At 37.1% G+C, this 251362-nt stretch overlaps 10 protein-coding genes across 26 annotated transcripts; 5 read left to right on the top strand and 5 right to left on the bottom strand.

Moving 5' to 3' along the window:
- Positions 1–3526: 3526 nt before the first annotated feature.
- LOC107216849 (transmembrane protein 70 homolog, mitochondrial) lies at positions 3527–5133 on the top strand. Its single transcript, XM_015654169.2, has 3 exons — positions 3527–3793; positions 3861–4235; positions 4925–5133. The coding sequence occupies exons 1-3, from the start codon at positions 3680–3682 to the stop codon at positions 5114–5116; spliced, it is 681 nt and encodes a 226-aa protein (XP_015509655.1). The 5' UTR covers positions 3527–3679; the 3' UTR covers positions 5117–5133.
- LOC107216859 (ankyrin repeat domain-containing protein 12) lies at positions 5114–52775 on the bottom strand. 2 transcript variants are annotated; one of them, XM_046735288.1, is made up of 10 exons: positions 52338–52775; positions 51156–51341; positions 28130–28272; positions 23363–23528; positions 19438–19647; positions 10715–11298; positions 9421–9944; positions 8805–9348; positions 7995–8450; positions 5114–6394 (listed from the first exon to the last, which is right to left on the bottom strand). In XM_046735288.1, exons 1-10 carry the CDS (start codon positions 52453–52455, stop codon positions 6215–6217), a joined length of 3111 nt encoding a protein of 1036 aa, XP_046591244.1. In that variant the 5' UTR covers positions 52456–52775; the 3' UTR covers positions 5114–6214. The 2 variants fall into 2 exon arrangements, with proteins under 2 accessions (XP_046591244.1, XP_046591245.1); XM_046735289.1 differs by lacking the exons at positions 51156–51341; positions 52338–52775 and adding an exon at positions 49476–49500.
- Positions 52776–53126: 351 nt separating this feature from the next.
- On the bottom strand, positions 53127–191758 carry LOC107226321. 11 transcript variants are annotated; one of them, XM_046733337.1, is made up of 14 exons: positions 190955–191758; positions 184315–184433; positions 82043–82106; positions 73306–73589; positions 70073–70136; positions 69206–69301; positions 66528–66628; positions 66192–66323; positions 65813–65986; positions 63183–65093; positions 61513–61651; positions 59616–59738; positions 59066–59422; positions 53127–58834 (listed from the first exon to the last, which is right to left on the bottom strand). In XM_046733337.1, the coding sequence occupies exons 2-14, from the start codon at positions 184417–184419 to the stop codon at positions 58788–58790; spliced, it is 3597 nt and encodes a 1198-aa protein (XP_046589293.1). In that variant the 5' UTR covers positions 184420–184433; positions 190955–191758; the 3' UTR covers positions 53127–58787. The 11 variants fall into 11 exon arrangements, with proteins under 11 accessions (XP_046589293.1, XP_046589289.1, XP_046589290.1 ...); XM_046733333.1 differs by lacking the exons at positions 184315–184433; positions 190955–191758 and adding exons at positions 111767–112500; positions 114966–115071; XM_046733334.1 differs by lacking the exons at positions 184315–184433; positions 190955–191758 and adding exons at positions 111767–112510; positions 114966–115065.
- LOC124293243 lies at positions 115512–117522 on the top strand. The gene is made up of 3 exons (XM_046733343.1): positions 115512–115600; positions 115710–115992; positions 116090–117522. The coding sequence occupies exons 1-3, from the start codon at positions 115585–115587 to the stop codon at positions 116325–116327; spliced, it is 537 nt and encodes a 178-aa protein (XP_046589299.1). The 5' UTR covers positions 115512–115584; the 3' UTR covers positions 116328–117522.
- On the bottom strand, positions 117536–119404 carry LOC124293242. Of its 3 annotated transcripts, none has more exons than XM_046733342.1 (2): positions 119220–119404; positions 117536–118824 (listed from the first exon to the last, which is right to left on the bottom strand). In XM_046733342.1, exons 1-2 carry the CDS (start codon positions 119272–119274, stop codon positions 117632–117634), a joined length of 1248 nt encoding a protein of 415 aa, XP_046589298.1. In that variant the 5' UTR covers positions 119275–119404; the 3' UTR covers positions 117536–117631. The 3 variants fall into 3 exon arrangements, with proteins under 3 accessions (XP_046589298.1, XP_046589297.1, XP_046589296.1); XM_046733341.1 differs by having other exon boundaries at positions 118983–119404; XM_046733340.1 differs by having other exon boundaries at positions 117536–118893; positions 118983–119404.
- Positions 191759–193821: 2063 nt separating the features above from the next.
- Positions 193822–202851, bottom strand: LOC107226038 (sphingomyelin phosphodiesterase 4). Its single transcript, XM_015666710.2, has 14 exons — positions 202515–202851; positions 201906–202205; positions 201049–201151; positions 200718–200946; positions 200068–200278; positions 199594–199706; positions 199113–199271; positions 198389–198560; positions 197773–197958; positions 197405–197623; positions 197204–197296; positions 196816–196992; positions 194643–194872; positions 193822–194082 (listed from the first exon to the last, which is right to left on the bottom strand). Exons 1-14 carry the CDS (start codon positions 202539–202541, stop codon positions 193947–193949), a joined length of 2355 nt encoding a protein of 784 aa, XP_015522196.1. The 5' UTR covers positions 202542–202851; the 3' UTR covers positions 193822–193946.
- Positions 202852–202974: 123 nt separating this feature from the next.
- Positions 202975–219106, top strand: LOC107226035 (large proline-rich protein BAG6). Of its 2 annotated transcripts, XM_046733557.1 has the most exons (20): positions 202975–203186; positions 205857–205974; positions 206464–206706; positions 207446–207746; positions 207863–208044; positions 208979–209177; positions 209381–209498; positions 209964–210167; positions 210380–210653; positions 211228–211350; positions 211455–211692; positions 212279–212526; positions 213659–213829; positions 214009–214075; positions 214159–214312; positions 215161–215464; positions 215549–215682; positions 215807–216019; positions 216240–216335; positions 217909–219106. In XM_046733557.1, the coding sequence occupies exons 1-20, from the start codon at positions 203124–203126 to the stop codon at positions 218350–218352; spliced, it is 3894 nt and encodes a 1297-aa protein (XP_046589513.1). In that variant the 5' UTR covers positions 202975–203123; the 3' UTR covers positions 218353–219106. The 2 variants fall into 2 exon arrangements, with proteins under 2 accessions (XP_046589513.1, XP_046589514.1); XM_046733558.1 differs by lacking the exon at positions 211228–211350.
- A 2222-nt stretch (positions 219107–221328) lies between these two features.
- Positions 221329–226838, top strand: LOC107226036 (vesicle transport protein GOT1B). 3 transcript variants are annotated; one of them, XM_046734096.1, is made up of 5 exons: positions 221329–221711; positions 221857–221948; positions 223845–224023; positions 224509–224629; positions 226739–226838. In XM_046734096.1, the coding sequence occupies exons 1-5, from the start codon at positions 221687–221689 to the stop codon at positions 226745–226747; spliced, it is 426 nt and encodes a 141-aa protein (XP_046590052.1). In that variant the 5' UTR covers positions 221329–221686; the 3' UTR covers positions 226748–226838. The 3 variants fall into 3 exon arrangements, with proteins under 3 accessions (XP_046590052.1, XP_015522194.1, XP_046590053.1); XM_015666708.2 differs by having other exon boundaries at positions 221330–221711; positions 224509–224676; XM_046734097.1 differs by having other exon boundaries at positions 221330–221711; positions 224509–224645.
- Positions 226839–234369: 7531 nt separating this feature from the next.
- Positions 234370–238765, top strand: LOC107226037 (proteasome subunit beta type-1). Its single transcript, XM_015666709.2, has 4 exons — positions 234370–234614; positions 234878–235067; positions 236662–236898; positions 237072–238765. Exons 1-4 carry the CDS (start codon positions 234517–234519, stop codon positions 237255–237257), a joined length of 711 nt encoding a protein of 236 aa, XP_015522195.1. The 5' UTR covers positions 234370–234516; the 3' UTR covers positions 237258–238765.
- On the bottom strand, positions 238116–242394 carry LOC107226040 (endothelial differentiation-related factor 1 homolog). The gene is made up of 4 exons (XM_015666711.2): positions 242092–242394; positions 241956–242007; positions 240515–240675; positions 238116–239358 (listed from the first exon to the last, which is right to left on the bottom strand). The coding sequence occupies exons 1-4, from the start codon at positions 242164–242166 to the stop codon at positions 239203–239205; spliced, it is 444 nt and encodes a 147-aa protein (XP_015522197.1). The 5' UTR covers positions 242167–242394; the 3' UTR covers positions 238116–239202.
- Between the last annotated feature and the right edge of the window lie 8968 nt (positions 242395–251362).

Below are 251362 nucleotides of genomic sequence, written 5' to 3' on the forward strand. Positions count from 1 at the left end.
GGACTGACAGGTACCGAATTTGGGGTTGCGCGAAAAACGAATTGAAATAATTTATTGTAAACATGAATCAGGAACCACGGAGCGCTTATCCTGGAAGTCGAGGAATTTTATTAGCGGACTGACAGGTACCGAATTTGGGGTTGCGCGAAAAACGAATTGAAATAATTTATTGTAAACATGAACCAGGAACCACGGAGCGCTTATCCTGGAAGTCGAGAAATTTTATTAGCGGACTGACAGGTACCGAATTTGGGGTTGCGCGAAAAACGAATTGAAATAATTTATCGTAAACATGAACCAGGAACCACGGAGCGCTTATCCTGGAAGTCGAGAAATTTTATTAGCGGACTGACAGGTACCGAATTTGGGGTTGCGCGAAAAACGAATTGAAATAATTTATTGTAAACATGAACCAGGAACCACGGAGCGCTTATCCTGGAAGTCGAGAAATTTTATTAGCGGACTGACAGGTACCGAATTTGGGGTTGCGCGAAAAACGAATTGAAATAATTTATTGTAAACATGAACCAGGAACCACGGAGCGCTTATCCTGGAAGTCGAGGAATTTTATTAGCGGACTGACAGGTACCGAATTTGGGGTTGCGCGAAAAACGAATTGAAATAATTTATTGTAAACATGAATCAGGAACCACGGAGCGCTTATCCTGGAAGTCGAGGAATTTTATTAGCGGACTGACAGGTACCGAATTTGGGGTTGCGCGAAAAACGAATTGAAATAATTTATTGTAAACATGAACCAGGAACCACGGAGCGCTTATCCTGGAAGTCGAGAAATTTTATTAGCGGACTGACAGGTACCGAATTTGGGGTTGCGCGAAAAACGAATTGAAATAATTTATTGTAAACATGAACCAGGAACCACGGAGCGCTTATCCTGGAAGTCGAGTTTCACCGCGTAGCGGACCCGAAGCGCGGGATCCGGGAGGTTGAGAACCCGGTACTCGAAATACGTAGCGGACCCGAAGCGCGTGATCCGGGAGGTTGAGAACCTGGTACTCGAAATTTGCGGAGCGCGACTCTCATCCGTCCGCTCTACTGCGCGGTTGTTTCCAGACTGAGGAATTCGGCTAGCTGATTCTAAGTTGGTGACGTCACTTTCTGAACATCCGACATCCAAACTTTGGTTTCGACCTTTAATGCTATGTATGATGATGTATGATGTATGATGTATGATGTATGATGTATGATGTATGATGTATGATGTATGATGTATGATGTATGATGTATGATGTATGATGTATGATGTATGATGTATGATGACCTGAGTTTTCGACATTTTTCAGCAGGTGCTTTTTTGCTCGCGATTTCTCTCCTCTTGGTCCCACGCTCTTTTGCTGCGTTTTCTGAGTTCCTGAGGGTCCAATTAGTCAGGTAAGGGTCGTTTAAATCGAATCTGAGACCAAAGATTTTCGGCTCGAAAAATGAAGAAAAAGTAAGGCTAACCCCTTTGCATTTTTGGCGAAAATTTTCGCGGTTCCGAAAAGTGCTGGAATAAGTTCTTACATGCACTATTCCGATGTAATTTTGCGAAAGAAATCGATTGGGCGCAGTCCCAATACGCTGCGATTGACGCATCAAAAGTTACAGCCAAAAAACGAGAACCTGAGTTTTCGACATTTTTCAGCAGGTGCTTTTTTGCTCGCCAATGTATGAGGATATGATATGATGTATAATGATTTTAGTTTTCACATTTCATACAAGAAATACACACTTTATCTCTCCTGTCGATTCCAGACTCAAGCGGCCAGGCTCTTCGATGGTCAGCCGTTGACTGAAGATATATTCTTCAGTGAACGGGTCGGCTAATAACGCTGCCGTTCTGCGACAGTTGGATGATGAAAAATTTCGCTCGTATCTTTCAAATGTGTGTTAAAATACACTCGACGTGTTAAGAAGCGTCGTTCTTTCTCTCCCTATGACCTTTCTAGGTCTTTAAATCACTACGCAGCGTTAAATACTGTCTCATATACGGAGTATCCATTTCATCTCGATCAAAATCAGCGCATCCGTGATGTATTACAGCTACTCCGAATTTTTTTCGATACGAACACTTTTCGAGAACAATTCTGCTCCTCTACCCAACGTAGAAAGTTTACTTGCGACTAGCTAAGACAGCGGTTTGAACGTTGAACCGGTACCAAGAACGTGAAAACACTTGATTTCATTCTTATTGTTCGGAATCGACTAATGCCGCCCGGCGCTCAGAAGAGAGTAAAATCAGTTCTCTGAAGGACGGAAGATAATTACCCCCCCCCCCTTTCGCTGCCGCTCTTCTCATAGAGTGGGGGTAGCTGCACGCGACTAGTTAGTAGAAGTGCGCGGTAGTGGAAATTAGATACCAATTTTCGGTACAGGTTTCGTATTCGGTACCTTCGGTTAACCGAAATATCGAAATTTCCGTAAATACCGAATTACCGAAATTTCGGTAGACTTTAATCTACAAATATCGTCGGAAAAAGACTAAGAAAAATCTGTGTTGAACTGTAGTAAATACCAATAATCTAAAGAGTATTTAGATTATCAGAAATTTCGGTACTTCGGTATTTACGGAAATTTCGATATTTCGGTGTCGTTATTGACAGAAGGTTTCCATATGGATACATTTCGAGGAAGGAGATACCGAAAAAATTTCGGTATACCGAAATACCGCGCACCCCCCCTGATTAGCTGTTCTTCCCCTCTCGTGGCCCGCACCCAATGGGTAGAGCGACAGAGAGGGCGGGAGAATTATCATCTTCTGTCTTTTAGAGATCCGATTCAAATACTTTCACAGGAAGCTTACGCCCTTACTGACGCTGTGTTTTATACCTATATCGCTATAGTGTTAACGGGCGGGTGAAATCACCGCGTAAGCTAGGCGCAACGCAATCCAATGTCCAGAGGATTGCCGTATATCCTCAGTCGATGCCACTGCTCCGAAACACGGTTTGAATTTTCGTAGACGGTGATTCTTAGACGTAAGCACCATAAGCATCATCCAGATAGCATCATAAAAATCAAATTTTAATAAATTAACTGTGTGAAAAATGTCAGCAATTGGTAAGAAAAAATACGGATATATAACCGAAGAACAAAAAACCTTATCATCGGTAAGCGGCTGAAAGTGAGAATAAACATTGCTTGAATTAATTCCATGCCTAGTGCAATACCTCGAGCAATGTGTATATCTACTTCATTATTGTATTTGTAATCCGTGTTCACTTTCGGGCCCATGATAAAGTTTTTCCGAGTAAATACGTAATTATTGAATAGTAAGTTTGTTGGTCTTACAAAAATAGCAGATTTCACAATAAAGGATAATTGAAATTATCGAAATTTATCGTATACGATTTGCAGTATCGCACCGTCTTACCCATTCGATAAAGGGTGAATCGTAATTATCGATACGGTTAACTTAACCGAAGCTCGAGAATACAGTTTGATATATATCGCATTCGATATTTCAGACATCTCGCATGCGATACCTAGGGTCATCAATTCGCGAATAGAGCCTCAGGGCCCCAGGGAATCCACTGGTAAACTATAGTAAAATAATCACATGATCCAGCGCGAGTCGCACTCACCGTGTGGTTTCGCGGTCCTCGTGAACATGATCGTATATCGCTGATAGATCTCGATAGTTTAACATTTCGGCAAGCAAAATACATTCATTAGAGTAATGGCATTTTTAATAAGCCAATGTGTATTCGGAAGCATGAAGAGATCGATACACAAAATAACGCGACTGAGATGTATATTAACGGACATAAAATCCGGCGTTGCCGAAAATAAGGTTAGAATTTTGGAGGATTGAATGCTGAGTGCACTGACATATATAAAATTATTATGTCATTTTGCAGAAATTTTTACCCAGTTTACAACAGTCATGTAAGTTCACGTCAGAAAGTAACACGCACTTTGATAACAAGCGGATATCAGAAACTGAAAAAATTTATCAAGGTTCTTTGACGACACAAGTCAGATCAGTTAAATTCTTTACACTTGTCACCTCGATCACCGGTATAATTTCGCAGCCAATGCTTTATGCTAAGATTGAAGAAATAGGCGTCACACCTGTAATTGTTAGCGTTGGAGCATTCTATGGGTTCTTTGTACTGATATCTCCATTATTGATACACCTGGTAACCAAACGGTATGTTACTCAAGTAGAATACAACTCCAAAGAGGATTACTATACCGCATATACGTACACCTTATTTCTACGACAAAAAAAGGTAAGTTTTTTCCACGTACTTTCTTTTCCTTTTTCGTAGATTCGACCAAAGCTGTACGTGTTTAGTTTCAATAAACATGCTTATCTGGGTTATAATTTCACAGATATTCTTTAGAGTAGCTTGATCATAATACATATCTCATTGAATTTCTACGTAATAGGATGAGGCATGCATATTTCAATCTTCTAGGTATTTTACTGAATTTAACTAGTGATTTTAGATACTTTCAACATAATTTACTTTAAGAATGATCACTAACCATTTTATCAAAACTATTTTTCAAGAAATATTTCACTGTGTAGTCTTAAAACCATGTTTCAAACCCTAAGGTTCAATGTAATGACATTGTCATCATATAATATTGGATAAAAAATCACTATTTTATTATTTTAGAATAAAAGTTCACACCTAGTCTTTCAAATAATTATCTCCAATTAAAACGATTTTTATTTTACTAACCAAAACAATTATTCCTGTAATTCTCAAGATAATGTTTCATAATTGACACTAACAATCATATCGTGCCATCTCAATACTCAGTTTTTTTTTTCCCCATTTTCTTCCCCATAAATTGGCCAGTTTTGTGATCAATACTATATTTTACGATATAATATATTATTATGCAGATCATATTTATTAATTCTACAATGTATAATTAAATGTTTTATTTCTTTTATACAATGTTTAAGATTCAGTTTACACCAGACGATGTTAAGGTCCCAGCAATTCCAGCCATGCTGACAACCCTTGTGGTGAAGGACAATCCATTGTTCCTAGATCCAAAATTGTTCGAGGATATAAACCATTACAAGAGGATAATGGGATATGATAAGCCATTAGATTTTTCCCTAGATTCAGAGTCTAAAGATGAAAAAAAATAAAGATAGTATATTATTTATTGATTTTGTGTTTTATGTATCAAAGATGTCATATTCCTTAACCTACTAACATTATTGTTTTCACTGTTTTTACAGTCATTCTATTTACATTTGTGAGTAATATATTACTACCGTTCATCGTTTTATCGATCGTAGTAATTATAGTTTCTAATTTCTATAATTACAAAATATATACATTGTGTAATTTATTACACATTATTTATAGAGAGATCATCGTAAATTGGCCAGTTATTTTCCACACGACATATTCTGGATTTTCTGGTGTACACAATATGTTAAGCTATTCTTTAAACTAGCAGGTAACATTCGTTACATCTGCTAGCCTTATACGAAATAGTCCAATCTTAATAACTTTTCGTTGTCTGTAACCACCTATTATAGACTAAATTAAAAGTGCACCATAAAAAGTATTATAGAAGGATACTTGAAAAGAAAAGTTGTATGAGTCAGGCAATGAATCATGATACTGAAAGAAACATATAACCAGTACGATGTTTCTCTAGTACGAGATAGATCGTAATTATTTGTTTTTGGAATATTCGCCGGATATATAGAACTCCGAAACGTATCACGTAAATTAAAAAATTTCTGCGACAATGACTCAATTGTGAATTTAAGGCAAATAATATTAAACAATTAGTTCGAAACTGTTAAAACGTACATTGTTTGTATCTTTCGGAACTGATTTTTTCAAAATCACAAGAACTTGCAATAGTACTATACAGAGTATGAAAGAAAATGAGCTCAGTTGTGACAACTGAAAAATTTGAAAAATATGCTGTCTGTCAAGTAACGAATTTTTTACGACTGTATAATGATTTATACAAGTTATGTTTATCTATAATCGTATAATATTTCATGAAAATTTGTCATAGCGTGTAATATACCGGTCTCTTCAGAATAGGATTACAATGGCATTAACGACTGACTTATCACAGTTATCTTCACGAGATTTCATTCTATGATGTTTCGAGGCTGCTTTGAGGTAAAGTTGAAGAACAACTTCTGAAATTATGATTTGCAAAAATCATGCATATGTGAAATGATAAGAACCGTCAATGTGGCTGTGATTGGAATTCATTATGCTGGAAGAAGATCGAAGTCGTCGGAAACGTGGACCATGGGAACGTGAAGATCTTCTATTTGAGGTCTAGCTTTGAAATCACAAAGACCTACTTCCTTCATCTTCCATTCCCAATCCATCCGTTGTACCGCATGAAGAGACTCCGCTTCATTGTGATGCCGTAATAGCATAGCTTCCTGAAAAAACAAGAATATACATACAGATCTTGTATGATCATGAATGGAACATTGTATTATCTAACCAATTTCGAATTCGTGTAGAGTGGAATTCATCAAAAAAATACTCGACACACAAACTTATCATATTGGCTGCTGAACGCTAGTTAAGACTTAAGACACCATGATTACTATGACACGACATCATTTGTGATGGAAGTCATAGGCCAAGTATAATTAGTAATTCCAGCTTTATTTTTAAGTTTGTAGATATTTTCGTAAGGTTTTCATAAAAGATATGAATGATAAAAAACTTCAATCAGTTTTCATCACTTAAAAATATCGGAATTATCTGATGGGCATCTTTCGAAATGATAAATTTTTCAAATCCAAGATTTCTTGGACAGCCTTAAAATGTACGAGTGCATATTAATTAAAATATATTCAACTTTGGAAAACTTCAATAAGGATTGGAACACTGGCGATTCCTATACATTGCGACCACCTGAACACGAATTTCTTGGTAACTTCTGGGAAAGAAATTATAATTTTTTGAACAATTTTGTCCAACAATATAGTTAAACTAAAAATCTGAAAAACTTCGTCTGGCATGGAAAGGAAAAAATCAATTTTATCAATCCCGGATATTTTAAGGGTGTCCAGCAACACGGGACTTAAAAATTCCAGTATAATTTCCGCATTTTTCCTGTCATTTTATAAAAATTCCCGGACATTCATAACATTATTTTGAGCTGCATAACGACTGAATATTAGTTGTTTTAGATAGTAATCTTTAAATACGTATGATACTTGTTGAAAATAATATGCTCGTCGACGAACATAATTTCCGAATCAATTGGATTTCCCAATAAAAAAAAATGGTCGAGCATCCCTTTACCCTGCTTAAAGTATGTATCTATGGCAGTTGTAGGCGTATGAGATGTGGTGAGGAAATGGACGAAAAAAAATGAAAAACTCTTACATAGCTTATATTTATTAATAATATAACTAGACGAGTTGTTATATACCATTTCGAAGATATGATTTCAATGTGAAATGAGTTGAGTAAGGGCTCTTATTATTAGACTTAGGTCGAAATTTTACAAAAGTTCGATTTGATGCAAAAATTCTCGGTCGATGAAATTCCTGTTTCCAGGAAATCCCGATCGCTGGAAACTCTGATTTTAATCTCATATCACTGTTTTCGAATTTAATTACAACACTATACAGAATGTGAATTCATATTTTTTAACTAGTTTTAACCACACAACTTATTAGACAAAAAAAAAAAAAAAGATTGGAAAATTATCGATTGAAAGTTCTCATGTAGATATACATTACAGCTCAATTTTCAATTACTGATTAATAAATATCTTCTGAAATCGAATTTTTTTAAATTGGAATAAATACACGAGGTAATTTCCATGTACACTTAGAAACATTTTTTCAGATAAGTTACAAAATTTCCTGACCTGTCTCGATTATTAGGACTTTTCCAAGATCATAAAAATTTCTTTTCCGCTCCTAGGTTTCCTAGTTTTCAGAAAGCATGCCATCTCCGATTAAGGATAATATATAAAAAGCCAATGTTATGACACACAATTTCACGTGTTCAGCTTACCTTAATTTTTTCCCACTTGTCATCAACGTCTTGAAGCCAGCTCAAAAATAATCGTCCATTGTACCGGCTTCTTGCATTTCTGTCTTTTTCTTCTTGTTCAGGAGTTATTACATTGTATACTTCTTCATCCTTCAAAATTGTACAAACCGAAAATGGAAGTGACTGATTTGCCAAGGCTCTAGCAGCTCGGCCGTGCACCCTGAGGATTTCTTGCTCCACAGACAAAACCAACTTCTCTTTTTCAACTACGTGTTGCATTCTTAGACGATACCTCTCCTTTTCCTGCTCCATGTACAGATCCTTCATTGCACAATGCAAACTAACTGGCGGGTTGACATTTGGTTCTTTATTAGCATTTCCAGCCAAGACATAAGTGCATCGATTCATTAAATAATCCTTGAAACCCTGAGGTGGTTTTGGTTGTACAGGGAAAAGACCTTTTCTCCGCCGCTCAATCTATGAAAAACAAGTTTTTTTTTTTTTTATTTCATCCGTTGTACTTGGGTTAGTGACACTAGTAGCACTACAAATTCTATTTTTTGAATGTTAGTGAAATATTATTTGAAACTCAAAGTCTGAAACATTTGCAGTGTAACGTGGAATGCATAATACTAGTACAACTAATTTTAATTTTAAACGAATTTACTTTGACAGAGAATTTCTAAATAAATCGATTCTAACCTGTGACTGGATTATGTAAAGGTGTTAGTATCAACGTTTGAATCTCAAAAGCAGTTTTGGAGTGGACAAGATATGGATATATTTGAAAAGATGCATGTACATATTCAGAATTATCTAACACTATTTTACCTGTTTCCTTATGTTGAGGAACAATTGATAACAATTGGTGATTGGCTGATCATGCGGATGAACTTCAGGTCCTGTATTAGCAGCTTCAGCAGCTTCATTGGCGGCAGCTGTGGCTGCAGCCTGCTGTGCTTCTTTATTCGGTTTCATTTTTCTTTTCCTCGGATGGAGTTCAACGGTAGTAGGAGGAGTGGTTGTGTTCGGAGTTGAAGTGGATTGAGTCGATGACGCAGTATCTGAACTCTCTGTGTCTTTCTGGGTTTTTGAGCTAGCATCGGAATTTTTCTCCGTTTTCTCACTGGTCGTTGTTGTTTTCGAAGTACTATGAGGAACTGAGGTTTGTTCGGTTGTTGTCGTTTTTGTTGGATCCTGACTGGTGGTTTCTGGTGTCGGAGAATTGTGACGCTGCTGAGGTGATGAATTGTTTGAACGGTCATTTGACGATGCTGCTGCAGGAAGTGGAGACGAGTTTGAGTAACTGCCGTTTCCTGATGAAGCGCCAGCAGTTTCCTTTGAGATAACCGAGCCGTTGGCACCATTGCCAGACCTGAAATTCGTAATTATTAAAAACCAGTTCCCAGAAAGAGCATGACACATCAATGCTATAAATTCTTCATACCTGTGTGAACTTCGAAGGACTCTTTGATGGTGTGTAGACCGTTCTTCGCCATGTAGAGCTCCAGTGAAGTCTTTTTTTTCTTCGCTTTTAGACGGAGCACCTTCAGTGGGACTCGTAGTTCCACTGGCTGATTGATTTTGATCTTTGTCAGTAGAATCGTTACTATTTGAGCTTGCGACAACATAAGGCAATTGGTGATTCCTATTCGATGTATTCTTTCCATTTCTATTTCCCTGTTCCTGTTCAGACACTGTGCTCTGTGGTATCACTATTTTTAGAGGTGGAACTTTTGGGGCCGAATTTGAATCCGAACTTTTTGATCGATCGTCTTCACCGTCTGATTCAGGGGGGGCTGGAGTAGCTGCTTTTGTATTCGTAGAACCAACCATGCTGCTAGCCGGTTTCGGACTACTACCAGTAGCTGCAGAAGAGCTGGGACTTTTTCGATCGACATTGGCAATGGAAGTGGCTTGATTGTTTTTACCTACAGCAGTATTTCCTCCCAGTTTACCGAGTTTTGTACACTGTAAACAAAGAATTATTTAATTAATTTGAAAACGAATCCTTAAATATCATCTACGAGAGTATACACAAGTAGATGGCTGAAAAAAGTAGGCGAATTTAAGAATTTGTAAAATATATATAAAGTTTGTGGATCAAGCTTTATCAACATACTTTTTTTAATTACAATCAAACGATCAAAACCATTTTTATTGACATTGATGGCAACAATTTAGGTTGGTGATATGCAGTGCCCACGATACTTCAAACAAGGCTGAAAAAGATTTACATACTTCAAATGTGGAGACAGTATTGTCAGATAGTTTAGCCTCCTAGGCGCAGTTCAATTTTTTGTTTTTTTATTAGCTTATTTCATTGAAATTGCGACCGTGTGAAGTTGAAGTTGAATTTTTCGTCAAAATTTTATTTTATTTCATCAGGAAAAAAATATGATGTTAAAAATTAGTGATATCGTGATAAACAGGAGAAATCATCCAAGAATATTATTTCCAACCTTGAACTAAATCGGTTGAACTGTTCTTTAGTTATCGTGGGCACAATAAAACACGTCACTGAACAAAATGGTTGATATTATTATCAATAACAATGTGTTCTATTGAATGACTCTAATTTAAGGACAACAAAAAGCCAATAAAGCTTGATTTACATACTTTGGAATAAAACAAACCCCAATTGAATTGAATAGAAATTCCCAAAGATCCACCCACTTTTCCAGCTGTCTACTCATATGTACCCTCTTAAGAGTATGAATGAAAACTCGTTCATCGCCCACCTTTTCATTAGTTGGATTATTTCTACCAGCCGCCAGTCTTCCCGTTACCACAGTTTTAGAATTGTCCTTAGTGCTCTCAGATTCCTTTCTCTTCTTTCGACGATTTTCTTCATCTTGCTCATCAGGATTATCACTTTCTAATGTGCGTTTAGCGGCAGGTGATGCAGAGACTGAAGTCTCATCCGTATTGGAGGCAGAGATTTCAGCTACCACTGACAAAGCACTTACGGTCCCTGAAGCATTACTTCCAGATCCCCCTGCTGCTTTCGTCGCATCTTTATCCTTGTCACCAGGGTTCGGTGAAGTACTCGCTCCTCGAACTGGCGTCGCCTCTTTTGAACTTTTAAATTCATATACATCCCCACTTTCTCCAGATGCGCTACTGTTATTGGCAGACCCAGTCGCCACCGGGTTTCCCCCTGACAATGCTGAGGACTTGGACCCATCCATGTTTTGAGACTGGCTAGTCACACCGTGGCGTGGGGCTGTACCACTCTTCTTGTCATCCCTGGAGGTACGCACCTGGTTCAACCGCAGCGTAACCCGCGGTGAGCCGCCAGACTGCCCAGTTCCCGATCTGTCGACTGAGAGAAAATAAAGTCGTTATTGTACAGATTTATGAAAAATCGATATATAATGATGATTAATATACATAGAATTGCGATTTATGAAGGTTCATCGAAAACGCTAATAATAACGCATTGAAGAGTAAGTGAAATTTGGTAAGTGACCCAAAAGCCCAAAATGGTAAACTTGGCACCAAGTATTACGCCGATGTATATTCGCTTATTATTAGAACTTAAAATAACTAAAAATTTGAGTTTTTGATCAAAGTAGATCCATTAAAATTTAAGGTACATAATATGCATATGATAACAGGCGTTACACATTTTTTGATTATCAGGATACTGATCACAGCTAAAAAAGAGTGACTACAAACAGACCCGACTGATTCAAAAAAATCTATAAAAAGTTAAAATATTTAAAGGATACTTTGAATGTAATTAACCTTTCGTTACTCGTGCTTGATTGCCTGTCAAATTTCATTTTATGGCAAGCACTGTGCCGCTCATGTTAAATGAAATGTGACGTCTCCACGTCACAATATAGTAATGAAATATTTCTTAATAATAATAATATTTATGTGTAGTTATATTTTTTTATTATTTCTGTCTACTTATATTTTTTTTGAAAAATATTAAAGTTTATTTCTTTATCAAAGTGAAAAGTATTACAGTAGTTTATGTTTAATGGTCAACTAATAATTGTCATTGATTGGCATTAACAACTTCTTCAAGTCATATTGTAAATATTTTAGTCTTATTAAAACTATGATAAATTCGAAACATCTGTATTTGTAATCTGAATCTATAATAGTGATCTGCATGCTATTCCTTTGTTCTCCGACCCAGCAGTAAACTTTATGATATTTTTACCTTGAATTTTTTCTATTCAGCTATAAGCTTGTCTTCCAATTAATTTTTTTATTTATACTTTAAAAAAAACATTGGTGTTTTTGTTGTTACTGTCAATGTCTTGGGTTAAATTGTCGTCACTTTCATCTTCGCTATTGAACTTGTCATCAGATTTTTGTAACTCTGACTCAACATCAGAATAATTTTTTAGTTTTAATAAAATTATTTTATAAATGAACAAAAATTAAGTAAAAAAAAAAATATATGTACTTAAATATGTTTTTTAACAAATTTAAATTCAATTCCTAAGGTTATTTTATGTCACAACTAAAATACAACTACATATCACAAATCTTGCTGTGATATAAAGCAAAAATTTAGCACGCTGTATGTATCGGACATTTTTACTGTCAGCTGAGAGGTTCCGAGTAAATTCTGACAACGTGGTGGAAAAAATTGAATTGACAATTTAACTCACATAATGAGCACTGTGTCGCTTTTTCAGGATCTTGTTGAATATAAATATATTTTACTTGTACATTATACTTGTTAATTATAAGTATATTTAACGATAGTAAACATTTCAAAGAGAGAATTGGTAAAGTATGAAGTCACAATTATCCATATAGTTATTTATATTGCAATTTATTTTGTCTAAAGGGCGGGTTCGCATTTGTAGCGCGAGTAACAAAAGGTTAAACTGACGCAACATGCTGAAGAGTAAGTACCTCACTAACAGACTGTCGAAACACGTCTTTGGAAATCTGCATGACGATTTACTGTCATTTTCTTTAAGATCAATCAATATTGTCAGTACAGCTATACAAATTAAGACTCAAGTTCCCTAATTTTTCAGGGTTCTTAAAACTTAAATTTGGTTTGTGTACAAATTCTATATAGCGAGAAATATGTGAAGAAATTTTAAGGTTTTGGAATAAACGTTGTTTTATTCCTTTAAATTACTATGCGATTTTGGCAAAAATCAATAACTGTAGCCCTAAGAAATAGTCTTTGCTTCGGTATTAACTTCAGTACCGCAAATTGATGAGTTGAAATATTACAATGTTATTGTTCGTTTCTGTTTTTAATAAAATCAGCACATATAGCGCCGCGCACATGTGAAACAAGAAATACTGACAGTGTCTCATCTACGTATTAATCAATTTCACTCAAATCTCACTAAAAAATTATATCTCACAGATCTTTCCATATGACTCTGCTTCATGCATTTGAAAAATATTACATTCTAGAACATCTTGCCTGATCATGCTCATTATGCAGTAAAGAACGAAATTGAAGAGATTTAGTTTCAGATTTAAATAGCATTTTTTGATGATGTTAAAGTTTGTAACAAGAAATTGACTAAATACTAAAATAGAATCACTATCTAGTAACCTTAAAATGATTTTGTAAGACTTATCTTCCAGCGTATAAATATATTCTGTATTATTATGATTCATCCAACTTTAGATAATCCTTAATTGTAAGTTGTAAAACTCATTGCGAGATTTACAGAACATTACATTCTTCAACCTGACATCATTTTAAGATTGGTAATTTGTTAGAAGCTTACGTATTTGTCTAAACAGTCGCAAAAAGGTGGACGAAATTATGACAGAAGCTAATAAAACATAATATAAATATACACAGGTAAAAATGATACCCAATGGTCTTGAAAAATAAATTTATCTGTAATCACGGAACAAATACTTTTGGGATTTTGGTTATTCAATTCTTTATTTTAACAGCATTCAAAATTAATCCGTTAAATTTCATCCTCTGATCAACTTCCCCAATGATTTCATATTAATTTCAAAATTAATTCAACTAATCGGCCGATGAAAAATTACTATTGGGTAAAAAATGGTAATAAAATTATCGAAAAAATCACAGAAAGTATAATGCGTATCGTAAAGTTGCTTAGAGAATTGCAAAAAATTTGGGGATCTTGAGTTGGAGTAACGAATTTTTTAAAATACTCATGTATTCTTGTAGATATGGAGCTTCTTCGACTGTGGCAGAATGAGTTTGAATTGGATTTACTCAGCAAACAAGTCCATAAAATTCATGAAACATCAAAATCAATCTGTCCCTACTGAAACTATTTGATGAGAGTTTTCTGAAAATTTCGGCACCATCTTCACCGAACGTGTGAAGCCTCCTTGCAAATAAATACGAGTCATGCAATTTCCTTCAAAAAGTTTAGACAGTTTTGTTGTTGTATGGTTGAACAGTTTTTTCAAGAATTAAAATTGACAGTATACGTAAGTATGCAACTGTTCGTTTCTTAATTAGCTCAAAAAGTGACAAGTAATTCTGAAATATACTAGTAGGGGAAAAAAAAGTCGGCCTCGCACCTCGTGCCACGTGAGAACGCGTATAATATGACGCCAAGGCCGACGTCAAAATAGGTACGTATACTCGTATGTTCAAATGATATTGTAAGTACATACGTAAGTATGTACATGCATTCCTACCTACGAATAAGGTCGAGAAAAACTATGCCGAAAGAACCGAACCACGTCGCGGATTGCGGTCCAATTTCCTTGTTACATGCATGCGCGTGCATCCATTCCTGTATGTAAGCATACCTCCATAGGTTGTACGTACGTTTGCATTGAGCGCAAGTGCGATCGCGTCATGTACCAAGAATTTATAATCACAAATTAAGAACTACGTTACACGGCACGCACTCACACACACGCACACACACCGAACAGACGCACACGCACGCACTTTGCATTGTTCTTTCATTTGTTTTGCTTATCAATCTATCTAATAATTATCTCAATATTCTTATTTACTTCGTTAACGTGGTTTTCCTTGTATTGGAATATAGGTATGCTTTTAACGGTATAACTGCGAAACTTCCGGAAGTTGAGTATAATGTTTCGATAAAAACCATGTATAAATATAATTATACGTATACGAATGTAGAACACGATTGGAAATTGCAAGACGCGACAGCCGGCGATACGAAAACTTGTGAAAATCTGAACCGAGTGAAGAAATCCATGCCCGCGTTGCCGCCGCTATTGGTGATCTTGCAGCCACAGGTTTATGAGTCGCTAGAGAGACTTGCTGCTGCTTCTAGCTACGCTACGCTGGAAGAGACGAGTCATCAGCTCTCTAACTCTCCTTTCTCTCTCTCTCTCCCTCTCTTTCGCTCTCCGTCCTCCCACTTCGCGGTTCTCGGGAGGCCGCCGTACGCTTCTCTCGTTCGACGACGCGACAATTCGTACACTTGGCCACAGTGATTCTGAGACACTCGATTTTTCCGACGAGGCGGTTACGTTGGCAACGTACAATATGCGGAATTAATGTCTTTTACAGAGTGAATTGCTTACTGCAGAACGGTCCTTCGTCTGTCATAGTTAAATGCGCATGCGCTACAATCCGAGAGCAGTTGTGCGCCAGGGCGACCAACCGTTGAATTTTGTATTTTTAGCTTAAATTCTACGTTAATGAGTATGGTTATGTTTAGGAAGATTGAGCCTGTTTCCCGGTCGGCCAATGGTGACGTTGCAGGCTGATTTTCAATTTCCAACGTAATCGACTCGTCGAGAGAGTTAACTGTCACAGAATCACTGCGGTCAAGTGTACATACCATAGCGCCTCAAACCATGTTATGAACTACGAAGTGTGTAAGTAACGACTCTCCCTCTCTGTCGAACGAACGACCGTAAACCCTCCCTTCCAGCGTAAGTCATTCTTCCCGGCGATTCGCACGGGTTCTTTTTATTCGTCTCGCTCTCTCGCACGTTTCACTTACGCGATATAGTGTCGAGGCTCTTTCCTCGTTATTAAATTATCTACGACCAATCACAAATCGCGGCGATATCGCAGCTGGCTTAAGCTGGTGTTGTAGCTCTGCGGGTAAGGCGAAGATGAAGACGAAGGCGAAGAGTACGAGTATTTCATCGAATGCGAGACATATTTTAGACCCAACCATATTTGTTTCTTTTTGCACAACACGTACATTGTATACAACTAATTTTTTTAGCGGGGTAGATTCTCGAAATTCATAACTATATTTCGAAAAGTATATTGCGAAACGTATGAAACAAAAATCATCCCTTAGGTAAAAATGTTCGGCATGAAATGACGGCTGATGATTTTAAGATCGTGATATCCAGGCGGATATAGGTATAGTTCGTTTACGGTAGTCGTCAGTCGGATTTGAACTTTGAGAAGAAGAGTCGGTACTAATTACATTCGAAATTTATAATTAGAAGTATAAGCGATACTAATTACATGGGCCATTTGTAATTAGTAATTGTTTTTTCAATGACAAATTGCATGTGTAATATATATAGTTATAATAATTAGAATGTAATTAATTTAAAAAACCGCTCAACACTGCTCAGCAGCCCCATTCTATACGCAATTTCGAACAAAATCACTCCCAACACATCTTCATTTGACTATTACAATTTCGTAAATTCCGGGCCATTTCTTTATCTTTGCGCCGAATGAAGATGTATTGGAGTATTTTTGTTCAGGATTGCGTGTAGAATAGGGCCATTGAGGCCTTTTCCGATTAAGATATGTGGACTTCGATATTTGGAGATATATACAACAAAGTCGAAATAGATTAGGGTACCCCCTTAACGTAAATTCTAATAGCCGAGAATTCAGTTCAGGGTAATCACTTTGTACATGTGCATATATGTACTGCCAAAAGAAACGAGTATGCTTGTTATGAAAAGTATCGTCCACCATACTTAAGGTACTCCTTGCGCGGAGAGCAGTATTTTGTGGGTGCATAAGTTGGGCCCCTCCTCAATCATTCGTAAATTAGACTGGCTCTCAATAAAAATGAGTTACAGTTAATTATTACACCTAAAGATAGATTAGAATCGAAAATTTTCATGAATTGCGTTGCCAAGTGCAACCCCTAAGAAGTCGCGGTTACCAAAGTTCTTCTGCTTGTGATAATTTTCCAAGTTCTAGCATTATTATTTTCTTAAATATTCGGAGATTCCCTGTTTTTATCGTCGTTACGGATTCTTTGGAATTTTTTTCATGCGTAGGGCAGTTTGTATCAGATATCTATTATTATTCAGTATATCGATTATCAGATAGAAACGTGGCCAGCATATCATCTCCATAAAATGCCGTTTAAATTTAACGATTTTCAAAGTTACAATTGCCGGATAAATATTCCGTAATTTGGCTTGAAATTTTTCTAGTTCAATAGCATTTATTTGTACTTTGTTGTAGACAAAAATTAGTACATTGTAAAATATTCGGGTTCGCGCAAGGAATACCCAAATTGGTATATAATCCGTCCTCATCTCAATCGTAAAACCCAATTAAAATTAGTAATTTCGTTGAGAGATCGTTTACCTGTACAGAAGCGATTAACAAGAACGGAAAGCTTTCGTCGATGTTAGGGTATATACTGCAGGGTCTCATTTATCGGTTGCTGAACAAGAATGCCGCTAACGCAGTCGACTTTACCTGAAGCCCGTACTTAAGAGGTTCTCTCTCACGCAAGGGTCGGGTATTCAGCAACCGATAAATGACCCTGTATCCTCGTCGAGATATACCGAGTAGTCGGTAATTTGGACTTTAATTTTTACGAGGTTGAAGTTAGTATCGTTATCGTAACGAAAGATTGGAGAAGAAAAAATCACCGTTTTCCAATTTTAGAATGACTGAAGTAGCTGGATTTTTAAAATTTTATGAGTATCTTGCTTTATTATACGGTTTACTGGATTTCAGACATTTGAAAATTCGCAAAATAACGGTTTCCTCAATATACATCGTTTACAATAACGTTATTAACTTCAAGGTGATCAATTCTACGAATAAACTGGATACCGCACCAATAAATACGGTTCTATTTTTCAAATTAGTTATTTACTAGGAATAAGTTGACTCGATTGCGTTAATAATATTTTTTTATACTGTACTACTGTAAAGAATGCGAAAATTCAGGATTTCACAATTCTCGACATTATATTTTTTTCATCCAGAAAAATTTTATTTGTAGACTGCCAAAATTTGTGGTAAAAAATATTGTATTTGACAGAAAATTCAGTAAATCAATGAAATTAGCTAACAGAGATTTTGAAAACGAAATATTGATTCTCAATTGAAGTCCCACCGAATTTTTTTGTATCAAAAGAGTTTTGCGATTCATAGATTTGTTCTATATGATGTAGGTGAAAAATCTCTATTCGCAAAACTGTTCGAGTTATCAACTGGACATCAGCGACAATTTTTTCTAAATTAATCTCAGTCAAAATTTAGGAAAAGAGAAGAGATCGTTTAAAAAATCTCCAGCAATATTATTCGCTCCAATAATGACGCGTAAAGCACCATCCCTACCATATGGTATGTAACAGAAATGAATCTGGGTAAATACAAAAAAAACACAAACCAGGGTACGAACGATTTGAGAAAATGTTTTATAATTAGAAAGGTCAAATTAATTCAATTCTGGTTACTGATTTGATCGTAATGATTTTGGGCTTATTTGGTTGACCATAGAAATCTCCAAAGATCGTTTAAAAATATTTTACAAAAACCAATCTCTAGAGTAGATGAAAATAGATTTGTGTAAGTACGGTATAACATGTTCAATATGTGTAACAATGTTCGTAGTAACCAATTAAATTGGCGTGTTTACAGACAATTTGTGGAGATTTCATCAGCGAGCCGCGATCAGCCGAGAAAAAACGTTAAAATTGAATGAAAAGCACCAGAGTTTAATAATTTGAAACGTTTTGTTACAAATCTTTCTTCATTTTTGTTAATATTATAACGATTACGTATCAACACGAACTATACGAATTTTTTCAGAAGCATTTTTACCGCATAACAGTATCAACGTTGTTTCATTCGTGTTCACGATCATTGGCACAAGTAAAACTAGGTGAGGAATTTTAAAACCGTGTTGTCTCTCCTCTCCTAAATGTTGATTTAGACGGTGGAGCGCACAGGAATCCGGGTATTTTATACATGGCGGGGAAAAAGAATCTCGAGAGGCAATAATCTTTTGAGTAACCGCCACAACGTGGCATGGCTCTGTTGTGTCGGGGATTCTACTAAAACATTCGTATCTGTACTTATGCACACACGCGACACGTACGTGGGGAAAAGCCACGCGTGCGCGCATACGCACGAAAGTGAGAGTAAGACGGAAGGGGTAAAAAGCGACAGGATGCGCAAGTTGCATCTAGGAATATCCCTAGGAGGTTGATCGTCACTTGACTCCCTCTCAGCCCCGCAATATTTAAAGCATGAAACGAGGATATTAAATATGTACTACCCAGATACGGCAGAGACACGGGCGCTTACCTTTGTTTTGCGGTGGTGTCCTCCGCATCTCACAGGGGGCTCCACTGTCCTCTACGACAGACGGTGCGTTGGCGGAACTTCCGGTTGGTCTCTGTTGCTCGCGTTGTTGCTGTTCACCGACAAGTGACGCTGCACTACCGGCGTCAAACAACCGTCTCGCTACGATGTCGTCAGCCCTTGGATTTGCGCTAGACGAACTCACCGCACCGCCTGTGTGTTACAACAAAATAAAAGCACACACTGTCGTAAAACTGTTGCAATGAACTTCCACGCTCGCACATTATCGCGTTATTACTTGCATATTTCGTCGGTATACCGTCAAATCGAGATCGCGGTTAGTCAAACTCTGCATCTGCATGGTTTACATCTTAATATACATCTTCCGTTGTTTCACTTCTTCGGCAAGTGACGATTTACGAAATACCATTTCAAATATACAACAATACGTAATGCTCGATACGTTTCGATCAAGTAATTTTATATATTATGATTATGACGCTGGTACTCTAGTCAGCGGCAAAACACGTGCCAAAAACATACTTCAATATTCGGAAACACCTGTTCAAACTCATCTTCCGTTATTCGTTTGCTCTTTCGCTATTTTAATACCCGAGTGAATATTTCTTACGACTGACATCATTAGCAAGTTTCTTCCTTCTTTCCTTTTTTTTGTGGGTTTTCTTTCCCTCTAAAAATGCACATTTTTTGTTTGTTTTATTTTTATTCTAATACGATGGCAAATAATCCTAATAGTATAGCTACATTAATTTGACGAGGGTATGTTTACTATGCATCTAACGTTCGTCATAAGAATTTAGGTAAATGGGATTGTTGAAGATTTGTATCATTCAAACTCATTTTATATCACGATCGTTAATTCAAACGCGCGCGTGCAATATCCGCACAATTGTAAAAGAAACCATTTGATCGTAGGTATGTGTGCAATTAAAAAAAATGATAAGGTGCTCTTTTATCTATAACACCTTGGTTTTTTGGACTTTAAAGAATTCGAAGTTGTCGTTTGCTTACATACGACACTACTTTGCTCTCTATAATCGATAGCCAAAAGATATTTTAATGAACTTGGAATTAAACAAAAAAAAAAAAAAAACACGATATAAATGGTGCGAAGTTTGTAGACGCAAAACGATCACACAATCGCATTTATTATACGTAAATACATAAACATGTAAGTGACCCGTATCAACAACGTTATTCTGGACCTGTATTATCAGTAAATTGATCGAACGAGGAAATAAAAAATAAAAAAATTGTATAACAAAGTTGAAGACAAAATTGATAATGGTTACTTGCTGCGATAACGTGAACTTTCACGCCATGACAAAGATGTGACGATGAGGGTGAATCGTACGTGTATTCCAATTTCAATCGAAATTCAAAAATGTATTTGGCTAATACAGGCCAAATATCGTGGCAATAATAACTCCATCTGTACTTTATCGTACCCCCCACCGTCGAAAATGTATTTGTGTTAGGTAACACGCAATATGTGACGATAACGTGTTAACGTCACGGTACTATGTAAATTCAGATGGAAATCTTGTTTTGACACGAGTTAGAAGTCGTAGCGACGATAGGTACGTATATACAATAAACAAGACAAATAGTATGTACGATAGTCGCGATTCACAACGTACTCGATTCGGTATATTAACAATAAACAAACTGTATCTACACTTAATTCGATATCCCCTTCCTTTCCTCTTCCCTAATTACAACTGATCAATTTCGCAAATGAGCATACAGATAAATAGATTGGCGATGCTGCATAAAAAAAAAAAAAAAAAACAAAAACACGAATTAACCTATCAGTGCAGAACACTGCCAACTGTCACGAAGTTACGGGATAAAAGATTTACGAAAAGAAAAAAAGGGATAGAAGACAGGTAGATAGCAACGAGGACGGAATAAAAAAAAAACAACATTCATCCGATTTTATGTTTCAAATTTAAAAAGCATCGAACTGGAATCACCTTTATTTTTGGCTTGTCGCGCAAGTGGGAACAAATACGACCAGCAACAGCAACAACAGCAGCAGCAGCAGCAGCGGCACCGCTACTATTTGACAATTTAAAGCGCGTGAGGCGACATCTGTCGAAGCGCGTTTGAAACCTCGTCGACATAAACTCCCGATCCGCAAGCGGGCGCGTCCCCTTGCAAACTGATGGCCATGTTGCAACGCGCCAGCCTGCGCCCTGCCCCCAAGATCCCGGACATCCCGCCCCCCCTGCCGCCGGCGTAAGCCCGCCGGTAGGGGGCAGAACACAACCCAGTTTCAAAACGAACATTCGACATTCGGTCGTCTGCTCTGCTCGGCGACTCACCCCGGCTTTTTGTTTACGGTTGTGCGTTCGGGTTTTTATTGTCGATCGCATACCACGCCGCAGCAAGTGACGTCACGCCTAGACGAATTCGCATATAAAAATATTTAATTTTTTAACAATTGTTTGATACGTGTATCGCAAGTCGAGGTCGAGCCCGATGCTTCCAGCATGGTATTGAAAATTTCAAGAACTCCTGCGAAGGGTGCGATCGTACCGAACCGCCGAATCTTGGTCAAGTGGTTACGAAGGCTATTTTGTTTTGCATCGCGATTTGAGATAGTCTCGGCAATTGTGGATTTAAAGAAGGAATACATAAAGGTGTCGTCTGCGTAAGGGTATTGCAGCATGGCTCTTATGCCGAACAAATGAGACAAGTTGCACTTGCCGGAATAGGCATCACTTTCTTTTCAGCACGAATATTCCATCTTCGGTTATATACGAAGTTTTATTTGCAGTGGTATTGTTGTAAAAATTACTTGTTGCGTATTTTTAAAAACGATCATCAAATTTCATTCCTGAAAACTTTCTTCTTTTATTGATATTTCAAAGATAGAGTTATACAGTGATTCGAAGGTTGCTCAATTATGACGTTACACCGGAATTATGTCACATACAGAAATGAACCACTGTACTGTCCGAATTAAATGTTAGGAAAAAAGAAAAGCCCTTCATAAAAGCATGTTTCAAAAATCGTCAGCCGTGTTATTTGCGACAATGATGGTGAACACGGATGAAGCAACATCCTTAATACGTAATGGCAATGAATCTGAGAAAATTGAAATAACTGTAAAAACTGTGATAACAACACGAGGAAAAGTTGTATAATCGGAACATTCAAAATGATTAAAGCCCGGTATGTTTTATCCGATTCTAATGTTTTCGTGTTTATTTTGTTCACCACGAAGACTTCGACTAGATTAGATTCGATTAGTTTCATGTCAGTACGGTCCAATAAATGATCGTTCAAAGTTATATATGCGTGTTATATCTGTACTATCCACATAAGATTTCTCGACTGTTCTTAGACAATTTGAGGGAATCTGGTCAGTGGGTAAAATGAGGTGAAAAACATCAAATTTTAATTATTTCGAACATTTTAACCATAAAACCTTGCCCCGAATTGTTGATACCTAGTACCTTGGCTCGTGTTATTCTAATTGGCTCAGATTCATTTTTACTATTATACCGCTGTTGCTCATACTTGGTAACTTTTTGGATATTCATCCGTTCAGCAGAGAAACATTTCACTGCCGATAAATGTGACGGTTATCTACAGAATGCGACTATGTTATTTGAAAGAAGTAGATAAATTAGCTGATCTTGATGGGCCAGCCTACGAACTTCGGATGCGTTTTGAAATTATATAACATTATTTAATCAAATATTCTTTTTTATTTCGTCACTGGATAAGGCGAACAGTGACAAAACGCGTAAAACATGCATGCGTTACCTGAAACAACTTCCCGTATGTGGAATAAAGAGAAGTGGGAAGTCAGATATTGTGGCAACGGCCAATTAAATAGCGAATTAGGAAAAACGGGAGTTTGGATCATAATTGTCTGGAAGGCGGAATAACTCACCTGCGGCCGGCGATGTAACCTGACTGACGGTTGATCGAGCTTCGGTAGATTTATCTGAGACGAAGGACGAGCGATCTAGGGAGCCAGAAGCCACGTCTACCGGTGTTTTTCCTCGTTTGTTCTTCAACGTTGAATCCGCGCCACTGTCGACCAGTAATTTCACAAGCTAAACAAAAGAGGATGCTTATTATTGCCCAACTACCAGCAGCAGAATATACCAAACACAAGCTACAAAAGGAATAGCTATAACAAACTGATTTTATAATGTGTTGAACTGTGAATGTCATAAATACATATCACATGAATGAACATTTTGTTTGTTTAACAATTTTTCCTTATTCAATGTGCGCTAAAAACGTGAGGTTCCCTAATGTCTCTATCACCAACAAATCGTATGACTGTCTATTTGTGATTGAGTGTGGGAAGTCTAAAGGTCATACGATCTTTCGAAATTGATTGCCTCTTAAGAAGCATAAGATCCGTCAAAATTGCGTTAAAAAGTTGTACGTTTTTTCAACACGAAACTCAATTATTCATAGCCAATATACAATTGTTGATTATACCAAAGAAAAAATTAAAACCAATTGTTATTTTCCGCCAAATTTTTTGATAAATTAGCTGTACGAAGTAAAATAAAAGCGGAAACGTAATGTCAGCTATATAAAATTCGTTACCAAAAAACAAACGTTAAACTTTGGTCGAAATGTGAACGAACAAAAGGACGAAATTGGAAAGATGCTGTTCTCCGCTTCTTCGCAAGTCATATTTTGCATACATAATTAATTATTATTCTTTTCCTGCTTATCACTTTAAAGAATTATTCATGAAGCATCACAGGAATGGAATTTGGACTTGCTGAAGAACTTCAATCAAGTTTTACGATGCAGGAAACCTTGTCTAAATTCCAACTCTTGATCGATTGATGCAAATAATTTTTTTTTTTTTGCGAAATACAAATGCACAACTGCGCGGAGAGATCAAGCAGGTACAATAAACAAGTTTTCACCTCGGGAAGAATTGCTCAAGCGTTTGCGCAAATAAGACATCCGTAATTGGCTGATAACTCGATTTTGAAATTAGCAATCAGCGCGGAGATTTTTCTATTTAACAGAAATATAACATGTATTTTGAAAGGACAAGATTTTTCTCGTTAAAGACAGATGAGATTAATTTTTGCTTTAGAGATACCTATGATTAATTGTCGCGAATGCCGATATCCTCTCGACTCGCATGTGACTGATAGTAAAATTTTCTAATACAAAATAACCTCGATATTTACTTTTAAAATTAAATGTCTTTCAGAAAATTTCGATAATTTAATGTCTTTAGTATAAGTTAGAATTCCATTATAATCTATATAAGTACTTTATATATCAGATTTGTTTTCTAGAAGAATGGGGCAACTTTTGCATATGAAGATTATAATACAATGGGACTGTTCGATGAGAAAGTTTGCCATAAGTTGTGATTGAAATTCGAATTTCAAAGACGGTTAGGTTATTCATTCGTTTGTCAGGCTGCCCCGAAATTTCGTTCAGTTTAATCTTCATACATCCAGAAATGATACATCTCTTTATGAAACTTTATTTTGCGGTAGAATAACTTTATCTTTGAGAAAAATTCCGTTCTTTACAGTTACTACAAAGTTCTAGTAAGATGGGAATATCGTTACAATAACGATTTGAAAACTGTTATAAAATTACAAGAAATTGTTGTACACATAACTATGCAGGGTGATTATAGTTGTCGATATTATGCGACATGTTCTGCTTATAGAAAAATTAAGCCAGCTCGTTTAGTTCATCAGATTTCTTTGAATTCAATAAGGCCTTAACATAAATTTATCCATGCACCGGCATAATCGAATTGTCGCGATAATTACAAGAAAATACAGCACGAGTGACCGTAATCAAAAAGAATCGTAACACTTACTAGAATTTCTGTTCACAGCTGAGCAACTCACTTTCATTTTGTACCCGGAACTATATTTTTCGATTGAATGGTGAAAAATGAAAATAGCAATGACCGTACAACAGCCGCAACTAGATATTTCTCTAGGTGTATTGGAAAACCATTATCGATAGCTGCGCGATATTATCGCGAAAAATCACGAAATAAGGGCGTGGTTTTGGAACGGCAAAAAGTGCGTTCTAGAAATTGTGGGAAAACATTGCTGAGATAGCGGTCTCGGCGATGACGGCTGGGTCGGTCGTACTGACGAAGAAGGCCGAGGCCTGCGGACTGGATAACCAGATACCATCCATCCGGCAACGACTTAAAGAGGATAGACCGAAGGACCGAACTGAACACACTCCGAGCACACTCCGAGCGATTCCGGCGTCCCTGACAATTGCGCGGCTGTACGACCTCGATTTTAGAAATATGTCAATAAAAAATAAAAATCACTTTCCATGTATGGACTGGTTTTGCGTAATGGCATATTTTAGTGACTAATTTTTTCTTTTTACATTCCGAACTGGAATTGAACAAAATTTGAAGAGGTTCAAGTTCGTAAATTGTTACAATGTGACGATTAAGTTTTAGGCAAAATCGTTATTTCGTTACTTTCACGATTGTTTGAAATTCACGAGGTTCAAGTTGGTGAAACTTGGACGTTACGAAACATCCAACATTTTAACGGCGGAGAAATATCAGTTCAAAACGATCTTTTATTAGACGTGAAATTTATAAACAAGTTCAATGAATTTCTTGTGTGGAGTCACCAGCCTGACTGCTGGTCGATATATCGACAAGCTCCGCTGTTAATAGGTTAACAGAACATTATCTATGTTGAAACTTCAGAATGCGGTCTATTGAAATTCAGACAATCCTATGAGTTGCGAAATAGCGGTTTTTCCTAAATAAAAATCGTATGATATTAGCGCGGTCCTTATTTAGGACTCGAACGAATTTATTACGATTGGCTCGACAAATCGGTTCGAAATGATTCAAAACAAATTTCCTAATTTTTTCAGACTTTTATCTCAACCTAACTCCTGCCTGTAAAACAATAGGTTTCCCCATTTAAAATACACGTGTTTGCGCCATAGTCTCAGTATATATTTTATTGAAAGAGTAATAATGTTCAAAAAAATCTGTAACTGCGAGATTTTAGTGGGCGTGGTGCTAGTATCGGATGAGAAATTCATATTAAGGTCGTTCACATTTACGTCCAACGTTCGAAGCACAAAAGTTGCGTGTCAATTTCAGGGCGCAGCAATTACGAGAATATGTACATAAAATTCCACGGCATCGTGAAGAATTTCGCAACATGTATAACATAAATATTTTAAGAGGCGATAAAAGGGTTGAGATATGTGCATGAAAGATATCCCACCATTAAAATTCGGGCCCGATTGCCCGCGCGATAGCATCTTGAAATTTAAATTGGAATCTGAGAATTCTTATTCCTTCTGCTGCTTCCTCCCATGTTTTTCAATACACTTTATTTCTTCATCGATTGCACCTATAACGCGTGTATCACACTATGTCGAATTACGACAATATATAGGGAATTCTGAAAAAGTTCAGAGCACTGTTTCAGAATTGGAACAATTGCAGAACATTTTTTAAACAAAATCTGAAATGGTGAGAATCAGACATTGCTCGTGTTCGCATGGAATTCCCCGTAGATATTTTTTTTTTAAATTCACGTTATTGTTCCTAGTTAAAAAAGTTCGTAAACGCCACGATAAATCAACACAGCATTTGCCTCTGAAATCAGTTTTACATTTTATAATCGAAACGTACAAAACAAAACAAAACAAAAAAGCTACAAAACATTTTTTAACAGGGCCAAGTCTATTTATTATGCAATTTGGCACGGAGCAATTCCACGTCACCTTTGACCGCTGTGAGTTGCAGGACGATAATTTACAATGACCAGAGTAATCGCTGACGCTACTTCGAGCGTGCTCTGAGGTTACAGCGGTTTGTCTACAGTCGACTACTACTAGATTGCAGGACCCTAAATTTAGTGGCCAATTTCTGAAACTTTTGAGCTTCAATACGAGACTTAAACACGGAAGTTTCTGGACCTGTGTATACGACCGTGGTCCCGTACAATGCAATCAACAGGAATAGAGGATTAGCCTTCAATTGTTATTTTCCCTATTAGGGATTCTTCGGAAGTTAAGAAATTTTGAATAAATATTGAACTGTGATAAAATATGATGCGAATATGAAAGTTCTATGAATTCGAAATGTGAAGAAATATTAAAGCTACGGTAATATGTAAAATTTAAATATTTTTCATTTACCTTTCGTACGAAACTTTCTACGTACACGATTAATTTAACTGTTATTATAACGTGAATACATAATATATATATTAGGCGGGTTTTTTTAAAAACTTTTTTTTCTTCTTACGTATCCTTCGAGAATTTAGTTTTTAGCCGCCACCGAAGCCTCGTAAAATTCTGAAAGGTGACTCATCTGGTTTAAATTTTTCAAACACTCTAACCGAAACATCTCGTAAACTATACAAGTTGGGAAGCTGTTTTTGGTTTCATTTTATAGATAATCAAATATTCTACAAAATAGATCAAGACTATTATACACCCAAGTGTTCATCTTGTATTCGATACGAACGTGAAATATCTTTCAGACTATGAGCTAAAAATCCTTGAATACGTTAGGGGGAATTCCAGTTCAGCGAAAACTAACTTTAAGACCTTGTTCCGTCGACGAAAGAAATATTCCTATGATCCGAAAGAATCCAGTGTGCGTTGGAAATCGAATAATTGACTGTCGATTCGTATAGTTTACCTCTTGGTGACCGTTGACTGCGGCGTCGTGAAGCGGAGTGTCGTCATCGAGTCCAAGAGCGTTAACAGAAGCACCGGCTTCGATAAGAATCCGCGCTGTGCCCAACCACCCGTGGTTGCAGGCCTCGTGTAGCGGACTCCACCCTGCGTGAAAAAAAAAAAAAATTGGCATAACGTAAGTATCGTCTTTGGAGTGGAAACAGATCTTCTCCCCGTCCGGTACCTACTCATAATATGGACAATTCGAAAAATTTTCTATTACGGGAAAAGCTTACAGTCCGACCTCTCAATAGGAACGCCAAATCCCGCACGGGGAAGAGTTTTTCCACGGATTCGAGAACCTCCACAACGCGCGCGTTTCTCGCTCACGAACTTTCTCTCTTTTTATTTTCTCGCAGGCCGGGTGTTCTTTTATTGAGAAGTTCGCAAGCGATAATTGGAGCTTTAGGGACGAGTCGGAGTAGGGAAAGTGCGCGAGCCTGAAATTGGGGTAGCGTTCTTATTGAGATATTGGACTACAAGTATATTAGGTTACCAGTGCGAAAAGTAGGCGATTTTCGATGAGTGTGAAGTTTGCAGCTTGAGCTGCGAAAGCGAGCGCCGCGTACACGCAAATCGAGTTCGAGTCGGCGATACGAGTACCAGTGTGAACGTAGCATGAGCCAAGGCGAGCGCTGTAATCACGAGTCGGGTATCGCCCATCCGCACGTGATACAAGCTGCTTCCCGGCACTTGTGAGAAAGGTTTGATTTGAGAAGGTACGAAGGTGCTACTGATAGCGGATAAAATTGGGGTTAGATAACTTACGCTTAAGGGGACATTATATTTTCTCGGTCGAGAATATTCATAATTTTTATGAAACTGATAAATTGACTACAAAAAAAAAAAAAACATTTTTTTTGAGTCTGGAACTTTTCTGATGTACATTCCAAGTCTTCAAGTACACGAAAATATTTTTACATAATTTCTAAAATGAATTTATAAAGGAGTTTTTTTACAGCCTGGCGGAAGTTATTTGGAAAATTATGATCCACTGGCGTGAACGATCGCGGCGCGCTGGAATGTCTGAAAAAAATATCCTCCGGAAAAGTATGACTATGGTTCCGGTGTGGATCAAAATAAAAAAGATTGGTTACTTTATTCCTCAATTTTTTACGGTTTTTACGAAAAAAATTCTAGTTCTAAGACCACGAACTTTGGAGGTTCACTGTTTTGTTTATTGTTGCTCAAAGAAAACAATCGTGGTCTGTACTACGGCTGTGGTCATACTTTTGGTAAGGTTACTTTTTTCGGACGTTCTAGTGAATTGGAATTGTGCACGCTAGCGGATTAAGATTTCCCGAATGATTTCCATTTGGCTGCAAATATACCCGAATAAAAAATAATAAAATTATGTAAGATGTTTTTATCGTATTTGGCGACTTAAAATATATGTCAGAAAAATTACAGACTCAAAAGATATAATTTTTTAAATTAATGTATCAGTTCTATAGAAATTATAAAAAAATTTCGATCGAGAAAGTGCGCCCGTAATGACACGATGAATAAAATTGATTACTCGACTGACGCGTGTGCCAAAAAAGCCCTTGCGTGCAAAATATAACATTTCGTCGTGGTCCTTTTATCGCACTGTTCGGAAATGGGGCACTTTACGCACGCTCCGCATATTCCGAAAGTCCAATTTCCCACACAGTTGTAGGAAAAAAAAACACGTTCCTCGCATTCTGTTGTCAAGAAAGAAGAGAGACGATCGAGCCGAGCTTTCACAGAGTCGCAATATTGCAAATGCAAAAATAGTCGATGCTTAAAAATAGATGCACAACACGATCCTTTCGAACAGAGTCAGGCGCCACAGATATGCCGTAATTTTGAATCAGCTATGTTTATATCTCCAGTTTTCCCAACTTTTTGAATTTTCACCTCCCCCCCCTGCGTTCAATACACAAAGAAAAAGAGAAAAAAAAAAAAAAAAAAATGAAAAAATAATTTGCGAGGAACATGACATATTTCCCGCGGACGTGAAAGAAAAGATGGGGGGGGGGGGGGGGGAGTGAAGAGCGAATAACATGCTACTTTTATGAAGCTTTTCAGGCCAAAAAAAGTTAACATTACAGTTGAGTCGTGAATAAAAGAACAATACTACCCTTGTTCTATGGATAACATATACGAATATCTATAATATAACGGGAGACTCTGTTGAAAAGGCCGACTACGAGCCACCCGGTCACCACTAGCGTCACACATGCCTAACTTTTACATGAGCCGTGCATAACGGAAAAATGCTGCGAAAGAAAAGTTGCGCGATGTGTCGACATTCTCACCAGAGACTCCCGTATATAGTCATATGGATATCGCATGTAGACTCTATCTCGATACTGTTGTTGATAAAAGTCAAGTGAGTGCAGGGTTGGTTCGGATTCGAGTACGAGATAAAATATTGGGCACCGCATGCAACGCCCCGGTTCTCTCTTCCTCGAATCAATAACATATTTGTTCAATAACTCTCGAACGGGGCTTCGAATCGTGAATCGTCGCAAAGGGTGCGGTCTCGAATTATGATCGTGTCCAGTGTTGAACAGCATCCAATTACTTGTTGTAATTAATTACATTTAAATTAGAAAATACGATTGTAGCTGATATTCTTTTTCGAATCAATCATAAATTACAATTGTAATTGATACGCTTTTTGAATCGGTACGAGGCCCATTTTCCCTGACTTTCCCCATTACGTGATGCACTTTTCTTGTTTTATGCCACCTAAATAAACAAATGAATAAGTATTCTTAGGAATATCGGGATAAAATGGGACGCCCTTGAAGTACTCGGATCCCGGAGCAAAGTAGAACACCTTTTTTACGAAGCCCAATAATTTTGTCTATATTTCTAAAATTTAAAATTTTGACACTCAAAGTTTCAAAATGGGATCTACATTAGTTTATTAGATAGATGAATTGAAGTATCAGTCAAGATCAATGGAGGTATTTTCACCGTTTTTGTAGATACAACGTTTACACACGGATTGAATGAACACGACGGCAGTGTAAACTAGCAGAAATCAACTTTACGTAATTTTAAGTGCTTCGTTTCGTGCGAATTCAAGATTACTTCAAATGACTTGACGTGACTCCATGTAAAATAATTTTGCCGTCATATGAGAGCCTTCTCTGGGGCTTGTCAGGACTGCAACGGAAGACTGAGTATGGGAGCTAGTGAAGCAAAAACAAACCATTAATCTAGGCTAAAAGTTATGGCGGATGAACCGTGCGCGGCGTTTATAGCTATGAGACGCTCTGAGTCTTACAATGAGCTTCGTTGCATTCGGGCGTTCTTCAAAACATCTTGTTCAGTTTAATTAAGGATGAATTGGCCGGATCCTCTGAATCAAAAGTTAGGAAAACTGAATAAACCACTAAAAAAATCCCCTTTAGCAACGTGTTTTGTCCTAATGATAGTAATCACAAGTGAAACAAAATTCCGACTATTTGATAGATATGATTCTGAGTAAATTCGAATAACACAAGCTAAGATATCAACTCCTTGAGAAGAGGGTTTATTTAATTACAACGATTAAAATGACTGAACTTTGGTGTTTTTGATAGGATTTAAATGTTTTCGGACTCATTTTGTTTGCCGACTAGGTTTCTACAAATTGTCTGAAAGACATTCAGAAAGTTTTATATTATGATATGTACGTTATAACGCGCATATGTAATAGTTGACGAACATTTTTCGCATCGTAATTATCCAAGCCCATTTTTATCCACTCTGGAAAGGTCTACGGCGACCAAAATAAGCCCAAAAACATGAGAATCGGCTCAAACACACCTGAGTTTAATCGTTTTGAATATTTGAATTATAAAATTTTAGCTCACACCTTCGCGTAATTAGGTACCATCTATCTCAATTTAATCAAACGAATCTTCATGTTCAGTTTTCTTTCTCGTTTTGGTCTGTCATTGCGATAGTGTGAGTGAAATTGCGAGTAGCCACACGAGGGTGCAAAGTTATTATTTTTATGACGTTCGAATTGTGGAATAAGAAGTACACTCGTTCAATTTGGTCGCCTATAAATGGAGAAAATGTGAAATTGACGATGTTGTAACGCCACTCACAATCAGCGAATTTTTCTCTTTGGTAATTATGGTCTTTTATTTTTGATAACAAGAAAACGGTGTACAACATATACTAGAAATTCGGACATGGTCTAGTAACAGACTTGTTTTTCAAGAATGACTTTTTTAAGGTCGACCCTAATAATCACACGCCAATTTTATGAAAAATTGTACGTCTTATAAATGTCACCGAAGAATCTGTGTTTATTTCATTTATTAAAGTTAATTTAGAATGGTTCACTTGATCGTAGCGTCGCCGACTGAACCGAGACAAAGGAGGGGCAATTTTTTTAACGAACGAGGTCGTATGCTTAAAATGGATTGATTTCGTCACGAGTTATCTCTTATGCGAGTCGTGAATGCCACTTTTATATATTTCAGTTTCAACGCTTCGGCCATTCATTCATCCTAGATAAAATACGCCGGACAAGAACGCCGGGAGTTTTTGAGGTTCTTGGTTACATAAAATCCAAATTCATAAATTGTAATCCCAGATGCATAATCCGCATATGTATATATTTATTTTTGGAGGAACTGAGAAAGATTGGAATTCGAACAGTATAACGATGCCATGCCGACAACGTTCCAAGGCTTTACATTCCTGTTCTAAAAGATTGGTGGGAATGTTTGACTTGATGATCCAAAGCACCAGTTTAAGTCATAGGTATCCACCAATTCAATACGGAATTCTGTGAATCGATAAGCCGTAAAAATACGAGTATATATATGGGAGATTCCACGTATAATTGACTTGACCAAACCCTCTCAAAACCGGTTCAAATTTTGTAAATTATGTTTTTTAGTTGCTAAGATGCATGATAACTTGTATATTTTTATTCGAAGACATATGGGGATTAGCAGCTGACATGACATTATATGCGATAATATTTAAAAAGTCTGAATTTCAATTGTAAGTATATTTCGAAGATTATAAATCATGCGAAAAATTTTGATCTTAAGAAAGATACACAATTTATTTAGAATTTTAAATCGTTAACATGCAAGAAAATATATAATATAATAATATAATTTTCAGGTATCTGAATATTTACGTAAATAACTTTATAAACCCTAGTTTATTCGATTTATCGTAAAGCAAACGTTTATTTTCACTCAAAGTTTTGGAGAATACTCGTCTGTTGGTATCAAAAAATATGTATGAATTCCACTATGCGGCCAGATTTAATTTGAAAGCTGAGTTTTTTGTTTCGTAATTTTCATGAAATCTGACATGTATTGTATTGTCGTCGAATCGCATGTGAAATAGTTCTAAAATATAGATGGAAATTTATGAAAATATAGTATAATTTTTATTTCACGTACACATACATTATGTTATTTATAATTTTTGCACTAAAGTGTGGAAGAAAAAAATTTGCAGCTTCCAAACTAACAATAAATCCAGCCCTATAATGAAATCTACCTACGCGTTTTTTACACTAGCATAGGAGCTGTATTCTCTGAAATGTCAAACGGTAAAAAACCGTATAATTTTCGACAAATCGAAGGAACTAAAGAGTTTTCAAACTTATGAACCATTCTCAGGGACCTCCATTTTTTTTTTCGCGTACCGCAACTTTCAAATTCGCTGAAAACTGAAACTATTTTTTAATATCCAACTTTTTTTTCGTATTATCTATAATATTCGAGTTATACTTATAAATGAATCTCTGATATCACGTAAATTTCAAACCGGCTACTAACGTCTAAACACGGCATTGAATAAAATTAGCAAAAAATCATGCATACCCTTATCAGCAAAAATTTTCTTTTTAATTAATAAAAATGTCATAAAGTTTAAACCAACGTTGAGAAGGTCAGAGTTTTGGTTAGTCCCATTGTACATAGAATTGCCCATACGCTTCAACGTCGGAAAGAGAATCGCAGGTCGGCTTTAAGCCGGGCGGTTCCCAAACATTGTCTCTCTTCCCGCCCAAGGCACGACTGTAGGAATAAATGTATAGGGCATTCAAATCGAGCAATACATGTATGCATATATGTACTGTAAGCCCAGTACTATTGTGAAGAATATATCAAAGGTACGGGGGAAACTCACGTTAAAGTCCGAAGGTTCAAAAGAAGCGCGAATAAGTGTCACAAAGAATTCATGTAAATTTTACATTCCTATTGTATACGCTAACTTTTTTTTTTATTGACTTTTATTACGATCCAAAGTTCCGGTATCAGAGAGTTGAGTGCAGGTATCTGGGAAAAAGTTTGATTGAACTGAAAATTTCTGTTTCTCTCAGCTATATTAAAAACAAAATCCTGAATTTTTGGTACACTATTTTTAATCCCGTGTACCTCAAAATCTACCTAACTGAAAGACTATTTCTGTAGGGTAAACGTTAAAAATAATTAATTCTTTTATTGCGAATTTAGGAATTATCTCGTCATTCCGTGAGAAAATCTAATTCTGTACGAAATCCGATGTGACTTTTTTTACTTCAGTTTGCGAAAATTTAATTACTTTTTTTTTTTTACCACACGAGCTGTTTGTTGACGATTTATGAACGATGCAGTGAATACTCTTCACGTCTATTTGAAAATGTAAATAACGGTGTATACAGAGAATATTAAGAAACGGAAAATTTTTCCGAATGATATTAAAAATAATCGAATCAATTTTTGTAAAATTGTGGCTAAGCCGAGAGTCGAAACTTTATTGCATTGTTCCCAAATAATTACTCTAGTTCTTCTGGCAATAAAAAAAGCCCCGAATTTTTTACGATAAAGCAATAACAAGTCGCAAGTTTCACTTTTGGCAGGGTGGCACAATGTGATTTTGAAAAAACTTCGAAAGACCACGTAGCAATGCCTAGAAATTTTCAAGTATATGGATGTGATTGGTATGTGAATACTTTGCAACCTAAAAAATGCTGTGATATATTATAACAAATAAAATAATTAGAGTTGAAGATGCAGAAAAACATTATACAGAAGCAGAAGAAATGAAAAACACGGTTTGTCCGGTGTAACAGCACACGAAAAGCCTAAATACATCAGTGAATTTCAAAGCGTCATGATTGCGAAAGAATACAATGAAAAACATAAAGAATAAATTATAATACTTGTTCATTTATTCGAGGATTATAACTATATAATATATATTTCTGATTCTTTAAACAGTAACAATATAATTGTATACCAGGTATGAAATGAAGTCTTTGAGAAGAAACGGTGAAACTTCGACAGACTACGCATGCGCAAAGTAATTGAATTGTACTGGTCGGTAAGATCATACCACGACATTTTTTTCCCCATAAAGCAGGGGATCCAACTTACTGAAAACGGGGCATGAGATGCCAAAATCTCCCACGTCTGATAGGGAATTAAAATTATACTAGATTTAAAACACTCGCTCGCTGAAGCTTGCTCGGGGTCGGATGCCTAGTGTAACAGGTTTTTGTGCTCGTACGCTCGCTTACAAGTTGTCAGTGTTTTACGATATGACATAGTTGTAGGGGAGACTGGGACACGATGACTCCCCAAAAAATTCTGGTATTTGCTTCACAGTATACAGAATGAACACTGTCTTTGTGCGTGTGACGGAAACCGAATCTGCCCGTAAGAATTTTTCTATACAATGTTACAAATCACGTTTACACATGCATGTAAGTATAACGTATTGTGATTTTATAACAATAAATTTCGTCAAAAAGTAACACAGAACAATCAGCTAAGTGCTGACAGATATCAAACACTACGCACAGCAATTTTAGCTCTAATTGAACGATGTTATTGTCATGTATTTCTATGTATGCTATGCCAACCACTCACCAATTGCAATTTGTTGATCCTGGTCGTTCGATTTTTTTTTCCGATTCAAAATATTATCTGAACCATGCGTATTGGTTTGATACTACAAGACGTGACGTTTTCAATAATCAAATTTGTAAACTTGAAAATTAGTCCGGAAGGTCAAAAGTCACCAGGTAGCGGACCTGGAGCGCCGAAATTACGGAGCGCTTGTCCTGGAACTCGAGTTGCACCAGGAAGCGGACCCGGAGCGCAGGATCCAGGAGGTAGAGAACGCGGTACTCGAAATCTGCGGAGCCCGATTCTCACACGTCCGCTCTACTGCGCGGTCGTTTCCAGACTGAGGAATTCTGTTAGCTGATTTTGAATTACTATAGATCGATGACGTGAAGAGAAAAAAAATTATTGGTGACGTCACTTTCCGAACATCCAAACTTTGGTTTGGAACTTTAATACTATGTATGATAGTTACGACGACTTGTCGCAGTAATCAGTAATCAGTCAGTTAACGACAAAACTTTGCTCAGACTCTCTGAGTCGCTACATTAATCATTTTAAATCTGGTTAACTTAAATTGTTAACGAAATTTACATTACCTACATAACCACGATAAGCCGTGTTTGAGGTGGCCAGCCAGCACAAGAAGCAGACAAATCCACGCATTCGCAATTGGACACTCGATATGCTAACAATAAGTTTCACCGTATCGTCTCGATATAAATAAATGAAAAATGTTCCAGGATCGTTTTTATCTGACATAGAGCATTCCTGTTAGATTTTAAGAATGTTTTGAATATTCCTCCAGCTAGGTGGTGATCGCAGTTTTCTCATTTCTCGCGAAGGCAACAAATTGGGGTGTTTACTGATCGAATACTGGTGCAGATTTTCTTCGGGCGATAATTAACAAATGTTTCCAATAATTAATAATCGATGGTAAAATGCCCTTTGAATGAGTAAATAATACTTATTCTAGATTAACTTATCGATTTAGTGATTAAATGCAATGGCTCCCTCACGGAAAGAAACCCCAAGTTGGGTGTAAATTCGTACCCCTAACTTTTTTCTTATGGGAAATCAGCTTTATCTATGAGTTGGGGGTACGAATTTACACCCAAGTGGGGGTTTTTTTCGGTGAGGGCTGGTTGACGTGGATCTGTTTTAATCAGTCTCCAGATTTCATATATGGAATTTGAAACAATTTTGGTTTACGGTTTCTCAGGATTTCAAGTCTGCGCAGGAGACTTGTTACGCGTCTAATAAAGATGAGCTTGTTAACCTCGTCACGTCGTACTTTGACCAGACAGACTGCGCGTGGAATGCAGATAAACCCTGCGGCGACTGACGATGAGCAGCACTTATACAACCACGATTCCAATTGTGTGGGTAAAGGATTTCATATAACGCGATCGTGTTTCACGCATTTTTTCATTCGTGTTTTCCGTAGACAAAGTACCCGTTTCTATGACCGTAGAGTGACTCTGCGAATGCACATGCGCGGAGTACAGAAAATACCACTTTTAACTCCTGGGAGTTAGAAGTGGTCTTTTCATTAATCGAGAGTATCGATTGATTAAAAAAACAACAGGTAATTTTCATCTTCGTGTTTGAAATAAGCTACAACGTGTGGAGGCTAACAATTTCATAGAAATTGTTTACGTAAAATACGGTCCAATCTGAACAGTTCATGTCTGCGTATGTATTTTTACCACGTTTTTATCAACTCGCTTTTTTATCCTTGTTTATTTGTTTGTTTGTTCAGTACTTTGGACGCAGCTATGGTTCCAATACGAAGAAAAACAGATGTTTTACTTTTGTAAAATATAACTTGATCTTTTAAGAACCTGTAATTAAACAATGAAAGTTCTGGTCAAAAATTGATGTGAGAATTCATAAACTGAAAACGAGAATTGTAAGAAAAAAAAATAAACTCAAGTTTTCAGGAGGTTTTCAGAGGTTGTATTATCGAACGAAAGATTCCTGTGGAAATAAAGGAAAATTCTACGGTCATTCTTTTACGGAGTTGACACGTAACATCCCATACGTAAGTCTTTCTTTTCTTAAACGTGGAACATCGCAGCTGCACGCATGTGTTCGAAGTGTAAGGGTGAAGAGCGAAATCTTAACCCCCGACAGCCAATGAGGGTTAAAACCTCCCCTACAAAAATCGTTTGCTCTTAGAGCAGACTGTAAAGCTTGAACTTCTTCAACGTTCATTTTTATTTATTTAGTTCAATTTAATTACTTTCATAATACAACTATTTTATGCGGAATTGTTTGAAGTTTAATTTAAAAAAATAAAATCTAGGTTTATTCGAAGCTAAGATATTTGAAATTAATTTTCACTGGATATTTTTTACACTCAGTGAAAATTAATCGGAAGTTAATGAGGGAGAAAAAATTTCAAAATATCTCCAGTAACGTTATTTTTGCCAGAAATAGTAAACACAGATAAAACAATATCCGCACTATGTGATAAAAACGAATTTGAGAAAATTCAACCAACACAAGCTAAGATTCAAAAATTTGGTATACGGTATGACAATTATATCGTTCAAAATAATAAGACTGCTGTTTTAGGCGCGATTTTAAATTTTTCGGACTCAATTTCTGTGCCACAAAGATTTGTATGTGCAGACTACCTAAAAAAAAGTTGCTAAGAATCATCTTCATTGTGGATGAAAATTGATTTTTGCAAGTACGGTACAACAGATGTTCAAGTTTCTGGCCTAGCAACGAGCAAAAATGAGCCCAAGAGAACATTAGAATCGGATAAAAAAAACGCCCGAGTACAATAATCGCGAACGTTCAATTTGTAAAACATTTTCTAAAATAGTTGATATCTGTGCCTGTGTTTTTCGAATGTCCTCAGATTAATTACTATCACATAGCATGGATGTTGTTCCGTTCGTCTTCACTGCTATTGGCGTAAACAACACCGCTGGAGGAGTTTAAAACGGTTTTTTCTTTTCGCTCTTCCTAACTTTTGATTCAAACGGTTAGGACGATTCGTCCTTAAACTGAATTGAAAATACGAAGCCGTTCTCTTTAAACGCTACTCGCTTCAGTATACCGCTCAAACGACCATTCCAAATTCTTTATCGAAACTTTACCGAATTCAGTTGTCTTCTCTCTCTGGATTTTAGTGAGTGGGGGAAGAGCTGGGGATGGCTGGCTGGCTGGCATGGGGAACCCCCCGGAACTGGCGACTGCGAACAGGTACGTACAGGTGCCCACCACCCCCAGCCCCACCCCCGCCCCCATTCCGCCCCAACGTTCATCCCTCTTTCGCCCGACGACTGCTCGGCAGTGACGGCTTTGCAGACTGCACCTGGCGCCCGGATTGATCACAAATACACGACGACGATTTTTCGAATATTTATTGTTTGACACATTATTATTCGATAAAAAGTTCATTTCAACTGACTAAAATTTCTTAAAATCTAACAAATTTTCACATTTATCTTTGTTGAAACGTTACTTTAATTTGAATTAATATCTTTTTTACCCTATACTTTACCGATTTAACATAAACTTAACGGTTTCCTGTTTTATTAATCGTTAATCGTGACTCGTTAGTTTTATATACCTACCAGATAAGTTCCAAGAACGTTTGATTTTTTTTTTTTTTTTTTTTTTTTTTAGGACAAATTCAATCATTGTAGTTGAATGTACAGAATATTTTTCCAAATTAAATAGAATCATTTTATATGATGCGTTTTTCATTCGAAAGAACTTGACTTTTTGTATTTCGAGACATCAAAGAAATACTTTTATTATATCTATGAAGTATTTTCGCTTGAGGTTGAACTAAGAAACTTTCTGTTTCAATAAAATTTCCTGTATTCAGCTGCAAAAAATTTCAGTGTTCCTTTACCTATTTCCAGCAACACCTTGTGTAATGTTGATCAAATACGGTGGTTGTATTTTTTTTCCAAATCGAGTATGAACTCTTCGGTATAAATTTATACTAAATTCGAATGGTTGTTTTTAATTTTAATCCTTTTTAGTTTTTCTTATGTTCAAACTTCTGTTTGTCAGCTAAATGAGGTTGTCACATAAAAATTAAAAAGAAAAACCTATTTCGAATGTTCTATGCGGATTCATGAATTGAAATAACCAACATTAAAAAGTGATAGAAATTTTACCATCTTCTATAGTTGTGTATGAATATTGTAGAACATATTTGTTAGATGACTTATACATTTTTCAGATAATCACTATCAGCACAAAGTTGCAACAAACATAATTTTAGCAACATGGATTTGCTCATAAGCGTTATGTTCACATATTTTCAAAATCGTAGAAATAAATACGTCTCCAAATTATTTTTCACCGAGATTTACTCTTACAGATCTTACGAAACGCCCTCTTTAATCCTAGGATCCTACACACGGGTACCTCTAACCCTACATAATTCTTACGGCGTGCTAAAATCATTTTTCTTACTTCGTTAAATAGAATTTTTCACGGTGAAAAATTCATATTAGGTTTTTCTCGCACATACTATTTTATTCTTCAGTCTTTCAGTGTTCGAATGAAAAGAATAAAACCCTTCTACGACAAACAGTCCGTTAGCAGCGTTTGGTTTCGTACAGAAGTGTAGGGTCCTAGGGTTAAGGCGTTCGCCATTTTTTGCGGCAAACCTGAGCTACGAATTTTTCGTTAAATGGTTAAAAAAAACTTTCGGGAAGAATAATTTTTTTACCTTCTCCAAATTGATTAACGTATAGCAATATTAAAGTATAGGCATTAGGGTGTTCTAGCAAAAAATAGTTCACCCCTTTAAAAGTTTGCTTGGTCAAAAGAAAGAATCTGTAATCAGTTGAGCGTTCTATTTTATACGGAGGATCGTGCTTATTTGATTTTCACATTTTTTGGAAATTGTGAAGAAACACGTTGTGGCACTTCAATTGTTATTTCTCTTTCCTGACATTTATATTCAACCCAAAATTTCACGACGGTGGATCCAATATGGTAGACGAAAATTTGAATTTTGATCGAATACGTTCAAAAAACTCTATGTAGGAGTTTTCGGGGTCGCTGGCGGGTTCAGCATATTGAATTTTCAAAATCTAATTTCAGTTTCGTAATCAGCGACCCCAAAAACTTATAAATTATGTAAAATATGTATAAGTTAGGACGTGCGACGTTCTCGGAAATGAATTATTCCTTCAACTTTCACGATTTTTCCCAATCAATTTTTTTCTAATAATAATAATTTACATTATATCGCAATAATTACTCTCGAGTATTGAGAACCTGTTAGTATTGTACTGTCAGAAATAACATAAAACAGCAAAGAAATATGTTGAAAAGTTTTCTAAATATACAAAAAATTGACGTCAAATAGGTGGTAAGAATACTTACCGCTATGGTTCAAAGGGTTAACCATTGCACTATCATATAACAACGAATGGGATCGATTTCTTTCTTTTTTCATACACGAAAGTGAAGCAAGCTTTGATCTTAGCAACAACATTTTTGCTATCCTCACTCACAATCGGTGGTATCGACATTAACACTTGAAGTCACATATTATACCTACGTAAATATGTCAATCCATAGTATAAGTCGAAGAGAAAATTTGAAAATACGGGTAATGCTAGACATGTCCCACTTTTCATGGATTTTGTCGAACGAATCTTACAAAGATGATTTAAAATTCCCCCCAACAGAACGCACGGGCCGGGATTTTGGTGGTTTTTTCAGATAATGAAAATCCGGAGGGAAACCCTCACATATCGTGACGGAGAGAATGCTTGGATAGAAAAGTAAGAATAGTAAAAAAAATATCACATTAACCAAGGATGGCGAAACAAGTGCTTTGATGATTCCAAATGCGAATTCTTCTTCTGGTCAAGGTTTTGTTGAATCAAATGACATTCGTTTAAATTAAAGAAGCACCGTTTTTATCATATTTGATCACCATATTTGGCAACGTTAACAAATCCTTTGTTTGTATGTATAATCTTTGTGAAAAAGTGGCAATGACGTTGAAGATGATTCAAATTGATGCTGTTCAACTTTGAAACCACGTTCAACGAAGTATGAATCGGCCTTACCGTTGAATCAAAAGTTAGGAAGAGAGAAAGAAAATTCTTTAAAAATCTCCAACAATATTATTTGCGTCAATGATGATAGACCGCGTATGAAACAATATACCATATTTACGCAAATCTGTTTCCATTGAACCTGGAATTAATTATTTGTCAAATATTTCTGAGGCGATCAGTACAAATAATCTACGGTGAATAAAATAACCCCGAAACATTAGAAAGCGATAAGAAAAACCCAGAGTTCAATCATTTTGAACGCTTTAACTGCAATAACTTTTCTCAAATTGTTGACATTTTAGCTCGCATCGTTCAAAATTGACTGTGATTAATTTTTATCACATGAAACGTATGTTATTAGGATCGTGATCATCGTCATTAAGGCATATAACATTGCTGGAGATTTTTCAAACGGGATTTCTCCAACATGCTGAACTTAGTAACGACGTTACTACGACGATTCATGTTGAAAGAAAACTATTTGTGTGTCGCGACTTTAGAATTATTTGAAATTCAGCAAAACGTAATAAAGTAAGATACACTCATATCTTTAAATCTAAGTTTCTTTCAAGGCATCGGAAGCTTGAAAATAGTGAATTTCTTTCCAATGTTTGTTACATCAATCTCGTTTTTCTCGCCTCGCAAATTTTGTGTCCGACGGTCCGGCCAATCCATCCTTAATTCTTTTTGCTTAACCAACGCGGTGACACGGCCCTGTCCTCGAGTATTGATTTCCGTAGAAGCCCGTCTGCCAGACCCCTAAAACCCTGCGCGCCCCCCTTTACCACGAGATATATCCCAATCCCACCTATTGACGGAGCGAACCTTCAGGGTAAATTTGGAAACATGAATCGGCCGTTCACCTCAACTTCTCACCATGTCGATGGTAGTCCTTCGGTAAAATCTTAAAGCCAAATCAATCTCTGCTTCTTTTATTTTACCGTATTGCCTCGAAGTATTTCAACGTCTCAATTTTGCATTGCCACGTATAAAAAGAGAGGTTGGAATTCGGGTGACGATTTTTTCCATGTTACAGCTTTGCTTAGGTATTATTAATCGAAGTGGAAGAACAGATGATTTCTGTTGTATTCGTTGCAAAAACCACGACCTGATACGAATTTTGGATTCAGTGGCACCGAATATCGTTTTGACATAAGTGCCGTTGATACTCTTCACTTAGACGAGATCACCGTATGTGTTTTCAATTTCGCATACAAGATAAACTCTAGAAAGCATATGCTAGAATTAGCCGACCCGTTTCTTATGCACCTTTCCTATTCTATCTCCTAATGCTCTGTTTACTACATTCCCATAACAAGCTGAACATATTACGCAAGTGGTACATTTTTTTCGATACGTCACGCCGAGAATTTAAGAATTTGTTAACAAAACACACACAATCTTCCTACACGTAGTTACTTTCCTATCCCATTCTACTACTTTATCCCGTAATCGTTTGTTATGCTGCAACGTGTTCTATTTCTAACAAAATTGTGTACATCATCTTTCATTTAAGAATTATTGATGTATACTGCGCGTGACTGCTGATGGAAAAACGACTGTTTCATTCGCAATCAGAAAATTTGTAGCTTGGTTTTTGAACAAACAGTTTTTCATGTTCAGAATTACCGAGTCTTCCAAACGTATCGAGTAAAAAGTTAACGGAGATTTATTATTTCAATTACACGAAAGAAGTTTATCAATAAATTATAAGTGTAAGGACTGGTGGACAGACATTTGGTTGCAATTATCGCAAAATTTTTACCGTATTCCATTGTCTTTTTTAAATATTTAATTCGCAAGATGACATTTGAGTGACATCAGCGAGTTAAATAATTTCGTTACAAGTATTTTCGTAATTTAATCAAATGAAATTTCAATTACGCGGTTCGCCATTTTGAATTTGTAATTTCGAGCGTCGTGGATACTTGAAATTATGCAATGAGCGTTAAAAAAAAAAACCTTTGGGGACAGAAGAATGCAAAAACTTGAATTAGAGGAAGAGACTACGAAGATTGACTTCGAGATGATTCGCGGAATGTCATTGAGTGTCTTGTTTTCTAACCTTCGTTATAAAGCGTGTGTGTTTGAAAATTTCGAATCGCTCTAATACGCTTCGTCAAAAGTGCGTGGTCAGAGGAAAGAAAATAAGGTACGACAGGAAGGGATAATACACGGAGAGGAGAAAAGGGCTCGTGAAAAAGAGAACGCTGCCAGTTCCGTTTGGTTTTCTTGTTTTTTCTCACCGCTGAATGCCCCCATGACGAATTTGCACTCTGCACTCTGACCCTACAAGTGGACATCCCCAAGGATCAAAGAAGAACACCAATGGCTGTACGACTTTAGACGAATAAAACCGGACGAGTTCGATCTTTGCAGCAGCTGTGCTGCCGGTTTCATTTCGAAATTCATTCATCAGCAAGGCTTACAGTTACGGTTACTGTCATAAGGGGAATTCTGCATATTAAAATATCTACTCTCGAAGCGCCGAGTGCTTCAAGTTTATAGAAAAAAATTTCGAGAGCCCCAACTCAAAGGGTAGTCTTTCATGTTCTTAGGTTCAATTGTAATGATCGTTTTTGAATTTGTTATATAATATGGATTCTGTAGGGATTGGATATATGCGTTTATAGATTCTTTGTATTGTTTTACCCAAATTTCGTGTCACGATTTTTTCCACTTTCATCGGATTTAAACTCAAGGATTAAACGAAGCTCGATGTAAATAATTTTTTAATAAAATAAACCGTCATCAAAATGAATAATTGATTGTCAAGATACGAATTCCCAAAATTCATCCACTTTTTCAGTCGCCTGCTCGTGTGTATAATATACCCACTTAATTTCCAATAAAAATTAGTCAAATATTGAATAAAGGATTGGTCGACGGTTAATCGACAACGAATTATTTATTTCGATGACGGTTTATTTTATTAAAAAATTATTTAGATCGAGCTTCATTTACATATGTCTGTTTATCAGCATCCATTGATAGAAAGTATTTTTATTGAAAATACCGTCAACTGTTTCGCATGGATATCTCAAGACCAGTTCAAACGATTCAATTCAAATTTAGAGACTGTATTCTTGAATAGTTTATCGTCTTCGTTACGATCCCGCTTCTGTTTAATCACCATACTGTTTTTCTGTTTTTTTTTTTTTTTTTCATTCACTCGACTAAAAAAACTCATAATTAATGGACAAAAAATAGAATTTCAACTTCAAACGGCCGCAATTTTATTGAAAAAAAAAGATCGATGGTAGGTCGACACTTATTTATTTACAGGTATGAAAGTGGGGTCGACTCGGGCCTATTATGTAGGTAGAATTTACAATATGGAGAGAGGTGGATGATGGTTTTAGGTGCGACGAACTTATTCACACGCTCGTCGATCGATCCGGTTCACCTATTTCAAAGGTTATGTAAAACCCCCGAACTCTTGGGCGCCGTCAGGAACTCTGGCGTCTGGTATACCGGACAAAAGCAGACTGATGGTGAAGCGATTTGGTGGCAAAGGTCACTCCACTGAAATCATTATCGTACCTATATCGCCGCCCGGCGACGATCAAACCCAAACGTCTAATACGCGTCTAGATGATACTAAGTACCCCAGATCTAGTGCAGTCAAGTCAGTCTTACAATTAAAGTCAACATTGTTCTATTCCTTCGACTCACAGCTAGATGGATGTGCCGAACGCCGCACTCTCGACTTTATCTACAAACAAAATTTGTGTAACTGGCGTCTAAAATTTGAAAAAAAAAAAACAGAAATCTGGGATTTCGCGTGATATATTTTTTTTTCCATGGGTTTTCTTTTTTTTGGGAGAAGGAAAAAATTTAAGCAAGAGTTGTGCTTCTCACCGTCCCCTATAAAAAATTGTTAATTAAAAATCACGATGTCTTTATTAGTTTGCTTACACGTCTTTCCAAGACGCGTTAACATTTCCATTCGTTATTTTGTTTTATTTTTATTTTTTCGTCTGCATTGAAATTAATAGCTACAAACAAGTAGAAAATTTCTATAATAATGACAACATGAATAAAATTGAGTTTCGTCGATTAAAAAATTTGGTAACATAAATCTAATATTTCCGAATACATATAATGGTAATTCGTCCCTACTTGACGGGCTGTAATATACGAAGTTTCGTTTTCATCTTTGTTTTCGGTAACGCTCCGGGCCGTTACTTATTACATATCAAAAGCCTAGTAATGACAAAATATTTAATAAACTTTTGGAATCAAATTTTTTGTTCAACATTGCACCTAAACCGATTAGAGTAACCCGTGTCAAAACTTCATCGATCCATTCATCGTGTCAACCTGTTAACTTTTTTGTAATATTGTATACTGTACTTTGTTGCGTAATAACTTTTACGACTTCTCACTTTGATAAATTTTTTTCTTAGCCTGATTTTTAAAGAAACCATCAGAAACATATTTGCCACGAAACAGACAACTTTTTTCCAAGTCGAAATCACGATCGGTAAACGAAAGCGTTTGTGAAAGAGAACCTGACAATATGCTGCTTCTATTAATACATGCCTGAATATTAAATACACTTATGTAAGATTTATAACACGATTTGTATAAATCAAATTATTTGCTTTTCAGCTGTTCGTACTTGTAACCCATTTCTCTTGTGACTCGTTTCGTTTTATCTTTGGATTGCTTTACCGATGAATCTCTGCGTTGCTTTGTGATAGAGATTTTCATTCAACGATTCCTCGCCAATGATACAAATGAAACAGCTGCATATCTACTTCTAACGACGATTAGTGTTTTTTCTTGAAATTATTACGCTCTTCGGAAAGACGATTAGTGATCTGTAGAAACTATTTCTGAATGTCCCTTACTTCGGCCGTGATATCTATTTGTTTGCAAGTTAACATTTTATTTCGCTTAAAGCGATACCTTGAAAAATTTTCTTAAAATACAATTTGTTAGTCGGGGCCAAGAAAAACATCTCTTATTTTTCTGTGACCATGTGACAGCAAGGGGCCAGTTAGTACTGCCGCCTAAAAAATTAACTTTCATAGCATTTCGTCCCTAAAATAGGTACGATATTTCTTTTTTTTTTTAGCAGACGCCAAATTCACACTGTTTTTAATAAACAAATTGAGGGTGTGCTCGTCGTAGTCACATGTATCTAAAAAAAAACAAAAAAACTATTCGTTCAACCTGTGGGTCGAAAAAATAATGCTCATATCTAATTTGACTGGATTAATGTATACACGGGGTATTCCATCAGGAGCTCTCAATCAAGGCTGGAAAATAATTTGTTATACCTATTTCAGATTTTTGCACACGAAAGTACTGGTGTGAAAGTACAGTGAGAATAATTTCATTTGTCGTAGTTACTAGAAAATTTTAATTCAATCCGATTATAGTTGTAATATTTATACATTTTTCGGTTATTGCAATACTAAATTTGATCGCTCAGTTTACGTCTTAAAATTAAATCTACGTCAGAAATTGTTGAAAAAATTTTAGCGCAGGTCTGAAACACTATATTCCGACCTTGATCAAAACTTCGCAGAATACCCCATACACGATTTTACTGTCGGCAAGCTGCCGCGGATGGGTGTCCAAAACAAGATCCGCGAAGAATCACGCAGATTTATTAGCACACGCGAAACTTTACGAGGCCGAGCACATATTATAATACATTAATGTATAGCCGACTTTCTTCCCTCCATCAAATATTTGATTATCCGTCTAGCTTACAACATTTATAAATTCATCCTATCTTGAACTTGATGTCTTTTTTTGTATCCCATTTTGTATGCTTTTGGATTCTGTCGGTGATCGATAACTGCGACTGTTACAACGAACTTTGTATTCGTGTTCGATGAGGAAAATAACTTGTGGAATCGTAATTCTTTGAAATTTGATTAAGAAAAAAAAAAGTATAATTTTATGTGGATAAAAATAACTGATAAATCTGTGGCGGTAAATGTTGAACGCTTTGATCTATATTAAAAATCAGTGATCATTTATACATATGTAGTACGATGGTGCGAACGAACAAATTTTTGTACGTTCAATCAAAATTTTTACCGTAGGGATATCAGTAGTCGTTGGAAAAGAAACAAGTATGAGATACTCAAGTCCTAAAACTTTTCGAGTTATCTCCAGTAAAAAAAATTATTAGGTTATACGGTTGACAATACAACGTACATACACAAATCCGGACACGCATATAGGTATCTAGACAATAACGATCAAAAATGATTCGCAATTTTTCAACAAGTGGAGATGTAGTATTAACTCGGAATGTTTTTTATCAGGGTGTTAGAGTTAACCTCTTTTTTTCTCATCGTTGGCGGGAAGTTACGGATAAATCGGTCAGATGACTGTATCAAAAATTGCGAAGAGAATAAATTTATAAAACTGTTCGGGAACATCATTTTTGTAACAATTGTAGTGGGAAGTTTGACCCCGAGCACCGAAGCGGCCGATTCTCCAACAACTCCCAAAAACTTAGGAAATGTCGTAAAACTTTGAGGTGATGATCATTACCTAACAATTTTCAACATTACCTAAGGGTTTTTGAAGTGTAGGAGAATCGAGCGCTTCACGCGTACTTTTCGGTGCGGGAAGTTGAACTTCCCATGCAGGTGTTACAAAGTAGTACATTGTGTATCGAGGGTGGAAAACAGGCGATTTTGATGAGTGTGAAGTTAGCTTTACAAGCGAATCGAGGTACGTCCTTTACACGAGTCAAATCCCATTCCGCCCGTGGTCCATGTGATACTTTTTGTACGATCCTTTTGAAACACGTAATTTCATGCGTCTCAAGCAGGCGCAAAGTAGCGCGTTTCACGGCAATTCGGAAGCGGGCGGAAAAGGACTTTCCACCCGCTAGAGGATCACGTACTTCGCGCGCATGAATCGTAACTTACTATTACGTTAATGAAAGTGAACGTAGATGGAATAACATCTTTACTGTGTGATAAAACCTGATGGTGACTAAATTCGAATAACACAAACCATGATATTAAAAGTTGAAATTTGGTTTTGTAATAAGAACGTTAAAAATACTTGAACTTTTGTATTTTTGATTCGATTCTAATGTTTTTTCGACTCACCTTGTTCATCATAGAGATCTCCAGAGATCGCTCAAAAAAATTTTTACAAATAATTATTTCCAAAGTGTTTAAAAATTGATTTGTGTGAGTACGATACAAGATATGTTCCACAAAAAATTGCATGAGCACGTTGTATTTATACTTTTATATAAAAAAATTTTAAATGCTTTTCAGATAATTTGTGGGGATCTGGTCAGTGAACAAATGAGTGGAAAAACATTAGTTGAATCATATCGTTATTTAACTATAGTTTAATTATTTTGAACGTTCTAACTAGAAAACTTTTTCTCAAATTACACTGTTGTGTAAAAAAAATTAATATTTTTATTTACCTCTTATCATTATGTGGAATTATAATAGATTTGATGCTCTTGTATCGAAATATAGTAGTAAAAAATATGTATCACGTATACTTTTTATGTAATATTTTCTTAATGAAATGCTATTTTTGCTCACAAGTTATAATCAAAAACTAATGATAGCAACAGTATTTATTTAAAAAAACCTATAAAATTAAACAGTTTAAAAATTAAAATCGTTAGAAAATTTATCTACTAATATCTATCCAGCATGACACAGAAGCAACCAATAGACAACTTTTTAACGTACTGCGCGACATGAAATCACAACGAGAACTGCGCAGCGCATGCATAGGTGTGAAAACAACGTCAGGCGATATTTTTCTAGTGGCTATGTATGCACAGATGCTATTTGAATAGATTAAAATAGAGTAAATGCGAAAACAAAACACGACAAATTATCAGTTTTGAGGAATAAAATAAAAAATCGTATCATGTAGTATATACGTGATAGCAAAAAATGAAAAGCAGATATACATAGATTCGGCAAATTAAAACCTTCATATCTATAATATTTCTTTTTACAGACTTGTGTTATTGATACCTTGTATGGCTTCTATAAACCGAATTGACTCAGATTCATTTTTATCACGTAGGAGGTATGATGTGTTTACGGTACAGACATGAAAACGTAGCTAAACGAAAACTAGGAATTAAAATAATTTCGAGAGTTGATATTCGTGAACAGGATTGAGATTACGGTATTACAATAATTTCGTAAGTAAAAGATGCGCTCACGTCGTGCTGCAGTGGCCACGCCAACCGAGGAACGCTCGGCTGTGCACACAGCTGATTGTGTCAGCATCTTTTATTCACGAAATTATTTTAATTCCTAATATTCGTTTCGGGACCTCAATATTGCACGAAAACAGTCTAACGATGGTTCATTTTAGTCCTTATTCTATCCGGAATGGCGGAAGGTATCTCAACTATTCACTTTTTTGCCCCTGATATGAGTAACTTTTTCTGAATTTCGGTATGAAAGAGCGATGCACCGTCGAAATTTGAACCCTTTCCGTCCATTTGTTTATTTAACATATTAAGAAAAAAGGTGAGTTTGCTCGGTCGGTAAGGGTAGAACTGTGGCATGACCTTAAGCCGTAACTTTGAAACGCAATTCGAAGTGCGCATTAAAACCAACGAATAAAGACCCAGGGGCGCATGCGCGCAGTGCTCTTATCACCACATGTGATTATTATTATGGCGACATGTGATTCGGCGTTCGCCTAACTGACAGATCGCCGTAACCTCAATGTCCTCGTGTCGTATTTGTCGACTTTCTCGTGCCTTCGACGTGAAAAATATTACATGGGGTAAAGCACCCGTAAACTGTTTTTCGCTCGATTAATGATTTTAGTACTAGCTTTTGGCTCGCCTTTAGTTGGTATCGAAAACATTATATTTTTCCTAAAAAACATACTTTACGGGGATGCTACACAAAGTACAATTCCTTCTTTCTCATTGTCACTGGCGCAAATAATATCGCTGGAGATTCGACAAACGGTTTAACCGACTTTTCTAGCTTGAGATTCGGACGCGATCCGCCTGATTCATTCTCAAAAAGTTATACTGTTTGCTGGTTGGCTAGACGAGCAGGATTTTGCAGGGGCAGGAGCAGAAAAGTTAGCGTGTGAAGAACATAAGTTGCCTTACCAGCAAAATCCTTAGCGTTGGGATCTGCACCTCTTGCAAGAAGGCGTCGTACCTGGGCCTCGTCCCCTCGAATTGCAGCGACGTGCAACGGAGTTTCACCACGTTCGTTTCTACATCGACTTCTTGAGGCTCGGTGCTGCTCACTTGAAGTACTTTGGACGCTTACACTGCTGGGACTGATGCCTCCTGAATCAGACAAAACATAAAGAACAGGGAGCTGTATCACATACAATTGTTTTTATACTTTGTGTTTTGAACAAATGATTATAAAATAGTAACGGAATAGTGCCAATAACATCCGAAATTTGTTTAATGTCATTATTCATTTTTAATTGAATCAGAAATTTCAATCCAAAAAAATTACACAGAAAATTTGTTGTCAATATCATCTTGAAAATTTGTGATTTCATAACTTTGAAGGATAAGATTTTTCTCAATTCAAAGCGCTAATTAAAAAAATATTTCTAAAAACTATAATCCGATATGTTCATATCTAACCGAAGATAAGTTTTCAAGTTTTTATTGAGTTAAATATCGTCTTTCACTGTTTACAGTTTCACACAGTTTTCGCAGAGCTCATGAGAGAATTTATCACACATGATTTGTAAAGAACTCAATGAGGAACAACATGAGCTATAATTCGTCAGAATAGGACGAAGGGTACATGTTCTGGCATTGAAAAGGTGATTCAAACGTGTAATTCAGCTGATATTGTCATCAATGTAATTTTGTTAGACGAAATTTGAGGGTGTCAAACTTTTATAAGTCTGAAAAGATATAGTTTTGTATTAAATATTAAACTAGAGTAACCTCACTCAGGGTATTTGAATGCAGCAAAGAAAATGAAAGGAAAGATTTAAGAATTAAGAAATCGCAATTCTTTGTGCAGAAATCACACCAATCAGACGCGAATTTTTCATACATTATTTTAAACCGAACGGGCGTTTTAATCGGGAGTTGGAGAACTCTTGCCAAAAAAGGTGAGTACGCCCTCTAGTCATATTACGATTGAACATCTGTCTGTCAGAGTTTCCGGGAGTTGGCAAAACTGCGGCAATATCGGAGGCAGAGGAATAATTTAAAATTTCTGTAGGTATGTCGGTTTGATATTCGACGGTCTGTTGACACGGGTCGAATGACGAGTTGTCCCGTTTTGCCCAGCGGGGTTTATGCATTTCTTACCCGATTCCTTGTCCTGCGAGGTCATTTGCAGAAGGAGGGCGAGCTGCTGACGCTCTGACATGGGCGCTGGGTGACCGCGGAACCCACCGTTACCGCCCCTGGGCCTACCCGCGGGCATTCCGTCCTCATAACTTAAAAAACAATGCTTAAAAATCACGAGAACAACCACTTGTCACACCGTGAACACCTCGGCTAAACGCGGGCTTTGGAACAGAAGTAAACATAACCTAGAAACGGGGAGCAACTTCACGCCACTTTTACTTTGCCAGCGGGCGCCAATACGCCAGATATTCACTGCTTCGTATACTCTGATCGGCCGTTCTCTGTCTCACGATCACTTGACACAAGTTCCATTCAGATTATATGGTTTTACTGCCATCTAATTCGATTTCACGACGTAGCATGTGCCTTCAAAACGATAATATTTATAACGACAGACGAATGCGTAATATGACGCAATTAGGTTAACCCTCAGGTTGGCATCACTGTACTATTATTGTCGCTCGCGGGAAATTTTTAAACTCTATTCAGCACGCTTGCATTGACAATCTCTTGTACGCGTATCTGCTATTCATCAATTAAACTAGTTAAAAAACGATTTTGTACAGTAAGCACCGTATTGTGTCCTCAATAATGATAGAAGAAATAAAATCAAACCCTTCTAGCGTGTGCCAGCGATCAGATACGGTAAGTCAAAGGTTTTACAATGATTTCAGTAACATGAAAAATTATTTCCAGTCCATCGTAAAAATTATAATTAAACTCTTTGGTCAACTTTTCATCTATACATTGAAAGATAAAAGTATTTATATTTAACAGGTTTCTACAGCACACTTCCTTATTTTAAATAACGAGTGAAGTAATTTTTCATTCAAAAGATTGAGTACAACAAATATATTTGAAATTTTTTTGGGTCGAGTGTAGTTCTGTAAATAGCATGAGTTGATATAATGGGAAGTAAAGGAACTTTATTGGAAATGACTTCCGAGGTTATAAGCAATAAGCTTGTAATATTTTCACAAACTGTTTTAATAAAGAAAACGGGTTCACACTTCTTTCGCGGTTTATATCTAATATTAATATTTATAATATATGTATAATATATATTTATGTACGTGTATACGGTGATTTATGAACAGCGACACACATAATGTATAAAATAAATAAAACGTAACTAAGTAGAAATAATATACGCCGATTTAATGCCAATACGCTGCTACGATTGTTTGAACTATAGGTAATCGTACGGTGTGTATGTATGTACGACAAAGAAGTGCCTGTACAATACATACGTAGGCCGTTTCAGCCAGTATAACTTTATACTCTCGTCCATGTCATGATTTATAATTGCATAACGCAGTGATACTTAGTAATTACGAAAACACATTGTTCAATTATGACCGATTCAACTGCTACCTACAATCAATATTATATAAAATACACAGTAATTATTTTAATTCAAACAGACCGAATACATATACGTTGTTTTAATTGACATTTCCAATACTGCGGATTGTGCGCAATTATTTTTTATCATACTTTTTTTCTGGTTGTTTTTAGTATCTGTCAAAATTGAAGATCAGAAGCGAAAAAGACTTTCTCAAAGATTTCGCTGGTAAACCGAAAAACATCACACAAGCTATTATGTAAACATTATGATTTAATGACCATCAATCATTTCATCACAAATTATCCACAATATTTTATTTCAACAGCTGTTACTTTCAAGCTACATGAAGTCACACGTACCTGATTATGTTTAAAAATGTTACACTAATAATCACAAGAATAGTCATGATGGTGATGATGATGATAATGATAATAATAATAATAACAACAATAACAACAATAATAACATGATACACACATGGTAAAACGTTTTTTTAATATTATCTTATTATTATTTTATCATCTTTTAGTTGTTTGGATAGAAAATGGTATATTACAAGTACACAGTACCAATAGATTAGCATAGAGTTCCGGTTACTCGAGAGTTTTAAATAAGTTCGATTTTAATCGAAACGCTACACCTGCCTTAGAAGTTAATTATAGCAGATTACTGTTGAATAAGAGTCTTAAATTGTTCATATAGCGTTTACTTATAGAATAAAGAATTCGTATCTGTTATTACAGCACACTTATCAATAATCATTCACTGGTTCGTCCCGCCTTTTTTGGTCTGTTTGTGTATTATTTCGCAAACTTTCCGACAGCAAATGATTGACTAATTTTTTTCCCCCCTTCATTTTACTTCTTTTATAAATCGCTGTACGAATTCGAAAGACTAGGAGCCTTAGTCTAGGTAACACGTTAACGGTAAATATCAGAGTACATATCTACACATACTTCCTTGTTTTACGGTGAAACCATACATACAACTGTAAATGGAGTTTAATCGTGAACGTGCTTTCCACCCAAGGCACGGAAGTATTACTACCAAGGTGAAAACAAGATGTGGCATGAATTTATTTGGTAGTCGCCAAAGGAAAGTAATGAAGAGGGCACTAAGGCAATAATGTCAAACTCAGACAAGTCGTATCTTTGACCATGCGTGGAGGGTACGTATGTTTAATAACCAATTCTACGATTGTTACGATATTCATATCAGATGCTACCTATTGAGTTGAAAGATTAACTCAGTATTTGAGTATGTCTTAAAACAATAGCAGGATAATTGATTATCAACATCAAATTAGAGGGCTCAAGTTTTGGTGATAGTTTATGAAGATTGACTATCTTCTTGAGAAATGTACGTTCATAAATATACTACGTCGACAGACACACGCTCACAACTCACACACACAATGTTATCATATTTTTTAAATTCATGTTTTCATTCTTGCTTATCAGATAATTATTTTTTTTCTTTACTTTCTGGCTGTTTGAATAGAGTTTACTATAAATTTCCACGTCGATAATAATAAAGATAATAATAATGAAGGCGGAATAGTATAAAAATCAATATTGTACCGTAAACAAAACAACACAGACGCATAAACGCCGAATTTATTTTATCGAATCTTGTGCAGAGAAGCAAAGATTGGAGTAACATGGTATAATGCTCTCAACCGGTTTTAATCATTACCTTACGAAACAGCGGCTTGTCGACTGTTGGCTAGCTGGTTTGAAAAATGTAACGGATCAAGCTTTTTGCTTTGCTATATTTTCATAATATTGCGTGTATAGATTTTTGTATTAGATAATTATTCGCAAATTGAATATTCATTATCTTTATAGCGAAGTTGAAATAGAAATGATTAAATACGAGTGGACCAATCAGGTGAGAGATTGAAGAAAAAGTATTCTCCGTGCTCTTCGAAGCTTGCATGTCATTGGCTACCTCTAGCTAACGTGCAATATATGAATCTAGTCGTTGTTACAATAATTGATAAAACTCAATTGCCTTTCTTTCATGGAACAAATAATAAAAGAGATTGCTCATCAATTACATTGGCTATTAGAATCATTATTTAAAGTTTACAATTTTTGAAATTAATAAGTAAAATTTCTGTGTATGCGCACTAACTTATGAATTAAAAACAACTCAGTCGTTGTCAGGTTAAATTATTGTAAGCAGCCTAGCCTATAGACTAATTTAAATTTTTTATCAAATTAATTCTAACTATGAAGGCATTATTAGGCGAGCTGTCATAGATACCTAGATTCACTAAAGCAATAGCATCGTATGTGTCGGGTAAATTGTTCCTTGATATCATTTGGTTCCTATAGCACTCGATAAAAAATGCCTTAAATAGTTCAATGACTGGCTCAGGTTCTCAACACTTACAACTTGATCACTGTTAACTAACGTAATCAAAAATAATAACGATCCATCCGAAATAATGTGTTTAGTTATCTATAATCCGAGGTTAAAATTATATATTCAACAGTTAAAATAATTTATTAGACCTATTAACGCTTTCGCGATATTTAATGTAAGATTAATGTTGTAATATCTCCATAACATCTAACCCCTCGCATGGAATGTCTGTTAATTTCTAAAACATCGAGTTCGAAATTTTTGATAGAAAGTATCGTTTAGGGCTGAGCATATTTTAATTTATGAAGAGTTTATAGTTCAAAGAAATTTTTTATAGGAAATAATTTAATCGGCCTCCTGAATGAGACACGCATTTCAGCCATCCGTTAACAATCACTCATATTTTTCACGTATGACGTGTGAATTACTTTCAATCATCTCATTTTGTGAACACAACGTATGTAATGTATATAATTCAAGTAGTAAAATATATAATATACCTATTTTATATGTAAACATACGTATACAGAGAGGATCTTTTGAAACTTGTACGTTTGCACATGCTGTGCTCAACGAGGGGCTATCCAATCCCGAGTATACTCGCCTTTTCCTACAGTGAAACTTCCCGATGGGGGACATCTTCGGGACTAAGAATATTGTCCGTTATTGAGGAGTCTCCGTTATTCAGAACAATATTAACGTGTAAATTGTGCTTCTAGAGATTTTTAGACTGTCCGTTGTAAAAAGAAATCCGTTGTTGGTAGGTGATTGTTAAGAGAAGTTTCACTGTGCCTCATGGTAGTTAAGAAGCGAGTATACTTGAGAGTGAATAGCTCCTCGTTTCTCAATTTGCAGCGGTTAATTGAAGACGTGCAATCACTTCGAATAATTCGAAAAGTCTATTTCGAAAGATTCCCATGGTACGAGTGAAATATTAGTATTTTATTGCTTCGCATCTAAGAACGGAAAGCTAAGTGGAAACAAAGAATATTCAATCCTCAATGAACGAAATACAATTTATACAAACGTTTGAAGAGAATAATTATATCTACATCAAGTACAAAGCTGTCGAATATTACTGTTTTTACAATCACAAAACTCAAACGTTATATGAAATTACACATCAGTCACGCATTTAATAATCTTCATATTGCGAGATGTGATAAGTGTACATTGGCATTATATTATTTAAATAAAAAGAATGGCACTCATTCAGTCGACCACATTATATTTTCCAATAAGTATTAGATTAATTTCTTTTGTAGATTTTGCCGTCCAGAAATCGAATTCCTAGTCATGAGCAAATGTCAATTCAAATTATTTGTTTTGAACAATGTTCTTTTTTTGTTATTAATTTCTAGCTCTACAGCCACAGTTTTGTTTCTACCAGTCTTTTCTCCTTCTCCATACCTAGGCAATTTAATTACTAACAATCGTCATTATGAACCCTGTTTTCATTTCTTTTTATTTTAGGTTTGGTTTTTCTCAACCAATTTTCACTCAATAGCTTGAACCGTAAGCTGAATCGATCTTTGTTTCAAACTTTTATATTATGGCACAAAAAAATTTGGCATAATTTGATTCATCATTCATATCATTCCAGATTAACAAACGGAAGACTTAATTAAAAGGGTTTCGTTCTATGATACTTTCTTCAATTGTTTTGTTTATTCAGCTCAAGCACATTGCTTTTGAATCACGAGCGTAGACTATCCTGGCCTATCTGTAACGAATTTCACTATCTTCATTCACATACGAACATAAGTTACTGATATTATATTAATTGGTACCACCTTGTCGATAACATTTCACATCATGTTTTAATGAATCAAACAACATAATAATTTGTACTTAAATTGAGTTATTCTTTTTGACAGAATAGAAGAAAGGACATAGTCGTATGAAATATGTTCTTCCTCCTATGTACGTTTTAACCTATGTCTTTCATACATCATAATTTGTAAACATATTTTAAGTTACATTATTTTTATGTATTTATGACATGATTATCATGACATGTGACTAATTCGCATCAATAAAATTAGACGCTAGTATGCCGACAGCTTATTTTCTTTCTATACATTAATCATTGAATGCTATTCGTATAAACAAGATAACAGTGAGCATGTGAAGACAGTATAACTTCTGTGACAAACATTACCCACATAAACAATACGCACAACAAGCGTAATTAATTGCGGAGGTTGTTATTATCTGAATTCATAAATGATTCCATTCAGTCAGTCAAAGTAAATGGAAAATTTCACAGTTCAATTATGATCTGTTTGTCAGACGAAACTATATGTCATGGGCTCGAGACTCTTACCTATTGACTAACCATAGTATTATATAATGTTACGTGTGTATGAATCAATTGCAAGACTTCGATAGACCTTTTTGTTTCTTTTTTCATCATCAATTAGTGACTGGTAATGTCGTTACGTACCGAATAAATGAGTAGAGATGCGAGTAGAGAAGCTACCACACTATCGTAGTATCGACAGTATCCAATATTTCGAATAATTGGTCATGTCGAGACACGTAACATTTTTTTCAAATACTGATCAACCTGATCATCCATCGCTACTGCTGCTTGAACTGGGCGTCAGTTGTTTTAGTTTATGGCCGACTGATGTTGCCTTTATATTGGGCATTACTGTTGAAGATGGTTCAGGGATATCTGTTCTTTGCTAAAGTCTCCACAGGCTGGATTTTCTCGGCATAGGTACAGATCCTGCTAGACGAATCACATAAATAGATAGTATCATTACAGCAGCACAATTATATAGATGAATTTTTCTAATTCTTTCTATCAATTCCATTTTAACGAAATCTATACATTTTTGTCGCATTATTACTATGGTTTGCATTTTTACACATGTTTTATTGTCATTTAATAGAGGGTGCTAAAAAATATTGGAACTATCGATTCCTTTCTTAATTACTAATTACACTTTTTCTTACTAACCAGCATGTGATATGGCTACCATATCGATAGGTAAGGAGCCTCTCCTTTTTGTTGCAGGTTCTGGAATCGACTCTTTCCTGCCAATATCTCTTTTCCATCGAATCCAGGCAGCACTTTCAGCCACATCCATACCGCCAGCAAACATTTCAGGTCCGCCACTGCTTCTTCGACGTAGAACCTTCTTTCGATTTCTTGATTTGCCATTCACACTGTTTCTGTTGTACATCTCACGTCGGAGTTCCGATATGTCGGCAGGTACAGAGCCACGTCTCAGTGACGGCATCCCACTGATAGGAAGCGGTGCTTCGATTACATGGGTCGAAGCGTTGTTATTGTTGGGACAGTCTGCTTCTTCACCTAGATTCATTTCAAGAGAATTGTGTTATTTCTTTTACATGTGAAGTAATATTTAAGATCGTTTTAATCAGGGAAAATAACAACTCTGAGATGTCATGATAAGGATAAATGTGTTTGCACTCGAACGTGGATTTCTGTTTTCCATGTGATTAAACACTTTTAGATGTATGTCAGGAATGGTTAATGGTCTTACACATTGGAAAGAAAACATTGTCCAAAAGGCCATCCAATACAGAGTCTTGCGGTAAACTAGCTCTTCGAGGGGAGGATTCATTTTCTTCTTGCGCACCCAACGCTGATCTGTTGGATCCTCCATCTAAGGTCAAGCAAAGGCAATTTTGTTAGAATGTTAGCTGGTATTAATTGCGGTTGATGAGAAATGTGATATTTAGAGTTTGGTACGCAATATAAAGTCTTGTTAACATGTGAGCACTGAATTGTGGGGATGCTTACTATGTTTTTTATTATCACATGGTGCAATACGAATCTTGTATTGTGTCAGCTCATATCTAGTCCGTATTTTTAGATATGACATTGAAATATATGCTTATGTGATGCAAGACTAGAAAATCACTGTTAAATTCATCGTATATGCATTACAATATTTATATTTATACAGCATACGATTTGATACATTTATATAAATATATTTACATTACTACAACAATGTCGAGGAACATTATCAATAATCAACAGTTTCTATCATTAGCTAGGTGATAATTACTTTTATAACCTCATGCATATTATATGTTGTGTACAATCTAAGTGATGAAAAAAATCTTCACGACTGATCATTAAATAGATAGAATTTTTTGTTTTCTAATGAAGTCACATGGCTTTTGTCCTAAAATTTTTCCCTATTTTCTCAACTTATCGTCATTCTAATGGCTATATAATAGTATTCAAGCCTATCTAATAATTTATAGTAGCGCTGTTTAAAACTTTCCGGTATGATTAACGACTATGTTATTAAATCAGATGTATATTAAGTGAAAATTGATGTCAATAGTCGTAAAATATGATATAAAACCCTATCATGATCACATTCGTAAATGCATCTAACAGTAAGAATATCACCTATCGGTCGTTTTGTTGCGTCAGTGAGTAAGAGAGCACGTTGCAAAAATTAAAAAAATTTTCTGAAAATTTCAAGTTTCGACTAATAATAATTTTTATAAGAATTCCATGTACGGTAAAAATCGGATGTTTCTAAACCTCCGCGCGTCATAATTTTCTTCTAAAACATACGCAAATTTCACGGTTATCATAGGAGAATAATAAACCGAAGTTGCCAGGTAAATTGTAAGGTGTCCTGTAACCATTTAGTAATGAGCATTACTTGTTATTAAAAATACAAATAATTTAGATAAATATTGTAAATTGCAATTACGTGATACAGATATAATAATTACTCATGAGATCATAATTTGCACAGGAAATTTTGTTTTTTATGCTATGGAGATGAATGGGGTGAAATTTAAATAAAAAAAAAAAAAAGACTTGATAACATCTTTACTTTTGAACGGTACTTGGACTAACACTTGAGAATATATTTAGCACGATAATTTCTGATGGGATGGAACCTGATTATTTTCATAAACATTGTTATTAGTTTACACCGGATTGATATTTTTAGAAAATTGTTGTGATTTCAATAACGTGTCCATTAACAAATGTAAATCATACTCTTAATACCCAGGATACTCGCGCTGCACAGTAAGTAAAATATGTATTGTTTTGCTGTCTGTCTAACGTTCTTACATTATATTTTTCATTCAAATAAATATCAAGCACATGCATATAAGAGAAAAAAAATATAGAATTCAATTGTATAACAGTAACATGGCTGATATGATTACACACTCAAGTCTTTTCAAATTATAGAGGTTGAAAACAATTAATATCTATAGTCTGCATCTCTGTGTATATGTTACAAGAAAATTTATAGTACAGTATGTAGAAGCTATATGAGTAGTATTGTATGTATGCAGGTATTGCTTTGATTGTAACTTAAACACAATATTCAATTCTAGTCAAAAGTTGATGTATGTGTTTGACATGTAGCCTAGTTTCATACGGTGGTAGCATACTTTGGTGCCTGGTCATATCGGTCGGGACGGAGCCTCGCCTAGAATAACGATCCCCACGTGGTGCTAACGCCAGCATTGAGACGTCATCTAACTTTGACAAAAGGCCAACTGGGGCTGAACTTCGCCTCCTCGCGAGTCCCTGAAATTCCCGCGAAATACGTAAGTTATTATTTTGAATATTCATTAGAATGTAAGAATCTTTTGCTTAGTTGAAGAGGATTGAAAATGCAATTAAAAATTGTGGATTAATCGCTTTCATTATTATGCTTGAATTTTGGTCTACTCAATCATTGGCTGGTATCATATCGGTATCAACCTTGGGACAATTTCTACTTTATGCCATCTAAGATTCAGAGGTCTTTTCTATGTATTGAAAGCAGTAGCTACAAATATAGAAAGTGATCCTAGAAATATTTTGTTTTTAAACAAAAATTAAAAAAGTAATTTTACGAAGTTTGTAACGTAAATGTAATGACGTAATTATAGGTTGAGCGTTTTTTGATCGACTGGAATTCGATAAACTACAACGAACTAGAACATACGTGTATTTTGCAAACTTGAAATTTTCAAAGTTAGTCTCAAGTTGTAAAATAGTTATTTTGTGTACAATGTTTCATTAGGTTTACATTACCGACTTCAACCCAGTGTTATTTCAACAAAATTTCTAATCGTAAAGTCTTGACGCTCTCTGCAATTTTACGACACAAGGTTTTGTGTTTAAATCATACCTCAAGGAAAAGTTGGGTGATATCGTTTTAAACACAACTGAATTCCTAACATTTTCATAGTTAATAAGACTATTATATTAGAGACTAATAGATTCTCTAGGAATATCATCGGATTTTTTTTTTTTTTATAACACAATATGATTATACATATACATTGTAAAAAGAATCAACTGGTGCTCTGTTATATAATTTTATGAAGCACGCTTTTTCTGAGTCACTGTGATAAAAAAATTATCTGCAAATAATGAGTTTTGATTAATTAAAATTGGATGAGTTCTGAATTGGATTTTGATTTTGACTTTTAACCCCGCGTGAATAATCAAAGCGTTTATATTCATTTCCTTCTCTTGCCGCTCTATGGAATTAAAAAAAAAGAAATTGTTTAGTTTGATTACTGATCACTAAATGAAAAGGAAACACCTGCATTTGAACCTTGATTCTAAAAGCACTTTACGAGTGAGAATTTCGATATCACGGGTACACAGACTCTTCCCTTCTCATTCTATTTAACGCTTGAGATAAGTATCAAAATCAAATTTATGGTTACCCATTGTTTTCGTTTTGAATTAGACGACCCTTATGAATTTGGGTAAAAATTTTAAGAGTTTTTATAGTTTTTTTCAATAAATTGTATGCACGTTACATTTTTGACTTGAGGTTAGAGATGCTCTGAATAGATTTGCTTGACAAGATGGTTAAAAAATAGTAATAGAGATGTCATCTTGTAGGCATTTAAATTTATGAGCCTCATGATCACTGAGTCGGAAAGTAACAGGTATAAAGTGGCAAATCAAAAATACTGTTTTCCATGAAGGCCTTATCATTTTAACTATAAAATTGATTCCTCCCTATTATGAATGTAATTGCAAAATCAATAAGAGAATGTGAGGAAAATTTCTTTGCATCATTTAAAAATTTGAGAGATCTTCTCGATGCAGTTACCTGGTTAGATCGCCTACTTGTTGATAGTGTTCTCCCATCGTCGCCACATCTCGGGTCTACGTTCTCCTTCATTTCTGGTTCCACGCTGAGTTTAAGAACTTTGGCTCCTTTGTCCTTCCCAGTTTCCGAATCTCTCTTGTTGCCTATAGCAACACTATCATTCGTCGAATCACTGACACTTCTCCGCGGTTCACTGCCACTATCGCTTGAACCACTAAGAACACGGGGTGGAGAATCGGGTGGCGTACCAACGAAGAACGCCCTATGTGCACTGTCAGATGAAATTGGTACCGCACTAAACCGTCTGTTAATCTGACTATCATTCTTCGTTAAGTCTATCACTGGTATTGAAAATCGTCTCGTCGAATCGCACAATAATTTCGTATCGCTATAGCAGGATTCCACGACAACAGAATCGACACCAACTGCCAGATCGGTAGTATTTCCAGTTTCTGGAGAACTTCTCTCGTTATGGGAGTACGTTTTACAAATATTTGGCCCTGACTTGACCTCCAAAGTAATTATTGTACCTTCGGGATGTGGCAAATCCGCAGACTCTGATTCAGTTTCGACAGATTTCCGTCTATCGCAAACATCCAAGGTCAAAGTGGAAGATTTTTGACTAGTCTTTTTAATGGAGAGCAAAGAATCAACGAGCTGCATCGAATGTCGTCTGGCACACTCTGGACTCAGCGTATTGGTATCAAGTTTCCTCATGAGATCCGGCATCGCGGATCCTCGTCTCTTAATCGATGCTTCGGAAGAGTTAGATTCTCTCTTCTGTATTCTAGCAACATTGAAAGTGGCGCTGGATCGTCTGCTCGAGTCTTTACTATTACAGGGCACGGGCGATTCAAGAGGTGTACTGCACTGCCCATCGGTATAAGATCTGTCCTTAGTAGGGCTCGGAGTTGAACTTGAAAGACTGTCGGCTTCGATTAGGGCCTCGGAGCACTGGGACATTTCTGCAGTTGTCGACATGTACCTCATTCGCACGTAAGGCTGCAGAGGCGGGAATGTTTGTTGCCTGGTCAACTGTTTCGTCTGGCTGGATAATTTCTGATCTGGCTGTAACACGGTGCTCAATCTGGAGGCCTCCTTGCTGTTTGTTATGCTTGCTATGCTGGGTTCGGGTAGTAAATTTTCCGCGCTAACAGGCCGTTCGCTACTGCGCGCAGCAGATGAGTGAAGGCTGCTTTTCGAGGACAACAACGACAGTGAACTGCGACCAAGCATCGTTTGATCTTCCAGTTTGACAAGCGGAGTTTTAAGCTTCTTCTGCTCCGTCGGTAGGCTTTCTCTCCTGATAATGGTCCGCGAGATTGGCAGTAGTTTTGGAACACTCAATGGCACAGAATGCCTTCGTCCGACACGTTCGGTGTCCACTTTTCCGGGTAAACTGGGCCTCCTCGACGAGGAAGCATCCGGCAGTAGTAAATCGATGCTTCCAGAGTCTTCGGCCAGATCTTCATCCTCCGAGCTGAGGGCGTTGTCAATGTCTTCGAGTTCGGAGATTTCCGTCTTTGTTTCTTCGGCTGCCTCCTGCTGTATCAAAGCCTCCCACCTCGTTTGATTGCCTTTCAAATAATCCATAAGATTGACACTCAATGCAGTACCCAAAAATCTATGCCATTCTTCATACAATGGTGTTACTACAAACTTGAAGAAACCGGCTTGGATTTTTGGTATACTTATTGTATGTCTGTCGCACAGAGGAGTTACTGGCAGGTTCAATTTTCGTTCGTAGTCTCCCTGGCGGAAGAACTCCTCGCAAACTTTGTGCGACCACTTTCGAGAGATATCCCATGGGCGACATGGATTTGAAATGTCCGCGCACTTTAGTGCTATTTGGAGGATGAAGTGCCGGTCTTCACTCCTACTCATGTCGAGAAGGTTTTGGTCCAGATATCGCTGGAAAAATAAGAGGGATATTATGTTTATGCGGAAACATTTACCGGTTAATTCAGCTATGTTACAAAACACGTCTACTACGCGAATAATTCTTGCAGAACAACCAGCATAATAGAAGGAGAAAAATGGGCATTGAGAAGAACGAGAAAAAGGAAAAAATATCTGAGTTACCTAGATTGACGAAATGTTTTCAAGTGTGTTAGATTTATTCCGAATTGTGTATTTAGCACCCCGTAACTTCTGTGTACTTTACCGTAAGCATTAACAGAGAAAAAAATAACGGTTTCGGAAAATACTGAAATATTCCAGTTCCTAAAAAAATGCTGTGAAATTTTATTTTTACAATTTCTGCGACGTTTTATTGGCAAATTTTAGCAGAGATATTTTCTTGTGCTATGTACTCTCTAAATGTGAATCAGTTATAAGTATATCACTGGGGAAAATCAGTGTATATGCACTGGAAATCAGTGGGATATCAGTGAAAAGTCAGTGCATGTGCACTGTTTTTTCCAATGGTATACTTATAACTAGGAATTAATGAATTTTCACTGATTAAAATTCAGAGAGTAAGGAAATTTTCGGCAATAGATCTCAAACTATGAATGATTTATGTAAATGTTGATGATAAAATTTTTTTTTTTTAATTTTACGACTTGTATTACAATGTCATTATGCGAAGCCAGGGCTGGATGTCAGTATTCAAAGTGCAGAATACTTACTTTGAATCTGGTGAGAAATTCTTGTTGTCTTGTAATGTCTGTAGCCAAAATTAGTGAGCTGATATGTCTCTCTAACTCTGGTCTAAGTTCTGGTTCCAACTGTTCCGAAACCCCACTTTCCAATAAGCAGCCTATAGCTGATCTCCAATGGTGATTTTCCAACACCGACGTATTCTGAGCAAAGATACTTTTGTTATTGAAAAAAGTAGCTGATGTCATTTCGGGCAGCATTTATTACTTTAATAGAAATTCTTGACCACAGATACTGAGAGTAAGCATTTATTGATATTTAAATTTTCTACAACACAAAATTGAAAAAAGAAAAAAACAACATAAACATAATATCTAGGATTAAATTTTGATATTTCGTTTATCTTACTTCGTAAAGCGCAGCGAGATGATTACTCGTGGCAACCAAAAATGGCTGATTAACACCTGGATGATCCAAATCGTGCGTCACAGCTCCAATTAAGGATGCCATTATTTCCAAATGACTCAAGTGTTTTCTTATCTGCAAGTAGAGAGAAATTTTTTTGAAACGCTATAGAAATTTGTAAATAAATAAATAAAAATAGTCATCGGGGAGAGGAGGCGATTCAAAAAGCCCATATGCACTATGAACATAATCATATAAAGCCATTTTATACACACATGATCATGAATGATCCGTGGTCATGAATGCGTCACAATATGAGATTGGGATTGAAGACCTTACCTTCTCTTCCTGGAGGAAACAATGCATAGCCTGTGTAACGTCGGTCGCATGTATACTATTGTGGTAAGGGTTTGTACTGTGGTAGCCTTCTTCAATTAGATCTGAAATTTTTTGTCAAGTCAGTGTATGTTACATATTACACATGTAAATGTAAGGAGTCGCAAGAATAGCTTCCAGATCCTAAATGGAAATTGATTTTTTCCAACATCTGATTGGACAGTTGGATTTTTGAAGCCTCTGGAGCGTGCGTAAAGCGCCCCGTTTCCGAAAAGTAGAGTAAAACAACTGCCACGTTGGCGCATGTGCACTTTCGAATAACTCAATTCTCAAATCTAACTCTCATTCGCAGGTGTTGGGAAAAATGAACAGACTACGCTAAGGTGGTTAATAAAAAAATGATTTTTTTCGTTCTAATACTTGTAAATTCTTCAATATTTTTCAAACTCATGCTTCGGTCCTTGAAGCTGATTCTTGAAACTTTCCAAACCCTTACATCAAAGCATAGTTATCATTATTAGAACACATATTCATATTTTTTCCGAAAAGGTGAGATTCGACAGTTTTCAGATTACTGCAACGTGTGTTCTAGTGATGAAAACAATGCTTTGTTAGAGAGATTTGGAAAGCTTGACGAATCAGCTTCAAGGACCTAGATGCATGAATTTAATAAGATCGATGTTATAATGGAAATAATATGCCGTTTTGAATTTTTTAATTAATTTACTTGATTCAACTACGCATGTTGATGATTTAAAAAAAAGTTGGCTTGAATTTTAAAACTTTATTCGAACCGATACATTTTTAGAAGAGGATGATTGAGTACTTCTTTGCAGTAATCTGGTGATAATATCAAAAATTATTCATATAATTCGTTTTTCTTCATGCGTATATTGTACAATTATTTTGTTCAATAAAAATATTGATTAACGCCATTAAATATTCGACTCACAGCCGGAAAAAATATATTAGATTCAACGAATTCCAATTATTTAAATGTATGTGTACGATACCCTCATTGTCATTCGCTACTTGCTTTGTGGAATCAAATATTTAATTAATTAAATTGAAGCACAAATGCAATGACTCACTGTGAGATGTTTAGTTATAGCTATGGATGTGAATATTGAGGTATTTTACATTCTCTTCCCTGTCTCGTAAAAATGCATACAACAACTCCACTTTATGACACCGAAATTCGCAAGAAACTCTTCAACAGCTATCAAAGTAGGGAAAACCCTGTATTAAGTGAAATGAGAAATTATTTTCCACGATTAATATCAACCGAGATCAATGAGGTACGTGACATTTTGGGCGGTACAAAAAAGTTATCTTCATAAGACCTATATTTTTTTACAGAACCCGTTGCAGGTCTAGCATTTCGATTCGGGAGTATGAAGTCGAAAATGATGCAAACTGAATTTTAAGGATATTTTGTTATTTATTAAATTCGGTCCATGTCCGAAGAAAAGAGAATCGCATATTTCTAAATGCGCTCTCAAGACTTCATGCCACATAACGTTTCAAACGTATGGTTGAAAACAATGTTGTCGACTCTGTTATACAAAGTGCAATTTTTTACGCTGAATTTGGAAACATACTGGCCAAAGCTAAATCTGATAATACGTCGGGAGAGTTGATATATCACGAGAGAAAAAGGTAGAGAACATTATTGGGCAAAGTAACATTGGCGTGTTCTTAAAACCCGTTCATGTGAACAAAAGTAGGTAGGTACTTGGTATAAAATTGGAATTCATTTGCCTATTTACGTGAACTTGGCGTATCAGAGATTGAATTGATGGCTCCGTAAGTCGTTGATGAGAAATTCTGTAAGAAACGATTTATGAACAATTTATTTTACAACTTGTCGAATAAACTGTATTTTTTCAATTTTTTCTTCACGTTTATAGCGAAAACTCTCTAGAAGTATGAGTGAAAAAAAAAATATATGGCCAGCATACTAATTTTAGTACTCGCAATGCTATAAAATTGTGAAAAGAGTTGTCTTAAAAATATTTCGTCGTAGAAATACCGAAGCATTTAAGAGAGCTGTACGCGAAATTCTCGAAAAACTCTGCGCATTTCTTACAACGCGATTCGTCGATTCGATTAAATTATGTATTTTCACTTCCCTTTCAAATACTAGACTTGACTCAAAGAAATCCTTCGTTATTTCTATTAATACTGTAACAAATAATCTGATCAAATTAAAAATAATTTGACTAGTTTTTCGAAATGGTTCAACACTGGAATCAGTCAAAAAGTTTTTCAATTTGAAGATATCACGTAATTTTGTGTATCGTAAAATATACGAAGATCTGATGGTATTGTACATAATGTAAAAAGAACGCATTCGTGAGTAAGCAATGACGTCCTCTTTTTTTTTCTTCTTTTCGTTTTTTCCCTCTTTTTGCTCTCCAATTTCTTCCAATAAACTCAAAGAGCGAGGCGAACGGACAATCGGTTTGCGACTCATATCTGATGTGAGTTTCGGATTTGGGTTAATCATAATCATGCACATGCCGAATGATTCACGCATACATGACTGATATAGGTATTACAGACGGAATGGGCATAATGTAAATAAGCATTCATACTGCATGCGGTAATATGATTGTGTGCGTATACTGCAATGAAATTTTAAAACATGTTACATGATTGATAATTTATTGTTGACTTACTGAATAATTTCCATACTCTGACAACATCGAGCTGGAAGTGTTCGAGAAGGCCGTACCAATGAAAGAGATGAACGCAGAGTACCGGCAAGGATCGACCTGAAATTCAGGTTTATCAAGTGCTGGACGAAAATGCGAAGAAGGAACGACGAGCAAAATATTATATTGCTAATTTTCTGGTATATTGGACGAATTTCCTTTTACTTTTTGCCTGTGGTGTGGCAACGAAGCCCGCAATAATCTTACGGGAATTGGGTTTCAATTAAATCGTCAGGATTTTTCATACGTTATAAACCGTGACGTTACAAAAAAAAAAGTCTCCACGGGCACGACCCTTCAGATTATGAATAGTTTGGGCGCTACGAAAATGTCCAACCTATATCCAGGATTCCTTTGTGCCAGAAAAGCTAAGATAAAAATGATTATTCCTAATGAATAAAACCTAGGCACCTAACCGGACATCTCCTCCTCTAACCCCCAATGATCTTACCTGTAGATGACGTTACATGAGGAAACCTGGTGCAAATAGGCGTTTTTGGTTCTCCGATGGAAAAATTGAGATTAGAGAGTATAAAAAACGTCACTGTGTTTCAAATAAGTTGACGAAGGGTTTTAGCGCTTAAACTATTTATAGCGGAGGCTCGCCGGTCGTGCCCGTGGAGACTTTTTTTCGGAATAACAAGATCTGCGACGTGTAAAAAATCCAGACGATTTCATTAAAACCCAATTCCCATAAGATTATTGCGGGCTTCTTTATCGAGAACAAATTTTATTCCGCTCACATAACGGATAGTAGATGGGGGATGATCGCTCTTGCATAATATAGGAGGAAACTAGGAGCCGACTAATATTGATTATCAAATAGCTTACCTCCAGTCACCGTCTCCAAGGTAAACGCGTTGAACCTCCAGTTACCAGACTTTTGAAGCAGGCACTGGAATGAAAAATTTGAAGGAATTAAAATCATGATTTAAACTGCAAATCGCACGACATTTGCGTAAATGCGTAAGCGAAGGCTACTTAAAAAAATTACCCAATGGGTCACTGATATCTTCAAATGTGAAAGGATTCAAGAGTATGGCTATAATATCTGTAAATATGAGAGAGAAAGTTGAAAAAGTAGTTGAATTTTCAGAATTTGTATCATGAAAATCGATCATTGAATTCACTAGAGGTCTTTGCAATGCAAAAGTATGTAGTTCGATCCACGCTTAAATTTTTATCAACAAAGTAAGCGCGTAGCAAAAAAAAAAAGTTTAACACCAAAGTTTTATGGTTCCGAAGAAAAGAAAAGTTGGTATAGTTGGATTTACCGTAGTTGACGCTACTTTGAAGAATTTCGATAAAAAGTGATACTTTTCTTAAAAACAGGAATCTATTTTTCTCGGCGAAAATTATACCGTTATACCGGATGTCAAGACGGTTTCAAATACAGGTATGTTGTATTTCGAGTGTCTTCCATACTCATAATATACTGCATACATATAATATAATGATTCGAGAAAAACGAACAGTCATTTGTACCACGCATTCTTATAACTCCAATAAAATTTAAATCGTTACAGCAACGGTTACTTTTTTACCAGAATATTCCAGTAATTACAACTAAAGAAAATTTTCACCCGTCAAACTTTTATCCCAAACCCTTATCCGTAGTCCGTTCAATTGTTTTTCGAGATATTCGACAGCGTATTGGATTAAAATCGGACAAAGTTGTATACATTCCATTCACGAACAGGGTTGCAAATTTTTCAATGAAAAAGTAATGCATTAACCATTACTTTTTCAATTCATAATGGAAATAATTTCCATTACAACATTGAATTATTTCCATTATGTTTAATGCATTAATTTTTCATTAAAAAATTTGCAATCCTGTTCACGAATATAAACTTCCGAGCATTTGTGTTTGTACGTAAATTTTTACCCGTACCCAATGGCACTCAGAGAACGTGCTTATTGTTAGAGAGCATCTTCACTGATATTCATGCGTCAAGCGTCCAGAGTCCATACAGAGTCAATCGAGCGAGTGAAGCGATACAGTTTCCAATAAAATTATTATTAGTTTCCGTCATGCCGTCGACGCTATACCGCGTCCATCCAATACTGACTCTTCAAATTTTCGGTTCATTAAATTCTCCGCTGTAGGCACATTGTTACTCAAGTGTGATAATGAAAGCTAATTAATTACCTGCAGGCAATCGCTTTATATGCATACGTCGTTATTATAACAACGACACTCGATCGTATGCATAAGGCATGATATAAAAGCTGGATAAACAAAAGAATAATTAATGGTTGTCAGAGTGTCCCTTATTTAGGGCGTGGATGAATTTTTTCCGTCTCGCCCCACAAATAAACTTTAAATAATTCAACAAAATTTTTTTTCATACCTTTACCTCAACTCTTAACACGTGTCACCGAGAGGGTGGATTTCACCGTTTAAAATACACGTCTTTCGGAAACATTCCAAGTACATATTTTATTGTAAGAGTAATAATGTTCAAAAAAATCCGTAACTGCAAGGTTTTACCAGGCATTAGCGCTACTCTATGAGAAAAAATACTCATCATCATACCAGACAATATAAACGAATTGCATTTCTTCGAAAGATAAAACAATAAATAAAAATAAAATGAGATTCCGAGGATTCGCAATTCGTCTAGATTGTCTGACATACCTGTCACGGAAAAATTGGACTTTTTTTTTTATTTACATCGACAGCGATTTTTCTAATTTCTCTTTTAAGTCACGGGTAGGTCTGAAAAATCATTAAAAAAAAAGCTCAAACTGCCATATGTATATAAATTACCAAGATTAATCTCGGTTCATTCTCGGATTCTCGGAATTAGTGCAAAATGGTCCCAATCTTGATTTCGGATCTCATCCCACTAATAAATTAATTTACAGATTTCAACAAAAAGGCTTTTGGCGCCAATTATAAGACGAGCAAATGAAATTGTTTGATTAGCCAAGAGCACCGCTATACTATAAAAATGCAAACAGGTGTATCTCCTTGAAACCAGAAACGATCCCTCAATTATTTCGTAACAGAAAAGGAAAAAGAAATTGCTAAGTGGATATTTGAAAGCAATGTGCGCGGATTTTCAGTAACTAAAACATAAAATCCTGACATAGTAAATCGTTTGTTTTTTTTTCTGCACTGAGAAGTTCCGAATAGTTCATATTTGGCAAGGAAAAGATTTTAAGCTCACGGTTTAATGCCGTTTTTATCCAATCTTCCGGTTCCAATTTTGATTGAAATCAGTAAAGTAATGTTATAGAAATGAAATTGAATAACAGACCTTCGGATCTGCACTTCTGCAAATAGAGGAAAGTGTGATTTGCTCCAAATCTTATGTATAAACAGCGAATGGTAGAAAGAATGTGAATGAAGATCAAAGAAAAACGAATTAAGAAAGCAAAAAATTGAGTAGCCGTGAAAAAGGTCATAGATCTAAAAATAGTGCAAGATTAAGCTCCAAACAGAGTTTCAATACAACGGATGAAAAAGATAAAACAAGAAAAGACAAACGTTTCAGAAGCAATGAGAGAAACCCAATTCAAAGTAAAACAATTGACAATAATCACAGAACGTTATTGTCCAAGTTTTATAATTTTTAATGAAATCGTCAGCGAGTAAATCAAATTCGAAACTAGTTGTTACATAATCAAAGAAACCCCTTTGTACAGTGTTTAAAAAATTACATAAATTCAAAACGGTCTTTTACGTACACTTTCTAAATCCGTTGGAGTGATTTTATCATTTATTGTAAAATCTCATTACCACATGTTGGCGACTAATTTACTACTATAATTAGGATTAGTTAAACTGACGCGCGGACATAAATCGACTATAACTGTAGATAACTTCTAGTGTAATTATACCGGTCTTATTTTAATTAAGCGAATGAATTACAGCACAACAGACGTATGTCGCGACGGCGTTAAACCTTCCAAACAAGTCTCCAAATCAATCATGTCCACAACGTCTTGATTGTTGTTAATTCCTGCGAATCGAGACAGTTATTCACACACGGTGTGTGCGTTTCAAGGTCGCGTATGCCCAGGGAAGAGTATCAAGGGTACAAGGTGATACAGACCTGTACTTGCCCGTGAAATATGTCGTCGAGTATGCCTGGGTCTTGGTTCAGAGTCCTGGTGGTCAATCGCTTGCGGCGCCGTTTGTGCATCGTTAAAAACCTCCCAGTGTGCCTTGTCCTATCCCGGCTGGTGTCCATGGCTTCGAGAAGCAGCTTGTCGACGTCGGAAAGCCGGCGAAACGTGTTCGTGGTTGATCCTCGGTGGGTAACCGGTACAGCCGGCGACGGTGACGGGGACGGAGACGGAGACGTGCCCGAAGACAGAGCGGGCGCGACGGCGTCGTCTGCGAACGGAACGTAACGACGAACGTCTTTCAGCGAGTTGAAAATTGAGTGTGAAACTTGGACGAGATATTTTTATATCGGGAAACGGAGTGGAAATTGCACGCTGTTGGGGCCATGGAACCGTCCGGTGTTAATTAGACACACTGGAGTCGCGTAGATGAGCATGGAATGTCGAGATTTCGTGAGGTTGAAGTTAGTAACGATACCATGACGATGCATGTTTCGGAAAAACAGTTACTTCGCAGCTTTGGGATTGTACGAAGTTCAGTTGGACATGACAAACGGAACATGGTCATATTTTGAACATCCAACTCCTGGAAAGTCGTTCTAAAATTCAGCAATGACGATTTTTCTTACCGATGTTCTGTTACGTTAACGTTACTAACTTCAGCCTCTTGAGATTTTAACGACATGTCGACTACTCAGGGATCGAGGGTAAATCCGACATCTCAAGACTTCGCGAAAGCGTAAGACTTCGATCGACTTCGACAGGCTTTGACATTTCGATTGATGTGACTTCGTGAAATAAAGAGACTGCAGGCAGCTGCTTGTGAAGGTTGACGAAATTATGACTGACTTGAAATGACTTCGCGAAGTCGGATAACCTCGATTGGCCTCAAACGGTTTAAAGCGACGTTATAAATTCAAATGACTTCAATTGAAGTCAAAGGACTTGAATTCAAGACTTCAAATGTCTTGGAATGACTTCGGGAAGTTAAGACTTCAATTCCTTTCAAGTAAATTCATGAGTTCAATTGAATTAAAGCACTTTCAAACGACATTTAGTCCGCCTTAATCTTCCGTGTTACTTTATGAACGTTTTCTCGATAATTTTGATGTTCCCCATATAGCAGTGTAACAACTCCTTTGTAAAAATTTCAAATTTAACACATCATTCCCTAGAATGATATTTGATTTCGATCGATCATAATTGTTATAGCGAAGTTGAGAAATTATTTTAAAATTAAAATAATAATAGAAAGTCATTACAAAGTGATTCTAGGAATACGAAGGACTTTAAATAACTTAAAATTCATTCGAATGAATTTCTCCCAAAGTTTTCACCCGACTTGAAGTTATCGTCAAACCCTTCAGATTTCTTCAGATTATCATTTTTGAATGAAACGAAATTCAAATTTCATTCATTTACCAGAAAAATAGCGAAAGCAAAATGCCATCTACCAATTATGTGAAACATATTTTGGTAGTCTGATGTCACATGTGAGTGATAAAGATTTCGTCATTTTAAACACAGTTTCGCATGTTACTGATACAATAATCTGGATTAAATATGTCCTTAATTCTGGTACCTGCAACAGCATGGTCCATGGACTATACGATATAAATACTCTTTTCAGTAAGCATTGCTCAAATAACGAGCGTATATTCCTGAGCTTGAACGAAATCATTGGCTTCCGTTGCCCGTCATGTTTTTTTCCAAAAAAAAAAAAAATGCCTGAATCTGTTGTTCAAACTACCGTTACGACACTAACGGAAGAAGTATGTTTAAATGACTTTGACTTGAGACACTCCTCTGACAAAAGTGCTTACTTCGAGAAGTGCCTGTTGAAAAAACCGTGAACACGGGATATAAATCTTGAACTCCTAAGTGCCGCGGTGGTTTACATTCGTAAACCGTGAACACGGGATATAAATTTTGAACTCCTAAGTGCCGCGGTGGTTTACATTCGTCAAAAAGTACGTCATAACGTAACAGTCGAGGGATGTTGAACACGTTGTTTACTAGCCTAGCTTACAAAAATTTTGGCACCTGACTTAAAAGAAGGTCGGTACAATTCTTTGTTTCTTCTTTGTTCTTTTAATAAAATCACAAGTAAGAATCTGAAGCTACTATCTGATGATGGGAGCAACTTTTCAACTTCTCTTATTCTATCGACGGAGAATGGAAAACTATACAACGCATAACCTATATGACTATATATATTAGGCTGATTAAAAAAAAACGGCTAATTTTTTTTTTTCAAAATCCTCACATAAAAACTTCCGATAAGGTGTGAAAAGACGCCTGTAAATTTCCCGTTTAAATAACACAGGAATAAATTTTTTTAAATTTTGCAATTTCGTATTTTTGCAACGGCTCATTGAATTAGCGGACCAAAGCATATTTTTGTAGGAAATTTGACGCTCTACAAAAAAGGTCCTTACAAAGTTTTCGATAGTCACACTCCTTCAAAAGTTATTCGAGGTCAAAGTTGAACTTACAAAAGAATTCAATGTTCTTTTTTTTTTTCGATGATACTATGAATTTTTTCTCATTACTTTGTTATATATATGTATATATACTATATATATATGTAAGAGTGTTTCAAAAAAACTACTTTTTATTTATTTTTTTTTTGAAGAACATTGAAAAATCCTCCGAGTGTCCCTCAAAAATGACCTCGGTAAAATATGAGCTCTTAATATTGATATTTAGAGGTGGCGATTCTCAATTTTCTATTTCCCATTTAAATAACATGGAAAAAATTTTTTTTTAAATTTAGAATTTTATTGCTCGAAAACGAATCAGTGTGAAGATATAAAAAAAAAATATATTCTGGTAGGAAATTTTACGCTCTACAAAAAAGGTTTGAATAAAGATTTGCGTAAGGTAAGTCCTTTCGGAGTTATCAGGCCTCAAACATCGAACCGTTTGAAATAATGATGTTATTAATTTATAAATGCTACAAAGCTGACTCATATCGTTGATTTATTAATTAAAATTTCATTGGAAGTCTATAGTTTTAATTTTAAAATCAATAACATTGTGTATTTAAGTGATATGAGTCAGTTTTGTAGCATTGAATCTAATTTTTCATAAAGTTGAGCTCTGGTCAGCCAGGGCTGAATGGACATTGTACAGATTTTTCACGATAAACGACCGTCAAGTTCGAACAATCAGCATTGCTGTAGAACAAAATTTTCACAAAACAAAAAAAAAAAAAAAAACCATCTGATTCGAACTGTTTTAATTATGTATTGCGATAAAGAGTTAAATCACCTCTTAAGCTCCCATTTTCTGATCTAGTAGTCATCATAGATAAAAGACAAATAAAAGTCACCAAATGTTAATGATATTAATACGGTTGACGTATCAACCCAGATTATTGTAAAAAATAGTCATGTTTCTGACTTCCAACTGGAAACACGTTTTGCGAATAAATAGCATATTTCTTTGCATTCTAATTTTCGCTTGTTCGGTCGCTTATTTCCGCTCGCGAACCCTATTTTCTTTGCCGTGCAACGCAATTTCGCAGCAGTATTATATTTCAAGGATCCCTTTGAATTTTATGTTTCAGATAAACTGACTGCGCGGAATCCTGGAAACCGCGAACCGGTCCGCGATGAACACGTCTTACGCCGGCCACGATAATAGCGATTCCAGGGAATGAATTCCCATACAAAAATTTTTTTATACGAACCTACGCATATATGAGGCATTCCACCAAAAATCGACGTACCTATGTCCCTCACCGTCGGCGATTTTTTTTATTTTTTAGTGTGGTGTTGAGTGTATTAAAAACCATGTTTCACCGACTTTTAGATTTTTTGAATCATGACTTTGATTTTTACTGCTTCCAAAAACACGATAACCCAATTTTCGAATAAATAGCCACAATAGATTAGCTTCAAATTTGTCTAATGAATTCTTGGTTAAAAAACGACAACGGATGGTGGTCAATTCATGATTCGAATCCAATTAATAATTTTATTGATAAAAACCATCAAAATACACTTTCTTTTTTTACGGTCTACTCGTGTGTTTCCCCTTAAGCTTCGCTTACGTGCAAGGTCAATATTGGACCGATGACTAATCATTATTAATAAATTGTACCCATTCGATTAGTTATATGGGGTGAGGCTTGAGAAATAATGAATTTTTGTTTTTAGGCTTCTTACTAATTAGTATAACTAAAAGGTGTACATTTGTGATAAATGAAGTTGTTGTACCTACCCAACATTTGGTGAAATTCTGTATTAAATCGTTTACGAAAACAATCAATTGCAAGATAGTTAATGCTTGACATCCAAAAATATAAAAATAAGAAAATAAGCCAGGAAGGTACCATGGATAAGACCAACCAAAAAATAAACCCAAAGAGTGGAGAAAGTGAGGAAAAAATATGTCTCAAGCCTTTAACTAGTAGCTCGGTTACCGGCGTAACGAATAAGTCTACCGGGGTTAATAATCTACGTACGTAGCAAGGAGTAAATTAATTTTCCACGGGTTCTACCTCCGACCGAGAACTATAATTTCCCCCGCCAAGTTTCACGTTTCATGTCCCAAGTCGCAGGTTGCAAGGTGGTAAGGGGTATTTCAGATTTATGGTCGAAAGGGAATATTATATACGTTGCGTATATCGAAACTCTATCTAGGCCCTCCCTTACCTTCAATTAGGTGCGTTAGAATTTATAATTAAATGATAGATTCCACGGTATGAGATACCGGGATTTATTAGACGGAACACCTTTTACTTTCTCTACACATTCGATACATGGCGAGTTGAGATCAGTCATGGGAACAATTGTAATTAGTCAATTACAAGTATTTTTAATTGAAGGTGCATAAAATACGCATTAGACTGATATTTTCTATTTTGTAATTAGATAAATTAGATTGTAAAATACACATGCCATTTGTATGTTTTTTTATAATCAAATACCGTTCGTATTGTGTAATTAGTAAAAGAATACAAAAATGTGTGAATGCATAATGAAAATGTATTTTGTATTTTCTTTCACCCTGATTAAAAAATACAAGAGTAGTTTGCGATTTATCTTTTGCTAATTAGAAAATACAGATTTAATTTATACTTTACTTTGCCCTAATTACAAAATATAAATATTATTCGTAATTAAAATATAATCAATTACAAATTGTAACCAGGCAGTCCTCAAATCTGATTCTAATCGTTTCAGTCTATGAATAAGTTTTGTATTTCCAGTTCTTCATATTTCAACCCGACTCTCACGTCTATCTTTAATTTTATTTGAATTTATTTGATTTTCGTTCTGTTTTTTTTGCAAAAAGCTCTAGTTGATGCTTTGTCACAGAGTTGAAAAATCCACCAGTAAACGTCCATTTGCATTTCTTTCAACCTCTATCCACCAACCACTATTGAAATATTTCAACACCCATTTATGGAAATTCTAATTCAATAATTGGCACATTCTGCTTTGCTTGCACTTCCGTCAACAGATTCAGTTTGATCAACGCGTATCAAACCATGATAAAGTGTGTAATTACTACCGTACGAATAGAATTTTTTACCATCAGTTTTGTGAGCGAAAACCGGCTCAGCAAATTTTTTACATCTTATACAGTCATGAAGTCGATGGTTCATCCCAACTTTTAATTGACCTCATTTCTGACTCTGAGAACACTTGAGATCCACCCGTGCTTTACCATTGTTGCGGTTCTATCTCGTCTCTCATATTCTGGCAGAATGTCGCGAATACGCTTTTCTAGCGAATTAGGCGATCAGCAATTATTAATATAATATTAATACTATTTTACGATCAAAAATTAAAGGGTATAACCGGATAAGCGTACAAAATCTGCCCTCAGTGATTTTCAAAAATCCATATAGCTGATCGATGTCCAATAACAAAAAACAATTTCCTGAAAATATCAGCTTTTAGACCCCAAAATTTACGACGTTATTGAAAAAAACGTGTTTTTCAGTATTTATTTCATTTTAACTATTCTACTGCATATTTTTAACGTAGATGTTTTTGATAAGAATTATCGACAAGAGACGTTGAAAAGTAATTATTTTGTAAGTTCTTAACCATCCTTTTTTCTTTTAAATTAAAAAGTTTGTGTGGTTTCATTTAAATATTTTCCTTTCGGGTGTCACTCACGCATTTTTTCAAGAAAACTGCTTCCTTACTCTTCTTTGCACGGTGAAATTTTCAACTCGATCCATTTGGTGCAACATAGTCAAAAAAAAAAAAAAACAAACAAAGAATTGATTTATTTTTCATATTTTCTTCGAATATTATTCACTATTTACTTGTAAAATATTTTTTGATAAAGTTACGAAAAGCCTACGCCGCCGATTGATTTGATATTTTGTATACTCATGTTGCTGGTCACAAATATGATGGTGAAAATATCCGCAATTTTGATATTCAAGGTGAAATCTCACAAAAACTAGTTTTCAAATAGTTTCATCAATTTTATTTTAACGTTAGTGCAAGTTCTGCCGATAGGGATAAATTTTTGCCACTCATACTCCCGCTCGGTCTCTATAAGTCTCTATGAGATGAGTACGTGTGATAAGTTATGTCGGCAAGCTGCCGAAGCTCGCAAAGCTGTGCGATACGCAAGTCTAATGGGGGACCACAGTTGTCAAGCTCATTGCAGGTGGCGCATAATCGTTGGTGTTCCAAAATGAAAAAGTATTTCGTTTGGACGATTGAGAATTTAAACAGGTTAATTTGCCATGGCGCTTTTCTCCGAGTGAAGAAAAAAGAGCTTTTGTAAAGGGAAATGAATTTTAACGCAATATTGGATGCTTGATTTTGAATTTTGAACCAACTGCGCTGTGCTGGCTGATTTCGCACAATTCAAGTCGCACAATTATCGGTGTAACCAAAGATATGTCTAATCTAAAATTTCATCCAAGTATACAAGTTCGTCGTAAGCTTATATCACCCACTACTTATTTAATTTTCACATACGTTGTGTCTTGTATTAAAGTACACGCATTGTTGTTGCTGCAAAAACTACTTAACCTAATTACCAGTAAGACAATAATAATGAGAAGAGGGAAGGCTATATTGGTTCGTTAAATTGCCTGTATAATGCTCCTACATTTACTACTTGCAATACTAATTACTTATTAACTTCGTTCCGGAAAGAGTAAAGCTCTTTTACTGTACGTGTTGGAAATTGCACCGTTCGCGTTGGGAGAGATTCCTCTCAGAAATCATCTCTGCAGCGGAGCTATCAGATTCTACGGAAAATATGATCATACGCGCGGAGTTGTGAGTTTTACGAAGCAAGGTTGAAACCGACTCTCCACAGAATTTTTTTTTTTTTTTTTTTGCGTTAAGAAGAATGCAAACGAAGAATTTTCACCGGTTCTGCTGTCTGTCATGAAAATCCTACCGCTAACGTCACTAATTGTAACAATTAGGTTGGGACAGTTCTAGTAATCAGTAATCAGCAACCCGTCTTAATTAGTCGCCGTGTTGATTTGTAACGATTGAAATAAGAATGTGAGGAAACTGGGTGCATGTGTTTGATCAGAACGAATATCGGAGCAATGTTGCGAAATTAAATACCAAGCGATGTCAAAATGACAAACAAAAAAAAAATGGGTTTGAATGAATTTGTAGAAAATAGTGTTCTTCGTAGAATGAGCGATCGTAAAGTGAAATCGAACGAATCTGCTATATTTTTGACTGTTTCTAAGCAATTTGAAACAAAGCACCGACATGTCCAAGCTTTTCATCGCAATTCCAATATTTTATACATTCGTATTTTTTTATGAGATCATCGTAGCTTACACATCATGATTATTTAACGAACACTCGTCGTATGACTATCTCGTAATAAAATGAATCAATTACTAGTGCGGATGAGCGAGAGGTAACGGAGCCTCCGCAGTTACACGCGTAACGTAGCACACGGCCGTACAATTGAATAAAGCACGTGTGCCAAGCGTGTATGAATGCATAAGTTTCAACGTCATATTCAATTGATTAAAGTGTGTCAGGCATTAAAGATCTCGTAATGACTGACTGCAAGAACTTATTCCACTCCGGTTGCGATATCTTGGAATATTGAGACATACAGGGTGAGCTTTTCGAACCTCGAAATTGATCGTCGAATCTCGGCCTTTGGCCAGTATCGGATTCGAATTTTGGATCATGTCGATGCCCGTGTGACTATCGGATGCTAGATATCAATCGGTGTAAACAGTTTTTGTGATTATTCGTAAGAAATACGGTGTCTGGATCAGATCTTCTGGTTTTTCCTCACGTTGACTTACATCACTGTTTTAACGTTCGACAAGGCGCGAATTAATTATCTGTTTGCATTTGTGAGCTTGATGCCTGTCGATTGCAGGATTTGTTCGACGTTTCGTTTACGTTTTTTTTTTTTTTTTTGTGAACAATTCTTCCTCGTTTCTTTGAAGCGTTAAAATCCTGAAACGAATTTAATCTGGATTTTTTTATGATGGTCATTTCTATATTTTCTACAATATTTTTCGTACTCGACGATGAATTCACACCTGGCACGAAGAAATCAAATAACTCAGTTAAAACTTTTCATCATTATTTATACGAGTAACACCGAAAAAAACATTCTCGAAATCTGTATTTGTGTCAAAGATAGAATATACTGGGAATTTCACTTCTATAATATGAACAATGATTACGTACAACTTGTATCGTATTACAAGTGAATAATATGTATTACAATTTGAAGAAAACTTACCGGAAACTCGTACGAGAGCGGCATTTTGAGTGGTGTTGTCAACGGTAGTTGCAGACGTCCGTCTCTGTAACGAAAAAAGATTTTCTCTTATTAAGAGAGACCGAATTATTTACTCCTATCACGAAGCTGTCGAAAGCTTTATCAAACGCACTAATTCAGACGGCAAGTCAGTTATCGCTGAAAATTTCGAGGTAGATGAAAAATAAACAGTCGTATCTCAACCGATACACTTTCCGCCCACGCAATCCGGAATACGTTAGGATGTTTTATTTAAGAACAACATTATTTTCTTTGCTGCCACTCGAAAAACTGGTTGTAAATAGCAAGAAAAGAATCCTAGCCAAGGGACGTCTTTTGAATTAAAATTTTTAAATGTCGCTCTCAGAATTCAAAATTTTCTCATCCAAACCCAGAATGGTAGCGTCATTTTTTTTTTTACCTATTCCGGTAACGGGAGGTGAAAAAACGCCCCAACATTGTAAATTCCATCTCTCGTGTATATCATATCGTTCAGGGTTCTCTATAAGGTCTCATTTTCTTCGTTTTTTAATGAAGAAACACATGGGTGAAAAAAAAAAATTTCTCATAATTTCCAAAAAAAGTGGTAAAAAATTGATGCGTCTCGGAGTGAAAACGTAAGCTGTTCTCCTGCAGCGGGAAATTTGAATTCACGTCGGGGGTGTTTTCTCATGTTATTGAAATGAGAAAACCTTTCAAAATTGGATTCAGGATATCCACCCTGCACCCGTGAAATTTTTTTTTTTTATTCCTCATCACGCAAAACAAGTTTTCTAAATGAACGCCAAAAACAAATATTGCTCATCCGTGTGTAAAAAAATTAAATCACTATTATGACATTGAGTTATCAGTCGGAAAAAAAAAAAAAACAATAATAATAAAATGAATCTGTGCCAGTTTTTCAATAAAATTTGATCCGCAGCGTTTGCCTTTAATGTGGCCGGTTGTCTAATTGCAATAAATCAACAGTAGAATTGCAGTAAGGGTATACAAGCTCTTCGAAGTTTGGTTTGGTTTTTTATGTCCGGAATTAGCGACGGTGTGACGAGGGGCATGAAAATCGTTCGTTCTCCATTCTCGGTCGCCGCGTAATTTTCTCAGTGCAATCAGCCACTTAAGGCCTCGTTCGCACTACAAATTACCAATGAAACCAATGAAATCAGCGAAACTGTGCCGGAGGTCGTTGAGTGGTCTACGTGACGGCGGCACGCGGGCTAAACGGGCCAGCCAAAATCCACTGTGCGAGGTGCCAGAGACCTCGTTCTGTTTTTAGGACACGCGTTACTTTTTCAATCCGCGCCGTGTGTGTTGAACCAGAGTTTTCGTGAATAAAATATAGTGAGGAGGTATCCGATTCTCGGAGAATAAAAGAAGCACTCGAAGAAAACGACACCCGGTGGATGCCGAAAATTAGACGGACTTGAAAACATCTTTGTCTGCACTTGGAATTTTTATTCACCGCGAAAACGAGTGAAAATACAGAGACGACACCGACGCAAGTGATATGTTCGAAAAGACCAAGTGAAGAAGAAAAATTGTCTCATTAATCCCTACAGCCTCTTACTATCTTTGACGTCGAGTGAAGAATGAATAAAAAACCGTTCGCGATATCTCGCATTGGCCTCACAAGAAATTTCGCAGATCTGAATATCGTAGAATGGATGCTAAAATTTTTTTTACGAATTTCGAAATATATAAACTTTTACAAAGTAGCTCCGATATTAACTTTTACTAGGATTGGACGGTTGAAATTTTACAACTGAATCTCATCGGTTTCGTGACGCATTTCCTTGGCAAACTAAATCCTATAATTGATCAAGTAATTTGCCACAAGTTTAAGATACAAAATTCTTTTTTCCCACTCACAGCGATACAAGGAAAGTTATCTTGGAATTTTCGGTAACTGCATTGTACTTCCTGCATTAGGTGACTTCCTTCAGAACAGATCGGTGCGATTGATGCTCCGATAATCTTATCGCACGATCGAGTTCAGTTGCCACAGATAGCGCGTTCGAAGAAATTGCGTCAAAACGGAGGAAAAAATGTCATAAATATAGGTATCTGAATTTATTAAAATTTATTTCTTCCTCGCTGCCAGCTTTTCAGCAGTTTTACGATTTTTTACAACTATAATCCGATTGCCAAGATATTTTATCATGGCGTGTAGGCGAAGCCAGACAGACGTGTGTATTTTCGGGTTTTCCAACATTTTTTTTTTTCTCTTGCTCTTCCGGCATCTTCTTTCTGCCATATTTCCTGGCGCAGACGCGTCTTCTCGCCCAGATCTACAAGCATCTTCTTTCGGCAGATTGCATCACGGCAGTGGTTTTCGAAAATCGAGTTCATCGGACCGTCGGAATTCTAGAGCGCATGGTTTTATCCTCCTAGCGTAGTCAAAGAATATTCTTCGAACTCCGGTGGATAACTAACGTGTTCCAGTTGATGTATAAGGAAGGGCGAAAGAGCAGCCCAAACTCCATGAAAAGTTATCTTTGACGCGCAATTGGATTTCCTGATGAAATTTACCGCGGCCTATAGGGTAGAGGTGGGTAGGCTGTAATAGTCTGAGAGAAAGTTATAACGCGGAGGAAAGTTGGAAAGGGTCGAGAGGGTCGTAGGGGGGAAACTAATCGCTGATAGTACTTCCTCCCCGTATAATCAATAGTTAAATTCGTCCTTAGAAATGCAGCCAGGCACGGTTCTGACATTCTCTGTTCAAAGTACGGAGCCTCGGTTCGTTCCCAACTTCGTCCATAAAATTACCTCCATTCAATCTGATTTAACTTCTACAAGCGCATAAACGTGTGTCTCGAGATCGTTTGTACCTAATTTAATTAGAAATCACGACGCTTTCAAATTTTTCTCACTGATAACAAAAATTTCGAGACTCGAAGGAAAGAAACAATCGGGCCGAAGGCCAATGCACAATAATTGGCCAACTTTTCAAATTCGCATCACGCACGGTCAACGTATTTAGGGCACATGTTTATAGATCCGAGAGCCAATTGCCAATTGCAAAATAGTTTCAAGTCTGATCGGAATTACGATCTGGGATTTCCAACTTGTATCTTCACCGCGATTCATCCATTATCTGCGCTACGGTTTTTACAGGATTTGATCGTTGCAAAAATGCGTAACCCGTATTGAGAAATTGTGAGTAATGTCTCAATCGTTAATCGTACACTAAATTAATTATTAATTACATCACGTAAAAAGACACAATTTTCACTTTCCGTTGACGTCTCAATTATTCATACAAGTTTGTTTCAGAAAAAAAGAAACTTTCAGATTTATATGTAACGAAAAAGCGTATCAAGAGGATTAATAATTTCTCGAGAAAAATCCTCGACAAAGTTTACAAATTATTGATAAAAATAGGATCCCGTTCAGCTCTGCGTGTAATTTTAGTAATAAATTTTTCACTTCTAAACATCGGTTTAAATAGAATTTTAAAGAGAGAATCTAAAGCTCTCTTAGTTACATCGTTTAGCAACTTTTTTGCTTCTTTGTATCCTGCTCAAGTTATGTTTGGAATGCCCGATAAGAAGCCTCGGGTAGACTGATACGTTTCTAAATATTTTTCCAAGTCTCCCAAATGGCACATAAAATAAATAACTGATCGTCGGATGAGAATGAGTAACATTCCATTTTTTATTTATCTGACTTAAACAGTCACTTATACCGTTGACAGTGCGAATCGCGAACTAGCTAGGGTCTAAGTTTCAGGTACTTAATGACGCGAAATTGGCCGTAGGATGGCCAATAACGTACAGCAACAGTGAGCGATGTATAACCGTTTGTACCAACGACGGGGTGATTAATATAACTCGTTCAATTTCCCACAACTAACTCGATCTTATAGCCACGCATGCAAAATCCAATCACAGCGGCCATTATTGTTCTGTAAACTTTCCTTATAGAGAGTGGTAGAGGGCGTACTATGGATGCACGTATAAATGATGGTTTGTGAAACGAGGATAATAACTCGCGTGTACAAGTAACTTTTGATGAGAATCCATCGGTTCACCGAGGTTAATTACCGAACATATACGGACGTGGGTTTTACTTTGCCTGTATACCTACCCAACCTACTATTGCTATTTCACACGTGCGTGCTGTAAATATGTGCAATTTAAATTTACTCCTGGAGATCCACCCTCGACCAATCTATTATTCATAGGCACTTTAAGGGAGCGTACGAAATCGTTACACAACGTAGAGGAACGATTTTCCGCACGAAGAGACTGCCGGGTGCAGCGATTACTATTTTTAGTTACGTCGTTTTCACTGAATATATTGTACCAGAAGTTCAATGGCTAATTGCTACAATGAAATTATCACAGGCTTACTTATGATGTTAGGCAATCCACAGTCAACACGCTTTTTCACGCAACGAGATCAGATCATACGGTCGTACTGATTTTCCACAGTCTTTTAGAACCAGTTCGGGAAAATTTCATCAAGGGATACAAATAAGAAGGTGTATAAGTCAGGGTGTTATTCGTAGCAATTAATCTAATTCCTAATCCTAAATCCTAATCATTCGGCATTGTCTAAAAAAAAAAAAAAAGAGTAATTATTGTATCATCCGTAATGCGGTATGATTCTGAGAATGTTTACGAGTTGCCAATTGGCTTTTAGTTGTTTGAAAATCGTCGATAAAACGCAATAGTCCGCAGGTTTTCAGTCGTATTGAGTTTATCGTTCACCGGTTTCCAACTCACTCAACACCCGATAATCGTCGATTGCGGTGAATATATACGCAGCGGCAAAGTGACCTGGCCGATTGATATGGAAAGTCAGATAAGAATCCTCTACGGCGATTCTGAAACTTACGTCATTTCTAGTTTGAATTCCAACTCCGCGACACTGGTCATAACGCAACGATGGAATGCTTGAGGCCAAAGAAGTCGACACTATAAGTTCAAATCGTACCTCGTGCATGCTTTTCAGGTTCAAATGTAAAAACTGCATTGGTTTGAGCCACGCAACTGAACCCAGTAATTGTTATCATTTAATGTGCCATTATAAGCATCTAATGCATAGATGTAATATAAATAGGTATAAGTGCTGTTTAGAAACACTCGTGAAATTCAGAAAACTGACGATGGTAAAAGTATAAAATAGCGAGTTAAGGCAGCGGAGCGCTTATATGGCACTCGATGCCTCTAAAAAACAACTAAGATCAAAGCCGAGGGGTTTCGGTTGTAAGTGCACTTTGCGCCGTTGCGTTGGTGCAGGTAAAGCTGCTAAACAGTTATTCACAGAACCGTGACAACAAAGATTCGCAAAGCTTTTCTACTAATACAATTCGCGACAAGGCTTTGCAAATTTTTTTCTCGCACGTCACGAAGCAAGGTCAGCAATTTGAGCCCTGCATATTATGCATGCAAACGGAAAGCTTTTCTCGAGAAACTTGCAACACGCCATCTGCAGGAAGCAATGCGGAAAGTTTAATATCAAATCGCGTGTCTTGTCTGCCATCGGTCGAAATGTACGATACATCAACGTAAACCAAATAAAGAGACCGTGCCAATGACCATTCGGTGATAATTTGGTTACATTGCACAGTCCGTAAACATTCATTGTGAATTCCCGGAATCGTTCGGATCGGTGTGAGGAATTATTTTCATCCATTTTTTAGGTTGCTAATAGTGTTTTTATGCCTGGTCAGTATTACATGAAACATTAGGAATATCATGGAACGATTTTCTGCTTGCGCTATATTCCAAATCACTCAACGTTGTAGTGGAAAGTTATACACGGTATTTAACAGAGGTCGGTTAAAGCCATTATGTACTGTTTTAACAAATGTTTATTGGGACGATTCACACGGAGGGATCGTCCATTTGGTGGTCGAGCGTAAGCCCAACTTAAATGGTGCACCCACCATTAGGGTGGTCCTTGTCAAGGTGGAATGAATTTTTTTTTAAGTATTTGAAAAATTAGGGAATTGTTTTTGAAGTGTTTGAAGTTGATTTGCTGGGCGACCCGGAAAAAAATCGTCAACCCCCTCAACAAGGACTACCCTACCCACCATGTGAATTCGCGAATAATAAAAATGACTCGAATTGAAGAGACCTTTCCAAGTGTACACCTGATTTTAAGCATGCTCAACCCGTCGACATGAACCTAATGCTGCCACTAACTTTGAGCGGATCGCCTTTAGTGGCGAAAGTCAAAGCGTACAAACCAGTGCGACGATCTTTAAACCAATAATCTATCTACGGTCCTGTGGCACCGATTTGAGAATTACCTCAAAGAGCCACGCACAATACAGAGAACGTCGCTCTCTGTTGTCTTTGAATCGCGTCGAGAGCCTGCGGGTGCGAGTGTGACGGTGTTTATGCACTGCGTCCGGAAATCCATGCACGAGTAGGATACTATCTCTCAGGAGGCGGATAATACTATTCAAAGGATCCGCTCAAGTCGATACCGAGAAACCCTCTTCGCCTTGATGCAAACCGCGATTGAATAACCGAAATGACTTTATGATATCACGCGAGTGTGAAAAGCACGAATGAGATTTTTCTTCATCTTATTCTCATTCTCATTCTTCGCCTTATCTTTTCTTCTGCTTTTTTCGATACCCGCCAAACGAAACGGCGTCGTACAAAGAAAACCTTTGGACGATTCAACGCCAATTTGTGTCAAACAGAGCCAGTGCTTTTTTTTTTTAACATTCCGTAAAGTTCGAAACAACAAGCCAGTACTTTGATATGTTAGTATTGATTTTTTAATATTATTAATTTTTTTAGTTTCGATAGCTGTGTAAATAAAATTTGTTTGAATAAAAGATGTTTTACAGTACTGCTTTTGTCAACCCGGTTAGTCTCTCGTTCTAATTTCTTGTGGAATCAACAAACAAACGGATAGAACTGGTTCGAATTTCGACAGTGTAGCATCAATTTTTAATCGCGGAATCTGAAAATAGTAAAATCAACATTTAAATTTTAGCACTCTTATGAATTTCCGGGACCAGCGATAACGTGCATAAGTGAAATGACTCGCTCAGCGAAGGTAGTGCTGTTACATAACCCTCCGATTCCAATAAACTTTGCGACGATTGAAACGGAGTAAAATTAACGCGTATCCGCCAAAGTACCGAATTAGGAGCCGAAGATTCGTCGTTTCTGACCACACGGAATACGAGTAGAAAATGTTTGAGAAAAATGGAGATCGGGTCGTCGAAAGGTACCCATCGAGTCGTAGATGTCACAGGAAAGATCCTCAAAGGCAGAAACATTGAAATTTCTGGAGCAAAAAAGCAGTCGTCGCGTATACGCCGTAAATCGTGGACCAGCCATGTGCCCCCCGAGGTGCCAGGATTAACTTGTTATTTCGCGGTTGCGAAACCGGAAGTGTCATTACGATCTGGAGACGAGGAGCAGAACCGCGGAGCCACCCGTGCTACCCGAAACTGCTAATCAAACGAATTTATGACTTAACCAAACCGGTAAACAGGCTGCGTTCCATTCCCACACTTGCTCTCATCTCACCCACTACTCACTCTCCTGTCAGCAGCCTGGCAGCCAGTATACGCAATACAAACGCCCGTCAACCCTCGTCGGCCAGGTGCTATTTTTCATATCTATAGGCGCGATTCCCATCAAAATCCGACCTACTTTTCATCCCGATTCATAAACCAATTAAATCAATCCAAAACAAGGTGTCGCACGGTTTTGAAAACGTAAAAAAGTAAACAAATTTTATTGGCGCCTCTGTTCATCGTTGAATTTAGTTTACCTAGATTCACTGTTTAGCCAATTTTCAGGTCATTCATATTCGGTTAGTACTTGCTGCTGAAATTTTTCTTCATTCCTCCTCGTTGGCACAACATTGGCACAAGTTAATTTGGGTTGACGCTTCGCTTTTATTTTAGAAACACGAAGGGAAACCCGCAATTCTTTACTCTTTCGGCGAAACGGTGCTTATTACCAATTCCACCGATCGCGTCAAAGCTTGAACTACTTTGACACATTTTTTTCCTACTTTCCAGAGTTTCTTCTTCGGTAATTCTTCTTTGTTTTTGGCCTTATGAATCCTTGGTCGGAATTTGACGACAATGAGATTGGAATTAATAGCGCTGGTGTAACGATACATTTTTACGAAAAATCGTTATTTTGCCAATTGAGGATTGTCTGAAATTCAGTCAAGATATACTGAAATAAGAAATACTCATGTTTTACAAACTTGTCTATTCTAAAATCACTCTAAATTTGGAAAATAGTAATATTTCTTCAATATTTCACGATATTAACGTTATTGGAACTTGAAAATGGATTAAATCTTCACCTAAGTAAGTTGAAGTGACCTCCTAAATGATAGATTAAACCAAGTTCCACACTGTATATAATGTATCCTGACTTATCCTTCTACAGTACTCTTCAATGTCGTAATTAATACCAGATCAATCCGTCCCGCACGTTTTAATTTGAAGATCATATTGCTAAAAGTCACTAAATCAAAGGCGTTCATCGTGCGAGATGAACAAGTATTTTGCCCTGTTCATCTGTTATAGAATCCCTTTGATCTTGGAGAGCATTTTGTAATAACCGTCTCGAATTTCACGTGCAAACGATTTTGTTTGAAAAGTAATTATATTTCGAGTGATTCCCTGCTCAGCAGAGTATGGAAAACGAAAAAAAGACGTAAGCGCGGATAACATGAGAGAGAGAGAGAGAGAGACGACGTATTAATACATACCGGTAATTAAAATACCGGTAAAAGGGATTTTCGTCTGTGATATAATTTGGCGAACTTCACTCCCTTCCAAAGGTTTTTACTCCACCGTACGCAAGAGCAGCCATTATAATGAAACGTTTGAGCTTTATTGATTCGACGATATTGGTAAGACTGAATATTGTACTTCTGGGAATAATTCTTCTTCTACGTATTTTCAATATTAATAGACACAATGAATTAATGTTATCTATTGCCTAATTCTGTTACATTCTGGTTCGTAAGGATTAAGAGGGCAAACTTTTGAACTTCGTTACGTTAGTGCGCTCAAAAATTGGAGTGGTCGTAACTCTAAACCTTCGATTAATTAGCGAGGCGCTAATTGCGACGCTAAATATCCAAATTTGCATTATCCAATCATCAAGTTGCAACTTATTTGAAAATTTTGGGCAAAAGGAACCGAGCCTTTGGGTACCTGTAACTTCTTCAAGCGCCAAAAAAGCTGCACATAATTCTGATAACGTTGAACACAGTAATGGTAAGATTGAATGATGAAATAGTGTAACCATATTTCTTCGTCAGGTGTCTCTTCGGTAGAATATATTACTGAACGATGTTTATCGGTCAACAAACAAGCCCGGTATTGCCGATATTACGAGCAATTCGAGTGGTTTTCAGCCCTTTGGAAATTCTTTTAACTCTGTAGTAAAGCCGTGCATAATTAACTCGATTTGCAACTGGGTTCTGATCAAGATGAAGCATCAGAACCTGACTAGAATTCTATCTACTTGCCGATTGCTTGACATAGATCCAGGTTAGGCCCTAATCAATAAAAACTACGTGTCATTTTGCCTTATCGTTACATCAAATTGATTTTATCGATTGCGCCTACCAGCACTGAACACACTTCAAATCATTTACAACAATCGTACGCACTTTTAACGAGACAAATTAACTTATACTATATACAAGGTTTATTTATAGCCGGGTGAAATCGAATGAGAGCTAAAAAAGCATCGGCTAGATATAATCAAGGAAGACCATCGTTGGATTTCGTCGAATTGGGTTTATCATGATTCTTTTTCACCCTAACGATCAAAGTTCAGTTGACAAATAACTTGTGTACAAAAGTTATTCCAATACATAACAAACTGAATAATGACGTTCCGACAAAACAAAAAGAGTTTCTGCCCCCATGTCTTTATTTTTGCCTCGTTTTATGAATCGTCCGTAAAACAAATTAAATTTAAGGTGAAAAATACCGTTTAAGTGACGTAAATCGGTTTTAACAGGCATAAAGTTTGCAAAAATGGAGTTTCCTAATTTTTTAACTTCCCGTCTGTTTATTATTTTTTTTTTCAGAAAATAAAGACACCAAAAGAGGTTACACGGTACAATCACTCTCGAAATAAAGTCTAATTTTCACCGAATCTCGAGGTTTCGAGATCTTGTAGAAAATGATGTCCAATTATTTTCAGATAGTTGTCTGTAAGATAAATTTTTGATGCGGCGATACCTTGAGAACAAATGAACGGATAGTTATGATCTTTGGTCTCAGTCTACGCGACTATTCTCAACTTGGAATTGATCAGATTTCGGATTTGATCGGTCCGACGTTCTTCGAGTTATTAGAACAACGGGATAAAAATGTATTTTTAATTTAAATGATATCTCCAAAACGGATCAACGGCAGCTTTGTCGGCTCAGAACTGATTAGATTTTGGATTCGATCGGTTCAGTTAAAATGTTCCAGTTAATCAAATAACACAACTAAACAAGCACACACGTTAAATTTAACAGTGTTTTCTGAGCTTGCAACACATCCAAACGTAAAGTTTAAAATTGTTTTTATTTTTAATCCAATTACAGCGAATTGTTAATTCCATTATCTCGACCCCCGGGCAAAATTCATGCTTTCACATAATTGACGGATCCAGTAATCGTAGCCTCCGGGATGTTTAAAATCTCGACGAAGAGGCTTTCACTAGGTTCGTCGTTTCCTAGGAGCGTCGGATCTTCGAACGAATCGGGATTTTCTGACGCCACACCCTTAGCCCGAATCTCGACGAGAGTAGAGGGATGCCGCGTGACGTCATTCGGTTTTACCTCACGTGACACATTCTTTACCATCCCGTTCGGGAAGGCTCAAATATGGATGCCGAGTATAAACGAAGTCACGCCCTTTCGGACGCCCAGACACCGTCGAGCAGGTATGTCTGTTCCATAGATAACAGCGGATCATCCTGTGGGATAGGTGGACGGATACGAAGTTTGGTTGATCGCCTGTCAACTCGTCCTGTTCGCAGCACGCGCCGCGGCACTGACAGAAATGATCTCGATCTAATTACTAATTTGCATCCTATCGACAATCCGGTTATTTCATTTTATCTGCCACGCACTAATACAGGGTGTTTCATCCGAAAGCAACATTTTTTCGCTAACTGTACACGTGAAAAACTCTAGGAATCGCAAGTTTTACCATCTAAATAACACGTTCTTGTCATTGTTGCCACTCAGGACGAGTCGCATTTATTGGTCCGAATCAACTTAATCCTGGGACCATGTCGTAGAGAATTTAATAAGAAAATAAATAGTGAATACGGTAAAGTATACGAACCTGCATTATAATGACAATTTTCATAGTCGGACTTATTTGTACCGATGCTTTCGATTAAGTTGCAACCAATCCATTGCGTGCAATAATTTACTGCGCACAGAAGAATAGTACATAAAATAAAATAAAAAATTAATCTGATACCCCCTGTCAATGAAATTCTGACCATCTAGGAAAGATCAGGGGTTTACCGTGGCGGTTGAATGTTTATAAAATTGATACTTAATACGTACGTAAAACCAGTCGAAGTTATACCGATTGTGAGCTGGTAAAACGGCTGTACATGAGGAAGAAATACGGCGACTGTGATTATCAAACAGGAAGTTGGTTCGGTGGTTAGACCGCGCAACTACAAGTAATTCCAGCTAGTATTGTAGACACGAGCGTTTATATGTGCAAGCTTGTGTAATAGACTACGGAATGTGGAATTATTCAGAAAATTGGAAAACGTGTTTTCGTGCACGTGGCGCCTGCTTCGCGGTAAGTATATTTTTTCCAATGCCAGATCAGTATCGACTCCAACTTTGCTAAATAAACGTAAATTCCACACTTTGAAAAGCACGTGTGCAGCTGGGGCGGAATTTGGTATGATTTATAAATTTATAACGAATTTGCGTTATAATTTTCTATACAACTACACGAAGAGACAAATTGTTTCGAAAAGTCCGGTAATTACTGGAACATTAGGGATATATCGATATTTTTCCCAATATTTCGTACGGTAAAAGGAAAGGCTGATATTTGAATACTTGTACGTTTTACTAGTTGACCAGAGCAACAAGAAATAAACGATCGGCAATGATTGTAATCTGCAAATAGTAATATTGAAAGTAGCAGGAGGGGGTATTCATATTATTAAATGACACTGATGAAACAGGAATAACGAACTAGCGAATCAATACTTCATCCGTCAAAATACTGGTGAAATTCCCATAGCGAACGGGAATGTAGAGCGAATGTGATACATCTCGGACTGACTTCATAACAATATAACACAAGTCGGGTACTTGTATTACAAAGATTTCCAGCGAGAATAATCACGAAATTTATCGCTGAAAATTTTCGAGTACAACCGATACTCGCCGTGCATCGGAGTTTAAATTCCATGCCGACCATTGTTTTTTTTTTATGAAATTTGAATTTCGCGGGGTTCACTTCGCCCACGCCGATTATAAATGGTTATACACAAATATGTGAATTCTCCTTAGCGCTGCAAGTTATCAACAACTATAAACAACCGCGTTTATAACATGAATATTGAACTGGAATGCGTCGAGATTAGCGAGCGTATAGCTTTGACTAAGATATAGGTTAAACTAAAGCTAAGTTAAGGTTAAGTTCAGCTAGGTGAAGAAGTAAATGCGTAACTCTAATTTCCACGTGCGATATAAATATAAAAGCTACCGTGTAATCCACAATGTTGGTAAAACAATCGATTCGGTAAATTATAACGTTTTTGAATTTAAGCTGTACAATTCTTCCTAGAGTCACGTGTAAAACTTGTAAAAATGACGTCGCATTTTCCAAGGCACGGTGGCAAATTGCTTAACGATGCGATCAAAGATTTTCCCATACTGATTTGGAGTCAAATTCATTAATTGTTATACATGTTTTACCATGATATTTGGGAAATAGTGAATGCTTTCTAGGTTAGAATCCTGTAACAATTCGTAACTTTGCGAATTACTACGCAACATAGAAATTTTTGATACAATGCGGACATGTCCCTAGACTATGAGAAAAATTAATAAAGTCTGGTTGTCAACTTAATAAATCTTCCGATAAAATGTCTCTCCATGTATTCGCTTCGTGCAACTCTTATACACGCACATTATCAATGTATGTCTAATTATTCTCTACACGTACACGCTTGTCAGCGCCGCCAGTAGGCAGAGCAGTAAAGTTTACCCCTCTAACAGCGCTACCTGCGGCGATAATAGGAACTTTGGGCCAAGTAAATCACATGTACATATTATACGACCATTCGTGCTTGATTCTGTGTTGGTATTTTATACACGAAGCCAATTTGGATCACGCTGATGGTGTAATTGGCACTTGATTTCAATCACGTGTACTAACATCGTCACTTTGTATAATACACCTACTGCCGAAATGTACAAAGAACGTTAAAACTTGCTGATTTTACAATAACATCATTTAAAGATTTTTCGCGACTTTCAACACATTTTATTGTATCAATCAAAGCTTAACCCCACGCGCGTGCTGTACAAATATAAATTTTTTAATCCATGATCTTGTGGAATGTTCTTTCCTAGTGGCATGGTATAAATTATCAGTTTACTAATTTCGAACCACCGGGATATTTTCTATTTAACGTTGTAATACATGCGCGATGAAACGATTCAAATGACTGTCAGATGAATAAAATTCAATTTGGTTATTTTAAAGCAATCCGATTAAAATATATTTATCAGGCAAAATCGATAAGGATTGAATTAGTTATTTTTCAATTTCCTAGGTCAGCCATCGATATCGTTTGACCTACAATCTAATTCTTTCGAATACTCTGCAGGTGAGGTCACAAGTTCCGTTTAACCTCGCGTTTAACATCTTACACCGATTGTTGCTGTAAAGAACAGCTAAAGCAAAACTGAAAATTCCTCTACATGTAACTGATTATGCGTTTCATCAAAAATTGTGAATTCAACTTGATTGAACACAAATTGAATTCAAAACAATTGCGGTTCAAATTGATGACTTCCTACTAAGTTTTCAGTACAATAGTCAACAATATCAGGTACAATGCAACGGTGTTTTCTACTGACTGGTTGGAAAAACATGAAGTTGAAAAATTAGTTTCAATGATAACATCAACTTTTACGTCTGTTGTCCATCGGGCGTTTAAATTTATCACAAAGTCTGTAATGACAGATTGAATGTTATAAATATGGTAGGTATTGTTTGTCGCCAATAATTATCGGTTGCATGTATATCATCGAGACATTTCAATCGTGTTTGCTAAATTCTCTGCACTGTTTTCCGTGTTAAACATGTATAGCGAACAATTTCGACATAACCTGGAACTCAACCGCAGTGCAGAGAGTTGGTTGTTGGCAAACGAGTCACATTATACTTACACAGGTCGAGCCAATAAGGTCACAGAAAATCGTCGCGCAGACTTACAGTACGACAATCTTAGATCAAGGATGTGTGGAACGTACTGCAGTCGGTTCGAGAAATGGTGAAAACACGAACACGATAAAACAAATATTAAGAAAGTCTCATTAATGTAACCAGAAAAGCTTCGGTGATACAGGGAATTTTGTTTAAAAGGATGATTTTTAAACGTAAACACATCGTTAGGTTGACAACTTTAGAAAAATAACATTATTCTATCATTTTTCACCCAAATATTCATACTGCTGCTTGTCAGACTCTGATTAACAATATCTCATTCTATTCGATGAACTCGTCTAATCGTGAATTAGATTTTGGGTAGGAATAATAGTTGTGATTAAAATCCAATGACTTTGTGACTTTGTTCAAATTGTTGTTTCCCAAAATCTATAAGCTAAAGCAATTATATTCTGTTAACGTCAATTCGGAATTGGTCTTTATTTTTTTTTAGTACTATATCAACGTTTCAAAATAACAAGTAAAACGTGTTCCATGATTGTCGCGCAAAAAAAAAAAAAAAAAAATGGTGTAATTGGCGTACTTTTTCGACACATTGCAAGGCGAAATAATATTCTAAAATTAAAATATTTCGTCAACCGTATGGAGGTTAATTAATTGGCTCAACGATCATCGTTTGGCGGGTCGTGAAAAGGTTGGCTCGTATTATTATTACTCCCCTCCACTCGAAATAAATTCTAACAATAAAGTATACATATACATCCTCTGCAAGTCAAAACAATACTGCGAAAGTTTTCGAATTATTTCGACGAGATGAGGATTTTTGAATTTTCACTTAATCCGCAAATTTTTAGAAAGTTTTTACTTAAAACAAAGCCTTCAGTAATCAGGGGCTAGTCTGTACATATATATATATATATATATATATATATATATATATATATATATACATATATACACATGTATATAAATAACCGTACGCCATCTCGATTCGCCGCCGCGATTGTCGAAAAGAGAGAAAAAAAAAAGATAAAGGGGGAAAGAAATTTGAAGAATAAATGAGTCTGGGAGTTTTCTTTTTCGGCGAATAAACTTTTCTTTCTCAAACTAATCAAAACTCGATATGAAGTTGAAACGCGTAATGAAATATTCTACGGTATAAGAAATCAACTTTATTCTGCACGAACATCAATATAATCTAATCACATTATAATTTCGACAATTATACGCTTATTATTGCGAATAAATCAAAATATTACGTATGACCAGATGAAGAATTATCAAAATGGGTTTTGAGAATCAAAACGTGGCGTAAAAATCTGCGGAAACGCGTTATACAAAATCCAGGTCAAAACACACTTAACGAATAATTTTTCTGCATTTTCGACCACTCTGTCTAATTAATAAGAAAAAGAATTAAAAAAAATAATTATTCATTAGCAAGCGGGATTAATGCTTAAAAATTTAACGATTTCTACAGCACGGATAGATATCGATTAGATAAATAATTGTTGGTAAATGATGTACGCTTCGTAGAAAGGAGCGCAAAAGTATTTTGTTTGCTTCGATTTCACTTCAAATTTCATCGCTTTAAAATGTACGATTTTCACAATGTTACGTACACGCGGCTTGATCGAGGTTACTTCACCGTGAACTGTCTTATCTACCGCAAAAGCGCCAACAGTAGGCAGCAGACCGCGTGTGCTTGCGGCATTAAATATTATCATTGAAAAATATTGGTTGATTGTGGAAATAACGCACAAGTAATTTATATGCAATTATACGCCTATAACAAGATATGGATAAGAAAATGTGACAAGTGAGATATACAAAGTGAGAATGACGGATGATGTATTAAGTTGATAAAAAAAAAGTTGATTGTCCCAAAAAACACCAGACGAAAATCGCTCGGTAATGAAACCGGTCTAGAAATGTTCCGAGTGAAAAATAGAAGTTTTAAGAATTTTCAGATCGTTGAAACAACGTGTTACTTGATTAAAAAAATAAATATCCTCGAAGATAAAAAAAAAAAAAAAAAATCACGAGCCCGGTTTTCAAATGTTTGGAATAGAAAATACAGTTTCTGAGAATTTTTAACTTAAAATATTTATAAATAATTGAGGAGTTGAATATAAATGCTGAAAAATTCAGGGTACTGTTTCAGATTTGGGACAATTGCAGAAATATTTTTAAACAAAATGAAAAACGATTCGCATGGAATTTCCCATTGTATAATACACGTACGATAATACGGCTGCATAATTCTCGATGCATCGGTTAGAGAGACTCGTGCATGATGCACGTATGCGGCACACGCACCGCGTAATCGTGTAGCGACCGAACTATCTTATCGTTTACCTGAGTAGGTATCGTGCGGCTGCATTGCTGCCTGCAGCATGTGGAGCACAATGTTTAGAAGCCTCCTGCACACCTTTGTTTCCACAACAAACTTTGTTAACAAACGCTTTGTTCAAACCATACCGTCCATCGTGTTTGCCTGCGAAGCCCGACGGCGGACGGAGAATATAACGTATGACACACCGAAATAAGAAAGGAAAGGAAGACAAAATTTCTATACGAGAGAATGTTAACTTCAATGACTCCAATTAGCGGATCATTTGTTTATCCGAAAAAATATTATTTCTTCGTTATAAATGAAGTAATTTTAAATTAATCTTCCTCGGGCTGCAAGTGCATAAATAAGCATGTGGAACGATTCGGTGTCTGGTGGATATTATTGATATTTTCAACGATCTGGAGAATCTGGAATTTGATTCGAGCCAAAAATGAAACATTTTTCATCAGCAACGGATTAATAGCGAATTAGAATAAAATCGTGAAATTTTGAAAGTAACTTCTGTGTTACGACGAGTAATCCAACAAGAAGTTTTCATAGATTTCGAATTTTCATTCTAGTGGGGCTGAATTATTGCTGATACAGTTTTATTATAAACGTCAATTTGCAAAAATGCAAGTGTATGATAAGCATCTGGTTGATCGACTTATCGAATTGGTTCCGTAGTCAGGGCAGATATACGTAATAACGTGACATCTGTTGGCGGCGATACAGAGTGTGAAAAAATAACCAACGAGTTAGATTAAAAAAACTACGCGACTAATGATATACAATGTCTACCAAAAAGTTAAACGATATATTAATCCAGTAAATGTGTCTATCAAAATTTGTTTGATGTTGAAATCGTGATTTATTTAGAAAAGTCATTGAGGTACTACTTTCAGGAACATTCAAAACAAATATTATTAATTGCGTAAAAGGAATATGATTATGTACATATGTGGACGACCACCACTTTCAGTGATTGTTTTTCCTCATTCTATGAAAGCTGCGGAATTACGGCAAAATCCCATGCAATACGACACAAATGCGTAGTAAGTATATAATTATTTGCGAATTGAGTTAGTTTATAGCCACAGTGCCGCAATCATTTCGTACGATTAAATTAATTCTACAATTGGTATAGACGCGGTTACTCGATCGTGACTTGATCGGAACAAAACATCGTCTCGGGAAAAATTATAGAAATTTATGCGTCATGGTAAATTTTGATACATCAAGGTTATTTTTTAGATTAGTCAAGGTATTAGCAAGATTAATCAAGGTAATTCAAAGGATTTTCAAATAGCAAGACGATTAGTTTGGCATTCCAAGTTCTCGATGTTTCGTTCGCTGATTTCTTGTCAGAGGAGATAATTTTTAACGGCATCGTGGCACGAACACTTTACGTAAGATTTTTGTAGAGTTTAACTGACACACGGGTGAAAATTAAGTTTCGAATTTGAAAGAAATTTAAACGGCGTCGTTCGCGATAAAGAGAAAATTATAGGAAGTCCGTGGAGAAAGCGAAATAAAATTGCGACCAGCGATTTGTTTTTCTGAAAAAATTTCGCGATTCTATTAAACAAACAACATTGCCCCGTCACTTTTCTTCATCAACAGTTTTTGCTCGGATACAAATTGGTATTACGATACGGGTTTGTCGAGAAAGAGAAAGAAAAAGTAAATTAATTATAATATACTTTTGAAGGATTATGATCGATGTGTAATTGTCATTGCAGAAGAGTATCACCATCGCACAGCAGTGACAATATTTTTCATTCGCAAATCGCAACTCGATTTGCCGTATGGTTCGGGTTTTTCAGGCATGCTAATTATTAATCAAAATGATTGACGACCACGTGGAAAAAAAAAAGTTAGCCCGACCGAGGCAATTAATCGCGATGTACGCGTATGTTTATGTGAAAGTACGCAGATTGAGAGCAGCGCAATTTAAAATATGATTCGGCCAGTTTCTTTATACATCCGTGATGAGCGATCGAGATTACGTGTAAAGTGAGAAAAGAATCGCCCACGCGTAGGCTACTCAAAATTCGGCCACTGTGTTATCGTAATACTGTCAGCTGTAACCGAAGATTGGGTTTACCGAAGCATTCAACAAATCATATCTCACGCATTTTCGTTTCCTCGAACGATGAAATCGCTTAAACGACGATCAAGTCTGTGTTATCATTAGGAAATGTTTGGAAGACCGATGAAAGGATATTAAAAATGGGATTCGGCTTTACAGCGGCGTGCCGTAACCTCGGAACGAGTAAGAATTAGCTGCAAGTACATGTAGTACATATTCGTAGTGTTTCTGTCGAGTTTAGGAACATTTCTACCGGCTACACAAGCACGAACATCAACCCAATCGTTTCACCGACAAGAAGAAGACAACTTATGAAGTAAAACTTGTCGAATTTGTCGGCCTTTGGAAAACTCAGCTAAAATTAAACACGGCAATACGGACGAGACTGAGATTAAGTTGATAAAATATGAAATAAAATGTGAAAAGTAAAAACGTTGTAAAACCTGAAAAGCTCTGGTGCTAGCTCGATCGGTAGTTTCGAGTGACGGAATGCGGGAGGATCGATTCTAGACGAATCGGTTCCACAAATGAAAGGTTCTATTCGACTCTACATGTCTACTACATCGATTTTATTCTACCCCCGATAATTCTATACCGTCGAACATACCCGAACCCACGTACGAGAGAGTGCACGCTACATGCGCAATTTCCTCAAATACTCACGGCGGAGCGGGTTGAGTTTGTTTCGACACGAATCGGTGCGACGGGTAGAAAATTCTACAAATTCGATTTTGCATACGATGTTTCTACACAAAATTGCCCCCACATTTTGTGGTTCTGCAGCAAGTATGCTCCCACAGTTCGTTTCTACGAACGGCCGTTCTACCAATATGTTTATACAGGTTCAGTTCTGTACACGGCGGTTCTAAAAACCGTAGCGACGAACCCAATTCGTAGAATCACCGCGTGTAGAATGAATTAGATGCAAAACTGGGATTATGCTGAACCTTCGTATACAGAATAAAATCGTATGCGCAAGCGCGGCATGTAGAGTAAGTTGGATGTAGAATCGATCAGACGTAGAACCGCCACGTGTAGGATTAAATTAGCCGTATAGCTGCAGTATGTACACTGAGAAATATTTCATTTGTTACAGTAACTGGAAAAATTCAGTAAAACAGGTATCGTTAAAAAAAAAAAAAACTGTTTCAATATTATTGGAATTACGAAAAACGAGGTACTCCTAACCATTTTCGCAACAGTTGCAAGAAAGTACAGTAACAGCGATGGCAACGAGAAAGAATAGTAACGGATACCCAGACTTTCTGATAAAAGCTACAAAACTAATTTTCATTCATTACCCGGAACAATATTTCTCGATTGTGGTGAAAAATGAAAATAGTCGAGGACCGAGCGGTAACCGGAACTAAAAATTTCTCCGTAGGAAAAGTTTGATGCAAAAGCAACGCGTGTAGAATAAATCGTAGTTTATAGAAACTATTTACACGGAATGGCAATCGTGAAAGTTTTCACTCGCAAAACCGATTCGTGCATGTTCCGTACCCCCTCCGCAATCGTATCCACCGTATGTCACTGAACCCTGCTGCATCGGAAATGGATGTTATGCATACACGGTGACCGAGTGTGTAGTCTAAGCTCGCCACGTGCTAGACGACGCGGCTGAATGCCGTTCGCAGCCCGACGCCGGATGGCGGCTATCGCTCCTCCGTTTACTAGGTTTGAGTTAATCGTATAACCGGAAGGTTGATTATGTCGTAAAGTGCGGAGCTTCTACCGATGTAGTATAAGGCCGAGGCAGAAGCAGATAATAAATAACTATAAACAGAACTGGACTAGTTAAATAATCGACGGAAATTGAAATTCTCGTCCGAGAATAAACCGCAGCAACACCCGCGAGCTGTGGCGCCCGTAATTACACCGTTCGGAACGTAAATCCCGAATAATTTTTGTTAATGTTACTCCCCCCCACCCCCCTCGTACACGTTTGAAATTAATGCGTTTTTAACGGTTCATTTTATATTTCCTATTGACGTATATTTATTTACTTCAATCCTGTGAAATTGTGTTCAATGGTAAGTTTATTACACGAAAATTCCACAGTTTCAAATGTAAGTTGCAAAGTATTCGGCAGATTTTTACAGCATAAACGAATAAATTTTCACTGATATGTATGAGTGTGAATCGATTCGTGATTTGGAACAACTTTATTTCACGAGGCTGAAGTTGGTGACGTTAGTGTAACAACGTATGTTTAGGAAAAATCGTAACTTCGCATCTTTAGGATTGTATGATACTCATATTTTGAGAAGTCAACTTCTTGAAAGTCGTTCTAAAATTGCAAGATAATGATTATTTCCCTCGTGTTCAGTTACGTCGACCTAACTAACGTCGGCTTGGTTTGAATTCGGTCAATCGTTAATCAACAATTATATGCGGTAAACTGTTTCATACGTTTAGTTGCCGTAGAGACCGTATATATGCGAAATTGACGACAGCGCCAAATCGATCTTACGCATGTACGAAATCGTAATATTAAATTCGTAGAATTCATGCCATTTATTTATTTCTTCGTCAAATGAAAACGATTTGGAGTATTTTTGTTCGGAATTGCGTATAAAACGGGGCTGTCGATCCATTTTATATATTTATATAATATCGAGATATAATTCTACGATTACATTATTACGTGTCAAGTGATAGACTGGCAAAATGCAATATTTCACGATATCAAAGGCATGATGAAATAAAATATTGTGTGATTCATCGGAATTTTAGTGGATATTTTAAGCAAAAATATGCGGTGCGACTTACATATATATTGTTATATATTCATCCGGGACTCTGAAAGTGTTTTAACAGACACATGTGTATCGTATATACGTACGGGAGTAAGATATAAAGGAAGGGAAGTTCTGAAATTGGCAGGAGAACCAGAAATCTCCGGAGATTTCAAACAACTTTTTATAATGAATACCGCTCGACGCGTGTCTAATTTTTATTTATATATGCACAGTCATATCTATACCCAATGTCACGCGAGATGCGAAATTGCTCGCTGTACAAAGCTCATTTCCAACATACCAGATCTCCACCATTTTCAGTTCAGGTACGAGAATACAAGACATATTCGTGCTTTCCTCGCGACAGTTTTCTGCTGGATCGTATGAACAATACGAAAAGATAACATGAATCGCCGCGGGAATAAGCGCAAGCAATCACAGCTCCTCAAAAAGGAGTAACAAAATTGACAATTCTTTGTCGACGGTATTCCGACAGCCAAGAAAGAATTATTTCAAGAAAATAAAGGCCAAATCGTTTCGATTATGCCCGTGGTTTGGGATGTTTTCAGAGTAGCCGGATGGCTGCGTGTTCGACATTCGATTTTCACGGAGTGGTAAATTTAACAAGCATATCATTTTCCAATTCGACGAAGATGAATTGTTTTTTAAAACATCTTCAGGACCTCCCATTTAGTGACAATCTTTTTATGAAATCACTTCACAGTTACAAATATTCAGATTCTTTCTAGAAATTCCACTGTTTTCAAAATTCTTCCGATACAATGATTGTTTCAATATTTTATTGCACACTTTGAAAAATTGTGGTTTGCGAAGAATCTGTGTTTAACGTATTGGAAAATTTTTATAAAATATTGAAACATTTTCCACTCCATTAGAAGCATGTCAAAAAATATGCAGGCAATATTAATTTTTTTATTATTTCCATTAAACCAAAAATTAAATAATCTTTAATAATAATATTAAAAAATTATATTTTCTATTTCAGTTAATTTGCGATGGAATTTGTGATTGCGTGAGATTGATTTGATCATTTATTTTCCAATTTTCCATACGTTGAACATCGATTTTCGTGAATGCAAAATTGAACAGTCGATAAAAGAAAAAAAAAAAAATAGAGCAAATAATAATGACAGTTATTTCACCATGGAACCAATCTTAAAACGACCAGAAGAAAAAATGAAACGTTCGAAAACTTTCATGATAGTTTCACAGACGAGATGATTATTACAGACGTTTGACAAATATTCTTACGCTATGAATCATAAGAATGAGGATATAATAACAGGGGAACAATTCTGCACAATTTCCTCAAAGTCTGTAATATTGTGTAACGTTATTTTCCTTACAAAATATTTCAGTGTAACATAAAGCGTCAATTTTTATAATTTTTTTCATCAGAGTGATAAAAAAAAAACATTTTCATCGGTGATCACTCAGTCCATGACATTCGATTAATTCAATCCGCGTAAATGTGTAGAGAAAAAAAAAAAAAAAAAAATTGGCTGAGGTCCACAGTAACGTCGTTATATATTTATACTGCTGTGTATACACGGTTATACCAGGGCTCAATGATAAATTCATTTATTTCCACGCGTGAAAGGTGAACCGTGCCTGCAATTGCATATCGCGGTCATTCCAGATTCGGCATTGTTTTAAATATACATGGACGTTGTCGCGAAAAATAGATACAGAATAGACGTATAGATATATAAGTTGTGATGTTGACAATGTGTAGATATATATATATATATATATATATACACATGAACATATATATGTGTAAACATACATACGCATACACGTAACGTGTCACGTTATATCTGTTACGCGGAGAAGCGAATCGCGGTGTTCAATTCCATCGTTATCATTGTTTGCGCCGTTAATCGAGCCACACGTGAAGCAATGAATTTTCAGCCTAGGTATAATTCATTGCCAGGGCGCCTCCACGCAAAGCCATTCCACGCGGTAAGATTCGAACAAAAAATGTACCAGAATTAGAATTTGCAGTACGGAAATGAATAAATTTCGAAGCTCGCCAATACGTAGCAGCTTTCTACATTCTTGAATCGACCTAATATCGTGCAAACTACGTTATCCTGAAGTGTTAAGGCTTGGTGAAAATTATATGGTTGTTCTTCTTCAGTTTCTTCGAATTTCCTGTTAAAATTGGAAATCTTGTAATTGACAAATTTATGTAAACTATGATTTCTCATCAAGTTTCCAAGATTTCAAGATTACTGTTTACTGCTGCTGCTAAAATATAAAGCTTTTATTCGAAACTTGGCTGTACGTTTGATGGAAAAGACATCCCCCCTCCCTCAGCCCGTCAAAAAAAGAACACTATCTTTACATTAAAATGGTTTCGTTGAAATTCGGATTGCATCATGACTTTCCGGGAAACTATTTCCAATTGAATTACGCTCGCCGAACGAAGTGACGTACCAATTAAACAAAAGCTAATCGTCTGGTGCTATTTGTTGATAAAGTTAAAAGTTAAAATATCTCGGAAACGACCCAAAGACCTTGAATGGAGGGAAAACCGCATTAGCCAATGAGAAATGTCACATATTCAGCGTGTCTCTGTGTTCGAAGCCTTGCCGTGAAAACTTTCAATGGTAAAAGGACGGACGGGGTAGAGCTGTTGTCCGTGAAAATATCTTGGGGTACTGATAAGGCAAAAACTGATGCCCGTAAATGGCGCAGAGCGCTATTTGCGTTAGAGTGCAATAACTCGAGGCTTTTCATCATTTTTATAGAGATTGCTTCGATGTACGAGCAATTTTCAATAAGCGTCGGGAGTTTTTTTTCTTTATACGAATGATTTATCGTAAGATAGATGAGGTGATATATATATATATATATCATACGTACCTAAGCTTGATCTTTGTTAGGAGCAATTAAATTGACTCACGTTTTATGTAATAGAAATCGCAGTCAGAGGACAAATTATCGAGATGTGAAAAAATGAAAAAAAAAAAAAAAAAACAATTCGAGATTTTGGAGGTGCCAAGTATCATCGCCTGAAACTGTTTTTTAACCAAATTAAAAGTTGCGAATTTTCAGAGACGGTCGGAATCCAGCAGCCCAAGTGTAAGAACATATTCAACTGCAGTGCTTGGATAGATAAACGCCAAGAGTTCGGGTTAGGCTAGGTAACCAGTTACCGTACCGTACTAAATTACTACTCGTAGCACGTATTACGAGAGCCGTGATTGACCCGGTTCGCATTCCACTCGTGACGTCACTGCAAGGCTGCTTTCAATTTTTTTCAATCGTCATTCGACGCACAGCATCTTTCATACAGGCGTACGCGTATTACGCACGTACGTACGACGCAAGCAGCTTCCTTTAACCTGTTATCTGCGCCAATATGCATATAAAAGGCTTCGTTCGTTTCGATGTTTGCCATCGATAGACTCGAGAACTAGCTAACCGGTTTACACGAAACTTGCACCAGTGTCCCGATTGTGACTGCAGAAGTAACATGATGCAGGTACACGTTGCTGCGGTGTTTGAAAGAAAACGATAGAAAGAAAAAAGAACGATAAAAAAGGTGAAGATTAGCAAATTGAGCTCTATCGAGTTCCCGTACAAGCTTGTTACTTCAAGCAGATTTTTTTTCATGTCGAGAACACCTCGGATATTCATGCAGTTATTAAAGAGAAGAATTGGCAAACTTTTATTGTTGATTGACCGATGATTGATTAATTACCGCTACGAATCAACATAACAACGTTATTTCAATTGTAAATAAATAAAGAAGTAGGCTCCATTGCTTCGCCGAGGAAAATATTAACGTGAAACGATCGGTTGACCAAGAGTTGAATTACTTTGCGCATCCGCAGTTCGACACGTTACCTGCACGTAATCGGTAGGATGTTAAATAATTCAAAATGGCCGACAAAAATTTCAAATTCGAGCAAATCGGGAGATAGAACTCTGTCCCGGGGTTTTTAGGGTCGCTTATTACGAATCTGAAATCAGATTTCGAAAATTCAATATCACGAATCCGATAAGCAACGCCGAAAATTCCTGCATACTGCTTTTTGACCGGATTGAATTAAATTTGAAATTTTTGTCCGCCATTTTGAATCAGTAATCCCAAAAACCATGGAATATTATCTTGTATTGAAGGTTGAGACAGCACGATAAAGCGTGACTCAAAGGGTTAATAGTGATGTGACGGATCAATAGAGGGATTCCTTAACAGCAAACTCTAATTCTTGAACAAAGCTAACTTCAACGTTAAGTGCGAAGCGAAAAATTTATGTAACATTTACAGTGAACCGATGAATGTTGGTACACAACGCCGAACGTGTACGCATAAATAAGAAAAGTACGTGCGGCTTTATAATCAGTGGCTTCTACGCCGCAGACATGATAGTTGGATGTCTATGAGATAGATACATTTATATGGAAAATGAAGAACCTCAGGCCATTATAAACAACCTGTAAACGGCACAAAGAATCTGTATCTTATTCCTCATTTCACATGTAATAATCGTCACGCTCTTTCGCATAATTGTCGTTACCTTATAACGAATTACCATAAATAATTCCATAAAAACCGGAGTTCTAAGAGATCTCGAGGAAATTTGCATGAGCACAAATTGATCGTGAGATATTCGAGTTGCTCTTTCGGAGTTCGGAGAAGGAAAAGAGGGACAAAATAATTCTGTTGAGATTGAACAATAGGCGGTCTATTTAATCGATACAACGACGGACACTGTGGTTTGTGACGCAACGTTGCAGTCTGCGGAAGATCATCCGGATGATCAAAGCTGCACAACTGCACCTAGTAAGACGTGCAAATTGCGTAGCGCTACAGTCAGCCACATAATATCGCTTTTGTCGTACACCTCGAGCATCGACTTGAATCCTCCTCCTCGAACATCGCGGTCTTATTTGCCCCCGGCTCAGATGGCGCAATGGCGCTTTGTAATGAAATATCGTACTATTTTCAGAAGACGCTATCGCAGCCCACACTCGCCGACTGATAACGCACAAAAGTTAAATTATAAGGTAAGTGTGAACACGGAGGGGAACTTGTCCCAAATTGTCGCATTGTTCCCATTCCATGCTACCGTACGTTGTAGAAACGAGGAAAACGCGTCGATTGCTTCGATGGTCGCAGTCTGTATATTCGGCTCACGCTGTCGACGGCATGAGTGCAAATTTTGATCTTATTATCATCATGCCCGTGAACGGATTATACTTTTGGTTTCGATTTAAGGATGAACGGACCGAATTCTTTGAATCGAAACTTAGAGCGAGAAGAAACAACCTGTTAAAAAAATCTCCAGCAGTGTTATTTGCTTCAATGATTATCAATACGAATGAAACAACGTTCCTAGTAGGTATGTGATTGAAACGAATCTAAATATATTTGAGTTACACAAGTTAAGATATCAACATAACTTGCGAAGAGGATTTACGTATAATCAAAACGTACAAAATAATCAAACTTTGCCGTTTTTGATCTCAATCAAATGGATCTGAACTGATTTTGCTTGCTGACCAGATCCTCAGAAATTTCCTGATAAATAATCGAGAAATTTCATACCGTGGTAATGCGGAATTGTAGTTTTTGACGAACATCTGTTGTACCGCACTTTAAACAATCTATTTTCATCCAGTTTGAATTTATTTCGAAAATTGTTTAATAGTTTTGAACGCGCGTGGAGTTATGGAGTCTTTTCTCAAATTGTTAATATTTTAGCTTGCGTTAAATACGAATTTTCTCAAATTTATTTCTATCGCACAGTAGGGCTTAACTCAACTTGCCCAACTTTTGTCCGAATTAAGCTACTGTAACCGATTCATCCTGAAAAAAGCTGCGGATGATCAATCCGGCCATTTTCTGATCTAACTTTTCATTTTCCGAGGCGTGATTTTGCATGCAGTAGCTGCAACAGCGGTAGCGTGGCGCAGTTAATATGAAGTCCGGTGAATGTAATAGGGAAGTCGTCGTTTATATTAGAATTAGAGCGACGCGTCGTGGACTCTAGCGAGCCATTGACCATGCATGCTACTGCTGCTGCGACTTGTTTCCGAAGTGACTCACAATCAGCAAGAGCTAGAGATGACGCCAACCCCAAACAAATAAACCGCGTGCGGATGGATTCACCACCACCCGTTTGCGTTCATTTTATCACTTAAAAGTGGAACGTGACCTACGCTGTTTGCACAAAAGAGTGAAAACTGTGGAATGATAATAATTATTACCGGTGTGAATTCGACAGAGATTCGATAATGCGAAAATCATAAAAGTGTGGATGAGATTCACACGCTGAGAAAGTTCGAAATTCTCTCATTTCATTGGAAGATCACAAACTATTAGATATCGCTACTAGTGTACTCGAATAAGGACGATGTTAGACATACCAGATCAATCTAACAGATTCCAATAAGCATTAATTTTATTTTTAATTGAAATGGTTGACCCATCAACTGAATATAGATAAATGAATACTTAATTTCCTGTCAACGCGACGAGATTGATAGATTTTGTAACGCGGTATTAAAATGTCCAAATCACTGGCGAGAAGTGTAGTCGTTGAAGAAACAAAATTTTGAACTCGAGCCAATTTGAAAACTTTCATTTACTGACGTTGAGAATCATATTTGCACGTGTCAAATTCGCAGGATCGTAAAAATAAAAAAAATATGAGGCGTTTGAAATTTCTTCAGTTTTCCAGATTCCAAATTTTCCAGAATTGAAGTTCGCTTCGATTAAGTTTTTTTATAATCAGGATTGAATATGTTTAAAGGTTGTGCAAAAAAGCCTGAACTTGAGAGAAGAAAAATAATCTTATAAACATTGTAGCATGCCGTGACTATGGTTTTGGATAGAGTTCAATACTGTAAAACGCGGTACAGACATGTTCATAATAGAATCGATTAATCATTTCAACGAATATGCATTTCGACTGTATTCGATAAACCAATCTAGTGTTTACTGCAGAGAAAGTAATGACAATCTTCGATAAGATTTGAATGAAAATTCTATTGTCCATATTCAATGTTTTAAACTTACAGGAGAATTTTAATCAGTTGATTCAATCGTTAAAATCTTCGCTCAAGCAAATTTCGAGTCACAACAACCGATGTTTCGTTACAGTGATCAATGTCTCATTTCGCGGCCCGTGATCGCCGATTTAGTCAGTTCAAACCGAGCCTTTCTATCAGCGTACCATTTACGTTCATATTTTATGACAGTTACATAAGTTATCAGCATTCGTATCTTCGTTTGAATACCAATTCACTCACGGCATTGTTTAGATGTACTTCTTTGCAACACTTCGCGGACAATAAATAAAATTCCCTACCGTTTCCCAGAGTTTGCCGAGCATTGAAAATTCAGTAACGTATGTCGGAGATTTTCAGAATTCTAGGTAATATTTAGGAATATTCAAAATGACGTATTTGTATGAAGATAAAATATAATAAACAATTCCCTGACTATCCGCAAAAACTCCTAACATTTCCCTAAATATTCCAGACTATCATAATCCCACCCAGTATGTGCGGAAAAAAGTCATTTTAGAATTTACTTGATGTCACGTGAGGTTACGTGAAGTCAGTAGAAGTCTTTAACAGTCCCGTGAATCCGCGTGAAAGTCGTTTGGTTCAAGTCATTTGAATTCAGTTCAAATAATTTGGATTCAATTGGCGAAATTTAAATTCACGAAGTCACTTGAAATCGCTTGAAATCTTTTGAAACTATTTCAAGTCTTTTGACTTCAAAAAGTCGGTCCAAGCAATTTGGAGTCAGTTCAAGACATAAGGATTAATTTCAAGTCATTTTGAATCAGTTCAAGTGGTTTGAATTTATGAAGTTAATAAAAATCACACGAATCCAACATAATTTCATTCGACTTCGCGAACCCGTTTCACAAGTAACTAGATTAGAATCCAATAAAAGTACAATGTTCACTTTACAAAGCCACTCGAAGCAATTTCACTCGAATCAAATCAATCGATCTAACGACCAACTCGCTTGAATTAACGAAGTCTCGAAGTCACCGAAACAACGCGTCCCTTCGAGCGATGAAAAATAAAATCACATAGTCATTCCCACACACACACGCGCACACACAGACAGGAAATGTATCGTTTCCCTCACCTCCCGAGGTTCCTTGGGACTCTGCACCCTGAGAGATCCGCTAGCAGATTTGACTCGAAGGGGAGCCTGTGGAATCGCCGTTATAATTTGGGGGACAATCGGTCCCTCGTAGGGGAGTTCCTGGTAGCACGACTCGCCGGAACCTCGCCTGCTTCCGGCGATGCACATCGCCCGACGAAACAGCCCGGCGACAACGGCGCACAGACCGCATTGCAGCCCCGTTGCCGATCCACGGCTAGAAAGCGATCCTCCGCCGTTTACTCGGCGCCGGGTCCCGCGGATTCCGCCGCGGTGACCCGAAGCCTCGCGTCGCGGCGTGGACGCCACTTTTGACTTGTTGGGTTTAATTTTCGTCGTTTCCCTATCACCGCGGCGTGGTTCTCCCTTCCTTCCTTTGTTCTTCCGTTTCTTTACTACGGTAGTTATTCTTATTATTGTCGTTTGCCACTCTTTGTCACGCATACGACACCATGCACGTAATATCGTCGGTGCGATCTATTTTTTACACACATATATACGCACAGCCGAGATGCTGCGATATCTTTGGCTTATTTTCTCCGCGTTTAACCTTACTTTTCCTCTCACCATAAACATCTCACTTCCGCCGGTTGTACGTATCATACACGTTTGTTACATCTCGATGTGTTTACATGTTTCTTTTTTCTTTTTTTATAACACGATATTACAGGTTTCTTTATCTCGTGTACACTGTCCGCTACATGCTCTTCTGCTCACTGAAACGAACTGGTATATTTTAAAACGAACGAGAAGCATCGGATCACACAAAATGTAAAATAAATAAAAAAAAATCTACACCACGGCTGCAATAGCCACGCGGCTGGACTCACAATTGACGCGTCAAGCCCGTTGCATGGGTGGTTGGGAAAAAAAATATATATGAGTACGTTAAATTATCAATCGCGCACGAAGCCGAGGTCTGCATGACTGGAATGTATAGTATATTACAAGTATACTTCATGGACAGGTATAATACATCACACAATGCACTGAACGTATATTAAATCTGCCGCGCTAAAAATCGTATGATAAATTCAACATTCGATCCACGTGAGACGAATAAAAGGAGTGGGAGAGAGAGAGAGAGAGAGAGAGAAAGAGAACGTCGAAGAGCCAGACACAGGGATGATCGAGCTGATCTAACGTTACGACTAACTGATTCTCCTGTACGACCGCAGACCACACAACCTCGAGTGGAACAAATAAGAATCGGGGGAATGAGAAAAGAAATTCAAATTACACCGATAAGATGTCGCGATAATTAGCGGACGCGTGCCGTGGAGTAACAACAACGAGGAAAAGGAAGAGCGAGAACGAGAGAGAGAGAGAAAAATGGCGAGGACGGAAGGGGGGGGGGAAAGGGGGTTAAGTTAAACGTACGACTACCGCGTAAACAGACACTAGGCCGATTTTATGTTTGCCTTAGAAACTCTCTCGCGTGTCGTCGCCGCCGTCGCGTTTTCCCCTCCTTTCCTCTCCGCTTCTCTGGGTTAACCGTGTTACAAGTTTTTGACTTATGCAAATGCTGCAGTGAAACCTTACTTAGCGAGTAGATATCTCCGGTTCGCGGTTGCCGCGAGAATTATAACAAGATATACTTGGCAGATGCTCATTTTCTTATCGTTCCTCGCTCGCTTTTCTTCCCGGAAAAAGATGAGGCCCTTTTTCAAAACTTGGGAGCTCCGCAATTCTGGTGTCTTGTTTCGTGATACTGCGAGTGCGAATACGACTGTTTTATGAACTTATTTCAGGGCGGTGGATCGGAAAATCGAAAATAGAGTGGAAAAATGCGGAAGCAAGAACGCGGTGATCCGCCGGTGAAGACCCGTGTCCCGCATAGTTTGCATCACCGCACGTCACTGCTACGACTAAAATTCTTCCCACGAGCGCCGTTCGACTTTTTTTTATCTATCCTAGACGCGTGCCAGAATTTAGTTTACTCGGATAACAACGTCGAGCGGAATTTCATCCAAGTACCTGCACGAAATTTGATTGAATTCATTGAGAGTGTCGATTGGACGGGAAAAAGTTAACTTCGTTTCAAAACCGACTGGCGCACCACGCTCTTGGTAAAGTACAGTCAAGTTCACTGTGCAAGGATTTGCATCGGTTAATTTGACATAAAATGAAATAAAAAAATTTCCCGCATGTTTAGTTCTATCACTATGAAGCTGTGTACCATTTAACCACGATATCGTAAACTGTGACCTTTCACGACAAAAACTGGCACGAACATTTTTTATTTTTTTTTTGTTGTTTTATTCATATTAGAATTCGTGTAGAATTATTTTCAAAAACTGTATAATATGTCACGTGGAATACGAAGAATACGTAGCAATTGGCCTGTCCGTCCTTTCGGGTTAAATCAAGATTATACATGCAACTCCGAACCGAGTGAATAATTTGATAAAGGGGTGGAAAAAGATAGGAGGGTACACTCTCCCCGGCACGACGATGTGCGTGGACGTACACCTGAAACACTTGACCGACGGGGACGTGTTAAAAGTTCGTGAGGTTCCTCTCCGGGCGGGTCATCGTCCATCGCGCAACGACCAGCGGAACTTGTTGCTAACGTTTTGGGGGCACGCGACGCCGGGCGTCGGTCGGTCCGAGGGACCGGCCTCGGCCTCCTCCTCCTCCTCCTCCTCCTCCTCTTCGTCCTCCTCGCGTACGACGTCGTAGGCGAAGTTGTACTAAACCGTACGGATGTCGAACTTCCCGAGTGGCGGAGATCCGCGCGTCTATATGTCTCTCTCTTTCTCTCTTTTCCCCTCGAATATATCACGGGCTGAGACCAAATAAAAACAACTACATCACAAGTACGGTTAACGACACGAAGAAAATTGTGTTTATGCGATATATATACACATCGTACATATGGATATGTATATACATATATACGCATATCCGTGAGTCGGGAAGAAGACAATTCGGCGTGATCGGCGGTAGCGTGTAGCAATGATACTCGGCGAGTAGATTTAGTCGAGAAAGAGCGCGTGATTTACATCGAATAAATAAATCGAGCACGCGTCTGAGATCCACCGAAAATTCGGAAACGGCAAGGAGACTTCTCGTCGGTCTCCGTGGTCTCGGCTCTTCCTTTCCATCCTGAATTACGACGGATGTGGTGGAAGTGAACTAGGGAAGGGATAGGGCTACGCGTCGACGTAAATTTAAATACCAAATCGTAAAAGGACGACGGGGTTGCCTGCCTTTCAAACGCTGGACGAGCCCACGCGGCCGAATCGGGAGTGCGCGTCCACGGTGCACGCCGGCCGGCCGCGGTGCACGCACTGACTGAGCTCTGGCGCCCGTCAGCTTTGCCCTGGGGCCGCAAACATGGGCGGCGGCGGAGGGGGTAGGTGGGGGAAGAGTGCGCGGCGCGGGAAAACGGCGAGGGACTGCGCCGGGATCAATAACAACCAACCCCCGCGGTCGGTCTGCTGGGTCTGTCGGGCTGCCGGTCTGTCCGTCCGTCGGGCGACTCGGCTGAGGTCGGGTCGGGTCGGGTCGGGTCGGGTCGGGTCGTTGAGCGGACGGAGCGAAGGCGGGAGAGAAAGAGAGAGGGAAGTATCGAGCGTACTCGCGCACGCGGTGCTTTTACGTGCGATCGGTGCTAGTCTGGCTTTTCCACGCTATAGGCGTCTCTGCACCACTCTCACTCGTAGGGCTCTGCAAACGACGAGTAGGAATGGATTACATACCGCTCTCGGGCTCGGTCTGACTATTGGTAAGCGGGAGTTGCAATCACGCCAACTGGTGACTATATTTTGAACTAGCGAAAACGGGTCGGCTGATTAATGTCATATGTAAACTGTATGTAAACAAATCCGTTTCTTAAATTTTATTAATAATAAACATTAAAAAAGGACATTACCCTAAGTTCTATTAATAATAAAAAAAATGTTTTTATCAATGTGCAAAGTATTGGATTATTTGGAGTCTACAACGAGAAGCCGAAATTTTATTGAAGGCGAGCAAGTTGTCAATGCGAATCATTTAATTTATACGGGAATTTTGAGTGAAAATGAAGAGCAGTATGAATTATTATCATATTGTATACAATCATCCAATACTCGGGGAGATCCTCACGAAATAACAACAGTTATTAGTAAAACTGATAAGGTTATTTCCTCAGTGTGCAGCTGTACAGCTGGGAACAGTGGAACATGTAAACATAGTGCTGGTGTTTTGGTGTTTTGCACACGGTAAGTTTAAACAGTGGGATATATTTTTTCAATGTTTCTTGGTATGTAATTTCTACTACCAAGCCAAATTAATTATATTTTGATTATTTTTTTTTAGTAATGATTTGGCTGGCTTCAAAACGGTTTCATCAACAGACAGGAAATGTCTTTGGAGTGCACCTCGCAATGCTTGTTTGGAACAATATAATCCAAAGCCTTTGAGTGAACACGGCTGCTTCAATATAAAGAAAAATCACAAGGAACTAAGTGATGATGTCAAGAAGTCAATCAAGGAAAAACTTTTTTCGAAGAATTTAAAATCAGCTTTGTCAGAGCATGCGTACGAGCGTGAATGATTAATTTATTTATGATTGATTTTTTTTTTAATGAAAATTTTGTTGAAGTAAATTTTCATGAAAACAATTTTATGATTCACTGTTTATATAAACAATTGTTGTTTTTAATTTAATCAATTTTGTATATATTTGCCGATGAATTTAAACTTTTTTACTATTTCGATGGAATAATTTAATCAATTCTAATCATGACTTGTATGTAACATTTACTTCATCACAATTTATGACTCTCCAATCATGTTGTGTTTAATTTTTATTTTCACACGTTTTTGAATGTATTTATCACAGAACTGGAAGGCATGCGCCACTGCAACAACCTACTATTGAAACTGTACCTCCTGAGAACTTACAACTTATCCAACGTTTGATTTCACACTCATTCTCGTCATCAATCCTACTCAATCTTTCTGAAAAACCCTTCCGACCACTGAGAGAATGTTGCCAGAAACTTTTAGAGCAATTAATTGGGAATCCTTATAATATTTGTTTAGAAACTCAAAAATTTTATAGTGTTTGGCAGAAAGAACGTCAATTTCGAATAACTGGCTCGCGATGTTACGAGTTATACACTTATCGAAAAAATTTAAAACCCAATTGGAAAAATAAGTCTATGAAATATTTCTATCCGACAAATATTAGCACTCCAGCAATGAAACATGGTCTAAAATTTGAACCTGTTGCTCGAGAAACATATCAAGAATTAAATCCATCTACCAATGTATTTCAATGCGGACTAATAATTTCTAGAGACAATCCGTGGTTAGGATATTCTCCTGACGGTATTATTTTCGATAAGGATAAACCAATTAAATTGTTAGAGATTAAATGTCCATATGAGGGTAAATCTTTACCTGTAAATGAAGTTATTTCTAAACTCAATTTCATTCAAACAAATCCAAAAGATGAAAGTATTTTGAGTTTAAAAAAAAATCATAAGTATTATGGCCAAATTCAGTTCGGAATGGGTATTTTAAATATTCAAAAAACTGATTTTATTATATTTTCTTCGTTTGATAAAAGTATGAAAGTTTTAACAGTAGATTTTGATAAACAATTCGTAAACGATTTATTCACATCTTTAAAATTAATATATTTCAATGAAATGTTACACTATGCATGCACAGATGAACATAAACAAAATTAAATGTTGATTATTTGTGAATAACCGTTCTTTAAAAATATTTTTAAATTTAAATAAATACCTGCAACATATTCAATTGTGTTTTCATTTATTATTAACATTCTAGGTGAATTACATAGTTTTAATGTAATATTACGAATAATAGATTTAATTTATAATAAAGTTATTCTTTTTCAGACAAAAATTTATCATCTTTCAAAATCGGAGAGCTTAAATTGACAACTGCACCAATTATTGTTAAAATTTCTTTGCCTTTCTTCACTAAACCAATTGGCATTCGCGAACCTAAAACTTTAAAGACTTTGAGTCGTTGATTAGAACGTTCCACGTGTACACGAGCTCTCGCTATTTTAGCGTTCAATCGTGATTCTTCTCTGGTAAATTGAAGCTGCTCTTTCTTAAATGGAGGCCTTATAAGCTTAATATCTTTTTCCTTGCATAATTTATCAACTCGAAACCCTTTATCAACCATTATTGCTTCACCTTTTTCTAGATAATTTAATATTTTGGATTGTTCAAATATCGCATCATCTGAAACTCTTCCTCCGTACATTTCACTAATAAATGATATTATTCCTCCAGGAGTTACTCCAGTCATAAATTTTATTGTGTAAGTACTTTTGTACCGAGAATAACTTGCTTGTTGACAGCATAGATTTTTTGGTCTTTGGATAAATATTTCAGTGCAATCTAGAACGATTCTCACATTTCTAAAATCATCAAAACATACTGGGAGATTCTTAGAAATTTCATCTTTATCCGGAAAAGGAATGCCTTCTTTCAAACAAACATAAAGCATATCGATTATCTTAAGGACTACTCTTCGACACTGTGATAAAGATGAATACTTAAACAAAACTGCCAAGATTGCATATGATAAATTATGCTTCAATTTTATGAATGTCATTATTATTTTACTTCGAAGGTTCATCGTTTCAAATCTATATTTAGGAAAGCCATCCTTTACCACGTCAATAATAGTTTTTAAGATATCAAAATTAATAATACCAGTTAGTGTGTTGAGCTCTTTTTCAGTTTTTAAAATATCACAAAAATCTGTGATTAAATCCCCGCTTTTAATCTGAACACCAATATCAACCAGGCGTTTTGTAGCCAAAATTTGGTCATTTTCTGTAAGCAGAGGTGTATCTTGAACTAAACTGATGGAACTACTTTCTCCTTGGTCATCCGGTTCCTCTGTCAAATTATTAGTATCTAAGTTATTAGTATCTAACACATCCTGATCTTGACAACTAAGCTGACTAGCTGGCAATACTTCATTCCTACTCTTATCTCTTCGTAATCTTCTTGTCTCTCTGTCAGTATTTTTGTTGGTGATTAATCTTGGTGTCTTGTCTGTAGAAGGTAAATTACATGAAGGAACTGCATTTTGTTTTAATCTTCGTTTGCCTTTGGAGCTTAAATCTACATAAGAAAGTAATGCCCTTAGTTAATATTGCAAATAAAAAAGTTATTAAGATAATTAAAAAACAAATATAATATAATATAATAACCTGGTGAAAAATAATCGGACTGTTTAAAATGCAAAGAACAAACTTGCATGTTATCGGTAACATTTTTACCAATTTTTAACACAATTTGCCACATTTTTCGGCAGTCTACTTTTTCTTCTTCACCGAACGTATTTATAATTTTTATGAAATTGTTTTTTTTAGGAAAAAGATGAAATCTGACATCTGAATCCCTACAAGCTTTACTCTTACATCCATACACACTGCAAAAAGCTTTACTTTTTGTTTCCCTCGGAGAAAAACGTACACCCGAATCATCAACAACACTTTCCATTTTAATTTTAGTTTGTTTCTTAGCTAACAATAAAAAAAACTCAATAATTGTAAATTAAAGTTTACATTATCAATATGTTGAGCAATATCCATATGACAGCTGACCCGTTTTCGCTAGTTTAAATTTTGAACACCAGGCGACAGTACTTGTACTTACCACTTACCAATATCGGTAGAGAGAATTGTTGGGAGTCGGGAGCGCGCGAGACGACGACGAACCTCGATGCCGGTTTCGGGATGGACTTTTGGACAGTCTTCGGGGCTCTGAATCCGAGGATAGATGCCGCGGTGAGAAAAAGAAAGGGAGATAAGATACGGATGGGGAAAGATGGGGTGAACCTTTGTCCTTAAAGGCGAGGTATTTCGACCGATAGAGCGATTACAGTATACACGGTACGAATGTTATGAGGAGAATACCACGTCGTCGGAGGACGAATCCACTTCTCTCTTTGCTCTGCATTCTTTTCTTCGGAAATATAACGGAATACCGTCGAGTGGAGAGCTTCCGAACTTGTCAAAATCTCGATTTGAGCCACCGCTCGATCAGGGTTACCACAAAAGTTTAAGTCCAGTCTTTCGGTACTAAAATATTACCGGAGAAGAAATATCGTTACAATTATACAAGAAATATTACAGTACGAATACCTGTCTCGTGTAATAATAACTGTCATATGTATACTTGACAATACCTATCAAGTACGTTTCTTGGTAACTGCTAATCTTTCGTTATGCTTGTTATGTTTTTTAGTTAAATAAAGCCTCAAAATCACTTCGTCGATGCACCAACATCGTACCATTGCAATAGAGATTGGTAAATATACTAGTACTGGTTATTAGTAATACTATAAAGCCAGTGTACATAAAAAAAATGATCGAAACATTTTACCAGACATCCTGCATTACGAAGTTGTCATTTTATACGTATAGGTATGTATTTTTTACATTATACAGTGCTCAAGAGTTGCTGTTTATATTAGTCGGCATATTCCGCGCCAACTCTTGCATACTTTTCCACCAATTTTTTTGTTATTTTTCCTTTTAATTTTAACTTGAAAAAAGTTGTGGTGATGAAGATGCGTTTTTTTTTCTTTTTTTTGCCTACGTACAACGTTGTTTTGGTGTCGCTGAGACGCCTCGAAATAACTCGCTACAGACTGGGAAAATCTGCAAACTGACAACGAGATCAACGCAACAATGTCCATACCAAAGAGCTTGGAAAATTCCTTTCGAAAATTTGTACAAATCATCGCGGCCAAATTTAAAAATAACAACTCGAGGTAATTACAAGACTCAACTGACATCCATCAATGGCTGTTACGCGTTTCCCTTGGCAGGTTGAAGTTTACGTACCTGTATCACGTTCACGGTAGCGTGTACGAGACAAGAGAAGCGCCCCAGGGAGTTTTGGTTTTACCAGATATACTTATATATTTAACGTGAGATCCAACCATGAAGGTCGTTTCAGAGCCGTTGGATCATCGGGAAGGAGACCTTTGCCGAGGTATAGGGTAAAAGATGAGCGTTGCGACCCGCGGGGCAAAACACCGGATGGCAATAGTTGTCGACTGTTTGATAAAAGGTGACAGGGATTTTCAAGAGTGAAGTTGAATGCCCTGGTAGGTTTAGTCTAAGTTCGCAGGTTCCAAAAAAGAAATCCCTAAATATGTGTAACCTGCGCGGACGCTGCATCATCGATTTCGTTCGAAGTTGGTGGAACTTTATAGAGTATCTAAAAAAATAACTACTCCCACGAAGAGTTACCTAGTTACTATTAAACTCACAGTTTGAAAAAAATGAGTGATATACCGTCGCAGTCCTTTGTTGGTGAAACGTGTGTACGAAATTTAAAAACCTTTTTCTTTATCAACCTACAGTTTTCCCACATTTCTCAAACATCATCAGACCTTTCACAAGACGAGAGAGATATTTTACTCCTATATGTTTGTGAGCCGAAGTAGAAATCGCTCTTCGATTTAATTACATGCAATCCAGGTAATAGCTGAAAAAGCATATCATACATGTCAAATAGCATAGTACAAGGATAGTTCTTCATAGAGCATAGTTCTTCCCTAATGTTTTGTCAAATAACAATTGGGTAAACTCCACTACGCAACAAAATTATAGGTAAAAAAGAATCCAGGGCAAAGCCTGTCAGTTCAGCAATAAATATGATTATGATCATGGTTATTGGAATGACACTTTTCTTTGGAATGTCATTTTTTCTTTTCGTTACAAAATGAAGCGCCACCACAAAATAAAAATCATTTTTCCACAGTTGTTTTGACCCAGCTCACCTTGCCTCGGTCCTTTCGTACAGACATAGGTGTCCAACTTAAATACGGGTGTGACAGTTATCCCTGCTCCCACGCCTTCGTCTACATAAGTAGGTGTGCACGAGATGTTGACAGTAATCGTGAGCCTTGAGGAGATATTCACACGGTACACTGGATTATATGGTTGGAGTATCACGGGGGCAATTTAAGTAAGGGTAAATTCACTTGTCTTTACGTAATTTACGGTACGTTTCACCGAAACCAGCATATTTTCTGCAACCGACGGTATATTTTATTTCTCTCATTGTTTACGATTGGTCGACTCCTTAATAACAATAATAACAACAGTAATAATGATAATGATAACAATAATAATGACAAATACTGCACTCCTCGCCATACTCGAGAGGGTGTGTCTCTGGAAGGTGATTTCTCCCTTGTACGGGGCGATAGGGACAATGGTCAGTAACCATCGTTATGCGTCTGCAGCCGACTTGCGAATTTCAATAGAGACACCCGCATTTGCACAAGGGGCGAGAAAAACTGCAGAAAATCTTGCCCAAATGCAGCCGGACTGATTGTGAGTTGAAACCTGAGCTTGTTGGTTCGGTGCTTGAATTAACGTATAACTTTCCTTTAAATTTTTTGCAGACTGCTGCTAAGGCCCTCCTCGACTCGCTGGGGACTTGAACCCGAGTGCTCCCTTTCCTTGGAATTAGTCTCGCACGATAGTGTGACGCTTCTACCGCACGGACAAAAATTTAGGTACCGTAGATTTTACATCTGCTGTGGTGAATATCAGGACAGCATTTTCTTGGAGTTAAATTTAGATCAATTCTGCTAGATCTATCTAACAGTAAGCATGATGTAACTCTTATTATTGATTTTCTAACTCTTATTATCGAATTTGTAAATTTTACCAAAATTTCTGTAAAATTGACTCGAAAACAGTGCTGTCCGTTTATTTACCACGGGAGATGTAAAATTTACAATATTTTTCTTTCCATGTGGTGTCTCTCTTGCAATTGTTAACAAAACAACTTTCGATGGGTAAGACGTAATCTAGGTTGCGAAACGCAGGCGGATTCCGGTAGAATGTACCCTGAATTGCAACAATGCAGGCGGATTTGCTCCGTGTCAAATTGTCGATGTAACATTTCCACGAAATAACCCGGTATGCTGTACGTACGTACGTACAGTATTGGGTAAATTTATAATTAATTGATGACAATTTACAAATTGCAATTATACTTTGTGATTAAAAAAAAAAAAGAAAAATTACTAATTATAATTGTAATTGATACTTTCTTTCGCATCGATTACAAATTTAAAAATTTATCGCCACTTTTTCGCGTCGATTACAAGTGATGATTAGTACACATTACAATTACCCGTACGGTGTTGGATTATCTGCCCTCGACTTATCTTTAAATATTGTTTCTATGATAATTCGCGTTCACAACGTACAAATATTAAACGAATAAATATCTAATGAATGTGATTTTGCATACTATATACATTTTTATCATACGATTATTCGCAGGGCATTTGTACGGCTGTCGCGCACCCGCATTCATGATGAGTATGTAAGTACTGACTTATTGTCAGATCGTTTGAAGTTATCCAATTTAATATTTTAGAAATATTCACAAAATTCTTGAACCTCATAAAAAAGGTGTTCCATTTTGCTCCAGGCTTCGACTACTTCAAGGGCGGCCCATTTTACCCCGATGCTCCTAGGAATACTTATCTATTTATTTATTTAGGTGGCATAGAACAAGAGAAGAGACATAAAGGAGAGAGTCAAATCGAAAGAGAGAAAAATCGTGTCAATCGCTTGTTTAATTCGTAAGTGATTCGAAAAATAGGGTCAATTACTTTTTTAATTTGTAATTGATTCGAATAAAAGTGTCAATTACTCTTTTAATTCGCAATTGATTTTTTTCAATTGCTAATTACAATTTTAATTTGTAATTTATATGTAATTAATTACAATAAGTAATTTGATGCCGCCCGACACTGCATACGTGTCCGGAATTCCAAAGTACACCACGTGTGGAACGCAAAATATCACAATGGCCACTTCACGTAGAATTTCTACGTATTTTTATAACATCACTATTTCCACAACAGAACAAATCGCGGAACGGTCTTCGGTCAGAAAGTGATTCAATTACTTTGAAACTATACTCGTTACTACAAAATCTAAAATTCATCTTTTTTGTCCAACCGAGGTTACGTTAACTGCTTGTAAATTGGACGCAATACGAAGAGGATTGCGGCGCGACGTACAGCCAATGATTGACCGTGAAAGTGTGTGCATGATTGATTGGTAAAATTTGAGGCTGGAACAAATCGTAATGATCGTCGTAACAGCAGGGATTTTGCGAAGTGCGAAACGATCGAGGCGATCTACAGAGTCAAGACTGACAGAGAGAAAATTATTTTTATTCAAAACGGAACAGCAAATCGTGTTCTTGGCTGACATAAGTACCTGATACTAATGGGTCATATTATCAAATATTTCTTCAACCGAACTAATGATCTATAGTCACGAAGTGTCTACTATTGCTGTGCGATTAATCGATTAATCGTTTTTTCCAGATTCTGTATACGTCAGTCGGAGACGAGTATAGTTCGAACAAGAAAATGAACTGCGAGTCGTATACTAATCGACCTTCAGAATTATTACGAGGCAACTTCGATTAATTGATTAATTGATTAATCGAAAAAGCGATCAATCGGCAAGTTTGATTGATCCATCAAATACAATCGCTGAGGGGCTCCTAGGGATTTTGCGTAACCACGCAATGCCAGTCATGAATAATGAGAATCCAAGAACTATTCACGCAGCATTGGAACGTTTGCATACAAATCGAGAAAAATATTGAAGCAGCTTTAAATGCTCGAGAAAAGTTTTCGAGTTAACCAAATATTTGCCAACAGCTAATCTACTCAAGAAGAATGACGGGGGTTAAGGTTTCGGTGCGAGTAGTTAATAGCTGTAATAAAAAATTCGTGGTGGTCAATTTATTTTCATTTATCAAACCGATCGTCGCACGGACGCAGCAATATATCACTATGTCGAGTATAAATATTGCGGCCGAACGAGCCAGCGAAATATCAAGAATTATGTATAATCCGTGCCTGATTTCGCGGATTCTTGACACTCATTCGCTTTTGAACACTCTTCCGCAGGGGGGATCCGTGAATAATCTGGGCATAACGCCCAATCAGAATTAGCTTTTGTGTCACGGTGCCGTTTTGCGAGGGCACGGAAACGGAAGCCTTATTTTTCGCCCCTTTATTATACTTGCATCATTTCTCCGATGACGCTGCGAGTGTACAAAGAAAAATTTATTCCATTTGAATTTCATTGATTCTGGCCCGGTTGCTGCTTCCTTATCGTTTCGTCTCCCTTGCAGCACGCGAACGATCAGTTCTGTTAAAGGTTTCCTCACACGCAAGGCGGCTTGTTCCCAACTCGCTGTCAACGGCGATACAGTACGAGGCACGCGACCGTTAGCATTACTATGAAAACGTTGCCTGAAAAGAATTGGACCACCTCGACTTAACTCGTCCGATAAACTGGTAAGTAAGAAAATGTCGTTGAAGCATTCAACGGGAAGATACAACTTTGCAAGCAGCAAATTCATCAGCCTTTATCCGTGAAAATTAGCAAATCTGTTGATGTCGGTGGCTTCTGGGTAGGTTCAACTAATTTACAGAACCACGATGAGAATTCGTTTGAATTTTATCACCGAGCATCCGTCGATATAGGGGATTGGACGAAATTTATGGTTTTGACTATTCTCGAAACTTGGAGTACACGATACTCTAAAAATCTCTAAAAATCCAAGAAATCTGTTAAAATCCTGCCAAGTACCCTAAAATTTCTGCAATCTCTTGAATCTTTCAAACGACACGTAATGTCCGAAATCCCATAAAATCTCTCGAAATCCCACGGATGTTTTTGAAATTTTGTAAAGCCATTGGAAACCCTCTTAAAAATGTTTGATTCATCTGAAATCTTGGAAATCACGTGAAATCTCTTGAAATCTGGTCTACCTGTACGAATTTAAGTGATGAGTAGTTGCCGCTTATCCTGGGCTAAAAATTATAAATTCATATCGGTAGTTTCGGTCTGGTAAGAAAATGATGCGGCTAAATTCAAATTTTGTTTTTTACAATTTGCCCTACAACTTGAGAGTGAATATATTTTTCAGCGTGGCTTGATTTTGCATTCACTGCGCCATAAATCACCACCTCTCTGTTCCCTATATTTACAGGTTTCTGTAAACAGTTTTACCGGCGCGGCGTAATAAAGAGTTTTCAAACAGCCTCTTCTGTATACGTTTCTGAATGTATATCTGGTAGCTAAGTTATTACTGGGTAATGTTATAAGTATCTACACGTGTCGATTCAGATAAGGTTAAAGGTAAAATAAAAGGTAAAATAAAAGTTATAGTACCGTCAATAAGTTCGGGATCACTTTTCGAATTTTCGATCTGGACAAAAAGTTAGATATCTCACTCAAAAAAGGCGTAGAGAAATGTTCCAGGTCGCATTCGAAAGTAGAAAGAATCAGCTTCATTCTCGTTTCTTGTCAAATTCTCTACATTAAACATGTCGTTTTTTGCGCGATTTTCATACTTTCACAAAGTAGCGCGTAACTTTTTTGAAAATAACGATAGGAATTTTTTTCTCAGAAGGACTTTCAAGTTGGCGAGATTCAGCTTTTAAAACTGTACTGTATTCTAAAAAGGTTCCGTTTAGGATGAAAATACAGGTCAATTTCCCGTCAAGTTTAAGAGCTAACTTTGACCAGACTCTATTTGCTCATTTCAGATTGCTTCATTGATGATAAACGCCGTTGGTTGTACTTTCAGGCATACGGTGACCGTGCGTGAAACTGAGGACAGCGCCAAATCGACAGTATGTGACCGAAAATTTTTCTTTTTTTTTTTTTTGCTTTTCAATGAAAAATGATGAGGTGAAAATTACTCCACGGATGAGAATTCGATCACCAGACGTCTGTCTAGAAGTCTGCGATCGAAGTGCCATCCCAAAGCAGTATGATAATTTGTATTTTATTCAATGTCTCTCATACTTTCATTTGGGATTGGAATTGAATAAACACGATGAAACATAAATCATCTTGTTTTCAGGAATCTTCCGTGTTGGGTCCATTTATGAGAGTTCCGGAAGCGGCGTATCTAGGTATTTGCTACTCATTTGATACTGTCAGAGTGGGCAAGGCGTTAGCGCAGTAGCTGCCTGACTATCCTTCACGGAAGCTTAAAATATGGTTATGGATCGACAGGCTTTCCGGCAGCAATAAAATTCACCCCCGACGGTTTTCTCGCCGCACGTCATCTACCTTCCACGGATTCGGGCTTTATGGTTTGCCCGCTAAAATCTTCCCTGAATATATTATGCGCGTCTGTATGGACAGATTATTATAGGCATAGCCTGCGGCTTACTTACGCGAGCCCATGCCTACTAATCCGGAGGGATCGAGTACACGTAAAAGTGAGAATGAATTTCGGTTGAATCACGTTCCTCAATTTTCAAGCTCACTGCGAAATAACCAATATGAACGGAAAAGTTTTACTTTTTATAGCATTATGAAAAATGAACAATTGTAGAAGCTATCAGCGGTGCGGAAGTGAGGAGGTCGCGATTTTTCATTAGAACGAATGACGTGGATTTCAAATATTTTCTGCAACGCCTTCATTCGACTTATACTCATTTTCTTGACCATTAATATACTGTAGACCTATGTGTGTATTAGTCAAGCTTACGAGTCATTCCGCTGGCCTGATATCGGACTAAGAAAAATCAGACCCAAACTTTATGACAAAAGTTTGATAAACGATTTATTGGAAATCGTAGGAATTATCGAGATTTACAAATTTTGTACAGATCCGCCAGTTGAAGAAATTTGGCCCATGCAAGATATGTTTCTTTGTTATGAAACTTTCGGAATACTGGACAAATAGATATTTCTCTCCATGATTTCTCTCTCATTATTTTAATCTTTCATCATTAACCTTTAAATATAGTGTTACGTACAACGAATATTGCGCGTGTTTCGCGGTTGCCCGGCAGAGGCGCTGCTTCGGTTGCCAACGTAATCGACTATGGGAAAAAGTGACCGTTTCAAAATTCGTGTCCGCATGTATAGCTGTCCTTTTCCGACTTGCGCAGCCCACGCGATGGCCTGATATTGTGCGAAGACTTTTTCTACAGCAATTCTTAGCACAGCCACGCCGCAACAGCCGGCGACCCATTGCTGAAGCTCCGTTCCTTCGATTACCGAGCTTTTCCTCGACTTCGCCGATCCCATTTCCCACGCCATTTCTCCCTGAACCCTGGAGCCATAACTCAAAAGGATTGACGCGCGATTTGTCTAGGTAGACGACAGTTGAATCGTGCAGGAAGGCCGATACGAGCATCGTCGAGGACTCGACGCCCAGATGGCTCAGATTCTGTAACGAGTCCCTTTTCTTGCTCACATGTGAGGCGAGTATCGCCAAATTGTATCAAAATAGATGTATAATTCTCAGACGATTTGTACAAATATTTTGCTTGAAAAAGAAATTTTCTTACTCATTTCGGAATAATTTGCGTCACTGTATTTATATTGGGGCTATTCCGCGTCAACCGGATCAGTCATCTCTCAGATATTTTTTTAATTTGGCATGTGGATTGTGTAAGGGGAGTTAGATTTTTGTGCCAAAGCGCGAATCTCATAATGCAAAATTCGATTTTTTATTAACAATAACAAATTAGACTCCCATTTTTTTCAAAAATTCATAACTTCGGCAACAAATTAGATACAATTTTTTTTTTTTTTTCAAATTACGCGGAAAGCTCCATAGAATTTAAAAAAAAATACGAAATGGTAAAAAAAAGTTGTTATCAATTGTTTATTTAACAATTAATTTTTCAAAGATTTTTAAAACAGTGACCGACACGATCAAAAAATTTTTTTAAAATTCTGACATGTTCCTTGAACTGTACTACAACCTGTGAATTAATTCCAGAGGGGTGTTTTTCTTCGTTTTCGAGTAAAAAATCATTAAAGGTGTCGATGCGCATGAAATTGCGGCGCGTCGAGTCTCTACGTAATGGCGGGCGGCCGGTTGCCGTCCACCGCTACCCCGCGGCGGCGTCGCGGCGTTATTTTAGAGTCATTTTCACGATGTAGGACATGATTGAAAAATCTGAAAAAAATACTGTACCTTCACAAGGCCTGCTCAAAGCGATAAGTGAAGTTTCAAGAATGTGTTTTTCACCGTTTTTTTATTACAGAGATTCAAAATAACAGTTACGCACCATGAGAGTGCACATAAATGATAATAATTACATAACTTGCTACTTATTTTAGTACTTATAATCACCCCCGAAGATATGTGGAAGCTGCGAAATGAACGCACTTACAATTATATATTTCATACAAATAAATCGCTTATTCTATGGATACAATCTATTAATCTTTGATCAAACTGGGCATTAAACTTAGAAATGTGAGCAAAGGTTTTCGTCATAACTTACATGGCTATCTTAGCGCATAGATTTACGGGTAAATGACTCATCAGAGGAAGAGTAAACCCTACATTCTACAGTTTTTATAGATAGAGGTAAAAATGAATGGAATCGTCGAGTGCCTTCAACCGTTATTGCTTGGTTCAATCGCGGCTTCAATAATTTTTCATGTTCTTCGTGTTCGCTGTTGCTGCAGAAGTCAAATGCGATATTTTTTAATGCACTCACACTCCATTCGAATAATTGCCTTGGAGTCAAAATAAGATTTTCATTGGGCCGCTGTAGGCTTGCACGTGCAGCAAATCTTTTCACAGTTCCACCAATGCCATCACATGGACTTTTTCCATGTGACGTTGCAAAGAAATGCCATTCAGCCTCGACATTGAAGTCGTCAAAATGATGAGTCAAATTAATGAAGTTGCTTTTATTTTTATATTGTGCACTAGCACCGTCAGTAAAATAAATCATTTTCTTGATAACTTCACTACCGAAGAACTCAAAAAGCTTACCGATTAGTTTCTTCTGAAACAGATGGACCGCGACTGTATTATGTTGTAGATTTTCTGATATGATAACGAAGCTTTTATGCTTTAAGTCCTCATTTTCAACATAATACACAACAAAAGGATGGATGGTAGCTTGATTGTTATTCCAGTGGAAGCTTTGAATTTCATCTTGAACAACAAATGCATAGTTTTCAGCAAAGTCACCCAAAACTAAGAACTCCCCTGGTTGTAGACGATGTTTTCTGTCTTTCAAATATGCACTTTGCTGTTTAGCAATGAAATCATGTTTCTTGAGGGCTATCGTCTGTTCCTTTAGCGTCTCGAGGAACGTTTCCGTTTCTTGCGTGATCGTTTCTAAAACAGATCGATCCGTATGAGTCCACCGTTTGTAGCTAATACTTTCTACGAAATTATCGTCGAATAAACTTTCCATTTCGTGTGTAACCATATCAAAACTTGGACAACTACTACAATCACCGAGATAGCACAAAGGATTTGGAGAGTCACACGATATCTGTTTTATCAAATCGTGGTACGTTCTTTTGAATGTCTGACAAATTGAGCTAACCGCCACCAACATAAGTTTCACATTCTGGTGAATTTTGCAAACACAAACTGTATGTGTTCCTGTTGGTCCAGCTAAAATACACTGCTTTGGGCGGAGTTCCGCGAATTTTGTAAATCCAATTTTATCATTCGGATGCTGTTGCTTGAACGCGGCGTAAGCTTCCTTCAGATCACACAAAACAAGTCGTTTTTGGACTTGATGTTTTGAACCATCCACATCGCGAAGAGTGACAAAATCTTTCTGACCAGGCATGATCCGACTTATTTCATCAGAACAGTAAAATTCCACTACATGAGAGACAACATCATCACAAAGAGTGCGAGATGGTCTTGGATCTGGGGAGGATCCAAATCCACGCTCACTTTGCAATATTTTAGCTTTACGAGCCATTCTATATGAACAATCAAATTGTAACTCCAATTCTCTGATGGACCAACTACGAGGAGTCATTGTGAGATATTTAATTTTGTCCGCGACACACTTCGCGTTGATAAACAATTCTTTCACATCACACAACAATTCTTGCCCGATATCATTCTCAAGAAACATTTCCACACTGCTCTGTTCACTAATTGGTGAAGGTGAAACAAGATCGTCACCACTCGCATAATTATGATTCATATCACTTACCTCGTTTTTATCAGATGGAGTAATTGTGTTGCATTTGTACAATTTTATTCGACAATCCATGCACACATATTCTCCTAGGTCCGGAAACTTTTTCCGTAATGCTGGTGTCACTGGCTTTACCAAATTTCGCACCCAATTATGGCCAACTCTTTGGAAAGGATTACAGCACCGTTTCACATCTGTTGTAGACATTGCTTTCAGAAATGAATTACTTGTGTGAAGAATGAGACGATGTATTGCACTGATCGCTACACTGGTATTCGATTGAATGTTATGCATTTTGAAATGCTCGAAATTTATACTCGTTCAGAATAGTGCTTCACCCACCCAACAACTCTTCTGATTGGTTGAATTCCACCAATGGGGCTAACATAATGAAGGTGCATTTCAATGTACCTGACTTTAGCCAAATGACCCCTTCGCGGAATCGAGGTGGTGACCCGGACTACCTGGATAATGAAGGATTTAGGTGACGCATGCACAGGTGGACGTATTCCATATCCTGGAATATAGTGCTTCACCCACCCAACGACTCTTCTAATTGCTTGAATTCCACCAATGGGGCTAACATAATGCAGGTGCAATTCAATGTACCTGACTTTAGCCAAATGACCCCTTCGCGGAATCGAGGTGGTGACCCTACCTGGACTACCTGGATAGTGAAGGATTTAGGTGACGCATGCACAGGTGCAGGTATTCCATATCCTGGAACAACACTTGACCTGTGTTCGTAATTCATGTTTGAATCATAATGCGTCATAACAAATTTCGAATCTCTGTAATAAAAAAACGGTGAAAAACACATTCTTGAAACTTCACTTATCGCTTTGAGCAGGCCTTGTGAAGGTACAGTATTTTTTTCAGATTTTTCAATCATGTCCTACATCGTGAAAATGACTCTAAAATAACGCCGCGACGCCGCCGCGGGGTAGCGGTGGACGGCAACCGGCCGCCCGCCATTACGTAGAGACTCGACGCGCCGCAATTTCATGCGCATCGACACCTTTAATGATTTTTTACTCGAAAACGAAGAAAAACACCCCTCTGGAATTAATTCACAGGTTGTAGTACAGTTCAAGGAACATGTCAGAATTTTAAAAAAATTTTTTGATCGTGTCGGTCACTGTTTTAAAAATCTTTGAAAAATTAATTGTTAAATAAACAATTGATAACAACTTTTTTTTACCATTTCGTATTTTTTTTTAAATTCTATGGAGCTTTCCGCGTAATTTGAAAAAAAAAAAAAAATTGTATCTAATTTGTTGCCGAAGTTATGAATTTTTGAAAAAAATGGGAGTCTAATTTGTTATTGTTAATAAAAAATCGAATTTTGCATTATGAGATTCGCGCTTTGGCACAAAAATCTAACTCCCCTTACACAATCCACATGCCAAATTAAAAAAATATCTGAGAGATGACTGATCCGGTTGACGCGGAATAGCCCATTGGCAAGTAGATGCCCGTCAAGGAAGTCTCGAATGATTTTTGGCAATTTTGGATCGATCTGCTTAAACTCGCCAGGGAGTTACTGAAGATGTACGCATTTGAAAACATTCGTCCGTTAGTTGAACATTCGTTGCACTTCGGAAGAAAATCACATTTGCGCAATCTGTTGTATCAAAATGAGGTTTGTACGAACAAAATTGTCATATCCGTACAAGCGAAGAAACATTCTTTTTAACAAAATATAAAAATACGGATCTTTTTAAATTCGCCAAAGAATGATACACATTTTTGTCAGATCATTTGAATTTGATTTGAGATGGAACCAGCTAGTTGTACATCTCATTAGAAATTTAATATCCTTAGAATGTATAATATTATTGTACATCGTGATAAAATAGATTGTTGATGGTCGAATAATTGACGAGGCAATTAAAGTGAAGTGGCACTTCACTCGAAGGAAATAAAACCGCACCGTCTTCCTCGGAATAGGATAACCTCAAGGAGACGAATTGTAACTATCTTCTGTATCGACAATTTTCTAATTACACATTCCCTGCACGTGCATTGCCTCATTGGAATGCACCACCTTTAAGGCAAGCAACGGAATTAGGGGAGTGTATAATTACCCCCGAAATATTAGCCAATTTAGAAAAATTTCAGTTTGTCAATAATCGATGTCGACAAGGTACTCATCCACTTTCAAAATTGCACATTGCACAATGTTGTACGAGAAGCCGATCGTTCCCAAAAGTCTATAGCGTCTAATTATACTCAACCTAGCCAGTTACCAATTAAATTTTTTATTTGATTAACCATTTAATTACGAATCATGGACCTTCTCATGTTGCCGTGTAATTAAAATTTATTCGAATTACAGTTGTACACAAATATCATTTTGAATAAAACTTTGCCCCGTTGAGAAATAAAATTATTAAACGGACCCTGGTATCGGTAAGTTTTGTTAAAGAAATAAATAATAATCAGAGACACAATACCACGCCCGAATTGTTAGTATATAATCTGTGCCGCGCGTGCGAAGCACCTGCAATTAAAATTCTAATTAAATTGAAACATTGTGGTTGAGCGACGGCTCAGAAATACTGAGAGAAATATCTCGATTTAGAGATTTTCAATCAAATTAAATGAATTTTCGCGGAATCTTGGTCTGAACAACCAGCTTGGTTGATTGGCTTTGGAATTTTGAAGCGTGCCTGTGTCTGACTTTCAACCTTTTGATACGTCGACTATTCACGTGTATTTTCAAGAAGAAAGGGGAGCGTATTTTTATTTCTGGGTTGTAAAATACGATCAAGAACGGATTTTACAAGCAATTCGTACTTAAATTTACCAGAACTCGATACAGTCTTTCATGTAAACCCTGTGTTTTTTATATTTTCCGTGCTGACACTTATGTGACTGGTACGAAGCGAGTATAAGGTGGCTGATAAAGTGGGTGAATTTAGAAAATTTATAATTCAAAAACCACTTGTTCGATACGATTGGGATTGATGTTATTTAAAAGTACGTGGATCAAGCTTCACTTGCATATTTTATTGTACTGGCATCAATTAATAGGAAGTATTGTTATTGCCGATAACGTGATCGATGACTTAGAACCGGCTTAACCGATCTACTTCAAATTTGGAGACAGTCTTATTCGATGGGTAACCCTCTTTGTCACGATCCCGAGTTTGCTTCAATCACCATAATTTTTTTTGAAAATTTAACAAGGAAGTCGTAAGCTTTGAGCGTAAAATAGAATTTCAACATTAGGTTGAAAAATACATAGGATACACCAGAATACCGTTTTGACATTTGGAGTAAATCGATTTTTACCATTTTTGAGATATTTTTGGCGCGCATAACATGTTACCGGGTGAAAACGAAATGGTTGACGTTATCGTATTGAAGTTAGTAACGTTGTCGTAACAATTCATGCTGCGGAAAAAGCGTTGTTAAGTCATTTTGAGATTGTCTGAAATTCGGTAAACCGTAATAAAACAAACCACGCTCATATTCCGAAATCTTAGTTCCTTCAATATCATTGTAAAATTGACAAAAGTAATGATTTTTTCCCCAATATTTCGCTACGATAACGTTACCGACTTCAACCTCGTTCGAAATTCACGTCAATAACAACAGTTCCCATTGATCAATCGTGATAAAAAATAAAATGTACATCAAACTCGATCGACATACACCGTTAAAAACACGGCGTTGAATATAACACCAGAAATATTCCGCAGAAGTCCCCACCTATTTTGGTTTTGATTTTAAGACGACTTGTTATCACTCGTTTAATTTCGTACTAATCGGTACGGACTTTTATCGACACCGTAAATTTTCCAACAGTGTATTCTCGAACGAAGCAGACCCCGATCGAATCGAACGATCGTTTGTCAACGTACGAATTCCCAAAATCATTAGCTTCTTCACCCTGCCATAATATACGTCGTGCCATACACCCCGAAAACGCAGGATGCATCGAAGAGCATTGGATCGATCCTACACCATCTCGGAAACTTTTCTCGGAGATATTTCGCCGGGATATTGACGACGACGAGGACGGGGATCAAGAAGGGGGCGGAAAAAACCGGAGGAGGAGGGGTGACCGGGTTCTTCGACGGGGAATGTGGCCCAAGGCGACTGAAAACACCCCCGTGGCGCTGCCTGGGGAACAGCAGCCTTCGGCGAGGGCGAGGGTGAGGTTGAGGGTCCAGGGCGAGTCCAGGGCGCTTCGGTGATCCGGGGAGCGCGGCTGCGCGTTTCAACGACGTTCACAGTTGGCCGTGGGGGCGGCCCGGGATCCCCGAGCCGTTTTTGCCACCACGTATCTCGACGCGCGACGTACGCGATGCACGTCTGCGTGTAGGTACGACCTAAAATCCTCGGCGTGCGTTTGCGTATACGCGTACTTCGTCATTTTCATTCTATTCCTCCCCCACCCCCCAATAACGCGTCGATTTTCTTTCAACTTTTCAGGATATTGAAAGTGAAAAATTCTTTTTCTCGTTTCTTCTTTGCCTATAGATCTTCTTTGTCCCCGTCGTTCAAATACAGGCTTCAAAATCCGCGTATGAAATCTTTTCTTTTTCACTCGAACATTGAGAGTAAACGGCCTCTGCGCACGAAAGATAATTTTACTTATGGCTACCGTACGGAGCTTGATTTTTTTCCATTTTTATCTTGTAATTCAAAAAAGTCAATTTTTCGTTTGTGATACACGTGATCTTGCTTAAAAGAAAAAAAAAAACAGTACCTAACATATTCCAGATTTTCAAGTTACAGGTAAAAAATTAATTTACATTATGTACCAAGAACTATAAAAAATATATATACGTAAATACGTAATGTAAATTAATTTTTTACCTGTAACTTGAAAATCTGGGATATGTTAGGTACTGTTTTTTTTTTTTTTTTTTTTTTTTTTTAAGTAAGATCACGTGTATCACAAACCAAAAATTGACTTTTTTGAGTTGGGACCATATTTGAATTTGCAAGATTCGAATCTATAAGCTTGAAAATTGACATTTCTGTTGTTGAAAAATTGGCCGTCAGAGAACAGAGAATAACAAGTAATTTCCATATGCATGCAAGGTTTTTACTCACAGTTACTTGCCTCGACTGAAAAATCCCAATTTTTTGGTTGTGTCACCCTTGATGCCGGGGTGCGAATGCATAGTATCGATAACTATGATAACACTAAATGTAGTTACTTCTGCCACATTTCCTTGTGATTCCAACAATATTTGAATCGTTATTGTAACCGACACTCATCTTACCGGAATTATCTAGTCATTACAAAAAATTAAATTGATCCCGGTCCGAATGGTGAATTCTGCTCCAACTTTTAGGGCCGTTTCTTTGGCACAAAATATGAAGTCCGTGATGTGTAATTCAGTGATTGCACGGTTACTCGTTATTTCAGAGCATTAGCGAAATAACTCCGCATTTTCGACAACCTGATTCATGATAAATTCAGCGCAGCAAGAACCATAAGATTAAACTACACTACGAGCTTGATATTTTCAGCAAAAGAAACACCCGTGAAAGTTTTAGCAGAACCCATGATTCGGAAGCCTTGTTAGATTTTTTATTATTATTACACCTATATTTGTTATATCTATCGAATTTCCTGGTCAAACCTTTATATCTCGTGTGAAGTATTTCAGTGTCAGACTAGCTTGATGTAGTTCGTAAAAACCTTTGAACCTCTCTTCGGTAGTAACTTGTTTATTTTGTTTTCCCATTTTCAATATTTCTTTACATTGTCAAGTTGATAAAAAAAAGTTCAACGTGCCAAAAAAAAAACATTGACAGTAACCAGTCTAGAAATGTTATCAGTGAAAAATAGAAGTTTCGAGAATTTTTCGGGAATTTTCAGACCCCTCAAACAATATTTCAGTAGCCCAAAAAATTAAATGGCGCTAAAAAAGAATAGAAAAACAATCGGTTCGTCACGACCCTGTTCTTGAAGTGTTTTCGAAAAGCGAACACATTTTTTGAGAATTTCAAAAAAAAAGTCCTTTTCAAAATCACTGAAACTATTCATAAATAACGGAGCATTTGAACGCAAAATCTGAAAAACTTCAGGGTACTGTTTCAGAGTTGGGAAAATTGCCGAAAAAATTTAACCAAAATCAGTGGTGAATTAACGACGAAGATCAGACGTTGGATGGGTTCGCGTGGAATTCCCCAGATCTATTTACCTGCAAAGATCACGTTCGGGTGCTTCGAACCCCGTCGACACTTTTCGTGACGAAAGAAGCAAAGAAAGCGAGAGCTGCGGCACGGTCGACATGGATTTGAATTTTTTATCCCGCCCGCCGACGCGGCGTGGGTGGATGAGATTTAATTATAATCTGTTGACGTCGGTTGAACTGTGATGCAGCCGGAGGCCTCGAGGCTGAAACCCATTAGTCTGATGCACGAGCCGAGCACTGCAGAGCTCACGTAGAGAATACGAGCCGAGCATCGCGAGAGGAATACTAGGACGGAAGTTGCAGTTATCTGGGTTGAACGAAGCTCGATGGCCGGGACCGCGTCTCGGCATGACGCTAATTGCTTGGCCGTTAATTAGAGAAACACTTACCGGCAATTAGTAGCCGCGGATCCATCCTGTGCGGATTAAATCCACCTGCGATCAGCGTGATTTTTCCGATAAAATCAACGTGTATCGATATCGTCACCGGGGCTTCCCCACCCCGAAAAAATAACCAGTGAGTTTTTCTAAACGCGGAACGATCCGCGGGCCCGATTCGGGCGATCCGAGTTACAGCTCGTTTCATTCGTTTTTACAACGTATTCGGATCGCCGGAGCGGGATGCGATACTCGATCTGAAAGTAAGCTGCAAGTCCGGTTGCCTGAATAAGGCGCACGGAGCTTTCCGAGTCTGGGAAAACCACGGTATAATTGGGAAGCTTAAGCCAGACTGATTCGTCAGGTTTGTTTACGTTTTACGTCGGGAGTGTGGGGGTAAAAAACTAGAAGGGCTGAACGAAATATCGAATTTTCAAACACGCGAAGAATCTGATACGTCGAATTATCGTAATGTCTAAAATCCAAGTATGAAAAACTGAAAATCTAGAACGTCGAATTACAGAAAGGCGATTACATAAAACGGCAAAATCTAGAATCTGTATACGATTCTATGTTATCGGGACGAAGTCTGACGATTCTACATTTTGCCAATCTACGTTCTGACTTTCCTATTATTTTAATTCAACATACTTTGACTTTCGATATTTTTAAATAGTATAAATCAAATTTTCACTTCTTTGAAAATTGGATATTGCGGTCCATTTATTTTTCGATCTTTTTGTTTTTTTTTTACTTCCTCCTGAAGTGAAATCTGCGGTCCACCACTCACCGAATCTTATGAAATCATTTGAAAACTCTGAATTTCCCTGAAATCTCGGGAAATCCTTCAAGTTAAAAGGTAAAATATGTTGGAATCTCATTGAACTTTGGGATCTTGTGAAATTTTGAGAAATCGTCTGAAATGTCTGAAAATATTTGAACCAGACTAGGAGCCCAAGAGTTGAATCATTTTTAATATTTTTATTATAAAACTTTGTATCAAACTGTTGATATCTGGACGCATGATATTCCAATTTGGGATGTTGTTTTATTCGTGTTTACAATCATTTTTAGAGATTTTTAAAACGGTTGTTCTTTTCTCCTGACATGACGTTTGAACGAGAGCAGCTACGTTCTTCTCTCAACTGATATGCAGAGGTGACAATGAGGTCGAACTACATTATACTTGTGGACCGGCAACTCGTCATAATTTGTCATATTGTAATTTATTTACCGATAATTAAACTCTCTTATCGATTTAGCCAACTCGATTTAGTTCTGTACCTGTTTTGAATAACGCTACTCAAATTTATTAAAAAAGATTTACTTCGAATGAGAACGGTTGTAGGGTAAATTTTCGTCAAATACCATTTTCAAATTGAACCGATGGATTTGCCGAACTAATTGTAAATAAACAGGTAAAGCAAAACAAACTTCTCATTTATTATGAATCGAGGCTGTACGAATAACCGATTAATCGGTTTTCAATTAATCGATTTGCCGGCTCTCGAGGATCAATCACAGTTTCGCGATAATTATTATTTCAATCAATCCATTGCTTGCTGTAAATTTGTTTGCCAAATGCAAAGCTAAGTAAAATATATTTACGTACAGTAGTTTTTAATAAATCAGTCGTATACCGAATACGTAACTATTATGTGAAGGTAAGTATTACGTCATACACATGTCAATATAGTTACACAATATCTGATGATTCTGGAACGAAAAATAAATTTACAAAACACCTGACTCACGATATTTGACACAATTATACATTTCAATATCTATTCCAATCGGTCATATTTTGCTCATCATTTTTCGGAATCCCAAAACAATCAAAGTCTTAGAATCCACTTGTTTTAATCACCTTCGACCGTTGATTCATTCGTTTTCAGAAAAAGCAGACACGGCTACTTAGAATTATTTACTGTTGTATGAAACATGAGTTACATCTGATAAAAAATCTAGATTAATGGATCAAGCGCTTGACCTTAATTCAAATACATGGCAAATGCAGTAAATCGCCGCTAATCAAAATCTGAAAGCTTCTTTTGAACGTGTACACCTGCTCAATTGCTTTATTGCATTTACAATCAAACGCTTTTAATTGTGGCAACAAACGAAGCTTTTGATTTCGATAACGTTTGAACGAAATGGATGTCCAATAAATGTATTGCTTTGGATGGATGGAAGCACCTTAGTTTAAATTGAATAATTATGAGTTGTACCGGAAACAGAATTCAATAAATTTGTAATATATACCTTGGTGTATACAATTTTTAATGTTTTGTAAGAATTTATCAGTTTCTTTTGGTGACGTAATTGCGAGTTCCGAGGCGATTTGACTTTTTCCTTTTTCATATTCGAATATTCATATTTTTTTGTACGTTAGAAACTTCAAAACATGAATTATCGACAACTATGATATTACACAGTAAGTAATAACGTTCAAGGCATTTTCTTCTAACTGCAATAATACTTTTCAAACTGTTATTACAACGATACCCAATTTGCTAGAATTTTCGCAGTAACTATGGCAAGGCAAATTTTTCTCAGTGTTGCATTTGAAATGTTAAGACAGCGTGTTTTTCATAATTTTTCATTTACATCCACTGCATTACACACGACGTGTATATTATATCAGGAATTTGTCTGGATATCTGTGAATCATATTTCAACCTGACCATGAGAATTGGAATGAACATATTTTGATCGAAATATTACGGAGAACAAAATCGTTAAAACCTCTCTGACGCATGAATTTTCGTGTTCTCGATCTGGTACGGATCCCAACCCGTAAATCATCTCGCAAGTATCGTTGCCAGAACGAAAATTCTGCCAAGATCTGGCGGTGCAGGCGACTAGGAAGACCGGGGAACGCGGAATTCTTTTCCCGATATCGTACGTATAATTCTTCCAAAAATTACTCCTCGTGTAACAACATTACTCGTCTACACGACTTGTACCGGGTGCCCCCTTCTCAATTGAATATTATCAAAACTGCGAATTTCAATTTCCGAGACCAGGTTTTCGACATAAAAAAATAAAAATAAAAAAATAAAAATCCAACGCGTGCAACAATTTCACCAATTTTGAGCTCGAAATTCGTGCCCGCGTGAAAATTGGTGTTTCAAAGATACGAACTCGGGGAAGATATGGGGCTAAATTAATCATGTTCTTATAATGGACATTGGGCCGAAGCAAAAAAATTTCAATTAAGATATCAGTCTTCCCCGTACGATGAGAAGTTTTATTCTACAATGCAGAAAATTTAATTGAAAGAATATTTCACGGGATCGCGTCTTGAGCTTCTTGGATGATCATTTTACAACCACATTCTTATTGGTCAAGGATACTAAAGTAATTTGGAAATTTATAAAAGGTGACATCATCCGCTACTGTAACCGATACCGCAATTTTTAGCTCTGAAAACAAATGACCGGAGACTTTCGGTTGTGTTTGACGGTTCAATAGACAACCTGACACCCTTTAGTCGCGTGTAAAAAGTGTATAACAGCGTTGTGGCGCCCGTTTAACGAGCGCAACGTGATGTAAAGGAATGAAAAATGTCCGAGTGAATGAATAAATAAATAAATAAATAAATAAATAAAAATACGCGAGGTGTCCGTGAAACGGTCGGTTGCAGTCCAGCCGGGAGCTGGGTCTTTGGATAGGAACGTCGTCGTGGCGGTCCTTCGCCTCGGAACCGATTTAGAACGGTGGTGTCTAAAGTTAGATTGTTTTCCAAAGACAACTACGCCCTCCGCTGGTTCTGATATTATTTTAATCCGTCGAGGAGAGAAAGGAACCGGGGTTTGTCGCGTAGGCGAGTGTTTGGCGAGTGAATCTCGGGGAACAACACATAATCTTGAACATCCTTCGCACCGCTACTTTGAAACAGCAAATATTCACCAGTTGGCAGATACGAGTTAGCTTCAAGTTATGGAAGCTCCTCAAGAACGAAGAAACCTGATTCCCTTCGCGTGCAAGGGACGCTGTCTAATTTCTCGCCCTTGGGTCGTTGTCTCTAGTACTTTCCTAGAAATTGTAAAAATGGAAAGCGCATCCCTGTTTGGCCAAAAACGTATGATACTTGTACACTACGTCGACCGATATTTTTTATTTTCGAGGTATTTTTCTAATCAATTGCATTCTAATCACAAATTGCGTTTGTATAATTTGAAAAAACAAAATTGCAAATCACAAAATTGTCATTTTTAATCGGTAAAAGAAAACATATTGACGACGATCGTGACTTGTAATTAGAAGTAAACGTGATACTAACATCATTTGTAAGTTGTAATTGGAAGATAAACCGATTCTAATTGCACTTGTAATATTTTAATACAATTTTTCTAAACGCTGTTTATATTTGCGTTGACCATTTTTCCAAATACTGATTCTATTTGTCCAGAAGAAAAATTCCAATTAAAAATCACGATCGTGTTTATTGTTCTTTTTGGTATAATTACAAATTCTTATTGAAGTTTACGCATATTTTTACTATACTTGTATATTACAACTGTGATTATCTGTACAAAAAGTAATTAGTGACGCCCAACACTGATTGTCACCCTCATCATGACGAAAGTGAACTTTGTGAAAATAATAACGTTAAACGTACCGTATGCATATACATGGTGTCTCATTTTAACTTATACAGCTGAATAACTGAAAAAATTGCAAGCGAATCAAAAAATTTTTCAAATAAAAGTTGTTGGCTATCAAGAGGCTCAACAAACTGTGACCTTCGTGACTTTGAAATGACCCATACAGGTCACTTTCACCCATAACATGTATACCTATCTGAACGTAGAATTTCGTGCTCTTTCAGAATCCGAAGTAAGAAATAGGGATTTCCATTGGAATGAAAGTTATTGCCAAAGTGAAGGTCATAGTTGGGTCGGCCCTTCCATACCCAACAAGATTTGTATGTTTTATTTGAAACATTTTTCGATTGGCTTGCAATTTTTTGGGTTGCTTAACTGTGTAAGTTAAAATGGGACACCCTGTATGTATGAATGTTAGCATCTTATACACGCAAAATCTCACACATCGCGACTGTTTACGTAAACGAAAATAGCAGCTAGCCAGCTGCCTTATGGTTGCGACATAAATTTTTGTATGCACCCGTTTATTTATTTTTATTTGTATGCATGCAAGCATATACAATAAGAAAAGAATTCTCTCTCTCTTCATATATTATATATGTATCGTCTTTTCGTTGCTTTAAAATGAAACACTTTTCTTTCGACATCCGGCTGATTCAAAACGGTCGAGTTTCGTTTAGGTAGTTCTCAAATAATCTGTGTCAGACGACATTTTGGGTATGCACGCAAACTACTCCCGTGTCTCGTGGTGCTTAAACACGTAAAGGAGATCTTTCTTAAAGTTAGACGCGACCACTGCAAGACGTGATTTTAGCGGACACCTTTCGCAGTCGATTTGAATAAAATTTGAACGAAAATGTCGTTCCGTGCACGACATTCTCGTCTTGGTAGGTCCGGAGGACCGGGCGATATGTGAAACTCGGTGGAAAGAAGCCCCGGGTTTCCAATTCCCACGTACAATGAGCCAAAGAAGTTCTTACAGAGTTTTATTCAACTTTCTGCGTCTAACGATAAGAGTATTTCAAAGAAAGTGAAATCGTTGAAATATCTCCAACTACGTACGATTTAAGGTCCAATCTGCCACTTTCGACCATCTTTTCCAAATCAAAATTTCCATCAAGCTGCAACTTGGATGCATTATAATCTACACCAAGATATGAAAATCGTCGATTTTCTAGGCCTAAGGGACTTATTTTTCTAACCGAACATTCGACTTTGAATTTGTAGCACTTTCTGTCGTAAGGGAAAAACTATAATCTGATTTGTTTTTGGTGTGAAAAAAACTGATTTATTGAGTAGAAAATCCAGTTGAAGGTGGATCGTCAGGAGTTGTCTAAAAAAAAAAAATATCCGTTTTGCGGTATTTTAATTCCTGTGCATTGTCTGATTTCGAACTCGCCGTTAATATTTCCGGCTGTCCGCAGCCAATGCTATTTATCGAGGATTGAGAAAATCCAATTCACATTCAAAGCTTGATAGCTTGCCATTATTTTCATAGAATTCTTGGGGAATTCTTGGAAAATCCAAGTCGACAAATGGCTCTGCAAATTGGCCCTACTCACAGGGTGACGTCTACAACGACGCGTGTATACATAACGCAAGTGCGAGGGTGAAGTGAACCAGAATTTCGAGAAAACTGTGCGTGACAAGTCGTCAAGCCTCTGTACTGTGCTGGAATAGATCTTGGTCAAAGGAACACAGCTTTCATACCTTGCAATGCTGGATACATTTGGTGACCGAAACTTGAGGATTAGTTTGATAATAAGTCAACGATATTCAATAGAAATTGGTAAATTATTGAACGTAAGTGAGTTATTGGCGTGGTTCAAGCTTTACTGCGTAATACCGTAGAATTCATCGAAACCCCAGACGCGATGCTCAATTTCCCAATTGTCACGTGAGGTATCTATAATAACAACAAATCGATGAATGAGATTAGAAAAAAACTTTCTATTCTGATTTCGAAATTTAAGTCAAGTGTAAAGAGTAATGATAGCGATTCTAAGCTATCGCGCGGGATAAAATAATCTAGGCAAAAACATCTGAAATGTAAAGAAACTCCGGAAAGTTATCAGAACCACATCGCAATAAAAATACAAGAACAACTTGGCTATTGCTAGTTTCTGTCTTCAAATTAGGTACACGTCGGAAAGTCGCTTTTCTATTTTTTTATCGAAATGATTATACTTGTATCGTCTGTTATTCCGTGTGTAGAATTGAGGATTTCATGTGATTGAGTTGATTGATCGGTTAGCTTCGAACAGATTATCGTATTGTCAATTTTGTATTGGATAGATGCGTAACATTAATTTTTTTTTTCTGTCTTATCAATTGCCGTTCATTGCAGTCCGAATATTCATGCGAAGTGAATTTAGACAAAGCAAGTAAAAATCAAAATATTATTACAAAGGGTGAAATTACCCGTTTTCCCCCCTTTTTTAACGATCTAGTAGTCATCGTAGATAAAAGACGTTTATAAACCGACGTTTATGTCTTTCAAAAGAATGAGGTTGCTGCGTCAACCAATATTATTGTAAAAACAGTCTATCTCGAGACTTTAAAAGGAGAGCTTCGTCACAAAATAAATCCTCTTCCTTTCTTAATTTTTCGCCTTGTAACAATATGTTACAGCAAACAAGGACAAGACGTTAAACACGTGAATTGTACATATTAGAGCTTTCGTTGCTTAATTGTGCCACGTAAAGTATTCGAGCATTCTTTTTCTATACAGCACCGACTTGTTGTTTCGTGATATTGAATAAATACTATCCCACGCTGTAAGAACATGTACAATTTATATTTCCAGGTCATTATTGCACGTTAATAATGCGACAGATTATACTGCGTGATCGCTGGTGTTGCTAATATAACAGTCGTAATCAATTTTAAAGAAAAATGTGCCCGCCAAGTTTGGTTTTTACAATTCAGATGTTTTTGCCTAGATTTCATTACTTTTTGTAAATATGCGGCAACGATACCGCTGTACCGTAGTAACCAATGAACTAATTGTCAATAAACCACAACTTTCGTACCTGTTGAGATTCGTAGCGTTCATAGTTGATAACGTTGCCGTGAGATGTGACCGACACGATGAGAACGCGAAATAGCAATGCTGCTGATCCAATTGGGGCACCTATACGTACGTGACACAAGACTGGCTCAATTTTCTAACAAATAATCAATACATTCCGAGGTGAAAACGATATAGGAATTTTTTTTCTTTTTTATTTTGCTGTTTTTGTACGCATATTATTCAATCGTCAAGTATAGCTAAAATTTATCAGTCCAAATGTATAACTCTATTCGACACGATCTAAAACTCCTAACACTTGCGCAAACTCAAAAGTAAAAGGTATAGTACATTCAGTTTCGTGTTGATTTTTCTGAAATATGATGTGTTTGAGATTCTACAGTTTTATTTTGGGCGTACGACGCGTTTTGATAAATGAATCAAAAGGAGTGGTGCACAAGTGTGACTGAGGTTAGATTATTCACGAGGAGTTTATGAACCTCGTCGATTTATGATCACGTCGCTAGTGGATCAGACACTTGGACCAATCGCTACGAAAATTAGAAGAAATGTAATTTTGTACGTGAGAAAGTAATTAACGCAATGCAAGGTCAGCTTTTTTGTCAACTGAGCTAAGTTGTTTTTAAATGAATACCATTTTCACCCAGCCAAATGGAGATTGTTACTCTTTTTGTCTGCAATTGAAAAAATTCTGTGGAGTGCAATAACACGTAACAGAACTAAATTTAATCAAATAATTCAAATTCAATGTCACGTTGAAGTGTAATGTTTGTCTGTTTTAACGGATTGATAATCAAATAGGGATCGTCCAGGTAACTGTGAAACGTACGAATTAAAAAAACAATCTGTATATACATACGTAGTTGAATGAATCGAACAAGCGATGACGACTCGTCATTGCGTTTGCAAGTATCATACGAGGTAAGGTGATTCATTGAATATGGATATGTAAAGCATACCATTTCATTACAGCTAATGGACAATTATTTCGGTCTTGTGCGTTTACTTTTACGTACAGGTTAATACTTGCAAACTTCAGAAACACACTTGCGGATTGGACTAATAATCGTTACTCTATTTTTGTTAATACTACTATATAATAGTAACTAACTGTTAATACTTTCTAGGCGAAAATAGAAGGCAGTTAATCATATTTACGGTGGGATGAATATTCTGATATTATGCGGCACAGAGTGAGTCCTCCCGTCTTATGGGGCATTTCACGTGAAGCGGACATCCAAAAAAAAGTCAAGACGTTCTGAAATTCGGTGATATTCGGTCTGATTGTACCACTGGAAGGTATGAATTTGAGCATCAATTTTTCTTCTGACGTTTATTTGTCAAGTTACGGGCTTCCAAAGAATCGACGTAATTGAAATGCGGAATTTTTTGACGCAGTTTTTCGAATTGAAAAAATGTACAATAAAATATTAAACACGGCAATTTATATAGAAGATTTACGGTACTTTTCAATTATGATATCAGATTCAAAAACACTCGTAGCGCACATCGCGCTCTTTTTGATGCATGTTTGATTGGTAATGGATCGGATAATTACCATTATCCGTCATTTGATTAAAAAATGTTCAATTATACAAACGACGAGGTGAGCTAGGAGAACGAAGTAGATCACATAATGTTGAGAGGGGGTAAAAAAACTGCGTGACGTAATATACGAATGGCCCGCAAGTGTTACCTGAAATACTTGTGCGAATGTATAAGAAAAGATTATTAATTGGGACGCTCACCTGTTTACTACCTGCGCAAAGGATCCAAGATTCCAGTTCATATATTTATGCAAGCTTGATAATCTCGTAAGAATTCCCACAAATTACAATATGCCCGATTGTTCCTCTTTCTCCGCGTTATACGGTAATGAATAGCGGTGTTCTCATTTATCGCGGCAACTAATTGCGAAGCAAATTCATCCTATACACCGTAACCATAATTTCCGGTCAACAAATGGCTGATAATAATTCTACCTGTACAGGCGGTGCCATCATTGCCGCGGACGCGTATATTCCTCAGTTTGCGTAACATCTTTGTGAAATTGAGTAAAATTTTTCGGGTTATTCGCAACGAGACTAACAAGTCACGTGGCCATTCGGCAGATTTCGATGAGCGTAATGAACGCAGCGTTTGAAAACTGGCGATAATAACCATCCAGCCTCTAATCGAGGCGCGCAACGTGACCAGGGACTTGATTTGCTGCGCGGGGCTTCGTTTCGAATCAATTAATTCGCTCCGTCGACAAATCAACGGGCCTTTTTACCAGCCGAGCGTTGAAACGCGTTTTACTTTTCAAAGTCATTTCTCACCAGAATATCCAAATATTGTGTAACCGAGTTGCGAATGCCTGTTATGACGCTACCGTCGCGGAACCGTTGAAAATTTAACATATTCAAATCCAAATATACTGAAACCAACGATTATATATTTCCATTATATGCTCAACTTTCGATCGAGTAACCGACCAAATATTACATAGAAAAAATATTGATATTATTAGTTTGGCACAGGATCCAACGGGGAAACTGGCCTCGGTAGAACCGTGTTGAATAATGAACATATTTCTGAAAGTTTTTTATCACCAAAAAAAAAAAAACAAAGCTTACATTTTCTGGCTCGAGGCGATTTTGAATTTTATAGAATGACTCTAGGGCACTTAATCATTGAGGTTACGTTGCGTGATTCCTGCATAATTTTCATTAAAATTTAAAGAGTTGCACGGTTTGACGTATTCAAATAGTTTGCGAATGAGTATCTGTGTCGGTAATATTTTTTTTTCATGTTCAAAAATTTATTCCGCGCACTGTTGTTGCGCACACTGAATTTCCCCCTTCGTAACGTTGCCACCACGAGTGACCCACGCGTTGCGATGTGAGGTGAGATGAGTTTGTTAATTACGAAAAGTAAAACTACTATATGTATACATTACGTTTCCACATCTTACGTATTATACTGTATACGGTGCAGTGTATCATATATGTACGATGCTTGGACGTGTTTGAGGTCTACGAACCGCAATGCAGAAAATATATAGAAACGTTACTACGTCATTACTTCTACTTCTCTTTATTTTTTCTTCATTTTTCTTCGTTTATTTTGCCTTGCCATACGGTCTATCTTTTACGTGCGTATACACGTCGAAACTGTTTCCCCCTGCAAATTGAGCAACCCGCGTTTCGGTGAGTCTCGATCCGTTGAACTGGAATCACCGGAATTACATGGCCACGAAAGGGTTTTTTTTTATCTACTTTTCATAACTCTTGTTTTTTTTTTCTTCCTCTTCTCACCTACCCTCTCAAAGTTCATATTTTGTTCGGTCGTCGATATGATATACGTAATTTTATCTGTTTCTGCTACAACTCCCGAAAAATGATGTCGTGTATAATTCTCAGCAACTATACGTGATTTCGAGATCCGTATGAAAAAGGCAACGTTCACAGGTTACGTGTTTGATAGTTATGAATATGAAAAGTTCAATGTTCAATAATAATGCGGAAAGTTATCATATCATCGCATTTTTTTTTTTTTGTTTTTTTTTCTTTTTCTAATGTAAAATCAAAAATCAGCATTGCAAAACAATTCGTTCAAACAGGAAAATACCATTCATAGGTGCACAGGCTGGTGACATTGAACAAGATTAATATTGATACAATATGACAAAAAAATCATTCGGAATGATAGTGTGAAGTTCTGTATGTATATCACATATTTTAATCTGGCGACAATCTAACATTATCTGATGCTAAATTTCGAAACCGATCACAAAATTTGTCGACACCACCCAAATTTATCACTGCATTGTTTAAAGTGTACCGTATCATAGGGTACCTGGTACATACGAGTATCATTCGGAGTGAGGAGCATGTCTAGATTGTTCATGAACCGAAGGCTGCACTCTATTCGAGAATCGTTTCGATCCCAGTCCATGAGACGAAGGAGAAATTTCAGCTACAGAACCGAACCTGAGCGTTGTTGGTGTGCTTCGGTGTTCTAACGACTTCGTAGAAACACCCCAGTTCGCTTTTCGTTGCTAGGGTCTGAGGCTCGTGAGTCGGTGAATCAGGACGTAATTTTCGTAAAGTTAAACTTCACAGAGCGAGTACCCACACACCGGGCCATGATCAATAGCTTTCGAGTTTAAAGTAAATCAGGCAAATCGAGTTTCCCGAACAGCCCTGTACAAATACCGGCCAAAAGTATGCCCAGGCACACGCATATGTCCGTATATCCCGAAAATCGTATCCGGGATCTGTTTCCCTGCCTACATTTTTATTTACCAATCGAGAGGCGGTAAAGCGCTGAAAACTAAACGGATCAGCAAACACTCAAAGGCTTTAGGACTCGGTCGATATTCTCAGTGACCGCTTTCGGACGGTTTTCTTTTTTCTTTTTTGTTTTTTGCTCATACGATCGGGATGGAAAAGGTATCGCCGAAGGAAGAATGTCAAAATCGTCGGTCTGGGCAAAATACGGGAGATGTCCCGGTGCGTGGTTGTCGCTCGGATGAAGAAGTATGCATTTGCCGAAATAACAGAGAGGCGTATTGTTTTTCACCTTGGAGCGGGAAGCTTTATAGGGAATTTTGGCAAAAAAATATTTCTAGGGAAGGGCGAAATTAGACGACCTATTTATACGCGTTGTATCGATCGATCCCGGGCTATTAATAAGAATTTACCCCCAAGAAAACTCTGCTGACTACGCAGCCCTCCATAAACATCCGCAGTAGTCCGATGCCACACGAATGACCTCATTTATTAATTCACTTAGTGGCGTCATCGGGCGAGTAATAAAGTTAAGTAATATTTACCAACAGCAGGGCGTCCCAGAAGGATCCCAACTAGTCCTGAGGGTGCAGCTGCCTGTTGCCGCGACCATCAAGTAATTACTTATTTAGAATCGCGGACGTACCTACACACCTTGTACCTTTACGTCTATGTTTTGCCCAGTGTTCGAACGTAGTAACTGTTGTAACCGATGCGTATGACGAAGAAGAGAAAGAGCTACGACCGGTAGAGGAAATCATCCCGTACACTTATCATTTCGCGGATATGATCGTCCGTTTCGTCACACTCTCCAAATACCGAAGGTCTATATATTTTACACCTGATTTTATGCCGAAGTTTACTCAACGAGTTACAACGTGGGATCGATCGTCTAATTACCGAAGACGCGAATGTTATAGTCCCGACTGACTCTTCGACCAGCATCCCTAGTTCCTAGGCCATGACAATAAGAACGAGAGTTTCTCCATAATCCGACTATGTCTGACAAACCTCGAGGGAAATTTCGTTTCTTTTGATATTTTCATGAGCCAATGATCCATAAAATATTTAATCAATCGCTGTACGTAAGACTGTGTATTCAATACCGTAACGGCTCGATTGGCCGCGTATCGCCAGCTGCGTTCGCGGTGAACCGCGTCTTTTCAATTTCTCTATATTATGGGATCTAAGGAAAAAGTTCGCGACCTCAGCTGCATGGTTTCCCTCATTTTCATCCTTTGACGCGGGAAAGGCCCTCCACCGCGAGACCGTAAGAACCGGAAGTGAGTCGTGCTGTTACGGGTAACCAGACATCCATACCTTGCGCAATTGAGGCGTGTCCGTGTCCTAAGATGACTATTCTATACATCGGTAGGTGCATCAGTTCCCTCTCATTGGAAAAACCGTGTACGGCACGAGGAAAATTTACATTAATGTATTTTTTTCCCTTTACCGGCGCCAGATAATTGAGAGTAATGACCGTTTCACGAAATACATTCATGTTGGGAATTTCTTACGAACTTTTCAAACGAATGTTACTGTTCGAAACTGTATATTTTTGATACCATATTCAATCGAGTGTGACGATATTTACTGAAAGGCTGAAACCTTCGCTAAAATTGATAACCATGTCGAGTATCGCTGAATTACGTAACATACATTAAAGTTACTTGTTAAAGTAGTAATTCGAAATTCAAAAGAAATTTGCTGATTGCTGAAAAATTATGGTGAAATTTTTTGAAAAAAAACATTCATTTTCCCGAGTGACAACTCGATAGTTCGAGAGATTATTTCACGTAACTGCGGGAGACTTGGCGTAATTTTGAGTGAATTTGCATGATTTCGTGTACGATATGTATCACGTGGCTTAAGGGGACTTCAAGTGCTTTCACGAGTAAGTTGAAACGAAGTATCGCGAAGTGTAGACCTAACTCTAAGTATGGATAAGCTCTCGGTCGTGAGGAAGAAGACCTAGCGTGCAGGTTAAATCCACGAAAGGCTGCAGGACATTGGTATGGGAAGGTAATCCTGCCCCCGCAAGAGAGTTCGCACCGCGATAATGAATTGAGTATTCTGGTCATTGGTGAAAGTAGGTACCGTCTCGCAAACCCGAGAGAGTGGTTGAATTTATTTCCTGGATGAACGGTGAGACGATGCGTTTCGAGCATGGTATACCGGTGGCGGTGAACCTGAAACCCATCGAACTCGATTACCAGGATCGATCGGGTAAAGGACTATAAGGACTATCGAACTGTGACCTTATACCAACCCTCCCGGTAATGCGATGCACGGTTTAATCCATGGGAAGCAGGGTTAATGGCATTTTTTCGTCGAATGTCCATCACCAGCTGTGCCGTAAATGTTAATGGCTATATTTCTCTCTCTCTCTTTCTCTCCCAAACCTTGAGCCAACCCTCCAGGGGAAACATGGCGCTGCAGAGGAATGGTACGCGGATGTGTTGCTGGTCAGCGGTTGTAGGTCGCTCTCGCAAGGCAGGGCTGTGACCTCTGGCTCAGGGGGCAACGCCGGTGCTGACGCAAGTGGCACCGGCAAAGGCACCGTCGCCGACAATATCGTCGAGCGCCATTAGGAGGGGATGCTGGTGGCTTATTTATGAGCCAATGTGCTGCTTCGTGTTTCAGACCCATTAGCGTGGAATGGTATCGCGTGCATACGAACGAATGGCCGTATGTGCGAAATAAGGATAGAGTCCTGATGAGTACATAACGCCACGGGGAATAAGAATGCACCCTGGATTATCGAGCCGTCTTGAAAACGCCACTGCAGTGTGCGTAGACCGAATGGCAACCCCTGGAGCGCTGAGACACGAGCCAAAGTAAAAGAGGCGAGTCGCGAAGTAAGGGATGCAGAGCCTCGTCGACCGTTGATTGGAGACAAGGGGAGAGAGGTGCTCGCACCGTCGAGTAATGGGAGAGGGTGTACTTGAAGTTAACCTGCAGTTTGAGGTTAAGGGGTACCTCCCTTGGACAAGAAGGTTTTTCAAGTTTCCAGATTCTGACCAAAGCACAGACAAAGGACGTTTGTGATGAATGGTGAATATTATTTGCAAAAATTTGACATTCGATAGTCATTCAACATTTTACAATTCTGAGCTAGGTGAACAAAGCAAGACATCGCGTAACGTACTTTTCGTTGTGATTTCACTTTGCACAGTACATTAAAAAGTTGTCTAGTGCGATACGAAAAGAATGAAAACTACAAAATAACTAGAATTATACTACCAGATAGATTGTGCAACGATTTAAATGTTTAAACTGTTCAACTTTGTAGCTTTTTTTTATAAATATTGCTGTTATCATTAGTGTTTGCTTATAATTTGTAAGCAAAAATAACGTTTCATTGGAAAAAAAACAAACTATTTAGTACTATTTTAGACCGTCCAAACTGTACCCACCCTTGACTTAAATTCAATTATTTTCAAGTTTTTTCATACAGTATCATCATACAGTCCCAGATGCGCTGTTGAGACTGTTTAGTAGCTGCATGTGGCCTTAACAGGTTTACTCTGAGCTGTCGCTTGTTACTCAATTTTACAAAAAAATGACTCACTAACATTCAGTTGTACAGAGGGGGCTTTCTACGTGTAATCAGACAAGATTTTAAAGACAAGTTCTCGATCGTACTGATTTATTTTTAGAAAAGACTGTCACCGATTCTCTCGAAATCATTATTTCAATTTACACTTCCGGAATGAATTTTCCTTTCCATATAGCTCAAGAACGAACAAAGATATTGGTGTTTTTAAGGAGATATAACTTTTTAATATTCTTACATGAATCTATGATTCGCGACGAAGAAAAATTCAAACATGAATTTTATCGCAATTTCGTAACTGAAAAATAAATTGAGGTAAAGAATTTGAAAAAATCAGTAATACTCTTTCTGACGGGCAGATGGAAATATAAAAGAAAAAAATCGAGCAAATCAAAAAATCGGCTTTATAATCTTGTCTGATTTCACACGCAAAGCCTCGCGTATGCAAACGTATCTGAATTGTAATACGAGCAAATCAAGTGTGCAAAAATTTCCAGGATCTTAATTCATTCAGGCAATGAATTATTCATGCGCCGCGTACAATACATATACTCATACATATACAGGTACACTGTGTTTAAATCCGATGAAGTGTGTCCCGAATTCATACAATGTGACAGAACGTACGATGCAATTTTGAAATTACTATTAATTACTCTCAAACAAGGTTTGACTTATTAAATATCTTCTTGATCATTATATCAGACTACAAAGGTAGTGAACTGCCCGTTTTGTGAAATACTGGATCATTATTATTATATCGAGTATTCGCAGATTCAAGATAAAGAAACTGGACCCCGATTCTTTCACCTATTTATCCAATGCTCCTCTATTTCTAACGAGCTTAGCCCTAAGTGGCTCCAAAGTACTTCCACTACTCTCTAAGATAATGGAAAGAAACATTAATAAAACATTCTTCTGTGCGGTTGAACGCTTTTTATGTAGTATTTTCAAGGGCAGAGCATCATCAAACGAATGATATTCCCTAATGAGTTATAACTTCGTTTGAAATTGAAATAGTATTTCAAATATACATCTATACAGTACATCTGCATACGAATCTACGCATTCGACGTACTATAACGCTGCCCTCCAAATTTTTTTGGACAATCTGCTAGATGAATAAATTAGCGTATTTCCAGCGTATTTTTTTATAGTAACATAATCCTATTGAAATAACCTTCGGTGATAATGTTTGGGATAGGAAAAACTATGTATGTCTCTACAAACGTGAGAAATATGAAAAGTTCGGGTAGGAAATATTTTTGAAAAGTATTACATACATCATTCTATATGTCATAACACGTAACGTAAATTTTTCTCACCGTACTTTATGAAGCGATTAGAGATGTAATACGAATCAAAAAGTGCAACTTTGTGTCGGATATGCGATTTTTTTTATTAAAATATCTCTAAATCCTGCACCGATGGCAAAAAACGGGCAAAACGCCATCGTATTCACCGCACCGAAACACATCGGAAATATAGTAAATTCGTTTAGGAGTTGCTCGAAAAAGTTTTGCTGAGATGGGTAGTAGTTTACATTCATTCTAAGATTCCAGAAATGTATTTGCCTTAGTTCTACACCATCGGTAGAGCAAAAAACCAAGTTGCATTTGTATGCGTCACAGTTTAAAAATAAAAACGATATTGAATTGTGTCGATTGAATAACATTCAACACATTGTTTTGATCCAGATTTCCGAGCGCGACTTTCTTTGAAATTCGTAAAATACTTCAAACAAGTTCACGAATTTTTCCATCGGTGTTCCGCTTTTCATATCGAGGTATGTTTATACCGCACAATAGCTTTCTTTCGATACAATTTTGAAGAAATACGAGGTAATATTTACCGTTCCCGTCGCCGTAAAGGCGCGATCGGAACCAAACAAGCGTTTTGAAAGTGAGAACGTCCGCGTTGCCCGAAGATGATTGGAAGCAAATTGACATCGATGTCTACAAATTACTCGTGATTATCAGTCATTACACCGCATTGTCTCGCGTTTGTCATCACGAGGCGATCCGTTTCCTGACCTTACCACTCGCAAACCGATAGAGTCGACGACGAGATACGCTCGGGCCGGAAAGACTGAGTTTGCCTCCTTGTTACACAATACGCTATAAGACTCTGTAGAAATTAGAGTTTACCTCGGAATTTATATTCGCAGTAACACTGTTGCAAAAATTTCTAACGGTACTATTTGTGCCAGTGATGCTGCGTACAAATGGAACAATATCATTAATGTCTAACAAACGTGAATCTGAACAAATTCAAATAACACAAGCTATGTTGTCAACAATTTGAGCAAAAGTCCTGTAATTACAACATTCAAAATGATGACCCTCTGAGTCTGAAGTTTTTGATCTGATTTTAACATTTTTGGCTTAATTTTTCTCGCTGAAAGAATTTTCTATTACGGTAAAGTTATAATGCGAATATGTAATTGTTGACAAAAAATTGTTGTACCGTACTTACTGCATAAACCCATTTTCATCCACTTTAGTGTTAAAGCTAGAGTATACTTTTTTCAAGTGATCTCTGTGATACATAAAACAAGCACAAAGATCAATAGACTCGGATCAAAAGCACAAGAGCATAATCATTTTGACAGTTTTCATAATAGAACGTTTCTTTACATTTTTGATGTTTTAGCTTGGTTATTTCTAGTCTGCATAGTAGTGTTGGCATTTGGCTCGTGTTCACGATCATCCGCGTAAATAACATTGTTGGAAATTTATTTTTTAACGGCTCTCTTCTCTTTCCCAACTGGTTTATACAATCGGAGCTATTCGTACTCACACGATCACCAGTCAACACAATCAAATCAATTTGGCCTACCTTTACCTGCCACACATGAAACTTCCTACTTGGGTTCATTTGGAGTTCAAAAAATATCATCCCATGCGATTAATAACAAGTTTTAAAAGCAGTTCGTTATTTGGTGCGGAGCTCGTTATTGGGGAGGTTCGGAATAGGTTGAATGACGTTAATCAGGTGTGTCAGCGAAATGGGAGCCACGTCGAAGGCGCAAAACGCCCCATGCATATAATAAGAATAATCTGCATTTGAACTTCGCAGTCGGATTCGTGGCTGTGGTTTCCTCGCATGAAAAGTCTGGAATTGTAATAGACTTCGCCTGCAGGCCCAAAAATCACTCGTCACTTATTGCCTCACAATCAGTGACATGAATCTGCGATGACTATCGACTGACTGAATTTGACATTTTCCACTCGCTTGTTCGGAACGTGATGCGGGATTTCTGTGACGGAAGAGCAATTAAAACGTGGTTTTGGATACGGACAGGCACGTATGTGGAGATATTTACGTCATGTGCATGCTTCGCAATCCATCTGGTTAAGCGATCGTTGCGAATTCCTTTTGCGGCGAAGAAGGACAACGGTGGACAATATCCTCCGAACCAACACAATGGATGGCGGTCAGGATGTAGTTGTGAAGATATTCAAATCATTTTGGAAGAATGAATTAATCCGAACCTGAAAATATCGTGAGCATCTCTGAAAATTCAACCTTGCGGAAGAGAGCGTTTAAATTCCCCTCAGACGCAATCACGTTCGTTTCCTTTTCACCCTAACTTCGTTTTCTTTCGCTGAATGTTCTATGCTACTACGTGAAATACCGCACGATTCCGTAACTAAGACTTTCTAAATACCCTTTGCATTTAAATGAATGTAATTTGAATTAAACATGCGCGGTAATCCATCCGGAAGTCTCACCGCGCCTTATAAGTTAGGCATCGCGTCATAGTCCGTTTGGGGAAATTCTAGGTTCAGGTTCAAGTGTACACTAAACTGTTTCAAATTAGGAGAATATATTTTTTTTTATGCTGGAACACGGTCTAAATACTAGTTTCTTTCGTAGAAAAAAATCCTCCCAAAGTGCCGAATTCTTACCTCAAATCTAAGATATATCCTACACGTGTAAAAAAATCGTAGACACTTATTCCAGTTTATTCGCGGAATTTTCCAAAATAATCGCGGTTACGGTCTTAGACGTATATAGTGATAAAGTAGATAGCATAATTAGATTATCTTCATAAATGGCAATAGCTTTTATTTGCAGTGGAGCAACGAGAAAATTTGTAGACTTCACGGTGAGACGCGACAATGCAGCGCCATTGACATTCCGCCACACAGGGAAATTCCCCGAGTGTAATATATATATTTTGGGAGTTGATTTGGTCGCGACGAAAGTCCGCGTTCTACATGCGCTGCACACACAATAGCGCAAACGAACCTTTCATTACAATCAGCCCCGGAGGTGACGTCGATCCTTAATATAGGTGTACATGCGTAATGTAACCCAACCTGGAATTCGTGCCACGTTCTAAATTTTAATTTTCAACGCAGTCCGCAAAGGGGGAAAGAAAAGAGACGTTGTAGGAACTCGATATTACCGGGCCTTGTGCAGCTGGAAGATATAAAAATCACCCTGATTCGTAAACGTCAATTTTCCGCATTGACTGATCATTCGATACCTCAATTTGATTAAACGAAACGAATTTAATTCGTGACTCATTTCAAGTGGAATTCCTAAATATATCTAAGGAAAAATGAGTTTTACATGAAGATGTCTCACGATTAGACAAAAGTTTGAGCGTTAATTGAAGGGGACATAAGATGGTGCTACCGACAATCTTCTTAGAATTAGTAATTGTTATAAAGTAAGGTCGCAGTGGTCTTACACCCCCTCCATAGAAAACCTAAAGTTCTTATTGGATAAAATGAACGCTGGCTTTGAAACGTATTACACAAAAAAATTGCACATAGACCGATTGGAGGACCATTTTGAGCAAAAACAATACGTGCGTATTTATTAATCCATTTGAAGCTTATAATTTATGACAAAAAATTTTACAGCAATTTTATATAATAATATTTGGGAAGTAAAGTTCGTCTTGCGAAACGGGCCAAGCGGTACTTTTTTGCTGAATCGGAAAATTGCAAATTCGAAATGAAGAAATTTTAATTCTGATGATGAATTATCGTAGATCAGAATCCATAGAAGACGTTTGAATTTTCAAACTGAAGAGCTTACATTATTTGTCAAAAGAAAAAAGCTCTCCCCACCCCAATCTTCCCAGCAGTAAATCAGACTTTTGAAACCTCTTCGAATTCAAAACTGTCATAACTCTGGAGTAATTGAAACTAACAACAGACTTTTTTTTCCATAGTCTTGAATTCCGCTGCGGATCTTATGTAATAAGAATTATATGGTTTTCAATCAAAAATGTAAGACAACGTTGACCTCGCCTTGCGGTATATACTAACTTCACCTTGTGACGTCTCTTTTGAAGTCCGAGACTATCGCTTGAAACATTCTTCTATAAAATGTATTTTATCCTCGGGATATTTGAGCATTCTACTTCAAATGGGATACCCAGTACGTACGTCGTATCGGTTAGAGGGAAACACTTGCTTAATCATTCGTATGCGATATGTAGTAAGACATCCATGTGACAGGTATTATTGCAAACATTGTTCGCGCCACGTGACAACTTGTTAGAGAATTACTAATTAACTACTTAACTACTCAAGTGCAAGTACAATGTAAAGCATAAGCAACTGGTAAAGTGGGTTATGAATATTTTATCGAGTTTTCGCTTCGTAATTACAGTGATAAACATGCTCAATATTTGAACAGTCTGGCTAATAGGTGTAGATTGGACACTTAAGAACCGTCCACCGTAAAATCTCGAGGAATAAACAGCATAGGATTAAATATGGTGGCGGCAGGTCGTCCTTCTCTCATTCCTTGAAATTCTGGTACAAAGATAGCAGAAAGACATTGTTGCTTCGCAGTATCTTAAACAGCTTACTTCTCGTGATTCTTTTCCATCAACGCAACCCACAAACGCTTTCAAGGCTCTTTTGGAGAACGACACTCGTCCCGCTAGATCCCCGTGCAGAAACGGCCGAGGAAATTAAAGCAAGCCCAACCCAAGTGGCTTGAAATTGGGCGACCCTGGATGCCCCATCGCCGGTGCGGACGTCATTCCAGCGACCCTTTGCTCCGGCTCGAGAGTAACTTTACCGATGATTAAAAACTGACATAACACGTATTGCATGATCTTGGTCATGTATGCGTGGGCTTAAGCTTCTTCGAGCTTAGCAGGCCACGATGTATCGATCGGCTTCAAGCAGGCATTCCGTGAGGCACCCTAAGTACACGTATGTAAGCCGCGCAGGGGTGAAAGATTTTCGTGTAAACGAAATTGAACGAAACGGCGAGCCGTAAATGGCGTCAGCATGAACCGGAAAATTTACGCTGCACTAACGGCGTGGATATTATAACTATACTACTGCGACCGCAATGGATGGTGACCAGGAAATATTGAAATTCGCATACTTTTTTTGATTGATTATTTGCTTATCATGCCTTGGTAATTACTATCGTAAGGCAACGGGACATTAATGATGTGAACAGTACAGAACAGATGAAAAATAAAAGTGAGACTTTGGTACAAGCGAAAGCAAAAGAGTAGTACAGGATAATTATTATGAGGAAAGTTATAAGTAATTACCGTAGATCAAATGTAAATCAAAATCCAAAATCCAAAATATTAAATCGAAATGTGGGTGAAAAATATAGACGGAAATAAAATGAAATAAAAATGAGACTACCAATTGTAGGTGAAACTACAAATAAAGATAACTCGAGATTGTATAAACCTGAGAATAACTAAAATTAGATTTAATTAAAATTAAATTGAATCAAGTAGGCCAATTCGAAAAAGACAGGAAGAAAAATGAAAAAAAGAACAGAATTTCATGACCTAATTCGTAATGATAACGTAAGAAGTGACTAGTAGAAAAGTACCCACTCTCTTCAAAAAGTCAGCAGATGGTCAAATAATTTAACCTTGATAATATAGGTGCAAGAGGATGTTTGGAGACAGTCGATAAATTATTAACCAGGTCCAGACGTTGGTTGTCAAATTAATATATTGAGATCTGACTTTTTGCGGACGATGATAGGGATTGAGTAATCACTTTTCAGTGCACAGATTTTTCCCTTCCACGATCCCACGTACTTGCGATTGGAAGTTTGTGTCTTTCATTTCGCTAACGTAGTAGTTCAGAAACTTCGCTCGGCAGTGCTGAGTTACCATAAATTAAACCGGTAAGATTACACGCTAGTACATCTTTCGCGCGCAATGCACCTTTTTTCTCTTAAGATCGTTAAGTTGCTAAATCAATCAAGGCCTAACGACAGAAGCACGTCGAGCAACATTGCTTTCATTTTTGATATATTTAGATGGAAACGGTCATCTGAACACCAAGCAGAGATTACGTCAATATCTGTATCAACTTCCCTGAGACATTTGCTCAGCTCATTCAAGTAGCGATGTTTATACAACAATAGATCATCCGCATAAAACAAGGGACGACAAAGAGATAGACCGGCAAACGGATCATTCGCATGTAAACTAAATAGCGATGATCCACGTACACTTCCCTGTGGGAGCACAAAACAAACAGGTAGCCAATCAGACAACTGTTCCTCTGACAACTCTGACAACTGGGGGTCTACAATCTTATCATTCAGTCATGTTTCATTCGCAGCTACTAGATCATAATAGTTATTTCTAAAAAATTACATGCGCGGGCAAAGTTTGTGCATTCAAATGGTACACTTTTAAGCATTCTCGAGATAAAATTAACAAAGACAAAATTACTGACCAGAAAGCATTCAATCCATAATTATCCAAATTAAAAGCGTAAGCGTAAGTTGAAGCATCACCGAAAGCATTAATATCCGCGTGTGAGTTCAGAGTTAGGTGTTCAGAGGACCCAGGGCGAGGGATTTCACGTCAAACACTGGGCTCGGAAGCCATTCCCGAGAGCGAAATGGCGTATCAAGGATGTAAACCCGGAGAGGTATCGTGAACAAGTTATTATGGTTCTAACAATGGGCATTCACAGTTCCGAATCCTGTAGGTATTCTAGTTATCAATATCAGTGATTCTCTCCGTTAGTAATAACTTATATAATGTAGAAATATCTGCATACGCGTAGAAAATACGAATGAAATGTCACGGATACAACTAAATCATTTACCGCAATCCACAAAACATTGCTTTGATTGACCTCGCTTGACCATTGTTAGTTGCATTGATTTAAATTCACGCATGCAGGCTGTAAAAAACATTAGAAAGTGCTCACAGATATGGAAGTTTTTTTCTGAACCAGTCTTGTCTTCTACGCCACGTTATGATTACGGCGACAGACCGAGGGATTAACGTTTTTCTTCCAAGTGCGGTACGGCATTAAACCCATATAGGTATAACAGTTTACTTTCCTTCGTAGGTACAGTATTCCGGTCCCTCATAAGGGCGTCGTAAAATTATAAAGCCTTTCCTAACGTAGGAAGCTTGTTACGGCGGACGAGTGTAATTTTGTTAATCTACACTCAATCCGAGGGAAAAGAGTTCGGTCGATTAAATCAAACCTTTATTGATTAGTAAAGTGAAGCAAAGGATGGAAAATAAGGAACTGGCATGGAGTGAACGACAAAATAGCAACTGAATGATTTTAGAAGTTAAATTTTGAGGTTCTTTGTTCCCAAAGGAACTTCATCCCGAAATTTTTTATTTTTCAAACATAATACAAGAATTGTTGATTTCGAAAGAAATCCTTCACATCACGCTCGATGTGTTAGCAATGTTTGTTATGGTATCAGAGTACTTTGTCAACGCTGTTTTGTGATTTTCTCCATAGCTGTTAACAGTTTGATCAGGTGTGATCAGATTCCAATTCTTTGAACGAGACACAGTTTCGAAATGATACATTTTAGAAACCGAGCGCAGCAAGAACCTGAAATTGGAACGTAAAATCGAAAATCGCAATCGTAAGAATTACTTTTTTGATCACAAGTAAGCAAGTTTCACATTTTTCCAATCGATACTTCCATTTTCCCAATCTTATCTCACAATTGAGCGATTCGAGAGTTTCAGATTCGAACACACCTGGTACATTCCATCTCATTTCACCCATGCGCGGAAGATAACTTCACCCGATCTATTTCACATGAAAATGTCATTCAACCCCTAAAAGTATTATCAAATTGAATCGCGCCCTGTGTTAAAGTTTTACAATCTTATGGAATGTATCGAAATACGGCTTGAAAGATTTACCCTACAGACATACTGATAGACAGATACTTATCATAACAGTTGTTATTTCAAGGTCGACAAGATTTTATGGATTACCGAAGCAAGAAGAGATACGTGGAGGAGTTTAAATTATTCTAAAAAAATATACTTGTAATAATCATTGAAAATTGAAGATTTTCAGTTTTCGTTGGAAAAATCTATTTCGACCTAATTTCTACATCTTTGGCACTAGAATATTTATTTTAATAGATATAGAGTAATAGATAAAAAACAAATTCGAAAAAAATAAAACAATTTCATAATCTCAACATCGAATACTTTGTGAAAACTAATTTCACGAACACTCTGAAACTCACTCACAAGTTTCAGGATCTTTACCGTCTTCACATACAACGGCTTTTGCGAACGACGACAAACATGCGGGAAAAAAAGATAGAAGACGATGATTATCCGTGATTACGTGAAGGGGACTACAATTTCTCGGGCATTTTTTGATCTTCGACATGAATTTTGATTTTCGTTTTAAACCTCAGTCTGAAATAAGACGCGACTGCGCTGCGGCAGAATTATTACAAAATTCCATATGCATATTTCCCCGCACGTATAGGAAGAAACCGCGAGCTGTGGCATCCAATAAACTTTATTTCGCAGCTGGCAATCGCTTCCTCTACTCTCTCTTTCTCTCTCCGAACTACTATTTGCATTTCCGTTTCCGCGCCGGTAGTCCTCCCCTTTTTCGGTCCGCCCGTCCATTCTTCCGGTTTTTCATGCCCCTTCCTGGGTATGCCGGCGTACACACCGGCGCTCTCCCCATTTCTCATTTCTCTCTCGTGCATACCGCGTCGGTCGATGCGCTCGAGTCGATAGCCTCCGGGGCAAATTGAGACCGTGACGTCAGCGCCTTTTCACCAATACCCGCGCATTCTGGCGCCATTGTGATAGACACATAGGTATCGGACCGTCGGGAAGAAAACCAAGAGACCTAGGGTATCGTGTACGTCAAAGCTGCGCCACGGCGGGGCGAACAAAAGCTTGAAAAACGACGCGGTCAAACTACCTGCGTCGTACAATGCCCTCTCGATACTATATTATCATCGCCCTGGGGATTATTCTTTTCTCCTCGTACGGAGAGTCGTAGTTCGGTGATTTTTATCATAGCTAATTTTTTTTTTTTTTTTTCTTTCACCAAATACAGCATCGATCGCTATGCAGAGATTCTCCTTTTCCTGGTATCTCTAAGGTCAATGATCTAAAAAATGTCCATACACGTTGACGTTTGAGCCCTTTCCTAGGAGCCCTCCGCAGAACTATAACATTTATCGAACGTAACTTACGTGGTACGTGATACGTTTGACGAGAAACAAAAAGAAAAAAACGAGGAACCGCTTTGCCCGTCCGGTGCAACGTTCGTCAAAAACCAATAGACGTTAAAAATAGAATAAACAATTAAAAACCAACGGTACGCTTACTAATTTGACACAAGAGGATCGACCACTTAAGGTCAATCACTGAACTGACTCGTGTATCTTAAATGTAAACAAAACCGACGTCTCTTATGCAACATCGTATCCTTCGTGTGTATATCGTAAACCTAGGTCATCGTAAGTAAGAAAGTTAGAACTATCAATCTCTCCGTCATTCTACCGTCTCGTCAATACTATTATTATTATTAGAAAGCCTTACCATATGCGAGCAGAAGACGATTCGTTTATCCGGCTCTTTTGACAATATTATTTTTCCAATGAATCATACTGCCAATTTATGAACGTGTTAACACAAATGGGTCCGGCAACCGAAGACGGTCAATGCCTAGAGAGACTGACTAGTCGACCAAGACAAAGGACCGCATAGTGTCAGATGTCGAATGTCGCGTTGGCAAACGTGTCAGATATTGTTCATCCGCACGTCTGACACACGTTATTTTTTTCAACACCTGCGAAGGCCAAGTTTGGGTGGAGAAGCACCGAAGATGCAATTGGCAGTGCGCAAAATTGTTTCACCGCACTCTTTGGAAACGGGGGCACTTTACGCACGCTTCGCAGGCTTCGAGAATACACGAATGTAAATTACTAAAATCTTAAGAACCGTAGCTAAATAAAATCGTAGATATTAACGAGTCAAAACACATCGCTTAATTAAAAATTCTTAACAATGTGGTACATTTGTTTAATTTCACATTACGACGACTCGTTCCATTCGGTATATTATTTTTCATAAGGCCAGTGAAACGGATATTCTTTTTTTTTTTTATTAACGGAATCAATATTACGGAAATGTTGTAAAATTATACATTGAACGATCCCGATTTGATATAAAAAAAAATAAATAAATAAATAAAAAAAAAAAAAAAAAAAACGAGCTTCAGCAAATTTGTAGAAAATAGTATTATGTAAGTAAAATGAGCTATAGAAGAGTGAAATCAATCGATTCTATCGGGTTTTTAACAATTTCGTGAAGCTATTCTAAATGAAGCATCGATATATCTAATCTTTTCTATTTTTACGTTTTCAAAAAGGATCTCCGTAGCTTACTTATATGATAATTTGGTAAATACTAAACGTACGCCCATCAAGTAGTAAAATTCATCGTCAGAATAAATTTTTGGCCAACCAGCCTCCTTGACATTAACTGACTCCGGAAGACACGTCGCTAGAAGAGCAGGCCGAGTTCTCGGTGATGAGATTTTAGACCGCAGATGCGATCGTTAAACCTGTCGCTGGCCTGTCTTTGATCATGCATTCTTTCGCAGCTCAACGTCTTCTTCGACGACACTGAGGCATTGCAAATTTGGTGATAAATCTACTCGCGCGAAAATCCACACAAAGGTGGTTCAATTTCAGTCGTCTGATGAAGGTTCAGAGAAATTGCGCAAAAAATGTTTAAAGCTAAATAAATCCCACTCCACATAGAAATAGCAGCACTTGTGCGATGTAGATACGTAGATTATACATGAGAGGTGAGGCCGTTTCTACCTAGCGACATGAATAATTCAATAATCCTAACGAGCAATTACGAAAGATTGAAAGTGTAGACGTGCATGCATAATGTCCTCAGGTTAAAAAGTTTACTGCGATAAGAAGTGATCAGATACATATTTTATTCCGGATTCGACAATAATCACTGTTATTTCTGTTTATGTAAGAGAAATTCATTTTTTTACACGCGGATAAAATGAATTTTTTTTTTTATCAAATTTCAAGTTTTTAGAACTCAATTCAAGACGAAGCATCTACATTTTTTCTGGCGCGAAGTAGCAGTTGACACGTAAAATAAAAGAAGTGCTGAGAATGATTGTTGAACCAATATAAAATTATGAATGTATGCACGGTAAGCAATGATTAAATTGTCAGACGTTATTTAACACCAGATAATTCTATTTGAGAAATAATTTTTGTACCAAGGACCGAAAAAATATCGTATCTCATTTTCGAGAATTTAATCCATTTCTGTATGCGTGTAACTGCATAATAAATTGGAACGTTGTTTCTCTGTATAGTTTATGACGCGGTGTAACAGAGAACTTCTTTAAATTTCGATTCCTTTTAGCCTGCACACATATTACAAAAACTAACGTCTAATGCCAAACGGGTTTAAAGTGAAGAAACACGTTGCGATTTTGAGAGCTTGCGTCACACGCAGGGCGACCAACCGTCATGAACGTAACCTCAAAAATTTTTACAGTTGTCACTGGCAGTTGTGTTCAACGCCGACAGCTGTCAAAGTTTTTGCGGTTAAATATATCACGGCAAACTGTCATCTGAATTTACGACTATTGGTCACCCTGCCAAACAACTGCTTTAGACGACGTACCATTCTGTCGATGGATAATCACTCTGTACATAATATACAAAATTCATTTTTATTTTTTACTCAGAACTATACCTATGTTTCAGCTATACGATAAAAGATAAAAATAGTCAAGGACTGCACAGCGACCGCGACTAGAAATTCCTCTAGGTTTGACTACGTGTTTGTTGAAATTTTGAAACCCCATTCCAGGTTACACGAGATTCGCAAAAATACATACAAGTTATTCGACGCAGATATGCGGTTTCGTTGTAATAAGCTCGCTGAGAAAGCAATCTAGAGAATGGCGACAATTTAGCAACCCACCGTTGACCTTTGCACCGTAACCGCAATCGATGTTTATTGGTTCGAAGCTGCGGTCGGTTCTGCACGTGCCAATAAGCGTTGGAACTTCTACCGCCGTATCATGGATTTTGTAGAAAGACGCGATGCAATCGCTGCGCGCCGCTCCGGCAGAATCGTTCTTAAAATTCACCTCCGCCAGTCCGATTATTGCGGGCATATTAGTTTATCCATTAATCTGGCCGATACGGCTTACGGACTGGATTGACATAATTCTTTTCAGCGCTCCCCATTTGCTCCAAAAAGCCAGTAAATCTATCTTTGTTTGTCCGTCTACTCGAGAGGTTAATCAACTCTTGATACGAGATTTCACCGAGGGGTTTAAACAAAATATCACACGATTTCATTACCGGGGCTTCATCGGACGAGTTTACACGGGGTTTACGAAAATTTCATAAGGTCAAAAATTTCAGAGGGGCTCGAACGGATTCATTCATATCACGAGATTTCGGGGATTTTTAATCAAGATTTCATAAGACTCTGGCACAGATTTACAACGGACTTCTTAAACACTGATCTGTACAAAACACAAGAAACAATTTAGCGGGTGCTCCGATATTCTAAAATGTGATAAGTCGATACTAAGTAACGCATAATAAATATTGTTTAAAATTACCAGAAGAAATAATACAGCACATAATTATTTACTGCGATTATATACAGAATAGCACATTAAATTCGTTACGATTCCGCAAATAATTTCCCCCCAACGTACCTACGTCACGCTATTGTTACAGAATAATCATATTATTTATAACAGTCACTATACTGTTTGTGAAAAGAGAAAAAATCAAGTGATAAAAAATATAAAAATTTCGAGTTTTTATATTTACAAATAGTATCTTGTGTAGTAAAAATTTGAGCAGGCATACGAACCAAAGGCGAGTTCGCTTGTGCGAGCCGAAGACTAATATTGCAAATACGCGAGGCGAAAAGATCATCGGCTTCTTGTTGCACACGATTCTTTACATAACAAGAGTGTGTTGCGAGTTTTTTCACGCAGCACGAAATTGAGGTTAGGGTCGCGTAATGTCGGATTTATTTGCGTCGGCGCATGCGCACTCGCAGACTCACTCTATAGCAATAGAAACGCATACTTCGCGTACGGAAGACACGCATGAAAAACGCGTAAAGCATGCTCGTGTCGTATAAACTCATTTTCTAAGGTTATTACATTTGCACGGGCGTATGCAAATACGACGAGTTTTTGTTCAATCCTTTCGGGGTCGCGTACATTAAGTATGATAAAACGTTAAAAATCGCGGGGATGGATTCAACCGAGCGGCGCGAACGAGCTGTTTGACTTACACGTGAAGAAATGCAGACGCGTAGTAATACTTGAATAATAAATCGAGATTTTCAATCTGCCAGCGTGCAGATTCCGTCAGCTAATTCGGTCTTTTTCCCGAGGGTATATCTGCTGCTGATCTTGAGGACAGAATCTGGAAAGCTCAAGGACGAACAATGCGTGACCGTTGAAGAGGAAAATTCGCTCAATCGTTCTCTTTCACCAATCGCATATACAAAGATCTGACAAGCTTTATCCATCGGCGAGGAAAATAATCCATTTCATCCACATGCGCAAAGTTGAGAGTCGGGCTACGCTTTCGTCCATGGACGTCACCCTACTCGATATCTCAATATGAATGCGGAGTGATTCGAATTAAGGATGAAACGGCCAGGGAAAGAGGAAAAATCCGTTTGAAAAACCTCCAGCCATGTTATTTGCGCCAATGGCGATGAACACGGATAAAACGACATTCCTAATATGTGATAGAAATTTGTGAGATAATTCGAGTGACACAAGCTAATTAGATATCAACGATTTGAGAAGAGCTTTCATAATTAGAACGCTCAAAACGATAAAACTCTGACGTTTCCGATCAAAATCCAATGCTTTTGGGGTCATTTCGCTCACCGATCAGATTCTCGCTAATTTTCTGAAAAACATCCAAGGAATCTTACGTTATAGTATAATTATAACGTACAAACATTATCAGAGTAAGTACTTATACAAATCCATTTTCACCTGCTCTGGAGACGAGTATTTATAAAAATTTCCAACGATCTGAACAGGAAAAATTCCAAAAATATGAGGATCGGATAGAAAGTTCCGAAGTTCAAACACTTTTAACATACGTATATAAACCCTCCTCTCAAATTATTTGATATCTTATAATTAGCTTGCGTTTCTCGCAGTTTCTTAGATTCATTTCTATTACACGGTAGAGATGTTTTCTGTTCCCATTCACTTTTGAACAAATGCTCTAACGAAACCTCTACCATCCGTCGCATTTCACTACAGGTCAAAAGCGCTTTGAAGAGGAGCATAATAAATTAGGCTGAAGTTTGTAACGTGATTATAATAATGCATCTTTAGAGTAACTCGTTATTTTGTGACTTCAGAATTATCTAGAATTTAGTAAACCATTAATAACCCATTAAAAAACTCGGATTTTGTAAATTCAACTTCGACGGTTATTCCAAAGGTTCAAAATATGAATGTTTGTTTCAACGTTTCGATACGTTGACGTTACTGACTTCAGCGTCGTCGTAATAAGGCAGGCAAGGGACAAGAAAGTTTGACGTCGCAAATCAAACTCCACCTTGTTATTACCTGACAAACGTGATGGGATACACATTCGTTTGAAGTATATATTATACTACACTCCTACCGCGAAGGATTAAATTGTCAGCACTCCGACGGAAATTTTTCTATAAAAGTAGGATCGTAAAACAGAATGCATAAAAAGTTTTATGCGAAGCAAAGAAGGTCGAAGAAGTTGACACCGCTAGACAAAACTAGCTTCAATCTGGGGTCAAGAGTTTCTCCCTCGAAACTTGTCTATACTTATACCATGTATAGGTCATGCTCCAGAAAAAGTTTCGACCGAAATAGTGTTTTGTTCTGAATCATTCGGTTCGATGATGATTGGTTGCAGGATCGTGTCGAACTAACAGCGTACAGTAGATTCACCGATACACCCAATTGCGTTAACTGATGTTAAACCTTGATGCCGCGTGGAAAATTTCCCTGCCCGCCACGGGGATTTAAGCGGTTGGACAAAAATTCCATTAAATTAATTAGAATTGAACCCTGTATAACATTCGCGAGTATAAAAGATCAGGCGAACTTCAAAAGGGAGTTACGAGTGACTTTTAATATCAAAGAAGAACTCATTATCAAAATGGGTACTTCCGTTCGTCGGTTTCAGTTGACCAGTTTTGTGTTGGTATTAAAGCCTGTAGCTACGGACTATAGCTGAGGAAGCCCTTGGAGTGCTTCGTCGGAACTCTGAACTCTGAAATCTGGGCTGAATATGCACTCGAATTTTAATCATCTACCCCGCAAGCTTCTCCTCCTCGGATGGATGATTTACTGGAAGAATAAGGAAATCGGTATGGTAATATGAATGGGACGAGGAGATGAAGCCACGCACATGAATGACGTTTATTATGCCGCCGAGATCAGTCCAAAGCTCCCTTGAGGAACACCGACGAGACCTACACCTACGTACATATCGTTCACTGTCATATTTTTTGGTTAACAAACCTGCCAGACTCCATGGAATTTGTACCGATACGCTTGTCCATAACCGATAGAGGCTTTACTTTTCAAGAATTCGATACTTATCTTGTGAGTAATGAACTGTAAGTGAATAGCAAAATCCTTGATTGGTTAAACATTGGTGAAAAATATTAAGTTTAGACTGCATTAACATATTTTTCACCAGTCGAATTGCAAATTGGAGCGTTTCCACATTACGATCAATCAGAGCAAATAAAAGTAGCCATGTGCACCTGGCAGGTGCATCCACTATTCTATAGTTAAAATTCATGGATTGCCAGCTATGCCAAGCCCTTTGTAACGCATCAGACTTAACTGTGCGGTACTCGGGTATTTTTTTTTACTCATCCTACGTTGCGTGGGTGCAATTGAATTTGTGCATTTCGTGCAGCTTTGACGGTAGATACTGATGGTGGATTGGAATTCGACCGTTGGAAATCACTCGGGACCGCCCTGCAGGTCGTGCCGCAGGGCAATAAACACTTGGAATCCAATTACTTTTTTCAATCGAATTTTAGCTCGGCGATTTAAAGTTTTCGAAACGATTGAACAAGAGAAAGAATTTTTCTATTCTCGTCTATCGCTGCAGCACGGAAAAGGACTGACATTGCTTGACGTGGAAATTACGTACTGAAACGATGGTAGAATTTACAAAATGCAAAGTACACGCAAGTTACTGTTCACGAAACTTCATACCAAAACTTTTAATTCGTAGGTATTAGTTTGATTCCAGTACCGATGCAGGATTTTAATTTTGCTCTATTGGTACGCGTGAAGTGAAGATGAGGAAAAATCGGTTTACTTTCCCATAAAAAAAAATCATCCTTTTTATCTACCTATGTAATATAATTAGTAATTTTTAATTAATTAATTACACAAAGTAATTCGTGGTACCCAACACTGCTCTTAACCGATGCCTCCAGTGTGACGAAGCTTACAATTAGAGGGATTTTCCAACCAGTCATATCTCGCAAACGCGACTTCAGAGATCACACGTTCTGGAAGTTAATTTACCGAACTCAAGCCCATCTATTGCCCCTATAATTTTGTGTACTCAGTTCTGGGATACTCTATATTTTCGTTTACCGAAACTCCGAAGCGCATTGAGGAATTTCGAAAGTTGTCAGTTTCCTCGTCAACTTCAGTCACGCACGATGTGTCGGATGATAGAAATTCGATTGAGAAACGGGCAAGGTATCCCTGCAGTACATACTCTGATCTGGTGAGCAATAGACCAGATATATCTACCTATGTGGATGAGAAAAGTTGTGTAGTTTTCGATGAGCCGAGAAGATAAGGTGGGGGCAGTGTATTGATCGTCCGACCCTTTGAGACGAAATAATCGCCAATATCTATCGAGCGGTTAGTGTGTAGCTAGTATAAGTGACACTTAATGAGTTTCGTTGCCGCAAAAAACTCGAATGACATGCTGCGGAGAACAGCGACAAGGAAATTAGTTCTCAGTGAGTCCACTAAGTACTTTATTGTATAATCAGACTATGCGGGAAGACAAAGGTATCGGTACTACCCTGTCTCTGTAAAGTTTTATCTACAGGATGAAAGCTCAAAGTTGTCGTCCTGTTGTAGCGATTGACGTCGCAATGGCCTGAAAGTTCAACACCTAACAGTATGCGATGCACAATTATCCAGTAGATACTTTGAACGGAGAAGTTTTGGTTACATTCGATTCGAACGTAGCTGTACTGATATATAGGGTAGATGTTTGATCGCTTTAGGTACCAATTGTGGCCATATTTATTACGTGTAATCCGAAGTTATGTCTAATAATGGTACATGATATCTGATTTTCAAACTATAAAGTTTACGATGTTTCCAAAATTTCTTGCCAAAACTTGCTCAAAGTCCGATTTTAGTCATGAATGTGTTCATTGAACAGATTAAGAGTCTAATAAATACGAAATTTTATAAAAGCGGTGAGAGATGATGCATCCACCCGAGGGAATATCCGTATAAGATCTCGAAGAAACGGAGGCGTTTCGTGTCTGCGGTACTCTGCACGCGTATTTACGTAACAGCCGAAGAATTCCAACATCAGGTTCTGAGTGACAATTTTTCCAAAAATAAATACGAACCCTACAGCCAAAAGAGAGGGGGAAAAAGTGTATATTTTTTTCACTGCGAGCCCTAACGCTGCCTGCGTGTAGCAGAACTTCTGTATTAGACAGGCAAGTATGAGCTTCATTAATTACTGTCCCGGATCTCAAACAGACGAGTGAAAAATCAGGGTTTCTGTGGCAAAGAATGCCTGTAGGGTGATTTCGAAATTACAAAAATTTCTAGCATGTAAGAATAACTGTATTAATTAAGTAATCGTGAGATGTATTAATTTCCGGAGAAAATTTCTTACCCTAGTAATGAGTATTTGTAAAGCTGTAATGATTCGTGCGACTATGGTCGAGATGAGAAAATGTTGGGCAACACAAAACAGGACGTATTTCGTTCCAAGATTTTCAGAATTTTGCAATAACGATCGGCGCGAATTATCGTTGAACAAACAGCGATCTTTAAACTAGCCTATGAATTGAAATATCGACTTTTCAGCATTCAATGCTCCAGTGAGTATAGACCGGTGCCTGAACTCAGCGAAAACGTGAAGTACTTTTTATTTTATGAATAATTACGACCTCGTCATAAATTTTTCTGTACATCTAACGTTACGCAATGACACAAAACATGGTTTCGTCTGAACAAGGACTTGTTTTTTTCGTTCAAAATTATAATTTCCGGACTTTTTCCGATCAATGCGCTGGAATCATTAAAGAGAAAAAACTATTGTTAGTTGTTCCTTTCTCGGTGCTGTTTGTATGATTAAATTCAATTTTTTTCCGACTATCACTACTTGACCAGTTTTTATTTTCTACGGGCAGTGAACTGTGTTGTTAATTTTTTATCCATCGCTGTTCAAATCAGTTCAGCTTCATGGTGAACGGATTCACATGAGATATACTTTGCACTTACGCGATGTTGAGAAACTTAATTTTTCACCCGTCCCACAGAAACGTCGGTACTCTATAAGCTACTGTAGTTTGTACATATATATTATACATTAAGTAGAGGTATTAAAGAAAACTGACGGTTGAATTCTGAACCGATTTTGAATTCAGCATTTGTTACGCGTAACATGCAGAAATGTGGAAAATGTTATAATGGAGTCAGTATTTCTTGGACACTTTTTGAAATTCACAACGCAACTCCCAGACTCATAGCAGTAATCAATCATCAGTCAGTTAACAATAAAAGTTTACTACTACATTTACTATTTGATGTCTCCATGTTTATCCTAAAAGATTCGCATCACCTACCTAACCGTCATAAGTCGCGTTTAACAGCCGAGGCTTGAGGTGGCCAGCCTGCGCGAAAAATCTGATAAAGCTCGGACACACGCAATTGGGCACTCAATCTGCTAAGTTTCACCGGTGTCTCTCGGTACGTATACTGATAATAAAATCGGCAAGAGAATGTAAATGTTGAAGAATTCTTTTTACGTTGAAAACAACGCATAATTGTGATAAATTTTTCACTTCGTGCAATTTATTATGAATTTTATCCGTGAACAATTGACATAACGAGCTTACGTAGGACTAACAATGATTTTCGAGTGGCAAGAATTCACCACGATGTCTTTTATTCTTAACTTCTTGAAAGAACTGCATGAGCTTTATATACTACATTGAACGATTCGTTCACACTTCGATACATTTCACTACACAGATATAAACAAGAGAGACTGTTATTATTCGGTGTAAAACTTCAGCAATTCACGTAATTCGAGTAATGGCTATATTCCAGGAATAATAGAGCAAATCTTTGTTCAGTGTAGCCATTAAATTTGCACAATCCGTTCGCAATGCCAGTCTATACACATATGCATTTTCAACATATCATTACGGCGATTCCGGTAATAATTAAAGTATCTCACCGATAATTTATGCACATTGAAATGGCCAAAACGCAAGGTACGATCTCGTAAGAGGGCCAGAAGCGTTCTATAATTGTACTAATTATTTAAACGATTCCTGACTAATTACAATCCAAATATGTAAACATTGCGTTACCAATCACGTGTCAACCAATCACGTGTTGCAAACAACTGATTTTATGGATTTCTACGTAGAACAAAACTTGTTTCGAAGTGGTTCTGGATCTCATTGTGAATGTCAAAAAATGGGTGACACAATTATGATCTGCAAGAGATGAAATTGGTTTCGTATAAATTATTCCACTTTTCACTGAAACAAATAATTAAGGCATGATATTCGCAGTAAGAAAAAATAAAAATTTTTAAACAATTAGATAATTCTACAAGAAATACACCGAATATGTCTCGTTTTTATGGAAAATCATAAATTATAGCAACCTGAAACCAATTTTCTCTATCGTTATTCATGCCAATATTCATATTTAAAGGAAAATGTAAATAAAGGAAAAAAAGGTTTCCTTTATACATATATACATATATACATATATACTATATAATATATGTGTGTATATATATATATATACATATATACTATATAATATATGTGTGTGTGTGTGTGTGTGTGTATATATATATATATATATATCAGTACATACTGGGAAACTATTTTCTAGCAAACAGTCAGCCGAAGCACCGTTTTTTATTCGTATATTTGAAAACACAGCTTGAGCTGCTTATCTGCTAGCGTTAATTGGCAAGTTTCACAGAAAACTCCCGATGCGAATAAATCTTGGAATGTCTGTGAAATACTTTCATAAGTAAAACAATTCGATGAGTAAGTTTTGTATATTAGACAAGGTATACGAGTACTGACAAGGCAGCAAAATTAAGCGGGATAAATGTACTCCTTGTTACAGTAGAGTAAAAGTCTCCCCAACAACAATTAGCACTGTTTGATCGTTGAATGAAAAATTGCGATAATCTGGGCGAAATGTGGCCGGGACAAGTCAATTAATTGGGCCGGGGATATGTACTCTATACAACCTACACGACGAAGATACGCACGAACAATGTATTTGTAGGTATCACGTAAAATACTCCGGCAAAGTAAACATCAATAGCACGTATATCGGGGCAGTAACAAGATGGGGAGATTTCATCTCGTATGCACACACAGCGATCCGCGTATAATTAAAACTTTCGGTCAATAATAACAAATGTAGCTCTACCCACATGAGAACACATACCTACGACGTGTGGCCCTCAATTAGTTACGGTTTCGAATTACGAACAAAAGTCACGTTTGTTTCAATACTATCCGATCGATCTGAAAATTTCCCCATTTATGCATCGACATGTCGATATGGTTTTATCTCAATTTCGTTTCATTTCCCGTCACTCAACACGCATATCGACATTCTGCACGTACGTCAACAGCTGTTACAAGCTGTTACACCGAACGAAGATAAATGTATGACCAAGGGATGTATGTTTCGCTCAAGGGATCATGGTGTCAATATCATTCGAAATGATTTCGTAAGCTCCGAAATCACACTGAAATTATTTAGGATTATAGAAGTCTCTTTGTGATCTTAAAAATGATGAGAAATCATATGGAATCTTAGAAATCGTGAGAAATCACCTGGTCAGAGTAAAATTATTCGTTAAGTAATCTCTCGTAATAACTCTATAAAATTTAAGTAATCATGAACTGTATTGGGTGTTAAGCCTGGGAAGTAGGGTGATACGTACTGTTTGTACATATCGTCATGACTTTCATTAAAAATCAGTGCACCACAGTGCACGTTGTATTTTACGACTTACTTCAACAAGAAATTCCACTATCAAATCGATTCCGTATTCGCGTTTGCGATATTAATTTAGCCAGGGTAGTATTGTGAAAGTATGATCAGATGATCGGAACCTTGAACTTGAAAGAAATTAAGTCTCTTGAAAATCCTCACAAACGACAGGTGAAATCATTAAATGTAATATTATTAAATGTAATACCGACAAAGAAACCGAAAATCCGAATTCATCAGGTTTAAGATTTAATATTGCTTGTGGATTCATTGATTTATAGAAACTCCTACATAAGTTCAACGAAGCTTTTTACATCTTTTCTAAGTTCACATCACCATGTGAAAGACAATTTCTTCAACTCGTAGGAGTGAAAAATGGTCTTTCCTGTACTCCGCGCATGCGCTTTTGCGGACTTATTTGTTGATATTATAGCTTGCTTTTCCAAATGTGCTTATAATCAGATTCATTTCTATCATTGGCCCAATAAACATAGACAGACATTTTTTACGTGTCATTTTTCTATTTTCCAATCTTTTGATCCAACGGTCCACCGAATCGTTCTTAATTAACGCACCGGCACTTGCTCACTGCACTGCGTATGAGCGACAGGACGAATCGTCAAAATATTACATTAATCTGCAAGGCGAGACGAGATCCTCGACCTCGTATAACCGCGCGTACGTGGTCGGGGTCGATGTCATCTTACCGTTCATTTAGTGTCAAAGAAGGAACGCGCTCGTGAAGAGGCAGATGCCTCGGACATCTTCGTACGTGTACGTATAATGCTCGACGACGGTGTCCGGGTCAATACAGATTTGACGTGCAACATGAGCGACGCAATTATGAGGCAAGGAAAATTCTTTTCGTCGTTTTTGTGGCATTTTCGTATCTTCCGACTGCCTTCAGCACGAAGCCCGTAGCGCACAAAACTTGGCCGGGAGGGAGATCATTGTAAAAGACGTAACGAAGCCTCGCGGCGAATTAATTTGGCGAAGTTAAACCACTTGAGTTTATCTTTTATATACTTCGGTGACTTAAAAAGTTCCGCTACTGTGCCCTCATTCTTAAGACAAATTCTGGCCATGATTGTCATTCACGATTCTGTGCGTAACAAAGGGAGACTTACTCGCCACTCTGCTCTTTCCTTAGTTTGTCCATATTCGTTCTAATCCCACTTTGGGCCACAAAAATTAATATCATATCGGAAGTAAAGTCACGTCTAAAAATATTGAAGTTGTTACTAATTATTAAAGTGTATTCAGAGTACCACCCAATGTTTTCAGCATGATACTGATAATTTTAAAGTACCTCAGAACCCTTGCCAAGGATGCGACTAAACCGAATAGAACAACCATATAATTTGTACGGTAATTCACGAGACTCAATAACGATCTGAACTCCACAGTATCAAAGGTACCAAGATGCGTATTCACACTAAAGCAAGATAATCGGAATGGTCCAAATCATTTAGCCAGCTATTATTAATTATATAATGTACCTGTATGCCAGCTTGTACAGTTGCACAAAAATACAGTTGATATGGTAATATATGTGCATGTAATGATATTCTATTCCAGAGATTACTCTGTTTCGATTTGAGGTGTGTTGAGCATGGTGTTACATCGCCGATTTGGAAGTATTTCTGAGAATCAAGGTAATTTTCTCTTAAAACTTTTAATCGATTTGAAATTTTTCGCAAAGTGATCACGCTATTGAAGGATTTTGTATGAATTTATTCCACTACGCAACGAGCTTTGAGGTTTTATTTTGCAAATTATTCAATTATCAATTCATACGATAATTCATCAGTCCTGGCTGACCGCAGCGCACTTTCTAACATCAGAACGACCACATCACAACGAAATTTGAAATAAAAATCGATGTTCTACGAAATAATGAAATGGATTCTCGTAAATGTTCCTAAATTGTTCACGTGACCACGTGCTCATCGGAATTTCAAACTTGCTGAGTTTTGAAGACATCCTAAAAAATAATTTGCCAACAGCTACCAACGGCATATAATTGTTTAGATGGTGATTCGTGTCGCAACGATTTGAAAATTTTGCCTCACAACAAAATCGATTGTAGAAGGTCACACGACTTTTTGCAATTCAGATTTCCAAGCAAATTTGAGGAAGTAAATTTTCACAAGTTTCACGATCGCAATAAGACTTCAAACAATATTCCACTAAATCAGTCAATACATTCACAATGTCTTCTTTCTGTTCAAAACGTGTGTACGTGGCATTGCATTGGACTCGAAACAAAAATGCGATAATGTCTTATCAAAACCGTTTGTTCTTCGCTTTTCGGAAAATACAACGAGTTCAATCAAGTCCCCCACAAACACCGAACTTTTTTAATTGGTAAATTTCCAACCCTTACCGGCTCTTCCAAAATGAAGGAAAATAAAAGCAGCTCTGATTTGTGCCGATTACGTTGGAGAAAAAAGTAGATGCAATCAGAAAGAATGGTCCCTAATTGCACTTGGAAGGGTGACCAATGCATTGACACTATTCATACTCCGCGCATTACCATTTCGTGTGACACACCCTTTCATTCGGTATGTTATACGTAAATTTGATTGCAGACACAGGGTGTGTAGCAGCTGATTCGAATATCGTACCATCCATCAATTGACGAATAAACGATCATCGCACATACCTTCCGTGAAAAAAATATATGTCAACGATATTTCTGGTAGATTTGAGCCAAGTCCTGTAGCTACTCCAGATAAAAAATCGTTTTACGCAGCACGATAACGCAGAACTACATATATGTACCTACGTGAAGATACAAAGCGATAGCATAGGTTCGTATCCATCTGGGTTCCGAAACTGACGAACCGAAAAAAAATTCACGCATAGCAAAATACTTCAGAAACAAAGTCGGAGGTACCAACCCGTCACAAGGTAAAAAAAAAAGAGCCAACGGATGTGCGTAGAATACCGCACACCCACCTATAGACGACTTGTAAGGGTCAATATCCTACTTACGAGGGTAGTTACAGGTTAGGTTAGGTTGTTATGGCTACACTGATCTGAAATCAATTGTAGAACCATCTTTTCGGAGTATTACGATCTCGGGTATCTCAAACGGCGCAAGTTGCCGATTGTTTTCCGTTTGTTATTTTTTTTTTTTATACAAGAAAGGGGGAGGGGGGACCTGTAAACACGCTGGTTTATCTCGTTTTGATTTGTAGTTGCGTTTGTTGATTGGTGGTGTGACTTACCGGCAGGGGACAGAGGTTGTCGTTGACGACGACCCAGCGACGGGAGTCGCGACGCCCTCGGAAACACAGACACGTGGAGTACGGTATCATGAGGAGAGAGGATCGTTCCGAATGCAACGACGGCGTCGTACTAGGCTATCCGGGAATGTGTCTATAGCGACACCGACAATGGACGTCCGTCGGATCGTCTCGCATCGCAACGTCCCTACGCGGTTACCGCGAAACGGAACCGATACGCGGGGATGGTGCAGCTACGCCCTCAGCGCCAACTAACGTCGGACCAAGCTACCCAGTTTCCGATCGATGAAACCGTCTCGTAGACCTTTAAAGTGTCTGTTCGGAGGTACCGAAAGACACCAAAAAACATCCGGCGGGGTCGGAACATAATCCAAACCGTGGAAAATCCGCGGAAGATAATACTGGTGATTTCGGGAATTTTTGACGTCAGGTTAGGTTGAATTATAGGGGATAATTTATTTTTCGAAAAGGTCGCAACGAAAATAATGTTATACTAGAAAATTCTGGTGTAATGTATATCGTTACAACGACGGTTTCAATGTTGTTCTAACAGACAAGAAAATTTGGAGAACAAGTAACTATTTAGTGTGATTATAGTTGTCACTGCTACATTTTCTGGTTATTGAAGTATAGGAGCAGTTTGTTTAGTGTACTAAATTTTGCAGCATAGTAATACCTTCGGAGGACCAGTGAAGCGGCTTTCAAAAAATTTAGCATAGTCCAAAATCGATTTCTTTTTTATTCAAAATTAATAACATGGGTGAAAAAAATTTTTGTCGTAAGGATTTTTCCACGCTGATAGCCCAATTCATTCTATCGATGCCACATATTCTTCAAAGAACCATTCGTCGTCGTTTCAATGAAAAGTCTCGAAAATAACAAATCGTCAGAGCAATTATGATCAGTTGCCTTAATTTTCCAAAAAATAGTTCTCTAATTTGCATATAAGTTGGTTGATTTTTTTTTCATTGCACATGTTTACATTGCACATTCGTACGATGAAAACAAATTTATTAAATAATATGAAGCATCGAAAGGGTGAATTGGGCCATCGGTGTGGAAGGAAAAACCCTCACGGCACAAAGTTTTTTTTCACCACTTATTTTAAGTGAAATGACGTGTAATTACAAATAAGTCAATTTTAAACGGTCCGTTTTTTTAAAGCCGCTATGCTGGTCCCTTCAAGACAAATTTATTATTGCGGCGGTCGATATCAAATTATCGCAATTATATGTAGTTACAAGAAAATGTATTACGAGTGTTAATGATCAAAACAAATACATACCAGAATTTTTGGTCACAGCTAAAAAACTAATTTTCATCTTGCACCCAAAACTGTATTTGTCGGTTATGGTAAAAATTTAAGATATTCGAGGACTGTATAGTAACCACAACTAGAAATTTCTCTCGGTGCGGTGGCAAAAGCATATGAAGGTACCCATAACGAGAACGTTTGTATCGTTGCACCCGATTATGGTAGTTTTGAGTGACTCGAAATTCAATAGCTTGCTACAGAGCCTATCGGAATCTATTTCTCGTAAATTTAGCATGTTATAACAATCCTGAACTAGAGCTAGCAGGCGAATTGGGATTATAGACTTTTCGATGAGCTGTTGCACGTTGGATTCCTGCAGAATGTCAATATCAGCCGCAACAATACGATTGTTTTTCTCGGTGTTTCCAAATTCTTTGCATTTGTTGTAGGTATAAAAAATATTCGATATGGATAGCAATTCAGCATAAATGCATGTACTAGTTTACCAAATATAGAACTAACAATACTACAATCATTCCATCCAGAAATGGAGGACCTGCAACTGTCACTAATCGAGGGTACGAATAAAAGAAAAGCCTAAATCGAAATTCGTACAGTTTTAACGAAATCAAGACAATTATGAAAAGGCTGCAAACTTCTTCAACAAAAATCGCATATCAGTTAGCGATATCAGTTCGGAGAAGTAATTCGAAATCTTGATGAATTTGAAGAAAATATTTTTCGAGAAAGATGTGCGATCAGAGAGAAAAAAAGCACGTCTTCGAGTGTGAAAGCGTAGCTTAGTGGTATGCAACAAAAAATTCCAATAATGCACTCAATGTAAAAAGAACCGATGCAGACGTATACAGATTGTGAGCTGCACAATCGCGAACGATTTTCGATATATCAAACTACAAATTCTCTAACAAACAGTTATTTGACGCAGAGACTATTTTCTAAAATATAATCGGTTTCAACTTGAGTCCATTTTTGAACAGTGCCCGAGCAAAACACTTTTTGCAATTGGTTCTGAGCCAAACGCGGTATTGGCTCAAGGATTCAGATGGTGTCAGAGTTAGCACCGGACGTTAACCACAGAGGTACGTGGGTGGAAAAATTTTCATCACCCTTTGGGGTCCGGCAGTCTAACCAGAAGACCTTTCCTCGTAGCTCTACACAGGATGCAAAAGTTCCCAGAGTCAAAGCTGACTGACAAGCCAAATATGGGTTCAGGTTTGTTAGAGTAGTTTCGGTTCTGGCGGTACAACAAGAGAAGGTCCTGCGGTTTCGGTTGGATGCCCGAGCCATTCGATGGAACCGGAGATCTCTCCACAATGGCAGGGTGTAAGTCTCTTCAAGGTCGTGACAGACCTCAAAACTTCAGCTGGTTTAGGACAGTTCACATTTGCCTGCGGTATTTGCGACACTAAATATATCATCACGGTACAGTGTTAGTTATGAGATTGTCAGACGGGAAGAACCCGATGATAAAAACTGTCCGTGCCCCACATGCATACCGTATGCACAGGCGCACTTACAAGAACATCTGTTCCATTCGTCCCTCAATGGTAGGTACATCGAGCAGATATAATCTAATCTTTATAATTTCATAATGTATTCGAAAAGCAGAATAGGATCGATTCTCGAATTGGTCTTCCGCTGAAACCTTCACGTATATTTAAACACGTATGTAACTCCCGATTTAGGGAAACTATACATTGCCTACATTTCCCGAAGATAGAAAATACTCCAGTGGCGTTTCTGGGTTTCACCGATGCGCTTTAAACGATTCTCGATCCCGTTATAAGTGGGAAAATCCAACGTTTGGTAAAGTCAATAGACTTTTTCCGTAGGGCAGTAAAAATCAAGTCTCGCGTATATTGGACACAAAGATATCGGAAATAAAGTCACCTATAGTTTATCACGGACGGTATACTAGACATCAGAAATGACGATCATCGTAAGGAGCGTTGAGTAATGTCCAAAAGTATCAAGCGACACCTTCAGTCGCATATGTACCTGACGCCACTCATTTGTAAACGCTGACCGTCATTCTCTTGATTCCAAACGAGCGAAGCTTTTTACGAGTCTTATTTTGAATTGCATAAATACTGTATAAAATTAATGTCAAGGTAACTGAATCAAAGCGGTCAAGCTGGTTGTTCTTTGAGCCTGGATGATATCGAAGACGAGAACAGGTTTAGTCTAGATGTGATTAATTGCGCCTTTAATAAAGGATGCAACAGCTGGACAGGAACTTCTCTGTCGAGGTTGAAGTGCGGCAATAATTACTTCGAGATATAACAAGAGAGACCATTCCCGATGTGAATTTAACACCTTGTCGGAAACACCATTGATTTCGGGCTCCAGGGATTCCTGCTTGAAATATTGATCCTACTTCACGCGCCTGAACCCGGATTTCCGTCTAACCTCGCCACGTTTACGCCTGCTGTTCAAAAATAACTTTTCTATTGAATGCAGCAGGCCTACGGAGTCACAAGCCGCAGCAGTCCGGGGTGGTGATTTGCGCGTGAAATTATATAGCCGCAAGCTCCGTGTACACGCGACGAAAATCGATCGAATTCAGCGAACAAACCAACGTTCTCTTGGTCTCGTTGTTCAGAGAAAGTATTATTACATTAAACGTCCCAAGTTGATCATTTTTCGTATCGCTTCAATCACCCAAAAACGCTATACACTCAAGTATTCCCGATTACGAATGTGTTCTCAAACCTTGAATAGATCTTATACTAATGGTTTTCTGTTGAGCCTTTTATTATACATTTATGATGCACTAAGTAGTAAGGTCACTATGCAAATACCAACGTGTACAATGAAAGTTTGGTTAACTTAAGGAATAGTTGTACAAGCGGCACTGTCAAGGTTCTTAGAAATGCTGACTTCCACAAAATTTTATCTATATCAAAAGGCCAATTGATTTCTGTAATAAAACCGAGGTTGTTATCAAGAAATTCCGTTGTGACATGTTCATGTTCATGATGAAGGTCCCCTCTTAAAGGGAATGCAATTAAGTCCGTCATATTCGACTTATGAAATGGCGCCAGGAAGACTCTCATGCAAAATTGTAGGTAAAGTATAGGCGTCATAAAATGTTTCACCGTAAGCTCCCTATGAATTACTTGCCATAGACAGCGCTACAGATTGGTTGTTGATTCATTTTTGATTTCTCTGTTGAGGATACCAAGAATATGGAACATACTCGATGCTGAAACTCGTGATCTAATTTCCATTCGTCGAAGTTCGAGCATGCAGTGCACACACATTATTATACATACGTACGCACACGCGCAATGTTGAGCATGAATCTATGTATGTCAAAGAGTACGAAGAGAATTCAACAATGTATTTGTTTTTTTCCATCTCACTTCCTCGACGCCGCTACCAAGTCCTTGTGGCGTGCTCTTACGTCAGAAATGGCGAAAGCTCCGAATGTTTATTACGGGTCCTTGGTAATAGCTACGCTCAAAAATGCTATCAAACAGTTCGAACTTGTCAGTTTACAACCACGGCGGCCTCGAGGAGATATATCTGTCCAACAATTATTCCTTTTTCTCCAATCTACGCTTGACGTTCCGCCACTTCCTACGTTCTTCTTCTCTTTCTACTCATCCTTATCAGTCACTTTCTTTTCGTATTAATTCAGACGAATTATAATCGCGCATTTCATTGCTCTTCCAGCTGGTTTATGCATAAGCCGACTTTACAACTATAGATCAAAATAGCTGTTATTCCCCCCCGAAACCTGTTTCTTATGGAAGTAAGCAATTTGAAGTTTTGCAAAGTGCGTCCATCGTAGTTGGAAAGTTGAAACTCGTGTTCTTACCACAGTGCTAATATTATTAAATCAATTCCACTGTCTCAAAGAACCGAGTTACACGTCTGCTATTATTATCATCCGTCTCTGGATTATCAATGTCTCTCATTGTCAATGAATGGCCTCGAGTTTGAGCCACCTGGAAGGAGATTCGCAGATAGTAATGTTCAAGTCTCAAGTACATAACTGCAGCCTTGACCTGATTGCCAGAACGAACTGACCAAACTAAATCTAAGACGCACGCACGTGCCCTTGCAGTAACGTGCGTGCGTGCGTGATTTGAGGCCCCTAATTATTGTGTACGCGCTCATACCTTGAGAGAACCTGTACCTGGACTGTTAAATATCGAGATCACGTGTCTTTGGTTTAATTTCAGTTTCTGCCGTGCCTGCCTCAAGAATACTTGAGGCACTCAATCAAGGCAAGTGCGGTAACATCGAAAGTCGCTTAACGGAGAGACAGAGAAGAAGCAAACTAATAATTCTGAATATTACGAAACATCCTTGCGTTTTTTTGACTAAAAATGTATTCGTGTTTATGCTACGTAAAACGAGAACGGAAGAGTAGTAAATGGTAATCAACTCACCGAGAGAAATATCCGTAGAATGTGTTGGGATATTGTTACTCCTCCACGCCGGGATAGAACAAGTGGAGACACGACGATGTCCAGAGGAAGTCGTGGCAATTCCATTGTCGGACTCGGACCTTTAAATTGATCATAAAGAAATTGAAAGTATTTGACAAAAGAACACGTATGATTATAATTTTACAGGTAATTCGGAACTCTTTAGAAATCGCGTAGTTAGTGTAAATCGTGTAAAATCACTTAGATTTATTTTAAAACCAAACATCCTCGGGTTTATTTGATGACGGTAAATGTTCATGCATATTTTTGAGGTTTTGGATTTCTGTAAAGATTGATGACAGGTAAGATATTGAATGGCATGGATAGCCCTGTTAGACTTTAAATTGAAACATTCAGAAAAAATGTTATCGTTGTGGTTTTCCATGTAGTCTCGACGTAACAATTAAATGATCCATGTAAATATCATGGTTGATAGAATTAACAAACGGTTGACTTGAATTGATATTTAGCTGAATCAACTGATATAGAATTGGGTCAATAAAGAATATTACCTTCGTACTAAATAGAAAAACACATCTGATAGAGTCGATAACATATTTTTATCAGCGTACGTGAAACGCGTCGACTGATATTATGGTCTCTATAAACTCGGTGTCTATAGCCAATGTAAGAGGTTAAATGTTTTTATCACCCTTCATCCTAATATATATATATATAATATCGCTGAAAACACTCAGTCAATTTTGTCTGTAGTTTCGACGTATACCGTGCGCAAGTTGACTGAAAAACTCGTCGTGAAAATTTCGTTCATAAATAATTAGTTTAGATTGGAAGTGTTTCTTATGAATTACAGAACTTCGGTCAATATGGATACGACTTGAGGTGTGGTTGGAAATATTCTACCTTAAAAATTGAAATTCCACGTGTCGAACAATTCTATTAATTCCGCGGTCCTCAGAGGCAAAATTCGTTTCCTCAACAGGGATGTCAAGTTTTTCGTACGTTTTTATCTCTCAGTCTAACTCGATAGCATACTTGACTTACAAGCGTGCAATTACATCATATATATGATCGATATTATGTCTCCGAAATCAGTGATTGTGAATAAGAAGGATTGACGAAAATAAATAAAAATCGTTGTCATCGACTTCAATCTACACTAATATTAAAAAGAAGTAAAGTTTGTGCGTTTGTATGTAAGGGATAACCTCTGGAGCTACTGAACCGATTTAAAAAATCTTGCACCAATAAAAATCTAAACTATCCCTGAGTAGCATAGGCTATATATTTACTTTGATAAAAATAAGTTTTTAGTTCGAAATATCAATATTTGTAAATTAAGTCGCAAGAAAAAGCACTGCTTGACTTCTTTGTCGGCGTGTGCTAACCAAATGGTTGCACATACGTGAAATATAACATTAGTGTGATGTGACGGATAACTTTACATTTCGGGATTACAAAGCCATCTTTTGTACAAGCTTCAAGCGAAAGGACTTCGTAATTTTTTAGAGAGTAGAATTATACTAAATTGTGATCCAAAGTGGAGTTTGTGATTTTGTTAATTGCTTCACGAAATAGATAACGATTCATGGGTCAATCATCCGTCCTGATGTCTTCGTTTTCTTTTGCGTATACAGGAAAGATCGGCACTGGATGTAAAATTTTTCGCAAAAATCTGAATATCTGACGTGTATATCGAGGTATTAACTATCTGTTTATGGCATGTCAATTTACGGTTAATCTAGTATTATCTTTTTCCGTGACATGCGGTGACCCTAGGACAAAAAGTTGTTTGATTTTGCTTTGCTTCTGGCACGTTGCTTTTGACTTCGGTTTACCCGTGTGAACTTAGCATTTCAACTGTTAACATCTACGTACGTATGCCAGGAAATGGCATCTTTTTCACAATAATCACAACGCCTCATCATATCCCTCGCACCTTTTGTCAATTTTATGACTATTATCGACGTTTTGTCAGGTTAAAGTTGAAGAGCAATCGCTGTTTCGCAAATTTTTTTAAGGAAAACTCATCGCGAAGTTGCAGTATCGACATTTTTCCAAATGTTTCTATCGTTCGCATTACTATCACTCTAACTTCGTGAATTCTCACCAGTCTTAATTGTATTCACTCTTGACATTACAGGGAACCAAATACGTGGACGTGGAGAAATCTGCTCCCATTAAAATTTTTTTTTATTCTGCATATTTTTTTGCATCCTTTCTGACTCATCTCTCGTGTGGCTAATTAAAGCTTTTTTCTGAGCTCTGTCTTCAAGATTTGTCATACGTTTTTTGTCATCATTATTTTGCGTGGTAGGTTATTGGCATTATACTCAAGCAGACGCTCTACTCGGTTTCGACGTCTATCAGATATTTAGAGATATATTAGTCAATATTGAAATCGAGTACATTTCCATTATCATATAAAAGTTCGTATAAAAATTCAGCCGTATGTACAGCCTGTCGATAGGCTAAATAATAAATGTGGAATTTACCAAAGCTATTGATAAACGGTCAGAACAAAACTCGACAAGAATTCTTTGGAAAACTTCGGAAAACTTATGTGCAGAACTCTATACGCGATCCGTCATAATAAAATTTTCCGAGTCATTTTTCAGAGAAATATTCTTACGAGAAAATACTTCATTCGAAAACCGATTTCATACATTTGCGACCTAATTGTGAACAAAATACATTTTGAAATATTATGCCTACCTCTTTCTGCCCCCTGCCAATTAAACTCCGCTTTAAGAATTTCTAGAATTTCCGGCCCTGATATACACAAAATCTTAACCGTATCTGTGCATGAATAATTAGTAAGTAGCATGTAATGAGGAGTTTAACGTGTCCAACCTGTCCAAGATATATGTATAATACGTAACGAGGTTGACTCTGTGTCACTGACAGCTGAAATCCACCATCTAGCCCCACAGTAAAACGAGCTGTCACGTGACAGTATATAACGGGATTATGGTGGACCAAAATTTCTGCGTGATTCTAAAAAAGACAACGAAGGGATGGGTAAAAGGTCTAAGCTTTTTTACATGAATTGCCTACGACCAGACCAAGAATTCTGGAAGTCATTAATCGTTTTAAAAAAATGAAAAGGGATTCCAAAAAGAAACATTTCACCGTTGTAATTTCTATTGGCGGAAAATTTTCCCGGCATTTCAGAAGATAAGAACTGAAATACTTAATAATAATAGTACCAATAAAGAACATAATAATCGTAAGTGTTATAGCGATGATTATTTGAACACTGTATGATCAGTGTTATATTACAATACGACTTTAGACATTTTTCGGAATTTATTACGAGGTTGAAATTAGTAGCTTTCTCGTAACGATAAATTAAGTAAGAAAGCACTGTTTCATAATATTACAACGATTTTTGAAGGAGTTCAGTCTTCAAAATATAACACGCTACAACTCCATCCATTCATGCCAATCGGCGGGATAACTCGGATTTTTCGTGATGTACGAACAGTTTTGCTATGCTATGACTGACAATAAATACTCCGTTGATCCGCAATTTCGTTTGCCGTTGAAAGACTTGTCGATCGAAACTTCAAGTTAGCGCGCAATAAAGTTTCCATTATTGAATAGTATATCCGCTATATAGTAATACATTTAACGTATTTTATTTACTTGATTTCTGTACCACCTTGATAGCCAGTTTGACGAGTATTAGCTAATTCCGATAACTCCCCCACCCCGCCTCCTCGCTCCTTCTTCGTCCAACTATCAGTTATAATCCAATATTTTGATTTAAAAAAGTTCAAAACAACCTGTATATGTCGAAGACCCAAATAGTTAGTTGTCGTAGCGACTTGCACGTGGTTAGCTTGATCAAAGTTTATCGAGATTATGTCTCCATACATTTATAACCGAATCTATTTTCTCGCCTAGCTCGTATAGCTCATATAGCAAGCATGTCGTCAGTTATTGTTTTGGGCCTGTCGCAAAATTTTACTTGACCAGTGCTGATTTCGCAAACTCTTTAAGGGGATGCCCCGATCGATTTCCACGCTGACTTATATATCTCCAAATATCGAAGTACACGTGCGTCAAACGCGGAAAAGGGCCTAACAGCCCCATTTTATACACAATTCTGAAGAAAAACACTCCATTGCATCTTCATTTGGCGCAGAAATAAAGAAATGGCATGAATCCTACGAGTTTACTAGGATTAGTGTACCAGTAAATGAACGGCGTTGCCACTGTTTCCTTGAAAAAATAATGTATTCGTGTCATCTTTTGTTTACGGAATTTTTTCTACTGGAAGGAGATGTTCACATCGGTCTTGAAATAGTGTGATAATTCGTGTTCGAAAAGCGTGTGTGCCTCAATGTGAGGAAGTGATAAGAATACTAAGCATGGCTGCTTCCCCCTTAGATGTTTAGGATATATTATACGCTTAAGAAATGTCCAATAAGGCATGATATCGCTTCCTGTTTATCGTAATATGCTGCAACCCTAGTTTTGTATAATTTTTACGGTACGTAAAAATGCTCAAAATAGGCTCAAAGTGACAGTGTTCGCTTATTTGTTCTGACAATCGCTCTTTTGCCAAGAAAGAACTGTGTCGTTCAATCACTGGTATGGGGAATTCCGATAAATGAACGACACGGAACGGCGGCGTTCATTCATTGCAATCCCCACTTCGAGTAAATGAACGAGGCCAGATTTGATTGTGAGATCTTGTTATTTGAATGTACATACCGATTCTGATAATACTAATATATATTAAAATTTAATTATTTTCGGTTCAAGGTAGTCAAGATATCTAGCAAATAACACAGAGTAGGTACAAAGTGCGACGGCATAGAGAATAAGTACCAATATTTTTTGGTCTTATTTTGCGGTATCAGTTATGAAAATTCAATCCTATATTAATTTATTTATTCATTCATTCATTCGTTCCTGTCTTATTGTACCTAGTTTTTCAAAGGTTCTTCGTTAAATAATCCTTCCTACTCGTCGAATTAGGAACTATGTGTGGTCTAAAATTCCAGACTGTTAGTAAATAATTAGAGAAAACCGTTTCATTCTCGAGTTCTGTTTCACCCTGGCCTTCCCTATTTACTAAATCAATGATTATAGTTCGTAATAATTCTTGTCACTTTTTTATGTGTGAAATTTTGTCAAATAAATATCTATTTTATACTATCCATCCACTGGATCTCGATGTTTATTTGGTGAATAGGCCTGTTCAATTCCTGGGAAAGAGTCTGTTCATTGATTGGGCTAGAGCGTTCAATTACTGGTGAAATGGCTATTTTTACTTTAAATATATTTTTGTTTTAAATACTTTGTTCGAATACTATGTCTCAACTAGACAATCCAAATATTAAGGACATATTGTATCGAATAGTATTGGTTTTATCAGGCCACAATCGCCCAGTAAAAAGAAATCCTTTCATAAAACTGACAATGAGCTTAAACGTTCGTTCATTGGTACACTCGCCCTATTGTGATTTTGTAGAAACCGTGACATTTCTTTATTTCTGCCTCAAAGGAAAATGTGTTGGGAGTGTTTTTGTTCAGAATTTCGTATATAATGGGGCTGTTAAGCCCTTTTTCGCGCTTGAAATACGTGGACTTTTTATATTTCGAGATATATACGACAACGCCGAAATCGACCAGGGCACCCTTAATTTCCCCTAATAAAACCTGCTTGCATCTCCAGGAGATAGATAACGTACATACGTGCGATTCATTGTATATTTTCACCGGTGTTCGCCCTTTCATAGCCCTTTTTCAGTCATTCAGCGAACCAAATCTGGTGAATATTGAAAAAATCGAAAACATGTCATTGACCTCGTTGTCAGTCGGTGCCTCAACGGTGATAAAAATTATTCAATCTCATAAAGCAGAATCTTTCTTTCGTTAAGCTGATCAATACTGCGATATTATACAACGATTGTCGTGTTTAATTTCTAGACTTCTTCTTCAGATGATGCTGACACCTTGTTATTAGTTTCAACACGTGGAGTTCTGCATTTTCGAAGCTGAAGAACGGTCTCACGATCAGAATTGTTTACTGGTAACATTCATAAAGGTTTCGCAAATTCCACTCTGAGAAGAAAGTTGAATGGTTTAAGAAATCTTACCGGCATGCTAAATTCATTTGTCATACGGCTAAAGTTTTTCAGAAATGCGATGCTTGTATTGATCAGGCACCGTTATCGGCCACTAGGAGTTTTGATTTTGCGATAAAAAAAGGCACGCATCAATATTATAAACACCGTATTATTAGTGGGCCTCAGACGTAAACATGCATATATAAATTCGACAGTACAGATTTAACTCCAAAAAGTCATTCTAGACAAGGCTCGATTAAGCGACAATCGTAATTGGATGCAGATCAACAAAAATCTATATCCTTCGTAACGCAAGTGAATGTTACGAATGATGAAACGGCAAGTCTTTGCACACGACTGATTGTGAGTAAGTTGTTAAATGCGTTCCGAAGCATTACGAGACTTTAACTGTTCGTGCTGCTGGGACGTTCGTAAGTTTAGAAATTCAAATTTCCGAAACATTGCTGAAATGATGAAACTTTGCACGACGTATGGAATACGATGAGACGACTTGTACGACGGCAAATATAAGTAAACCTACAGTTAATATATCTCACCGTGCAGTCTCTGAGCTGTGGATCATTCAAAGCATGCCAAGTGACTTGTGAAAACACCGAGATGTACCAGTATTCAAATACGTCGTTCTGGATTCACCACTATAACGAAACTGCGTGCACTGGAGTCGCGTTACAGGTACGTATAATATACACGTGAGGTATTACGACGCACAGTTCCTATCGCGACGCTATTTCCGCTTGTTATTAAGCGCGTAAAACCGCGGAGCGGGGTTTCTCGATTAGCGTAAAAGTCGAAGAATCGAGTATGGCGTAAATGTCACACACGCGCATTCGTACTCCAGGAAGGGAACGCTACGAATGTGATGGCAATGCCAGCGACGTCAGGATGCGGTGCAGCTGTTCCTCGCGATGTGCGAACTTGCCGAGTCCTGCTGGCCTACACGAGCTAAACTGGTTGCAGCCACGCGGTTCTAGCCTCAGCCGCGGTGCGACAAGACTCCATGTCGTGGACCAAGGGGACGGAAAGCGTCTCTCCGAGCATTGGTAATCTTGAACTCCAGCCACGGCCGGTGAATTTAATTCGATGTCACCTTGGCCCCGATTCCTTTCCTTTCTTTTTCCTTGTTTCTCTTTTTTCCTTCGCCTCTCTTTCGCGTTCCTCCCGTGTTACTTGAGATAGAACTGAAATTCTAACGAGGATAGGTACAATCTTGCGCGCGGAAATGTGACAGATATTAGTTCTGTTTTTATTACACACGCGTCGAAGTAACTGATCGGGCATTGCACGCACTATGGCATACCTGCTGGCAAACCGACAGGCGTGACGTTTCTAGGACACATTTCCTTGGCGTTCCCGCTCGAAACTGGTTTCTTCTCTGAGGTGAAATCTGTGGCGACATCTTCAACGTCTGCACGGAAAGTCTTGGTACCTAACGGGATGTACCCGCCGCCGTAGCGCGTAGTGTCGAATTGGATATCTTCAGTCAACGCTACTCGACACTTACGGTACCGAACCGCAGCGATAACAGGTGATAACCTCGGACTCAGGTGTGAGGTGTTCTTCACCAACTCAGCCCACTTTTTTTTTTCATCCTCTCGGATCTGTTCCATAATTGGTTATATGTATAGTAGTATTACTATATAACCCTATGTAACCAATTATGGAAAAGATCCGAGAGGATAAGAAGAAAAGTGGCTGAGTTGATGGCGTTGATGGAGAATGCTTCATGTAACCCGTTGAGCCATTTAATGCTAGTTACAATTACGTCCGTGGTTTTAATACAATATTCGCATATTCATTTTCGTCACGTACGGTGTTTGGACACTATCCGCGCAATTGTCACCCGCATATTACTTTTTAATAGGAATGTTGATCAGGGGTGGATCTGGGGTCGTCGCTTGCAGAAATAGATGATATTTATAAGGAGTCCGTAAGTCCAATCGTTTCTCGTGTATTACTATTGTCAGTCTTTAGGGGTCTGCGAGTAAGCTGAAATTCTTCGGGTTGGTTCGCGTAAAATTTTGGATACTCGGAAATTTCGGACTACCCGAAGATTTCGTGATTGTCGAAAAACCCGACTCGATGTAAACTCGATCCGAACCCGGGTTGGAGTAAACTATCAGTCTTAATACCTAATATTAATCATGGGGACACAGGTATATCTTATGGCGGCTTAGGGCGTCCGTTATTTTGGTCATTTTAAAATAAATATAAATATCCGATGTTTTTTAATTATTTGTTTTTTCATAAACTAAAATAGACTGAATAAATCAACGTTATGCTTGAGAACAATGTTTATACTTCCGAGTGAACCAAGAAATAAAAAAAATACATATATCGAATCTCAAAATTGTCTTATATTCCATAGTTCAGTCGGTATTACGATGCGCGATACATCGTTGAATTCTTACCTTGGATGAATATGCTTAAGAAGTATTGTCCTGCAGTACGGAAGGCACATATCGTGTCAGGAATCGTAATAAATGATAGACTGAAGTGAACTCCTCAAGAAAAAGCCGTCAACTGTTATAAACAACACGCGTAACAATTGAAGATCGCGCTCGAGTGCGCAGCAATGCCACGCGCAGGGTGAGCAAATAGCTTGCGGCACCGCGTACTTTGAACCGAATTTTCGTTACTGTGTGAATATTTGTTGATATATCTTCTGAACCGCTGCAACGCCGACTACGAAATTTTCAGACAAACTTTCGCATTGAAGAAGGCACGCTGCGTATAAATTGTAGCGCATACGATTGGGGCACGTTACACTTACGAATAATTTGCACGCATTTTGTATTACAACCTACACTGAAACGGGGTATGAAAAATCCGATAAAACACTCTCGAGAAGTTCACAAGAGAACCTAAAATTTTTGTGAAGGAACTTTTTTCAAATGTCGTTTAGGTGTTAAGCTACATAGGCGCGAAAAATCAAAACATTGTTGAAATCAATTTATTGGATGAGGTGTGAAGAAATCATGTGTCGAAAATATCTGAAAAAATTCAAAGTTCATCCTTTCAATATTTACTTTGATTGTGTGAAAGGGCAATCAGAATGGGTCAGGGAAACCGACTTTCGAATTTGACGTAGAATACTCCCTATATAATAAAATTATGTCATATCTTCAGATGATTGTACATTTACTTAGTAATGTATCCATCCAGTGTATGACGTTACAAGAATCTAAGTATCTATCACCATTGAATCCAATAATATTGAAATCGAATAAATAAGTTAGTGAAACAGTGAGAAATTAAAGTTTTTGAGCCAAATGGTTGCTTGGATTCAGTGCAGTAACAAATTTTTTGCGCGTGCTGGAGCTACCTTTACTCCGGATGATAATTTTGCGAAATTGATCATTGCTATTATGGCCGTAGATAATACACATTGCTTTAGTACGAAATCTTCACTTTTGTAAAAGGTGAATGTATTTCACAAAATAAACTGCTTAATAAAGTACAACACCAAACAAGGTCTAGTCATAATAATTACACGTCGTTCCGAGTTATAACGAGTGTTTTTTTCGTCAATTAATGTAAAAAAGGTGATTCTTCCGGCCGTATACGATGACTCCCAAAACCAAACCACGGCTCGACTGCTGCAATTGCCAGCACAGACATTATCCAAACACAGCATGCCAAGAAAGGAAATGCTGTTACTCCATACCTATAGGCAATAACAAATTATTCAAATCGATTTTGTCCTGAGTAAACAGGTACGAGGATTGAAGTGCTTTGAAAATGAATCGAGCTGAATAGAACTCAAAATTCGTCAGATTTGAATGATTAACCAGTGCCCGAATTTTAGCGAACTTGAATTTTCTAGCGCTAACGTGACGATACAATTTCAGGAAAAATTATTATTTCGCATCTCTGATTTTTCCCTGACATCCAGGATTTCTCTGACTAGTGGTCACCATGTTACCATATGTGCACTTGTTATAAATGAGAAAAAAAAAACACTGAAGAATCATTATTGTGTTACCTCTGAATGGAAAGGTGCAATTAAAATTGAAGTTTTACTAAACAGTTGATCTCCTTCATTTTGTGTTTTTGTCTTCCACTCTTACTAAGAGCACAAAACAGTTACGGACATTTGTTGACGTGTTTTGAAACCCAACTTAAACCATGTATAACAGAAATGGATAGTGGCGGTACTTAATTAGGCAGAAAACATCCTCTCGTCTGGTTCGAATAGTGTACTATATTACGTACAAGTGAACTCACCCAAAGATCCATGATATGAATATTCCTAGGCAAGCAAATGATAGAAAACTGTGACTAGCAATAGCTCGAAGACTCAGCCGAGGATGAATGTGTATTTCTTCACTAGATGAAAATCCAGCAATTGATTTTTTTGGCAACCGCTTCACCACCGTTGGCGGTTGTAATAATCGCCTTGTCAAACGACCAATAATATCTCGTCTGTTGTATGCGGCGTTCAACTCCTGCTGGTACTAGAAGTACATTACAATCTTTACTTTGAATCAACAGACCACTCTTCGTGATAAGGGGAATCACAAGAGACCAAATAAATTATATCCCTAATTGATAGAAATGGTTTTTCCACACGACAAATCCTAACCCGATTAAAGCATTGTTTCGAATTGTGTGTAAATATCAGATATCCTATAACTGTTAAAAGTTTGTCCAAGATACTTTTCATTTTTTGAACTACTCAATTTTTTGCGACACTAATTTTGTCTTTTTTTAAAACTGTACTTGGAGGTGTAGAGTTGCACAAGAATATTGAACACATGATTATTAATATAAAATCTGGCACTCAATTTCAATATCATGTTACTGACACAAATTTCAACACCTGTTCTGCTAACCCTGTTGTAGACAGGGGTCAGGACACTCGTGTCTGAGTATTCAATGTTGGCCTAATTTTGGCATTTCTCACATGTAAAGGTCACAAGTAAAGGTAAGTCAGAAAAGAGGAGTTCATCCCTCTTTTGAAACAGTCAGACGAGGTCAACAAACTGCAGGGTCAAGTACTAAAGACAATGTATTTAGTAAGAACTACATTGCTAATCCTTGTAAGTTGGTATGTCATCTATGAAGTGAGGCAAAGAAATACTTGGGTCATTGTAAGCATAGTGTTGTGCGCAGCTGGTCAATACGTTATATTGCCAGTAGTATGGAAGAATATGACATCTCAGATTGTGAAAGAAAAACAACATTTCAATTTTTGAAAGAATAACGTGACATTTCGACCGAGGTCAAATTTTTCATTGATAAGGCATCGGAATTTTGGGTGCATGAATTACACTAAGCATTTTCTCCAATAGATTGAATAACTGTTTCAATCATTTTCTCATTTATTTAGCCCTCATAATGAGGTCGATTTTATGTGAAAGTTTCTGACCATTCTGTAAGCCCAATGTAAGGTTCTGTGTGAATATCATTCCAATTCCAGAATGTATATAATTTTTGTCTTCATTTGATAAATTGAAAAATTCAATGAAATTAACATATTAAAATTGAAGAATATTTGTTTGTTCGATTTTATGCGAGTTTCTGACTCCTCATTATGAACGCTAAATAAATGAGTTCTTCTCTCAATTTGAGATGTCACATTCTTCCATACTGCCATCGATATATGCATGCCCGCTTGCTCTTATTGAATGGCATGCTCATAACGAGCAAAATCTGCACCGCGGACTGGGGGTGTGATACTGTTTGCACTGTAATATTTATGACGTTTTCGCGATTCCAACTAGCAGCATAGATCTTACTGGATGTATAATTCCAAAAACGTAAAATACAGCATGATCATATAGTGACGCCAATACAATGAAAGAGCAATGCACGAGTGGAAAAAGGTCAAAGGTAGTAAATCTGGTGTAATGGCAGCATTAGATACGTATATAATCAATACGCTGATACGCCAGGTTTACTAGACGTGTTGCTGCCTGTAATGAGCTTGCTCTTTAAATTCATTGAGGTGACATTGAAAAAGCCTTGTTCGAGTATCCCTAGTGAATCATGGCTGTTAAATCTCTGGCGTACTTGATCATGAAGTTTCGTGAGAATGGAAGAAATCAGTGGAGGTTACTAAAAAGCTACGTTTTTTGAAGCTCTAAATTTTTACATAATTATGAAGTTTTGTGAAATTAATTAGGACTACCGAGGTCTTGCCAAAACTAATTCGATCATTGATCTGGAAAATCCATCCTTCTAAACGTTGAATCGTACCAGCCTATTAAATATTTTCGTTTTTGTGCTTAATACCTATGTTCAAAAGTTTGTGAGTTGCAAAAGTATATAATGAGAGCTCATCATAGGTCGCAGTCAGTAAGCCAGTGAAAAAATTTTCAATCAAATCGGAAATAGTGATGAACATGATCCGTTCGAGTAGAGGTGGATTGAACCATGTATAAGTATTACATCTTACCTTTGTGTTAATGTAGTTACACAATTGAAAGAATAATCTGACCAGAAACGCGCATTCGTGGGTTCTTACAGGTTGTAATTCAGGGTCTCCCATATACTCGATATATCGGCAATTTTGCCTCCGCTCTTGGATTTGTAAATAAACTCCAGGTCTACTGGAGTCTAAACTCAGATCCATCTAAATAAAAGCATTATTAGAGATGCAGTGAATCACGTAAATAAAATTAGACGGAACTGATTTGAAACAAAAGAATTTGTAAAACGGAGTGAAAACTCCTCAGAGCAAACTATACCAATCATTGGTGCACGTAAATAAAAAATTCTATCCAATCCCATTGTCATTTAAAAATACATGGCAATATAAATATCAAGTTTCATAAGGATTTCACCTCTGATTGATTGCAGATTGAAGTTGACAATATGCTATCACGATACTCTTGATCAGGTGCTATAGCAAGTTTAGGAATGTCTTCAGGTTTTATCTGTAATGTTCAAAACCATTAATACTGCAACTAACTAAATAGCAGGTATATACTATTTTGTGGTAGAGGTAAGTACCCTCAACGGTTTAACGTTATAGGCATCATTACTTGAAATATGTCCATAAGCTGCTGCTGAGCGTTCGCAAGAAATCCTGGTACTCGTCGCCTTTCTTCTAAACTAATATCGTCGGATGAATAGTCATCGCCATAGAAAAATTCCCACACCATTAATATGAATCTTCTACTCGTTCTCCTTTTTTCTAATGCATCTACTAAACTTGTTGCTGTTAAGTGTGCTTGTTTTATTGTACTTAAAAATTGAAGAACCTGTAACAGGCGGATAAAATATTTAATTAAATAAAACTTCACCAAATACATTCACCTGCAAACCGTTGGACCATCTATTCACTTGAAATTTCAGCTTTGATAAATTGCACAATGCAATCAAAAGTAAAAAATCACTAATTAAAATGTACCTGAGAAATTGTAGCTGGTGAAAACATAGGCACGTATTGATAAGTGGGCCCTTCTAATTCTAGGATCTGTTGACGTACTGCTGCTGACCATTGGTTTGTTGAAACTTTTCCCCTAGTCAGTCTGGCGTCATCCATAGATGCTTCTACTTCAAATAACATTCTTGCTAATTTTGGCTGGGCAAGTACCTTGATCAGAAAAAAAAGAAGAAATAAGAAAAGAAGACTTTCATTGGCATATGAACATATAAAGCTCAGTGCAGGTGGTAAAATCAGGAGAACATCCCATCTTCCGATTCCCCGATTGACCAACAATAAGAGTCACATGATTTTTATTACAGACATAAGCAGTACCAAAGTATAAAAAAAAAGCATTGTTTTCTATGACATGTAATTTTAATCTGGTGTACTTAGATTCTAATAAGAAACAATCGCAAAGAGAAGTGCATAAGTACGCAAGTCCAATAACATCCATCTGGTATTATAAACTAACAAGAAGTAAAATGGAATCGTGTAAGTATATGCCAGCTGTGGAGCATTCTTCCTGTAGGGTCTATCCTAGTTATAAAAACACACCAATTGTTTATAAAAGAAAACGTTTATAAAAATGATAAATCACCTTCGTCACTCTAAATAGCATTAGAGCATTCTTAGGGGCAACAAGATCCGTTCTCATAAAACGCGGTTGGAGCTGTTGATAGATTGCTGTGTATGCCAAGAGATTACTCGCAACAAAGGAGAGCCACCTTGTTTCATCAATAATTTTCCCTCTCTCTTCTTCTTGAACGTTTCTTCAAATAACACATGACATTACACTGAGTTTTACAAGTTTTTCACAGAATACGACTTATAGAGTAACTCAAATGAGAGTGAGAACACAAAGCCAACAATTATTATCTTGCGCAGTATGGTTTTAAATGTGGTTTGCACCAAGGTGGGAACAAGTATTTAATGCAGTAATCCTTATTCAGATAAACGAAACTGCAGTTAGCAGAATAATGAAAGATCTTTGGAAAGCATGTCATGATTGAATTTTTAACAATTTAAGAACATGTCGATATGAAAAAGATTTTAATTCAAGTATACCGTTGCCATCAAATCAAACAATAAAATTTCTCTATCAGATCTTGCAGAAGAATGTTCACACAGTTAGGTAAACAGCGTGTACGCTGACTTTTCAGTCAATTTGGTCAAACCAAAAGCTTCATAAAAATACCCAAAATATCTAAACCAATTAGAAAGAGGTACATTTAGTATTTTCACTCTCATCTGAGCCGTTTCACAGACACTAATTGTAAGCAGTATATTTTGTGGTGATATGTATTGTGATTTGTTTTACCAACCTAACACTGATGTAACTTGGCCCAGGAACATATCTCCATGGTTGAATGAAGCTCAGCCAAGCCTCGAGAATCAGTCTAAAAGAGCTGTCTAAGGGCCAGTGATGAATTGCTTTGCGTAAGAATATGTATATTTTTCCTTGTACTGATGGAAGTATGACTCTGTACATTTAATCATCACATATAGGTTACTCAATCATCAAAATTTGCTGTAACTACTGGTTAAACAATATACATGGAAAAAACGGTTTTTTAATTTGGAAAAAAATTGTGTATGGGTTTATTGATACAGCGAACCTAACAAGTGAAAAGAGTGTCAAGTTAATACTGAAAATTAAGATGGCAATCGATATGAGTAAGTCGGTCAGGAATTATGACGACTACTTGCTCTTCCAATTTCCAAACCAGTTCCGTGTGTTATTTCCTGTATCGAAATAGTAGTTTTTCTATACTCTAGTACATGCTAAATTCAGATTAACATTACCTTTTCAATTCATCCATCGCGCTTGTATCTCCAATTGCACTGTTGGCAAATTCGTGTAACGTCTTTATGAATCCACGTACCAACCGAATGTGTTCACCAGAATGAATACTGTGCTAAAATATGGACCAGAAAAAAATATGCCAAAGTATGAATTTTTTCTGACCGCAAGCAATGCAAAGTCTGGTATAGTCGGTTTTTTTCGCTACCTAGTGTTACAAATTTGGAATACACATTTTGTTGAGTTTTAAAATTGAAAAAGTCAAAAATTATCTCACTTTCCACCTATCGTTCTTGATAAAAGCGTCGATGTACAGTTTGTCATACAAGGCTTTATTGTAAAAGGTAATATAAAAATATTATACAATACTGTTCTTTATTACTACAATTGGAAGTATATATTTATTTAGATGTTTCTGATTCAGACCGTACAGGATTGTACTTACATTGATCGTAATGATTGGAAAGATGACTTACCCTATAAGGCATCGTGCCTGGAATATGTGTGGCATGATAGTGCGACAACTCCTGTTCTTCGGTATATTCTAACCAAAAATCCAAAAATACTTGAACCACTGTTTCGCTTCTCCATACTTGTGGCAAACATTGTTGCTGCGGTACTCCTGCCATTGGACTTGTGAGTCCCGGTGATAATATAGATGTCCTTAAAAGTCTTGGAGTTTGCAACCTGTAAAATTAACTACACGTGACCAACTTGTATGGTTGAATATCACTCATGGCCGACTTCACTGGCCACTCGTGCATTCAGTCGCTACCCTTGCGTAAAACCGTATTTTATGCACTAGTTGCATAATATACTATTGTCAAATTATATTTCGTTAACATACAACTATATTTTATATCATGTATCATATATTTTATACTTATACTCACAGTTATTATCATTTAAATTTATCCAAAGCTTAAAAAATTATGGGACTTATTTATATGAAAAAAAAATTATAGTAAACGATTCCCTGACTTTCCACTAAAAACCCTGACATTTGCCTGACTATTCGAGATTTTCATAATTCCATGACATTTCCAGGTTTTTCAGAATTGCCTGACCAGTAGCCACCCTGATAGTTTTTTTTAAAAGAAAAGCCATGAAGCGCTTCACAACATACCTTTTAGAGTCGGGAGATTGCATCAATTTTCTCGGTGGAGTTTTAACATATGGTCCAATAATTGGTTGGACAGGTGAATTATCTCTGGGCAGAAAATGGTCGAGATATGTATGTGCGAGTTGTACATATATTGTCTCCCAATTCACCCATACGTTATCCTCTTGATGAAGTTGCAGCCATGGATTGGTCAAGTGATGAGCAAAATAAAAGATATAATACTCGAAGGGATATGTGATTCTTAAGGAAATAAATATAATTTTCAAAAAGAAGGACTGGACGTGAATAATAAATTACGGTGCCAAAAATTATCATCATATTTGTAAAAGGATACTCATGAACAAAGCACTGGGAAGCCGCGTAGCTTGGTCGACTCTTATTTTATCGGAATAAAATGGTGGAATTACACCATCCTCCAACATTAGCCGTATCTTTGACTGTAAAAAAGTGATGGAAACAGATTATAAAATAAACAACTTCTGACCAACACATTTTTCCACCTAAATACATCCTAATTCGTATTACATACCAGAGCAGACCATATGTCTGTACCAGTAAAAGAACACTGTCTAGTAAGGGCAAGAAACTATGTATAATTAACCGTAGAACGTATGTATCGTTTTTTCTACCTTTTAACGCATGAGCAGGGTAGTTAACAATTTGCACAATCTGAAGGATGGCTGGGGTAGTTCAGTACCCCACACATGTGTTCTAGAGTTATAACGCTTCATAAAGAAAGTTAAGGCTTATGACTAGATGACAAAATAGTTTGCTCTTTGTCCTTTCTAAATTTGCAAGTGTCGATATTTCTTGCAATTGAATTCTGAAAACAAAACATTTCAGGCTCGATCACGAATAATGATCCCTATTTGAACTAAGCCTTGATGTTTGACCATTCAAGTGTGTAGTGTGGAATGACACATCGTATGAAGAACGTAACATAATTATAGCGCTGTTAATATTCACATGATAGAGTGACTGAATGCGAGTCGTGGCTATAACACAAAAATGATTTGGGGTCTAACAAAGTTACGTTTTACTCCGATTCTAACTTTGCGAAGGCATCAGATTTCAGCTCTAAAAAACTCTAACAACGTCATAACGTAAGCTGAACTTGTTCAGAACTCTTAAAGTGTATCTTTAGCGTGACTCGCATTGTTACTTTACTGCGCACGTTTAAAGAAGACATACCGGTAAATATGAGAGAGGAAATTTGTACTTCAAATAACAGTCTGGAAGGAGTTTATAGCACAAGGAGAATATTGGACCTTGTGGACCCAAAAATGCACACATCATTTCATATTCTGGTTGATGTCTTTTTAGATTGATTGAATGCAGTCCCCATCCTACATTGTCTGTGACACCAAATATCGAATCGACTAGCACAGGAAACACATGTTGGAGATCTGTCGTACTGGATTCATCTATCAGTGCAGCAATTTCTCTGCACCTCTGGACGAGTGGCAAATTCAAATATGTTTGCAATCGAACCTGTAAATTAAATATTCAATGTTCAGTAGAATCTGAAATAGTTATTTATTTGAATACATTATTTAAGGACATTTGAGTCAAGAATAGCAAGTTGCGGTCTAATAGAACTGCTGCACGTAAAATTGGATAGGCACGATATCAATTGATCATAAATTTTTTTGCTGTTTGGGAGAATGAAAATCCTAAATAATAAGGATTTACCAAACATTTCAATGAACACTACTGAGAGTCAATAGAAATAGGTAGAGGTTAATCAGTGTGATTTGAGAACTATTCGATGAACATTTAAATATTGGGTATGTACATTACCATTACAAAATCTGCGGGCGTAGTCATTTTTCAGTATTTAAAAAAACGCGTACCACTTTAAAATATGTTTAATTATAAAGGTTTAATGAAAGCTCTCGTCCATAATACGCGCCAGACACATTCCCCTTAAATTCCTAGCTTGCAAGGTGACGGTTTGTGTAGCTCGTTGAGAATGCTACCAGATTAGACTCTGCATCGTCTGGCTGGATTTTCACGGGCGTCAAATTGACGCTCCCGTGAAAAAGGATACCGACGCAACGACAAAATACCGAATGAAACCTGTACGCATGCCATATAATATTCTCCAAGGCCATATGGTGTGGCATCCGGAACGGCACATTCCGATAGCTACAGAAGTTAGACACTAAATTCTATGGTCAAAATGCAGCTAGACCAGTTTCCACTCTAGATAACGCCACTCTCTGTCAGTGAATCGCGAAAGTCGAGAATTTTCATTCAATAAAAAAAAATTGGTAGGTGTTTTGACAATAGAACGTCGGTCTTGCGGGATTATAACCGTCCGTTAGCAGAAAGTATCTTCATTTATGGTATCGTATCATAAATTACAGTGTCTGTAGCTGGCCAAGCCCGCTGATAAGGAATAAAACTATGATTGACCTCACAGTGAAAACACTCGATTCTCGAAATCACAACTTTTCCCTTGAGGATAATGTAAGTATTCGTGTGTTTCACGCATATTACTATTAGATGGACTCTCTCGGTTAAATGTAATTCACGCTGATCGCTTTTACCCCGAACTACCGGCTGACATTATTTATAATTAAATTTCTTTTATTGAATATTTTTGCGTAACGCTGCGCCCGTTCGATTTCCACTCACGAACAGTAGTTGGAATTTGCTACAGACAGGCATGATAATCTTTATTAGTCGCGATTCTTAACCTGACACTTCCTACACTGGTCTACATCGTATGACGCAAATGAAGTACATAAAACCACCAACACTTGCCCATTCCGATTATAATTACTCACGCTACCTTGCTCAGACTAAAATAATTTTTACAAAAGATGTATGCTGTCGTATAATTGAAAAAAATGTTAACCAAACACGAATGATTTGTCATTCAAATGCATATGGGACATTCCCATATTTCATATCGAATCGACCAGTCTCAACTTCGGCCATTTTCATTTCGATCCATTTTTTATAACTCTTTTCCGATTAGAAAACTTGAAAACAAATATTACGGTTTTGATCGGTCAATAAATTTCCAATTGGTTATGCATCTTTTGATGTACAATTTCTATTGAAAAAACCAGATGTAACACCTTGTTCGTTCTTTATCAATCTTTTATAATATACAATATACATGACAAACACTTAGATTGATTCAGATACGATCCATATCCCTAGAAATTCTAGCGACATGTTTTGCTCTTCATATAAATGAATTTAGCAAGTGAGGTGGAACCATTTCTTCAACTCCGGAGTATGATAATCGAAGTCTTGCCGACTACGTAATGTCATTTTCTTTTGATATAAAAGTTCCAAATAGAAAACTTTTATGCTATGTCCAGAAATTTAATTTTTTTTTTTTACCAGCGTTTTTAGAGAGTTTGTAAGTTTGTCCCAAACTAATTTGTAATAAATGTAATAAGTACAGATCTTTATTTTGACATCAGTGGCATCTAGGGCTTTGTTGGTGGTAAGAGACAATACTGAAGTTCCTTAGTCTACACTTCTTGTCGAACGTAAGTTGTCCGATGGTCACCGTGTAGCAAACTTGTTTGCAAAATATTTTTCCGACATTTATGATTTCACATCTTTAGTGAAATATGAGCATTACACTGACTCATTTTTGGCTAATCCTGCGTTTAGTATATCTAGTGTAAAAGCCAGTTTAATGATAATGATTGCGGATAACTCGTGTCCTGACCCAGATTGGGTTCATCTATTGTTTGTCGATAATTGCAAGTTTATGATCACTCTACCATTATTTATAAATTGTAGTTAATAACTTGGTAAAGAAATTTTTCCAGTTGTATGGAAAACCAGTTTTTTTTTTGGCCGAACGAAAGCTATCAGCTGCAGTTGTGCACCGGATCAGCATGAGTTTATGACTAATAAGTCTATTGTTATTAATCTGGCAATTCTAACTAAGGACATTATAGATGACTTTGCCAATAAAATCAGACTGCCTGCATTTATATGGACATGGTCAAGACCTTTGATAAGGTGAATCACAAATGGCTCATTAGTAAACTTTATGCCTATAGCATTGTTGATACTGTCCTGGTGTAATTTAAATCATACCTTGTGGGTCAGTGTCAAATAGTAAAGGCTAAATTTTTTAGCTACCATTACCTCCTATTATTCAACAGGATTATTATTTTGTTTTATTTGGGGTCAGAAATGCTTTGACGATTATGTATTAATTTATTTAACACCATTATGTTATTAAAGTCTATAAATGGAATAGTCGCGTTAATGCAAATAAATAACTTAAAACAGTGACATGAACTTCAGACTTTTGGTATTAAAGCAAATTTCCAAATGAAATAATTTCTTGTACCATACAATTTCACAATAAGATAAATACATTTAACGATGTTATTTTACCAAGGCATAAAATGCTGATTTCACAGGTAATAAATAAAAATTTGCATAATGTATTGGGAATGTGATTGTATTTTTACAATTCCATTATCACATACAATATTGATTTATAATATTCACAGTATACTTGCTCTAGAAAGAAAGAAATTATTGATGACAAAAATACTTGCTCTAGATTCTCAGATACATTAGACTAGATCTAGATGTAAAATAGTTTTAATTCCAGATGTAGCTTAAGACTTGATTATTTCGAGGTAGAATTCGAGATTGCAAAACAATTGTGCGGTAGTCTTACAGTAGTCTTAAAGTAAAGACAATAAGAATAATTAAAGCTGACATATTGCTAAAAATTCCAATTCTCGGACTTCGCTTCATAAAGTTTGATTAATGATGAACAAGTTGCTATATTTTATTTATCTGATAGGAATTATATATGATAAGATTCAATGATTTTAGCATTTATCTACTAATCAAAATAGTGAATTGTTGAAAATTTGTAGATTGATAACTCGTGGACAAGAAACTTTAGAAACATTTCTTACAAAGTTAGAAAAAAAATATAGGTCAAACAAAGAATGGTCAGGGCCTGAATGAAGCAAATCCATTTATCACGAAATGCCCCATATACATTCCGATCATATAATTTGTTGTTTTAACAGAATCGTGAAACCTAAAATTAGACTGAGCAATCTCACTAAAAATATCATCCAACAAACAATATACACTAGTGACTAAATAAGTTGATTAAAATTTTCATTCTCACAGGTCACAGTACGACAATTCAAAGAACAGATAGCTGAATCTGTAGCAGTGCCAGCAGATTCGCAGCGGTTGATTTACTGCGGTCGAGTGTTGCAGGATGAAAAGAAGCTTGTTGATTATGGTTAGAGAGTGACAACCTGCTATCTGCAACTAATTCGTAGCAATTTGCTATCTAGTTGAAAATCTGCGTAAGATATTGGAGGATTTTATTGAATGTGTATTGAAAATTGATAGAACACGATAATTAAATCTTCTTTTTGACGAGACTGGAGTTTATGTAAACCTTAAGGTATCCACAAATTGAGTGAAAATCACTATTTTGCAGCTTTAGCCAGATTTTAGAAGAGTTACGTTGGCAATCTTTGTATATACTTTGCTATATTAGGGTTTATTTTCATTACAAACAATTCTGAAGTTGCAAAATAGTATTTTTTCTGGAAAACTCACTCATGCATCAACATTACAAACTTCAACCTTGTTCTTCTATCATATTTTATCTTGTTCTATTGTGTTTTTCATCCAATTCTATAATATTCTGCAACATCTTATCAAGTTTTCAACCAAGGATTTGTTCCCTGTTAATAAAGTTGAAAACTATTTCTTGAAACAGATGTCCATGGAAAAGTTATTCACTTGGTGCAACGAGCACCACCGCAATCAAGTCATCGAGGTAACAGTACTGGAGTAGGCCAAGATCAGGGGCAAAGTCATGGACAGGGACAAGGACAAGTCGGTAATTCCCACAGACAACCATTCTTTCGTCATGCTCGTGGACAAGTACACTTTCCTGGAATTGACGGGAATGCGATGTACTTGGGAGCTATGTCATTTCCAGGTGACGCCGAAGGTCAAGGTAGAATCTAATTTGTTTTGAAAGTTTGTGTATAGCACTAGAAACCGAGTTTTTTTCGTGTGTAAACTCTCCGAGAATTTAAATTCAGCTAATTTAACCCCACTTTGACTTAATTGTTATTGGGCCTTGGATTTTAGCGTATGTCTTAAACACCTACACATGTAAACGGTTTTCGTGATTATTCGTAATAATCATACTGTTTAAAACAATTCTTGTTGCCGTTTTCTTCACATTGGTATACATGCTGACTAATTTTGTGATCGGTCAGAGGAGTTGGGGTCTTTTGGAATAATTTAGTTGCATTCATTTTCGAGATCTGTTTAAAAGAACCATTTACGGTGAAGGACAAAAGTATTCGCACAGAGGATAAATTTAAATAACATAAGTAACATAACATAGTTTTTTTTAATTAACTACTTTATGCAAACGTATGCTGTTTTATTTTATGCCTGAACACTAACGTAAACAAACATATAGAAGTAGCCTTATTATCTAATGCTGTGTAGACAAGTCACCCTTATGGCAAGGAAAAAAGTATTCATAGACTATATGTACGAATATTTTTGTACCTCACTGTATTTATGTGATACAAAACACTCGTGAGTTGCATGTATGGATCCTATGATATTTAGAAATTAGTTTGAAAAAAGTTCTTTTGATTAGTTTGCTATTTGGTAAATCATGTATAATGGTTTCCAATGATGCCACTATTAATACTGTCGTGTGTACTTTCTTTCAGCCAATCCTAGGGGTCAGCCATGCACCAGAGAGACTGTTTTATTCTCAGTTGCCCAGAAAATGTTGGGGCAAGCTGGTTCTACAATGCGCCAACTCGATCAGCTATCCTCCCAATCTAATACGAATCAAAATTCTGCATCGACATCTTCTCAAGAACCCCAACAAGAACAAAGACTAGAACAAGAACAGAGCCAGGAAGAAAGACAGGACCAACACCAAGAACCGGAACTGGAACTGGAACAGGAACAGGAACCAGAACAGGAACTTGAACCGGATAATGAATTTGAACATGACCATGATGAGTGAGTGTTGTTTATTTGATAATGCTTACGTTTATTATAATGTATTGGGTGTCTTTTATGAAGCTTGGCACAGTGACAGTCAAACATTGTTTTATTATTGTTGATATCTTTTATAGGGGCAGTTTTGAGATTGAAGGAGGAACTACTGGTGGAGGTGGTCTTGCTCAGGCAGCATCTGCTGCCATAAATGCTGCTCTCTCTGCTGCAGGACTTTCCACAGCAGCACTTAGCAGTCTGACTCTTCTTGGAGGCCAAAGTGACGGTTCCAATCCTACAGTCATACATGCTCACATACAAAGTAATATACATATTGGAATGACACAACTTAATAATAGTCCCGTAATAGTCTGAAATTTTGAATTTCATGAGGTATTCCATGTCAAATGACCAATGCTTTCCCTTCAACATTTTGATTTCGTTTATAATTTTTCACACGGTTGTCCTAACTCTAAAAAACACTCCTGAATTATTTCAGATTTTTTTCTCCAATCATTTTATTTTTTTTTTTATGAATTACCAAAATTTAAGGCAGAAAGATATTATTTATTTTCTCGGAAAAATTCTCCAAAATTCTTCAATCAGAGACGAACATTTTAGGCCATATCCAAAAGTGGAAACTATTCTTTTTATATTTATTTCACTAATTTGAAGATTTATTTTCTTTCGTATATTTGTAAAATTCGGTATTTTGATTCGTAATTATTCATTTTTATGCACCAAGTGGATGTGAAATTATGCATATCGTACGCCCAAAATCGAACTGTAACAACTCAAAAAATCTCGTTTCTTTAAAACTACCATAAAAACTCGTGCAGTACCGATTATACTTTTATTTGAATACAAATTCATGAGCATACTCTTTTCCAGATGTTACGGTTTTATTGTAGACGTGCGAATATATATTGATGTGTTCATAGTTACATATATATCGCAATAGATGTATTATTTTCTCGACGTACATTATTATACATATATATCCACATAAATATATGTATAAATTCACATCCGCTTGATGCAAAAAAAAAATTGATCATTTTCAATAAAAATAACGAATTCAGAAAAATTATTATTCTAAACTAGTTCCTTTTAACCTCTTGTACAATTTCAATACGATTTTCATGCAAAGTGTGTGGAATATGAACCCAATCTTTTATTGCAACTGCATAAATGTTTGAATATCATGAAAAACTGTTGCTTAATTTTTTCCATCTACTGTCCATTACAAAATACAGGGAATAACGCAGAACTTGGGGAATCAACAACAGCATCTAATTCAAACGACATTAGTCAATCTGAACATTCACAGTCAGTGGAACCGCAACAACCAACATCGTCCCAACCTCAGGGTCAAGAAGATGTACAGCAGCAGCAGCAACAGAGTACTCCAGCAGATTCTCCTAATGTTCATAGTGAACGTCGCCAACATTCAGAGTGAGTATATTACATAATTTAACTAACCATTTTGGAGGGTAATCGAGTATGTTTAGTTTTATCTATGAAAGAATGTTTCAAAAACATGTTTTTGTCGAAAATTAAAAGATGATGTTTTACAAAGGTATTCTTTTAAGTCAATGTTCCTAAGTTGAGTTCAATACCAATATAAAATACTCCAGTGATATTTATTTTTTACACAGAATCGCTGGCAGTCCAAGGAATCAATTGATACGATTAATATCAGCAATATCACATTCACATGATCGTCTCCGACCATACTTGCAGCGCTACCAGAGTATATTGGCCAGTAATTTCTCAGTGAGTATACTCATATATTTCCTATGGCTAACATTTTAGTACTAAAACACAATATGACGAACCCCATTACGTTATGATATTTGAATAGATGTGAATTCCGAAAAGTGTTTTCCATATTTCTTGGAAAAAACAGAAAATAGTACAGGTCTCCAACATTGACTGTCGATGCTAATTCTGAAATACTGAAACACCAAAACTTGAATTAGATACTTTTTCGCTAAAACTTAGCCTGCAAAAATCATTTATACATGTATTCAAAAGAAACGGATATGACTTGCTTATAATGGAGCCTTCCTTGCTGTTCTGCACTGAGATAAGTGGATATATTGAATTTGCAGTTTGTGCATACACCTCGGTTTTTAACTTTTTACAGTCAAAATTTAAGTTTCTTCTGGTTACCATTGGTTTCATTGACATTTTGCCGAAACTAGAAATCCTTACTAAAAATCTTTATCTAATTTTTAGGAGAGAACAGCCGAAGAGAATCGTGAAGTCCAGCGTATTGCTGATGGTGTTAGTGAAAGCTTGCACTATTTAGCTCACGCAGCTCATGCGTTAAGCGATGTTATTGTAGATGTGAGTCAGCCACCTCCTGCAAATATACGTTATAGACCACTACTTGTTCAGCACTCCGCCTTACTGCAAGCAGGAATACCGATACAAGTTGAGGTACTTATGAGATAGAAATTAAATTATTCAAACTTATTTATAGTTCTGTAAAGTACTACAGAATGTAATTGAAATTCCGAAATTATTAACGCTGTGTTCAAAGATACTGAATTTATCGCTCAATTGCTCCACAACATATCGACTTGCCACTGAATACATATAGTGAAATATTTGTCATTCATTACTTGTCTAATCAGTTTTTGTTATCACAGGCACATATAAGCTTACATGGGCGTAATCAAAACATGAATAACAATAATGAAAACGGAACTACCCCCACACCATCTGCTGATGGAGCTCCCGCAAGTGTTGATTCAGGGGAAAATGGAGCATCGACCAATGAAACTGAAGGCAATCAAAATACACTACAACAATCAGAGACTACTAACAGGCAAGAACAGCAGCAGCAGCAATCACAACCACCACAACAACAACAACAACAACAGCAGCAGCAGCAGCAGCAACAGCAACAACAACAAACTTTTGGTAAATATTAACCATTATAATAATAAACCCTGTCATACTTCAAAGAGATTCCACACTTTAGCTGAAGATGATTCCAATACCTATTATATTTACTGTGATTTTTATTACCATCCGTTAGTAAACAATTCTTTCTTGATAGCCCATTAGTTGAGTTGATTTTTTCAACTAAAAAATGTTTATTCTTTTTTTGACGAAATCTTCTGGCGCGCTTTGATCAAATTTCGTTTTCAAACCGAGTAAGTTATAACAGTCAACGTGTTTTACAGGCAATGAATATTTTTGGAGTAGCACTCATTGAAATATACTGAAACTAGAACATTTGCAGGCACCGGTTTGCTGTAGAGAAAAATGTGCCCTCACGATGAAATAATCTGAACCAATATAAATAGGCAACAGAATTTTTTTACCCCATGAATATTTTATGTTTGTAGTCTTTTAGAATCTGTTAAAAGCGTTCAATACCCTCTTCTAATTTACCAAGGTTTGGAAGAAAAGTTTGGTTATTTTCATAATGCCTTACAAGTTCCATATTTTGAAGCAATGTTTACTTATCAATCAACCATTGTTCAAACAGGAACTATGTTTAACGTCCCCCATAATGTTGAAGTATTGATGGAAATGGGTCCGGAAGTTGGTGGTAGCGAACAAGCTCAACAAAGTCTTAGGAATAGAAATAATAACAATAATGGGAATCCAGGTAAGCGGGGTTTTCACTAATTACCCATCAATTACCAACGCTGAGTTTTATTAACTTCACACATTAAGTTATTAATAAAAAGCATTCCAATTACGTTGTTACAGGTGGAATTAATGCAGGTATATTTCCATGGGGAGTTTCACCACCTCCTGAATTTATGCGCAGTCTAATGCAAGCAGTCGTAGGTCAAATGGCGAGAGGTGTTGCAACAGCTACAACCGTAAATGCAGCTACTCCACCAACAGGGGAATCAGCCTCAAATGCTGACGGAACGTCAACCACTGTTCCACCTGCTACAGTCGAAGGTTCTAATTCAAACCCTGCACAAAGCACGCAAGCAAGGTATGTCACCAATATTATGCTGAGTATACTTTGTGGCCGATTATTAATGCTCATACTGGTAATTTAAAAAATTTCAATCCGTATTAAATGTTTAATCAATGTCTTACCAATCTAGAGATGTAATGTCCCCAAGGTTTCTCGTGTGATGTTAAAAAGTGGAAAGTATAACAAGTCGTTCTGTGTAAAACGTATTGGTATTTTTGATTCCAATAGAAATTGATATTTCACTATACTTCATCTGCCTTTGGAATAGCTTCATGGTGGCCTCATTAAGTATGGGTGGATTCAGAGGGTGTCTTAGCAGAGCCCAAATATTGTTAAAACTTGTTCGTTATTCAGTGTGAGCAAAGAATGAATATTTACTAATTTAATTCATGTAAATTCTGCAGATTTAACATATTCAAATTCGAATTTACTCTGCTTTCAAGGACTTCATGATGGTTATTCATAGACAGTTGAAATCTAACAATACTGGCAATGTTGTGAAATGGAATGGGTTTCAACATTTCACGCAATCTTTACTCAGGCTAATGCTGTGTCCGTATATTTGTAGCCCAAGATTTGAATGTTGAATATAATGTTATAGGGGGAACACTGGTACCCATCCAACAACATCAACGCAAACCCGAAGCACTCCACGTCCCCATGTTTTCCACTCCAATACCCACCAATTTGGATTGGGCATGCGGCAAGGACGTAGCTTTGATCCATTGCTACCTTGCAATTCGCATCACGTGCGACGGAATCTTCCAACTGCTGCTCGTCCCAATGCTACTGCTGGTCAAAGGCAGCAAGCCAATCAGACTTTGGCTGCTACAAGTCAAAGTCAAAATGGTAATTATCAAATCAGCAGGGTGCCTACTACTCCTTGAATATCCTTAAATCTTGGAATACAAAAATTGTCCCTCGAGTCCTGATAAGATCCTGGAATAATTTGATTGAGCTTGGAAACTTTGACACACTGAAAACTTTGGCAGTGTTGATTGAAAAATGCGATATTTCATTCGTAATATACGGTCTTCTTATGCAAAGTATAATTTCCCACGCCTCCAGAGCATGCACGTAATATCTACAGATTTGTAAGTTTTATTGGAATTGAAACTTGTGTAGCAATTATCTTTAGTTAGCTGGTTAGCTTCCAGCAACTCTTTCAATTGTCAAGATTCTTTGAGTTTTTGCAACTAAAGGATGAGTGAAGAAGGTGAAGGAGAAATCTATTTTTAAACATTTTCTTGGCAATCTCATAGAATGCTTTTTCCGAATGCTGCTGACATTAAAAGATACGTCAATCGTTTATTTTAGAACACTAACAACTTTGAAATACTCAATCAGACATATTTATTTACTTAAATTGAACTTAGATAAACTCAATAATACAAACATGCTTCAACATATTATTTCACTTACTACATCTTTTTAAAATTTAGAGTATCTACTGCCTGCAAAAGCCTGGAAAACTTAGGATTCTCAAAGAATTTTCTTATAAGTGAACAAATTTTCTATGATACTCTTTAAATGACCAACTTTGCGCTCTAAAAAATCATGATATTGAAAATTTCAGTGCGAGCATATATACCAAACATAAATGCTAAAAGTTTTAACAAAAGATAATTAGAAGAGTATGATTAGTATTATTTCAGTAGGCTGTGACTGAGGAATTATACTTTCGATACACCTGGAAAATTAGGAAAATCATCTGGAAAAATCTGGAATCAGTCCGAAATTTTGGTCCTAGGTTTTAGCATATACTCTGTCTAATAAACATTAACAACTAAAAAATGCTGGAAACATAATTCTTCAATTGAAATCCATGACCTGGGATACAATTAGTGGGATACTGATATGAACACGACATAGTAAATTTTGTGTCAACTACATAACAACCTCATAGGGGTTACTATTTGTAATTCTTCGCATTCTACATCTTTTTTGTAACTTTGATCTAAATAATAATTTCATGTTTCAGCGCCTTGGTCCGCATCTGTGAATACCACTACACCTACACTAGAAACTAGCAGTACTGATACTAGAAATGCGACACCTGCACCACAATCACAAGCTAACAACATGCTGCTTGGTAATCTTTTGACTCGACTTTTCAGTGGAGCAGGTGGTCAATCTGGACAAATTCAAACAGGTAGGAATAGCTACACTGTGCAGTCAAAGTGTTTAAAAATTTGATGACATTCAAAACATTTCAGATATATTCAGAATTGGGAGATTGAATACTATTAATGATATCTGAACATTACATCCGGACTATTCTTGCTGCTTTAAGTTTGATTTCAATTATCCTTGAATTGATATACATTACAGGACCAGGGGGATGGATGCAACTGTTTACTGAAGAAATTCCAAATGTCCAGGGTTTGCTGGCCAACAGGTAAGAAATACTTTTATCATACTCGTAAGTGCAATGTTCAACTGATGAGAGTAAAGTTTGAACGCTCACTCTTGTATTAACAGCTCCAATCAAGCCGGAAGTGGGATGACGTTGATGGATTTACTAGAGAATACTCCTGGCCTTGGTGTATCCACAAATATTGGGATTATCGGACCGTTGAGAACGGACCGAGCACCTCAGGGAGAAGATCTACTCTTTGAACTTGTTGTAACACTGGTACAGTTTTTTTCATCATAGCTATAATGACCACATGACTTGCTATTCTGTGAATTAAATACCATTTTTGGTGAGCGTTGGTTTTTATACCCAGCAGTATCATATACACTATAGCTCGTGATCGGCAAAAAATACTTCATATTTCCCAAGCGGGTAAAAACGAGTGTCATGAAAAATAATACCGTTTCGAATCAGAGTAATATTTTTTTTTAACATCAATTTTTGCTGGACAAAAATTCTCCCAAAGTATGGGATTTTCAGCTCATATTTAAGATGTGCCTCATATCACGTGACTTTCTTCAATTTAAATAACATGTAAAAAAAACATACCCATTCTAGTTTATTCGCGGGATTTTCCGAAATAATCTTGAGTATAGTCTTATATGGATATAATCGTGTGAATAGTTAAATTGTTTTAAAAAATACTTAATAGCTTCGTTTACTTCACAGTAATAAAATAGTAACAAGCATGTTAATATTTATATTCAAATAAAGTTCATCCTAAAAGTACTACACGATTATTTTCGAAAATTCCGAGAGAAAACTAGGATGAGTATATACTTTTTTTACGTGTTATTTAAATGGAAAAAAATTATATCGTACGAAGCACCTCTTAGACTTGAACTAAAGATTCTATCTTTTAAGAGAATTTTTAATTTGGAAAAAGTAACGTTTACACGTTGTTCCAGGTAGGAAAAAAAAAAAAATATTAATATTGCTCTAATCCGATACACTTTAACATAAAACACATGATAAGAATTACATAGGATTCCTATCTATTGTCACCAAGTCTATTGTAGACATTCAATCAATTTGAATTAATGTGATAAATGACTCACTAATTAAAGGTTCAGAACATAACACTAGAAGGATGGGAAGCTCTGCGAACAGGTCACTGGGAGCCTTTGGCCGGTGTTAGGCGTCCTGTACGCGAATTTTTCCAAAACTTCTTTGGATCAACTTCCTTATCAGGATCTGAGGAACGAGTTGTTGATCGTCTGATTATCGAGCTGCAGCCAACTCTAAACCAATTACTTATAGAGGATACAAATGCGAGAGATGGGCCCGAAATGAGAGTAGACATCCCAGCAACGATTGAAAGTCTGCTAAGACGACATTTCTTGAATATACTGCGTCTGTTATTTGAAAACGGTAATGAAGAAGATTGAAATTTGATTATTAAACTTGAGCGAACCTCAGTATCGTAATGTATTCAAATTGGTGTTAAAATTTCAGATGTTGACGATACCCGGTTTGCGCAAGGACTTATGGCGAGTATAAAGACTTTGCAAACAGAAGCGTGTTCTGTTCTTCAATATTCTTTCCGCGGAAGACAGCTTCGTATAGAAACGGTTACCCAACGTGTTATTGTTAGTATATTATGGTTTATCCCACATTCCATAGAGCCTTCTCCATGTCCGGAAATGTCGAGCATCATTTTATTTCACAAATTCAATATTAATCCTATAGCATTCATTCTCTTCCCATTTGTAGACAAGACTGACTGAGGGCGTTGAACCTTCTATACGTCAGTGGATTGTTAATAGCTGCGTTTTACATGTTTGTTCATACTTGGCTCGTATGACCCAACTACCTGACAATGAAGTGGTGCCTCTGCTCGTGCTTAGGAACACACCTGGACCTATTCCTACACCCGCACCAGTAGTTCAGCAACGCACAGTTCCGCCAACTCAGCCAGAGCCAGAGGTGAATAAAAAGTGAAATTAACTAGTCATGAATACTATAATTCGATTTCAGAGTGGTTATGAACCTGAGATACTATGTAAATTTGGTGACAGAGCTATTTCTAAAGTGAAAACTTGTGACGTAGGTGCGACCTAATTGTCGAATTCTATATAAAAACCGTTTATGTTGTGATACATTTGAAATTCGAAATTCAAGATCTAATCAAATACCATTATCTTAGCCAATGGAAACTGACCCGGTAGAGGAGAGAGTTGAAGCAGAATCTCTGGGTGCAGAAGGGGATGAAACATTCCCTGGTCATGAAGCAGTACCTCCTGTAAGTAAAGTATTTGATGGAGTAAAATGAAAAAAGTATGAAATGAGCCGATCTAATAATTCTGTAAATTTTCTTTTATCTGTGTATGATCCTGCCCCAAAATTTCAATTTCTGTGCAATATTGCTACCTTATAGTGTGTACTAAGATATACAAACCCCACAAGTTTCACACCTTCAGCAGATACGGTTTAGAAGAAATGTAGATAAATTTTTTAAGTTTGAACTTACTGATTTTCATATTTGAACTTTTCATTGGGGGGGGGGGTACAGCTTGGACAGTTTAAAATTATACCTATTTTTAGAATTTTGTTTTTCAAGAAAACAAAAACACTTAAAGCAATTTGAGTTCGAGGGTTTTATTATTTATAGTTTTAAAAACATTTCAGAATTTTTCATTGAAATTAATAACAAAATGGTGACATGGTGCATATGGCTGGTCCAAGCTGCACCCCCCCCCCCCCTCCCCCCACGTATTCTCGTAGCGGCGAAAAAAATATGATTCAAAGTGTTATCGATATGGACAAATTTGATCTTGCCAACCAAAGAATCCGTTTTGGGGCATATCCTGAAAAAGCGTTTGAAAAAAACATTTTCCCCAATGTTTCCCAACTTTTATCTCGTGTTTGATATTTTCATTCTAAATCTTACAATAATTTTGCATTGATAACTCCAATTTTTCAAGAATGCTGGAAATGGAATAAAGTGAGAGCTATGATTGTTGACCCAAGATACGATCAATTATTGTAAAAAACTGCATGCTTTCAGGTAAAAATGACACATTCGAAAAATAAAAGTAGGGAACATCGGAAAAATGCGTTTTTTTAAAAGGTTCTTCAGGAAATGGGCTATAACTGATTCTATGGTCGATAAGATCAGACTTCACCATCAAAAATACCTTGATCGTATTTTTTTCCCTGTGATATCACTACCAATAGAAATTCAAGTGAGAAAGTCAATCTCTTAATGCTAAATAAAAGAGCTATGTCCGATCGAAGTCGAAGTCTCGAAATCTCATGAAATCGCGATGCATTCTTGACATTATTCACGTGCCGATGGGACGGGTAGGTTAATTGATATTCCATTCTGGACTTGGCTGTCACTGCGTGACAGTTTATACAAGGGAGGAAAAAAATTAATATCATCAACAATTTTCTACAAGGGAACGTAGAAATTAATAACATTGACAATCAAAATAAGTACATTAAAATTGGTAGAAGAAAAATGCCATTTATACCCGATAATAATGACATTGAGAAGAACTGTTTGAATAATGACATTGAGAGTTAATCTACGTGGATTGCAGTCTATCATACGTGGTTCTTTTCACCAAGGCGATACGAGATTTTCAGAACTTGGTAGAGGGATGCAATGCACAGCTGTGACACTAATGATGTTAAAAAGTGGATGTGTTTCTCCGAAACCATAAGAACTATAGGTTTGAAACTTTCGGGGTTTTTGTATCTTAGTACACACTACAAGATATCAACATTTTTTAAAGTATAAATATTTGCCCTGGGCCGTTTCCAAATGCTTAATTTGCGGATTTTTACATAAGCTATCAAATTATTCGTAGGATTGGGTTCCGATCATTGCACGTGACGGAATAAGACAGCGTCGTCAATTGCAAGTTCAAATGCAAAGCCAGGGGATGGCAGGAAGCGGTGTAGGTGGGTTTAGTGATGCTTATCTAGGCGGGATGCCCAGTAAACGGCGCAAGCTAATTGAGCAACAGAAACCAAGGATACTTTTAAGTCCTACTCCAAATCACTCTGTTGTATCGATATCAATGGAGCGTCTGGTAAGGGACAGCGTAGTACGAGCAGGAATTGAGGAAGTTGATGGTGCAGCAGCTGCTGTGGCGACGGATGCTGGTGTTCGACGAGCGTTTGGACAGGCAATAAGAGGCTGTTTGCATCAACATCCTCAAAGACAAACAACGCCAGATTTTCCGGACCCTCTGCGATTCCCAAATGCGACGAAATATTTTGCGAAACACGATGAAACTACAGAAAAATAAACTTACGCACATTAAGATTTATAAGTTAACATATTATAAGTGTAACCGCTATAATTATTATTACTATCATTACCACCAACACATTGTTACTCTTATCATTGAATTGCTACTAATATTGCCCACCATCATAAATGATGATTATTGTGTTATTTGTAGTACAATCTAAATCATATTACTTTTGTTACAATATGTAATAATTATTAATATCATTGCATACAATAATAATTAATATTGAATTGTGATTATCTTTTTGGCATTAATGTACACTTTTGAGCCAATCCTGAAAGGTGTGTTTATCATGCAGGTAGTATCTTACACACTGCATTTACTTCCGTTGTGTCAACAGAGTTCAAGCCATTTCAACAGTATGGGCATACTATAGAACAAAAATAAACTAACACTAACAGTAGTAGCTTAGACCGCTGTAAGCATCGTTCCCAGTAGATACCTCTACACCACGCGATCATCGGAACGCAATCTAAAGTCTTGAATAGTTGTAAATGTTTAAATTCCCTAAAAAAATTGTACATTTGTACCACATTTGGCGTTAAAAGCGGATCGCAATTTACTGGGAACTGACCACTTTGGTCATGACATATGGTGGCCAAAAAAGAAACCAGTTTCAGTGTGCATCTGGATAAATTATAAAGATGTGACATTCATTAAATGAAATAAAACGGTGAATTAAATTTTTTTTTAACAAATCAGCAGTGATTGTAAATAAACTGATAAATTTTTTGTTTCAAACAGTCAACCATGTTTTTTTAGCACCGCCCCTATGTCAGTTCCCAATTGTATGAACTTGGGCTTAATTAAGGGAGTGCCCTGGTCGATTTCGACGTTGACGTACATATTTTTAAATATTAAAGTACACGTATCTCAAACGCGAAAAAAGGCTTAACAGCCCCATTATATACAAAATTCTGAACAAAGCACTCCCAAGATATTTTCCTTTGAGGCAGAAATAAAAATTTATTAAAGTGTTTTTGTTTAAAATTGCGTATAGAATGGGCCTGTTAAGCTCTTTTCGCGTTTGAGATACGTGGACTTAAATATTTGAAAATATATACGTCGACATCGAAATCGACCAGGACACACACCCTCAAGCTTGATTTAAGTTCACGTGACTTTGTAAAGTCAAAAATCCCCTCCTAAAAAAAGACATGTCACTTGGAATCTTGAAATCACTCACAAAATATCTTTGGCTTGGAGCGAGTTGAAGTCGCTTTTCTGTGGATATGATCTGTCGGATTTTTTTCATATATGTATCTAATATCAAATTCAATCAACGAAAGAAAGTCTATGCAAAAGAAGTTTCGTTACTTTTTCGTAGAAGCTAATGGGTGTATAAATGTGTCCAAAACAGCATGGGACCATTTTACTACTATAACATCAATTTCTGGTTTTATGTTTTTTTATTTTATAAAATGTTAACAGATTATAAACCAGGAGAAGCCTTCTTTATAAATCACATTATATTACATTGTAAAGGTGTGTATCCTTTTTACATTCGAAAGGAGATAATTTGCAATAACAATAAATGCATCCTAAGGTCAAATAAGAAAATAGCACCTTATGTGTCAAGGGCGGAAAAGAAACGATCGACGCGAGTGCGATTTTCTAGAAACCGAGGTGCGCGGAGGATCACCGAGACTCAGCTGAAAATCGCACGATCAGCGTCAATCGCTTTCCGCCCATGGTGCACATGTCGACCCCTCGCCCTTGGTAAGTACCATATGTTTCGTAAAACATGTACAGATTTTGCGTTTTTTTCTTGCCCAAAGTCCGGGATTAAATCAAATTGATCGATAAATTGAAATATGTTGTATATAATCAGGAAATTAATACTATATATATATATATATATATATATATATATATATATATAATATATATTTTCGAATTATTTATAGTATATTATTAATTAGTATAAAAGTTCGGAAGTAACTTTTCGGTCCGCTGTTGATTATTATTACCCGCCAGTCGTAAAAGGGCTACGTTCATCCTAGATTTTAGGTAAAAAAAAAAAACGCGAAAACCGTGCATGTGTTACAAAAACTGTATTTGAAGCTTACATGTTCGTATGCATTGTTCTTTGATTCAATGAACGAAAAATAGTGGAAAAGGAAAAACGTGAGCGTTCATGCTAGGCCAAACAAAATTGTCGTGAAATCGACATCTCAACAGTGAGGCTGCATGCTATAATAATAGCGTTGTTTTCTGACTGAACTTGCACTGAGTGTGATTTTTGGATTTTCCTAGGAATTCTAGGATGTTGTTTTTACTATTGATTGAAAACTGGGAAAATCGGACTCAGAGTGCCGTCCCACGTGAACGACAGTTCGACAGATTACGGAACAACTGAACGAAATATCTAATAGTTATTTTGAGAATTCCGTTCTATAAACTATTTTGTCTCATGTTCCATGCTATGTATATGCATGCACTATAATAGTTCAGTGCTCCTATGTGGCAAATTTTGAACAAAATCACGGAATAGAATGAATGCAAACGATATCCCTGGTTAAGAGGGGCCAAATGCCTTTGTTTCGGGATTTAACCGAAATTGTACAGGAGCATAGCATTCAATTAGTATAGGGCCATTATGCCCAAACGTAGAATTAGTGTAAAATGTAAAATCAATTACTATAAGAGTTACTATGCCCAAACTTAGAGCATTTTTGATACAAGTTTTCGATTGATACGTTGTAATTCTGCCATATTCAATTAACGAAGGGTATCTCTGCCCAAGGTACATTCCTTCGAGTACAATTTCGGTTCGACACTTTAAAGTCGTATTATTGTCGAATTTTAATCCAATTTTGAATCTGAAATAAACATCAAAGTTGAAATCGAAATTCAAATCCTTCATTAATTTCAAAACCTGAAATGTCGAGTCTAACTCTTAATTTGTCCGGAATTGACTATTAGGACGCCACAGTAACATTGGAATACGCCTAGCGGCATCACATCAGACTTTCGAATCAGTAAACAATCCTCGCCAATCTCTGCTTCCCGATCGTAAATTGTAAATGCGTGCTTACCGTCTTTTCGATGGCATCTGTTCTGAAACAAATTTCCGTTCACGTTGTTTCGAGCGTTACATAAAATAGCTATTAATTTCTCAAGTCGAGTAGCAAATTCACGGTAAATAACCTGTGGTTACCTATATCTGTATTGAACAAAAGTCATTACAAAAAAAAAAATGGGCACATCATAAGGAATGACGTGGATACAAGATAGATTAGGTTAGGGTTGGATTGATAGGTGGCACCCGTGTGGCAATAGTTTAAAATTTGCGTGGGGATAGTTATTAAATTTATTTATTGCAAAGATGTTTGAAATCACGGACACACAAAGTGAGTATTATGATACGGACATGTCTGTTGTTTGAAATTTCTTGAAATTTGTTCATTCGCCTCGCCCCTGCTGGACAAATGTTTTTAGAGACTCGTTTACCCGATATGTAATTGACAGATTGAGAGCGAATGGTTTTCTTTCCAGAAATCGGAGTAGGTCTAGCCGGATTTGGGATAACGTTCCTCTTCCTCGGCGTGTTGCTCCTCTTCGACAAGGGTCTTCTGGCCATTGGAAACGTGAGTTGGAATCTTCCAAATAATGAGCTTGTAGGTTACGAAATGCTGACTTGACGATGACAGTGCTTATTAACAGTAGATAACTCTGATCTCGCAATTTGTAAACGTACGGTATCAAACTTTTTTTTCCAAAACCCACACCTGATCATTCAATTATCCATTCAATTAGTGGGTGATTTTACAAATTGCAATTGCTCATGTGTTTGACGTTCAAACTTTTATTTGAACGAAAATTTCAATGAGCCAAAAGTATGTCAAACTAATTGTTTCACACCACTTTTTTACTATGTACGACACTTAGAAAAAAAATGTAATTTCTGGATTGATCAAAACTGCAATCTTATTTTGAAATGAAGTTGACTCTAGTTGAAGTTGATGTAGCAAACATGAATCAACAAACTGTCACCGCAAGTTGGCAATGAAGATAAATTATAAAATTCAAATCTTAAATAACTCTTCTTTGTCATCTTCTTGGAGCAGCCCGGCTAAACTGCGTGAACTCATGTGGAGCTATTTTATTTCATGAAATTTGACCTAATTTGGGTTTGTTCTGATGACTCCGTTGTGCAAATAACTCAACAAAACAGGATTTCCATTCTCAAATTTACAGCGATTGCGCTATAGTAATGTAGAATAGCGGTATGAGTGAGTAGAGGAGCAAGTGAGAGAGATGAGTGAGAATAAAGAACAGATTGCTCGAGGGATAAAAAAGACAGAGAAAGTAGTGACCAATGAATTTTTTGTCAGGTAGTAGCACTAATGCTCACTAAAATGTCATAGTTATAGATTCGTTTGAACATTATTATTCTTACAATAAAATATATACTTGTGAGAATGTGACTGAAACACGTGCGTTTTAAATAGGAAAATCATTTCTGTCGGGGAGTGGGTTAGAGTTAAAAAAAAAATCTAAAAATTTCGGGAATTGTTGTCAACATCCTAAATAAGGACCACCCTAGTATATATATAGGGCATTCCACGTCAAACCGACCTGAATCTGAAACTTGATCTCTCCGATTTGACTCATGATTATTGATATGGTTGTTTTGACTCTTGAAAGCACTAATTATTGTACAGATTTTTCGATATATTGGAATTAGCTACAATTTTGAAAACGAACATATTGATTGCCACAATTTAAAAATCTGAAACAATCCTGAAAAATCATGTATCACATGTAAAAAGTTTTTAGCTTTGAGCCACAGTGGCCCGCCATTTCCTTCTAATTTTTTTTTGAGCGTTTATCAAACGAAACACAAAAAAAAAATTAAAACAAAGAGTCAGTTTACGATGGGTAGCTGCTCACACATTTTTATACGTACACCAGATTTTCGAGAATTTTTTCAAAACTTCCCCTTTTCCGAAATTTGAAACAAATTACTTCCAAAAAAAAATTCCCAGAATTAGGAGAAAGAGTCAGTCCATCATGGGCTGATGCTTGAACATTTGTACATGTAACACTAGATTTTTAACAACTTTATCCAAATTTTTAAATTGTGGCGATCAATATGGTCGTTTGCAAAATTGTAACTAATTCCAGTGGGACGAAAAATTTTGAAAAAATATTTATGGTTGAAAGAGTCAGAACAGTCATATATAAAGATCAAGAGAGAAAAATCAAATTTCAGATCCAGGTCGATTAGACTTGGAATGCCCCATTAACAAAACGTGCTTGTAGGTCAGAGCTTGGGTGTGGTTCATGAGTACTTGAGAAAATGTAAGGGTCAGTGTATTGAGACAAGAGTAAAATGCGTTGGATATGAATAGAGTAATTCGGTTTGATCTCTTTATATTGTAAATTGCGTTGTTTCACAGTCATCTAATTTGTTCTTCCTCATGATCCTACAGTAACATGACGATTTATAATCGGGTTTTGTTTATTCTTTGGATTTACAGCTCCTGTTCATTTCTGGTCTCGGATGTGTCATCGGACCTCTCAGAACTCTGAACTTCTTCTTTCAGCGACACAAATTAAAAGGCAGTGCTGCATTTTTAGGTGGTATTTTTGTTGTACTCCTGGGCTGGCCCTTGGTTGGCATGATCATTGAAACCTATGGTTTTGTTATTCTGTTTAGGTGAGTATAAAATTATTTTTAACATTAAAATTCACTCAAGTTAGGTGACTGTCTTGAGAGAAAGCGAGAATCCAGAAATAATTGTATGCCTTTCTGATTTTCCAAAAGAGACTTATGTCATTTTGCGTCGATATCTGACATAAATTATTTTTTCCCTGACCCGACCTAATGAATGAACACATTTGAAATTTATAGTACTTTTATTGCTGACGCAATTTATATTTGGAATGTAATATCTGAAAATCAATATGCATAATAATGACTAATTACATAAACAAGCGTTTTCCAGTCACGTATGATGTTTACTACAACAATATTTCACAATTCCAATTCAGCCGATAAATTTACTCTGACCGGTAATAACGAAATATCTAAACATTTCCCTAATTCCTAAATTTTGTCTAGTCTGTAGTTACAATGAGACATGAATCTGATTATGGAGAACTGATTTTGGTTCATTATTATTATTATTATTATTATTCCAGTGGATTTTTGCCAGTGGCAATAAACTTCCTTCGAAGAGTACCAATCCTTGGGACATTTTTGAATATGCCAGGAATAAGCAGAGTGCTAGACATGCTGGCTGGTGACACAAACAGAACTACAGTATGACCTTTTCAAGGTTACTTAAAATAATTTCGCTCAACCACACTGTAAATATATATTACACCATAATTTCGTTTTCCATCGACACCATTCTCTCTTATCTTTTCTTTGTCATTCCATCTTTTCTACAGATGAATAATACTGATTTGTCAAATGCGATTAATCTACGTAATGTAACATAGTCAACATAAGCTGATGGCGAGCTTGATATTGAGCAGAAACCTAAACTGTCAACCATTCTTGAAAAAAAAACTCACAAAATAGTAGTTTGTATAATTTGACACATTCCTGCTTTACTAGCAACTAACCAAAGAAGGAAAGTGAGAATAATCAAAACAAATTCTGTAACGATTTGCAAAATCAAAAACGATCGCTTCTTAGTAGTTTCACATCAGAATGGAACCACCCATGGTTTTATGGATAAATCGGGTTTCGCTTCCTTGTAAATTACAAATTACTACCCATCACTCATAACTCATTAGTAAAACTAAGTATCAACGTGTACTATAATTTCGAATTGTGGATTTGATCACCTCGGATAGTTCCAGTTATAAGATTTTATTTGACGTTGTAATTTAATTATCAAAATAGCAGTTTAATTTATTTCGGGTATTTACATTAGTGAAGGTATATCATCTTCTAATGATTGCTGTGTATCTGAATCGATTGATATGAGCTTACTGAACATTCGTTTCTTTAAATGATATTGAAACTTATTTGTCTAAGAATTTCACACAAAAAAAACATTGTAATAATCAGAGTTTGTGTTTATTAGGATGGTCCTTAATAGGATTGTCTTTGAATTTTTATGCACCCAGGAGCTTAAACTCTTTCAAATCAAATAGTTAAAAATGCCCTGAAAATTTGAACTCCCTATATCAACTCTAATTGTAAGGTAGTTTGCTTTGTGATCGAAGTATCTTATGGAAATAATATGGGAAAAACTTTTCTTCCCAGTATATAGTTTATTGTAAGAGTAATAATGTTCGAAAAAATCTGTAACTGCGAGATTTTAGTGGGCATTAGTGCTACTATCTGAAACAAAATACACATCATTACACAGAGCGGTGACAGTTTTGTTCAAATAAAATGCCTCACTTTTCCCTGACGTTTCCCGTCAAAAAATGTACAATTTCCTGCCTTCTTCGCACGAAACTTGGGTAATGTTGGGCAACTTTTATCATCAAAAGCTCCAGAAGTTATGCACCTTGAATAAATAAATTTGGATCTAAAAAATAAATAGTATTGCTTCGTTTCACCCAAACAATTAGAAATTGAAGCTTTGCTTAGCTGAATTTACGAAGCATAATCGAAGTTTTTAAACGATTGATAAAGATAGTACATTTTCTCGTATGGCCCATCATAATTCCCTGACTTTTCCCAATAGAGGAAATTCCCTTCTCAGTTTTCCCGGTCTGTCGCCGCCCTTTCATACCAGGTTATTTAGACGAATTGCACTTCTTCGAAATAAAAAAAATTGAGATTTCAGGTAGTAGCACTAATGACCACTAAAGCCTCGCAGTTACAGATTTTTTGGAATATTATTACACTTATAATAAAATATATACTGAGAAAAAAAGTTTTCCCATGTTATTTCCATAAGATACTTCAATCACAAAGCGGACTATTCTACAGTGAGAGTTGACATAGAGAGCTCAAATTTACAGGGAATTTTATTCTATTTATTTGAAAGCGTTCAAGCCCCTGGGAGCATAAAAATTCAAAAACAATCCCATTAAGGACCACCCTAGTGTTAATACAATACACGTAAAATTAAATTAGTACATTGAGGTAAAAATCATGTAGCAAGTATATACAGTTCGCTGGCACGGAAATGAAATGTGTCATTCTTTTAAAACGCGAGTTGAATACCATAAAATGCCACCTGCATGTGTGCATTGAAAATAAACGAGATTTTCCATTCAGTTCACATCATTTCTATTTTAAATCTCGTTGGCAACTACAGGTTCAATCCATTTGCTACAATGATAATTAATTTACCTCGCCAAGCTTGAAAATAAATTAGCAAAAATGTACGCTACTATACTATTTTTAAATCCATTCATCAGGTAACAATTGCCTTCATTATTATTAATGTAATTGTTTCAGGAATTGTAAGATTATTAAAAACAATCCTAATAATCTTCCAGTGTTCGCGCATACATAACAATGTATTGACGTTTTGGAAAAATGTATATTGTGGACAAAACATAATTAGTTTATTCTCTCTGAGACCTCTCACGATTCGCGTCCTCTGGCTAATGTTAATCTTGTGTATGTGCTAAAGAATTATCTACAGAACCAGTAAGTATTACCCCAAAATATTAATTACAACATTTATTTTGCCTGTATTGCATAACCACGTTCAGATACAACTGAATATAAGGTCTTGAGGCTTCCGCAGTTGGATTCTGAATAAGACTTGGCATTTGAGATGCCGCCGCGTTTAGAAATGGTTAAACTGCAATGCTTATGCAACGTCGGCAACAAACCGTTTCCAAACGTGGCTCCATCCCGGAAGCCCAGTCTTATTCACAACTGAATACATCAATTTTTGTAAAATAAATATGGCAAATGACAATTCAGTGAACACTGTCGTACAATGATGTCGAGGTTGCGGAAAGAAGTGAGTGAGAACGTTGGTGAAACATCTATAGCGGATTTAAAACAGCAGCAGTGTATAACGGACAGAACAAAACGGGTATTGGCTGTGGCAGACAAAACTTTGACTGAAAATTGGCTAGTTCCAATCGAAACCCCTGTAAAGTTGCAAGCAAAGACTTTCTTGGTGGAAAAAAACCTGTAACTTGCCTAACACAGCGAATCACCAGCACAAAGTGGCAGAATTCAGGATACAAACGAGAATATGAATCCAAAGAGATATCCTAAAATGAAAGAAACATTGAGCATATCGTTTTTGAATAAACAGGAACAGAGTTTGTCGCTCAGCGTTTTTCCCTATCGGCACAGTGAAGCCTGGGAGCAGTTCGATGCTGGACAACTTTACACCGCACAGGTCTTCAAAATGCTAAAAAAATCGCCGCTTAACATCGATTTACCCAAATCGCACTCTCACTCGCTTTTACGGTTCTCCTAGACGTCGGGTAAGCTGCCGATAACTGTGTCGAGTCACCCGCGACTTCGGACAAGTCGAGTGTTTCTATAGACCAAAGCATTCAAGGAACAGAGACTACTACTGTGCTGGTGGATTGTAACAATCCGTTTATCGCGCTGATGGATTTCGAAAAGGAACCCAGCGAGACGCCAAGGAATCTGGGTTTAAGCAAACCTCTCCAAATTTCGTCTCTAGAGTGGCATTAGCGCTAAAAAAGTTATCACGAGTCTTAGCCGGAAATACAAAAAAAATTGTCCTTATATCGTGTTTGGAATCAAACATATATTTCATCATGTGAGCTATTACTAGCGATGCAGAAGCAATTATATTAGTACCAATTATCAGATTCTCCATATCTTTATTCGTCTAAGCGACAGATCAAATCGAATTTGACTACACTTCGCCTCGCGAAAACTCAAAACCCGGTCTTCGATTTATCTGAAAACTATGCACAAACAATCTAGAAAATTAATAGAATAATTGGGAGAAATAATGAATAATTCAAAACTAATCCCATTTTGTTGGAATAACCATCGGTTTGTTCCAACATGTGTGAATTTAGCGCCATTATACTGGGCCTCAAGTAATCGAACCGTTTTTTTGGATTTTCTCAATAACCGTGTGAGAGGGAATAATAAAAAATACAGAGCAATTTGCGAACAATTTTTTGGCGTAAAAATTTTTAAAACATTACAAGGTTGCATGCCGACTTTGCGTACCATGACTTTTCATGAATGCTAAACTGTAGGCATACTCATTGGGATACTAACCCAATACTCACGCAGCCTAGTGAGATTGTGTTCTGTCTTTCTCGCTCTGCGTCATGACTGACTTACGCACTCCCGCTAGGTCGCGCGAGTATTGGGTTGGTATCCCATCAGTGAGAATCCCTACAGTTTACTATACACGAAAAGTCACAGCAGGTTTTTCTTCACATCTACCGTTGCGTATCTTACGCTGTATTTTAACCTAACCGTTGAGAACACAGAGATACATAAAATAGAGCGTAAGCAAGAGCGTAAGCTTCTCGTGAACGGATTTGAATCGCCTCTCTAAAGGACAGAAGATAATAATTCTCCCACCCTCTCTGTCGCTCTACCCAAGGAGGGAGGGGGGGGGAAACAGCCAAGCAGGCGCGTGCAGCTACTCCATGGGAAGAGCTACAGAGATCGCGGGAGGGGGGGATATTATCGTTCGTTCTTCGGAGAACTGAATTTACTCTTTTCTGGGCGCCGGGCAGCGTCAGTCGTTTCCGAGCAATTGGAGCGAGATGACGTGTGCGTGTGTTCTCGTTACCGGTTCACCGTTCAGACCGCGTTCTTCAGGCTGCGTCACGACGTTCGATCAGTGCATTTCCACCATACTCATCTGCAAAAAAAATACACGAGGAGCCGCGTGTAGCCTGAAGAAAAACCGAGTTATTAAAATAAAAACATCCTGCGAACGTTGAAGGTGAATTTCGTGTCCCAAGTTTTTATTGTTTTGTGTAACTTCAGACTTCAGTGATGTGTATTTTTGTCTCTGTGCGTCGAGTGTCAATATAATTATTTTTTTGGCTCACTTTCTGCGAATTCGCAGATGCATTGTTAGCAAGTTTATTCAGTCGAATCAAACAGACAGCTACGGCGCAAAAAGTGAGTCTAGAATCGAGTGTTATTGCGGTGTGGATTTGTGGATAAGAGATTAGTGAAGATCGGAATTATGTGAAAAGTGCGTCGCTTCACCAATGCACCTGAGATGATACAAGAACTACTACGTGTAAAAGTGTGGAGCAGCCCATATTCCAGGTAGCAATACTTATTTTAATTATTGATTGATAATTCACGGTGGTCATTTAAAGCTGAATTCTTGTTCTTGCATAATATCGAATGCATAAATATGAAACAAGACATCAGTAATAATTTATTTGAAAACTGAAACACCAAATTGCTAAATTAATTCAAGTGTTTTGTTTTGTTTTTCACAGACTTAAGCAGAGACTTCCGAGTGACTTCTCCATTTCTCGGCAACGTTGGTGAGTTTGCATGTGTTAGGTTATAGGTATTTCCGTGGGATTCCTCTGTCACGTGGCGTGGCGGTAACAATTGTTACATAAATCTTCGATTTTTTAGCTGCATGAATAGGCTCATTCACGATCGCAACGTGCTTGACTTTCAGTCGAACCATTTTTTTTTCGTAATGCAATTTACCATACCTTACTCAAAGTTAGACGTTTTACGCGTTGCTAAAAGTGGAATGAGCATCGCGACAGATAACCATCGCTTGCTCGGCACTCGCGAGATCGAATTGTGTTTTGCAACTGATGTAATAATCTACGTTTGAATTTACCGATGATGCCGATAAAGTGGTGGGTTCACCTGAGGTTTGAAAATATTTAATTATTCACGATATTGTGAAATTGATGAAATTCCAAAGTCTGGCATAACGTAACCTAATCAACTTGCATCTTATATTATATATCATTTTCAATCTTTTAACATCCAACAAGTGTTAATCAACTGCAGGCTTAGCTCGCTTAGAAAAATGCTAATTGGCATACAGGATGTCTTAATCACTTTTACAAAAGGTTAATGTACCGATAGTCTGCCAACATTTACTAAAATAACAAATGCAATATTAGAGTTGGTGGGATACAACCGCGATACTGTATTTCGAAAAGGCAGACTACGATACAAAAACATCTTGCTCCCAACAGGTAACCAACGAAAATGTAAGTCAGTGACCACGGCGTAAATGATGAAGAATAATGTCTGTTGGAAAAAATGGAGAATCGTTTAGGTCGAATATAGGTAACCGGGTAGGTAGATGGACGTTTTGGGATCCGTCGCGGGGTTTATGCATGAGTGTGTGAGTCTCTCTTTTCCGTTGGGTGGCTTCGTTGGGAAATAGGCGAGGGTAGGGAAGGTCGCGATGTACCGTGATGTTACTAACTTTTGTAATCCACAGCGTCAAACGATCACAGACATTTTTTCCCAACAGACTCCGTATTCGAGTCTCTCGAGTATTTGAAAGCATTTGAATATAAATGAAATTGAATTTTTCATTTCTTGTCAGTCTGCAACCATTTTTCAATCGTTATGCAATTCAATTATTTAGTCATTACCGATCGTTATTCCATTCAATTGATCTCTGTGATCGTCTGAATGAGCAAAACTCATCTCTGGACCATCTATCGCGTTCCGTGGTACGTTAGATGGGGAGAGATGCTGAGCTCGAAGACTTCGCGTCGAAGAGGACCGCCGACCGTCACGCTACACAATAATGCATGCCCTCCAACCTCCCTCCTCATTTCAATTTGATTTGTAATCTGAGAACAACAATCCGCATAGCAATGTATCTAATTCAGAAAGATGCAGATGCGGATTGGATTTCTACAGAATTTTTGGGATACAAATTTAGATAATACAAATTTTTTGACAGTTTAATCTGTCGCGCCTTAATGCGCGTAGATTAATCACGAGAATTGGACGCAGCTTTTTGCGCTCCTATTATTAACGGGAGTCGTACACGGTTTTTTGCCCATCGGTTTTGCAAACGGTATATAAGAGTTACGTACTCTCGATGTGGTGATATTTCAGCTCTTCGGTAAATTTTTTGACGAATAATAAAGTTTTCAAGTTCCAATGTCCTTTTGCGCGTGGACTTGATACCCTTCAGTTATGAGAGAGAGCGCGGCATTTGAAAACCGGCGCTCAACGCGCAGGAACAAAACCTCGGTAGTGTAAACTGGTAGTGGAAAATCTTGGCGTAGGTATAATATTTATGAAATATATCTGAATTATACAGAAATACTCGTTTAACTGATCGTATTGCACTGAGAATTCTAGAATGTTCAGTCACAAAAATTTTAACTTTATAACTGAAAGTAGAAAGGGACATCGATTCAAAAAATTTAGAATGTTTTTTAATCATCAATACAATTAATAATTGAAGCTACAAATATTCAAACGAATATCATGTTGGACTCGACCCATTTTTTGTAAGTTTATGGACTTATGTGATTATGCTAACCATACCTTCGTCTGTTTCAGCTCATAAAACTTTTAGATGTTTCAGATAATCACTCCTTCATCTGTTTCAGCTAATCAAACCTTTTATCTGTTTCAGCTAATCAAACCTTTTATCTGTTTCAGCTAATCAAACCTTTTATCTGTTTCAGCTAATTAATCTGTCTCTTTTTCCGTTAATTTTATTTTTTACTTATCCCAGCTAACTATATTTTTGTCTGCACCGACATATGGCACTAATTATATTCTTATCTGTTCCAGGTAACTGAGTTTTATTGTCTATACTGAAAAATTAACGTCTTATTTTTCAGGCTTAGGTGTGGTTTAGGTCTGATCCAGGGTCATTCATCTTGTTTTGACCGATACGCAGATTCAGCGATGTAGTTCAGCATCATCATAATCGCAAAATGTAGTAAAATTTATTCAGCTGTAGGTTTTTTAAAAATAGTTCTACAATCTTTTATTGCGATCGTTTTAAGGCGAGTTTTTTTCTCGAGTCGCTCATACGTTATCTTCGTTTTGTATTTCACTGTAGAATTATTCAGCTCTGTCGTATTTTGGTGGTTGTGCTTATTTTACTTCGATTTATTTCAATTTCTTCCAAGATTTCTGCATCGTTTTCCGATAGGTACATGACAATGTCTTACAGCGATTCGAGTTTTAGATCTTGGTTTCGTTGTTGATTGTTTTGCTTATTCACCAGGTTCTTCATTTTATCTCATACCCATAAAAAAAAAACCCGTGCGCAACAAACTACAAATATACGCGAGTCCAAATTGATTGGGGAAAATAATTTACCATAATTAATATGTGAAAAAAAGTCATTCGCAATTTTTCGAAGAACGTAAGATCGATCTTGCAAGTATTTTCCGTGGATTAGGCCTACTGGGGATACCACGTGAAAAAAAAACGAGCCGGATGCTTTACCGCTTGCGGTGGTGTGGAAACGAGCACACTAAGAAATCAACTCCCATCTTCATTTTTACATCTGTATTGTAGAAAATTATTTAAAATTTTGTAAGACAAATCTGTATACCTACTTGTTTTCTAGATTACTTGACTGAATCTACTGTCAAATACTTTTTCCAAAAAATAATTACTTTCACATCCATAAAAAGAGAGTTAACTCATATGATAACTTGCATTTTATAGTATTATTAATTGATTTTAGACACACAATAGAAACGTTTTGTCAAACTATACACACAAGTTTATCACTTTCGACGGAAAGGAAGTGATATCCGTCAAGAACGCAAATCACAAATCAGTTGGAATAAAAAATATGACTATGTGCGTGGGAAAAATTTTCAACCGGTGATTATTGAATTATTGTTACTTACAATATAATTGTGAACAAAATTGTGTCTACCAAAGGTCGTACCTTGATTATAAAGAATCCGGAAAATATATCTTGAAGTAATATCAGTCGTTAGTTTCTGATACAGTATTATTACACAATTGTATCCTCAGGGTCATATTATCACTAGCGGTTACCGGAAAAGTGCTGAAATTCCTGACGAAATAGTATCAGCTTTGTCGGGAATACATATTGACAATCTCGAAATTCCTAACAATCAATACGGGCACTACCATAAATGTATAACAAAGTGGACAGATATGATTAGTTATAATCTAGGCCACTTGATAATAAATTTCTGAACAATCTTGTGTTTGGAAGTCAGCGGACAAAGTCGCAATCTAACCAGGTAATATGAGTAGAAGTTGAAAAAAGGAACTTTGATCATCTTTAAATTTTTTTCAAATTACTTTTGTAATAATGATTGCCTGAGGTTCGTCGAGGTTTGTTACAGCATGAACTGAAACATTAGTAACAATCGAGTCTTACCTAATTTCCAAACAATATTTACAAGTGGTATTTTCGTATAGAAAGTTTTGAGCTGCAAATAAACTGTATTTTTAAAAAACTACGGAAATCTAACGTCAGTTGAGAAATTATTTTTATATGTCTGTTGTATCTTCTTTCGAAACGAAGGTATGAGTGTTGACTGAAGTATACATATTATTATCCTTAGTTTACGGTACGAATTAAGTATTAAACATCTCTACAGAAATTACATAAGGTACATATAGGAACGATTATATCTCTCCATCCTTTGATTAATTTTTTCGAATCTGTCTCCCATCCTTTGTATCAAGAAAGGGTTTCTAGAACACCGTTAACAGTAAACCAGGTGCATGTTTATTGTATTTCTATGTTGATAACATTATTTCTTTTGATCCGATGGAGTTAGATTAACATCGCTGGATTTGGTTCCAATGAATTTGCATAGTTGAAAAATATACTGCCTCGTTACGGGGTTGTATGAAAGTTCAGTCTGTTCCCGTTCGTCATTCCACAGGCATAATAGTATTTGACTCTGCATTATCTGGACACTCGCGACGTGCGATGGCGACATCAGTTCTTGTCGTCTTTACGTACCGACCGCCTGCCGGATTGAGTTGCGCATGCAGTTGTAGGACGCAGATAGCGCTGCTTGACGATTAATTTGTCTCGTCCATTTTCGACTACGAAAAGTCTTATAAGGTTATTAGTCTTTATATATCTTCAGCCAAGGCTCTAAAGTAAGTTTTTACGGTGACACATTCACATTCCGGCTATGCCATCTACCACCGATTACATTCGCACGGGCTAAACTTTCAGAAATTATACGGTGTCACAAGCTTGCCTTGTTTGAAAAAGTGAGTTGTCATTCGACGGCTGCAGTAAATGCTTATAATTGACTTGTACGGTTAATTAATTGAACATGGCTCTTCTCGGCGGTTATTCAGCCGGCTCTTTCCCCGATTATGAAGTTCAAGGGGCAAAGAAAGTGCACTTCAGCCCCTACGCCGATAATGGAGGGTGAGAGCTTAATATAACCTAAAACTGAACTTACCATGTCTTGGAGTTGCTGCGTCAAACTGTACAATAAAAATCGTGGTATCGTAAATTCTGCGAATCGTGAACAGCTTCAAATACTGACATCCGTAATGTTGAAGATGCATAAAAAATGCTTTATTGCTTAAAGATATCTTGTTTTATATTTGCATGTAATAAATCGTTTTATATGGATGTAAGCGATTAATTTACTCATGGAGTGTGATTCTTTATTTCGACCTTAATAGGAGTGTAATGGCGATAGCAGGAGAAGATTACGCCATCATTGCAGCAGATTCACGATTGAGCACTGGATTCTCAATATTCACTCGTGAGCAGCAGAAATTATTCCCACTTTCCAACACAACTGTTTTGGGCTGCTCAGGTTGCTGGTGTGATACCTTGACGCTCACAAGAATCCTTCAGGCTCGTATGCAGGTAACTAGCCAACAGTTATTGTCGACTGATGCGCCAAAATACTCAGGATGTAAATAAACCCAGGTTTTTTGGATTCTTCTCAATTGCAACACAATTTTGATTAATCCTACTAATATTATCACTACATATACTTACTTAATAAAAATGTGGTGAATGAGAGTTAATATGAAAGTTTCTGTACTGTGTTTATGTTTGACTGTCTTCATTCATCTGGGTTTTTATTTGCAAAAAGAAACTAAGTAGGTTTGATTGGGATTAGGAAAAATATTTAACATTGCCCGGAAATTCGTTCATGATGCGTAGTGATTTGTTACAACGTGGTATGAAGATTGTAAGTTATGCTGTCAAGTGTTTTCACCACTATATACAGAGGTTATACATATACCTTTAGTTAACGATTATACATAGCTCATTTTCCACTTTCTTCTCCCACTTTTTCAAGACCCTACATCCTCCGTCAAAAGACTGCAATAAAATAACTTGGAATGCCTTGAAGTGGAAATATTTTAAGTGTCGGTTCTTTATCATTGGCATGATTCTCCAAAACATGGCTCCTGAAATATAGTAAAACCTCAATTAACTGGGTGCTGTTTATCTGGGATAGGGATTAACCAATCCTCCTGCGAAACGTATAATTTTTTTCATATTTGAAAATTTGTATTATCGGCAATAGATTAAGTACATGTACCTGTACTTGAGGATCGGTCTATCATATACGACTAAGAAGGTTGATTCTGAGTAATACTCTAAAGCTTTATTAAGCCCGTCTAAAGATGATGTTATATTTCTTTTTAATGATTAAATAACGATACAAGTGTTAGAAATAACATTTTAATTATACGATATTATGGATGTTTACAGAGTCGATAACAGAATATATACATAAAGCATGTCTGTATATCATATTTGTGTTATCTGTCGATTTCGATTATCCAGGTCACTCCTGGTTCCAGTCCTCCAGTTAATCGAGGTATTGCTGTACTTCATATTTACAGGTGGCTTCATTATGGATTACAATCTATGTATTGAAAAACCTTTGACAGTATTTCACTAAATTGATTTCTATTTTTTATTATGAAGAATTGTAAAATTATGATTCTGTCACTTTGTCCGTTGGGATATGGTCTCGAAAAATTTGATATGCAAGCTATGAGTTTGATAAACATTCTGTAATTTGAAGAATTTTCCACTTTTTGAGATCAGAGACTCATTAAATTATAAATAATAAAACTAAAAGGTGCAAAATCTTATCGTGAATTTCTTTCTGCATGCTCAATGAAGCTATATCATTCCATAATTTGTCGACTTATGTGAACAGTTTTCGACAAATGAGTCATCGAAAATCATATCATTGCCTCAAAACGTTTTAATTAAAATATGGATTAGTATTTTAATGCTTCCTGGACATTATTTCCTCATTGCCTTATTGGTTCTTTAGCCCTGCCATTCGCATTATACTCTTTTATAAACCACTTTCTCAGACATTATCCACTTTAAGATTTTTTTTTACCAATTCAAATAAGATCCCTGTATTTATCAATATTGCGCCAGTTGTAAATTTTTCATGAACCAAAAGAAAGTAACTCAATTTCAGATGTACAAACATGAGCATCATAAGGAATTGACAACTCCTGCTACAGCACAAATGTTGTCTACAATGTTGTACTACAAGAGATTCTTTCCCTACTATATTAGCAACATTTTGGCTGGCTTGGATGAGAATGGAAAAGGATGTGTCTATAGTTACGATCCTATTGGACACTGCGAACGATCAAACTTCAGAGCTGGTGGTTCTGCTGGTGCTCTTTTACAGCCATTGCTTGATAATCAGGTACTGTTTCATTTTATAAACGAGTTCCCATTCCGTTGTCTCACAGATTAGCTATACACAGTTGCAGATGCCTGAGAACTGGAATGTTGCATATGAAATTTGAAGTGCCATTTGAGTCAGTAGAAATATATTTCAATCAAATCAGTTTCCAAAATTTTCATATAACATTTTAGATCGGCTACCAGAACCAGGAGGGTGTTGACAAGACTCCTCTGCCTCAAGATCGTGCTTTAGCTATCCTGAAGGATGTTTTTATATCAGCTGCTGAAAGGGACATTTACACTGGCGATGGTATTTTCATAAATATCATTACAAAAGATGGTATCAAGGCAGATAAGTTTGACCTTAGAAAGGATTGATTTAATAATACATATTGTGATTTCGTATTACCGATATCTGTTCTATAATAAAATGTAATAATTTCACTCCTACTCGTTGTTTTATATATTAGGTTGTGAACTTAATTATTGCAAATTTGAGACCACACCTTTCACGTAGCATAAATTAGCTTTGTATCAGTTTTTTAATCGAAATAAGAACCATTGGAATCTATACACTTTCGTCAATGGGATGCAAGTCAGAGTATGTCGTAAAGGCCCAATTTTGCTGCACAATAACGCCTGGCCAGATACCGTACAAATGATAATTCAAAGGCTACACAAACAAATTGGGATACATGATTCTGCCTTCTCCAGCGTACTCACCTGATCTTTCATCAATGGATGACCACTTCTTCAACCACTTAGACAACTTCAAGGGAAGAATTTTTAAAAATTACGAGACTGTGCAAAATATCTTCAAAGAATTTGTCGACTCTAGAGCGTTGAAATTTTATTTTAAAGGTACGAACTAACTTATATACTGCTGGAAAAAGTATATAGATTCAAACGGTTCTTATTTCGATTAATAAAGCTCAAATAAAGGTAAATAATGCTTTGTGAAAGTTGACGTCTGAAATTAGCAAGAATTAAGTTAACAACCTATGATTTTATCCCATCCATCAACTGTAAAAGTCTCATGCGAAGCATGCTGACAATTTTTGAAGTCAAGGCTAAGAATTTTTTGTTTAGAGATTGGGTGGAGACAAAGCTTATGTCACTAACAATGATGTAATGGTTGGAGAACTTGCATTGCCAAATTGAACGTTCTGAGTTCAAATATCCTAATTTCATTATTCATGTTAGGTGATGTGGGACATGGCACGTAACAAAACAGACTAAGTTATAAGATAAGCTTTATTTATGATTAATCGTTATAAGATATAACATGCTTCATTACAGGAAATCTACATTTTTATGCTCGAATTTATTTCATACCTTTATTAACACTTATTACAATTATTATGACTTCATTTAAAATAACTCTATTAATGTTTTTTTTATAGATTTTTTCCATTTATCACCTCATACAAACAAAATACAGAGTCTAGTTTATAATACACCATATCAAAATAACCAAGGACAAAAAAAGGTATATATAATCATAATCCAGAGAATAGTGGTTGGTGGCATGATAGTTTTTATCAGGGAAACAATTATGTATAAAGTAATATTTTCATCCACTTATCATGAGTTGTTATAACACCATTATAAATATTTCTTAAGATTTTGTTGAAATGACATGGCATTATTTCTAAACTAGCATTTTCCCTCATAATTCATTCAATCATAAATGGCCAGAATTATAAGTAATTCGTTTTCTCATTAGTCGCAATGTAGGAAAAGTATTATGGTTTTTGTACAGACATTTTTACTCGTCCTTCAATGTACTTGAAGTCAGTGACTATTTGATACTGATGTAGCACATGAAGCATTTGTACATTATAAATTTATTTGACGCATATATCAAAGTGCTAAGTTTGGTAAAACTTTACGAAAAAAAACGTGATGTATACAGGAAAGAATAGAACAAATTTCTGTAAAAGCTCCAAGCAACTATAATCATAACTAATGACGAAGCTTGAAGCTACCACACAATTATCGTGAAAAAATCACATGTGGCACATAAAACTTTCAGAAATGTAAAAATGCTTGAATACATTTCAAAGGCTTAGATACACCATTCAAAAATAAGAGTACTTATACAAGTTTACATCATACGAGTAACATTATTGTTTTAGTAACGTAAATAATCTCGATGTTTGGAAGTTGTTTTAACATCCTTTATAATTGAACTGATGACCGTCTAAATAGACATGATCGTTATTTTGCAAGTTATTCACAACTCATATAATATACAATACTAATTATAAGTGGATGAAAACTGGCCTTAAGGTTAAAAGTTGAGAATTTATTCCCCCGAGATTTAATTCTTTGTCCCGGGGGGCAGCAATTGCTGGCCACGATCTTTTCCACGTAGTTTGGTTCCCAGGACACGTTCTATCTTTCCGATTACCAATTGGTTCGGTATGCCTCTACCCGCTTCGTAATCGTTGATGACTTGCGGTTTTTCGTTCACTTTCTGAATAGGAGCAAATGAAAATGATTAACATTCAAAGTGTAGATGTCAACAATTGGTAATGTATTTGTATGAGTACAATTGATACCCAGATACCGACTTTACAAGCTTATACAATAATAATAATGCACACACCATCACGGTGTTTTGAACATTTTTGATCTCCGGAAATATAGACTTTTTTGCTATTTCTGTGCGCATTTACTGGATTGTTAACAAGTTAAATTTTTCAAATCTCAGGACTGTGAGAGATGTAATTTCTCAGTTTTTCAGCTTCGAAAGAACCCTCTCCTTAGTTGACATTGATGACATGGCTATGTTTGATTGTAGATAATTTCAATGATTAAATAATGTCTTTCAATTTATTTATTCTTATTATTAGACATTACAGTAATGATTTATGCAAACCTCTTCTATGTATTACTTATTATAAAAACTGATCCAAACTTGTAAAATACAGTAGACCATCAATTCTCCAAAACATTGCTCAATTATACCGAATGGCTGCCCAAAATTTTTAAATATATAAATACGCTGTTAAAAAAAAGATACCCAAGAAGGTCTATCGACAGTCTTTTGTTAAAGTTATTGATATTTGAATTAACTTTACACGCGAATGGAGTTAGAATAATGTGATGCGTGCTACAGCAAGACATTATTTGTAGTAATAACATAAAATTTATGCATTGCTTCTAATATTTTTCATCGCATAGCATAGTTTCATCCAACATTATTGTCCTATTATCCAAACTTTGACTAATCCAAACCAGGCGTGACTCCAATTGAATCGGATAATCGAGGTTGAACGGTACATAAAATTGCCAATTTAGAACAGTAATTTACAGGTGAATGAGTCTTCAGAGAAGCTCCCATGTCGCAGATATTGGAAATGTATGTAGGAATTATAAAGGTACCCAGATGAACAGCTTTGAGGTAGAAATTTGTAACATTCACGTAAGTAAACATTGAAAAATTTACCATTTCGCAACTAAGCAATTAGTTTGCAAAGGTTTCAGTTTCAGGGTAAATATGATTTGCATCAATCGTGTCACGAGTCCTAATTTCATCATTCGTCATTTGAAAGTTATGAAATAGCAAGTTTATCACAAACTGTTTCATTATGATGAAGATATGGATTTCAACCTAGTGAATAGCTTACTGTTGCGAGATCTTTTTGAGATAATCCTTTGGCTTGCCGCCCCTGTTGTATTAGCTTGCCAAGATCAAGTGGAACTTTGTTGTGTTTAAGTTCTTCAGTCTCACGATCAAGTTTAGCTGTATTTTTTGTGGTTACATGTTGTTTATTGGCACCTCCACCCCCTGCAAACGAACTTGGAACTTGATTTCGCGAATTGAAGACTTTACTACATTAAAGTATCGTTACTGGCAATTTCCCAGGAAAGCTATTTCAGATTTGATAAGCTGACTATACAGAGTTAGATTCCAAACACTTCTTTTCAGGTTCTCCAGAATCTGTGGAATTTTGAGGTGAAAATACGAAGTTGATATTGGTTTAATTAAGCACATTAAAAACCAATTGCTATTCAGCAACTTTTGAATTTGTTTCTGACAATTCTGAAGTTGCGGAAATAGATATTAGACAAAAAAAGTTTCGCTCTGTTAAAATTACAAGCTTCAATCTCACGTGTAAATTACACAGACACTTATATCGATTCTAACCCATTTGATATCCCTAATAATCTTAAGACCCACGATTCCGAATGAGCACCGTTGACACTGCCGGCTGTATGCCTCATACCAAGCAGTGAGTAGAAAAAAGCCTGAGGCGGATGGGCGGCAGTGCCAACATTGCTCATCCAAAACCATAGGTCGGAAAATTACTGAAGATATCAAAGAGTTCTGGATTAATCTAAGTGTCTGTACATAACGTGTGAGCTGTCATTAGTTTTGTCTTTCACATATACTTTTTGCAAAATAGAACTTGACTAATGTATTCAGTGTATCTCAGCCATACAAGTATGTATCTGTTTATTTCACGAAATTTCCTGATTGTTCAATGCTACAAAACTGCTTTGACAGTTCCAAAATTGCTAGGAATGTTGAGTTTCTGATTATACAGATGTTCCGTCAGTAATGATACATAGCAGTTGTACGGATTTCAAGTAGAATGATCATTAAAGTTTTCAGTGCAATCTCTTATGTAGTGACAGTTTCAATTGTAAATTAGAACTTTGTTACAAAATGAATTTGCTGTTTTTTACTTTCCTGGAATATGCCATAGCCTGCAAGTCAACTAATGTTTGGAAGATGAATTGAAAGTGGGGTAACATATACAAATATGCTGGTATTCACGTTAAATTAATGTCAAATTACTCAGACAAAGTTTGTACAACACCAGTCACCAAATTCATATGAAAATATGACATCAAATGTTTGGAAATTTGGGACAATTTTGTACCAATAAATTGAACCATCTTCTACTGACGAATTGTATTCTTATCAAAATACGGTATTTAAATATCTCTGTTTTAGCGAGATGTAAACAGCTCTGAAACAGGAAATAGAAAGTGCCTGGCGAAAATTGACCCGGTTTAATGGTCTAGGATTGGTCGTCGAATGGAGTGTAATGCAGCACTTACACTTGGATTGTGTGTCAACGGCAACACCTTGACGTCTGGCCGCGTTAACTGCCTGTAAAAACGAAAACAAACTCTCTCGAAAATTAGAATCGTCAATGGTCCGAGCCTTGCGCTCGTCATACACAATATGATTTACCTGTTCTGATTTCATGGCAGCTGCTTTTGGGGCGCGCTTACGCAGAGTAATTGGTACAGTGTCCCAATCCGACATGATTAGTTATTATTGAGGTATACTAAGTGAGGAAACGAGTAAATATCACGATGTTATATCGTTATAGTTTATAGCGAGCACAGTTCCAGTAATTTCTTATTGTATCTGTTCTAGGAGTCGCAATTCGTTAAGACATGAACTAGTAACTTGTATACCACACGGACAACTTATGGGGTATATCACACCGGCAATCGCGGCGATGTTTTGCGATGTTGATCTGATTTGTCGCACTCTTGTGGAGTTCTTGTTGAACTAATAACTGTAAACCAGACAGAGCCCTAAAGAGGTGACGTTAACCGTTGACTGACGAATATAAAGACAGGTACCCTAATGGGCTTTGGTGTGACAACCGAAAATCGTCGTGCGCTTGCGCCCCCTGAGATGTTCCAACGGTAGAGTTGAGAACTTATTGCGGAACATCAGAGAGTTACCGATCATGTCGATGCTGGCTGCATTCGCCTTCCGAGTAACAGTCTTCGCAATGGTGAGCCCAAGCCAGTACTTAGCCTATGTGTACTTACCGACTTGTCGGCGATACAAGAAATTAATAATGAGAATAAATTTCTTCCAAAATTCGTGGCAAAATAGTGATTTAATTAGAGTATAGGTACCCGAGAAAAATGTATACATAGCTTATAAATAATAATAGATTAGATGTAATAAAGATGCAGAGACCAAAAAGTATATGCGGTCCATGTACGATATTACTATACCTATATGATCCATTTACGATTAATAAATACGTGATGCATACTATAAATTTTATAATTTTCCAGAAGAAAAACTAGATTATCTACAATAATACGGCTATAATATGAAAATAGGAGAATTATTCATTTCGAAATGGGATTCTATTCGACACGCGCTCGATGTATTCCATAACATTAATATTCATAACTATTCCAACAACTTTTCATTTGCTCTATCGATCTTGAATCTTCGTAGGCATAGAATCGAAACGCTGTTTCAGCTAGTCGCAAGTGAAGTATCTACGTTGGGTAGAGAAGCAGAATTGTTTTTCGGAAAGTGTTCGGGTGGAAAAAAATTCAGAGTAACTGTAATACATCACGGATGCGCTAATTTCGATCCAGATGAAATGGGTACTCCGTATATAAGACGGTATTTAACGCAGTGTCCTGATTTAAAGACCTAAAAAGGTGATAGAGAAAGAACGAAGCTGCTTAAAACTTCAAGTGTATTTTAACACACATTTGAAAGGTGTGAGCAAAATTTTTTATCATACAACTGCCGCAGAACGGCAGCGTTATTAGCTGACCCGTTAACTGAAGAATATATCTTTAGTCAACGGCTGACTATCGAAGGGCTTGGCCGCTTGAATCTGGAATCTCCTGCAAAGATAAAGTGCGTATTTCTTGTATGAAATGTGAAAACTAAAATCATTATACATCATATCATATCATCTTACATCATACATTATCATATATAATCATACATCACACCATACATCATCATACATAGTATTAAAGTTTGAAACCAAAGTTTGGATGTTCGGATGTTCAGAAAGTGACGTCACCCAAATTTTTTTTTCTCGACGTCATCAATTTAAAATCAGCTAGCCGAATTCCTCTGTTTGGAAACAACCGCGCAGTTGAGAGGACGTATGAGAATAGCGCTCCGCAGATTTCGAGCGGTACGGGTTCTCTACCTCCGTGGTTCCTGCGCTCCATGTCCGCTACCTGGTGAAACTTGAATTCCAGGACAAGCGCTCCATGGTTCCTGCGCTCCAGGTACGCTACCTGGTGAAACTCGACTTCCAGGACAAGCGCTCCGTAGTTCTGGCTGTCCACGTCCTTGACTCGGTGACTTTAGACCTTCAGGACTAATTTTCTGTAGATTTGGCTGTCGAGGTCCTCCACTTGGTGGATCTCGACCTCCAGGACAAGCGCTCCGTGGTTTTGGCTGCCCAGGTCCTTGACCTGGTGACTTTTGACTTTCAGGACTAATTTTCAAGTTTAGAAGTTCGATTATTGAAAACGTCATGTTTTGTGCTATCAAACCAATATGTATGCTTCAGGTAACATTTGGAATCCGAAAAAAAACCGAACGACCAGGATCAAAAAATTGCAATTGGTGAGTAGTTGGCATAGTATACGTAGGAATACATACAATCACGTCGTTCAATTAGAGCTAAAATTGCTGGGCGTCGTGTTTCAAATCTGTTAGCACTGAGCTGATTGTTCTGTGGTACTTTTTGACGAAATTTATTATCATAAAATAACAATACGTTATACTTACATGCATGTGTAAACGTGATTTGTAACATTATATGTATAGGAAAAATCTTACGGACAGATTCGGTTTCCGTCACATGCACAAAGACATTGTTCATTCTGTATACTGTGAAGCAAATACCAGATTTTTTGGGAAGTCCATCGTGCCCCGGTCTCCCCTACAACTATGGCATATGGTAAAACACTGACAACTAGTAAGCGAGCGCACGAGCACAAAAACTAGTTACACTAGGCATCCGACCTCGAGCAAGCTTTAGCGAGCAAGAGTTTTAAAGCTAATTATTTTCAATTCGTACACTATTTTATTATCGATGTACTAAAATAACCGAAAAAACCGTGATGTCATATTAATCGTCGAGCTCAAACGTAAAAAGTAACGATTTTCACTAACAAAATTCTGAACGGAAATGAATGTGACTTAACATTTTTTTCTACGTTTTTTCGTTCATCGATGATGAAAATATATGTCAATTCAAAGTAATATTAGTTTTTCCATTTCAGCTAAGAATTACGCACTCCATCTTTCCTGCCAATTCGAGATTCCAGCGGCGAGGCGCTTTAATGGTCAGCTAATAACTTCGCCAATTTGCGATGATTGATGATAGGGACATTTTTATGGAGCTGTTCAAATATGAGTTGAAATACACTCAAAATTTTCAAAAGCTTCGTTAGTTATCACCCATTAAAAAAAATTACCAAAAATCAACGTTTCGCTTAAAAATGATGGTATTTGATTGATTTAAAAAAAAAAATAATGCGTGTACTTTTCCCGATCTTTCATATAGCAGCGTCTGAAGAACCTGGTTTCCACTTTGAACCGATTTGAAAGATATTTTTTCTTCATTATCTGAGTTTATTATTAACCTTTATTCGGCGTGACTTAAATATTTTGCTGCATAATTATTGATTGCTTTCAGTTTTTAGCCATTCGTATACGCTAATCGTACAAAATCAATGATTACAATGAACTATTTTCATTTAAATCGATAACAAAAAGCTATGTTACTATTTGTGCATGGTGTGTATAATATTTTCACAATATTTAATGGCAATTGTAATTATATTTTATTTGAAATATTTTGAACTTGTCATGTTAACAATAAATTCTTTAAATTCATTTTTTGCACAAATCCAAATTCAGCGGCTATCAATGCGCCAATAAAATGTCTATAATGTTTCATAATTTGCTCACAATCTTCTCGGTAAAATATGTCAATAAAAGAATTATATTAATCCTTACACAATATTTTTGATGTGTTCTGAAAATATTTATTAGTATTCGAGGTATAACCCGAGGTGGTTATCGGTGGTCGTTGGAAGTGGTCGGAGGTGGACGAGAAGGAGGACGAGGATTTGTGCTCGGTGAGTTTAATATTTTTGTAATACTTAGTGGCATTTGTAATCATATTTTATCTAAAATTTTTGAAACATGTCATGTTTTCAATAAATTATTTCAATTCATCTTTCGCGCAAGCTACAATTCGGTATCTATAAATGCGTTAATAAAATTTATTATATTATTGATTAATTAATTAATTATATTAATCCTTACATGATATTTTTGATGTGTTCGTCAACTGAAAATATTTATTACTATTCCAGGCATAACCCGAGGTGGTTATCGGTGGTTGTTGGAGGTAGTTGGCGATGGTTGGAGGTGGTCGGAGGTGGACGAGGAGGAGGACGAGGAAGAGGAGGAGATCAAGATGGACAAGGAAGACAAGGATTTGTGCTCGGTGAGTTCAACATTTTTATAATATTTGATGAAGTAGGATCAGGATCAGGAGTAGGAATAGGAGTAGGATCAGAAGGAGGAGTGGGAGTAGGATCAGGAATAGAATGAGGAGTGGTAGTAGGACTAGGAGTAGGATGAGAAGTGGGATCAGGAGAAGAATTAGTATCAGAAGTAGTCAACCACCTCCTGGCACCTCCGACCACCTTCGTCCTCTTCGTCCACCTCGTCCCCGTCCTCTTCTTCCTCCGCCGCCTCGTTGTCCTCGTCGTTCTCGACTTCCCCGACCACCGCCGCTCACTTCCAACCACCGCCAAACACTTCCTACCCCCTCCTGCCCCCACCAAACACCGCCAACCATCACCGTCCACCTCCTACCACACCCTGCCGCCTCTTTCTGCTCTTTTTAAATCATATTATTTACTCAGAGTAATTTTAGTCAGGAACTTTCTTAACTGGCGCTTACATCTTAATCATTTTTCTTCAACGTTGTAATTGCAAGATATAACTAATTTGTAATATTCCGCATTGCAGGAAAGTCCGTCAATGGAACGGTCTGCTGACTCCGAAGGATCTCTACTGGATGTGGATGAAACTTTGGAAAGAAGTAAGGAGGTTCTAGGATCACCATTCTACGAAGAAAGTAATAAGATGAAGAATTCTTAACTTGTATACTAATATCACCTTGTCTTCATTTGTATCAAAACATCTATGTTTGCACGGTCTTGATTGAAGTTGGAATTTCATGTTGACAATTGATTTCAGAACTGCGTCAGCTGTCAACTGGCCAATTAACAGAGCTTCTCGGTGAAATGGAATCCTTGGTCGGAGCGCTCAGCGAAACTTTAATAGCTGAGTATTATTATTATTAATATTAGCTTACTTTTGTAAGTATTTATGAATATAGCATCCATGAATATTCATTGTTGGTATATAAGGTCTGGCAACGTACTAACTTTCTGTAAGAGATGTTAAAGATTTTCAACACAATTATGTTTTAGTTCTGTGCCCCACCTAGTGATCCACTAGTACATATCCTCCGACGTGACGTCGCTGTGCTACGTATAAAGAAGAAAAGATTTATTAAGATGCAAATTGCTCCTCTCTTCTTGCCATTGTGCTTTCAGCCATTGTTGTGCTGTGTGTTTAAAATTTAGGAGAGTATATAATATAGAATAACAGGTACAGCTACGAATATAGCACTACAATAAATCTTATAGAAATGAGCTCTCATTGAGATTTCTCCGTATTTATAACTCGACGCGAGAAGGCAAAAATCAATGTAATGCCATCTGTAAGGTAATTGGACTCGTATTTGCACTACGAGAACTCGTTGGGCATTTTGCGGTGAAGTTTGAAAAATTGTTGTACAAGACATTAAATAACTATAAAAATGGATAAAAAATATTATCTCCAATTGTGAATGTAGCTAATACAGCTTTAACCGTATATTGATTATGTTAATGGTCTATTGTTACAAGATCGGAATTAGATAAGCTCTCTAAATACTTTTGTCTAGTCTATTAATTTATATCATGTATATGTAAATGTATATTTCTTCAGTTTATACAATCACTGCACTAGGATTACCCTTGCCATGTTTTATGGTGCGCTTGTGTAATTTGTATATTATTAACCTTACGTTTTACTCTATTTGCGACAAGTTGTGAGTCTTTCTAATTTCTTGGCAATTATTTATGTACATGTATGTGTATATATGTATATATATACTTATGCATGTGTATATACATATATGCACATATTTAAAACTAGACTTTTACAATAAACACAAAGTTTTTAGTATATTCCAATACGGATTTCTGTGTATAGGTATACTTGAACTAAAATATCCTTATCTCTAATACGGATTTCTTCGTAATTCGCATTTGTTCTTGTAACCCAATGTCCTACATACGATGGCAAAAATCGAGATCCAACTTGACCGAGTCTCAAAGCCCTGTTGACATAAAAGCAGCTATTGGATAGAAATTATAGTTTATAGTTTACACAGCCCATTGCATGATATTTCATTATAAATACATATGTTTCAATGTATTTAGGAATAATTTATCAAATGTAGAGAGGTCATGTGCAAATAATAAATGGATTGATTCGACCGCAGTTTGATGTATTCATTAGAGCTTCGACAATAAATTTAAGCTTTGTTACTTCTTTTATTTTATTATGGATAATCAAAAACATTTCCGACTATTCGTGATGTGGAAGCATGGGGATTAAACCAAATGTAGCAAAAGATTAGAAACAGTGTATGTAGAGTACGGGTATTTTTCTAACAATGCAAACACGTGCCGCTAGCTTAGTTTTGACATATCTAGAATACCACGCCTTGCGAATTACCTTTCCGGACAGAGATGAATGATGAATTTTAAGGACTGCATTATCGTTGTTGAATACTCTATGCCTCATGGGAAAAGAAAATCTGTAACGATAAAATTGATGCACCGGATCATCGTCGACTTTAACTTTCGAAATGTCCTACCATTTTCGAACACCTCCTACCTCCCCCTGCCACCTCCGACCATCAATGGCCACATTCGACCACCCCCTATCACCTTCTGCCAGCGCCGACCACCTCCTACCATTTCCGAACACCTCCAACCATCCTATTTACCTATATTACTAGATTAGCTATGATACAAAAAGAGAAGAATTATTCATTTCGAAATGGGATTCAATTCGACGCGCGCTCGTTGTATTCCATAACATTAGTATTGATAATTATTCCAAAAACTTTTCATTTGCTCTCTCGATCTTGAATTTTCATAGGCATAGAATCGAAACGCTGTTTTAGCTGGTCGCAAGTGTTGTATCTACGTTGGGTGGAGGAGCAGAATTGTTTTTCGAAAAGTATTCGGATGGAAAAAAATTCAGAGTAACTGTAATACATCACGGATGCGCTGATTTTGAACGAGATGAAATGGATGCTTCGTATATGAGACAGTATTTAACGCCGCGTAGTGATTTAAAGACCTAGAAAGGCGATGGGGAGAGAAAGAACGACGCTTCTTAACACTTCGAGTGTATTTCAAAACACATTTGAAAGATACGAGCGAAATTTTTCATCATCCAACTGTCGCAGAACGGCAGCGTTATTAGCCGACCCGTTCACTGAAGAATATATCTTCAGTCAACGGCTGACCATCGAAGGGCCTGGCCGCTTGAGTCTGGAATCGGCAGGAAAGATGAAGTGTGTATTTCTTGTATGAAATGTGAAAGCTAAAATCATTATACATCATATCATATCATCATACCTTATACATCATACATCATACATCGTACATCATACATCATCATACATAGTATCAAAGTTCGAAACCATAGTTTGGATGTCGGATGTTCAGAAAGTGACGTCACCAATTCAAAATCAGCTAGCCGAATTCCTCAGTCTGGAAACAACCGCGCAGTAGAGCGGACGGATGAGAGTCGCGCTCCGCAAATTTCGAGTACCGGGTTCTCAACCTCCCGGATCTCGCGCTTCGGGTCCGCTACGTATTTCGAGTAACGGGTTCTCAACCTCCCGGATCCCGCGCTTCGGGTCCGCTACGCGGTGAAACTCGACTTCCAGGATAAGCGCTCCGTGGTTCCTGGTTCATGTTTACAATAAATTATTTCAATTCGTTTTTCGCGCAACCCCAAATTCGGTAGCTGTCAGTCCGCTAATAAAATTTCTCGACTTCCAGGATAAGCGCTCCGTGGCTCCTCGTTCATGTTTACAATAAATTATTTCAATTCGTTTTTCGCGCAACCCCAAATTCGGTAGCTGTCAGTCCGCTAATAAAATTTCTCGACTTCCAGGATAAGCGCTCCGTGGTTCCTGGTTCATGTTTACAATAAATTATTTCAATTCGTTTTTCGCGCAACCCCAAATTCGGTAGCTGTCAGTCCGCTAATAAAATTTCTCGACTTCCAGGATAAGCGCTCCGTGGTTCCTGGTTCATGTTTACAATAAATTATTTCAATTCGTTTTTCGCGCAACCCCAAATTCGGTAGCTGTCAGTCCGCTAATAAAATTTCTCGACTTCCAGGATAAGCGCTCCGTGGCTCCTCGTTCATGTTTACAATAAATTATTTCAATTCGTTTTTCGCGCAACCCCAAATTCGGTAGCTGTCAGTCCGCTATTAAAATTTCTCGACTTCCAGGATAAGCGCTCCGTGGTTCCTGGTTCATGTTTACAATAAATTATTTCAATTCGTTTTTCGCGCAACCCCAAATTCGGTAGCTGTCAGTCCGCTAATAAAATTTCTCGACTTCCAGGATAAGCGCTCCGTGGCTCCTCGTTCATGTTTACAGTAAATTATTTCAATTCGTTTTTCGCGCAACCCCAAATTCGGTAGCTGTCAGTCCGCTATTAAAATTTCTCGACTTCCAGGATAAGCGCTCCGTGGTTCCTGGTTCATGTTTACAATAAATTATTTCAATTCGTTTTTCGCGCAACCCCAAATTCGGTAGCTGTCAGTCCGCTAATAAAATTTCTCGACTTCCAGGATAAGCGCTCCGTGGTTCCTGGTTCATGTTTACAATAAATTATTTCAATTCGTTTTTCGCGCAACCCCAAATTCGGTAGCTGTCAGTCCGCTAATAAAATTTCTCGACTTCCAGGATAAGCGCTCCGTGGTTCCTGGTTCATGTTTACAATAAATTATTTCAATTCGTTTTTCGCGCAACCCCAAATTCGGTAGCTGTCAGTCCGCTAATAAAATTTCTCGACTTCCAGGATAAGCGCTCCGTGGTTCCTGGTTCATGTTTACAATAAATTATTTCAATTCGTTTTTCGCGCAACCCCAAATTCGGTAGCTGTCAGTCCGCTAATAAAATTTCTCGACTTCCAGGATAAGCGCTCCGTGGCTCCTCGTTCATGTTTACAATAAATTATTTCAATTCGTTTTTCGCGCAACCCCAAATTCGGTAGCTGTCAGTCCGCTAATAAAATTTCTCGACTTCCAGGATAAGCGCTCCGTGGTTCCTGGTTCATGTTTACAATAAATTATTTCAATTCGTTTTTCGCGCAACCCCAAATTCGGTAGCTGTCAGTCCGCTATTAAAATTTCTCGACTTCCAGGATAAGCGCTCCGTGGCTCCTCGTTCATGTTTACAATAAATTATTTCAATTCGTTTTTCGCGCAACCCCAAATTCGGTAGCTGTCAGTCCGCTAATAAAATTTCTCGACTTCCAGGATAAGCGCTCCGTGG

This window comes from Neodiprion lecontei, chromosome 3 (assembly GCF_021901455.1).
Source record: "Neodiprion lecontei isolate iyNeoLeco1 chromosome 3, iyNeoLeco1.1, whole genome shotgun sequence".
Classification (NCBI taxonomy): Eukaryota; Metazoa; Arthropoda; class Insecta; order Hymenoptera; family Diprionidae; genus Neodiprion; species Neodiprion lecontei.

What these genes read in the sequence shown, in the direction of transcription:
- LOC107216849 (XM_015654169.2), top strand. Translation starts at nt 3,680, where the DNA reads ATGGCATTTTTAATAAGCCAATGTGTATTCGGAAGCATGAAGAGATCG. An exon ending in CCGGCGTTGCCGAAAATAAG is followed by an intron (nt 3,794 to 3,860) that starts GTTAGAATTTTG and finishes GTCATTTTGCAG; the next exon opens with AAATTTTTACCCAGTTTACA. An exon ending in TATTTCTACGACAAAAAAAG is followed by an intron (nt 4,236 to 4,924) that starts GTAAGTTTTTTC and finishes ACAATGTTTAAG; the next exon opens with ATTCAGTTTACACCAGACGA.
- LOC107216859 (XM_046735288.1), bottom strand. Translation starts at nt 52,455, where the DNA reads ATGCCCGCGGGTAGGCCCAGGGGCGGTAACGGTGGGTTCCGCGGTCAC. An exon ending in CAACGCTAAGGATTTTGCTG is followed by an intron (nt 28,273 to 51,155) that starts GTAAGGCAACTT and finishes TTTTTCACGCAG; the next exon opens with GGTGGAGTCCGCTACACGAG. An exon ending in GTCCTTCGAAGTTCACACAG is followed by an intron (nt 9,349 to 9,420) that starts GTATGAAGAATT and finishes TACGAATTTCAG; the next exon opens with GTCTGGCAATGGTGCCAACG.
- LOC107226321 (XM_046733333.1), bottom strand. Translation starts at nt 112,228, where the DNA reads ATGCGTGACAAAGAGTGGCAAACGACAATAATAAGAATAACTACCGTA. An exon ending in CGATATGACCAGGCACCAAA is followed by an intron (nt 59,739 to 61,512) that starts GTATGCTACCAC and finishes GCTTGACCTTAG; the next exon opens with ATGGAGGATCCAACAGATCA. An exon ending in GGTAGCCATATCACATGCTG is followed by an intron (nt 58,835 to 59,065) that starts GTTAGTAAGAAA and finishes TGATTCGTCTAG; the next exon opens with CAGGATCTGTACCTATGCCG.
- LOC124293243 (XM_046733343.1), top strand. An exon ending in GTTTTGGTGTTTTGCACACG is followed by an intron (nt 115,993 to 116,089) that starts GTAAGTTTAAAC and finishes ATTTTTTTTTAG; the next exon opens with TAATGATTTGGCTGGCTTCA.
- LOC124293242 (XM_046733340.1), bottom strand. Translation starts at nt 119,274, where the DNA reads ATGGAAAGTGTTGTTGATGATTCGGGTGTACGTTTTTCTCCGAGGGAA. An exon ending in GTCCGATTATTTTTCACCAG is followed by an intron (nt 118,894 to 118,982) that starts GTTATTATATTA and finishes TTTCTTATGTAG; the next exon opens with ATTTAAGCTCCAAAGGCAAA.
- LOC107226038 (XM_015666710.2), bottom strand. Translation starts at nt 202,541, where the DNA reads ATGACTACGCCCGCAGATTTTGTAATG. An exon ending in CCAAGTTACATCAGTGTTAG is followed by an intron (nt 198,561 to 199,112) that starts GTTGGTAAAACA and finishes TGTTATTTGAAG; the next exon opens with AAACGTTCAAGAAGAAGAGA. An exon ending in TTCATATCATGGATCTTTGG is followed by an intron (nt 194,083 to 194,642) that starts GTGAGTTCACTT and finishes TATTGCCTATAG; the next exon opens with GTATGGAGTAACAGCATTTC.
- LOC107226035 (XM_046733557.1), top strand. Translation starts at nt 203,124, where the DNA reads ATGATTGACCTCACAGTGAAAACACTCGATTCTCGAAATCACAACTTT. An exon ending in GAATACCGATACAAGTTGAG is followed by an intron (nt 210,168 to 210,379) that starts GTACTTATGAGA and finishes TTGTTATCACAG; the next exon opens with GCACATATAAGCTTACATGG. An exon ending in TAACAATAATGGGAATCCAG is followed by an intron (nt 211,351 to 211,454) that starts GTAAGCGGGGTT and finishes ACGTTGTTACAG; the next exon opens with GTGGAATTAATGCAGGTATA.
- LOC107226036 (XM_046734096.1), top strand. Translation starts at nt 221,687, where the DNA reads ATGTTTGAAATCACGGACACACAAA. An exon ending in TGAAATCACGGACACACAAA is followed by an intron (nt 221,712 to 221,856) that starts GTGAGTATTATG and finishes TTTTCTTTCCAG; the next exon opens with AAATCGGAGTAGGTCTAGCC. An exon ending in GGTTTTGTTATTCTGTTTAG is followed by an intron (nt 224,024 to 224,508) that starts GTGAGTATAAAA and finishes TTATTATTCCAG; the next exon opens with TGGATTTTTGCCAGTGGCAA.
- LOC107226037 (XM_015666709.2), top strand. Translation starts at nt 234,517, where the DNA reads ATGGCTCTTCTCGGCGGTTATTCAGCCGGCTCTTTCCCCGATTATGAA. An exon ending in CCCTACGCCGATAATGGAGG is followed by an intron (nt 234,615 to 234,877) that starts GTGAGAGCTTAA and finishes CGACCTTAATAG; the next exon opens with GAGTGTAATGGCGATAGCAG. An exon ending in AGCCATTGCTTGATAATCAG is followed by an intron (nt 236,899 to 237,071) that starts GTACTGTTTCAT and finishes ATAACATTTTAG; the next exon opens with ATCGGCTACCAGAACCAGGA.
- LOC107226040 (XM_015666711.2), bottom strand. Translation starts at nt 242,166, where the DNA reads ATGTCGGATTGGGACACTGTACCAATTACTCTGCGTAAGCGCGCCCCA. An exon ending in CTGCCATGAAATCAGAACAG is followed by an intron (nt 242,008 to 242,091) that starts GTAAATCATATT and finishes TCGTTTTTACAG; the next exon opens with GCAGTTAACGCGGCCAGACG. An exon ending in CTCAAAAAGATCTCGCAACA is followed by an intron (nt 239,359 to 240,514) that starts GTAAGCTATTCA and finishes GCTCCTATTCAG; the next exon opens with AAAGTGAACGAAAAACCGCA.